Genomic DNA, 267,819 nt, shown 5'->3' with positions numbered 1-267,819 from the left:
AAATTCTGCTAGTCCATAAAATTTAGGCTTTACATATTTTTTTCATGTAGGGTAATATAAAATGAAACGGAGTAGGATTTATCTAGACGTCAGTGAACACATGCTTTTCTCATGCACAATTAACGCTGGATTTGCGTACAAAGACTTTGCCTATGAAATATAACTTAAGCTACACACACACATACACATTACACACACATCTCAAGTACTTCCTATATTTAGTCTCTTCCATCCTCAGAAGAGCACAGATCATTATTAGATCTCTAGGGCTCTAGGGTGTCTTCTAATTCTAGATTCTAAGGCTTTATAGAAGGTCAATCATTCATCATGAAACACATGGGCTCAAGAACGATCTTTCAAGAATCTATAAATATATCTTAGATACACATGTATCATTGATTCATGCCTGGCCAAAACAAAATTTCTGAAAGCTCTCTTTCCCAGAACATGTTTGCATTTGTCACAACCCTCTAATAATCAATCACAATTGTCCCCTTTTCCCACAGAGCAGATGCTGGCCAAACCTACCCTGAGTTTGGACAACCGGGGGTGGGGTGCAGAGTCCCTAGGCATCTATTTGCAGGGGTGATTTGCATCAAGGAAAATATGCCACAGAAATTTTGAGTTCAGGTATCTGATACTCAAGCTGAAAGATCAGAGTCCAGTTGCCAGCCTCACCTAGGTGACCAGGTCGTCTAATCCCTATGGAGAAAGGGCTGTGCTCCTCACTTGTGCATGGACTATAACCAGGCTCCTTCTCTGTAAGGAAGACTGAAGAAGATGCAAGGCTGTTTGAACACCTCCAGGGCTCTGATGCTTGGGGAGCCCTGGGAGACAGCACCTGGGGTAAGGCAGCCTTCTCCCAGAGAAGCTGCAGCAAGGCCTAAGAAGACTACAGTGTATCTGGAAAGTGGCAGCCCCATACACTCAGCAACAGCTCAGCCGAGGCCTGCTGGAGAACAAATGTGAAAATTCTGAGGACTCCCAGAAATGCTCTGGAAATGGGGATTTGCAGACAACTGGGGTCATTCTTCAACAGATGGGGGTGGAAACCAGGCCAACTGGGCCATAAGGCTATTATGTCTTGCTAATTCCCACAGGCTGGAGAGGCCTTGAATATAAGTTTTACTAAAACTTGCTGATTTCTGCCTTTTTCGCTTCATTTTGCATTTAAAACAAACCAAGCAAATTTATAATTTATAACTGTTCTCTCTTTTCTCCTAGCTCTCCTCCTCTCCCTCAGTTCTCTAGTTTCACTCTTAAAAACAAATCGTTGTTACTAAATTCTAGCAGCCTAGCAGTGGTCAATGGGCTTCATTCAATCTCTTTCTCCACACACACACCGCGGGGGTCTCTATTCCATTTAGGTCTCACGCACAATTTCACTTTATATTTCACAACTTTTCCTACTCTCCCAAGTATTTGGCAAAGCTTAAGGACATGGTATGGACTTTTAGGCCAAATGTCATTTCACATATTCATACAATGCTACAATGTGTACGTCAAGACCCTAATTTTACAGATGAGAAATGAATTCAAAGAGTAGAGGAGTGGAGTACACACAGCCAGAACTGGAGCTGGAAACCATCCCTAGACCTTGTGATTTCTTCAACAATATTCTTTATGCAATTCCATGACAGTCACAACACAGAGCTCTTTCTGAAGGAGGCTTAGAGGAAAAAAAGTGGGTAGGAGGAAGGGCTACAAATTCTGGAGCTAGACTTACACTGCTGGAGTTAGAATCTCAACTCTTAACATTTATAAGCTGCGTGACTCTTAACTTCGCCAAACCTTAGCATACTCATCTGTTAAAATGAAAATAACAATGGTATGTACATCATTGGCATGTGGTGAAGTTTAAATAAGCAATATAAGGCACTTAACATATTGCCTCAACATAGTAAATGAAAGGGAAAAAAGCAAGATAAGTTTAAGCTATTAATTAGCATTTTACTAAAGAATAGTATATAAGTGATATAGTAAACATATGAAAACTGAAATCTACTATATATATGTGTACCAGCATATATATATATATATACTTATATACATATAGATTATACTTTACATAAATATACATATGTATGGACATTGCATTTCTACAATGAATTCAATTGTTTAGTTTCCCCAGTTTGCATAGATTTCCATTTTACTTTACTAGAACACCCTAGTGTTTACACAGAGGAAACATCTGTTTTCTCTAGTGTATAAATAAATAAAATTCCTCAAAGAAATCTGGACAAGTTATTTTATCAGGGCTCACAGCCAACAGGGTCCTTGTAATAATCCCCAACAATGGTTTTAACAACATTATATAGGCATTGTGGTTCCAGCACATTTTCACTAATGTCTTTTGTATACCGGGAACGAATTCAAGAGAAATTAACAATATGATCCACATGGAGAAACAAAAGTCATATTGGATGTCAAACCATGACTGATTGAATGCCTCTTCATTGCTGAAGAATACAGTTTTTAACAACCAAAGGATAAAAAATTAAAGTGAATTCTGAATTTCCAAATCCAGTTTATAGGTACTGAGAAAATCAATGTTGCTTTTACTGATCTGTGATATTAGCAGAAGAAATAAGATGTGCCAAGGAACCATGCCTGTCTCATAGTTTGGCTCACTCTTCTATTTTTGCCTATGTTTATACTGAATACACATTTTGGCCCCAGTCCAAAAAAATGATCAACTCCATGATAATTTCCAGAGACTGTTGGCCAAAGCTTAAATAAATATGTCACTTCTCTCACAAATAATCAATCAGTCTTGGCAGCAAGTTACAATGGGGGTTCATCTCATCAGAATTGGCTCTTTCTACTACGGATTCTAAAAAATCCATAACCCTGAGGTTGAAGACACAGTTCCTCTTTCTACGGCAAAGAGAATGCTTAATATTATCGGAGCCCTCTCTGCTCATAGACAAGAAACTCACAAAATAATAATAATGCTAGAAATTTAAGTGGTATATTACTTAAGAATAAAACTATTACCTTCAATGACATACTGACCAATACAGAAAGTAAAGACTTTAAAAGAGTCTGGGCTTTTTTTTTCCCTTTGATTTGAGGGGACTTTGGAGTCTCAATGTAAGGAAGCTAGCTGTGAGACTAAAAATAAAGATTCTCAATTTACAGTTGATTTTTCAGACTATAAAAGATCTTGATGGCTTTTAGACACACTCATGATTTAGCTTTTTGCAAATAAAGGTGTTGGAAGCACAGAAAATTTCCTTATGGAAGAAAAATCTGTCTTGTTTTCTGCATGTTTTACTCACTGGCTATCATTAACTAAAAATTTACATTACAAGCTGGAATTTTAATTTTTCCACAATGTCAATTTAAATTTTCCATGAATAAATGAAAAATGCCATTGAATGGCTGTTCTCCAGGTACTTTAAACGCCTCAGTAAGTCATGATAGCTGCCTAAGAGGATGGTCTGTACTCCTCATCTAAAGCACCTCTTCATAAACACTGTTTTAACTACTGTCTACACCTCAAATAGAAAACTAACACCACGTATCACCTAAAAGGTAAACCCACCTCAGCAAGTGGATCAAAAAGTCATTCTGGTGTCTTGTTAAGTATTACTCTCATCACTAATATCCTTCTTCGGTTCTTATGTTTAAAGAAAAAAAAAGTGAGCCATTGACTCAGCCACTTCACTCGAAAGTGCACCTTCCAAAGTGCTCTTGTGGTCAAAATTTTTCTTTGAAGAAAAGGTGAAGGGCGGACTTTTCCTCAGTGATCCTGGTCACTGTGCAGCAGGTGCGTGTATAAGAAACGTACCAATACGGGCAATCCCAGAATAGAGGTTTGCAGAAACCGTTCCTAGAGACACCAAAACGTAGTTAACCGGTTGTCTGACCACGTGGCTGCCAGGGGCCTAGTGAGTCTGCGCACACGCACTCCCTCCGCCCCTGCCGTTCCTGAGTGGGTGCGCAGGCGCAGGAGGAGCACACCGTTGCCATTGCAGATCGTCACTCCCTGAGGAGCCTGAGGGCCGGCTGGGTGCTGGGCTCCTGGCTATCCCTGTGATGGTAGCTCAGCGAGATTTGGGGACCTGGCGCTGAGCGCGTTGCCAGCCAGGATCTTCCTCTTCATCTAGGCCTGGGCGCTGGCGTGAGAACTCGGACTGGGTCCTGGACGAGCGCCCCCCGAAACTCCTTGGAACCTTGAACAAGTAAAATGCAAGGTAGTGATGTCGCTTTGCTGGAGTGCTTTCGTGTCAAAAGCCATAAAGGGACACGGAGGCTGATTACGGTGCTCCTCTCCCTATCATACTCTGTAAACAGTAGGCACTATTTACTATTCAGAGATGATAGCTGTAAAATGCCGATATGTTTTAGTCATAGAGAGAGACTTTTCCGTTGTGAAGGCTGTTATTCAGAACAGGTGGATGAAAGTTGATGCCTCTAATATTAAGGCCTAGAAAGAAGAAGGCTATTGCTTCTGAATTTGGGGAGGTGGTGACTGAACAATAAGGAAAGGATCAAACTTACGTATTTTCTTCTAAGAAAATAATGTATATGTGCTTTGTACTGTTTTGTAGAAGTTTGCTAATAAAGACATCACCAAAGGTTAGAGAGAAAATCATCTAGAGGAAATGCTGGCAGTATGGCATGTGTTCTTTTACAAATCTCTACAGCAGATTCTCTCGTTTTAGGGGTAAGATTTCACTTTGACTAACTAAATTTAAGATCATTAACTATTTCTTTTTTAAAAGGATATATTGGATCTAAAGGGGGGCAGACTTGGTTAAATCAAAGGGGTAAAAGTTTTTTTTTTTTCAAATGTTGATTGTCTTCTAAAAATTTTGACTGATTTCATGTTCCTTCATGTGCTGAGATATGGGTATACAGACTAAACCAACACACACAGGATAATAGAGAAATCCAAGTAAGGTTTAAAAGGAAAAAAGAGAGTACTGCACTTACATTTATGCAGTAGGATGATTATAAATTTGTCTCGTCTATTAAGTTATAAACATGTGAAGTTACAGTTTAGCTTTCTTAATAAACACCAAGGAATTATGAGTATCATGCTTTTTTACATCCAAAGGGGAGAAAACTTTTCCACTCGTGAACTTTTCTTCTGAATTTGAATGTTGCATAGATCAATTATCTAAGTCACCTATATGACTGTTCAGCAGAGGTTCTTAACCTCTTTGGGGTCACAGACCGTTTTGGCATAGAATGAAAGCTCTGAATCTTCTTCCCAGGATTATGTACATGTCGCAATCCTTCGCATTTTTTTTTCCTGGGGGCAGGGGGTAGGCGGGTCTGACCTCCTGGAACTCATATTGGCTCTAGATAAATAATCATTTTTAAATAAGAAAACCTATCTTGTCCTTCTCCACACACTGGCAGTTCTTAACAAGCTTTGGCTAATTAGATATTTCATAGTTTTATATAAAACAATAGTCAATCATTTAAAAAGAGATAGTACTTTTCAAGCTCACTTACTTTTTTAACAGTTGGGAAAGTCACATGGAATCACTATTCTTGACACCAGTATGCTTATATAAGAGGTATTTGCTGGATGCCTTCTCTATTCTGGGCACCATATTAGAGGCTGGTGATAAAACAATAACAAAACAAACTCCAGGCCCTATGGGATTTTGCAGTCTAGTGGGAGATATTTCTCCAGGCAAATCCAAAGAATTTCTGGAAATATTACCATTCTTGCAAATTTGATGCAAGGGGAAACCTTAAATTCTAAATCTATAAAAATGCATGATCGTTACCAAAAAAGAGACATTTTCTTAAAAAAAAAAAAAACTTCTCCGAAATGTATTTTTTAAAGTTAGCCAATTGCACTTATATATTTCATAGACTGCCTGCTTTGCAAAGAGCTGGAACTCTTAAAACATTAAATAGCTTTCTGTTAAAGTTTATATGAAAATAAAATTTATGTGTCCTCTGTCATTTTTAAAGAGTAATCAAAAATGTGATTAAATATATGAAATATCAGTTCACATATAAATTCAGAAATAAATTTGCTGGGATTATAATTATCTTCTTACATATTAGAGTTGAGTAATAATTCTCCCCTATTCAAAATCCTTCCCCTCTCCAATGGGAAAACCGAGCTCAAGCGAGTCCATTTTGGATATTTTCTGTATTGCTGTGTTGGATTATGCCTCACTCCAGCATACTTGTGAAAAAAATCATACCAAATACTCCTTGAAGGAAAAGATAAATCAAACGTTTATAAAATTCAAAAAGTGATTCATCTTTAATAAATTACTAATGTAGAAGAAAATGTTGGATTTGTGGCTTCCTGCATTATAGTAGATTAGTAACCACATTTTCTCTGAAGTAACCCCAATATTCTCCTCTCATACCATTACTTGATAGGTAGGGAGACTATCCAGTGATAGAATCAAACTGTTAACTTACAGGAGAATTGGCCAGAGCTACTATTATTGAACAGCCTGTTGCTTTCAGTATGACTGATTCCTATTTGGTAAATCTCAGTCCTTCCTGATTGGTCCTTTTTTCTGGGATAACCAATCCAGGAAATACATCATTAAGTGCATTGCTGTTTTACTTTTGTATTTGTAAAGGTGTTAAATGCTTCTTATAGTTAACACTTATTGGAATTGTGTTTTAAATTACATTATTTCGGTACTAACAGAATTCTCTTCTCACAGACTATCCAGATTATGATTGGCATCTTTCATGTTTTCATGTGGTACTTTCTATTGGTTTTGTATATGGGACAAATTAAAGGAGTCTTTGGAACGTATGAACCTATAACTTACAAAACAGGATGTACTTTATGGGGAATTTTTGTAAGTAGAATACATATATATTGCTTTAATCATACAATAAATAATATTCATGCCAATAGTAGAAGGTAGCAAACGGTTTCTGAACAAGGTTTTCAGGAGAATTATGTAACTAAATCCCATGTTGATAATTTATTCAAAGTCAAATTCCTTTTTTCAACAAATATATATTGAGCACCTTTAATTTACAAGTGCTGTTTCAAGAGATATGGATACAGGAGTACACAATGACAACCATAGGGCAGTTTGTCCCTAGATATGTGAAAGGCAAATAATCTTAACTATAATATCCATTAGCATGATTAACTTGCGTGTTTATTATCTTCACTTCAGTCTCCTCACCCAATGAGTCAGTACTCATTTTCTAAATTTTTCATTACTGACACTCTCCTGTGGTTTCTAGATAGCCATTAGGTAGAGGAAAACCTGGAGAGCATGACATCCTGGAAGCCAAGTGAAGAAATTGTTAGAAGAAATGAGGAAGGATCAACTATATTATATTTTGTTGTTTTGTCAAATAAAATGAGGACTACGAACTGACCATTGGATTTAGCAATATGGAAGTCAGTAGTAAATTTTACAAGTAGTTTCAGTGGAATTGTGAAGCAAAAACCTGGTAGGAGTTGATTTAAGAAAAAAATAGGAAGAGAGGAATTACAGACAACAAACAGGCAGCTTCTTTAAGGACTTTACTGTAATGTGGTATAAAGAAATTGGGTGATAGCTGGGGAAATTTGGCTCAAGAGAGGGTTTGCTTATTAGTTTCTGTGAGTTGAAAGAAACAGCATCATATCCTTTGTTGGGAGGACTGAACCAAAAGAAAGAAAATTGATGATATGAGTAAATGGGGGTGGGTATTGGGATCAAGTATTTGTATAGGCAAGAGGTGATGGATTTTGATGCACAAATAGCTAGGAGCATAGAAAGTTTATCTAGGGCATGGTTCTCAGCTAGAGGCAATTTTGCCCCTGATAACATTTTATAATATCTGGAGATATTTTGGATTTTCACCGCTGGAGGTGTACATCAGGTGGGCAGGGGCAAAAGATGCTGCTAAATAGCCTGTGATCCACAGGACAGCTCCTCACAACAAAGAATTATCCAGTCTAATTATAAATGGTTTCAAAGTACAAAAACAGAAGGGAAAGGCAGAGAAAGGAGAGTTTTCTTTGATAGGATGTTGGAAGCCTGTGGAAGTTTTTTTTTTTTTTTCCAGTAGCTTCAAATAGCTCAATGAATTAGGAAGCAAGATTATGAGCTGAGACTGAGTATGGGGAAGTGGTTTGGTTGTTTGAGGAAAGGCAAGAGAATATGAAATAATCATCGAGGAAAAGTGAGAGTCCATAGATTATGGAGAGGTGGTTTTATTTTCATACAGCATTAAGGACACACTTGAGGTTTAGGAACAGGATATGAATATGGGTTGTATGCCTTCCTCAGGCCATGTTCAGCTGCATGAGTGCAACCATGCAGTAGGATAAAAACAATCAGTATCTTTGTTTAGCTGTGCAACTATAATAAAACAAGAAAGGTGCAAAGCAGTTGCAAGTGGATATAGGGCAGTGTTTGTAATGGTTGGCCATGAAATTTAAGTTAGTGATGGAAAGAAGAATTTAACAGAGTTGAAGTTCTCAGATTATAGACCCAGGTGGGGTCAAAGGGTTGTTAGAATTTTAATACCAGAGGGCATGAGCTAGAAAGATAGCAGGTGGTGATCAGGTGGAATACTTGAAATTAAGATTTGAAAGGTACAACAAGGACAGGAGAATGATTATGGGAGTGAGTGACTAAGATAGTTTGGAGTCAGGGATTGAAGGAGAGAACAAGAACCACAAGCCCAAGGTACTAGAAAGATGATATGGTTTGGCTGTGCATCCCCACCCAAATCTCATCTTATAGCTCCCATAATTCCCAAGTGTTGTGGGAGGGACCTGGTGGAAGATAACTGAATCATGGGGCTGGGGGGGTGGTGAGTCATTCCCATGCTGTTCTCATGATAGTGAATAAGTCTCACAAGATCTAATGGTTTTAAAAAATGGGAGTTTTTCTGCCCCTGGCCCCTCCTAAATTTCATGTCTTCATATTTCAAAACCAATCATGCCTTCCCAACTGTCCCCCAAAGTCTTAACTCATTTCAGCATTAACTCAAAAGTCCACAGTCCAAAGTCTCATCTGAGACAAGGCAAGGTCCTCTCCACCTATGAGCCTATAAAATCAATAGCAAGTTAGTTCCTTCCTAGATACAATGGGGGTACAGGCTTGAGTAAATACAGCTGTTGCAAATGCGAGAAATTGGTTGAAACAAAGGCTACAGGCCCCATGCAAGTCTAAAATCCAGTGGGGCAGTCAAATCTTAAAGCTCAAAAATGATCTCCTTTGACTCCATGTCTCACATCCAGGTTATGCTGATGCAAGAGGTGGGCTCCCATGGCCTTGGGCTGCTCTACCCCTGTGGCTTCACATGGTGTAGCCCTGATCTGGCTGTTTTCACAGGCTGGCGTTGTCTGCAGCTTTTGCAGGCACATGGTGCAAGCTGTCAGAGGATCTACCATTCTGGGGTCTGGAGGATGGTGGCCTTCTTCTCACAGCTCCACTAGGCAGTGCCTCAGTAGGGACTCTGTGTGGCAGCTCCAACCCCACATTTCCCTTCTGCACTGCCCTAGCAGAGGTTCTCCATGAGGGCCCCGCCCCTGCAGCAAACTTCTGCTGGGCATCCAAGCAGTTCCATATATCCTCTGAAATCTAGGCAGAGGTCCCAAAACCTCAATTCTTGACTTCTGTGTACCTGCAGGCTCAACACCACATGGAAACTGCCAAGGCTTGGGGCTTGCACCCTCTGAGACCATGGCCCAAGCTCTACATTGGCCCCTTTCAGCCACAGATGAAGCAGCTAGGATGCAGGGCACCAAGTCCCTAGGCTGCACATAACACAGGGGCTCTGGGCCCGGACCATGAAACCACTTTTTCCTCCTAGGCTTCAGGGCCTGTGATGAGAGGGGCTGCCATGAAGATCTCAGACATGCCCTGGAGACATTTTCCCCATTGTCTTGAGAATTAACATTCAGCTCCTCATTTCTTATGCAAATTTCTGCAGCTGGCTTAAATTTCTCCCCAGAAAATGGGTTTTTCTTTTCTGTCACATTGTCAGGCTGCAAATTTTTTGAACTTTTATGCTCTGCTTCCCTTATAAAACTGAATGCCCTTAACAGCATCCAAGTCACCTCTTGAAAGTTTTGCTGCTTAGATCATTTCTTCTGCCAGATACCTTAAATCATCTCTCTCAAGTTCAAAGTTCCACAGATCTCTAGGGAAAAATGCCACCAGTCTCTTTGCTAAAATATAACAAGAGTCACCTTGCTCTAATTCCCAACAAATTCCTCATCTTCCATCTGAGACCACCTCAGCCTTGATTTCATTTTTCATATAATTATTGGCATTTTGGTCAAAGCCATTTGACAAGTCTCTAGGGAGTTCCAAACTTTCCCACATTTTCCTGTCTTCTTCTAAGTCCTCCAAACTGTTCCAACATCTGCCTGTTACCCAGTTCCAAAGTCACTTCCACATTTTTGGGTATCTTTTCAGCAGCACCCGACTCCTGGTACCAATTTACTGTAATAGTCCATTTTTATGCTGCTAATAAAGACATACCTGAGACTGGGCAATTTACAAAAGATAGAGGTTTGTTGGACTTACAGTTTCTCATGGCTGGGAAGGCCTCACAATTGTGGCAGAAGGCAAGGAGGAGCAAGTCACATCTTACATGGATGGCAGCAGGCAAAGAGAGAGGGCTTGTGCAGGGAAACTCCCATTTTTAAAACCATCAGATCTCATAGGACTTATTCACTATCACAAGAACAGCATGAGAAGGACCCGCTCCCATGATTCTATTATCTCCCACTGGGTCCCACCCACAACACATGGGAATTATGGAAGCTACAAGATGAGATTTGGGTGGGGACACAGAGCCAAACCATATCAAAAGATTAGATAGATAGATAGATAGATGTATATATATAACTATATATGTATATATGTGTATATATACACATATATATGTATGTGTGTGTTTGTGTGTGTGTAAAAATCACCAAATATTAAGTGATGTTGGAGAGAGAATCAGAGAGTCAAAATTTCAACTCATTCCAAAAGAGGAATGGCCAAGGGGTCAATAGATTACTTAAACCATGAAGGATAGTGAGTTATAGAAACTGACATGTGACTCAAAGGTGGAGGAGAAAGAATGGTTGGATAGCAATAATGAGCAAGGAAACCACTTATCCCACACTTCGAACAGATGGAATGAGGGCTGTAGGATACAATATGGCTGCCCATTGAGACAGCAGTTAATCACTAGAAGAAACAATGATCTCTAGGAGGTCTCCCACTTTTATACATATACTAGTTCATAAGTGTCAATGGATTGCCTTGAAAAAATAGGAGAAAAATATTGAATTTTTGCACAAAATCCAGATAAATGATACATGGTTCATAAAAGATGCATGGCTCATAAATAATGCACTGGTTCATAGGTGATAAATGATAAATGATGCACTGGGTCACAAGTGTCAAAGCACTATCTTAAAAAATAGGAGGAAAACTGTGGATTTTCCAACAAAATCCAAATAAATGATGCATTTTCCTTAGTGTTTGACCATTCACATTATAAAAATAGTATATTAAACTCCTAGGATAACTTATCTAAAATTTCAACTAAATGTAATTTAATACTAAACTTCTCACTTAAGCCTAAACTTTGAAAGGCATTTCATAAAACACATAGTAATCTAATCTCATTAGAGAGCACTCTAATTCAAAATTCACAAGATATTTTCACTTTAAATTCTGAGCTAGTTCTTACGTTCACTGTGTTGTACCTCCTTAGAAATCTCAGCTTTTGTTGTGGAATGAAGTGCTGAACAAATAGATTTTAAATTATCCATGGGAAGTTTGTAAGCTTCAGGTTTGGGCTTCCTACATATAGTGTATAGCATGACAAAAATAGCCTTTGACTTGGATCTTTAGTGTCTTATCACTAAAACAAATAAGACAAGGAATACTTTGAGGAAATTGTGCAACCCATCTTCAAACAATATGGCATAGTTTTATACTTCTTGAAAGTAGATAGACTTCCTGACATGAAATAATGGAACCTCTGTTTTAAAAAACAAAGGCAAAGGCATGAATTTCTGCCATTACCTTAATAATAACTACAATCTCATAAAAGAGACTGCATATTTTGTACCATCACAATATGGAATAGATTCTTGAACCACTTTTTCCATATTTGGATATGTACATAGTAATCATAATTAGTGTCATCTTCTCATTAGGAAGGATAACATTAAAAGCAATAATCAAATGAGTTATATATGATGTATCTCATACACATAAAAGCAAACTTGGTTCCTGGTCAGGACTGCTGAGGCTGTCTGGCATATTATCACAGTGTGAATCTGCCCACTGTCCCCTATGTGTTTCTGTTATGAGTGACTCTACTATTACCTTTCAATGTATTACTACATGATGTAAATTTGTCCTGACCTAACTACTAAAAGTTCTGTATATTTTGTTACTATTAGCATTCTTAAAATAATCGACTTACAAGAGAGTTATTAAAAGTACATTCTAAATTGGCAAGCATTATCAATGAGTATTTACAAATATGTTTTTATATCCAGTTTATCATTGCAGGAGTCTTCCTAATAAGAGTAACAAAGTATCCGACTCGATCTGGAGTAAGTTGAAATGTTTGAGTTATCTCTAGAAATCACTTATCACAAAGCTAAATATTAAGTTTTAATGAAAATATAACGTCTAAACAATGAAGGAATCTACCCTACCTGTAAAATAAATGAAGGAATTAAGAATGAATCTAGAAGAACATAATTTAATGTAGACAAATATACTGTATTGGTTAAAATCATGATTACTTTATGTATAGGTTTCTAAATGTATATATAGTTTTTGTTTTGTTTGATGTTCTGCCTTTTAACATTGTGTAAACTTTATAATTAAAAAATTTTAATAGGACCTAATGCCTTTAGATATAGACATTATACTACTGTAAAACTTCATTTTCTGAACTATCCAGTGTGGGAACAAGATTGTGTCTTGTAACAAAGTATGGAATTGGTCCAGATTAAAGATCCATGCATGGTATAGGTGGACAGAATTGGGAAGAACACTTCAGAATCTTAGAGCTAAAACATACCTTAGAAATTAGTCTGCCCTCATAATTTTACAGATAAAAAATGATGTCTGAAGATACTGATAGATTTCCTTAGATAATGAAAACCCAGGATTAAAATTTTATCAACTGACTCCTATTTCTACAAGCAGTCATTTTCCATTTTCTTTTTTTTCTTACAGTGGAACCACTTTTGTCCAAATCATATCTTATATGCTTTCTTCCAAATGACCTATAACATTGAAAAACACAATACTTTTTTTTTTTTTTTGAGATGGAGTCTCTCTCTGTCGCCCAGGCTGGAGTGCAGTGGCACAATCTCGGCTCACTGCAAGCTCCGCCTCCTGGGTTCACACCATTCTGCCTCAGCCTCCCGAGTAGCTGGGACTACAGGCGCCCGCCACCATGCCCGGCTAATTTTTTTGTATTTTTAGTAGAGATGGGGTTTCACCGTGTTAGCCAGGATGGTCTCGATCTCCTGACCTCGTGATCCACCCATCTCGGCCTCCCAAAGTGCTGGGATTACAGGCGTGAGCCACTGCGCCCAGCCCCAAAAAATATAATACATTTTAGCCTAAATGGAAGATTAATGATTAATGGACTGATGGTGTTAATGTATCCTCCAGATTAACTGGGCTTCATATAAATCAGAAAAATATTTTCTTAATATTTAATACTTCTAAGACTTAATACTTCTAAGACTTCAGAAACTAGATCAAAGTTTTAACTAGATGACTTTTTTCAGCAATGCAAACTATTACACCAAAATGTTTATTCTGAATATAATAAATTTGCCCTCTGTCTCCTTTTCAGATTATATGTACTTTAATCATAAACATCATCTGCATAATTACTACAATTACTGCAGTAACTCTAACAATAATAGAGTTGTCTCATTTTAATTCTGTGTCATACAGGAATTATGGGCAAGCGGTAAGTGACCAATTCTATGGGAACATATTAATTTTAAAATTATTCTTTTTAATAATTTTGAAATCTTAGGAGGTAAGATGAGGCTTTTATTGGTCCTCATGAAATTCTTTGATTTAGTAGTGAGCTCTTGATTGAAAATTTTAAATCAAAAATAATTCTAGGCTGTGAGTTTTAGTAAATATTAAGAGAATGTTTGAATTCTTGACTTGCTGAATTAAAGTGAGTAAAAATTTGAAAGCTTCAGTGGCAAGTGTCTATGTATTAGGCACAGAGCCACTTAATTATTCTCTTAATACAAGAAAAGTATAATCCTGGACCATAAAACCATTTTGCAAATAAACAAAAGAATTCTGCTACTGACACATATGGTTCAAATTGTAGACACCTAATAATTTCTGGCTTAACATAGAGCTTTTCATACATAGCCTATCTTTGCATCTTACATGAATTTTGCTTTAAGGCCAAAAATGCTAAATATAAATAAATCTAACTTGTTTCCATTTAGTTGTCCAGTAAATGTGAAGATCTTTACTGATAACACAATAGTTTTATTTTAATTATATTGGCTTTAAATTCAGAATCATAAAATATTAGTGGGGCAAAAGACCTTAGCAAAGTTAATACAAAATCTCACATTTAAAGTGAGGACAAATTGGAGTGAAACACCTTGTTTGACCAACAGAACAGAACAAATAACAATTTCAGTAATGAGTAGAAGCGTCATTACAGGTGAAGGATAAACTTCCTCCTCCTCCCCTACACACTTTCACTCCATACCTGTGACATATTTTTAAGGGGGACATCAGAGGAAAGAACCCAAACCTGGAGAACAAAACCCTGGAGGACAGTGATACAATAATAGAAAAATGCACTAATACCCCAAAATATATTATCTGTAACGAGTGGTTATGTAAACAAACATGGACCAGATTTTCCCTATAAATTATAAGAAAATTGTCCAGTTGCCCTGAACATTCAATCTAGAAATCTTTAGTTCTAATTTTGAGGGCAGAGAATAGGAAAGGAGGACTTAAGTTATTAAGTGCATAATTGTTTCAAGTTATATGTCACCATTCTTATTCATAAACTTTTAATTATCAATTTAATATGGCATAATTGCCAAAGATTGCCTTTTGCAGTCAGTGTAACAAACCATTGTAGTCTGTATTTATCTGATCCGAACTCAATAATAACGACCAGTTTTATAGTCTCTCAAAATCACAAGTTTCAGCACAAGTTTGCTGTGATTAGTTACACAAAATGAACTTGTATATTAGACTTATATCTCGAAGCCACCATCTTTTTCTAATGCCATTACAGAATTATATACTTACACTTGCTAAGGCAGCCAACATTTTACAGGACTTCTACATGCCAACTTTTCTAACATAAGCAAGGGGCTTGGCTAAATCTACAAATTCATCAAGTTTTCAGTGTTCCCAGGCAGGGTCAGAAAAGTGCGTGCATCTGAAATATACTCCTCATATAGCAAAATGGTTAATGGTATAGATTCCAGGATCAGAGTGCACTTATTTAAATACTATCCTCGGTACTCACTGTGTGTAAACCCCTGGAAAAGCTTCTTAACTTAACGGTTTCCAAGTTTTCTTTTGTGAAAAATGAAGAAAATGCCTGCTAGTTAACTGCTCTGTTCTTTCTTCCAAACTCCTGGCCTGTTGTTTTAAAAGCTAGTTTGACTTTTCTACTTGGCTATGCTTCTATCACTATCATATCAAACTCAACAGATATAAAATGGAAATTACTTACCTCCTCAAAAGTACTATACTGCAAGACTCCCTCGTTTCAATCTCCCACATACAAAACCTTGACATAATACCTCACCTTTCTTTCTACTGTCTTTATAATTACCAAATATTGCTTATTCTTCATTTAAGTATTTATTAATTAGGGTTATCTTGGTTTTAAGTAATAGGAAATACAACCCAGTTGACTTAAGGCAAAAAGGGTCACTTACTTACTTAAGCTGGGTCCAGAAGCTTACAGTTTACATCATCTGCCAGGGACTCATTCATTCTCTCTCTCTCTCTCTCTGTGTGTGTGTGTGTGTGTGTGTGTGTGTGTGTGTGTGTGTGTGTGTGTGTGTGTGTGTGTGTGTGTGTGTGTGTGTGTGTGTGTGTGTTTCTGTTTCCTCAGTTTTTATATTTGAGCTGCTCTGGCCAACCTTTTGCCGCTTTCAGTCAGGGAGGGGGTTTTAGAATAGCATTCTCATATAAATTAAAGAATATGGGGCCAGGCACGGTGGCTCACGCCTGTAATCCCAGCACTTTGGAAAGCCAAGGCAGGTGGATCACTTGAGATCAGATGTTCGAGACCAGCCTGGCCAACAAGGTGAAACCCTGTCTCCACTAAAAATACAAAAGTTAGCTGGGCATGGCGGTGGGCACCTGTAATCCCAGCTACTCGGGAGGCTGAGGCATGAGAGTCGCTTGAAACCGGGAGGCAGAGGTTGCAGTGAGCCGAGATTGCACCACTGCACTCCAGCCTGGGTGATAGAGCGAGACTCAGTCTCAAAAAAAAATCAAATTAAAAAATTAAAAAAAATAAGGAATATGGGCAAAATGACTTTTCACAGTCTTGTCAGCTAAGAGGTCCCAAGTACTTTCTAGCTAAAATGTTATGATTGTTATGATTGTGCATTTCTGCCAACAAAATTAAATCAAAATTATTTACCTTGGTATTTCAAACCTTCTACATCTTTTCCTTAGCCTCCTGTTTATATCATATATGAATGAACACTGTAATTCAGTTAAAACCTGTTTTATCATTTTCTCAAAATGTTATATTGCTTACATTCAGTTTTGTTCTCACATTAAAAACCATAGGTTGTTCAAATATATATTTTAGCTTTACTACTGGTTCTATTTTATGTCTCAATTTTTAAATTATTTTGTCACACTTTTAATTTATGCTATTAAACTCTTTCTGAAACAAGATAGGTTACAAGGAAACAAACAAATAAAAATTCAAAGTTGCCTAGAATGCTGCTTCCTTCCTTCGTTTTTCTCAGTCCTACCCTTACTTCAAAGGTCTGCCACTTTATGAAGCCTTCCCAGAGAGTAATAGCTCGGAGTGAACCTCCTGTCCCTCCTGTCCCCTATAATGATTGAGCAAGTTTTTATCCATTTTATATGGTACCTTATATTATCTTTCCGTCTCTTCTACTTCATTATAAACTCTAAGAAATCAGGAAGTTATGTGTCATTGCATTCCTATCATCTAATTCCTACTACCAGATAGTTTCTTGAATATAAAAGATATTAAATAAACCAAACAAAGAAGGAGGAGGAAGAGTTAGAGAAGGAATTGAAAGGGAGAGAATTATGATGTCATTCTTTCTAGTTCTGAGTATCATTCTTGTCTTTCCACAGCCAGCACAAAACCCACATTTTCAGGATGAGCACCAATATTATTCACATAACTAACCAATCGGATTTGTAGTTGAAAATATCTTTCTGATAGCAACAGAAGGGATTCTGTTTTATTTATCCCAGCAGTCACAATCACCTTATGCTTCCAAGTTAAATGTTCTTTGAACTCTTTTTGAATGTATTAATCATTTTATTTTATTTATTTTTTTATTAGAGCAATATATATGTGAGAGTTTTATCACCATGTATGTAAATTTAAGAAGGGTTGTGATTAATAATAGCTGTTTTAATAGAAAAGGATTGCTTGATAAATCTGTTGGTGGCCATCTTATCATTAGAGACAGGAGAGTCAAATCTTAGTAACTGGAGAGTTTAGATAGTGAGCTGTGCCAGCGACTCTGTAAAAGCTCTCAGAAGTGAGACAAGAATGCTAAGCAATGGAGATCAAATGCAGAAGCCACAGATGCTGAATTGAGGAACTGAAAGCTAGGGACAGTGTAGCAGAGGGCAAAGGAGTAGAAATGTCTAAGGAAATCAAATGGTGAAAGGTTTATCTGTTCTTATTTTCCTTCCTTTTTTTTTTGACTCTTATACCAGTAGCTCCTTCCAGGATCATGTTTGCACTCACTAAAGATAATAGCATTAAGATTTCTCCCTGTTTTTTGGTTATAGAAACTTGGGAGGGAAGTATCACGTATTTTACTGTTCTTCTACGCTTTGGAATTTTCTATTGCACTTACACACTCAATATGCAGCTGTTCCGATTTGGTAAGTGTTTACCCACTCTCTGGCAAATCAAAAGATGTTGATTTCTAGTAACTATACTCTATGAGGAGATGAAGTGCACTGATACAAAATATTTAGAACTAATATAAATGGAATGTGTGATATTGCCTTTATTTTTTATTTTTATTTTATAAATAGAAAGCATAAAATTATAAAAGTAATACATGAAACTACATTTAAAAGTAAAAAGCATATAGAGTAAAAAGTGATTTTTCCTTAATATAGTTCTCATCATACCCACACATCCAATTCTATACAAAAAAAGACCAATACACACACATTCTCTTTACTAATTGTATGTATTATATTCACATTGTTTTGTCACATGCATTTTTTGCAATGATTAGAAATATCTTTCCATTACAAAACATATCTAAATAATGCCTTTTATTGCCTTCATTGTTTTTCTTAGTATTTAACATTCCCTAATTACTGCATATGTAGCTTGGTTTCCAGTTTTTTCTAAATTATAAACAATGATGCAGTGAACATTTGAGTATAAATATTTTTGCATACAGGACCACTAATTCTTTAGGTGTTTGATTCCTAGAGATGTAATTGCAGGATCAAATGTAACAACATCCCAAAATGCTATAACAACTCACAAAAGTTTATGAGAATGATTATTTTCTCACAAGCTTAAAAGACTACATATCTAACATTCATTCATTCTTTCTCAAATATTTATGGAGAGCATGCTATTTGCTAGGCATTGTCATAGGCACTAAGGATGCAATGATTAACAAAACAGTGGCCTTTCCATTAGGGAGTTTGCATTCCACTGGGGGAGAAAGGCAATAAACAAACACATAAAAATATAAAATGTCAAGAACTGAAAAATGTTATAAAGTAAAATAAAGCAAAGTAAGGAGATAAGGCAAGATTATTTTATGTAGGATGGTCAAGGAAGACTACTATCATCAACAACTGATTGAAATACAGAAACAAGTATAAGACTATATGGTAAAAGGATCTCTGAAGAGAGGGAATGAGTTGCATTTCCGGAATGGCTGATTGAGGACATGGTAACTCTCCCTAAAAATGAAATTATAAAACTGAACAAAATTGTCAATGAACAACCTTCTAAAGATTCAGGAAGTTGACCAAGCATACAAGAACTTGAGAAGTGTTTATTTAAGAAAATCTACTGGACCTCAGTAAGAACAGTGGATGTCTGTGGCATGTTAGCTTGGGACTGTTCCCACTCTTCCCACCTGATATGGTTAGGCTTTGTGTCCCCACCCAAATCTCATCTTGAATTGTAATCCCCAGGTGTTGAGGGAGGAACCTGATGGGAGGAAATTGGATCATGGGGGCAGTTTTCCCCATGCTATTCTCATGATAGTGAGTGAGTTCTCATGAGATCTGATAGTTTTATAAGTGTTTAGCAAGTTCCTCATTCACTCAGTCTTCTTTCTCCTGCTGCCATGTGAAAAAGGTCCTTGGTTCCCCTTTGCCTTATGCCATCATTGTAAGTTTCCTGAGGTCTCCCCAGCCATGTGGAACTGTAAGTCAATTAAACCTCTTTCCTTTATAAATTACCCAGTCTTGGCAAGTTTGTCATAGCAGTGTGAAAACAGACTAATATACCACCCCACCCTCAGATTCCATTACGCAGAAGTTTATGGAATCTTGGTGGGTCAGACTGTGAGGCCCAGCAGCCTCATTGCTTGAGATGACTAGTTTTATTTGGAACAGAGCTCAGAAAGTTCCATGACAAAGAGCATTATTAAAACAACAGTAATCCCAGTGGCAAACAAGCAGATAAGGCCAAGGTCACTCCTAGACTGACTAAGATCACAATACTTGTTGGGGCAAAAAATTTACTAGCAACCAACCAGAAACTCAACAGAGAAATTTGAAGAACAGGACAGCCACAGTGGATGTTGATAACTTCCTACTCTTCCCCTGTAGTCTGGAAGAATATAAATATGTGCAAAGCTATACACATACTAAGGAGACAGGAGAAGGTCCTAGTGAGCCCTTGGTTGAACAAGAGGCCTTGCAAAAATAAAGTAAAAGCTGGGGCAGCCTCAACTTTGACTATATTGCTCAAGCTACACTGATTCATTGGGAAAGGGTAGAAGTCTTACTGGCTCAAGGTGTCTAATACTTTCCTAGAGCTTCTATAACAAAGCACCACAGACTGTAGCTTAAACAACAAACTTATGTTCTTACAATTCTAGAGGCTAGAAGTTCAAGATCAAGGTGTTGGCAGGGTTAGTTTCTTCTGAGGCCTCTCTCCTTGGCCTTCACTTGGCTGTCTTCTCCCTGTGTCTTCACATGGTCTTCTCTCTTTATTTGTCTGTGTCCTAGTCTCTTCTAAGCTCACCAGTCATATTGGATTAGGGCTCATTCTAATTACCTTATTATAACTTCATTGCCACTTAAAAGACCCTATTTCCAAATACAGTCACATTCCAAGGTACTGTGAGTTAGGACTTCCAGTATTCCAAGATACTGGTGGTTAGCAATAACCACCACTCCTGGGAAATGAGGCAATCAGAATCTAAAATTGCTACCATGTATTACCTAAAATGTCCAGTTTTCAACAACAAAAAGTATGCAAATAATAGGAAATAGTTACCCATAGAGTTCAAAACAACACTTAATAGACATAGTGTCTTTGAGCAAGGGAAGAATAAATGTTGGACTTAACAAAGAAAGGCTTCAAAAAATAGTAAAGTAAATATGTTTGAAGAATTATAAGATGGCAACAATGATTCATCAAATAAAAGTCAATAAAAGAGACAGAAATTATAAAAAACCCAATGAAGGTTCTAGAGTTTAAAAATACAAGAACTGAAATGAAAAGCCACTAGAGGAACTCAAGAGCAGAGGTGAGCTGACAAAAAACAAAATAAATAGACATAAAGATAGCAAAAAAGATATTGCCCAGTCCGAAGAACAGGAAAAATAGAAAATGAAGAAAACTGTACAGAACCTCAAAATCCTTTGAGATACCATCACATGTATAATGGGAGTCCCATAAAAATGGGGAGTACCAGAAAAAAATTAAGAAATAATGGCTCCCAAATTCCCCTAATTTCATGGAAAACATTCAATACATCCAAAAAGCTCAAGGATCTTCAAGTAAAATAAACACAAAGAGAGCCTCCTAGACACCTCCATGTCAAACTGATAAAAAAGAAAATCTTGAAAGCAGCCAAAAAAAAAATAAAAACAAGACTCTTCATATATAAGGGAACCACAATAATATTAACAGCGGGGTTCTCATCCACAACAATGCAGGCCCAAAGGTAGTGGAATGGGATATTAAAGTGCAGGGGGAAAAACAGTCAGGCAGGAATTCTTTATCCTTTAAAACTATCCCTCAAAAATGAAGGTGAAATAGAGACATACGCAGATGAATAATGTGTTGCTAGCAGAAATTCCTCATGAGAAACACTAAAGGAAGTTCTTTAGACTGAAAAGAAGTGACATCAGATGAAACTCAAATGCACATGAATAAATAAAAAAGTACCAGTAAAAGTAATTATGTAGGTGGTTATGAAAATCAGTATAAATACATCTTTTGTGTTTTCTTCTGTTAACTGATTTAAAAGACAGTTGCATTAATTGCATTGGGCTCACCCAGGTAATCCAGGATGATGACCTTAATTTAAGGTCGTGTTATTAGTAACATTAATTCCATCTGTCATAACTACTCAGCTCCACTTTTTAGCATGAAAGTATTCATAGACAATACATAAAGGAATGGATATGGCTTGTTCCAGCAAAACTTTATTTATAAAAACAGGAGTGGGCTAGATTTGGTCCATGTATCATAGCTTGCCAACCCTTCTTCAATAGACAGTTTCTCAATTTTTCTCTTAAATTTTAAAAGATAAGATTATAAAAGCAGTAATTATAACACCATATTGGTAGTTACATAATATAGATAGAATAGATGACAATAATAGCACAAAGAAAAGGAAAGGGAATGAGTTATATGGGAATAAAGTTGCTGTATTTTACTGGAATTGAATTAGCATTCATCTGAAGTAGACTGTGATAAATTAGGGTGCTTATTTAGTGATTAAGCAAGCTAAAAATATAATAGCTTAAAAATAAGGGAATTAACGTACACAAAGTATGTTTAATTTTTAAAAAATAAAGAAAGAACACAATGGCCAGGCTTGGTTGGTTAACACCCATATTCCCAGCATTTTGGGAGGCCAACTCGGGAGGACCATTTGAGCCCAGGAGTTCAAGACCAGCCTGGGCAACATGACGAGACCTCATCTCTACAAAAAAGTAAAAATAAAAACACAAACTATGCATAGTGCCACATGCCTGTGGTCCCAGCTACTTAGGCAGCTGAGGTGGGAGGATCACTTGGAACCCAGGAGGTCAAGGCTGCAATGAGCCATATTCAGGCCACTGTACCCCAGCGTGGGTAACAGAGTAAAACCCTATCTCACAAAAAAAAAAAAAAAAAAGGAAAGGAAAAGAAAACACATGAGACATGTATAAAACAAATAACAAAATGTCAGATATAAATCTATTCATTGTAATAATAACATTAAAATAACAGATATTTTAAAGTACCTACTGGAATGACTGAATTTCAAAATATTGACAATGCCAACTGATAGCAAAGATGATAGATAAAAGAAATATCTCTCACACTCCTAGATGAAATATAAGTTATTGCAACAATTTTTAAAACCTTTTGGGCATTACCCACTAAAAATTAAAATGTGCATACCCTATGATCAGTAATTTAAGTCTTTGGTATATAACCAACAGAAATGTTTGCACTTATGCATTAAGATAAACTTCCAGGAATATATAGAGAGCAGTGTTATTCATAGTAGCCCCAAAGTGGAAACAACACAGGTGGGTGAGTGGTGAACAAGTTGAGGTGTATTACTTTATTCAAATTTGACATGGTGATTAAAAGGAACTATACCTGCACTTAACATCATGGATGGATCTTACGAATAAAATGTTGAGTATAAAAACTCAAAAGAAGGCATACTTTTAAAAAATTCCATTCATATGAAGTTTGAAACCAGGTAAAACTAAAGCTAACCTATAGTGTTTAGGATGAAGCTTAGTTGATGAAACTAGAAAAAAAATTGACAGGATCGATGACCTTATCTAAAAGTCAAAATGACCATTACCTTGAAGGGAAGGAATAGGTAATAGTTGAGAAATGTCATGAGAGGCTAGGGTGCTGGCATCTATTAAGATTTATGTTCAAGAAGACTATGGTTATTTTTATTATAAAAGTTTGAAGGTATACCAAAAGATACAAGTGATCCAACAGAAATTAAGAAAGTAGGTTGAAGGCTGGGCATGGTGGCTCACACCTGTAATCCTAACACTTTGGGAGTCTGAAGCAGGATGATCACTTGAGGCTAGGAGTTCAAGATCAGCTTGGTCAACATGGTGAAACCCTGTCTCTACTAAAAATACAAAAAAATTAGCCAGGCATGGTGGCACAGGCCTGTAATCCTAACTACTCGGGTGGCTGGGGCATGAGAATCGCTTGAGTCTGAACCTGAAAGACAGGCGGTTGCAGTGAGCTGAGATCGCACCACTGCACTCCAGCCTGGGTGACAAGACCTTGAAAACAGAACAAGACCTTGAAGAAAAAAAAAAAAAAAAAACTCAAGGAAGGAAGGAAGGAAAAAGAGAGAGAAAGAAATAAGAAAGGGAGGAAGGGAAGGGAAGGGAGGGGAGGGGAGGGGAGGGGAGGGGAAGGGAAGGGCAGGGAAGGGAAGAGAAAGAAAGAAAGGAAAGAGAGAGAAAGAAAGAAAGAGAAAGAAAAAGAAAGAAAGAAAGAAAAGAAAGAAAGAAAGGAAGAAAGGAAGGAAGGAAGGAAGGAAAGGAGGAAGGAAGGAAAGAAAGAAAAAAAAGAGAGAAAGAAAGAAAAGAAAGGGAGGAAGGGAAGAAAGAAAGAAAGGAAGAAAGAAAGAAGGTTGAAATAGGAATTGGACAGAAATAGGATACTTTAAGATTTTACTCTATAAATATTAGTATTACCTGTATTTTTTAAGAAAAAATCTATTTATTAGTTGTATAATTTTAAGAAACATGATATGATTTGTAAGAGGTTTTTTTCCAGTTTCGAAGACAAAATGATCATACATCTGTTGCTGAGGAAGCTGGGAGCACTCTTCAAAAACCCTAGAAATGTGAGAATTTTGCTGTTGCTGATGCCTGGTGTGGGTCCTAATGATATCTCTGTATAACAGAACAGTTAAGAAGCCTACAGACTTTGTGCAAAATAAAATACAAACAAGGTGAATTTTTTTCCTCATTATTCAAAAATGTCTCTGCTCATATTTTTCTAGGCTGCAAGGGAAAGCTTTTCCCTATTTAAATATGAGATTATTACAGGATGAATGTGTTATCTAGGTACGCTGAATAGCTGTCAACTCTCCATAATAAAGCTTTTGTAAGAGACTGTAAAAAAGATTCATTATTATCTTTAGAGTGAAGGCTATAAAGACTTGGGCCATGATGCCGTATAATTCACAGGAAAACTTTAAATACTTATGTCCACACAAGTAGAAAGCACATTTTACAGTCTGAGTTCTTCTACTTTAACTAGCTTCTACCAAAGTATGAATCAAAAGGCCTCTAATTCATATTTCCTTCATTGTTCTTTGACTTCTCTTCTCCTTATTTAAAGTTCCTTTCTGCCTTGAACATATCTGCTATCTTTCTTATCTTTCTTTCCCCTTGCTTCTTTCTTCTTATCATTGTTTGGATCACCTGTTCAACTGCTTTTTCAAAGCAGACAGACTGTTTGTCCACAATAAGGAGAATTTTCTAGAAATCGGTTCTGAATTCAATTCACCCTCTCTTCTAATATGGAGCATTACTTCAGAAAGATGTTTCACTAATTGTTATCTAACACTGTAAACTAAGGTTACTTGAGTCTAAGAATTTCAGCACTTATCTCATTTTTTTTCAGATTGTCTACTGTATGCCAATGAATAATATATTAATCTCTGGAGTATCAACAATTAATAAGGTATCTGATGACAAGGAGACTTTATTATAGGGGAGGAAACAAACAGCTACCAAATTAAGACTATGTATGACATATAAACAGAGTATAAAAAAGTAGAAATGAGACAAAAGAAATAATCCTTCAGATGTGAAATAAGAGGAATAAAGCTTTATGAAAGACCCCTGAGCAGGTGATTAGTAGTTTACCAAACAGAAAGGCAGGAAGACATTTTGAATAGAAGACTTTAGCTTATTAGAAATGTGGGAGAGATCACAGCTAAAATAAATATATTAAAATTTAATGACAAGGAGGAGGAAGTCAAGAGTGAAAGCTGGAGAGATGGGGGAAGGCCAGATAATAAAGAAGTCAAATCATCAAAGAGTTAATACTAAAGTGTTGAACTAAATCTTGCAGACGGTAGGAGGCCATTGGAAAGTATTTCAATAGGAAAATTATAGGCTTGGATTTACATTGAAAAAAGTATGAAATATGGGAAAATGCATTAGAAAGTATAAATTTGATTAAAGCAACTAGATTGTGGGAGGGAAAAATGGATAATTATTGTAGTGATTCAGAGAAGCAATGAAAAGTGGTAAGTTTTAGCCTGATTGGCTGATTAAACATGAAGTGTGAAGGAATCCAAAATAATCCCCTAGTTTCTGGATTAGATAAAACCTACAGTGATATAAAGCATATAAGACACAACAGAATTGGATAAAATGATAAATTCTATTAGGGTAAGTTGAGTTTGAGATAACTAGAGAACATCAAAGTAGAGATGTCAATTAAGCAGTTGAAAATACAAACCTGGAGACAGAGGAAAGATCAGCTATAAACTGATTGATTTTGATGGTAATTAAAAATAGTGAGGGGTGATGTCACCACGATGGCAGACTAGAAAATAACCTAATCATATCTCCCAGAACAACAACAATTCTGCACCCTTTCCAAGTCAAAAGTCTCTCTGCAGGAGCCTCGGGATTCAGGTAGGAGTTTGTCAAATACCCAGTGGAGCCCAAGACCCAGAAGAATCATTTTCAGAGTGCAGACCAACACCCAAGTGGCTGATTTGCCAAGATTTCTTGTAGATTCAAGCCCAGTAATGTCCTAGTCCTTGAAGGGGCTTGTTTAAAGTCTCATTTGGCTTTGAGCTTACAACCAAAACCATCTGCCAAGGGTTCCAGAAGGAATCATGCACACCAATGCCTTGGTGGAAAGGCTTGTCTGCCTGCTGACACTGATCTTGGCAGGGACCCTGAAAAGTGCACTGTGGCTCTGCTTCTGCCTTCCTTAGCTGAGATCCCAGCTCAGAGCTACTCACACAAGAACCCCAAAAGGAGACTCACTCATCTCTTGTAACCCAGAAATCTGAGCCTCCATGATGGGCTTGCCAACCTCTGTCCCACAGCAGATCCCAAGGGGGTCCACTCTCAGCTCCACGGCCTCTCACTGCAGTTGAGAAACTATCCCATCTGTGCTGAGATCTGCTGGGAAATGAGTACCTGTCTGGGCCAACAAGATGGGCTTTCCATCCTACATCACACAGGAGATCCCAAAGGAGCCCAGTCTCAGCTCCAGTCCCTTCTGCTGCAGTCAAGGAACTATCGCATTTTTGCAGGGTCCTCCTGTGAGACATGTGCCCTCTGAGCCAACAAGACTGGGCTCTATAACCTTTATCCCACAGCAGATACTGAGGGGGCCCAATCTCAGCTCTGGCCCCGCTTACTGCAGTTGAGGAACTATCCTATCTGTGCAGGAACTTGCTGGGTGGCATGTACCCCTCTACACTGAGATTGACCTCCTCATCCTCTGTCTCACCGAATATCCCAAGTGGGCCCAATTTCAGCTCAAAACCCTCCTGCTACAGTAAGGTAGCTATACCACCATGCCAGCCTCTGTTTCACAGCAGATCTTGAAGGGGGCCAATCTCAGCTCTGGCCCTTCCTGCAGCAGTCAAGAAACTAGCCCACTTGTGCAGGAATCTGCTGGATGATGCATGCTTATCTGAACTGACATGGGCCCACTAGCCTCCTTCTCACAGCAGCTCCCAAAAGGGCCCAGGCCTTTTGCTACTCTTGCTGCACTTGGGGACACAGCCCACCTGTACAGAGACTTGCCAGGAGGTATGCACCTATCTGGGCCACTGGGACAGTCATTCAGCATTTTCACAAAACCCCAGTACCCTTCTTGAGTCTTTCCCAGGTCCATCTGGGTCAGAAAGCTGTGTCAACCTTGAAGCCTTCAAGAGGTTCACAGTAAGCCTAGGCTTAGGGTGTCTTATAATGCTGAGACAGCTGCAGTGGTCACAGGCTCTGGGAAAACAACAGTAAGTCAGCTTAGAATCCCTGGAAATCCCTCTAAAGGACAGGCATAAACAAAGCCAGTCTGTGAAGAATGAAATAAATACCTAATCCCTCAATGCATGGATATTGTCACACTTCCACAAGCATCAAGAACATTTAGGGAAATATGACCTCAACAAATGGACAAAATAAGGCACCAGAGACCAAACTTAAAATGATGGAGATGTGTGATCTCTCATACAAAGAATTCAAAAAAGCTGCTGTAGGGAAGCTCAATGAACTTTAAGTAACATAGAGAATCCATTTAGAAATTTATCATAGAAATTTTAAGAGAGATTGAAATAATTAAAATCAAACAAATCCTGAAGGTATAAAATACAATGAATGAAATGAAAAATGCAATAGTGAGCATAAACAGCAGAAGTGATCAAACAGTATAATCAGTGAGCTCAAAGACAGATTATTTGAAAATATAAATACAGAGGATAAAAAAGAATGAAAAAATAATAAAGAAAGCTTACAGGACCTATGAGACAACGTTAAAGGAGAACATATTCAGGTTATTGGAGTTAAAGAGGGAATTGAAAAAGACAAAGGGGTAGAAAGCTTATTCGAATAAACAATGATATAAACTTTCTAAACCTGAAGAAAGATATAAATATCCAGGTACAGAAATGTTAAAGGTCATCAATAAGATTCAACACAAATAAGAACACCCCAAGACATAAACAAACACTAAAAGGTAAAAGACAAAGAGAGGATTCAAAAAGCAGGAAGAGAAAAGAAAGAAAATATAAGGGAGATCCAATACACGTGGCAGCAGCAGACTTCTTAGCAGAAATTTTACAGGCCAGGAGGGAGTAAAACAATATATCCAGAGTGCTAAAGAAAATGCCAAACAAGAACACTGTACCCAACAAAGCTATCCTTCAGAAATGAAGGAGAAAGAAAAAGCTTTAACAGACAAACAAAAGCTGAGGAAATATATTGTTACTAGACCTGTCCAACAAGAAGTGCTAATGGAAGTTCTTCCAACCCAAAGAATAGAATGCTAAGGTGACTGTTACACTGTTATTGTGATTGTGGTGTTTAAACCATTTATATCTTTAGTAAGAAGACTAAAAGACAAAACTATTAAAAATAAGAATATTTTAAACTATTAAAAATAAAAATATTGCCTATTTAAAATAGGTAACATTTATCATAGAAATTTTAAGAGAGATTAAAATAATTAAAATCAAACAGAAATCCTGAACGTATAAAATACAACTATTTTAAACCAGCATTATTTTTTATAAAGTAAATTGTGACTTCAAAAATTCAAAATATGGGGAGAGAAGGAAGTTAATGTATGCAGGGTTGTTTTCTTCTTTGTGTTGTGTGTGATCAGTTCAGTTGGTGTCAGTTTTAAACAACTTGCTATGGCTATAAGATGCTTTATATAAGTGTCATGGAAACCACAGAGTAAAAACCTATCATTGATATCCTAAAAATTAAAAGCAATGAATTAAAACATGCTACCAGAGAAAACCACTTACATACAAAGGAAAACAGTAAGAAAGGAAGAGAAAAGTTACACAACAACTATAAAACAAGTAGCAAAATGGCAGTAGTAAGGACTTACCTATCAATAATAACACTGTTATTAAGTAAATTAAATTATCCAATTAAAAGACATAGAGTGGCTGCATGAATTAAAAACAGAACCCAACTATATGCTGCATATAAGAAATTCACTTCACTTGTAAAGACGCACACAGATCGAAAGTGAAGGGATGGAAAAAGATATCCCATGCAAAGGCAAACCAAACATGAACAGGAGTAGCTATGCTTAGATAACATAAAATAGACTTTAAGTGAAAAATTATACAAAAAGGCAAAAAGGCCATTGTATAATTGATAAAAGGGTCACTTCAACAATAGGAGATAACAGTAGTAAATATGTATGCACCCAACACCAGAGCACCCAAATATATCAGCAAATATTAATAGATTTGAAATGAGAGATATACTACAATACAATAATAGTAAGGGACTTCAACAACACACTTTTGGTGGTGAACAGATCATCCATGCAGAATATCAACAAAGAAATATTATAGTTAAACTACACATGAATTGGACCTAACAGACATTTAGGGAACACTTTACCCAACTGCTGCAGAATACACATTCTTCTCATCAGCAAATGGAATAACCTCCAGGATAGACCACATTTTAGCCACAAAATAAGTCTCAACAAATTCAAAAAAGTAAAAATTGTATCAGGACCACAATGGAATAAAACTAGAAATCAAGAACAAGTGGAATTTGGGAAACTGTACAAATACATGAAAATTAAACAATATATCCTCAAACAACCAATGGGTCAAGGAAGAAATTAAGAAGAAATTTTAAATATTTTTGAAACAAATGAAAATGGAAACAAAACACACCAGCATCTATGGGATACGGAAAAAGTATACTAAGAGGGAAGTTTATACCAATAAATAGCTACATTAAATAAATTTCAAATAAGCAACCTAACAGTGCACCTGAAGGAACTATAAAAGGAAGAATAAACCACCCTGAAATTAGTAGAAAGACATTTTTAAAAGATTAGAGCAGAAATAAGTGAAATTGAGACCAAAAAACAATACAAAAGATCAGCAAAATGAAAAGTTGAATTTTGAAAAGGTAAAACAAAATTGGCATAAAAAGGAGAATAAAAAGGAGAATAAAAAAGAGAAGCCCCAAATGAATAAAATTGGAGAAGAAAAAGGAAACATTACAACTGAAACCAAAGAAATACAAAGGATCATTAGAAACTATTATGAGCAACTATGTGCCAATAACTTGGATAATCTAGAAGAAATGAATAAATTTCTGGACACATACAACCTACCAAGATTGAACTATGAAGAAATAGAAAATCTGAACATACCAATAATGAGTAACAAGATCAAAGCAGTTATAAGCAGTTTCCCATCAAAGAAAAGCCCAGGATCTCACAGATTCACTGTTAAAGTCTACCAAACATTGGAAGAAGAACTAATATCAACTCTACTCAAACTATTTCAAAAAATTAAAGAGGAGAGAATAGTACTCAACTCATTTATAAGGCTAGAATTACTCTGATGCCAAAACCGAACAAGAACACAACAAAAACTACAGGCCAATATCCCTAATGAACATAGATGCAAAAATCCTCAACAAAATACTAGCAATCTGAACAACATACTAAGAGAGATTATTTATCATGATCTGTTGGAATTAAACCTAGAGATGCAAAAATGGTTCAACATGTACAAATCAGTAAATGTCATAAGTCATATCAACAGAATAAAGGACAAAAACTATATGATTATTTCAATACAGGCTTAAAAAACATTCAATAAAATTCAACATCCCTTCATGATAAAAACCCTCAACAAACTGGTATAGAAGGAACATACCTGCACATGATAAAGGACACATATGACAAGCCTACAGCTAATATCATACTGAACAAAGAAAAACTGAAAGCCTTCCCACTGAGATCTGTAACAAGGCAAGGATGCCCATTTTCACCACTTGTATTCAAAATAGTACTGGAATTGCTAGCCAGAGCAATTAGGCAAGAGAAAGAAATAAAGGGCACCCAGATTGGAAAGGAAGAGGTCAAATTATCTTTTTTTCCAGATGACATGATCCTATATTTAGAAAAATATAAATACTCCATGAAAAAACTCACAGGACTGATAAACGAATTCAGTAAATTTGCAGGATATAAAATCAACACACACACAAAATCAATAGTGTTTCTACATGCAAACAGCAATCAATCCAAAAAATAAAACAAGAAAGCAATCCCGAGATCTTTCCAAGATGGCCGAATAGGAAGAGCTCCAGTCTGCAGCTCCCAGCATGAGTGATGCAGAAGACGGGTGATTTCTGCATTTCCAACTGAGGTACTGGATTCATCTCATCGGGACTTGTTGGACAGTGGGTGCAGCCCATGGAGTGTGAGTCAAAGCAGGGCAGGGCATCACCTCACCTGGGAAGTGCAAGGGGTCAGGGAATTCCCTTTCCTAGCCAAGGGAAGCCGTGACAGACAGTACCTGGAAAACTTGGACACTCCTGCCCTAATACTGCGCTTTTCCAACAGTCATAACAAACAGCACAACAGGACATTATATCCCACTCCTAGCTTGGCGGGTCCCATGCCCATGAATCCTTGCTCACTGCTAGCACAGCAGTCCGAGATTGAACTGAGAGGCGGCAGTGAGGCTGGGGGAGGGGCATCTACCATTGCTGAGGCTTGACTAGGTAAACAAAGCAACCAGGAAGCTCCAACTGGGTGGAGCCCACTGCAGCTCAACAAGGCCTGCCTGCCTCTGTAGACTCCACTTATGGGGGCAGGGCACAGCTGAACAAAAGGCAGCAGAAACTTCTGCAGACTTAAATGTTGCTGTCTGACAGCTTTGAAGAGAGCAGTGGTTCTCCCACAATGGAGTTTGACATCTGAGAACAAACAGACTGCCTCCTCAAGTGGGTCCCTGACCCCCGAGTAGCCTAACTGGGAGACACCTCCCAGTAGGGGCCGACTGGCACCTCATACAGTGGGGTGCCCTCTGAGATGAAGCTTCCAGAGGAAAGATCAGGCAGCAACATTTGCTGTTCTGCAACGTTTGCTGTTCTGCAGCCTCTGCTGGTGATGCCCAGGCAAACAGGATCTGGAGTGGACCTCCAGCAAACTCCAACAGACCTGCAGCTGAGGGTCCTGACTGTTAGAAGGAAAACTAACAAACAGAAAGGAATAACATCAACAAAAAGGACATCCACACCAAAACCCCATCTGTAGGTCACCATCATCAAAGACCAAAGGTAGATAAAACCAAAAAGATGGGAGAAACCAGAGCAGAAAAGCTGAAAATTCTAAGAATCAGAGCGCCTCTTCTCTTCCAAAGGATAGCAGCTCCTTGCCAGCAACGGAACAAACCTGGACGGAGAATGACTTTGAAAAGTTGACAGAAGTAGGCTTCAGAAGATCAGTAATACTAAACTTCTCTGAGCTAAAGGAGGATGTTCGAACCCATCGCAAGGAAGCTAAAAACCTTGAAAAAAGATTAGACGAATGGCTAATTAGAATAAACAGTGTAGAGAAGACCTTAAATGACCTGATGGAGCTGAAAACCATGGCATGAGAATTACGTAGCCAATTCGATCAAGTGGAAGAAAGAGTATCAGTGATTGAAGATCAAATTAATGAAATGAAGTGAGAAGAGAAGTTGAGAGAAAAAAGAGTAAAAAGAAACAAACAAAGCCTCCAAGAAATATGGGACTATCTGAAAAGACCAAATCTACGTTTGACTGGTGTAACTGAAAGTCATGGGGAGAATGGAACCAAACTGGAAAACACTCTTCAGGATATTATCCAGGAGAACTTCCCCAATCTAGCAAGGCAGGCCAACATCCAAATTCAGGAAATACAGAGAATGCCACAAAGATATTCCTCAAGAAGAGCAACCCCAAGACACACAATTGTCAGATTCAACAAGGCTGAAATGAAGGAAAAAATGTTAAGGGCAGCCAGAGAGAAAGGTCGGGTTACCCACAAAGAGAAGCCCATCAGACTAACAGCGGATCTCTCGGCAGAAACTCTACAAGCCAGAAGAGAGTGGGGGCCAATATTCAACATTCTTAAAGAAAAGAATTTTCAACCCAGAATTTCATATCCAGCCAAACTAAGCTTCATAAGTGAAGGAGAAATAAAAGCCTTTACAGACAAGCAAATGCTGAGAGATTTTTTCACCACCAGGCCTGCCTTACAAGAGGTCCTGAGGGAAGCACTAAACATGGAAAGGAACAACCGGTACCAGCCACTGTGAAAACATGCCAAATTGTAAAGACCACGGATGCTAGGAAGAAACTGCATCAACTAACGAGCATAATAACCAGCTAACATCATAATGACAGGGTCAAATTCCCACATAACAATATTAACCTTAAATGTAAATGGGATAAATGCCCCAATTAAAAGATGCAGACTGGCAAATTGGATAAAGTCAAGACCCGTCAATGTGCTATATTCAGGAAACCCATCTCACGTGCAGAGACATATACAGGCTCAAAATAAAGGGATGAAGGAAGATCTACCAAGCAAATGGAAAACAAAAAAAGCAGGGATTGCAATCCTAGTCTCTGATAAAACACACTTTAAACCAACAAAGATCAAAAGAGATTAAGAAAGCCATTACATAATGGTAAAGGGATCAATTCAACAAGAAGAGCTAACTATCCTAAATATATATGCACCCAATACAGGAGCACCCAGATTCATAAAGCAAGTCCTTAGAGACCTACAAAGAAACTTAGACTCCCACACAATAATAATGGGAGACTTTAACATCCCACTGTCAACATTAGACAAATCCACAAGACAGAAAGTTAACAAAGATACCCAGGAATTGAACTCACCTCTGCACCAAGTGGACCTAATAGACATCTACCAAACTCTCCACCCTAAATCAACAGAATATACATTTTTCTCAGCACCACACTGAACTTATTCCAAAGTTGACCACATAGTTGGAAGTAAAGCACTCCTCAGCAAATGTAAAAGAACAGAAATTATAACAAGCTGTCTCTCAGACCACAGTGCAATCAAACTAGAACTCAGGATTAAGAAACTCACTCAAAATCGCTCAGCTACATGGAAACTGAACAACCTGCTCCTGAATGACTACTGGGTACACAACGAAATGAAGGCAGAAATAAAGAGGTTCTTTGAAACCAAAGAGAGCAAAGACACAACATACCAGAATCTCTGGGACACATTTAAAGCAGCATGTAGAGGGAAATTTATAGTACTAAGTGTCCACAAGAGAAAGCAGGAAAGATCTAAAATTGACACCCTAACATCACAATTAAAAGAACTAGAGAAGCAAGAGCAAACACATTCAAAAGCTAGCACAAGGCAAGAAATAACTGAGACAAGAACAGAACGGAAGGAGATAGAGACACAGAAAACCCTTCAAAAAATCAATGAATCCAGGAGCTGGTTGTTTGAAAAGATCAACAAAATTGATAGAACGCTAGCAAGACTAATAAAGAGGAAAAGAGAGAAGAATCAAATAAATGCAATAAAAAATGTAAATGGGATATCACCACCAATCCCACAGAAATACAAACTACCATCAGAGAATACTATAAACACCTCTACATAAATAAACTAGAAAATCTAGAAGAAATGGATAAATTCCTGGACACATACCCTCTCAACACTAAACCAGGAAGAAGTTAAATCCCTGAATAGACTAATAACAGGCTCTGAAATTGAGGCAATAATTAATAGCCTACCAACCAAAAAAAGTCCAGGGCCAGACGGATTCACAGTCGATTTCTATCAGAGGTACAAAGAGGAGCTGGTACCATTCCTTCTGAAACTATTACAATCAATAGAAAAAGAGAGAATCCTCCATAACTCATTTTATGAAGCCAGCATCATCATGATACCAAAGCCGGGCAGAGACACAACAAAAAAAGAGAATTTTAGACCAATAGCCCTGATGAACATCGATGCAGAAATCCTCAATAAAATACTGGCAAACCAAATCCAGGAGCACATCAAAAAGCTTATCCACCACGATCAAGTTGGCTTCATCCCTGGGATGCAAGACTGGTTCAACATATGGAAATCAATAAAAGTAATCCATCATATAAACAGAACCAAAGACAAAAAAACCACACGATTATCTCAATACATGCAGAAAAGGCCTTCGACAAAATTCAACAGCCCTTCATGCTAAAAACTCTCAATAAACTAGATATTGATGGGACATATCTCAAAATAATAAGAGCTATTTATGACAAAACCACAGCCAGTATCATACTGAATGGGCAAAAACTGGAAGCATTCCCTTTGAAAACTGGTACAACACAGGGATGCCCTCTCTCACCACTCCTATTCAACATAGTGTTAGAAGTTCTGGCCAGGGCAATCAAGCAGGAGAAAAAAATAAAGTGTATTCGATTAGGAAAAGAGGAAGTCAAATTGTCCCTGTTTGCAGATGACATAATTGTATATTTAGAAAACCCCATCATCTCAGCCCAAAATCTCCTTAAGCTGATAAGCAACTTCAGCAAAGTCTCAGGGCACAAAATCAACCTGCAAAAATCACAAGCATTCCTAACACCAATAACAGACAAACAGACAGCCAAATCATGAGTGAACTCCCTTTCACAATTGCTTCAAAGAGAATAAAATACCTAGGAATCCAACTTACAGGGGATGTGAAGGACCTCTTCAAGGAGAACTACAAACCACTGCTCAACAAAATAAAAGAGGACACAAACAAATGGACAAACATTCCATGCTGATGGATAGGAAGAATCAATATTGTGAAAATGGCCATACTGCCAAGGTAATTTATAGATTCAATGCCATCCCCATCAAGCTACCAATGACTTTCTTCACAGAATTGGAAAAAACTACTTTAAAGTTCATATGGAACCAAAAAAGGGCCTGCATTGCCAAGACAATCCTAAGCCAAAGAACAAAGCTGGAGGCATCATGCTACCTGATTTCAAACTATACTACAAGGCTACAGTAACCAAAACAGCATGGTACTGGTACCAAAACAGAGATATAGATCAATGGAATGGAACAGAGATGTCAGAAATAATACCACACATCTACAACCATCTGATCTTTAACAAACCTGACAAAAACAAGAAATGGGGAAAGGATTCCCTATTTAATCAATGGTGCTGGGAAAACTGGCTAGCCATTATGTAGAAAGCTGAAACAGGATCCCTTCCTTACACCTTATACAAAAATTAATTCAAGATGGATTAAAGACTTAAATATTAGACCTAAAGCCATAAAAACCCTAGAAGAAAACCTAGGCAATACCATTCAGGACATAGGCATGGGCAAGGACTTCATGACTAAAACACCAAAAGCAATGGCAACAAAAGCCAAAATTGACAAATGGGATCTAATTAAACTAAAGACCTTCTGCACAGCAAAAGAAACTACCATCAAAGTGAACAGGCAACCTACAGAATGGGAGAAAATTTTGGCAATCTACCCATCTGACAAAGGGCTAATGGATAAGAATCTACAAAGAACTTAAACAAATTTACAAGAAAAAATGAAACAACCCCATCAAAAAGTGGGTGAAGGATATGAACAGACACTTCTCAAAAGAAGACATTTATGCAGCCAAAAGACACATGAAGAAATGCTCATCATCACTGGCCATCAGAGAAATGCAAATCAAAACCACAATGAGATACCATCTCACACCAGTTAGAATGGTGATCATTAAAAAGTCAGGAAACAACAGGTGCTGGAGAGGATGTGGAGAAATAGGAACACTTTTACACTGTTGGTGGGACCATAAACTAGTTCGACCATTGTGGAAGACAGTGTGGCGATTCCTCAAGGATCTAGAACTAGAAATACCGTTTGACCCAGCCATCCCATTACTGGATTATAAATGATGCTACTATAAAGACACATGCACACATATGTTTATTGCAGCACTATTCACAATAGCAAAGACTTGGAACCAACCCAAATATCCATCAATGATAGATGATTAAGAAAATGTGGCACATATGTGCCATGGAATACTATGCAGCCATAAAAAAGGATGAGTTCCGGTCCTTTGTAGGAACATGGATGAAGCTGGAAAGCATCATTCTGAGCAAACTATCGCAAGGACAGAAAGCCAAACACCCCATGATCTCACTCATAGTTGGGAATTGAACAATGAGAACACATGGACACAGGATGGGGAACATCACACACCGGGGCCTGTCATGGGGTGGGGGGCTTGGGAAGGGATAGCATTAGCAGAAATATCTAATATAAATGATGAGTTAATGGGTGTAGCACACCAACATGGCACATGCATACATATGTAACAAAGCTGCACGTTGTGCTCATTTGGAAATCATCATTCTCAGTAAACTATCTCAAGAACAAAAAACCAAACACCGCATATTCTCACTCATAGGTGGGAATTGAACAATGAGAACACATGGACACAGGAAGGGGAACATCACACTCTGGGGATTGTTGTGGGGTGGGGGGAGGGGGGAGGGATAGCATTAGGAAATATACCTAATGCTAAATGACGAGTTAATGGGTGCAGCACACCAGCATGGCACATATATACATATGTAACTAACCTGCACATTGTGCACATGTATCTTAAAACTTAAAGTATAATAATAATAAAATAAAATAATTTAAAAAAAGAGAAAGCAATCCCATTTACAATAGCTACAATTTAAAAAAAATACCTAGGAATAAATTTAACCAAAGAAGTGAAAGATCTGTACAAGGAAAACTATAAAACTCTGTTGAAAGAAATGTAAGAGAACACAAAAGATAATAAGATATCTCATAATCATGGATTAAAATGATTAATATTGTTAAGACATCTATACTACCCAAAGAAATCTACAGACTCAATACAATCCCTAAGAAAATACCAATGACATTTTTCACATAAATAGAAAAAAATCCAAAAATTCATATGAAACTACAAAATATCCTGAATAGCTAAAGTAATCCTGAGCAAAAAGAACAGAGCTGGAGGCATCACACAACATGATTTTAAATTCTACTACAAAAGTATAGTAACCAAAACAGCATCGTACTGGCATGAAAATAGATACAGAGACCAATGGAACAAAATAGTGAATCCAGAAATAAATCCACACACTTACAGCCAACTCATTTTCAACCAGGATGCCAAGAATACACAATGGGAAGAGGACATTCTCTTTAATAAATGAATGCTAGATGACGAGTTGGTGGGTGCAGCGCACCAGCATGGCACATGTATACATATGTAACTTACCTGCACGTTGCGCACATGTATCATAGAGCCTAAAGTATAATAATAATAATAATAATAATAATAATTAATAATAAAAAGAAAAAAAATTTTAAAAAAATAAATGATGCTCAGAAAAATCAATATCCATATGCAGAGGAATGAAACTAGATCCGCCTCTCACCATGTACAAAAAAGCAACTCAAAATAGATTAAATATTTAAATGTAAGTCCTCAAACTGAAACTAGTAGAAGAAAACATTGGGAAAACACTTCAGGACCTTGGTCTGGGCAAAGATTTTGGGTAAGACTTCAAAAGCACAGACAACCAAAGCAAAAATAGACAAATAAGATTACATCAAACTAAAAAGCTTCTGTACAACACATGAAACAATCAACAACCTGCACACTAGGAGAAAATATTCACAATCTCTTCATCCACACAGGGGATTAATAACCAGAATATATAAGGAACTTGAGCAACTCAATAGCAGAAAGCCCAACTAATCTAATTTAAAAATGGTTAAAAGACCTAAATAGACATTCCTCAAGAGAAGACATACAAATACTCAACAGGCATATTTTTAAAATGCTCAACATTACTAATAATCGGGAAAATAAAAGTCAAAATCACAATGAGCTATCATCTCACCCTAGTTAGAATGGCTATTATCAAAAACACAAAAAAATAACAAATGTTGGTGGGAATGCAGAGAAAGGGGAATGCCTGTACATCATTGGAAAGAATGTGAAATAATACAGCCATTATGGAAAACATTCTGGAAATTCCTCAAAAAACTAAAAATAAAACTACCATATGATCCAGCAATCCCACTGCTGGGTATATATCCGAAAGAAAGGAAATCAGTGTATGAAAGAAATATCTATTCTCTCATCTTTACTGCAGCACTTTTCTTTTTTTTTTTTCTTTTTATTATTATTATTATTATTATTATTATTATTATTATACTTTAGGCTCTATGGTACATGTGCGCAACGTGCAGGTAAGTTACATATGTATACATGTGCCATGCTGGTGCGCTGCACCCACCAACTCGTCATCTAGCATTATGTATATCTCCCAATGCTATCCCTCCCCCCTCCCCCCACCCCACAACAGTCCCCGAAGTGTGATGTTCCCCTTCCTGTGTCCATGTGTTCTCATTGTTCAATTCCCACCTATGAGTGAGAATATGCGGTGTTTGGTTTTTTGTTCTTGCGATAGTTTACTGAGAATGATGATTTCCAATTTCATCCATGTCCCTACAAAGGACGTGAACTCATCATTTTTTATGGCTGCATAGTATTCCATGGTGTATATGTGCCACATTTTCTTAATCCAGTCTATCATTGTTGGACATTTGGGTTGGTTCCAAGTCTTTGCTATTGTGAATAATGCCGCAATAAACATATGTGTGCAGCACTTTTCATAATAGCAAAGATATGGAATCAACTAAAGTGTCCATTAATGGATAAATGAATTTTAAAATGTGGTATGTATACAAAATGGAATATTATTCAGCTATAAAAAAGAGTGAAGTTTTGTCACTTGCAACAACAGGGAAGAACTGGAGGTCATTACGTTAAGAGAAATAAGCCAGGCACAAAAAAACAAATACTGAATGTTTTCACTCATATGTGGGAGCTAAAAAAGTTTCTCTCATTGAGGTAGAGAATAGAATAGTGTTCAGCAGAGGCTGGAAAAAGAAGGGAGGAGGGGGTGATGAAGAGTTTCATTAATAGGTAAAAAATACAATTAGACAGAAGGAATAAGTCCTAGTATTTGATAGTACAGTAGGGAAATTATAGTGAACAATAGTTTACTATATATTTCAAATAGCTAGAAGAGAAGAAATGTAATGTTCCTAACATAAAGAAAAGATAAATTATTGATGTATGAACATCCTAATTACCCTGATTTTAATACACACTGTATACATGTATCAAAATATCACATGTACTTCAAAAATATGTACAACTATGACACAACATTAAAAATGTTTTTAAATGTTTTAATTTTAAAAAATGGAAATAAAAGGGTGTCAATTTCCAGCAGTTAAGGACTAGCTTCCTGCAATCAAAGCCTCCTACAAAGAACAACAAAAGGAAGCCGATTTTTAAAAATATCATTTGTTTGAAGGCTGGAGATCTGAGATTTAAGGAGACATGCTTCCAGAGTGGAACCAAGAGATAACCCAGGCTTTTGGTACAACATTTTGCCCAGAGGCATTTTCTAAATCACAAACATCAAATTAGAGGTTAAGAAGTAGAGAAGAGCTTTCATTACTCTCAAAAGATTGTAAAGAGTAACCATAAACACCCAGGACTTACTGTTGTGATCCTTAAAAGGGCTATATCCTAACAGTAAAGTTGAACGAAAATAGGCTATACCTCTAATAGAAGGATACTCAGACTCAAATCAGGTCAATCACATGATATTAAAGTGAGCTTCACCAAAACTAACATTCTACCAAAAACAAAAATAAATCATTTCAGGAGGAATATAATATCACCCAGAGCATTCAGTTATCACTACAAATTTTCACACACAATGTCTGAAATTCTGTCAAAGTAAAACAAGAAATGACTGAGTAATGTCATCAAGATGACAGAGTAGGAGATACCGGCCTTCATCGGCACTGACCTGCCCTACCGCAAACACACATACATACACAAAAAACATATATAGATGGCTATCCACAAACCAAAATCACCCTGAGAAGACTCAAGGGAGCAAGAAAAAATCTGCAGCAACGCAATAGAGCACAAAAAATGGAGAATATTCACACAGAAAGGATTGCTGGTGAGATCAGCATGTTTGTGATAACTGGAGATGGCTAGGAACAAAAATGAAATGCAGAGACTATTAGTATCAGCCACGTACAGGAACCACCATCATCCCCAGTGGCCTGCTCCACAGACAACACTGGCATCTTTTACTTTTTTACTTTTTACATCCAAGAGACAACCAACAGTCATTCCTGCAGGGGAACCTCAGAGAGAAAGATGCAGCTGTACACCACTTTCCCCTCCAAAGGCAGCCTCTGTTGAGCCCCTAAAGGAATAGAACCACTATCTTTCCCAACCCTCAACCCTTGAGTAGCAGCCGCCCTGCAAGTGCCCACATTCCAGACTTGGGATCTAGGGCTGCACTGCACATACCCACATATCAGACACCAAAGCCATTGACATAGCAATCTAGTTCATATTCCAGACCCTGAAGCCAGGGTCTCTTTGAATATGACCATATTCCAGGCAACAGCCACCATAGAGAACTGGGCACCTGAGCCCTGTATCTCTGCATATGTCTCTGCTCAGCTCCACAGTTGCTTCACAAGCACCTATGCATTGCATACTGTTACCAACAAGACAGCAAGGGTGCCAGTGCCCAAGCCACCAATGCCAGTACCACCTCAGATTCAGGATTCATAGACCCTCCACAAGTACCAGTGCTTCAGTGAGATATTGCTCCTCACTGAAGGGCATTAGCTGTGGGGGTCCACCCGCAGACCCTGACCCAAACGACAGATGAATAAAACCTACACTGATACACAGATAATCTCTTTTGCCAGTCCTGCTGAGTGTCCGACCGCCTGCACACCAGGGGTTTGTCACTGCGACCAGCCCTGAGCAGTTCGCACTCCAGGCATTTATTTAGTATACAATAAACAACAAAAGCTCTGAGTCAACACACATGTGGATAATTAACATGGTTAAGAGAGTAGTTCTAGGAATAATTAAAGCTCAGGTACTGCCATCTAAACACCATTAGGGGGCAATATCCCTGGTCAGCCTCCCTCCAAGAGGGTCATCTGGCTCAAAGGTTAGTTAATGGAGGTAGGGTAAACAGACTTAACTGGGGAAGCCTCTATTGTCCCTAGTATTTACCCTATGACCTAATGCTCTAAGATAAGAACTGGCTGCCTTCAGCCTGTTCAAGTATTACAAGCTATGTAACCTTTCGGCCTTCCAAAAGGTTTGTAACTATTTCTTATAACTTTTCCTAATATTTCCCTTTAATATTTCTGCCACCATCCTGAGTGAATCCCAACATTTCAGGCTTCATTTCTATGGCCACTCCACAGGTACCACTCAGCACACATCAGTGCCAATGCCATTTGGGCTTGCAAGTAGGATCCAGTGTCAAGAGAACTTCCATCACTACAACATCAGGATCAAGACCTTAGCAGCTACTACCACCATAAACCCCAACAACTCACACTACTGCAACAAACATCCACACTGTTGCATGCTGAGGATCCATGTAATCTTTGTCAGTACCAAACCCAGCTGACAGAGCTGCAAAGAGACTGCACAGCTGTGCACTCAGTGATGCCAGAACTGCTGCTGCATCCCACCTAGCAAACACTCTTGTACCTCCTTTTTACCCATAGGAAAAGTTGTTTATACAACAAAAACTAGTCTGTAAATTCTAGTATAGGTGACTGCTCTACAAATGCACAGAAATCAACATAAGGCAGTAAGGAACATGAACAACTAAGGAGACATACTACCAAAATAACACAGTCTCCCAGTAGCTGACCCCAAAGAAATAAAGATGTATAAACTGCCTCACAGACCATTTAAAATAATTGCTTTAAGAAAGCTCAGCAAACTTCAAGAAAAAACAGATAAACAGTTCAATGAAATAAGAAAAATAATAAATGATCAAATGAATACACTTAACAGAGAGATTAAAATTATTTTAAAACAACAAATTTTGGAGCTGAAAAATACAATAAATGAAGTAAAAAATGCAATAGACCCAGTAATGCGATTGCTGAGTCAAATGGTATTTCTGCTTCTATATCTTTGAGGATTTGCCACAGTCTTCCACAATGGTTGAACTAATTTATACTCCCACCAAAATTGTAAAAGCATTTCTTTTCTCTGCATCCTCTCCAGCATCTGTTATTTCTTGATTTTTTAAATAATTGCCATTCTGACTTGCATGAGATGGTATCTTCCTGTGGTTTCGCTTGCATTTCTCTAATAATCAGTGAAGTTGAGCTTTTTTCATATGCTTGTTGGCCACATGAATGTCTTCTTTTGAGAACTGTCTGTTCATGTCCTTTGCCCAGTTTTTAATGGCATTGCCTGTTTTTTTTCTTGTAAATTTGTTTAAGTTCATGGTAGACTCTGAATATTAGATCTTTGTCAGATGGGTAGATTGCAAAAATCTTCTCCCATTCTGTAGGTTGTCTGTTCACTCTGATCATAGTTTCTTTCTTTTTTTTTCTTTTTTTTTTTTTTTGGGAGACAGAGTCTCTGTCATCCTGGCTGTAGTGTAGTGCAGTGGTGTGATCTCAGCTAACTGCAACCTCTACCTCCTGGGTTCAAGTAATTGTCTGCCTCAGCCACCCAAGTAGCTGGGATTACAGGTGCCCACCACCACGCCCAGATAATTTTTGTATTTTTAGTAAAGACAGTGTTTCACCATCTTGGCCATGTTGGTCTTGAACTCCTGACCTCATGATCCACCTGCCTCAGCCTCCCAAGAGCTGGGATTACAGGCATAAGCCACCACACCTGGCCTGATGATAGCTTCTTTTGCTGTGCAGAAAGAAGTTCTTTAGTTTAACTAGGTCTGTTTTGTCCATTTTTGCTTTTGTTGCAATTGCTTTTGGCATTTTCATCATAAAATTTTTGCACTTGCCTATGTCCTGAATGGTATTGCCTAGAGTCTCTTCTAGGACCTTTACAGCTTTGGATTTTACATTTAAGTCTTTAATCCATCTTGAGTTAATTTTTCTATAAGGTCTAAGGAAGGGGTCCTGTTTCAATTTTCTGCATATGGCTAGGCAGTTCTCCTAGCACCATTTATTAAAGAGGGAATGTTTTCCCCATTGCTTATTTGTGTCAGGTTTGTTGAAGATCAGATGGTCCTAGGTGTGCAGTCTTATTTCTGAATTCTCTATTTTGTTCCATTGCTCTACATGTCTGTTTTTGTACCAGTACCATAGTGTTTTGGCTACTGTAGCCTTGTAGTATAGTTTGAAGTCAGGTACCATGACATCTCCAGTTGTGTTCTTGTTGCTTAGCAAAAATTTTAAAATAGTTTTTTTCTAATCCTGTGAAGAATGTCAATGGTAGTTTAACTGAAATAGCATTGAATCTGTAAATTACTTTGAGCAGTATGATCATTTTCATGATATTGATTCTTCCTATCCATGAGCATGGAATGTTTTCTCATTTGTTTGTGTCCTCTCTAACTTCCTTGAGCAGTAGTTTGTAGCTCCCCTTGAAGACATTCTTCACTTCCCTTGTTAGCTGTATTCCTAGGTATTTTATTCTCTTTGTAGCAATTGCAAATGGAAGTTCATTCATGATTTGACTCTCTGCTTCTCCATGTTGGTGTATAGGAATGCTAGCAATTTTTTTAGGCTGATTTTATATCCTGAGACTTTGCTGAAATTGCTTATCAGCTGAAGAAGCTTTTGGGCTGAGAGATGGAGTTTTCTAGATATACAATCATGTCATCTGCAAATAAAGATAATTTGACTTCCTCTCACCCTATTTGAATACCTTTGTTTCTTTCTCTTGCCTGATTGCCCTGGCCAGAACTTCCAATACAATGTTGAACAGGAGTGGTGAGAGAGGTCATCCTTGTCTTTTGTTGGTTTTCAAAGGGAATGCTTCCAGCTTTTGCCCATTCAGTATGATGTTGGCTGAGTCTGTCGATTATTTTGAGGTATGTTCCTTCAATACCTAGTTTATTGAGAGTTTTTAACATGAAGGAATGTTGAATTTTATCAAAGGCCTCTTCTGCATCTATTGAGATAATCATGTGGTTCTTGTCTTTAGTTCTATTTATGTGATGAATTACATTTATTGATTTGCATATGTTGAACCAACTTTGCATCCAGGGATGAAGCCAACTTGATCACGGTGGATAATCTTTTTGATGTGCTGCTGCTGGATCCCATTACTGGGTATATATCCAAAGGAATATAAATCATCCTATCATAAAGATACATGCACACTTATGTTCACTGCAGCACTATTCACAATAGCAAAAACATGGAATCAACCCAAATGCCCATCAATGATAGATTCGGTAATGAAAATATGGTACATATACACCATGGAATACTATGCAATCATAAAAAGGAAGGAGATCATGTCCTTTGCAGGGACATGGATGGTGCTGGAAGTAATTAGCCTCAGTGAACTAATACAGAAACAGAAAACCAAACACCACATGTTCTCACTTATAAGTGGGAGCTGAACAAAGAGAACATATGGACACACTGAGGGGAACAACACACACTGCGGCCTGTCAGGGGTGGGGTGGGAGAGCATCAGGAAGAATAGTTAATGGATCTTGGACTTAATACCTAGGGGATGGGTTGATCTGTGCAGCAAACCACCATGGCACATGTTTACCTCTATAACAAACCTACATTGTGGTGGCTCACACCTGAAATCCCAGCACTTTGGGAGGCCGAGGTTGGTGGATCACGAGGTCAGGAGATCAAGACCATCCTGGCCAACATGGTGACACCCTGTCTCTACTAAAATACAAAAAATTAGCCGAGCATGGTAGCACACGCCTGTGGTCCCGGCTACTCAGGAGTCTGAGGTGGGAGAATCGCTTGAACCCAGGAGGAAGAGTTGCAGTGAGCCGAGATCACACCACTGCACTCCAGCCTGGCTAGAGAGCGAGACTCCATCACAAAACAAAACAAAACAAAACAAAAAACCTACAAACCTGCACATGTAACCCAGAATTTAAAAGCTGAAAAAACAAACCCAAAAATTTAATAGAGAGCATCAACAGCAAAACTGATCAAACCCATCTGGGAAGTAAAAGAGTATTTTAAAATATGCTGATATGGCTTGGCTCTGTGTCCCCACCCAAATCTCATCTTGAATTGTAATCCCCATGTGTCAAGGGAGGGAGTTGGCTGGATTATGGAGGCAGTCTCCCCCATGCTATCCTCAAGACAGTGAGTTCTCATGAGATCTGATGGTTTTATAAGCATCTGGCATTTCCCCTGCTTGCACATCCCTCCTGCTGCCTTGTGAAGAAGGTGCCTTGCTTCCCTTTCCCCTTCCATCATGATTATAAGTTTCCTGAGGTCTCCCAAGCCATACAGAACTGTGAGTCAATTAAACCTGCTTTGTTTATAAATTATCCAGTCTTGGAAAGTATCTTTATTGCAATGTGAAAACAAACTAATACATATATATTCAGAGGAGAAAAAAGAATAAAAAGAAATAAAGCTTATAGGATTTATGAAACATATATAACATTTACATGTTATATAATAGAAAGCCCAGAAATAAATTCACACATATACAGTCAACTAATCTTCTACAAACGTGCAAGAATATGCAATGAGGGAAGGACAGTCTCTTCAATAAATGATGTAACTGCATAACAAATGGGAAATCTGAATATCCTCATACAGAAGAATAAAATCGAATTCTTATCTTACACCATAAGAAAAATCAGTTCAAAATGGATTAAAGACCTGAATGTAAGACCTGAAATTATAAAACCGCTACCAGAAAATATATAGGGGAAAAGCTCATGACATTGGTCTTGGCAATAATTTTTTTTTTTTTATTTCACTGGAAGTACAGGCAGCAAAAGCAAAACTAGACAAATGGATTTACACCAAACTAAAAAGTTCTTGCTCAGCAAAAGAAACAACAGAGTGAAGAGGCAGCATACAGAATGGAGAAAAATATTTACAGACCATATATCTGATAAAGGGTTAGTATCTAAACTATAAAGAAACGCCTACAGCTAATGGCAAAAAAAAAAAAAACTCAAAGAACCCAATTTTAAAATGTACAAATGACTGAATATACATGTTTCTAAAGAAGATAAGCAAATGACCAAAAGGTACATAAAAAGGTGGTTAACATCACTAATCATCATTTAATTTAAATCAAACCACAAGGAGATACGATCTCGCACCTGTTAGTATGGTTATTATGAAAAAGTCAAAAGATTACAAGTGTTGGCAAGATAGGGAGAAAGTTATCAATTATATCTCAATAAAGCTGAGGGGAAGAGAAAATTATTACAGGGCAAGTTGGGTGGGGTTTAGGAAAGCATATGGACAGGGGAAGAATTGTGGTTATGTTTGCAAATCCATTGTAGTCTGCCATATGGTTACAAATGTTCGTATCTATTCCACAAGCAAAGTATACCTACTCCCTTTCTAGAGCACCAAAAGGTGCTCAATTTAATTATGGCTAAGATTTCAGGATCTTGTATCTAAATTAGGTGAGAAAGTAGCCAAGTATGAATAAATATTAACTAAAATGCAGATCATCTTCACCCTACATACCCAACTTATAATGGTCAGGCAAGAACAGGAAAATTGCAATAGATAATGCTTTTCAGAAAGGGATCCTGTGGGGACATGAGGCTTCCCAGTCCATTGTTCTCTTTTACTGCCTGGGAGTGGTTCCTGATGGAAGAAGTTGAAAAATTTTAAATTTGCGGTATCAAGATTTACTATAAAGCTACTGGAATTGAAATTGTTTGGTGTTGGCATAAAGATAGACAGAAACTGAAATAGAATATAGAAACCAGAAAAAGAACCACAAAGATTTTGACCTCTACCTTATACCATATAAAATCAATTTCAGATGGCTCAAAATGTAAACAGAACAATAAAACATTTAGAATATAACATAGGAGTATATCTTTATTAACTTTGGATAAGAAAAAAAATTTTAACAGGACACACTAAAGATTACCCAGAAAGATAACATTAATAAATTAGATTACATTAAAATTTGAAATTTATCATCAATAGACATCTTCAAATGAATGACAGAAGATAATTTGAATACATATTCCTGGCAAAAGACTCATATTAAGAATATATAGGCTGGGTGCAGTGGCCCATACCTGTAATCCCAGCACTTTGGGAGGCCAAGGTGGGCATATCACTTGAGTCCAGGAGTTGGAGACAAGCCTGGGCAACATGGCCAAACCCTATCTCTACAAAATAATAAAAAATTAGCTGGGCATGATGGCTCATGCCTGTAGCCCCAGCTACTCTGGAGGCTGAAGTGAGAGGATCTCTTGAGCCCAGGAGGTTGAATCTAAAGTGATCCAGGATTGCACCACTACACTCTAGCCTGGACAACAGAATGAGACCCTCTCTCAAAAAAAAAAAAAAAAAGGAATATATAAAGAAATCCTACTAAGTACTAAGAAATAGACTAATATAAAATTGGATATAAAATGTGAATAGGTACTTCTCAAATGAGGATCACCAAGTATCCAATAGGCATATAAGAATGTGCTCAACATCATTAGCATTAAAGGAAATGAAAAACCTCAACTACAACTCTACTACAAAAATGCTAAAATATAAAATTACAAAAAATAAAAACATCAAGTATTAGTGACATGTGCAAGTCTCATATTGTGTATGAGGGAAGCATAAATTGATATTTTTAGGAAGCTGTTTAGCAGAATCAACTATAGCCAATTAAAAGTATGCCCTATGACTCAACAATCACATTCCTAGGTATATATTCCTAGGTATAACAGAAATTAGTCCATATTTGAACAAAAAAATGTTTAGAATGTTTCTAGTAACTTTATTCAAAAATAGAAAACTGGAAAAAATTGAATCATCCATCAACTGTAAAAAGTGTTCAAGAATCTTGCTCTTTAGTTCAGCTAAAACTGGGTTCTTGTCACTAAACCAGGAAAATTTAGGCATGCAAACACATTGAAGGGTGAGTAGAACAAGATTTTACTGGGTGAAAAGAGAAAAAAAAGAAAAAAAAAAACTCAGCAAAGTGAGATGGAGTACTGCTAACAGGCCCCTGACCTCACAGATTGGATCCTGGGCCACCATACAGGAACTGAAGAGAGCAGGCTCCTCTCCTGCGTAAGGCCTGAACTCCCCCTGGCTCTACCTACTTCCCCCAGTGTACATGTCAGCCTCCAGTCTGCTGTGGGCATGCCCAGACAAGCCCTGGGCAGGTTTCCCCATCTGCACAAAAGCATCTGATGTAAACACTTGTGGGGCAGGTGGGAGATTCTCCAGGGACCTTTTTTTTTTTAATCTGCCTAAGCATTTGGCTGTCTCATTATCCTCTTTAATGAAGTACATCTAACTGTCATTAGAATAAGGATACAGGTAAGGATGAAGACCAATCTTAACTGCTTCTCCTAACAGAGGGTGCTGTTCGGGAAAATGGCAGTCAGCTCTCCCTCAGAGGCCTATCTAAGGGTCATTAGTAAAGGGGCCATTGATGGAGGTTCTGGTTGCATGACCATTTGGAGATTGATGGCCTGAAGGTGAGAAGAGACAAACAGGGTTATTAGAAAACACATATCAAAATGAAACAAGGGGTGGGTAAGGACAGCTCAGAGATCCTGAGGCCTTTTATTAGTTTGCACAGGGAGAGGGAGGCCAAAAACCTGACTGGTAAAAAAAAGAAAAAAGAAAAAAAAATTTTTGCCCTTTTGCTAGCATGTGAGGCTTCTGGGTCCCTTCCCCTGAGCCCAATCCTAAGCCAACCAGTTTAAGGTTTGAGAAATTAATTCTTCCCAGTTTGGAGAATGCATCTGAGGGGAGTGTTCCATAGTATGGATGAGAGGTGAAGCCAGCTGGACTTCCTGGGTCGCATGGGGACTTAGAGAACTTTTCTGTCTAGCTAGAGGATTGTAAACGCACCAATCAGCACTCTGTGTCTAAAGGATTGTTAACGCACCAATCAGCACTCTGTAAAAATGCACCAATCAGCACTCTGTGTCTAGCTAAAGGACTGTGAACGCATCAATCAGCACTCTGTAAAATGGACCAATCAGCAGGATGTGGGTGGGGAAAAATAAGGGAATAAAAGCTGGCCACTCCAGCCAGCAGTGGCAACATGCTTGGGTCCCCCTCCATGCTGTGGAAGCTTTGTTCTTTCGCAATAAATCTTGCTGCTGCTCACTCTTTGGGTCTGCACTACCTTTATGAGCTGTAACACTCACTGTGAGGGTCTGTGGCTTCATTCCTGAAGTCAGTGAGACCACGAACCCATGGGGAGGAACAAAAAACTCTGGACATGCCACCTTTAAGAGCTGTCACACTCACTGTGAAGGTCTCCAGCTTCACTCCTGAAGTCAGTGAGACCACAAATCCACTGGAAGGAAGAAACTATGGACACCTCTGAACATCTGAAGGAGAAAACTCTGGACACACCATCTTTAAGAGCTGTAACAGTTACCGTGAGGATCCATGGCTTCATTCTTGAAGTCAGTGAGACCAAGAACCCACCAGAAAGAATAAATTCCAGACACATGGAGACACAATTATGTATCAGTGAAGAGAGGAAGGGAAGGAAAAAGGAAAAAATAAGGCATATTTTTCAGAGGAGTCCTACAGGTTCAGGATGCATTCGAAAGGGGTACAGACTGAAGATGAATGACTACTCATCTAGAAAGAGGGGAGCAGGTGTCCCTGGTTACTTTCTCTTCCTAGACAATACCCAAGGTATATCAGGGAGGGAAAGTGAGACATTCCTCTTTCTTTCCTCTGTCCTTGTATCCCCAAGTCCTGGCAACCGTGATAGGGTGCCATCCATAGGTGTCAAAGTAGCTTTTACCCATGTTAATGGGGAGGGGATGGGGAAGGGAATATTTGCTCTTACCCTATCTCCTCTGCTGTCAGTAGCCTTTGAATTCCCTAGTCCTCGTTTTGCACCATGGATACTAGCATGACCTTATCCATGAAATGGGAAGCAAACCTCATATCTGACCTGAATAATTTAGTTTGCCTATTTATATTTTGACTACATCTGCATTTCACCAAAAATCTTTAAGGCTGCTTTTATTTCTCAAAGATTAAAGTCATGTGAACTAAAAGGTACCACAGCTTTTATCTTCCTTTTTAAAAAATATTTGATCCAAGTGCTTATCTTCCTTTAGGCCAATTAATTAGCACCTTTTTTAATAGACATAACACATACAATACATACATAACTACACAGACAGGCAGAAGAAATCCAGCAGCCATAAGATTTTTCATTTGCTAATCTCCTAATTGGATTATTGGTCTCTGGGTGGAGCCCTTTAAGAGACAGGGCTAGGAAAACATGCAGCTTCTAGGGTCTAATAAACAGGCACAACTGGGAGGCAAAATAGATTTTGAGAGAGATCCATCCACTTTTAATTCCTGGGGTTCCATGACAAAAACCTATTTCTTCCCAAAACAGGGTGAGTGGTGCCTTCGCTGTTTTTCCCAAGGAGTCCAATGACCCCAGGAGTTATCTTAAGGCCTCACATGTGTGTATCGAGTGGAAAGACAAAAATGGAGAAAAAGAATTTAGACAACTGAGAACAAAACCTTTTTCCAGCAAAACAAGATCCAAGAAAAGAAAAACATAAAGGCCTTTTTAAATATACCTATAACTTGGATATCCACTTTTAATTAAGTTGAGTGCTCTTTAATGCTCATTTACCATGCAAAAATCCTAAGCCTTTGAGAATAATGCTAAGTCTACTCTGCCTGCGCCCTATAAATGGAACAGCATATGAATAACACCTGGATAACAGCACTTCTGTTTACAGCATGTTTACTAAATATTTTGAGCCCAGTGTTGAAATCTACTGTACCAAAAAAAAAAAACACTTTAAAAATATTACTGCTTATTGACAATGCACCTACTCACCCAAGAGTTCTGACGGAGATATACAAGGAGATAAAGTTTTTTCATGACTTTTTTTTTTCCTCCTGAGGTTATGAGTTTATTGCTCTATAGGATATTAACCATTTCATGACTTTTAACACAATATCTATTCTGCAGCCAATGGAGCAAGGAGTAATTCTGACTTTCAAGTCTTATTATTTAAGAAATACTTTTTTAGGACTATAGTTGCCATAGATGGTGATTCTTCTAATGGGCCTGGGCAAAGTGAATCCGGGAAAACCTTCTGGAAAGAATTCACCCTTCTAGATGCCATTAAGAACATTTTTGATTCATGGAAAGAGGTCAAAATATCAACATTAAGAAGAATTTAGAAGAAATGAAGACCAAGCCTCATGGATGAGTTTGAGAGGTTTAAGACTTCAGTATAGGAAGTAACTGTAGATGCGGTGGAGATAGCAAGCAAACTAGAATTACAAGTGGAGCCTGAATGTAACAGAATTGCTGCAATCTCATAAAACTTGATTGCATAAGGAGTTGCTTTTTTCTTTTTCTTTCTTTTTTTTTTTTTTTTTTTTGAGGTGGAGTCTTGTTCTGTCACCCAGTCTGGAGTGCAGTGGCGCAATCTCGGTTCACTGCAACCTCCGCCTCCCAGGTTCAAGCGATTCTCCTGCCTCAGCTTCCCGAGTAGCTGGGACTACAGGCGCCCACCACCACACCAGGCTAATTTTTTGTATTTTTAGTAGAGATGGGGTTTCACCGTGTTAGTCGGGCTGATCTTGATCTCCTGACCTCATGATCCGCCCACCTCGGCATCCCAAAGTGCTGGGATTACAGGAGGAGTTGCTTCTTATGAATGAGCAAAGAAAGTGGTTTCCTGAGATGAAATCTACTCCTGCTGCAGATGCTATGAGCACTGTTGAAATGACAACAAAGGATTTAGAATACTACACATACTTAGTTGATAAAGTGGTGGCAGAGCTGAAGAGGATTGACTTCAATTTTGAAACAAGTTCTGTGAGTAAAATGCTATCAAATAGCATCACATGCTACAGAGAAGTCTTTCAAGAAAGGAAGAGTCAATCATCATGACAAACTTCCTTGTATTATTTTAGGAAATCACTACAGCCATCCCAACCTTTAGCAACCACCATCCTGAGAAGTCAGCAGCCATTAACATCAAGGCAAGACCCTCTACCAACAAAAGATTATGACTCACTAAAGTCTCAGATGATCATTGGCATTTTTAACAATAAAGTATTTTAATTAAGATATGTCAAGTTTTAAATACAATACTGTTGTACACTGAATAGACTACAGTCTAATAGTCTAATAACTTTTTTTCAGATGGAGCCTCACTTTGTCACCCAGGCTGGAGTGCAGTGGCACAATCTTGGCTCACTGCAACCTCTGCCTCTTGGGTTTCAGCGATTCTCCTGCCTCAGCCTCCCTAGTAGCTGGGACTACAGGTGCACACTTCCACACCCAGCTAATTTTTTTCTATTTTTAGTAGAGACGGGTTTCACCATGTTGGCCAGGCTGGTCTCGAACTCCTGACATCAGGTGATCTGCCCACCTCAGCCTCCCAAAGTGCTGGGGTTACAGGTGTGAGCCATTGCCCCCAGCCCTAATAACTTTTATATGCATGGAAAAACCAAAAAATTACTGTGATTCACTTTATTGCAATATTTGCTTTATTGTGGTGACCTAGAACTACACCCACAATATCTCCAAGGTGTGTCTGTATTTATGTATACATAATATTAAAATAATTCAAAGATCTAATATAGGGGCAAGTCATATTACAAATTAGATGGCTCAAATTTTAAAGGTATCAATCCTTCCTGTGGTAAATTAGAGGTGATCATAAACTCTTTGACACTCCTTGACCACAGAAAAAGTCAAGTCTAGGTCCCTTTCTCTTGAATCTAAGTGGACTTTGAACATTTTGACTCACAGAATATAGGAGAAATGATACTGTGACTTTCTGGGCCCAGGCTTTAAGAGGACAACAGCTTCCATTCTCTATACCTTAGAGCACTCTCTCTGGGACCCCTGAGCTGCTATACAGGAAGTCCAGCTACATTGACACTGCCCTGCTGTAGAAGCCACCTGCAGTGGCTTTCATCAGAGTCTCAGTTCAGCCAGCTTTACTTGCCAGTATATCAGGCATGAGTGAGGTCCTCTCAGACCCTTCAGACCAACCTATCCATCAACTGAATATCACCAAAATTAACAAGCTGAGAGAATACATGGACACATAGATGGGAATGACAGACACTGGGGCCTATCCAAGGGTGAAGGGTGGGAGTAGAGACAGGATCAGGAAAAATAACTAATGAGGATCAGGTTTAATACCTTTAATACCTGCATGATGAAATAATCTGTTCAACAAACCCCCATGACACAAGTTTACCTATATAACAAATCTGCACAGGTACTCCTGAACTTAAAATAAGAGTTTAGACACAAAACTGATTCTAAATTTATGTGGAAATTAAATGAGACAAGAATGTCCAAGTTTATGTTGAAGAAGAATAAAGTTGGAGAACTCATGCTACCAAATATCAAGACTTATTCTAAAGCTACTAGTTTCTTGAGACACTCTCTTTCTGGGGGAGCCCTGAGGGGCCATATTAGAAGCATAACTACACTGAGACTGCAGAACTGGAGAAGCCACCTATAGAGCCTGTTGTCAGAGTCCTAGCAATTGAGATATTTACTTTTAATAACTGTCCCAGTTATTAAGACACTTTATGTGTAAAATATGCCAACAAAACAGAATAGAGTTCAAAAATAGATGCACACATTTTTAGACAATTTATAACAAGAACAGTTCAGAGCTGTATAAAGTATAGTTTTCAATAAATTGTCTTACATTGGGATAAAATATACTTATAACTTTTAATAAATTTATAAAAATGAATTAGTTCCAGGCAGATTATAGATCTAATTGTTAAAGACAATACAATCAACAAAATATTAGCAAGTCAAACCCAACAGCATATTATTTACAAAGAAACAGAATTATTTAAAATGACCAAGTTAGATTTATCCTAGAAACGCAAGGGTGGTTCAACATAAGAAAATCAATCAGTGTAATATATCAAATTAATAAAACGGGAATAAAATGATATGATTATCTCAATTGTTGCAGGAAAAGCATATAACAAAATGCAACACCTTGCATGATAAAAGCTCAGAAAACTAGGAATAGAGGAAAAATTTCTGAACATTATAAAGGATATTTATGAATGAATACAGATAACATGATTATCTATGGTAAAAGACTGAAAGACTTCTCTCTAAGATCAGGAACAAGACAAGGATGCCCTCTTCCACCTCTGCTATTTGACACTGTACTGGAAATTCTAGCTAGAGTAGTTAGACAAAAAAAAAAAAAGAAAGAAAGAAAGAAACAAAAGGCATCTAAACTGAAAAGAAAGTGGCAAAGCTCTCTCTGTCAGCAGATAACATTATCTTCTACATAGAAAATAAAAAAGAATCCATATAACAGCTAGTAAAAGCATTTATCAAAGTAGCAAGGTATAAGATCAACACGCAAAAATTAGTTATGTTTTTATATACCAGTAATGAACAATCCAAAAAGGAAATCAAGAAAGCAATACCATTTACAATAGCATCTAAAAAACTAAATACTTAGGAATAAAACTAACCAAGGAGGTGAAAGATTTGTATGCTAAAAACTAGAAAATATTGCTGAAAGTAATTAAAGGAGATCTAAATAAATATAAAGACATATGTGTTCATGGATAGAAAGTCTTCACATTGCTAAGACATTAATACTGTTACCCAAAGCAATATATAGATTCAATGCAATCTCTATCAAAATCCCAACAGCCTTTTTGCAAGAATGGAAAATAAGTTCTTCAAATTCATTTGGAATTACAGGCCAAAATGATCTTGGGAAAGAACAATAATGTTGGAGGACTCACACTTCCTGACTCCAAGAACTGTAGCAAAGCTACAGTTATTGAAAGTATGGTAATGGCATGAAGACAGACATACAGACATACTGAAAAAAATTGAGAGCCCAGAAATAAAGTCTTGCATATATGGTCAATAGATTTTTGTCAAGAATGTCAGGACCACTGAATGGGGAAGGGACAGTCTTCTCAACAAATGCTGTGGGAAAATTGGATATGTATATGCAAAAGAATCAAGTTGGACCCTTACTTTATACCATATACAAAAATTAACTGAAGAGAAACTCAACATCTAAACTTAAACAAAAGACAAAACTATAAAATGCTTAGAAGAAAAGAGTGTGGAAAATATTTATAAGACTGGATTTGGCAACAATTTCATAGATATGACACCAAAGGCACAAAGCAGCAAAAGCAAAAAGAGATAAATTTGACTTAATCAAAATTAAGAACTTCTGTGCATCAAAAAACACTCAAAAGAGTGAAAAGACAATCTACAGAGTGGCAAAATAGTTGCAAATCATATATCTGACAAGGAATTAATATCCAGCATATATAAAGAACTCCTATAACTTAATAACAAAAAATTTTCAAAGTGGGCAAAGAACTTGAATAGACATTTCTCTAAAGAACACAGACAATGGCTAATAACCACATGAAAAGATGTTCAGCATCACTAACCATTAGGGAACTGAAAAATCAAAACCACAATGAGATACCACTTCATACCCATTGGGACAGCCATCACTAAAAAAGGAAAGGAGGGAGGGAGGAAGGAAAGAAAGAAGAAAGGAAGGAAGGAAGGAAAGAAGGAAACAAGTGTTGGTGAGGATGTGGAGAAACTGGAAACTTGCGTCTGCCGGTGGGAATGTAAAATGTTATAACCTCTGTGGAAAACAGTATGGCGGTTCCCAAAAAACTTATACATAATATTACCATATCTTCCAGCAATTCCACTTCTAGGTATATGCCTCCAAAGAACCAAAAGCAGGGACTCAAACAGATATTGGTATACTAAGTCAATGTCAACATTATTCATGATAGCCAAAAAATAGAAACAATCCAAATGGCCATCATCAGATGAATGAATAAACAAAATGTGTTATATATGTATGCAATAAAATATTATTGTCTTACAAATGAATGAAATTCTAATGCATTCAACACCTTGAAAGCAAACCTTGAAAATGTTATGCTTAGTTAAATATGCTAGGCACAGAAAGACAAATATTGTATAATTCCACTTACATGAGGTATCTAGAATAGGGAAATTCACACAGCCAGAAAGCAAAATAGAGGTTACAAGGAGACGGAAGAAGAGAAGGGAAGATACTGCCTAATGGGGAGAGAGTTCTTGTTGGGATGATGAAAAAGTTTTGGTTATAGATAGTGATGACTGGTACGCAGCACTGTGAATGTATTAATACCACTGAATTGTATACATACAAATGGTTTAAATAATAAATAATATGCTAAGTATATCTTACCAAAATTAAAAAGGATAATACAATAGGCTTCTAGATTTTAGCATAGGTGATTATCATCATCATCTTGGAGCAGCTAAAGATTTCCTAAAATAGATACAGAGAGCACTGATCATGGGGGAAAATATTGATAAAATGGTGTACATTAAAATCAGGAACATCTATTAAAGGACACTATTTAGAAAGTGAAAAGGCAAGCCACAGACTAGGAGAAGGTATTTCAAAGTATACAGTATCCTAAAAGGTTTACTTTCAAGTTTTGGTAACTTCAAAAGTACAAAATCAAACAAATCATTTTATCATTTAATTACTTAAATTTATTTTACATGTATTTAGTTTTATGAATTTTTAATAATACAATTTAATGTCCATTTTTCATTTCAGTCACTCTGAAGATGGAAATTTTTTTCTATAGAGTCAGTTTGGTGAACATGAAAAAACCAGTGCCACATAGCACAGGGAGGTCTCCAAGAACCCCTATGTCTTTCTATTGAGCCCCAAAGCCCCATCCAGATCTCTTCATCCTTCTTGATGAGTTTTCCTATAGTACCTTTACTTTTTTTTTTATTATTATTATACTTTAAGTTTTAGGGTACATGTGCACAATGTGCAGGTTAGTTACATATGTATACATGTGCCATGTTGGTGTGCTGCACCCATTAACTCGTCATTTAACATTAGGTATATCTCCTAATGCTATCCCTCCCCCCTCCCCCCACCCCACAACAGGCCCCGGTGTGTGATGTTCCCCTTCCTGTGTCCACGTGTTCTCATTGTTCAGTTCCCACCTATGTTCTCACATGAGGTGTTTGGTTTTTTGTCCTTGCCATAGTTTGCTGAGAATGATGGTTTCCAGCTTCATCCATGTCCCTACAAAGGACATGAACTCATCATTTTTTATGGCTGCATAGTATTCCACAGTGTGTATGTGCCACATTTTCTTAATCCAGTCTATCATTGTTGGACATTTGGCTTGGTTCCAAGTCTTTGCTACTGTGAATAGTGCCACAATAAACATACGTGTGCATGTGTCTTTATAGCAGCATGATTTATAATCCTTTGGGTATATACCCAGTAAAAAAAGAGCCTGCATTGCCAAGTCAATCCTAAGCCAAAAGAACAAAGCTGGAGGCATCATGCTACCTGACTTCAAACTATACTACAAGGCTACAGTAACCAAAACAGCATGGTACTGGTACCAAAACAGAGATATAGACCAATGGAACAGAATAGAGCCCTCAGATATAATGTCACATATCTACTACCATCTGATCTTTGACAAACCTGACAAAAACAAGAAATGGGGAAAGGATTCCCTATTTAATAAATGGTGCTGGGAAAACTGGCTAGCCATATGTAGAAAGCTGAAACTGGATCCTTTCCTTACACCTTATACTAAAATTAATTCAAGATGGATTAAAGACTTAAATGTTAGACCTGAAACCATAAAAACCCTAGAAGAAAACCTAGGCAATACCATTCAGGACATAGGCGTGGGCAAGGACTTCATGTCTAAAACACCAAAAGCAATGGCAACAAAAGCCAAAATTAACAAAAAGGATCTAATTAAACTCAAGAGCTTCTGCACAGCAAAAGAAACTACCATCAGTGTGAACAGGCAACCTACAGAATGGGAGAAAATTTTTGCAATCTACTCATCTGACAAAGAGCTAATATCCAGAATCTACAATGAACTCAAACAAATTTACAAGAAAAAAACAACCCCGGTGGAGTGGGCGGGGGGTCTCCGTGGAGGAGGTGGAGGAGGCGGCGGCGGCGGAAGAGGGCGGAGGGTAGTGGGATGGGGGTCCCGTGGCAGCGGTGAAACTCCGGGTGGGCGTCCATGGTGCTGCTGCGCTGACAGGGCTGTGAGCAGCCGGCCTTCCGCTCTCACCAGTTCCGCGTCGGAATAGACGGCCCTTCCCCGGGGAGTCAGTTCCTCCCCGGGCCCCTGAGCCATGCCCATCGAAGCCGCCCCGAAGGAGCCAGAAAGACGGGGAGGAGCCAAGATGGCCGAATAGGAACAGCTCCGGTCTACAGCTCCCAGCGCGAGCGACGCAGAAGACGGGTGATTTCTGCATTTCCATCTGAGGTACCGTGTTCATCTCACTAGGGAGTGCCAGACAGTGGGCGCAGGTCAGTGGGTGAGCGCACCGTGCGCCAGCCGAAGCAGGGGCGAGGCATTGCCTCACTCGGGAAGCGCAAGGGGTCAGGGAGTTCCCCTTCCAGGGGTGACAGACGGCACCTGGAAAATCGGGCCACTCCCACCCGAATACTGTGCTTTTCCAACGGGCTTAGGAAACGGTGCCCCAGGAGAGTATAGCCTGCACCTGGCTCAGAGGGTCCTACGCCCACGGAGTCTCGCTGATTGCTAGCACAGCAGTCTGAGATCAAACAGCAAGTCAGCAGCGAGGCTGGGGGAGGGGCGCCCGCCATTGCCCAGGCTCGCTTAGGTAAACAAAGCAGCCTGGAAGCTTGAACTGGGTGGAGCCCACCACAGCTCAAGGAGGCCTGCCTGCCTCTGTAGGCTCCACCTCTGGGGGCAGGACACAGACAAACAAAAAGACAGCAGTAACCTCTGCAGACTTAAATGTCCCTGTCTGACAGCTGTGAGGAGAGCAGTGGTTCTCCCAGCACGCAGCTGGAGATCTGAGAACGGGCTGACTGCCTCCTCAAGTGGGTCCCTGACCCCTGACCCCCGAGCAGCCTAACTGGGAGGCACCCCCCAGCAGGGGCAGACTGACACCTCACACGGCCGGCCAGGTACTCCAACAGACCTGCAGCTGAGGGTTCTGTCTGTTAGAAGGAAAACTAACAGAAAGGACATCCACACCAAAAACCCATCTGTACATCACCATCATCAAAGACCAAAAGTAGATAAAACCACAAAGATGGGGAAAAAACAGAGCAGAAAAACTGGAAACTCTAAAAACCAGAGTACCTCTCCTCCTCCAAAGGAACGCAGTTCCTCACCAGCAACGGAACAAAGCTGGACGGAAAATGACTTTGACGAGCTGAGAGAAGAAGGCTTCAGACGATCAAATTACTCCGAGCTACGGGAGGATATTCAAACCAAAGGCAAAGAAGTTGAAAACTTTGAAAAAAATTTAGAAGAATGTATAACTAGAATAACCAATACAGAGAAGTGCTTAAAGGAGCTAATGGAGCTGAAAACCAAGGCTCGAGAACTACGTGAAGAATGCAGAAGCCTCAGGAGCCGATGCGATCAAATGGAAGAAAGGGTATCAGCCCTGGAAGATGAAATGAATGAAATGAAGCGAGAAGGGAAGTTTAGAGAAAAAAGAATAAAAAGAAACGAGCAAAGCCTCCAAGAAATGTGGGACTATGTGAAAAGACCAAATCTACGTCTGATTGGTGTACCTGAAAGTGACGGGGAGAATGGAAACAAGTTGGAAAACACTCTGCAGGATATTATCCAGGAGAACTTCCCCAATCTAGCAAGGCAGGCCAACATTCAGATTCAGGAAATACAGAGAACGCCACAAAGATACTCCTCGAGAAGAGCAACTCCAAGACACATAATTGTCAGATTCACCAAAGTTGAAATGAAGGAAAAAATGTTAAGGGCAGCCAGAGAGAAAGGTCGGGTTACCATCAAAGGGAAGCCCATCAGACTAACAGCGGATCTCTCGGCAGAAACCCTACAAGCCAGAAGAGAGTGGGGGCCAATATTCAACATTCTTAAAGAAAAGAATTTTCAACCCAGAATTTCATATCCTGCCAAACTAAGCTTCATAAGTGAAGGAGAAATAAAATACTTTACAGACAAGCAAATGCTGAGAGATTTTGTCACCACCAGGCCTGCCCTAAAAGAGCTCCTGAAGGAAGCGCTAAACATGGAAAGGCACAACCGGTACCAGCCACTGCAAAATCATACCGAAATGTAAAGAACATCGAGACTAGGAAGAGACTGCATCAACTAACGAGCAAAATATCCAGCTAACATCATAATGACAGGATCAAATTCACACATAACAATATTAACTTTAAATGTAAATGGACTAAATGCTCCAATTAAAAGACACAGACTGGCAAACTGGATAAAGACTCAAGACCCATCAGTGTGCTGTATTCAGGAAACCCATCTCACGTGCAGAGACACACATAGGCTCAAAATAAAAGGATGGAGGAAGATCTACCAAGCAAATGGAAAACAAAAAAAGGCAGGGGTTGCAATCCTAGTCTCTGATAAAACAGACTTTAAACCAACAAAGATCAAAAGAGACAAAGAAGGCCATTACATAATGGTAAAGGGATTAATTCAACAAGAAGAGCTAACTATCCTAAATATATATGCACCCAATACAGGAGCACCCAGATTCATAAAGCAAGTCCTGAGTGACCTACAAAGAGACTTAGACTCCCACACATTAATAATGGGAGACTTTAACACCCCACTATCAACATTAGACAGATCAACGAGACAGAAAGTCAACAAGGATACCCAGGAATTGAACTCAGCTCTGCACCAAGCGGACCTAATAGACATCTACAGAACTCTCCACCCCAAATCAACAGAATATACATTTTTTTCAGCACCACACCACACCTATTCCAAAATTGACCATATACTTGGAAGTAAAGCTCTCCTCAATAAATGTAAAAGAACAGAAATTGTAACAAACTGTCTCTCAGATCACAGTGCAATCAAGCTAGAACTCAGGATTAAGAATCTCACTCAAAACCGCTCAACTACGTGGAAACTGAACAACCTGCTCCTGAATGACTACTGGGTACATAACGAAATGAAGGCAGAAATAAAGATGTTCTTTGAAACCAACGAGAACCAAGACACAACATACCAGAATCTCTGGGATGCATTCAAAGCAGTGTGTAGAGGGAAATTTATAGCACTAAATGCCCACAAGAGAAAGCAGGAAAGATCCAAAATTGACACCCTAACATCACAATTAAAAGAACTAGAAAAGCAAGAGCAAACACATTCAAAAGCTAGCAGAAGGCAAGAAATAACTAAAATCAGAGCAGAACTGAAGGAAATAGAGACACAAAAAACCCTTCAAAAAATAAATGAATCCAGGAGCTGGTTTTTTGAAAGGATCAACAAAATTGATAGACCGCTAGCAAGATTAATAAAGAAAAAAAGAGAGAAGAATCAAATAGATGCAATAAAAAATGATAAAGGGGATATCACCACCGATCCCACAGAAATACAAACTACCATCAGAGAATATTACAAACACCTCTATGCAAATAAACTAGAAAATCTAGAAGAAATGGATAAATTCCTCAACACATACACCCTCCCAAGACTAAACCAGGAAGAAGTTGAATCTCTGAATAGACCAATAACAGGAGCTGAAATTGTGGCAATAATCAATAGCTTACCAACCAAAAAAAGTCCAGGACCAGATGGATTCACAGCCGAATTCTACCAGAGGTACAAGGAGGAGCTGGTACCATTCCTTCTGAAACTATTCCAATCAATAGAAAAAGAGGGAATCCTCCCTAACTCATTTTATGAGGCCAGCATCATCCTGATACCAAAGCCTGGCAGAGACACAACAAAAAAAGAGAATTTTAGACCAATATCCTTGATGAACATTGATGCAAAAATCCTCAATAAAATACTGGCAAACAGAATCCAGCAGCACATCAAAAAGCTTATCCACCATGATCAAGTGGGCTTCATCCCTGGGATGCAAGGCTGGTTCAATATACGCAAATCAATAAATGTAATCCAGCATATAAACAGAACCAAAGAGAAAAACCACATGATTATCTCAATAGATGCAGAAAAGGCCTTTGACAAAATTCAACAACCCTTCATGCTAAAAACTCTCAATAAATTAGGAATTGATGGGACGTATCTCCAAATAATAAGAGCTATTTATGACAAACCCACAGCCAATATCATACTGAATGGGCAAAAACTGGAAGCATTCCCTTTGAAAACTGGCACAAGACAGGGATGCCCTCTCTCACCACTTCTATTCAACATAGTGTTGGAAGTTCTGGCCAGGGCAATTAGGCAGGAGAAGGAAATCAAGGGTATTCAATTAGGAAAAGAGGAAGTCAAATTGTCCCTGTTTGCAGATGACATGATAGTATATCTAGAAAACCCCATTGTCTCAGCCCAAAATCTCCTTAAGCTGATAAGCAACTTCAGCAAAGTCTCAGGATACAAAATCAATGTGCAAAAATCACAAGCATTCTTATACATCAATAACAGACAAACAGAGAGCCAAATCATGAGTGAACTCCCACTCACAATTGCTTCAAAGAGAATCAAATACCTAGGAATCCAACTTACAAGGGATGTGAAAGACCTCTTCAAGGAGAACTACAAACCACTGCTCAGGGAAATAAAAGAGGATACAAACAAATGGAAGAACATTCCATGCTCATGGGTAGGAAGAATCAATATCATGAAAATGGCCATCCTTCCCAAGGTAATTTACAGATTCAATGCCATCCCCATCAAGCTACCAATGACTTTCTTCACAGAATTGGAAAAAACTACTTTAAAGTTCATATGGAACCAAAAAAGAGCCCGCATCGCCAAGTCAATCCTAAGCCAAAAGAACAAAGCTGGAGGCATCACACTACCTGACTTCAAACTATACTACAAGGCTACAGTAACCAAAACAGCATGGTACTGGTACCAAAACAGAGATATAGATCAATGGAACAGAACAGAGCCATCAGAAATAATGCCACATATCTACAAGTATCTGATCTTTGACAAACCTGACAAAAACAAGAAATGGGGAAAGGATTCCCTATTTAATAAATGGTGCTGGGAAAACTGGCTAGCCATATGTAGAAAGCTGAAACTGGATCCCTTCCTTACACCTTATACAAAAATCAATTCAAGATGGATTAAAGACTTAAATGTTAGACCTAAAACCATAAAAACCCTAGAAGAAAACCTAGGCATTACCATTCAGGACATAGGCATGGGCAAGGACTTCATGTCTAAAACACCAAAAGCAATGGCAACAAAAGCCAAAATTGACAAATGGGATCTAATTAAACTAAAGAGCTTCTGCACAGCAAAAGAAACTACCATCAGAGTGAACAGGCAACCTACAAAATGGGAGAAAATTTTCGCAACCTACTCATCTGACAAAGGGCTAATATCCAGAATCTACAATGAACTCCAACAAATTTACAAGAAAAAAACAAACAACCCCATCAAAAAGTGGGCGAAGGACATGAACAGACACTTCTCAAAAGAAGACATTTATGCAGCCAAAAAACACATGAAAAAATGCTCACCATCACTGGCCATCAGAGAAATGCAAATCAAAACCACAATGAGATACCATCTCACACCAGTTAGAATGGCAATCATTAAAAAGTCAGGAAACAACAGGTGCTGGAGAGGATGTGGAGAAATAGGAACACTTTTACACTGTTGGTGGGACTGTAAACTAGTTCAACCCTTGTGGAAGTCAGTGTGGCGATTCCTCAGGGATCTAGAACTAGAAATTCCATTCGACCCAGCCATCCCATTACTGGGTATATACCCAAAGGACTATAAATCATGCTGCTATAAAGACACATGCACACGTATGTTTATTGCGGCATTATTCACAATAGCAAAGACTTGGAACCAACCCAAATGTCCAACAATGATAGACTGGATTAAGAAAATGTGGCACATATACACCATGGAATACTATGCAGCCATAAAAAATGATGAGTTCACGTCCTTTGTAGGGACATGGATGAAATTGGAAATCATCATTCTCAGTAAACTATCGCAAGAACAAAAAACCAAACACCGCATATTCTCACTCATAGGTGGGAATTGAACAATGAGAACACATGGACACAGGAAGGGGAACATCACACTCTGGGCACTGTTGTGGGGTGGGGGGAGGGGGGAGGGATAGCATTGGGAGATATACCTAATGCTAGATGACGAGTTGGTGGGTGCAGCGCACCAGCATGGCACATGTATACATATGTAACTTACCTGCACATTGCGCACATGTTCCATAAAACCTAAAGTATAATAATAATAATAATAAAAGAAAAAATAAATAAATAAAATAAAATAAAAAAAAAAAAAAAAAAAAGAAAAAAACAACCCCATCAAAAAGTGGGCAAAGGATATGAACAGACACTTCTGAAAAGAAGACATTTATGCAGCCAAAAGACACATGAAAAAATGTTCATCATCACTGGCCATCAGAGACATGCAAATCAAAACCACAATGAGATACCATCTCACACCTATAGTACCTTTTCTTTACAGCATATCTAATTTGAAACCATGTCAGTTCATCAGGGAAGTTCTAATAACTAACTCAAAGAAAATGTGTCATGACCTCATCAGTTTCTTTCTCCTCTTGCCCTCTATACAAATGATCTCACTTTAACTTCAAAAATCACCTCTATATACCAACAAGAACTAGGAAAAGCATCTTTTATCAAGCCTCCAATTCCTCCACAAACATTTTTCCCTTTTTTACTTTAGGTGCTAATCTCCTTAAATTTGTATAGCTGCACATGTGGTCAGGAAAGAATTCAAAAAGATGCACTCCAAAATAACATTCAATATTCACTTACACAGAGAAATGGCAAACAGCTCACTCTGCTGAAAAGTATTTTCAGGGACAGGCACGGTGGCTCATGCCTGCAATCCCAGCACTTTGGGAGGCCGAGGCAGGCGGATCACAAGGTCAGGAGTTCGAGACCAGCCTGACCAACATGGTGAAACCCTGTCTCTACTAAAAATACAAAAATTAGCCAGGTGGGGTGGCATGTGCCTATAATCCCAGCTACTCAGGAGGCTGAGGCAGAAGAATCGCTTGAACCTGGGAGGCAGAGGTTGTAGTGAGCCGAGATCATGCCACTGCACTCCAGCCTGGATGACAGAGTGAGACTTCATCTCAAAAAAAAAAAAAAAAAAAAAGGATTTTCAGTTCCGATACACCAAGCACTTTGTGACATATTTTTTAAGTTTAAATTGCATATAATATAGAGGGTCTATAAATAATATCAACTGACAAGGATATTAATAATTCATAAAATCATCATGCTATGATGGGTGTTTTTTCTCTTTTATAAACTTCCTGACATATAAAATACATGTACATAATAATTATAGATCGTATCACATATTACACATTTTATTTTCAGGCTATGGAAAGGTATTTTATCTATATTTAGCAACTTGAATTAAGCACAGAGTCTCACTGGGCATAAAATATTATCTCTAAAGAGTTTTTGTAGGAAGCTGAAAAAGTCTGCAGTGACTGTGCACTTTGGTTTTGGTTTTTGGGTTTGTTGTTGTTGTTGTTGTTGTTTGTTTGCTTGTCTTTTGGCTGTTTGCCTGACATTTGGCAGGTCATCACCAGGCACAGGATTAAGTGCACATTGATTGGGAGGCCGAGGCGGGGGGATCACGAGGTCAGGAGATCAAAACCATCCTGGCTAACACGGTGAAACCCCGTCTCTACTAAAAATACAAAAAAATTAGCCGGGCGTGGTGGCGGGCGCCTGTAGTCCGAGCTACTCAGGAGGCTGAGGCAGGAGAATGGCGTGAATCCGGGAGGCGGAGCTTGCAGTGAGCCGAGATAGCGCCACTACACTCCAGCCTGGGCGACAGAGCGAGACTCCGTCTCAAAAAAAAGAAAAGAAAAAGAAAAGGATTAAGGGCACATTGAAATCTGTGGTCTCTCTATTTTATAATTTACTTTACCCCAAAATGCACACCTTAACTGTACAGAAAAACAACGTAAAGAACGGAGAAGATCAGTAGTTTGCTCAAACAGGCAACTACCAAATAAAAAGGAGAGTTAAGGACCAGAGCCCAGGTTTATTGATTAGTACCCTTCCCTTCCCCCTCGACCTTGTGGGGATTAAAAATAAAAAGACTTGTTAATACTAACCTATTACAAAAGTGATGAAGAGGGCATTTGCTTGCTAACGAAGTCTCTGCAGAGGCAGCCAGAAAATCGGCCTGCGGCTGGAGTCAGGCGCAGCGAGTATGACGCTAACATGGGCCGGAAAGGGTTCGTCTGTGTCAGACCCCATCCCACACCTCATCTTTCACTGCTGTCCTGAGAGCCAGCATGCTCAGAACAGTTTCGAAGCCCCCAGGGCGCCTGTGTCGGCGCGGGTTCTCCACGTGGAGTCCCCTGGCGGCCGCTCTAGACCATAACGGCTGCGTTGGAACCTCGCGAGAGGAGATGAGGGTCACCGCCGAGGAAACATCGCCCATCAGGCAGGTGCTGCCTCCGGAACTCTGAAGCCGAAGATCCGGAACTAAGGGCACCAACTGCAGGATCACGCCTCTCTGGCCTTGTAGTCAAGTCAGTGTAGGGCATGGTCCGGTTTGGACCATAAGTTCTTCTTCTTCGAGTTTCAATTTTGTACGTTTCTCTTGTTTGCTCCCCAACACAGTGCTACAGGAGGGTTTTGTTTTGTTTTGTTTTGTTTGGCGCTGAGGAAACAGACTTTGAAAGAGTAAATGATAAGAACAAGGTCACATAAGGTAAGATTTGAACTCACAACTGGTAAGATATGAACTCAAGTTTGACTCTTTCCACTATACCTTTCAATTTCAAGCTTAATGGGCCATCTCAAAGGCAATTTAAGCCTTAAGAGTTCATGGTTTATATAAGTGAAAGGAAATGTTTATAAATGAAAAATGTAAAGACAAGATCTTAGACTTGGACAATCTCCCCTTGGAGACTGGGGAGATTGTCAAAACCACATGAGAAAAGTTACAAGACAAATCGATTTAAAAAAAAAATTGGTTGCAGGAAACAAAAGCTATCTCTTACTAGTTTTAGCAAAATTAAGATATATTTGTTATAATATATGGACAGGTATTTTACATAATATAAGGACCAGAAATCAGCCAGGTTTCCGAAAGGAAGTGGAACTAGAAAATGGAAAGCCATCATAATCTCGGGAAGTTCTGTTCCTCCATCTCTGCTTTTCTCTGGGTGTCTTCTCTATCCTCTCACTCTCAAAACTTACTTTTTTCTACAATTTTGTCCATTAGAGAAGAGCATGGCAATGCCACTTCTCCTAAATTTTTACATCTTCTCAACAAGAGACCAGCCTGCACAATCTTGGAAAGAGTATATCATGAACTCGCCTTGCTTTAGATGTTTACCTTTGACCCAATCAGCTAGGATAAAAAAATAATTATGGATATTAAATATGGATGCTAGGGAGAACACAGGTTATATACAATCTAATGATAGCTATCTGTGAGTTGTAATTTTCTTATCTATTGAACACCCTCTCTATATTTTTATTGGTTCCTAACTTATGAAGCCCACCTTTCCAAAATATAACATATCACTCTATTTTCCAGCCTCCCCTGCATCTGGTGTAGGTATATGACATGGGTTCTTCCAGTCAGGTGCCCCTGAACCAGACTTTACTTTAGAGGGAAACAACAATGAGTAAGAGAATAAACCATGGCAACCAAAAGCCCAATTTTTCTGACCCTGTAAATGTGGGGATATGGGTAATTTCTAGAGGGATTGATGTTATTGGGACAGTCACCATATTCTATTTACTAAATCCTAATTTAAGGTTTGTAAGTGAACAAACAATTTGAGAGGTAACTAATGGATTTCTTAAGATGGTAATATTGGTGGTTTCATGCAAAACCCTCTCAGGGAACAACAAAGTAGTAAAAAACAGGCAGCTGTTGGTTGGATTTCCCTCTAAAGTTTAAGTTTCTTATCCCCCCTGCAAATTAACATTAATTTGTTTTCATATTTTCCTACAGAAAAGGAACACACTTATTCTTTCATATCTCTATTGTATCTTAGTGAAAAATGCCACGAAATCGTCTGTGGATAAGAGAGGAAACAAGAATGTTGGGGGTAAGAACTAAATACCAATTGAGTGAATAAATGATTATAGTGCTGCGATTTCTAAATATAAAAGGGAAGAGACTGTATTATGTATAATAGACTGTAATATGTATTATGTATAATAGAGGGAAGAGACCTCTATTATGAACTCCTCAAATGGAGGAATGTTAATAGAAGTGTCCTGAAATTGTTATGTAGCATCTGCATTTTCCACATTCAGCCTCAACACATAAGCTATTTATCAGGCTCACATTAAATAAAGCAGAAATTATGAATTTATCAGCTACATGTAAATGACCCAACAACGTCTAAAACCACTCATGCTCTCAGAAAACCCTGACTCTGGAAATGGGTAAAGAAATCTCTTTTTGGCATCTATAAATTATTTCAAGCTAAGCTGATGACGTGATTCTAAATGAGATAACCAGATTGTGGAAACTACATTCAGGAGAAGCTGCAGGCCACAGAGTTTTATGGTCAGTGATCACAGTAACACTGTGCTTTCAAGATTACCCCCAAAACACATGACTCTTTTCCCAGTCAACTTCATCAAATATGGCAGGTATTCACCCATATTGCTGTATGATTTTGCATTATCCACTCATTGTTGGATGATGGAACCAGATTAGGATTAAACCAGCAGGATTAAAGTTTGGTTCAGGAAAATTCCCAACATCACAAGTCTATTATTACTTCCACTTATTTAAGAACTGCCTGATCCTTTGCAAGAATTATACTAAGAGCCTTACATAAAACAAGCAATGAACCCAATATTTTCTCTCCTCATTTTCAAGGTTGTGATATTAAAGATGTGGATTCCTAACCCCCTTATCCATTTATCTGGTCTTGATATTGGGGAAAAAATAGTTGAAATGTATTTGAGAATAAATAAATTTGTTATTGTCCATATTACTGTCTTTCTAATGAGATCTACCATTATCTAAGAAGACACAGAGCTCTGGTTTTATTGCATGCATTAAGACATTCCAATGGCCATTTCTCCCTATTCTTACCACTAACTATATCTAAAACTTTGGATAAATACAAGAAGATCTGGAAAAGTACAGATAAGGAAGAATAAGATTTAGGGACCTTTGAACCCAAAGAATGATATGTTAGTGAATTTCCTGAGTTTTCTTTTTATTGCATATATCTCAAACTGGGTTCTCAGTTGAGATATACCTACTAATGTTTTGAAGCCTGCAATTTCAAATACCTAGGAATAAATTTAACCAAGAAGGTGAAAGGAAAACTATAAGTAAAACTACAGAAGACTGATAAAAGAAACTGAAGAGGGCACAAACAAATAGAAAGACATCCCATGCTCATGGGTTGGAAAAATGATGATACTAACCAAAGAAATCTACAATTTCAATGTATTCCAAATCCAAATACCAATGTCATTTTTCATAGAACTAGAAAAAAGAATCCTAAAATTTGTATGGAATCAAAAAAAGTTTTCAAATAGCCAAAGCAATCCAAAATACTTAGAAGAGAGGGACTTGAGACATTTTCAACACGTAGAAATATCCTAACATCCCTAACTTGATCATTACACATTCAATAAATGTAGCAAAATATTACATGTACCCCACAAATATGTACAAATATTATATCACTAAAAAATAAATTTTAAAAATAAAAATTTGATTGATATAACTAAACAAGAAAAACAAATATATAAAAGAACTCAACACCACCACCAACCAGTAAGATGTAATTAATATTTATAGAATATCTAACATCAGAATATATACTCTTTTTTTTTTTTTTTTTTTACTTTTAGGTTCAGGGGTATATGTGTGGGTTTGTTATATAGTAAATTGTTATTATGGGGGTTTATTGTACAGATTATTTAATCACCCAGGTCCTAAGCATAGTACCTCATGGGTAGTTTTTCAATCCTCACCCTGCTCCAAACTTCTACCCTCAAGCAGGTCCTGATATCTGTTGTTACCTTCTTTGTGTTCATGTGTGCTGGACATTTAGCTCCCACTTATAAGTCAGAACATGCAGTATTTAGTTTTCTGTTCGTGTGTTAGTTTGCTTAGGATAATGGCCTCCAGCTCTATTCATGTTGCAGCAAAGGACATGATTTCATTCTTTTTTATGGCTGCATAGTATTCCATAGTGTATATGTACCATATTTTCTTTATCTAGTCTACCGTTGATGAGCATTTAGGTTGATTCTATGTCTTTCCTCTTAAGAATACACATTCTTTTTAAGTGTCCATGGAACATTAACCAAATAAGCTATATTTTGGGCCATAAGACAAACTTTGAAATATTTAAAAGAATTGAAATCATATGGAATGTGTTCTCTCACTAAAATAGAATCATACTAGAAACCAATTAAGAGAAAGATAACAAAAAAGCTCCAAAATTGAAAACTAAGACACTTTTAAATAATTAATGCTTTAAGGAGGACATTTCAATGAAAAATTTTTAAAATTCAATTAAATTATAATGAAAATACATGATATCAAAATGTATAACACTAAATGCTTACAGAAAACAAGAAAATTGTCAAATAAATACTCCAAACTCTCACCTAAAAAAACTAGAAAAAGAAGAGCAAAATAAACCCAAATAAATCAGGAGAAAATAATAAAGATAAGAAAATAAGTCAATAAAATTAAAATTTAAAAAGTAGAGAAAATCAGTACAACAAATAGTTGATTCTTTTAAAAGATCATCAAAATCAACAAACATCTAGCAAGACTGATCAATAAAAAGAAAGAGAAGACAAAAATTATCAAACTCAGAAATAAAGTATATTACTACAGATAATTTATATCTCAAAATAATATTAAGAGACTACTATCAATAACTCTATAGACAAAAATTTGACAACTTTGATAAAATGAACAAATTTTCCCAAAAAGCACAAACTACAACTCAATATGAAATAGATCATTTTAATGGCCCTATAATTGTTAGGAAAATTAAATTTGTAATTTTGAAACTCCTGAAAAAGACATCTCCAGGCCTGATTTCACTGAAGAATTCTACCAGATGTTCTTAGAATATTCAACACCAGTTTTTCTCAATATTTTTCAAAAAAGCAGAAGAGAATGAAACATTTCCCAACTTATTTGAAGAAGCCAATATTATTCTGATACCAAAATCAAATAAGACAAAGATAGTACAAAAGAAGAAAACTATAGATACATATCCTTCAGAATATAGACACAAAAATCATTTACAAAGTATTAGCAAATACAATTCAGCAATACTTAAAAATAATTTTCCACCATGACTTATTCCAGATATACACAGCCGGTTTAGTACTCAAGAAGCAATCAATGTAACCCATCATATTAATAGGCTAAAGAAGAAAAATCACATGATCATGTCAGTTGATGCAAAATAAACCACATTTGACAAAATTTAACACCCATTCATGATATTTTAGAAAGCTCTTAGAATAACAGAAATGTAGGAGAACTTCCACAACCTGATAAAGAACACCTACAAAAAAACTTACAGCTAACATTATATTTCATCTTTAAAAATTGAATTATTTTCCCCTAAGATTGGTAACAGTGCAAAGATATCATCTCTCACCATGCTTACTAGCACAGTACTAGAAGTCTTAGCACAGATCAATAAGATAAAAAAAGAAAAATAAAAAGCATACAGATTGTAAAGGAGAAAAAGTGAGTTCAGCAAGGTCACAGGATACAAGATTAATGATCAACATACAAAATTAATTATATTTTTATATAATAGCAGTGAACATATGGACAACAAAATTTAAAACACAATACTATTTAAAATTGTTCAAACAATTAAATACTTAGGTATAAATTTAGCAAAATATGTACAGGACTTATATTTTGAAAATTATCTAATACTAATAAAAGAATTCAGGAGGCTGAGGTGGGTGGATCACCTGAGGTCAGGTGTTCAAGACAAGCCTGACCAACCTGGCAAAACCCCATCTCTACTAAAAATACAAAAATTAGCCTGGTGTGGTGGCATGTGCCTGTAATCCCAGCTACTCAGGAGGCTGAGGCAGGAGGATTGCTTGAATCTGGGAGGCAAAGGTTGCAGTGAGCAGAGATCATGCCACTGAATTCCAGCCTGGCTGACAAGAGCGAAACTTCACCTCCGGAAAAAAATAAATAATATAAAAGAATTCCAAGTAGGTTACATAAATGAAAAGCCATTTATTGTTGTGGCTGAAAATCTCAACATAGTAAAAAGATTAATTGTCCCAAAATTGACATATAGATTTAGCAAATTCCTATCAAAATCCCGGAAACATTTTTTGTAGATTTAAATAAGATTATCTAAAATTTCTATGGAAAGGTTGAGAAGCTAGAATGGCTAAAAATTTTTTAAAGAAGAATAAAGTGAAAGGAATCATACTACCTGATTTTAATACATATAACTACAGATATTAAGACTGTGTGGTATTGGTGTAGCAACAGATACATGGATAAATGGAACAGAACACACAATCCATAAGTAGACTCATAGAAGTATGGCTGACTGATTTTTTATAAAAGTAATTCCAAGTCTTTGCTATTGTGAATAGTGCCACAATAAACATACGTGTGCATGTGTCTTTATAGCAGCATCCAAATGTCCAACAATGATAGACTGGATTAAGAAAATGTGGCACATATACACCATGGAATACTATCCAGCCATAAAAAATGATGAGTTCATGTCCTTTGTAGGGACATGGATGAAAATGGAAATCATCATTCTCAGTAAACTATCGCAAGGACAAAAAACCAAACACTGCATGTTCTCACTCATAGTTGGGAATTGAACAATGAGAACACATGGACACAGGAAGGGGAACATCACACTCTGGGGACTGTTGTGGGGTGGGGGGAGGGGGGAGGGATAGCATTAGGAAATATACCTAATGCTAAATGACGAGTTAATAGGTGCAGCACACCAGCATGGCACATGTATACATATGTAACTAACCTGCACATTGTGCACATGTACCCTAAAACTTAAAGTATAATAATAATAAAAAGAAAAAAAAAGAAAACTATTTTTCTATATTTATTATAATGCTTTCTAAATTTTGTTTTTAAAACATTTAATAAATCTGTATATTATTCTTATATATAATGTGAATTTAAAAGATAACTTTTTCAATGGTTATTAAATTGTCAAAACTAAAAAAAAAAAAAGTAATTCAACAGAGGAAGTATAGTCATCTCTAAAAATAGTGTTGGACTAACTGGATAACCAGTGGCAAAAAATAAAAGAAAAGAACCTCAAACTAAAGTCTCCTACCTTATACAAAAATTAACTCAAAATGAATAATATGTTTAAATATAAAATATAAAACTATAACACTTTTAGAAGAAAGCATAGGAGAAAATATTTAGTACCTAGGACTCTAGAGCTCTTTAACATGACCTTAAAAACATGATCCATCCATAAAAAACACAAATCAATACATTTTACTTCGCCAAAATTAAGTTTTGTTTTGTGAAATACCCTTGTTAGGAAGATGAAATGACAAGCTACAGAGTAGGAGAAAATACTTGCTAACCACATCTCTGACAAAGGATTTGTATCTAAGAATATCCTTCTTAAAATCCTTAAAACTCAACAGCAGAAAATACACAAATGATCCAACTTTAAAACCAGCAAAAGACGTGAAAAGACATTTCACTGAAGAAGATATACAGATGGCATAAGCATATAGAAAGATGCTCAACATCATTAGCCACCAAAGAAATGCAAATTAAGACCACAATGGGATATCACTACAAACCTATTACAACAACTAAAATAAGAAATTGTGACAATATCAAATGCTGGAGATGATGCAGAGAAACTGGATCTCTCTTACATTGCCAATGAGAATATAAAAATGATACAATCACTCTCGAAAATAGTTTGACATCTTATTTAAATACTAAACATACACTTACCATTAAATTTAGCAAGTGAGCTCCAGGGTATTTATCTTGGACAACTGAAAACTGATGTCTGCAGAATTTACACATGACTATTCATAGCATCTTTATTTGTAATAGGTCCAAAACTGGAAACTATCAAAATACCCCCTCAAGAGGTGAATAAACTCTAGTTGTTCATACCGTAGACTACTACTCAGAAATTAAAAAGGAGTGAACTACATTGTTACACATAACAACTTGATGGATCTCAAAGGTATTTTGCTGGACAATAACAAAAAAGCCAATTACGAAAGGAACATACTGAATTATTCCATTTATTTGACATTATCAAAATGATAATAGTGAGGATATGAAAAACAAATTAGTGACCACCAGAAGTTTAGCATTGTTGGAACAATAAAGATATAGCATGAGGGATATCTTCATGGTAATAGAATAGTTCTGTGTTGTGATTATGCAAATATGCTTATGTGCTAAAATGACACATAACTATACACACACACTATATCAAGGTTAATTTCCTAATTTTGATATCGTCATATAGTTATGTAAGATGGTACCATTCTGAAAATCTAGATTCAGGACACAAGGACCTGTCCATACTAGTTTTGAAAATTCCTATGAATTTATAATTACTTAAAAATAAAGTTTTTTTTTAAATTCTACATGCTTCACTAAACTCAGACTTCAGAGAAAGTCACCGTGTTCCATGCCAAGCAAGGAGATGAAATGTGCACAGCATGTCAGTCACTGGGAAATGTCCTATCCATTCCAGTTTCCCCTTGCTTCCTGCCACAGCCTGCCTGAAGTACCTCTAAATGCATAGTTTTGTGTTGCCTAGGGGTTAATCTGTAAGTGAAAATAGTATTTTCATTAATTAGCCACTTCTTGGCTCTCCCCAGAATCACACACCAGAACAGAAGCTCATTGCAAACTTCAAGTAGAGGTGTCCAGCGTTTTAAGAAAATCTGTGAGAAAAATATGTCAGGAATCCCCAGACATTGTGAAAATATGGGTGCAGTATGGCAAAAGATGCTAAGTTACGAACTCCAATCCTGCTCCTTCAGCTTTTTCAAACTTAACCACTGCGCTTACCTGGGGGTGTAGGTAGGGAGAGTCAGAATGTTGGTTCATTCAGTTGTGGCAGAACAAAAGCACCCCTGAGAAATATCTACCTGAAAACCAACTGAAAGGCCTTACAGTGATACGTTAGAGGGCTCTTCATACAACTTAGAATTGTCCTCCTCCTGTGGCTCAGAAACTGTCATAGCTGGCCTGTAACTTCAGTGGGTACAAATTATCTGAGACCTCCACATCAGGAAATAGCCCCTTGGAAGAGTGACAGAAAACCAAGGATCCCAAAGGCTCACTATCCTTTTAAAAGGACCCTCTTATAAAGGACCCAGGACTATCAGTTATAGATGTTATGCAGGTGGAAAGAACAAAAGGAACCAAAGTCCAAAAATCAGCTTTGGTAAAATAAGAGAAATCCAGGGAAGGTCAGAAATACCAAGTCTAGTTGCCTGTAGAACATAAAAGCTGTATATGCAGGATAAGATTGTTGACCTAGGTCAAGAATTCTTGACCATACAGGTACATAGTCATCATATCTACAAACTGCTCTGAAATAATAAACTTTCCTTGTCTGAGTTGAATGTTGAGAAATTTAAAATTCTGTTAGGTCATCACCTTCTGTCTTCATCTCGGCTTTTTCTTGATGTGTATTCCTTTCAAAGGCTGAACTAAAATAATAATTAGTGATAGTGTTATTTTCTTCCAGGCCATACAAATAATGACTGGCATATTTCTTCACTGCCTGGGACTGCTCTGGATGTATTTGTTATTGACACAAACTATTGCATTTGAAGCCACATATATTCCTCTTGCATTACTAACGGCATACCCATTTTGGTCATCCTTGCTTGTGAGTAAATAATCAAATTTCTGATTGTTATTCATTAATTTATTCATTACATTTAAAGACTGTTTATCAGTCAAGCAGTGTGCCAGAGACTGAACACTAAAAATGCACAATCTCTATTCTCAAGGAACTCATTTTACCTGGTTGAAAATAATATACCAATATGAAAAAACTTAGATTCTTATCAGTGACATTCTTTAATAATAAGAGTCTATTTTGTTAAAAGTCTACCTTTTACATTCTTCTAGGATATGGAGAAAAATGATAAGATGCCCAAGGGGCATTTTGGGAAAACAGAAAATGGTTGGTGACTATTCAACTGCCCATATGGTATTTATTTTGCCAGTGGGGCAAATAAAAAATGAGAGAGCATAACTGCTGAGGAAATAGTGGGGTATATACAATTTGTGTAGGGAAAGAAACATAAAATCTTTGTGTTGTATTCGAGAAGTATTTGGTAAAATTGAACAGAGATTTTGAAATTGAATTTTATTGTGACTGATAGTATGATGAGTGATGTGCCATTGTCTTTAAAGGGGATATCATGAAGAAGATATTATGGTAGTTGATGTGCCATGTTTCCCACAAAATCCTGAGTGAAGTTTATTGTAATATCACATTTGTAGTTTGATCATTCAACCAGTACTTATTGAGTACTATGATGTGTCAGGCACCGTTTTAGGTGCCTGAGATACATTAGCAAACAAAACAAAGATCCCACTTCTTATGGAGCTTTTATTCTAGCATGGTGTAGTATATTAGAAGATGATAAGGCTATAGAAGCAAAAAGAAAAAGAGTAGGCTAAGGGGGACTGGAATTTTTTGGGAAAGTGGCAAAGGGATATATGTTATCATCTAAAATTGGATGGTTGAGGTACGGCTCATTGAAAAAGTGACTCTATTACTGATCTATTGTTATATAATAAACCACCAAAAACCCAGTGGCATACAATTACAAGCATTTATTTTTTACTCATGCAGACTTGGCAGAGATTCAGCTGCTCTTGGCCTGGTTTCAAGCCGTAGGACAGGTCCAGATCCACTCCATATGTATCTTATTGCCTTTAGACTAGTGACTACTAGAGGCATATTCTTCTCACAATGAAAAGCAAGAACACAAGAGGACAATCCTAATCACACAAGACCATTTCAAGCTTTGGCTTGGGTCATGTTTGTTAAAGTCCCAGCTAAAACAAATAAAATGATCAAGTCCTAAATTAAAGAGCAGGGAAGCATAATCCAAGCACCATGAGATCATGGCAAGAGTATGAAAATATATTACTATTACATAAAAGTAAAAAATTGTGACCAACAGTTCAAACTACCATAGTGACATTTGAGCAAAGACTTGAAAAAGTGATGGTTTTGACCGCAAGGATATGCTGGAAAAGAACATCTCAGGAGAACATTCAGAATGAAGTCTTCACTGAAGGGTTCCTAGAAAAATGTAGTCAGTATTTCTGGAACAGAGTGAGCAAGCACAATAGTAGTAGAAAACAAGTTAGAAAAAATAATGGGGTGCCTGTTAATATAGGGCTATGTAAGCCATTGTAAAGATTTTAGCTTTTACTGTAAGTGAAATTGGAGTTATTATAGTGTTTCATAAACAGAGTTAAATAATCTGGCTTAGGTTTTAAAAGAATCACTTTGGTTTCTGTGTTGAAAAGAGAATGAAGGGGTCCAAAGAGACTTTTTAGAAAGCTACTTCAAAAGTCCAGGTGAGACTCAAACAAAATCGTTAGTAGTGAAGGTGGTGAAAGTAATGATGTAGATATAAGTTGAGGTAGAGCCAATTTAATATCTTGATGGATTGGGTATGGAGTGTGAAAGAAGTTAAAGATAATGCCAGGGTTTTTATTCAAGCTAATAGAAGGAATGACTTGACATCAACTAATATGGGGAAGACTGTGTACAGAACTGGTTTTCAGAGGAAGACAATGAGTTTGCTTTGAAAATGTTGAGTTTGAAATATTTATTTAATATTCAACTGGAGATGTCAAGTAGCCTGTTGGACATGGAATGTAGAGTTTAGAAGACAGAATTAGAATAAAAGATACAGACTTGCAGAAAGGACAAGACTTCATCAACCAAGTATCTGCTGCCTTCAAGAGACTCACCTAATACATAAGGAATCACATAAACTTGAGGGAAAGGGGTAGAAAAAGATGTTCCATGCAAATGGACACCAAAAGCTAGCAGGAGTAACTATTCCTCTATGAGACAAAACAAACTTTAAAGGAACAACAGTTAAAAAAGACAAAGAGAGACCTTATATAATAATAAAAGGCCTTGTCCAACAAGAAAATATCACAGTCCTAAATATATACGCACCTAACGCTGGAGCTCCCAAATTTATAAAACAATTACTACTAGACCTAAGAAATGAGATAGCAACACAATAATAGGGGGGACTTCAATACTCCACTGGCAGCACTAGACAGGCCATCAAGACAGAAAATCGACAGAGAAACTATTGATTTAAACTATACCCTGGAACAAATTGACTTAACAGATATTTACAAAACCATTGTACCCAACAACTGCAGAATATACATTCTATTCATCAGCACATGGAACTTTCTCCAAGATAGACCAAATGATAGGCCACAAAACAGGTCTCAATAAATTTAGGAAAACTGAAATAATATCAAATATTCTCTCAGACCACAGTGGAATAAAATTGGAAATCAACTCTGAAAGGGACCTTCAAAACCATGCAAATACATGGAAATTAAATAACCTGCTCCTGAATGATCATTGGGTCAACAATGAAATCACAATGGAAATTACAAAATTCTTTGAACTGAATAATAATGACACAACCTATCAAAACCTCTGGGATACAGCAAAGGCAGTACTAAGAAAAAAGTTCATACCCTTACATGCCTACATCAAAAAGTCTGAAAGGGCACAAATAGACAATCTAAGGTCACACCTCAAGGAACTAGAGAAACAAGAACAAACCCAACACAAACCCAGCAGAAGACAAGAAATAACCAAGATTAGAGCAGAACAAAATGAAATTGGGGGGAAAAAGCAATACAAAAGATAAATGAAACAAAGAGCTGGCTCTTTGAAAAGATAAATAAAATTGATAGACCATTAGTAAGAGTAACCAAGAAAAGAGAGATGATCCAAATAAACTCAATTAGAAATGAAATGGGAGATATTACAGCTGAAACCACAGAAATACAAAAGATAACTCAAGGCTACTATGAACACCTTGTGCACACAAATTAGAAAACCTAGAGGAGATGGAAAAATTTCTGGAAATTTACTACCCTCTTAGATTAAACCAGGAAGATATAGAAGCTCTGAACATACCAAAAACAAGCAGCAAGATTAAAATGGTAATAAAAAATTGCTAACAAAAAAAAAGCTCAGGACCAAATGGATTCACAGCAGAATTCTATCAGACCTTCAAAGAAGAATTGGTACCAATCCTACTTACACAACTCCAAAAGACAGAGAAAGAGGGAATCCTCCCTAAATCATTCTGTGAGGCCAGTATCACCCCCATACCAAAACCAGGAAAAGGACATAACAAAAAAAGAAAACTACAGACCAATATCCCTGATGAACATAAATGCAAAAATCCTTAACAAAATACTAGCTAACCGAATCCAACAGCATATCAAAAAAGTAATCCACCATGATCAAGTGGGTTTCACACCAGGAATGCAGGGGTGTTTTAACATACTCAAGTCAATAAATGTGATACACCACATAAACAGAATTAAAAACAAAAATCACATAATCATCTCAATAGATGCAGAAAAAGCATTTGACAAAATCCAGCATCACTTTATGATTAAAACCCTCAGCAAAATTGGTATACAAGGGACATACCTCAATGTAATAAAAGCCATCTAACAAATCTACAGCCAACATAATACTGAATGGGGAAAAGTTGAAAGCATTCCCTCTGAGAACTGGAACAAGACAAGGATGCTCACTCTCACCACTTCTATTCAACATAGTGCTGGAGGTCCTAGCCAGAGCAATCAGACAAGATAAAGAAATAAAAGGCATCCAAATCAATAAAGAGGAAGTCAAACCCTTGGTGTTTCCTAATGATACAGTTGTATATCCAGAAAACCCTAATGACTCATCCAAAAAACTCTTAAAACTGGTAAATGAATTCAGCAAAGTTTCAGGATATAAAATTAATGTACACAAATCAGTAGCTCTGCTATACACAAACAGCGACCAAGCTGAGAAACAAATGAAGAACTCAACCCCTTTCACAACAGCTGCAAAAAAATAAAATATTTAGGAGCATACCTAACCAAAGAGTTGAAAGACCTATGACAGAAATAAATAGAAACACATCCCATGCTCATTTGCTGGGTAGAATCAGTATTGCGAAAATGGCCATACTGCCAAAAGCAATCTACAAATTCAGCACAATTCCCATCAAAATACTACCATCGTTCCTCACAGAACTGGAAAAAAGATCCTACAGTTCATATGGAACCAAAAAAAAAAAAAAAAAAAAAGCCTACATAGCTAAAGCAAGATTAAGCAAAAACAACAAATCTGGAGGCATCATATTACCCAACTTCAAACTATACTATAAAGCCATAGTCACCCAAAGAGCATGGCACTGGTATAAAAATAGGCACATAGACCAGTGGAACAGAATAGAGAACCCAGAAATAAAGCCAAATACTTACAGTTGGTGTATCTTTGACAAAGCAAACAAAAACATAAAGTGGGGAAAGGACACCCTATTTAACAAATGGTGTGGGGATAATTGGCAAGCCACATATAGGAGAATGAAACTGGACCCTCATCTCTCACCTTATTCAAAAATCAACTCAACATGGATCAAGGACTTAAATCTAAAAAAAAATATATAGACGATAACATCGGAAGAACCCTTCTAGACATTGGCCTGGGCAAAAACTTCATGACCAAGAACCCAAAAGCAAATGCAACAAAAACAAAGATAAATAGGTGGGACTTAATTAAACTAAAGAGCTTCTGCACAGCAAAAGGAACAGTCAGCAGAGTAAACAGACAACCCACAGAGTGGGAGAAAATCTTCACAATCTACACATCTGACACAGGACTAATATCCAGAATCTACAAGGAACTCAAACAAATTAGCAAGAAAAAATCAAACAGTCCCATCAAAAAGTGGGCTAAGGACATGAATACACAATTCTCAAAAGAAGATATATAAATGGCCAATAAACATATGAAAAAATGCTCAACATCACTAATGATCAGGGAAATGCAAATCAAAACCACAATGTGATACCACCTTACTCCTGCAAGAATGGCCATAATCAAAAAATTTAAAAAAAAAAGATGTTGGCATGGATGCGGTGAAAAGGGAACACTTCTATGCTGGTGGGGGAATGTAAACTAATACAACCATTATGGAAAACAGTGTGGAGAGTTCTTAAAGAACTAAAAGTAGAACTACCATTTGATCCAGCAATCCCACTGCTGGGTATCTACTCAGAGGAAAAAAAAGGTCATACAAAAAAGGTACTTCCACCCACATGTTTATAGCAGCACAATTTGCAATTGCAAAAATATGGAACCAGCCCAAATGTCCATCAATCTACAAGTAGATAAAAAAGCTGTGGTATACATTTACAATGGAATACTACTCAACCATAAAAAGCAACAAATTAATGGCATTCATGACAACCTGGATGGAATTGGAGACTACTATTTTAAGTGAAGTAACTCAGGAATGAAAAAGCAAACATTGTATATTCTCACCCATAAGTGGGAGCTAAGCTATGAGGCTGCAAGGGCATAAGAATGATACAGTGGACTTTGGGGACTCAGGGGAAAGGGTGGGAGAGGGTGAGGGATAAAAGACTACAAATTGGGTTCAGTGTATACTGCTCAGGTGATGGGTGCACCAAAATCTCACAAGTCACCACTAAAGAATTTACTCATGTAACCAAATACCACCTGTTCCCAAAAACCTATAAAATTTTAAAAAAATAATAAATGTAATGACAAAAAAGAAGCTTAAAAAAGTAAGAAATCTTAAAAAAATAGAATAAAGAGTCATTGGCATCTAGTAATGAGACTAGATGAGATCACCAAAGAATAAATAAACATAGAAAAGAAGAGATAACTAAGGACTAGAGCAGCACTGTCCAATACAATAGTCACATGTACCTACTGAACCTCGAAAATGCAACTAAACTGCCCTGAGAAGTGGTGTAAAGATAAAATACATATAAGATTTCAAAACTTAGTATACATTTTAAAATGTAAAATATATAATTATTTTATATTGATTCTATCTCGAAATAATTTTGGATATGTGAACTTATAGAAAATATATTATTAAAATAAGTTGTATATATTTCTTTTTAGTTTTCTTAATATGGCACTTGGAAACTTACAATTACATATGTTGCTTGCATTATATTTCTATTGGACAGCCCTAGACAATATTGTGACTGAGGACAGTGCTATGATTAGGTTTGTTTTAATACTATCACTCTATGAGTAATAAGAGATTAGATTTAAGAATGTTAGAGAAGTTAGAAGAGGCTACTGCAGTGATTCAGACAAGAAAAACGGGGCCTTAATTCAATTTAGAGGTGCCAAAAATATAGGTTCTGTCTTAGTCCATTTTGTGTTGCTGTAATAGAACACCATAGGCTAAGTAATTTATAAAAGAAAACAAATGTACTTCTCACAGTTCTTGGGGCTAGGGACTCTAATATCAAGATGCTGGCATCTTGTGAGGGCCTTCAGGCTGCATCATCTCATGATGGAAAGTCTAAGGGCAGGCCAGGTGCGGTGGCTCACGTCTGTAATCCCAGCACTTTGGGAGGCTGAGGCGGGTAGATCACGAGGTCAGGAGATCAAGACCATCCTGGCTACCATGGTGAAACCTTGTCTCTACTAAAAATACAAAAAATTAGCCAGGCACTGTGGCGGGCACCTGTAGTCCCAGCTACTCGGGAGGCTGAGCTGAGATCATGCCACTGCACTCCAGCCTGGGCCACAGAGCGAGACTCCATCTCGGGGGAAAAAAAAAATAATCAACAAAACAGGTAGTTGGTATTTTGCAAAGTTTAACAAAATTGACAAACGTTTAGCCATACTAACCAGGAAAAAAAGAGAGAAGATTCAAATAAGTAAAATCTGAAATTAAAAAAGAGACATTACAACTGATGTTGCAGAAATTCAAAAGATCATTAGTGACCACTATGAGCAACTATATGCCAATAAATTGGAAAATCTAGAAGAAATGAACAAATTCCAAGATACCTACAACCTACCAAGATTGAACCATAAAGAAACCCAAAACCTGAACAGACCAATAACAAGTAATGAGGTCAAAGCCATAGTAAAAAGTCTCTCAGTAAAGAAAAACCTGGGACCGATAGATTAACTGATGAATTCTGCCAAACATTTAAAGAACTAGTAGTAATTCTACTCAAACTGTTTCAAAAAAATAGAGGAGAAGGGAATACTTCCAAAGTCATTCTATAAGGCTAGTAAAACCGTAATACCAAAACCAGACGAGGACACATCAAAAAAATAAAAAGAAAAAAAAAACTACAGGCCAATCTGATGAATATTGATGCAAAAATCCTCAACAAAATAATAGCAAACCAAATTCAACAATACATCAGAAAGATCATTCATCATGACCAAGTGGGATTTACCCCTGGGATGCAAGGATGAATAAACATACCCAAATAAATCAACATAATACATTATATCAACAAAATGAAAAGTAAAAACTATAAGATCACTTCAATTGATGCTGAAAAGTCAGATGATAAAACCCAATATCTCTTCATGATAAAAACTCTCAAAAAACTGAGGATAAAAGGGACATACCTCAATATAATAAAAGTCATTTATGGCAGACCTACAGCTAGCATACTGAATGGGGAAAAATGGAAAGCCTTTCCTCTAAGATCTGGAACACAAGAAGGATGCCTACTGCCACCACTGTTATTTAACATAGTACTGAAAGTCCCAGCTAGAGCAATCAGACAAGAGAAAGCTATGAAGGCCATCCAAATTGAAAAGAAAAAAGTCAAATTATTCTTGTTTGCACATCATATTGTCTTATATTTGGAAAAACCTAAAGACTCCACTAGAAAATTATTAAAACTGATAAACTCAGTAAAGTTTGCAGGATGCAACACCAACATACAAAAATCAGTAGCATTTCTATATGCCAACAGTAAACAATCTGGAAAAGAAATTTAAAAATTAATCTAATTTGTAACAGCCACACATAAAATTAAATACCTAGAAATTAACTAGGGAACCAGGAAACAAATCCACACACCTAGAGTGAACACATATTCAACAAAGGTGCCAAGAACATATGCTGGGGAAAAGACAGTCTCTTCAATAAATGGTGATGGGAAAACTGGATATCCATATGCAGAAGAATGAATATCTCTCACCATACACAAAAATCAAATCAAAATGGATTAAAGACAAATCTAAGACCTCAAACTATGAAACAACTACAAGAAAACATGAGGAAAATCTCCAGGACATTGGTTTGGGCAAAAATTTCTTGAGCAATACCTCACAAGCACAGGCAATCAGAGCAAACATGGACAAATGGGATCACATCAAGTTAAAAAGCTTCTGCACAGCAAGGGACACAATCAACAAAGTGAAGACACAACCCACAGAATGGGAGAAAATGTTTGCAAACTACCCATCTGAGAAGGGATTCATAGCCAGAATATATAAGGAGCTCAAACAACTCTATAAGGAAAAAAATCTAATAGTCCGATTAAAAAAATGGGCAAAAGATTTCAGTAGACATTTCTCAAAAGAAGACATACAAATGACAAACAGGCATATGAAAAGGTGCTCAACATCACTGATCATCAGAGAAATGCAAATCAAAACTACAATGAAATATCATCTCACCCCAGTTAAAATGGCTTATATCCAAAAGATAGGCACTAACAAATACTGGTGACGATGTGGAGGAAAGGGAACCTTTGTACACTGTTCATGGGAATGTAAATTATTACACCCACTATGCAGAATAGTTTGGAGGTTCCTCGGACAACTAAAAATTCAGCTACTATATGATCCAGCAATCCCACTGCTACATATATACACAAAGGAAGGGAAATCAGTGTATTGAAGAGATATCTGCACTCCTATATTTATTGCAGCACTATTTACAATAGCTAAGATTTGGAAGCAACCTAAGTGTACATAAGCAGATGAATAAAGAAAATGTGGTACGTATACACAATGGAGTACTATTCAACCATACAAAAGAATGAGATCCACAACTGTAACAGCTCTGCTCCCACCTCAGGTCTGCAACACAGGAGAGCACAATTCCAGTGCTCACTGCTGAGACACTTTCCACAATTCTAGCTGTGGAGGCTCCTAGCCCACTCCAGGGCAAGCACTGCCATCTCTGGCCCAAGACTATAATCCTTACGTGGCCATGCTGCAGGCTCACCATAGAATGACTGACTTTGTATGCATCCAGATTAAAAATGATGTCCTGCTATTGGTCCTGGGTTTGGGAAAATGTCTGCAGCTTTTCCTAGCGCCTTTCCCTGTCAATGTCTCCAAGCTTCTCCCTAAGTTAGCTCCAGGGCTTGGGAGAAATAAAATGCTCCCCCTCAGCCTGGGTTGCTTGGATTTCCAGTGGAAGGATGAGTCACAGAGGGAGGCTTTCTGCTTCTCTCACACAGTGGGACTTCACTCACTTTTATCAGCCAGACATCATCACGGGGACTGTTTGCCCATGCTTTCTTCTCCAGGATCTGGGTGTCCTTAACAACACCAGTGAGTTTCTGTTTTCCTTTTTGAATTAAAGCTCACAGAGTTGATCTTTATGCACTATTTTTTTTATTTCCAAGTTGCTAACGTATGCTAAAAGCCCCTAACCTGCCATCTTGGAAAAAAAATCGAAACATTATATGTAACTATTACACTACAACAATAACACAGTGTAACAGACTATCCTCATTTTACCAATGAAAAAAGCAAAACTCAGTTATAGGTTAAGTAATTTTCCTGAGTCACAGAGAAAGCAAAGAGCAAAGAACTCAACCTCAGATCCTTCTTACTTCAAAATTCTATTTAGTATTGACGTGTGAGTTTCCAGATTTTTCTGGGAAAACAACATCCCTCTCCCATACTACTAACTGACCTGTTCATTTCTTAATGCTGTGGAAAGTTTTATGCGTTCATAAATGTTGTATCTGTGAGGAAAATAAATTTCTGATACACCATAACTGCCATCTTTCTAACAAGTGTCACGAAATGATGGAAGATCTCAGAAAAAACTACTCATGGAAGACACTGTATAATTCTTCTATTTAAATATGTAAACTGAAGCATCAATATTTTATGAATGATATTTTCTATTAATAAAGTATTTAAGCATTATATTCAAAGTATTTTCATATGAAGTCACCAAGATATAACACTTCCCAGTAGTAAATTCATTAATTGGGTGCATTTTCTGGTAAGTCACATATTGGCTTAATAAATTATGATTGACAAAAACTAAGGAAACATTGATACTCCTTTTTCCATAAAGTCACTTCAGAATGCCCTTAGATTCTATTTCCAATACATATATTAAATTAGTAGCCAGAGATTTCATGGCTTTCTCCCATCTCCACAAATAAAAAAAAAAAACCCTTGAATTATATCCTGAATGATTTTCTCAATGGTCCCATATTCTTTATGTTAAAACATTCTGGAATTCTCTTGCTTTTTAAGTTTATACATAAACATAATGACTGGGTATTAATAAATGTGATCTTTGTTTCCAGTTTATCTTCACGGGGGCCTTTACAGTATCATTAGAAAAGATACGTTCACCATTCTTGGTAAGTCAGAATGCTTATAGCAGCTCTAAAGTTTTATTTGCCAAAAGAAGGAAAGTCAGTGGGTAGGCAGCATTGTCTGTGTGTCACTAGAAACCTATATATAATTGAAGAATAGATTTTTAAAATGTAAGAAATGTAAGTTTCCATTGCATTTTCAAACAAAAACAGAATACATGCCTGTTACTGAAGTCATTGTTATATTTCATTAGTTATAAAAATAACTCAGGATGTATGAAGTTAATCAAGAAACTAAATTTCTACATGACAGATCATTTAATGCAAATTAAAATTCAATTAAGATGTAAATACAGCTATCTTGAAATGACCCAGTTTCTGTTATTACCTTCTTTTTCTCTTGCTTCTTTCTTCACATGTCTAGAAACTTTTAATTGTATGGGGGCTACTGTGTATGTGGTGTTTTAAAGAGTCTGGATCATGTTGATTTCCTTTAGTGAATATTGCATTTTGCATTGATAGGAAGTGAGGTGAAAGAACAAGAAATTAGAATAATTATGTACGTAAATGCTAGGAGATTGACTTCTGGAATGGCAGACTGAGAACTCCATGAAATCGTTCCTTAACAAAAACAGAGAAACCACTGGCAAAACAACCAAAAGTAATGATTTCAGAGCATTGGAAATTAATCAAAGACACAGCTAAAACAGAAAATTATCTAAGAGATACTAGTAAACCTCAGAAAAACGGAGAGATCTATAATGTTTTAATTTGAGGCTAATTTCCATCCCCTCTCCCTTCAAGCTCCTTGGCAGAGTATGTATGAAAAGCCAGCAGTATAGCAAGCAGCTGAGAGGACCGACATCATGCGATGCTCTAAAGTGCCATCATCTGAGCACAGTCAATATTTTGTCTGAAATTGCACCTCTGTTCCCAGGATATTTTGGCTATTTTTTGGATAAAGATTTCAGCTCAGTGACAACAAAGTCCTACCACTAGATGGCTTAAACACTATCAATCTGCTAGCAGTAGCACAGCTTAATAAGGCTATGAATTCAGGTAAATAAGGGCTTGGTCAGAAATTTAAAAGACGATCTTGAATAACTAGATAATCATAAGGAGCTTTGAAAAGCTCTGACATATTCTTGGAGATCTAAAGTCCCTCACAAATATGGAAAGCTATGTGCATGCCCAGGAAGCAACAAAGAAAGAAAAAAAGCCCACCACTCATTTACCTCTGGCTGACTATGGGGCCCTAGGCAAGGAAGAAGTGAAAGCTGAAGCTGTCTTATAAACTAACTGAAGTTTTAAGCATATATTCTCATACACACTCTCCTTGGCAAAGGATTATTGACTGACATTAAATTACACTGAGCCAGGGATGGCTCCTAGGAAGCAGATAACCCATGGGCTTGACATTGAGGGAATAAAATATTTACAGAATTAATCCAGGAAACTTAACAAAGAAAAAGGAATAAGAAAAACAACAACAAAAGCAAAAATAGCAAACCCTGGGGGTGGGGAAGCAATTAAATACCAAATATGCTACAATGTATTATGTAAAATGTCAATTTTTCTAAAAAGAAAACATGCAAGGAAACTGAAACATATTTTACATACACAGGAGAAAAAAAGCAACCAACAGAAAAATATTGCTATGGGGGCCAAAATTTGGTACTTTAACTACTCAAAGACTTTAAATTAGATCTTTTAAATATGGTCAGAGAACCAAAAAAAAATTGTTAAAAGAATTAAAAGAAAGCATGAAAGTGATATGTCACCAAATATAGAATATCAATAAAGAGATAGAAATTATAGATTTTAAAAAATTAATACGTTAATTGGATTTCCCATAGAAATCACTTTAAAACATGACTGAAAATATGCACAACAAGAAATAAGGCCATCTCCAGTGATGCCAGGCACAAGTTCAGCTCAAACCATCCTAGACTCCAGACTAGTCCTACGGACCCAGACTCTACACCTGCCCTAGCACCAGGCCAACCCTAAGCTGCAGGCCAGTCCCTGTAGCCCAAGTCTCCAGAGGACCCGGGGTCTAGGCCTGCTCCAGCAGACCCAAGGTCCAGGCCCACCCCAGTGCACCCCATTGCCAAAATGAGTCACATGGAATGAGGCACCATGACCAGCCTTGAAGACCCATTCCAATGCCCATGGACTCAGGACCCAGACTCATCCCTACAGACTTGGTTTAGACTAGCCCCAGCACCAGGCCAGCCCCATGGACTCAAAATGCAGACCCATATCAGTGGTCCCAGGTGCCAGGTCCATCACAACATCTGAGTGACCTCTAAAGAGTCAGGCTCAAGGTTCACACCAGTATCAGCTCAGCTCTTGTAGACTCAGGCTTCAGGCTGGCCCCCGTGGATACAGGCTCCCGGCCCTTCCCCATATGCCAATCAACAAGTCCACCAAGGTAGATCAAGGCTACAGGCACAACTCCACAGAACCAGGATTCAGGCCTACCTACCTGCTAACCTGGTATCAGGCCATCTTGCCTGAGGACTCCAGCAGCAAGCCAGCCATACCAGATATCCTGCCCAGAATCTTTGAATGAGCTCACTGGTGAAAGTCTTTTCCAGACAAAGCCAGTATGAAAAAACTGGAATAAGGCTCCTACTTCAAATGGACAGATATTAATATAAGGCAAAAAAAGATGAGAAAACAAGAAGACATACCACCAAAAGAACACAATGTGCTCCCAGTAGCTGACCCCAAAGAAATGGAAATATATGAACTTCATCATCAATAATTCAAAATAATTGTTATTGAAAGGCTCAAGGAACTTCAAGAAAATGCAGATAATTTTATAAAATCAGGAAAACAATAAATGACCAAAATGAGAAATTTAACAGAGTGAATAAAATTATTTTGAAAAATTAAATAAATTCTGAAGCTGGAAAATAATGAATGAAATTAAAAATACAATAGAAAGCAGCAACAACAGAATTCATCAAGGAGAAGAAAGACTGTGACATTGAAGACAAGGCATTTGAAAATATACAGTCATAGGAGAAAAAAATGAAAAGGACAAAAAGTCTATAGGATTTGTGGGACAAGATCAAGAGAGGAAATATTCAAAATATAGGAGTTCAAGAAGGAGGAGACAAAGACAAATGGGTAGGAATATTATTAAAATAACATAAGAAAGCTTTCTAAATCTGGGAAAAGATATAAATATCCAGGTACAGGAAGGTCCAAAGGTCTCCAATTAGATCAATCCAAGCAAGATTACACCAAGATATAATCAAACTGTCAAAAATCAAAGACAAAGAGAGGCTCCTGAAAGCAACAAGAAAAAAAGACGTAACTAATGTATAAGAAAGTTTCAATAAGGCTAGTAGGAGATTCCTCAGCAGAAACCTAACAGACCTGGACAGAATAGGATGATATATTCAAAGTGGTGAAAGAAAAATACTGTCAACAAATAACCCAGGAAAGCTGTTCTTCAAAAATTAAGAATGAAGACTTTCTCAGACAAACAAAAGCTGAGAGAGTGTATTATCCTGTGATGGAAGGGTCAAAGCTTACAAAATTTTCGTTAGATAGGAGTAATAAGTTCAAGAGACCTTATGGTGCAACATGATGACTGTAGTTAAAAACACCAGATGTAACAGAGGTGTTGGAATTATCATACTGTGACTTAGAAAAGCTATGATTAATATGCTAAGAAACATAATGGAAAAAAGTGGGCAACATGCAAGAACAGGTAAGTAATGTAATCAGAGAAACAGAAATTCTAAGAAGTAATAAAAAGGAAATGCTAGAAATAAAAAACCTTATAACAGAAATGAATCATGCCTTTGATGGGCTCATTAGTAGTCTGGACATGTCTGAGGAAAGAATTAGTGAGTTTTAAGGATCAGTAAATAGAAGTATCCAAAACTAAAAAGTAAAGGGAAAAAAAATGAAAAAAAGAAAACAGGACAAAAATCCAAGAACTGTGAGATAAAGACAAAAGAAGTAACGTGCATAATGGAACTGCCAAAAAAAAAAGAACAAGAGGGAACGGAAGAAATGTTTGTAGCAATAATGACTGAGAATTTCATAAAATTAATATCAGACCAAACCACAGATCCAGAAACTTAAAGGACACTAAGCAGAATAAATGCCAAAGACATACACTTAGGAAAATTATATTTAAACCGCAGAAAATCAAATATTTAAAAAAATCTTGAAAGAAGTTGTATTAGTTTGTTCTTGCACTGCTATACAGAAATACCTGAGACTGAGTATTTATAAAGAAAAGAGGTGTAATTGACTCACAGTTCCTCAGGCTGTATAGGAAGCAGGATAGCATCTGCTCGGCTTCTGAAGAGGCCTCAGGAAACTTACAATCATGGTAGAAGGTGAAAGGGAAACAGGCACATCTTACATGACAGGAGCATGACCAAGGTGGGGGGAGGTGCCACACATTTTTAAATAACCAGCTCTCATGATAACTCATTCACTATCATGAGAACAGAGGGGGAAATCCACCCTTTTGATCTAATCACCTCTCACCAGTCCCTACCTCCAAAATGAGAGATTACAATTCAACATGAGATTTGGGCAGTGACACAGATCCAAACCATGTCAGAAGCCAAAAAAAAAAATTACCTATAGAGGATCAAGGATAAGAATTACATAGGACTTCTCCTCATGCACCATGCAAGTAAAAAGAGTGGAGTTAAATATTTAAAGTATTTGGAGAAGTGCCAACCTAGAATTCTGCACTCTATGAAATTATACTTCAGAAGTGAAGGAGAAACAAAGATTTTCTCAGACAAGCAAATTTGAAGAAATTTGATGAGAGTAAACCTGCCTTGCAAGAAATGTTAAAATAAGTTTTTTCAGGAACCAAAAAACAATGATATTTGTCAGACTCAGAACTTAATAAAGAAAAAAGAGAATTAGAGAAAGAAAAAGTGAAGGTAAAAAATTAAAACTTTTATTTTTCTTATATTTAACCTAACAGTTTGCTCAAAATGATGATAGCAGCAATGTATTCAATGATCATACCTATGAATAAGTGTAATGAAAGAAAGCAATGATACAAAAGATGAGAGGAAGGAATTAGGAGTACTTTGTTAATATAAGATACTTGTACTATCTGTGAAGGTAGTATATTGTTATTTGACAAATAGAGTTGGATTAGTTGTAAATGTATATTGAAAACACTGTGGTAATCACTTTAAGAAGTTTTCTTAAATACTTGATTTGCTAATAAAGAAGAGAAAATAGAATCACATAAAATGTTCATTTAAGCCAAAGAAAAAGGTAGAAAAACAGTATAATCTGAAAAAAACAAGCAAGGACAAGGGAAATGAATAGAGACCAGTCATAAATATATGACAGATATTAATCCACCTCTATCAATAATTACTATAAACACCAGTGATCTAAATGCACCTATCAAAAGACAGAGATTTTTGAAGAGTGGAACAAAAAACAGTATTCAACAATATGTTGTCTATAGGAAACCTGCTCTAAATATAGACACATATAGATTGAAAAGTAAAAGATATCACATGTTAACACTAATTATCGCTTCTCGGCTTTTAGGCTAAGATCAAGTGTAGTACATGTGAACACTAATTGAAAGAAAGTAGGAGTAACTATATTAACTTCAGACAGAGCAGACATCAGAGCAAGGAAAATTATCAGGAATAAAGAGAGGCATTACATAATGATAAAGGGGTCAATGTATGTGGCCAACAGCAAAGTAATAAAATACATGAGGCAATAGCTGATAGAACTACAAGGAAACATATATGGATCCACTATTAGAGTTGAAGACTTTAACTCCTATGATTAATAAAGACATTCTGCAAGCAGAAAATCAGTATATACAGAGTTGAACTCAACAGCACTGTCAATCATCTGGATATGATTGACACCAATGCAATACTCATACAATAAAATAATACATTTTTCTCAAGGACACTTATAACAGCCCCTAAGATAGACCATGTTCTGAGTCGTAAAATACATGCTAGTCGATTTTTAAAAATAAATATTGTACAATTTATGCTCTCAGATCACACTGTGATGAAAATAAAAGCCACATTAGAAAGGTAAGAGAAATGATTTCACTTTGACTATGTCACCTCTCCACAACAATGGCATAGCACCCACCACACAGAAAGGATTTCCTCAGTCCCAAGATTTCTACAAGGGAATAAAGAGGGAGCCCATGGTGGACATCCAGCTTCCTCAGCATTCTTGGATGTTTTGCAGGAGGCCCACTTGCCAAATGGGGAACATTAGAAGTATCAGCAGGGGTAGACTATGTGGTGTCAGCTCGAAATAAAAAGCTGGGGCCCACAGCAACCAGCATGTGAATCTTGGCTACGGCTCTGTATTCTGGTCAGCGGAGGCACCCGACCAGAGAGATTAGCCAAAAGCATCTCTCTGCAGGAAGCACAGTTGAGAGATTTGCCAGGCTCAAGTCTTTGTCTAGCTTTGACACCCAGCATCAGAGCTCTGCATAAGGCTCTCTCAGGCTGAGAAGCAAGTCTGCATTTGGACATTACTACAGAGTGTACCTTCTGGCCCAGCTCAACATGATTAGCTAAGCAGTAACCCAGCCTCAGAGACCTGCATAAGGATTTATCAGGCTGGGAGGCAAGCCAATATATGAGCGTATCTATGAAGCAAAGCCTCTGGCTCTGCCTGACACTAGCAGTTGAGCAGAGGCCCCATCAGTCTTCAGAGCCCAGTCGGAGGTTCTGTCCAGACCCAGGCGGGGAGGGAATCCTATGACTACACATATCTGTGGAATATAGTCTCTGACCCTAACCATTTCAAATAACATTTCCATAATTGAATTTACAGAAGGAAAAGAGAGAAGGGAAGAGCAAGCATATTTAAGAAAATAATGGCTGAAAACTTTTCAAATCTGGAAAAAGATGGCAACATGCAGATACAGGAAGCTCAGAAGTCTTCAACCAAATTAAACCCAAAGAAGGGTTAACCGAGACATATCATGTTCAAACTAACAAAAATCAAAGACAAAGAATTCTGAAAGTAGCAAGAGATAAGAAACATATCATATTCAAGAGGGTTCCAATACAGCTATCAGCAGACTTCTCAGCAGATATCATGCAGGCCAGGAGAGAGTGAATAATGTACTTAAAGTGCTGTAAAAAACAACAACAGCAACAACAACAAAAAAAAGTCAACCAAGAATATTTTGCCTTGCAAAGCCATTCGTTTTTTTGATTTTTTTTTCTTTTTTCTTTTTCTTTTTTTTTTTTTTTTTTGACACAAAGTCTCACTTTTGTCACCCAGGATGGAGGGCAATGGCATGATCTCGGCTCACTGCAACCTCGCCTCCCGGGTTCAAGCGATTCTCCTGCCTCAGCCTCCTGAGTAGCTGGGATTACAGGCACCTGCCATCATGCCTGGCTAATTTTTGTATTTCTAGTAGAGACGGGTTTCACCATGTTGGCCAGTCTGGTCTCAAACTCCTGATCTCAGGCGATCTACCCACCTCAGCCTCCCAAAGTGCTGGGATTGCATGCGTGAGCCACTGTGCCCGGCCCTTGCAAAGCTATTCTAAGGAAATAAGGGAAAAATTAAAATTTTCCCAGACAAAAAAAAAAAAAAAGCTAAGGGGGCTCATCATCACTACACATGCCTTACAGGAATCATGAAAGGGAGCTATTTAAGCTGAAACCAAAAAAACGACGACACAAATTCATAACAAAAAACATATAAAAGTATAAAACTTGGTGGTATAAATAATACAGTCATATTCAGAATATTCTAGTACTGTAATGGTAGTACACAAAGCAATTTTATCTCTAATATGAGTGTTAAAAGACAAAACTATTAAAACAACTATAACTACAATAAACTAAGGGATACAAATTACAAAAGATATACATTTTGATATCCAAATAACAAATAGGGGAAAAAGTAAAATGTAGACATTTTGTATTGAAAGTTAAGTTGTTGTCAGCTTTAAAAGCCGGGTACAACTACAAAATATTTTATTTGTGCCTCATGGTAACCACGATACAAAAACTTATAATAGTTGCACAAAATATAAAAACTAAGAAATCAAATCATACCATCACGGAAAATCATCAAATCAGAAAAGACGGTAAGAGAGGAGGAAAGAAACAAAGGATGGTTTAAAAAGAAAATAAACCACAAAACAGCAATAAGAGTTCTTATATATTAATAATTACCTGGAATGTAAATTGATTAAATTCTCCAATAAAAAAATTAAGTAACTAAATGGACTTAAAAACAAAATGCAACTATATGCTGCCTACAAGACGCTCACTTCACCTTTAAGGACACATATAGGCTGAAAGTGACGGGGTGAAGAAAGGTATTTCAAAAAGTGGGTGAAGGATATGAACAGACACTTCTCAAAAGAAGACATTTATGCAGCCAACAGACACATGAAGAAATGCTCATCATCACTGGCCATCAGAGAAATGCAGATCAAAACCACAATGAGATACCATCTCACACCAGTTAGAATGGCGATCATTAAAAAGTCAGGAAACAACAGGTGCTGGAGAGGATGTGGAGAAACAGGAACACTTTTACACTGTTAGTGGGACTGTAAACTAGTTCAACCATTGTGGAAGACAGTGTGATGATTCCTCAAGGATCTAGAACTAGAAATACCATTTGACCCAGCCATCCCATTACTGGGTATATACCCAAAGGATTATGAATCATGCTGCTGTAAAGACACATGCACACATATGTTTATTGCGGCACTATTCACAATAGCAAAGACTTGGAACCAACCCAAATGTCCATCAATGATAGACTGGATTAAGAAAATGTGGCAAATATACACCATGGAATACTATGCAGCCATAAAAAAGGATGAGTTTATGTCCTTTGTAGGGACATGGATGAAGCTGGAAACCATCATTCTCAGCAAACTATCGCAAGAACAAAAAAACAAACACTGTGTGTTCTCACTCATAGGTGGGAAATAAACAATGAGAACACTTGGACACAGGAAGGGGAACATCACACAACGGAGCCTGTCATGGGGCGAGGGAAGGGGGGAGGGAAAGCATTAGGAGACATACCTAATGTAAATGACGAGTTAATGGGTGCAGCACACCAACATGGCACATGTATACCTATGTAACAAACTTGCACGTTGCGCACATGTACCCTAGAACTTAAAGTATAATTAAAAACAAAAAGAATTTTAAAAACAGAAAAAAAAGATATTTCCTGAAAATAGATGCCAAAAAGAGAAGAAATAGCATACTTAACACCAAATGTCAACAAGTATGTGAAGAAAACAAGCCCTTCATATTGTCATTGGAAGTGTCAAATGACACCATGACCTTGTAAAAATATGTGGTCATTCATTCAAAATTTAAATATACACCTGCCATATGACCCAGCAATTCCTTGCTAGGCACTTACCTCTGAGAAATAAAAACATATGTCAAAACCAGAAAACAAAAACTTGCCCACATGTTTATAGGAGTTTATTCACAATAGCCAAAACCTGAAATTGAACTAGGCAAGAAAACTTTTATCTGAAATGTTTTAGTTATTTTAGAAATAAAGCCTAGGTTTTTTTAAATAAAGGTTAATAATTCATGATTTTCTCTGGCTGCAATAAAAGTATAAAAATGTTTCTTAAAATATTCTTTATAGCATCTCACTGGGCATGGTGGCTCATGCCTGTAATCCCAGCACTTTGGGAGACCAAGATGGGCAGATCATTTGAGGTCAGGAGATCAAGACCAGCCTGGCCAACATAGTGAAACCCTGTGTCTACTAAAAATACAAAAATTAACCAGGCGTGATGGCGTGTGCATGTAATCCCAGCTACTTGGGAGGCTGAGGCATGAGAATTGCTTGAACCTGGGAGGTAGAGGTTGCAGTGAGCCGAGATCCCATTACTGCACTCCAGCCCAGGTGACAGAGCGATACTCTGTCTCAAAAAAAAAAAAAAATGTTTATATGGTCTCTATTTTCAAAAATTACTAAAAAACAAAACGAAACTTCATAGTAGATGGCAGGGTCATAGAGGGTAGTTTATCCCATGCCTCACACTTTTTTACTGCATCTGGCTCTCATAGTGCCCCTTCATGCTCCTCTTTCTTAATTTTTAATAGCTTTATTGAGGCATAATTGACATATAATAATCAATAAACTGTACATATTTAAAGTACGCAAGTTGGTAAGCCATTAATACAATAAGACAGTGCATATGTCACCCCCAACAGTTTTCTCTGCCCCTTTGTCATCCCTCTTGCTTATCCCTCCTCAAAACCCTCCCTCCCCCAGGCATCTACTTATCTGCTTTTTATCACTACAGATTAATTTGCATTCTCTAGAGTTTTATACACATGGAATAATACAGTATATATGCTTTCTTGTTTGACTTATTTCATTCAGCATAATTATCCTGAGATTCACTCATGTATATAAATTATCAATCCCTTTTTATTTCTAAGTGATATTCAATTTTATGGATATATCAAAATTCATTTATCCATTCACCTATTGATGGAGCTTGCATTGTTTCCAGTTTTGAGCTTTTACAAATAAAGCTACTATGAACATTTACAAGTCTTTGTACAGACTTATGCCCTCATTTCTCTTTAGTAAATACCTGAATCATAGGGTATATGCATGTTTAACTTTTCAAGAAACTGCTAACCTGTTTTCCAAAGTGGTTGTAGCATATTACATTTCCACCCACAGGCTGAGTATTCCAGTTCCTCCATACTTTCACTCTCTTCTTACAGTGCACTTATTGTATACCTTTTTGTATTAATGATTTATCAAATTGTATACTTTGAATATGTCCAATACCACCCCAACCGAGAGCGGGAATCAAAACAAGTGTTTCTGCTTGTTTTATTCAGATAAGTTTTTCCCAGAACATCTTCATGCTCCAGAGAAGAACATCTGCTCCATGGGGCCTTATTGATGCATTTCCTCAACAAGATGGCTCTTTTCTAAATAAAAACAGATTATTTTGACATAACTATTGCCTATTGTATAGTTGAGAAAATGAAATATTTACCAAATATACTTCATTTTAAAGACTGGATTATGTCAACATACCAAAATTTACTAAGCAATACAGTTGTATGTTTACATAATAATAAACATTTTATTTTAATTTGTCTTTCTTTAAGGGAGATTTGTTCCAAAAGAATAAATTAGTTGAGATCACTATACAACATACAACAGCAACTTCGATAAACATATCCTTTATCCAGTGAAATTGGTTTCAGAATTCAGTCGTTTAATTATTATCTAATTCATATTAGATAGAAGGAAATATACATATCTTTTTAAATTTAACTTTTATTTTAAGTTCAGGGGTACATGTGCAGGTTTGTTATATAGGTAAACCTGTGTCATGGGGGTTTGTTTTACAGATTATTTCATCACCCAGGTATTAAGCCTAGTACCCATTAGTTATTTTTTCTCATCCTCTCCCTTCTCTCACCCTCACCCTCCAATAGGCTCCAGTGCGTTGTTTCCTTCTATGTGTTCATGTGTTCTCATCATTTAGCTCCCATTTACAAGTGAGAACAGGCAGTATTTGGTTTTCTGTTCCTGCATTAGTTTGCTAAGGATAATGGCCTCCAGCTCCTTCCATGTTCCTGCAAAGAAAATGATCTTCTCCTTTTTATTGCTGCATAGTATTCCATGGTGTATATGTACCATATTTTATTTATCCAGTCTACCATTGACAGACATTTAGGTGGAATCCATGTCTTTGTTATTGTGAATCATGCTGCAGTGAACATACACATGCATGTGTCTCTATGACAGAATGATTTATATTCCCTTGGATGTATTCCCAGTAATGGGACTGCTGGGTCAAACTGTAGTTCTATTTTTATGTCTTTGAGGAATCACCACACTGTCTTCCACACTAATTGAACTAATTTACACTCCCACCCACAGTGTATAAGTGTTACTTTTTCTCTAAAACCTTATCAGCATCTGTCATTTTTTGACTTCTTAGTAATAGCCATTCTAACTGGTGTGAGATGGTATCCCATTGTGGTTTTGATTTCATTTCTCTAATGATCAGTGATGTTGAGCTTTTTTTCATATGCTGGTTGGCCACATCTATGTCTTCTTTTGAAAGATGTCTGTTCCTGTCCTTTGCCTGCTTTTTAATGGGGATGTTTGGTTTTATCTTTGTAAATTTGTTTAAGTTTGTTACAGATGCTGGATATTAGACCTTTGTCAGATGCATAGTTTGCAAAAATTTTCTCTCATTCTGTAGGTTGTCTGCTCACTCTGTTGATGGTTTCTTTTGCTGTGTGCAGAAGTTGCTTGGTTTAATTAGATCCCATTTTTCAATTTTCAAATTTTGTTTTTGTTGCAATTGCTTTTGGTGTCTTTGTCATGAAACCTTTGCCGGTTTCTATATCCAGAATGGTATTATCTAGTTTGTACAGGATATGTTATATATATGATATCATACATATCATACATATCATATACATAATTATATATAATTATATAATATATAATGATGTATAATCATATATCATATATAATTATATATATGAGATATATGATATATCATATATTATATATCCTGTACAAACTAGATAATACTAGATAATTTCCAATGATCAAATGATTATATATGGTATATATCATATATATTATATTATTATATTATTTTATTATTATATATTATATTATATTATTATAATATTATATACTATATAATATATATTCTATATTCTTTGTCTATAAATGTAGACAAAGAAATAAAATATAGTATATTTTATATTCTATACTATATACCATATATCGCATATATCATATATATTGTATATCATATATATCATATTATATATCATATATTATATATTATATAATTATTATTATTATATATTCTATATTCTTTGTCTATAAATGTAGACAAAGAAATAAATATAATAAATAAGGATCTTCTTAATATCATATCACCTCTCTGATCCTATACATGGACAAAGTGCAATTATGCAGCAGCGTTATACATATGCATGAAGTTCTCTACCATCTTCAAGATAAAATCCTAAATATCTAGCTAGATAGCACCTATCTTTCCAACAAAATTTTCTACAGCTCTCCTTCTTCCACTCCAAAATGAACCATAACAAACTCCTGAAATGTTAGTTCTCTGATATTCTGAAACTGTATGGCACTATGAATTTGCCTACATTATTACAATTTTTTACATTCTATTCACATTTAACATGCACTTGTTTGTCTTCCTCAATAGTCTGAAAATTCCTTGAGTGCAGAGACCATTTCTTTTCTTTTTATCGACTAATGCAGGGCATAGATTGCAGAGTATAGAATAGGCATTCAATAAATAGTCAGTGGATAAATAAACTTGTTTATTGTATCAAAAGTTTTATCATCTCCAAAATTGTTTATTCCTATTGGGATCCTGACAGATCTGCAGTTCTGACAGTCTTTGTAATGATCCTACTATGCTGAAAAGATCAGAATTTATATAAACCTTTTACTTTTAAAAAAACTTTTACTTTAATATACTTGTCAATGATGCATATGGATAATTTCCAATGACCAAATGATTATTTTTCTCTATTGCAGGTGTCTTATACTTTAGTAGCAAACATCGTAAGTGCCTGTATTTCAGTGATTGGTCTGCTTTTACTATCAATTGAGTTTATAATACATAGTAAAAGTTCAAAAAATTCTCTTTGGCCACATGTAAGTACCAGGTTTCTGTGAGAATCTCATCACAATTTTAGAATTATGTGTTAAATATTTACTAAGTGATCAGAGTACTTAAGTACAATGCAAGTCATGGAGGTGACCCTCACCATTAGTCTACCTCATGGTATATGCATCTATTAAAAATGTGAATCAAACTACAAGTTATATTTCTAAACCTAAGACCACCCAAAACCTCAAGTAAACAAATGAAAGCTATTATACATATTAATAGATGCATTTTGAGTAACTAAGCATTATATTCAATTCTGGACCCACCTGATAGCCATGATATTTTTATGATGGGCAGCTCAGTTCATTCCAGGTACCTGCATCTCTGAGGTCAGTTCTCCCAGGCCTTAAAAGATCAAGTTTGTTATAGCAAGACTTGGTCTTCCAAGAAGGAATTGGCATACTCATGTACCTGTGATACCCAAGGGCTTATGTTCAATGTCAGGGCTGTAGTTTACAGACAGAATAAAGCTGAACTCTGTACATGTATGTAATTTTGAATGCATGTAGTCAGTTCTATATCATTCATGACTATGTGGACATTTTTGCACTGCCTGCTTTGAGTCTGTCAGTTGTTCAGCAGGTCTGTGGGAGTCTAACTGTGTTCACATTTGCATTTCAATATCTGTGTATATCTGTGTTCCCATTCATGTGGAACTGTGGACATATGTGCATTTATCTGTATACGTTTGTTGGTGTAGAGAGAAGGGGCTAGGAGGGCAAGAAGGTAGAAGTCAGTGCTAAGCAAGTTGTGTAGAAATTGAAGCTATAAGGGCCAAAGTCTTCTCTAGGATTTCGGTCCTTCTGCTCTATCCCATCTGCCCAGGGCTTGATGAAGGGCAAAATAGTGGGAAGTTTTACCAATACTTAGAAATCAGCTTTTCTGAATTGAACCCATTGGATATTGCCTGTATTTAAATTCCTAACTAATTAAGTAAATTCTCCTTACTTCAACATCCAAAACTCTTGGTTAATTATCTAGTTGCAAAGATTACACCAGTTTGCATTTTGCTGGATTTTTCTTATTTCTATGTAGCTTTGAAAGTGATTTTACAGTGAGTGCAATGGTATACCTCCTTAGGAACGATTTATGTCTCTGATTCAATAAAGAAATGAGTTTAGAAATTTTAAACTGCTTGCTCAGAGTCACGTGGCTAGTCGCTTACAGATCATTTTTTCTAATGCAGAATGGTTTTAAATTCTAAATTATCTTACCCCACAAAATTGAGCTTTTACAAAAATCAATTCAGTGGCACATCAAAGAATCATTTTGCTGCTGCAGAGAATGCTAATATTTTATGATACATACCCTGATGGATACCTTAAAGTGGTATCTTAAATAAATAGAAACATAAAGATGTTGCTTAAGATTATATTTGTATAACAAAAATGGCTCATTTTATTGGATTGATATTTAATTATGATCTTAACTCTTTCATTTTTCTAATTTATCTCTTAAACTATCAATATTCATATTAGTAGGAAATCCAGAATCTTCCTTCTGAGGGCCCCTCCCTGTTGACCCTCTCAAGTTACTCAAAACCACTGGGATCCAAAGGTTTGATATTGACTCCAAGCCCTTAGTTAACAGAGTCATGTAGTATCTCATCAGTCTCCCAGTGTGCCCTTAATTTCCACTGCCATGGTTCAGTTACTATTAAATGACACCATTATTTAACACTGATTTGAGTAGCCCATGGTGACCTTGTCATAAAAGTGCATTGAGTACTGAAGAGGCTTGGGCTTCCAATATTACAGATTCTGTATTCTTGTCTCCAACCCAGCTATACTGTCAGGATATGGGTCTATTGGGGCTTATAGACAGAGGCACAATCCCAGGAGGAAATTCCTACCCCCAGGTCACATCAGCCCTTGTGTTGAGTCCAGGTTACAAGTCCAAACATTCTTTTGTTTCATTGTTTCTCTTTAGTGTCCTTTCCTATCAACAGGGCAAATTTATATAAGTTTCTCTATTAAATAAGTTCTATAACACTAAACCTCAAGGGTGTCACAATTCCATCTTCCCCAGAGATTTATTGGCCTCAATGAAAATTTCCTGTTATTATCCACAACAATAAACAGGAAAACACAATCAATGATTCTCATCATCCATTTGGCAGAAATATATCAGTATATCATCATCCTCAATAATTATCAGTTGTAATTACAATTAAAAAATATTTAAAATTCTATTGTTGAGGGTGGAGGATAGGGTGGGTAGTTTTTCTCTTCTATTTTTCTTCTTCAATTTTAAGATACCTTTATTATTTCTAAAGTGCTCATATAGAAAGATCTGTAAGGAATGTACATTTTCTTTTTGGATACAGAAAAGTGGCAAACTCCTTTCAGAATATCTGTTCATATTAACCATCTTGGAGTTGTTTGTGGCAAGTATAGTCAGCCACTGGGCATCCCAAGCAAAAAAGAGAGGAAGATAAAGATGCAGTGAGTATCCCATTTTTCCCTTAGTAAATCAGAAGATGTTGTCTTCTGTTATGAACACTATTTGAATAACTAAGGTTTTGATATGAATTAAGTATAAATAATGCCATCACTAAGCTGTGATTGTAGATAGCTGAAAACACTCAGCACTAACTGTCGTGCACTTATATGGGTCCCTCCACAACTGAATAAATAATTTTCCCTTTTATAAAGGTGTTTTGCATTACAGGATGCTTTTATGTCCATACCATATGAGAGAATAAGGTAGAAGATATGTGATTTTCTGGCTCAGGTCTGTCTAATTCTACAGACATTACCCTGGAAACAAAAAGTTTTGTAGAAGTTGTTACCAGGCATGGGGATATGGGACTACTGAAGTCTGAAGCCTTTATTTCTCAAAATTTGGGAGAACAAGTTGAATATCTAAGTGTAGAACTTTAGTGTCTTCAGAAACCAAGATTTGGGAGTAATGGAGAAGTTGAAAAAGATGGTAAAGCCTTTTTTCAATAAAGCTATTTTCCTACTTTCTCCATATCAACTACTTCACGTCTAAAGGAAAACTTAACCCCCATTTGACCTCAATCTCACTAAATCAGAGAACTTCAGTGAAAGATATGCCTGCCCTTTTTCCCCAGTACCCACTCAACAGGCCGAGGCTTAGAGATCTATGAGATCATAAAAACAACTGAGGAGACCACAGTTAACACAAAGAAGAAAGTGAGTTGTCCATATATCCTAGAACACATGTGTAGAAAGGTTTAGGAAATTTAAGCTTCCTCCCCATTTTACCACTTTCTAATCTCATCTGTTTGACCCTTTGACCTGCCTTCTTACCTGGGTCTTAATCTCTTCAGGTTGCTGTTCTGTCCCTTGACTTTTCCAACTGTACCTCTATAGTTTTTGTATAGGCAACACCATATATACCTACAGCTTGGTAGATGTGTACCACCTATAAATTTATAATAATCCAAATGTTGAGTCTCCACCCTAGACCTTTCTACTGAGCTCTAGGCTCATATTGCCAACTTCTCTCTAGAGAGTTTGATTCAAATGATTCCAAAGCACCTCAAATAAAACATATCTAAAACTGAACTAATCATCTCACCCACAAAGTCATTACCTTGTCTTTTCAAACATTTAAGAGCACCACCATCTATCTACCTGCCTGTCCTGGCCAGGGAGCTGAGAAATACTCTCAAATTGAAACAATCTGACAATCCTTTTTATATGATCCCCTAAATGTATTTCAATTCTGTCCTCTGTTTCTTCATCTCCCCAAATGAAAGTTTAAACAGGAAACACTTACCACACGAAAGCCTGATATTCTAGCACAACATTCATTTCTGTAATAATTTAGCCCAATCTACTTTCTTGACTTCATTTCCTACCACTCACCCCCATAAATGCTGTGCTCCAGCCTCACCAATTTACTTATCATTCCATAAATATGCCTTGTTAAGTTTACCATCTTAATTTATAAACAGCTTTGTTTAGGAATCTCTATTTTGAATTAACCTGATAAAATGAATTAGGAGGGAGAGGAATTTATCATATAGATTTCTTTTATTGTATTTCCCACTTTCTCTTGACACTCAGAGGCTACATCTTCATTTGTACTGCAAAAGTCACTTGCTTTTCAAAACATGTGAATTAGCTATAATTCCAGATGAATTAGGGTATTGAAAACCTGTTATCTGGATCACTGATTGCCTTTCAATGAATTTTCTTTAAGTAAGGTATTAAAATGGGGAGCTGAAGTTCCATCTAAAGGTATTCAAACTCGAAATCTCAAAAAAATATGGCTCTACCTAAAAGCAAAGTAAACAAAAACACACCAAACACACACACACACACACACACACACACACACAGTCTTAATTCTTCTCTGAATAAAGTGAAAAGAGAACAAACATGGATTGGGTATATAAGAACATATAGATTTCTACTCCAACTAAATAGAATTTAAACTGACAGGTATTCAATGCTATACTTAATAATGCAATCAAGTTTGAGTAGAAAACAGTATGTCCTTTATGATCAATCATTGTCTTGGGGACTGTCTTTTCATATAGCATTGTCTTTGGCTTTCAATCTATAGAAACAAAAAAGAAGGGAGGATGGAAACCAGGGAGAAAGGGAGAGAGGACAAAGAAAGAAACTAAAAAGTATCAAAAGCACGTGGTTTAATTCAAAAATCTCGCCTGGTGGGGTGGTTCACACCCGTAATTTCAGCACTTTGAGAGGCTAAGGCAGGGGAATTGCTTGAGCTCAGGATTTTGAGACCAGCCTGGGCAACACAATGAGACCCCATCTCTACAAAAATAAAATAAAATAATAAAATAAAATAAATAAAATGCATATTTGAAAAAATTACCCAGGAGTGGTGGCACATCCCTGCAGTCCTATAGCTACTAAGGAGGGGGAGGTGGAAGGAGGGCTTTTGCCCAGGAATTCAGGGTTACAGTGAGCAATGATAGTGTCACTGTATTCCAGGCTGGGTGACAGAGAGAGACCTCATCTCTAAAAAAATAAATAAAATAAAAATCTCAATGAGGAGAATACTTCTATTAGAATTATTTCCAAAATTCTACCCCAGATTCTATAGTTCTTTATTTTAGAGTGTGCTAATGATCAATTTACTGATATCTAACTTACCTCAGGTTCATGGCAGAAGGAGATCCTTTCTCTACATATTAAAGAAACCATTGGTGAGCTCAGTCAAGGAGGAAAGTTTAGTGGCAAATGAAGAACTTCATTCTGTTCAAGAGGCTTCTTGGAAAATGTAATTTCATTAAATCCATCTCAGTATTCTCTTCCACCTATTTCATTAATAAAAATTAAAATTGATGAATATGGTTATTTTTGTCTATGTGAGGAACTGTGCATGAATTTATCTCAGTTTGAATATGGTCAGCCTGAGTTAAGGGATTCTTCCATACAAGAGAAATTCTATGAATGGGCACATGTTTCTAGAGTAGAATCTATACCTAAAATTGATAATGATGTAATAAATGCTAACTCGAGAAAATTATTTCATTGTGAGAAGGAGACTTCGCATAAATGATAAATAATCCCATTGCTTGTGAAGGCTTCTTTGCTGATTAGCTCTAAATACTACTTCTAATTATTTCTTTCTCACTGGATATTATTAAAACATGCATAGCTTACCTATAGTGAAGAAGGTATATTACAATTAGCCATATCTTTATGTTATTGAGACTACATGAATTAATAGCTACTGGATTTAGTTTGTCTAGAAAGTCCAGCTCCCAAAACGTTACATATTTTTGCCCATAATTTTACACTGTGGCTTATCACACTCAAATTTTAAGTAAATTATCTTAGAAATGTTTTATTGTGTCTATAAGGATGCTTCCTATTTTTTAAATTTTCTTTGATCTCCACACCCCACTCCCCCTTCCCTCCCTCCATCAGCAATTGTTCCACTTTATAAAACATGCATATTTTATTTGTCAGTATCTCCCCAAAAATGTATGGCATTCTATTGTAGGAATATATTTGGAATCCATGAAGATCATACCCACGCATAAATTACACGCACAAACTTTGCTCCTCCTAACAGTAAGTTTTAAAGATCTATCCATGTGTCTATCAGTACCTCTATCAGTTGATTTTAAGTGCTGCCTAAAGTCTGTGCCATGCACCCAGCACATTTATACTTTTGCTGTCCCAGGAATGGGCAACTGGGTTCCCCCCGTCTTGCCCTTAAGTAATTTGGGGGGATACAAATTCAAGATTAGAGTATCTATGTTATTTATGTATATGCCATTTGTTTATGAAGCGCAAAAATTTCTACCATTTAGAACAGCCTTCTGTTGCAGGTCCTTTATTATTGTGTACTTTTTCTTCAGTCTAGCCTGTATACTTTTGTTCTCTTAGGAATTCACAGATTCTGGTTCACCAAGAGAGTTGCTTCTTATTTTTCAATGTGGCAATGGAATTTTTTTTGTAAGGGTGCTCCTTGGAATTGGAGTTCATATGAAGAATAAGTAGCATCTGTTTGGTCTACCTTCATGAACTAGAAACCACAACTGTGAGAGAGACTTGCATAAATGTACAGGTTGAGAAGAAATACAAAGCAGGGAGTAATATTTGAATATACTGGGGAGAAAAAGATAATTGATGGATTAAGGTTTATAAGCCCTTTGAAGGACATGAGATTATAGCACAGGAACAGATTGCACTTTAGAACAGAGGAAAAATACCTAATTCTGATCAAGTAAGAAAATAGTGAAAAATTAGCTTTAATGTAAATGTTCTTTATCCATTCCTCCATATGAGAAGGATAAGAAAGAACATGAGAACATTCATCTTTCCTTTGAAAAAATTGACAAGGCAGTCATTTAGGAGTGAGAAGTGGTAATGAATAAAGTACTTGTTTGGATTAAGAGTTGCCAGGAATCAGTGGCAAAATTGGCCAAATTATACGCAACGATTTAATTAGAAGCACAGATGAAGACACTGGACTTTCAGATGACATCTTTGTTGGGTGTCTATCCATGCCATTGTGAGAGTTTCCCTAAAATATCCTACACAGGAAAGGTGGCATTACAAGGTGGCAAACTTGCATTTGTGGGTTTTAATAAGATGATAATTAGTGGATCTGTGGGATCCAGGCTGAATGAGGAAGGATATGATGCCAGAAATTTTGAAAGAAATGTAGAGATCGGGGGCCAATAATCTGAAAAGCGGCTGCTAACACCTAAGATGGCTTTGTGCAAACTAGACAAAAGTACCCCGTTCAAAAGGACAGATTGCTCAATAACAGCTCCTCTGGGAAAATGAAATAGAAGGTGAGTCTCCTCTGAACAGTACAATTAGAAATTGAGGCCCTTTCCTCCTAGCTGATCAAGGCAGCACCAAGGGAGTCTGCCCTGCAAGTGGAGACCAGGTGCAACTGCAGCCCCAATCTTTGACCCCATTGACATGCATCCTTGAACAAGGTCCCAGCTTCAGAGCCTGAGCTAGTTTAACACAAAGAATAGCTCTAGATAGGGAGTCATGACATGGCAAATCTGAAAGATATTTGTTTTTGATCACAGAGTAGGATATCACAATTGAGATACTGGAAAGAATGAGCTGCAAATGTAAATATAGGGTAGCTGCTCCATTTATGCATACATTCATCATAAACTACTTTTTGACAATCTACTTTGCACCAGGCGTAATTCTTGCTTCTGGCAACAGATTTAAACAAAAGAGACAAGATCCTGCCTTCAGGGAGCTTATATTCTAGGGAAAGGAAGTCAGTGACACTATATGGATCATGCACTGGTCAACAAAGCAAATACATAAAAATTTAAAAGGCCAATCTCTCCCCATAAAAAAAAGAAAAAGAATCATAGTCACCCTTGGAGGGTGTTCATTATTTCAAAATTTCATAAGTAAAGAGATAAAGCATACATCTTGCCTTTCATTTTTATAACAGTTTCATTGAGATATAATTCACATATTATCAAATTTACCTATTTATTTGTGGGTTTTTTTCTTTGTTTGTTTCTTTGTTTTTTTTTTTTTGAGGTGGGGTCTCACTCTGTTGCCCAGGCTGGAGTGCAGTGGTGCAATCTCAGCTCAGTGAAAGCTATGCCTCCTGGGTTCACACCATTCTCCTGCCTCAGCCTCCCGAGTAGCTGGGACTACAAGCACCCACCACCACGCCTGGCTAATTTTTTGTATTTTTAGTAAAGCCAGGATGGTCTCGATCTCCTGACCTCGTGATCTGCCCGCCTCGGCCTCCCAAAGTGCTGGGATTACAGGCGTGAGCCACTGCGCCTAGCCTAAAATTTACCTATTTAAAGTGTATAGTTTAGTGGCTTTTAGTATATTCACAGAGTTGTGTAAGTAACACCACCTAATTTTGGACCCAAACCCATTAGGAGTAATTCTTATTCTCCACCCACTTACCTCAGTATTAGCAAATCACTGGTCTACTTTCTGTCTCTGTGGATTTGCCTACCAGGGCTATTTTATATGAACGTCTTTTGTGACTTGCTTCTTTCACTTACCATAATGATTTCAAGGCTTATTCATGCTGTAGCATAAACTAGAACTTTGTTGTGTTTCATTGTCAAATAATACATTATATGGATATACCAAATATTGTTTGTTCATTCATTAGTTGATAGGGATTTGGGTTGTTTTCATTTTTGGCTATTAGGAATATGTAAGAATGCTCCTATGTACATTTGTGTGCAAGTTTTTTTGTAATGAGGACTTTCCTGACTCCCCTCATTTACATTTACATTGATCCCACCTCCCTTTCATACTTTATCATTCTCCTTAGCTCTCATTATTCTTAACATGCTATAAATTTTCCTTATGAATCTTATTATTGTTTTCCTTATTATTAGAATTTCATCTGTTTTGTTCACTACTGTATCCCCAGCATTGAGAACAATGCCTAGCAGATACTGGCACTCAGTGGAAATTTGCTAAATTCATTAATCATAACAACGGCAAACATAAAAGAGTTCAACAAACATGACTGTCATCTTTTACTCATAATTAGCCAGCTGATGCTAACACTTTAATAAATTAGACAAAACCTTGCAATCATTCATTTGTTCCTACTATGTGTTGAGGATAGTTGTTAAACACTGAATATACAACTCAAACTGTCAGGTTCAGCATGAAGGACATATATGCACCCGGTTATCGCAGTGGAATATGTTTGTAATCGCAGTGGAATGTGTTTGTAAAACATCTTTAGTTTTCAAAGTTCTGCAGCATGAGCGTATGAGGTACCTGAGCGGGTATCATCTCCACTCTACAAAATAATAAACTGAGGACCAAAGGAGTTAAGGGCAGTGCTGTACCCACCACATCTTGCAGAGGATTCTAAGTGGCAAGGAGCTTCTGACAACGATGCTGTTTCTAAGCGGGGATGTGTCTGGGGTTAGCAGTGGGGCCACCACGTGATCAGTCCGCCGACAGATCAAGCATAGCCTCTTCCTCCTCGGTGGGTCAGGCCCAAGGACAGAGGATGATGCCCACACAGCCAGGAAAGGGCGGCATTGTTGTCAGCCGCCACTCCACCCTCGTCTTGGGAGCCTGCAGGCTCCGCGGAGCCACGGGAGCCCCACCGCGCTTCAGGTGTCCGCGAGGGTCTCTCGGACAGCCGCGCTCTTGGACGTTAGAACCCCGCGAGGCAGGGTGAGGGGCGCCACCGAGGAAGCGCCCATTGGGCTCCCGGGGCTGCCAGGCCCCGAATTGAGGAAGTTGACTGCCAGATCACACTCTCTTGGCCCACGCGTGAGTGTAGGGATCCCTGGTTGGATTTTCACTGGCGCTGGGAATAAAACTAGCACCTGCTGAGGGTCAGGTGTTCCCCACGACCCCACAGTCCCAGTGTTTTCCAAACCACTTCCAGTTGGAAAGAGCCTTAATTAATACGCTGTGGCACTTTTCACGTATTTCTTTCAATACCTTTTCTTCCAATGTGTGTTTTCAATAAGTGACCTGTTTGACACACCCAGCATCCTCTCATGTAAAAATAAATTGGCTAATTCACAGGAGGAGAATATGGAGATAGTGTAGTGAATTCGGGATCCCAGGGTCATGGTTGTGGCAATAATGACTCTTACTTTCCATCTTTCACCATATTTCTATATTCTTTTTAGCTTAGGAGATGCACCTTGGGTTTTGCACTGAGATCATATAAACAGAAACTCATATTTTGGATGATAGGAATGGTTGATTTCCAAGAACAGTAACTTAAGAGTTTCCCTGATTGTGTATTCCCTTTCCTGGCTGACCTACAAAGCTTTAGTAGGGAGAATCCTTAACCAGGATTATATAAGTAGATTCTGCTGCTGCTCCTCTGGAGCAGGCCACAGAGTCCTCGTGTGAAAAGTGGCTCTTCTGAGAATCACCTCCTGAAATTCATATTGTCTGCGTGTATAAATTCAATTTGATCCTTAACATTGAAACCGAAGTTTGCTTTCTCAAGACCTTTTAGTACCTGCCGCATGTCTCAGTCAAGTCTGTTCTATCTCCTTGGGTTCATCTGCTATGGAGAAAGACAGTATGTGTCTTTGGGGTAACCTTCCAAGGCTGCCCAAAACTAATTCAATAAATGCCAGAGAACCTATGCTCTAAGGCTGAACTTCCCAAACATGTTTCATGACTGGCATAAACAAATCTACCCATTTATACGTAATGTGGTAATGTATCATATATTTCCTGGTAACACATCAGCCTAGAAAGGGAATACACAATCAGGGAAACTCTTAAATCACTGTTCTTGGAAATCAGCCATTCCTATCATCCAAAATATGAGTTTCTGTTTATATAATCTCTAGTGCAAAACTCAAGGCACAAGATACGCGAAATGGGTAGAAAGGATTCTGCAAGCAATTATTGTATTCCGACAATGTGCAAACTCATTGCTAGAGCCAGATACTGTGACACTGTGAGATTTTGCAGCAGCGATGATGTATATGGGAAGACGCTTAAAAACCATAAGGTACTTAAATATCACATGGTAGTGGAAATGTCAGCGGTCAGGAATGGATGGAGTGCCGTGTGGGAAAAAGAAGTGTAGGCCAAATATACCTGGCTCCAATGTGCCACACAAAGAATGTGTACTGTGGCCCAAAGACAACAAGGAGCCATTGAAAGTTTTTTTTTCTTTCCAACTTTTATTTTAAGTTCAAGGGGTACATGTCCGGGTTTGTTACATGGGTAAACTGCATGTCATAGGGGTTTGGTGTATAGATTATTTTATTACCCAGGTAATAAGCATAGTACTTGAAAGGTAGATTTCCATTTTTTTTTTTTTTTTTTGAGACAGAATCTCACACTGTCACCCCAGCTGGAGTGCAGTGGCACAATCTCAGCTCACTGCAACCTTCACCTCCTGGGTTCAAGCGATTCTCCTGCCTCAGCCTCCCAAGTAGCTGGGATTACAGGTGCCTGCCACCATGCCCAACTAACTTTTTATATTTTTAATAGAGATGGTGTTTCACCATGTTGGCCAGGCTGGTCTTGAACTCCTGTCCTCATGATTTGCCTGCCTCGGTCGCCCAAAGTGCTGGGATTACAGGAGTGAGCCACTGCGCCCAGCCCAATAGGTAGATTTTCTATCTTCACCTCCTCCCACCATCCACCATCACTTAGGGCCTAGTGTCTATTGTTACCTTCTTCATGTTCATGTGTACTCAATGTTTAGCTCACATAAGTAAGAACATGCAGTATTTGGTTTTCTGTTCCTGCATTAATTTACTTAGGATAATGACTTCCAACTCCATTCATGTTGCTGCAAAGGACATGATTTTGTTCTTTTTTATGGCCACGTAGTATTCCATGGTGCATATGTGTCATATTTATCTAGTCCACTTTTGATGGGTCTTTAGGTTGATTCCGTGTCTTTGCCATTGTGAATAGCATGGCAATGAACATACAAGTGCATGTGTGTTTGTGGTAGAATGATTTAAGCAAGTGATTTCTACATGTGATTTCTGTTTTAGAAATGCCACTGTGGTCACATTGTAGAGGCTGGATTTAAGCTTTTAGGTTCCTTTGCTGTGGTGATTGGGTTGTTTCATATTTTGCTATTTTGTAGCAAATTGTAACTCAAGGGAATAATTCAAAGGAATGGTGTGAAATAACCTGTAGGGTCCAGCCCTACAGGGCCTGTGGGTTTTTCTCTTCATGTGCAGAGACAAGAGACTGTAGAAATAAAGACACAAGACAAAGAGACAGCAGAAAAGACAGCTGGGCCTGGCGGACCACTACCACCAAGGCGCGGAGACCGGTATTGGCCCCGAATGCCTGACCGCGCTATTTATTGGATACAAGGCAAAAGGGGCAGGGTAAGGAGTGTGAGTCAACTCCAGTGATCGATAAGGTCACGTGAGTCATGTGTCCACCAGACAGGGGGCCTTTCCCTTTTAGGTAGCCGAGGCAGAGAGAGAGAGGACAGCTTATGCCATTATTTCTTCTATGCTCTTCTCAGAAAGATCAAATACTCTCACTAATTCTGCTACTGCTATCTAGAAGGCAGAGCCAGGTGTACAGGGTGGAACATGAAAGTGGACCAGGAGCGTGACCGCTGAAGCACAGCATCACAGGGAGATGGTTAGGCCTCCACATGGCTGTGGGCGGGCCTGACTGATGTCAGGCCTTCCCCAAGAGGTGGTGGAGCAGAGTCTTCTTTAACTCCCCTCCGGGAAAGGGAGACTCCCTTTCCAGGTCTGCTAAGTAACGGGTGCCATTTTCACAATATTGATTCTTCCTACCCATGAGCATGGAATGTTCTTCCATTTGTTTGTATCCTCTTTTATTTCATTGAGCAGTGATTTGTAGTTCTCCTTGAAGAGGTCCTTCACGTCCCTTGTAAGTTGGATTCCTAGGTATTTTATTCTCTTTGAAGCAATTGTGAATGGCAGTTCACTCATGATTTGGCTCTCTGTTTGTCTGTTATTGGTGTATAAGAATGCTTGTGATTTTTGTACATTGATTTTGTATCCTGAGACTTTGCTGAAGTTGCTTATCAGCTTAAGGAGATTTTGGGCTGAGACAATGGGGTTTTCTAGATATACAATCATGTCATCTGCAAACAGGGACAATTTGACTTCCTCTTTTCCTAATTGAATAACCTTTATTTCCTTCTCCTGCCTAATTGCCCTGGCCAGAACTTCCAACACTATGTTGAATAGGAGTGGTGAGAGAGGGCATCCCTGTCTTGTGCCAGTTTTCAAAGGAAATGCTTCCAGTTTTTGCCCATTCAGTATGATATTGGCTGTGGGTTTGTCATAGATAGCTCTTATTATTTTGAGATACGTCCCATCAATACCTAATTTCTTGAGAGTTTTTAGCATGAAGGGTTGTTGAATTTTGTCCAAGGTAATTTATAGATTCAATGCCATCCCCATCAAAGTACCAATGACTTTCTTCACAGAATTGGAAAAAACTACTTTAAAGTTCATATGGAACCAAAAAAGAGCCTGCATCGCCAAGTCAATCCTAAGCCAAAAGAATAAAGCTGGAGGCATCACGCTACCTGACTTCAAACTATACTACAAGGCTACAGTAACCAAAACACCATGGTATTGGTACCAAAAGAGAGATATAGATCAATGGAACAGAACAGAGCCCTCAGAAATAATGCCGCATATCTACAACTATCTGATCTTTGACAAACCTGAGAAAAACAAGAAATGGGGAAAGGATTCCCTATTTAATAAATGGTGCTGGGAAAACTGGCTAGCCATATGTGGAAAGCTGAAACTGGATCCCTTCCTTACACCTTATACAAAAATTAATTCAAGATGGATTAAAGACTTAAATGTCAGACCTAAAACCATAAAAACCCTGGAAGAAAACCTAGGCATTACCATTCAGGACATAGGCATGGGCAAAGACTTCATGTCTAAAACACCAAAAGCAATGGCAACAAAAGCCAAAATTAACAAATGGGATCTAATTAAACTAAAGAGCTTCTGCACAGCAAAAGAAACTACCATCAGAGTGAACAGGCAACCTACAAAATGGGAGAAAATTTTCACAACCTACCCATCTGACAAAGGGCTAATATCCAGAATCTACAATGAACTCCAACAAATTTACAAGAAAAAAACAAACAACCCCATCAAAAAGTAGGCGAAGGACATGAACAGACACTTTTCAAAAGAAGACATTTATGCAGCCAAAAAACACATGAAAAAATGCTCACCATCACTGGCCATCAGAGACATGCAAATCAAAACCACAATGAGATACCATCTCACACCAGTTAGAATGGCGATCATTAAAAAGTCAGGAAACAACAGGTGCTGGAGAGGATGTGGAGAAATAGGAACACTTTTACACTGTTGGTGGGACTGTAAATTAGTTCAACCATTGTGGAAGTCAGTGTGGCGATTCCTCAGGGATCTAGAACTAGAAATATCATTTGACCCAGCCATCCCATTACTGGGTATATACCCAAAGGACTATAAATCATGCTACTATAAAGACACATGCACACATGTTTATTGTGGCACTATTCACAATAGCAAAGACTTGGAACCAACCCAAATGTCCAACAATGCTAGACTGGATTAAGAAAATGTGGCACATATACACCATGGGAATACTATGCAGCCATAAAAAATGATGAGTTCATGTCCTTTGTAGGGACATGGATGAAATTGGAAATCATCATTCTCAGTAAACTATCGCAAGGACAAAAAACCAAACACCTCATATTCTCACTCATAGGTGGGAATTGAACAATGAGAACACATGGACACAGGAAGGGGAACATCACACTCTGGGGATTGTTGTGGGGTGGGGGGAGGGGGGAGGGATAGCATTAGGAGATATACCTAATGCTAAATGACGAGTTAATGGGTGCAGCACACCAGCATGGCACATGTGTACATATGTAACTAACCTGCACATTGTGCACATGTACCCTAAAACTTAAAGTATAATAATAATAAAATAAATAAAAAAGAAAAAGAAAAAGAAAAAAATGCAGACCCCACACATTCATCTAAAATGCAGGTTTTATTATAAAATAAGTCCTAAATAGATTACACTTTACTAAAATATGTGATTTTCATTATTTTTAAAATTTTGTTCTGGAACATATTTTGAAAAGAATAGCAAATTGTAATAGCTACAGTACTAATTGTTGTTTTATTTTGGGGAGGGGATTGATGGAATTATGTAATGTTTGAATTGAATAATTTTGATTTTGTTTTACAAAGGTTGCAAATGCTGACAGAAATATCCTGACAAATAGAATTTATAATATTATGTTTTAAGTACACAACATTGTCATGGAGCGGAGAGATCGGGGTCACCTGCATAGAGCCTTATCTATGACTAAGAGGGAGTGGTTGCAGTGAAGTCAAATAAATGAAAAAAATAAATAAATTTAAAAAAAAAGAAGATCTCACTAAAAAAAAAAAAAAAAAAAAGGGGGTGCCTTCCAACGCACTGGCGCTACCGCTAGACCAAGGTCGGTTAATGGGAGCCCTCCCAGGCACTGGCATTACCGCTAGACCAGGGAGCCCTCTAGGGGCCCTGTCCAGGTATGACAGAGGGCTCACCCTCTGCTGGTCACTTCTCACCGTGTCCCTTCATCTCCTATCTCTGTATAGCCTGTTTTTTCCTAGGTTATAATTGTAGAACAAAGATTATTATAATATTGGAATAAAGAATAATGCTATAAACTAATGATTAGTAATATTCATAGATAATCATATCTATATTCTATGTCTAATATAACTATTCTTATTGTAAGTATTTTCTTTGTTATACTGGAACAGCTTTTGCCTTCAGTCTCTTGCCTCGGCACCTGGGTGGCTTGCTGCCCACAAATAACCAGCGAGGTTGTTTCTAATAAAATCTGGAAAAGAAAGCAAAAGTAGTGTCCAAAACTATAGGGGAATCGGGAATCTGATACAAGTAATTGGAGAGAGGTTGAAGGGAAACAGGAAAAAAGCATTATGGCATTTGACTTTGTGCCAGTTCCTATTATTTGCTTCCCAAAACAACTCTGTGGGATTAGAAAACTTATTCTCTGAAATATTAAGTAGAACTTAAAATTAGTAATTAATATAGACAACTGTTATTAGTCTAAAAGTAGTTGTACCAATTATACAGTTAGCAGTCAATATAGACAAGATTTGAACTCAAGTCTGTATCAACTTGTTTCACAACACTATGTTCCATTTTCTTAGTTTCATGTGTCATTGGTACATCTATTTGGTAACCGATCCTTAGGAATTAGTGGATGATGTAAATCAGAAAGAAAAATAATATAAGTGAAGATTTTGAAACCAAGATCTTAGACTTCAGAGTTGGCTATTGGCAAAATATTGAGAAAAAATCTGAACTAGGTAACGAACAAAGATCCATCAGATATTGTAAAATCTAAAGAGTAAATTCTCAAAGCCATAGGGCAAGAGTTATAAGAAAGACAAATCAATAATTTAAAAATACTTTGGCTGCAAGTAACAGAAAACAACTCTTGCTAGCTTAAGCAAAACAAAGAAACATGTATTTTCCAAGGGCAGGAAGACATCTCAGCTTCAGAAAAGGACTATAACTAGGAAATTGAAAGTTAGTAGGAACTCCAGTAGTTCTCTTGGTCTATTTTTTATTTTTGATTTTTCTGGATGTCTTCTCAGCTTATATGGTAGAACACATTAATGTTCTTCATTTCAAGAGTTTATATAATCTTATCTAGAGGCAAACCCAAACTAAGGTTATAATATCTAAGTTCTAAATATACAATTCCTGGGAAAGTGACACTGATGGATCCAACATGAGACACATTCCCCACCTCTCTTCCAGTTAGTACAATAAGGGAATAATTCCTACAGATGACAAGCATGAAACTGAGGTGAGTGGGCCACATACCCAAAATGGTGTCCACAATAGTGAAATCATAGAGATAATTTATGGCTGCCATCTTTTAAACATTCATGGCTGCCATGTGTTAAACATCTTCCCTACTTTTTTATTGGTCACTAAGTTGTAAAAGCTACCTTTCCCAAAATGGAATCCAAAAAATTATATTCCCTTGCCTCCCTTGAAATCAAAGTGCAGGCATTTGATCTAGGTTCTGCCAATTACATATTCTTGCACTAAAGTTTGATTTAGGAGAGAACAACAAAAGAGACCCTACAGTAGGCATCAACTGGACAGATGATGGCCCAGGAGACAGGGAAGGTTTTATCATGATGCCAGTTCTACAACAGAGTTCTGGGGCAGGAAATGGCAAGAGCACTTCCTCCTCAGTTTTGATCAGCAATTTGTCTCTGGGCATTTTTTGAAAAGCCTACCCTTCCCAGTGATTATGTGAGCTCACTCATGTTCTATGTTGCATAAACAAGCCATATTAAATTATGCTGTCTGCATCTTAGCTTCCTAAGGACCCACAGGATGTCATTTAAAATTGGTAAAAATGTATAAAATCTAATAGGACAATTAGAATTGCCAAGAGGTTAGCTATGTCCAAGAGAGCATATTAGTTGATTAATTTTAAATACCTATTTCAGGGAACGGTTTCATTATTTAAAAATTAAAGACAACAATAATAGGTTTCTCAATGACCTTTAAGTGCTTATCTGACATCACTATTTTTAAAATCACTATGTTTATTTTTTCTATGTTGCCTTTTAGAGATAGATTCCATTCATCCTTTCTAATGTCTACACCATATTTTGGATAACATGCCATCATCTCACATTGTGTTGAAAGAAGAAACCAGAATGTTGGGGGTAAGATTCAGTGCTACTTGAGTGGATAAATGATTTTGGTGTTGCAGATCCCAAATATTTAAGGAAAGAGACATTGATTCCTCTATCTCAGTTACCCAATGGGAGAGAGTTGATAAACTGAGTCCCAGCAATCCTAATGCTGCGATTTTCTCTTTGTCTGTGTGTATCTATAAAGAGTTTGAAATAAAGCTGAAACTGGGTCCTAAAGGAGATGGCAAGGTCGGGGTCGTAGTCAAGAGATAATCTAGATCATAGGGCTTTGTGGACACTGATCATCTCATAGAATGATGCTCTCAGTGCTCTTTCTCTACATTTATCTCAAGGAAGTTGATATTTTGGAGCACTATCTACTCTTTTCCCCCAACCAAACCTAATATGCTACATATTTTTGCATAATACAGCCTAATTATTGGGGATTTGAGTGAGCTCAAAAACCAAACTGTAAGATAGTATGGTTCAAGAAAGTGCCTAAGATCACAGGGGCCAGAATCTTGGGATTCAGCAGGACTGATTGCAAGTGTTCCTCCCACCCCATGGTATTAAAATCAAAATTGCTATCACAAAAAAACCATTTTTATATTAACTGATTGATAGGTATGGTAAAATATGCATCAGAGAAAGGATCTGGATCCATGTATTTTGCTGACTTGGCCCATAAACATGCCACTAGAACACCTTCATTTGCCTGAAAGCCACCATACATCTGCTAGTTACAAAAACCCTCATGAATAATCCCTATGTGAGCTACATGTAGCAATTCTAAGCACTTTTATGGCTGCTACCTTCTTCTATCACCTTGGCTTCTCCTCAGTTTTTGGACAATTTTGAGGGCTGAACAAGAATAGTAGCAGAGACTCCTGAGATTCAGAAACATGGAAGATATACTCCCTCCCTTCCCTTTCTATCACCTAATTTGTAACTCTCTTAAAATATATGTATTGTGTCATTGATTCTGACATTCTTTTCTTATAGGCTGCTCAAATAATTATTGGTCTGATCCACTGTGCTCTGGGAAAAACCTGGATACATTTATATATTAATCAATCTACTTCATTTTCAACAATCTACTTGCCTATAGTCTTTATGTCAGGATTCCCATTTTTGGCATCCTCACTTGTGAGTAAATTCTTTTTCTGATGAGCATTTATTTATTCATTCAATATATTTAATGACTGCTTCTGTGGCCAGGCAATGTGCTAGAGATGCCATTTGTGAAAATGTATAATCCCTGCTGTCAAAGAATTCAGTCTTGTATCTTTGAAGATATTTTAAAGTGGTAAATTTATTTATAAAATTCTTTCATACAAAGAGTTTATTTAGTTGAGTAAACATTGGGGGTCAAAGAATGGTAAGGTTCCAAAAGGGTATTTTAGACAAATAGTAAGTGGTTAATGAGTGCTCAGCTTACTTATAAAGCTCATGTTTCCTAATAATATAGGCAATCTGAGAGCCAGAACTTCATTTCTGGGGCAATAGAAGGAACTATTAAAAGTAGTTCCACAAAGGAGAAAAGAAGAGCGATCAGGGCATTATTGGCCCAAGAGGAATTTGAAAGAATTCAACAGGGATTTCCTTTTTTTTTTTTTTTTTTTTGAGCTGGAGTCTCACTTTGTTGCCCAGGCTGGAGTGCAATGGCACAATCTCAGCTCACTGCAACATCCACTTCCCAGGTTCAAGCAATTCTCCTCCCTCAGCCTCCCGAGTAGCTGGGATTACAGGCGCATGCCACCATACCTGGCTAATTTTTTCTATTTTTAGTAGGGACAGGGTTTCACCATGTTGGAACAGGCTGGTCTTGAACTCCTGACCTTGTGATCCGCCTGCCTCGGCCTCCCAAAGCGCTGGGATTACAGGCGTGAGCCACCACACCCGGCCTCAGTAGGGATTTCTAAGGAATTTATATTATGTCTTACAGCGCAGAGTAAAATATTCCTCCTTCCATTTTCCCACACACTTCTCAGTAATATCTATCTCCCAAAAATATTTTAGTTCATTCACTCAGTAAAAATTTACTGAATACCTACTATAGACCAGGCTTTGTTCTAAGTGCTTCACTTACAGCAGTGGATACAATAGACCAAGATTAGAAACATATAACCTACCAACACTGACTCTTGAAGAAATAGAAAATCTGAGCAGAACAATATTAGTAAAGATTGAATCAATAATCAAACCCCCCCCCCCCAAGTGAGACTGTCCTTTAGGACTGTGGGTTGCATGGGAGCAAGGTGAGGCCTGTGACTACCAGCTTTCCCCTACTTCCCTGGTGACCTATATGACTCAGCAGAGGCAGCCATAATCTCCCTGGGAATATAACTCCATTGGACTGGGAACCACGCCCCCAGCCCACATAGCAGCCACAGCAAACCCTGCCCAAAAAGAGGCTGAACTCAGACACTCCTATCCCTGCTCCCACCTGATGGTCTTTCTCTACATGCCATGGTAGCCAAAGATAAAGGTCATAATCTCTTGGGAGCTCTATGACACTGTCCACTGCCTGAAAAAACTGAATACTTTATCAGATGTTCCTAGGGCAAGTTTGCATCCTCTCTATAAGACCACCGCTGATAGACTCTTGAAAGAATCACCTCCTGGCTGGAGACCAACCAAAACAAAACCAGTGCACTAAACAAAAACACAACCAAGGACCCTCACAGAGTCCACTTCACTCTCCTGCTACCTCCACCAGAGCAGATGCTGGTACCCATGGCTGCAAGACCTGAAGACATATCACATCACAGGACTCTTTGCAGACACTCCCCAGTACCAGCCTGGAGCCCAGCAGTACTTCTGGATGGCTAGACCCAGAAGAGCAAAAACAATCACTAAAATTTGGCTGTTAGGAAGCCCCATTCCTAGGGGAAGAGAGAGAAAACTACATCAAGGGAGCACCCTGTGGGACACAAGAATCTGAACAGCAGCCTTTGAATCCCAGATCTTCCCTCTGACATAGTCTACCCAAACGAGAAGGAACCAGAAAAACAATTCTGGTAATATGACGAAACAAAGTTCTTTAACATCCCCAAAAGATCATATCAGCTCACCAGCAATGGATCCAAACCAAGATGAAAGATCCAAATTGCCAGAAAAACAATTCAGAAGGTCAGCTATTAAGCTAATCAAGGAAGTGCCAGAGAAAGGTGAAGTTCAACTTAAAGAAGTCAAGAACATGATACAGAATATGAAAGGAAAATTCTTCAGTGAAATGGAGAGCATAAATGAAAAACAATTCCAACTTCTGGAAATCAAGGACACACTTAGAGAACTGCAAAATGCACTGGAAATTCTCTGCAATAGAATTGAAAAAGCAGAAGAAAGAACTTCAGAGCTTAAAGACAAGGTTTCAAATTAACCCAATCCATCAAAGACAAATAAAAAGAATTTTAAAAAATGAACAAAACCTCTAAGAAGTTTGGAACTATGTTGAATCTTCAAACCTAAGAATAATTGGTGTTCTTAAGGAAGAAGAGAAATCTAAAGGTTTGGAAAACATATTTGAGGGAATAATCAAGGAAAACTTCCCCAGCCTTGCTAGAGATCTAGACATCCAATATAAGAACCTCAAAGAACACCTGGGAAATTCATTGCAAAAAGATCATTGCCTAGGCACATAGTCATCAGGTTATTTAAAGTCAAGACAAAGGAAAGAATCTTAAGAGCTGTGAGGAAAAAGCACCAGGTAACCTATAAAGGAAAACCTATCAGATTGATAGCAGATTTTTCAGCAGAAACTCTACCAGCTAGAAGGGATTTGGGTCCTATATTTAGCCTCCTTAAACAAAACAATTATCAGCCAAGAATTTTGTATCCAGCAAAACTAAGCTTCATAAATGAAGGAAAGATACAGCCTTTTCCAGACAAACAAATGCTGAGAGAATTCACTACCAAGCCAGCACTACAAGAACTGCTAAGAGGAGCTCTAAATTTTGAAACAAATCTTCAAAATCACAAAAATAGAACCTCCTTGAAGCATGAATCTTACAGGACCTATATAGCAATAATACAATGAAAAAAACAAGGTTTTCAGGCAACAAATAGCACCACGAATGGAACAGTACCTCACACCTCAATACTAACATTGAATGTAAATGGTCTAAATGCTCCACTTAAAAGATGTAGGATGGCAGTATATATAAGAATTCACCAACCAAGCTCCTGCTGTCTTCAGGAGACCCACCTGACACATAGGACTCACATAAGCTTAAGGTAAAGGGGTGGAACAAGATATTCCATGCAAATGGGCACCAAAAGTGAGCAGGAATAGTTATTCTTTCAGCAGACAAAACAGACTTTAAGGCAACAGCAGTTAACAAAGACAAAGAGGGACATTATACAATGATAAAAGAACCAGTCCAATGGGAAAATATCACAATCCTAAATATATACGCACCTAACAATGGAGCTCCCAAACTTATAAAACAATTACTTTTAGACCTAAGAAATTAGATAGACAGCAACACAATAATAATGGGGTACTTCAATACTCCATTGACAACACTAGACAGGTCATCAAGACAGAAAGTCAACAAAGAAACAATGGATTTAAACTAAACCCTGGTTAAATGGATTTAACAGATATTTACAGAGCAATTCTACCCAACAACTGCAAAATATACATTCTATTCATCAGCTTATGGAACTTTCTCCAAGATAGACCATATGATAGGCCACTAAACAAGTCTCAATAAATTTAAGAAAACTGAAATAATATTAAATACTCTCTCAGACCACAGCAGAATAAAATTGGAAATCAACTCCAAAAGGAACTCTCAAAGCCATGCAAATCCTTGGAAGTTAAATAACCTGCTTCTGAATGATCATTGGGTCAACAATGAAATCAAGATGGTAATGTAAAAATTCTTTCAACTGAACAATAATAGTGACATGACCTATCAAAACCTCTGGGATACAGCAAAGACAGTGCTAAAAAAAAATCAATAGCCTTAAATGCCTACATTAAAAAGTCTGAAAGAGCACAAATAGACAACCTAAGGTCCTACCTCAGGGAACTGGAGAAACAAGAACAATCCAAACCCAAACCCAGCAGAAGAAAAAATAATAATAAAGATCAGAGCAGAACTAAATGAAATTGAAACAAAACAAAACAAAAAAGCTGATTCTTTGAAAACAATAATAAAATTGATAGAACATTAGCCAAATTAACCAAGAAAACAAGAGAGAAGATCCAAGTAAGCTCAATTAGAAACAAAAAGGGAGAAATTACAACTGATACCACAGAAATGCAAAAGATTATTCAAGGCTACTATGAACACCTTTACATGCATAAACTAGAAAACCTAAAGGAGATGGATAAATTCCTGGAAGCATACAGCCCTCCTAGATTAAACCAGGAAGATATAGAATCTTTGAACATACCAATAACAAGCAACAAGATTGGAAATGATAATTTTTAAAAACTGCCAACAAAATAAAGTCCAGGACTATACAGATTCACAGCTTAATTCTGTTGGACATTCAAAGAAGAATTGGTACCAATCCTATTGACATTATTCCAAAAGACAGAGAAAGAAGGAATCCTCCCTAAATTATTTTATGAAGCCAGTATCACCCTAATATCAAAACCAGAGAAGAATATAACAAAAAAAGAAAACTACAGACCAATATCCTTGATGAACATAGATTTAAAAATCCCCAAATATATACTAGCAAAAAAAATACTAGCAAACTAGAATCCAACAGCATATCAAAAAGATAATCCACCATAATCAAGTGGGTTTTATATCAGGGAGGCAGGGATAGTTTAACATATGCAAGTCAATAAATGGAATACACCACATAAACAGAATTAAAAACAAAAATCACATGATCATCTCAATAGATTCATAAAAAGAATTTGATAAAATTCAGCATCAGTTTATGATTAAAACCCTCAGCAAAATTCGCATAGAAGGGATATAAAGGCAATAAAGCCATCTACAACCAACCCACAGTCAACATTATGCTGAAAGTGTAAAACTTGAAATTCTTCCCTCTGAGAACTGGAACAAGACAGGGATGCCCACTTTTGTTACTTCTATTCAATATAGTACTGGAAGTCCTAGCCAGAGCAATCAGACAAGAGAAAGAAATAAAGGGCATCCAAATCAGTAAAGAGGAAATCAAACGGTTGCTGTTTGCTGGTGACATGACCGTATACCTAGAAAATGCTAAAGACCCTTCCAAAAACCTCCTAGAACTGGTAAATGAATTCAGCAAAATTTCAGGATATAAAATTAATGTACACAAATGAGTAGCTCTGCTATACACCAACAGCTACCAAGCTGAGAATCAAATCAAGAACTCCGCCTCTTTTACAATAGCTGCAAAAAAATAAAAATAAAATACTTAGGAATATACCTAACCAAGGAGGTGAAAGACCTCTACAGGAAAACTACAAAACACTACTGAAAGAAATTGTAGATGACACAAACAAATGGAAACACATCCCACGCTCAGGGACAGGTAGAATCAATATTGTGAAAATGTTCATACTGCCAAAAGTAATCTAAAAATTCAAAGCAATTACCATCAAAATACCACCATCATTCTTCACAGAACTAGAAAAAACAATCCTAAAATTCATATGGAACCAAAAAGAAACTGCATAGACAAAGCAAGACAAGCAAAAAGAACAAATCTGGAGGCAGCACACTACCTGACTTCAAACTAAACTATAAGGCCATAGTTACCAAAACAGCATAGTACTGGTACAAAACAGCATACTACTAGTATAAAAATAGGCACATAGACTGATTGAACAGAACAGAGAACCCAGAAATAAACCTAAATACTTACAGCCAGCTGATTTTCCATGAAGCAAACAAAAACATAAAGTGGGGAAAGGACACTGTATTCAACAAATGGTGCTGGGATAATTGACAAGCCACATGTAGAAGAATTAAACTGGATCCTTGTCTCTCATCTGCTACAAAAATCAACTCAAGATGAATCAAAGACTCAAATATAAGACCAGAAACCATAAAGATTCTAGAAAATACATCGGAAAAAACTCTTCTAGACATCGGCTTGGGGAAAGACTTCGTGACCGAGAACCCAAAAGCAAATGCAACAAAAACAAAGAAAAATAGATGGGACTTAATTAAACTGAAAAGTTTCTGCACAGCAAAAGAAATCATCAGCAGAGTTAACAAACAACCTACAGAGTGGGAGAAATCTTCACAATCTATATATCCAATGAAGGACTAATATCTAGAATCTACAAATAACACCAACAAATCAGCAAGAAAAAAAAAACAGTCCCATCAAAAAGTGGGCTAAGGACATGAATAGATAATTCTCAAAAGAAGATATACAAATGGCCAACAAGCATATGGAAAAATGCTCAATATCACTAATTACCAGGGAAATGCAAATCAAAACTGCAATGTGATACCACCTCACACCTGCAAGAATGACCATAATAAAAAAATAATAGATGTTTGCCTGGATGTGGTGAAAAGGGAACACTTTTACACTGTTGGTAGGAATATAAAATAGTACAACCGCTATGGAAAACAGTGTAGAGATTCCTTAAAGAACTAAAAGTGATCTACCATTTGATCCAGCAATCCCACTACTGGGTATCTACCCAGAGGAAAATAAGTCATTATACACAAAAGATACTTGAACATGCATGTTTTTAGTAGCACAATTTGCAATTGCAAAAATATGGAACCAGCCCAAGTGCCCATCAATCAGCAAGTGGATAAAGAAAATGTGGTATGTATATACCATGGAATACTACTCAGCCATAAAAAGGAACAAAATAATGGCATTTGCAGTAATGTGGATGGAATTGGAGTCTATTATTCCAAGTGAAGTAACTCACGAATGGAAAACCAAACATCATGTGTTCTCACTCATATGTGGAAGCTAAGCTATGAGGACACAAAGGCATTGGACTTTAGGGACTCGAGAGAAAGGGTGGGATATGGTGAGGGACAAAAGACTACACATTGGATACAGTGTACACTGCTCAGTTGGTGTGTGCACCGAAATCTCAGAAATCACCAGTAAAGAACTTATTCATATAACCAAACATCTCTTATTCCCCAAAAATCTATTGAAATAAAAATTTAAAAAACCCTCCCAATAAAGAAAATCCCAGGACTTTATGGTTTCATTGGTGAATTCTACTAAATATTTAAAGAATTAATACCCACCCTCAAACTCTTCCCAAAAATTGAAGAGGAGGAAATACTTCCAAACTCATCTTATGAGGCCAACATTAGCCAGACATCAAATTTAAACAAAACACTACAAGAAAAGAAAATTATAGGCCAATATCCCTGATAAATATAGATGCAAAAATCCTCAACAAAATACTACAAACCAACTTCAACAGTGCATTAAAAAGATCATACATCATGATAAAGTGTGATTTGTACCAGGGATGCAAGGATGATTCTGCATATGCAAATCTATAAATGTGATATGCCACATTAAAATGATGAAGGATGCAAACCATATGATCATCTCAGTAGATGCAGAAAAAGCATTTGACAAAATTCTTTCATGATAAAAACTCTCAATAAATTAAGTCTAGACGAAATGCAGTTCAACACTATAGATCCTCTACGTGACAGTCCCACAGCTAACATCACAGTCAATGGGGAAAAGCTCAAAGCTTTTCTTCTAATATCAGGAATAAGAAAAGAACACCCACTCTCACCACTTATATTCAATATATTACTGGAGGTTCTAGCTGAAGCAATGAAGCAAGAAAAATAAAATCCATATAAATTAGAAAGAAGTAAAATTGTTTCTGCTTGCAGATGACATAATCTTGTATACAAAAAACCCTGAAGACTCCACCAAAATCTGTTAGAACTGTTAGAATTCAGTAACTGAATTCAGTAAAATGGCAGATACAAAATGAACACGCAAAAATCAGTAGTGTTTCTATATACTAACAATGAACAATCTGAAAAAAGACACAAGGAAACAATTCCACTTAAAATAGCATCAAAATAAATAAATAAAATATGAATAAGTTTTAACAAGGAGGTAAAATATCTGTACACTGAAATCTATAAAACAACAATGAAAGAAATTGAAGGAAACACAAATAAATGGAAAGATATCCTGTGTTTATAAATAAGAAAGATGGATATTGTAAAATGGTCCATACTATGCAAAGTGATATATAGATATAATGCAATCCCTACCAAAATTCCAATAACATTTTTCACAAAAATATATTTTTAAAATCCTGGAATTCATATGAAACCACAAAAGATCCTAAATAACCAAATCAATCTTGAGCCAAAAGAACAAAGCTGCAGGCATCACATTACTTGATACCAAAATCAATTATTAAGCTATAGTAATCAAAACAGCATATTACTGGCACAAAAACTGACATATGGATCAATGGAGCAGAACAGAGAATCCAGAAAAAAATCTATACATTTATCTTCAATTGATCTTTGACAAAACTGCTGAGATCACACAATGTGGTCAAGACAGACTCTTCAATAAATGATTTGGGGACAGCTGGATATCCACATGTAAAAGAATAAAATTGGACCCTTATCTCATGCCACATATAAAAACCAACTCAAAATACATAAAAGACTCAAATGTAGGACTGAAACTATAAAACTACTAGAATAAAACAGCAAAAAAATGCTTCTTGACATCAGTCTGGGCAATGACATTTTGGATATGACTCCAAAATCACAGGCAGCAAAAGCAAAAATAGACACATGGGTTTGCATCAAACTAAAAAGCTTCTGCACAGCAAAGGAAGTAATCAACAGAGTATACAGACAACCTGCAGAATGGGAGAAAATATGCGCAAACTACATATCTGATAAGAGACTAGTATACAAAATGTATAAGGAACTCAAGCAACTTAAAGCAAGAAAACAAATAACCTGATTTTTAAATGGGCAAGAGACTAAATAAAAATTTCTCAAAAGAACACATACGCTATGTCAACAGGTATATTTAAAAATGCTCAACATCACTAATCATTAGAAAAATGTAAGTTAAAACCACAATGAGATATTATCTCACATCTGTTACAATGACATTTATCAAAAAGGCAAAATATAAAAGTGTTGGTGAGGGTGTGGAGAAAGGAGAATATTTGTATGCTGTTGGTAGGAATGCAAATTAGTACAGCCATCATGGAAAATAGTATGAAGGGCCCTCAGAAAATTACAATGAGAACTACCATATGATCCAGCAGTTTCTGTTCTGGGAAAATATCCAAAGGAGATGAAATCAGTACGTGAAAGGGTATCTGCACTCCCATGTTTATTGCAGCATTATTCACAATAGCCAAAATATGGAAAAATATGGAATCGACCTAAGTGTTCATGGATGTATGAATAGATTAAGAAAATGTGGCATTCATACATATATATACACAATGGAATATTATTCAGCCTTTAAAAAAGAAGAAAATCCTGTCATCTGCGACAATATGGATGAACCTAGAGCATATTATGTTAAGTGAAATAAGCCAAGTACAGAAAAACAAATATTGTATGTATTAGTGTGTTTTCACACTGCTATGAAGACATACCTGATAGGGTTTGGCTGTGTCCCCACTCAGATCTCATCTTGAATTCCCATGCATTGTAAGAGGGACCCAGTGGGAAGTAATTGAAACATGGAGGCAGGTCTTTCCCGTGCTGGTCTCATGAGAGCGAATAAGTCTCACAAGATCTGATGGTATTATAAGAGGGAGTTTCCCTGCCCTATCTCTCTCTTTGCCTGCTGCCATCCACGTAAGATGTGACTTGCTCCTCCTTGTCTTCTACCATGATGGTGAGTCCTCTCCAGCCACGTGGAACTGTAAGTCGATTTAACCTCTTTCTTTTGTAAATTGCCCAGTCTCAGGTATCTTTATCAGCAGCATGAAAATGGACTAATACAGTAAATTGGTACCAGTAGAGTGGGCACTGCTGAAAATATACCCAAAAATGTGGAAGCCACTTTGGAACTGGTTAACAGGAAGAGGTTGAAACAATTTGGGGGTCTCAGAAGAAGCAAGGAAAATGTGGGAAAGTTTGGAACTTCCTAGAGACTTGTTGAATGACTTTGACCAAAAGCCTGATAGTGATATGGACAATAAGGTCCAGGCTGTGGTGGTCTCAGATGGAGATGAGGAACTTCTTGGGAACTGGAGCAAAGGTGACTCTTGTTATGTTTTAACAAAGAGACTGGTGGCATTTTGCCCTTGCCCAAGAGATTTGTGGAACTTTAAGCTTGAGAGTGATGATTTAGGGTAACTGGCAAAAGAAATTCCAAAGCAGCAAAGCATTCAAGATGTGACATGGGTGCTGTTAAAGGCATTCAGTTTTATAAGAGAAGCAGAGCATAAAAGTTCAGAAAATGTGCAGCCTGACAATGCAATAGAAAACAAAAATCCATTTTCTGAGGAGAAATTCAAGCCAGCTGCATAAATTTGCTAAGTAATGAGGAACCAAGTGTTAATCCCCAAGACAATGGGAAAATGTCTCAGGGCCATGTCAGAGGTCTTCATAGCAGCCCCTCCCATCACAGGCCTGGAGACCTAAGAGAAAATGGCTTCATGGGCAAGGCCCAGGGTCCCCGTGCTGTGTACAGCCTAAAGACTTGGTGTCCTGCATCCCAGCCATTCCAGCTGTGTTTGAAAGGGGCCAACGTAGAGCTTGAGCAATGGCTTCAGAGAGTGCAAGCCCCAAGCCTTCTGTGAGTGCACAGAAGTCAAGAACTGAGGTTTGGAAACCTCTGCCTAGATTTCAGAAAATGTATCAAAATGCCTGGATGTCCAGGCAGAAGTTTGCTGCAGTGGCGAGGCACTCTTGGAGAACATCTGCTAGGGCAATGCAGAAGGGTAATATGGGGTGGGAGCCCCCACTCAGGGTCCCTACTGGGATACCATCTAGTGGAGCTGTGAGAAGTGGTCCACTGTCCTCCAGACCCAGTATGGTAGATCCACTGACAGCTTGCACTGTGCACTTGGAAAAGACAGAGACACTCAACACCAGCCTGTGAAAGCAGCCAGGAGCGAGGCTTTAACCTGCAAAGTCACACAGGCAGGGCTGCCCAAGACCATGGGAACCCACCTCCTGTTTCAGTATGACCTGGATGTGAGACATAGACTTAAAGGAGATCATTTTGGAGCTTTAAGATTTGACTGCCCTACTGGATTTTGGACTTGCATGGGGCCTGTAGCCCCTTTGTTTTGGCCAATTTCTCCCACTTGGAATGGCTGTATTTACTCAATGCCTGTACCTCCATTGTATCTAGGAAGTAACTAACTTGATTTTGATTTTATAGACTCATAGGCAGAAAGGATTTGCCTTGTCTTAGATGAGACATTGGACTGTGGACGTTTGAGTTAATGCTGAAATGAGTTAAGACTTTGAGTGTCTGTTGCAAAGGCATGATTAGTTTTGAAATGTAAGGACAGGAGCTTTTGGAGGGACCAGGGTGGAATGATATGGTTTGGCTGTGTCCCCATCCAAATCTCATCTTGAATTCCCATGTGTTGTGGTAGGGACCTGGTGGGAGGTAATTGAATCATGAGGGCAAGTCTTTCCTGTGCTGTTCTCATGATAGCAAGTAAGTCTCACAAGACCTGATGGTATTATAAGGGGGAGTTTCCCTGCCCAATCTCTCTCTTTACCTGCTGTCATCCATGTAAGATGTGACTTGCTCCTTCTTGCCTTCTGCCATGATTGTGAGGCCTCCCCCGCCACATGGAACTGTAAGTGGATTAAACCTCTTTCTTTTGTAAATTGCCCAGTCTCAGGTATGTCTTTATCAGCAGTGAGAAAATGAACTAATACAATACCCAAGACTGAGTAATTTATAGAGAAAAGAGGTTTAATTGACAGAGTTCCTCATGGCTAGGGAGGCTTCAGCAAACTTACAATTATGACAGAAGGCAAAACTGGCACATCTTACATGGCAGCAGGTGAGAGAAGTGAGTGCTGAGCAAAGGGGAATGCCCCTTATAAAACCAGCAGATGTTGGGAGAACTCACTCACTATCACGAGAACAGCATGAGGGTAACTGCCCCATGATTCCATTATCTACCATACATGGGGATCATGGGAACTACAATTCAAGATGAGATATGGGTGGGGACACAGCCAAACCATATCACCGTATGGTCTCACTTATATATGGAATCTAAAGAAGTCAGATTCATAAAAGCATGAAGTAGAATGGTGGTTGTCAGGGTCTGGCACTTAGGGGACATATTGGTCAAAATGTAAGAAGTTTCAGCTAAACAGGAAGAATAAGCTCTAGACATCTATTGTACACCATTATGACTACAGTTAATAAGGTATTATATACTTTAAAAATGCTAAGAGAGTAGATCTTAAATGTTCTCACCCCCCAAAAAAATACTATGTGAGTTGATGTATATGTTGGTTTGATTATGGTAATCATTTCACAAAATATACATATATCAAAACATCATGTTATACATCATAAATATTTAAAAGTACTGTGGAAAAATAATAAAATATAGGGGAGGGTAAAGAAGCATGAGGTTAGTGCAGGTTACAATTTTTTTTTTTTTTTTTTTTTGAGACAGAGTCTTGCTCTGTCATCCAGGCTGGAGTGCAGTGGCCTGATCTCAGCTCACTGCAACTCCACCTCCCAGGTTCAAGTGATTCTCCTGCCTTAGCCTCCCGAGTAGCTGGAATTACAGGTGCCACCACTAGGCCCAGCTAATTTTTATATTTTTAGTAGAGACGGGGCTTCACCATGGTGGCCGGGCTGGTCTCAAACTCCTGGTCTCAAGTGATCCACCTGCCTCAGCCTCCCAAAGTGCTGGGATTACAGGTGTAAGCCACCATGCCCGGCAGGTTACAATTTTTATAGAATGTCCAAGCCTCATTGAAAAGAAAACATTTGAGCTAAGACTTGAAGGAGTGAAGTAATAAGCCACTGGATATCTGGAGGAAGAGTGAGAAGGAGAACAGGTCTTAGGCTAAGAACAATCCTAGAGTGTTTACTGAAGAAGAGGCCAGTTTGGATGGAGCAAATTCAGCTAAGGGAAAAGTGGTAGAAAAGGAGGTCAGCTATATGATAGAAGACATGATAATCTAAGGATCTGTGATCATTGCATGTATGAATATCATTGACAGCCATTGTATGATCCTGAACAGAGGAACGACATGATCTGACTTAAGTTTAAAGATCATTAAGAAATTATAATGGAGCAAAGGTCAAAGCAAGGAGACCTCCTAAAATCTGATTACAGTTATCCATGAGAGATGATAGTGGCTCAAACCAGGGAGGTAGCAAAACAAAAAGTAGTTTGTTTAGGATATACTTTGATAATAGAGACCATAAAATTTCATAATGGATTGTATCTGAGATGTGAAAGGGGAAAAAGAGAAATAAATAAGACCCCAAAATATTTCCTCAAGTAACTAGAAGAATGGATTTGACATTGTCTAAAATGAGTAAGACTATGAGTAGAGGTGGTTCGAAGAGGGGAGAATTTCAAGTGTTCAATTTGGGACACATTGGGTTTGAAATCTTTTTTTAGACACCAGGTAGAGATGTCAAGTGCCTATCTGTATATGAGTCTGGAGTTTGAGAGAGAAATATAAGTGCGAGATTATTGTCATATTCATGGTATTTAGTACTTTAAGAAAACAAGAAATTATCAAGAAGGGATCTCAACTGTGTAGATGGGATAGAGTAAAGGACCAACACTTGAGACCTGGTGTACCTACAGCATCAGGAATTCAGATTGAAGAGAAGGGAAGGGCAAAGACAATTGAAAAAGAGAAAAATAAGAGAGTATGCTATATTGAAAGTCAACTGAGGAAAGTAGATCAAGAAAAAAGGAGCAATCAACTCTTGAAGACTACAGATTAGGCCAAGTTAGATAAGACAAGGTCTAAAATTGTTATTAGATTTTATAACATTGAGGTAATGAATGATCTTGACAAAAAGGGGTTCATTGGCAAGGTAGAATTGAAAACCTGATTGGAGTGGGCTTAAGAAATAATTGGAAGACAAGATAGCAAGTTTAGATAACTCTTCATTGAATTTTCCTGCATAAAGAATAATAACAATATGGCAGTAGCTGGCAGAGCAAGTGCAGTGTGTGTTTTCATTCTGACAGTGATTAACTGGGTATGGCCTCAAAGTTATGATGGGAATCTAATACGTTGAGAGCATTGGTTACCCAGTGTGGATAAGCCACACATGGGTTAAATACATTTTTATGTCATATTATTTTTATGTGACCACGCAGTAAGGAAGCCAGCAGTCATCACAGAGTCAAAAGTGAAGATTAGTTTTATCTAGCCTTATTGATTATTCAGGGACCCACAGTACAATTTCACTGGTTAAAATTACCCCCAACCTCAGCCAGTTATTTACCCTTATCCCTAGTGTCTTTACATATTAGTTACTTCTATTCACTAATTTTTAAACCTAGTATATGCACTTCTGCAAGTCATCTAAATTCCATTTTGAACTAAGGATATAAAGAGGCAAACAAATGTGTGTATAATTTTTTTCAACATATTTGAGTGTTACTATAGAAACACAGATCATAGATGCTTGACTCAGATGGTCACCACAATTGGAAGAAAGGAGGGAGGCTTCCCTGAGGCAGATACTCTTGCACAGAGGCTTAGATCCTTTGCAGTAGCTGTTTTCTCTCCTTAAGATGCTGCTGCAGCCTCAAGCTTGATGCTTATTGTCATGCAAATCACAGCTTAAATGTCATCTTTTCTGAGAAACCTTTTTGAAAAACCTCTTGAATTTCACCTTCAGTGTATCCTTTATCATATCATTCTGTTTTATTTACTTCATATTTTAATATGACATGAAAATCTCTTCTCTATATGTTGTTCATTTGTTTATTATCTGTCTCTAACACTATTTACTGTGAATTTTCAGAGGCCCCATTTTCTGAGAAAGGAACATGCTCTGCTCCCCTCATTACAGACTAGATAATCATATAATGTCATTTAAAAACTGCATACACACATGCAGTTTACACCAATGGAAAAAAAATCAATTATTGATACACTGAAAACTATTGTCCTTCCAACCATGCCAGAAAATAATAGAATATTCAGTATAAGCTACATTTGGAAGCTAATACATGACACTTGCATTTCAAAAATTAAACTGCAGATGAACTATTTTCAATGCTGTTTCCGGTTAGTAAAATATTTTTCAATAACATTATATTGAACATCTGTGAACATGAACTCACCAAATTATAACAACATATATTTTCTAGCAATAAAACTCATATATTCGGTAAGAAGTTATTAAATAAAACCAGGTAAGTTTTTATTTACCCTCCATGCTATAAAATCATGTTAAAAAATCCCTGTATTTTATGCCAAATACAAGCATCACAGTAATCCAGTAATGATTCTGTATGTACTAAAGAACCATTGGATTTATAGCTGGGTGATTTTTCCAGGGGCTACCACAAAACTACAACAGCAATTTTGGTATTTCAGCCTAATTCCTCTTAAGTTTCAACTATTCTTTGGATGGGCTTCATGAATGTTATTAAAGTTCTGAGAATCTCTTGTATGATAATGAAAATATTCTTATGTATGCCTCTTTTTGTTCTCAGTATGTTATATCAGGAATTTTTGCAATAGCAGCAGAGAAGAAACGTTCACCAAGGTTGGTAAGTCAAAATGATTAAAACAATTTCATGCTGTGTTAAGTGTAAGAACCCTGGCCTCAGAAAGTGGTCAACTCATGGGTTGGTTAGAAAAATTTAGCAACAACAGTATAGGCTTTTAAAAATAAAGTTTTATTACAAAGAAAGAATGCTGCAGAAGAGTGCAGCAGGGCATCTCAGCAGGAGAGGACTGAGCATGCCACAGTGGATTTTTCCTTAGGGGTATTTATGGACCTTAAAGCGGGAGCTTAAGGGTGATATGCATGTTAAACGATTACATTTGCAGACATTTTGGTGCCTTAATGTCAGGAAGGGTAGCATGAGTTTAGGCATGCATGCGTTCCAGAGATATCTAGAAATTCTAGTTACTTATAAATTTTAAGTTGAAAAGAGGCCTGGAACTAGGTGCTGACTTTAGATAACAGGGAAATCTAATTACTTCTAAATTACTCAAATAAGGAATTTTTTGTCTCAGATGACCGGCTTAATGGTCACCAGGTGGTCTTCACCCTCCTCATTTCAGAGAAAAAATTAAATTTATCAAAAACAACGATATCTGTAAGGAGCACATATCATAGTTTCTGAAACAGTGCAAGTCTATCTAAAATACTGCTTTACAATACTTTACGTTATTTTTAAATGGGTATACTACAACAGAATTAGTTGCTAATTTTATAAAACACCAAAAGAATACAGGATGCATGAAGCAAACTAGAAAGTCAGATATGGAAATTTAAATAAAATATATTATTTTTTTCAAATTAAGATATCAAGTATGATAGAACAAATGTATATAGATACATTGAAACAGTAGGAGAGAAAAACATGATTAGAATAATAATGTTAAGATTTATTGGATGGCTTCTATGTGCGAGATGCCTTACAAAGTTTTGGGATAATAGCTCACAGCACAGCAAACCCTATCAGGTTGATAATATTATATACCTATTTTATAGGTAAGGAAACTGAGATACCAAGAGCATATGCAACTATCCCTAGATGTATATTAATTAATAGATCTAGATTTTGTAAGGGATGGAGCTGAACTTTGAATCAAATAACCTTAGGTTAAGAATTCAAACACGTAATCATTGCTTAGGGAATATGGCAGAAGGAATAAATGCTTAGACTAAGAAGGCTTTGGGTGGGAAGAATCAGATAGGGCTGAACAGGAAGTCTTGGTTAAGAATAAGATAGGATCCAAGTTCTCTGTGAGCTCAGCAAAACAAAGTAAAGTGATGCATGGTATTTATTTACATTTATTCACATATCTATCTTTTGTTTCTCTTTATTTATTTCTGTATTTCAGCATTTCAAATTGGGATTACTTTCTCTCTAGCTGAGATATTCCCTTCAACTTGTTTTTGCACAAAAATCCTGGCAATAAATTCTCTCAGCTTTTGGTAGTTTGAAAACCACCTTATATTGTCTTTGTTTTGAAAGGTTCTTTAGCTGTATATAGCATTCTAGGTTGGCAATTATTTTATTTTACTTCACTTTAAAGATGTCATTCTGTTGCGTTGTGGCTTACATCTTTGCCATTGTGAAGTTTATGTTTGTCTTAGCTTCTCAGACTACTTTTACAGTTTTCTCTTTTAGTTTCTAAAAGATTTACTATGATGTACTTAAATACGGTTTGCTTTATATTTACCTCATTTGGAATTTGCCAAATACATGTATCTACATGGGTTGACTATCTGGGTTGACATTTTTCATCAAATTCTGAATATTGTCACCCATTTTCTCTTCAAATATTGCTTTTTCAAAATTGCCTTTCTAATTCCCCCTACCTCCAGGATTCCAATTATATGTATGTTAGATATTTTCACTGTATAGACATATCTCTTACACTTTTTTCTTTTTCTTTTATTCTTCTTCTCTTTACTTCAATTTCAACATTTCTCTCTTGCCCTTTGCTTCGGGTCATTAATGCTGTTTGCTACTGTGTCTAATACGCTGTTAAACTCAGTTCTCCATTTCAGTGAATGTATTTTTCTTTTTTTTTAATTTTTTTATCATACTTTAAATTTTAGGGTACATGTGCACAACGTGCAGGTTAGTTACATATGTATACATGTGCCGTGTTTGTGTGCTACACCCATGAACTCGTCATTTAACATTAGGTATATCTCCTAATGCTATCCCTCCCCACTCCACCCACTCCACAACAGGACCCAGTGTGTGATGTTCCCCTTCCTGTGTCCATGTGTTCTCATTGTTCAATTCCCACCTATGAGTGAGAACATGCAGTGTTTGGTTTTTTGTCCTTGAGATACTTTGCTGAGAATGATGGTTTACAGTTTCATCCATGTCCCTACAAACGACATGAACTCATCATTTTTTATGGCTGCATAGTATTCCATGGTGTATATGTACCATATTTTCTTAACCCAGTCTATCATTGTTGGACATTTGGCTTGGTTCCAAGTCTTTGCTATTGTTAATAGTGCCGCAATAAACATACGTGTGCATGTGTCTTTATAGCAGCATGATTCACAATCCTTTGGGTATATACCCAGTAATGGGATGGCTGGGTCAAATGGTATTTCCAGTTCTAGATCCCTGAGGAATCGCCACACTGACTTCCACAATGGTTGAACTAGTTTACAGTCCCACCAACAGTGTACAAGTGTTCCTATTTCTCCACATCCTCTCCAGCACCCATTGTTTCCTGACTTTGTAATGATCACCATTCTAACTGGTGTGAGATGGTATCTCATTGTGGTTTTGATTTGCATTTCTCTGATGGCCAGTGATGATGAGCATTTCTTCATGTGTCTTTTGGCCGCATAAATGTCTTCTTTTGAGAAGTGTCTGTTCATATCCTTTGCCCACTTTTTGATGGGGTTGTTTGTTTTTTTCTTGTAAATTTGTTGGAGTTCATTGTAGATTCTGGATATTAGCCATTTGTTGATGAGTAGATTGCAAAAATTTTCTCCCATTCTGTTGGTTGCCTGTTCACTCTGATGGTAGTTTCTTTTGCTGTGCAGAAGCTCTTTAGTTTAATTAGATCCCATTTGTTAATTTTGGCTTTTGTTGCCATTGCTTTTGGTGTTTTAGACATGAAGTCCTTGCCCATGCCTATGTCCTGAATGGTATTGCCTAGGTTTTCTTCTAGGGTTTTTATGGTTTTAAGTCTAACATTTAAGTCTCTAATCCATCTTGAATTAATTTTTGCATAAGATGTAAGGAAGGGATCCAGTTTCAGCTTTCTATATATGGCTAGCCAGTTTTCCCAGCACCATTTATTAAATAGGGAATCCTTTCCCCATTTCTTGTTTTTGTCAGGTCTGTCAAAGATCAGACAGTTGTAGATATGCAGCATTATTTTTGAGGGCTCTGTTCTGTTCCATTGGTCTATATCTCTGTTTTTGTACCAGTACCATGCTGTTTTGGTTACTGTAGCCTTGTAGTATAGTTTGAAGTCAGGTAGCATGATGCCTCCAGCTTTGTTCTTTTGGCTTAGGATTGACTTGGCAATGCGGGTTCTTTTATGGTTCCATATGAACTTTAAAGTAGTTTTTTCCAATTCTGTGAGGAAAGTCATTGGTAGCTTGATGGGGATGGCATTGAATCTAATGTATTTTTCAATTCTAGAACTTCCGCTTGATTCCATTTCTAGTTTCTAATTATTCTGTGAAACTTTCTGTCTGTTCATCTATTTTATCCATTTTTTCTATTTTCTTGAACATATTAATAGGAGTTATCTTAAAGTCGTTATTAGTTTTAAGTCTGTTAAATGGATCACTTATGACACTGTTTCTATTATTTTTGTTTCCCTAGTGTTTTTTTAAAAATATGGTCATGTCTTTTAACATGTCTAGTAATTTTTTATTAAGTACTCAAAAATATGTATTAAAAAGTACAGCAATGTCAGCTGATGCTTAGTTCTTCCAGAGTGAGCTCACTCATCTCTCCCCAAGGTTCATAAACCAGAACCAAGGCTGAATGGCAGTTAGTTCATATACTTCTAATTTATCTTCTAATTATAGCATATAACCCTCCAAGGTTTTCAACTGAGAACATGGTATGTCTTCAAGTAACTTCTCTCTTGCAGTCCTGAACCATGTTTTCTCAGCACAATTACATGGCCAAAAACTATGTTCTGTTTCTCAGCTGCTTTCTTCTTAATTCCTTCTCCTACTGACCAGAAAGGCATCAAAATCTGGCTAGCATGTTAATAGAAAAATTTGTTATGAAGCTTACTCATTTCTCTGACCACTTCTTCTACTCAGGAGCTTATCTCCTCAGGTTTACGTTTTCTTTCCAGACCTGAAAGAACACAAAAACCCTATAGTGATTCCTCTCTCCCCTAGCAACTCCTACTTAGACATAATCTGAAACCTCAGCCTCTTGTCCTGGCAAATGCTCCCAAAGGCCTACATGGTGAAACCCCATCTCTACTAAAAGTACAAAAATTAGCTGGGTGTGGTAGCAGGCACCTGTAATCCCAGCTACTTGGGAGGCTGAGGCAGGAGAATCACTTGAACCCAGGAGGTGGAGGTTGCAGAGTGCCAAGATCATGCCATTGCACTCCAACCTAGACAACAAGAGTGAAACTCTGTCTCAAAAGAAAAAAAAAAGAGAGAGAAAAGAAAAGAAAAATTACCTGTAGAACCAACATCTTCTCACCTTTCTGTGTCTTTCTTAGGATTCACAATCCCTTTATATTCCTGAATGTTTTAGAAGTTTTCTGATGCTTTTATATAGATGAAATACCTTTTGTACTATATCATGCTTTTCTAGTTGCTTTCAGAGGCAACACTAGTCTGCCATACCTTTTTTATCATACCAGAAGCACAAGTTTTGTCAATGTTTTTATGCCTATTGGATCTCATTGTTTTCTTTCTGATATTGATTATTTGTGTGCTTGCTTTGTCTTGGTTAGTCACACCAAGGATAAACGAAATGCAAAAAACCCTATAAATTAACCTATAAATGTATGCCTTTGAAAACTACAGTGTACTGAAAGAAGACATAAGAGGAAATAGAATATATTGATAGTCCTATAACTATTAAATGAATTAAATCTGTAGTTAGCAAAATTCCCACACAAGATAAATTTAAGCTGTGATGGCTTCACAAACAAATTCTATCAAATACTTATAACATCAGTCTTAAATTATTTCAGAGAATATAAAAGAAAGTGGACTTCTCAGCATATATTATGAAGTCAGTAAGCCTTGAAGTCAAGATCAGGCAGAGACATGATGAGAAATAGAAAATAAAGGCAAATATCATGTATACATGTACATATAAGCAAAAATTCTAAACAAAATATGAATAAATCAAATTAATTATTATATAGAGAAGATAATATGATATAAAAAGTTATTTTTATTACAGGATGTAAGGTTGATATAATATTAAAAATTAAAAAATGTAAGTTGTTACATTAGTAGAATAGAAAACACATATCAGCATCTCAGTAGATAGTGCAAATGCAGTTGATAAAATTTAAAATCATTCATACTGTTTTTAAATCTTAGAAAGCTAGGTGTAGAAAAATGTAAATCAAACATTATATGTCATGCTAAAACAATAAGAGCTTTCTCTTTAATCAGGAATAAAACAAAAATGCCAGTACCAAGATGGTTCACTTAGGCCCAATGATAATCACAAAGAAAAACAACACAGAAGATACACATGAGATTGCTTTTTAAGTTAAAGTGTATCACTACAAAAATTAACAAATCACAGAGGATATGTGGCGTTATTTCTGAGGGCTCTGTTCTGTTCCATTGATCTATATCTCTGTTTTGGTACCAGTACCATGCTGTTTTGGTTACTGTAGCCTTGTAGTATAGTTTGAAGTCAGGTAGCGTGATGCCTCCAGCTTTGTTCTTTTGGCTTAGGATTGACTTGGCGATGCGGGCTCTTTTTTGGTTCCATATGAACTTTAAAGTAGTTTTTTCCAATTCTGTGAAGAAAGTCATTGGTAACTTGATGGGGATGGCATTGAATCTGTAAATTACCTTGGGAATATCTACAACTATCTGATCTTTGACAAACCTGACAAAAACAAGAAATGGGGAAAGGATTCCCTATTTAATAAATGGTGCTGGGAAAACTGGCTAGCCATATGTAGAAAGCTGAAACTGGATCCCTTCCTTACACCTTATACAAAAATTAATTCAAGATGGATTAAAGACTTAAATGTTAGACCTAAAACCATAAAAACCCTAGAAGAAAACCTAGGCAATACCATTCAGGACATAGGCATGGGCAAGGACTTCATGTCTAAAACTCCAAAAGCAATGGCAACAAAAGCCAAAATTGACAAATGGGATCTAATTAAACTAAAGAGCTTCTGCACAGCAAAGGAAACTACCATCAGAGTGAACAGGCAACCTACAAAATGGGAGAAAATTTTCGCAACCTACTCATCTGACAAAGGGCTAATATCCAGAATCTACAATGAACTCCAACAAATTTACAAGAAAAAAACAAACAACCCCATCAAAAAGTGGGCAAAGGACATGAACAGACACTTCTCAAAAGAAGACATTTATGCAGCCAAAAAACACATGAAAAAATGCTCACCATCACTGGCCATCAGAGAAATGCAAATCAAAACCACAATGAGATACCATCTCACACCAGTTAGAATGGCAATCATTAAAAAGTCAGGAAACAACAGGTGCTGGAGAGGATGTGGAGAAATAGGAACACTTTTACACTGTTGGTAGGACTGTAAACTAGTTCAACCCTTGTGGAAGTCAGTGTGGCGATTCCTCAGGGATCTAGAACTGGAAATACCATTTGACCCAGCCATCCCATTACTGGGTATATACCCAAAGGACTATAAATCATGCTGCTATAAAGACACATGCACACGTATGTTTATTGCGGCATTATTCACAATAGCAAAGACTTGGAACCAACCCAAATGTCCAACAATGATAGACTGGATTAAGAAAATGTGGCACATATACACCATGGAATACTATGCAGCCATAAAAAATGATGAGTTCACGTCCTTTGTAGGGACATGGATGAAATTGGAAATCATCATTCTCAGTAAACTATCGCAAGAACAAAAAACCAAACACCGCATATTCTCACTCATAGGTGAGAATTGAACAATGAGAACACATGGACACAGGAAGGGGAACATCACACTTCGGGGACTGTTGTGGGGTGGGGGGAGGGGGGAGGGATAGCATTAGGAGATATACCTAATGCTAGATGACGAGTTAATGGGTGCAGCACACCAGCATGGCACATGTATACATATGTAACTTACCTGCACGTTGCGCACATGTACCATAGAGCCTAAAGTATAATAATAATAATAATAATAATAATAATAATAATAAAAAAAAAAAAAAAAAAACAAATCACAGAGGAAGAAAACAAGATTGGAAGGAAAAAACAAAGGAACTACAAAATAATCAATAAATAATTAACAAAGTGACAATAGTAAGTCCTTTCCAGTGAATAATTACTTTAAATGTAATGGATTAAATTCTCCATCAAAACACATAGAGTGACTGGATGAATAAAAACAAGACCTAATTAATTATCTGCTGCATACAAGAGACTCATTTTAGCATTGAGGACACACATGAACTAAAAGTGAATAAATGGAAAAAAAAAATTCCTTGCAAATAATAACCAAAAAAGACCAAGAATAGCTATGCTTATATCAGACAAAATAGACTCAAAGACAAACACTGTAAAATGAGCCAAAGAAGGCAATTATAAAATAACAAAGGGGTCAATTTATCAAGATAATATAACAATTGTACATATATATGCATCCAATATCAGAGCACCTAAATGTACAAAAGGGAATATTAATATATCTGAAGAGAAGATAAAAATAGAATGCAATACAATAGTAAGGGACTCAGCACAAAGTTTGTAGAAGTAAGGAAATAATAAAGATCAAAACAGAAATAAATAAGAGACTAGAAAAATAAAAGATAACCAAATGAAGATTTGTTTTCATTAAAAGATACATAAAATCAACAAACCTTTAGCTAAGACTTTAGCTAGACTAAAAAACCTTTAGCTAGACTAAAAAACCTTTAGCTAGACTAAAAAAAAGACATAAAATTTGAAATGAAAGAGACATTGCAACTGATACCACAGAAATAAAAAGAATCATAAGACACTACTATGAATAACTATACATGAACAAATTGGATAACCTAGAAGAAATGAATGCACTACTAGAAATGTAAAGCCAAGCAAGACTGACTCCTAAATAAATAGAAAATCTGAATAGACCAATAATGAGTAAGGAGATAGAGTCAGCAATAAAAAGTCTCTTATCAGAGAAAATTCCAGAACCTGATTGCTTCACTGCTGAAATATATCAAACATTTAAAGAACTAATAACAATCCTTCTTCAAATATTTTTTAAAAATTGAAGGAGAATAATTTCAAACTGATTTTACAAGGCCAGCATTACCCAGATACCAAAGCCAGAAAAAAACACTGTGAGAAAAGAAAATCAAAGGCCAGTATCCCTAGTGAACATAGATGCAAAAATCTTGGACAAAATTCTAGCAAAACAATTTCAATAACATATTGAAAGGAACATCTGCATCCCACGTGGCACCCCCCAGGACTAAGAACCAGAATGTACAATATCTGCTGTCACCAGCAACCCCTCCCACTTGCCCAGCAGAGCCACTATGCACTAAGCATACCCTCCCATAAAACAAGGACCAGCCCTCCTGGGACCCACCACCACTAATGATTCTACCGACTCAACCACCGGAGAAAATATGCACCATGAACATTCCCCAGGGTCCAAGGATAAGACTGTCCATCACCCACCATCACCAGTGACCTTGCTCAATTAACCTGCAGAGCAACCAGGTGCCACATGTACTCCTGGAGTCCAAAGACTGGCTCACCTGATGGCCCAGAAAAACTGCACCACTAAACTCATAAATACCTGCAGTCTCTGTGCACACACAGACGCCATTGACATTGGTTACAGTCAAAGAAATCACACAGAGACCACTACTGAAAGAAAATTAAATCACACAGAAAGAAATCACCCAGAACCACCAAAGCACCCTACTCACACAATACTGTAGAACACATCTAGAAGAAAAAGATTTCTCCTATAAAAAAGCTATTCCATATAATTGGAAGAGGCACTTTTCCACAAGATGCACAGATATCAAAGTACAGACACACACGCACACACACACAAAAACCATGAAAAAGCAAGTAAACCTGAAATCTTCAAAGAATACAATAATTCTCCAGTAGCAGAACCCAAGTAAAAGGCAATCTATGAAATGCATGAAAAGCAATTCAAAATAATAACTTTAAGGCACTCAGTGAGATACAATGGAATACAGATAGACAATTCAGTGAAATAAAAAAAATTATGAACTAAATGACAAATTCAACAGAGATAGATATCATAAAAAAGCAAAGAGAAATCTTAAAGCTGAAGAATTCAATGAATGATTTAAAAAATACAATTGAGAACTTCAACAATAGACTAACTCAAGCTGAAGAAAGAATTTCCAAACTTGAAAACAGGTATTTTGAAATAATCCAATCAGACTAAATAAAAAGAAAAAACAATGTAAAGAAATGAAGAAAGCCTATGAGACTTATGGAACACTCTTAAGCAAACAAATATTTGCACTATGGGGTTTTTGGAAGGAAAAACAGATTAGGAAAAGCATAGAAAACCTGTGTAATGAAATAGTAGCTTATCACTTCCCAAGTCTTGGGAGAAATACGAACATCCAGAGTCCAGGAAGCTTGAGTGTCTCCAATAAACAACTCAGAAATGTCCACTCCAAGGAACGTTAGAGTCAAACTGTTAAAAGTCAAAGACACCCATCCCTCTAGGCTCAATTTGCTTCCATAAGAGACTTTAGTCCTAGGGGAACTGTCAGACCCTGTGGTCTTCCACATCAGACAAAGCTGGTCTGACTTGGGCCCTCCTTGGTTTGATGGCCTCTCCCAGGGCCCCAGTCTGGCCATGCCTGCTTACAGAGCAGTCTTGGATGCCCTGGGGGACCCACACCATAGCTTCTGCACCAGTGGACTGTGCCTGACTGGTGGAGAGCTCCAGTGAGGTGGCCCCTATAGCCGTGCACCAGCCCACACATTCCCTCCTCATACTACAGCTTCCCACAAGCCCATGGCAACTCCCCACATCACTTTGATGGCACATGTCTGCGAAGGCGGGTTTTGCTTTACTGGCCCCACCAGCATGCAGGAGTGCAGTATGCTTTCCCATCCTTGCCGACCATAATTGCAGATAAAGCCTTGAAGGGCAAAGGGTCAGTAAGCCCCACTCCAACAAGCACCCAACCCTTGCACTAACACTGCACAGAGAACAGGGGATCCTCCCACACCCTAAGCAATCACTCCTGCTTGCAGAGCACAGAGAAGGCACTCAGACCTGCACTGGCCAGCACCCTGTCCCAAGCCAACACCACCTCCATTGCAACAGGGCACACAGTCTCCAGCAGGGGACCCCAGCTGCCTTGCCTCTGCCACTGTTGTGAATGCCCACAGGGAGGCAGACACCCTGCATCTACTAACACTCTGCTACAGATGCCGCACCTCAGTCCCCCCAGCACAGTGGAATCCAAACCTCAAGGAGCCAGAGAACAAAGTTGGGGCCCAATACAAGTCCTCCAGAGTTAGAGCAGGCAGTTCATGGGTTGAGAGCTGAGCACTGGCCCCCTAAAATCTCCCAGAAATGAACCCAGTCAGCTGAATCCACCTTATACCACAATCAAACCCTCAAGGTCATCAAATAGGATAAAAGAAAAAAAAAATCCAAAGGTCAGCAACCTCTAAGACTGAAGGTAGATAATCCCTTAAAGATGAAACAGAACCAGTGCAAGAATGCTGAAAACTCAAAAAGCCAGTGTGCCTTCTTTCCTCCAGAGGACCACATTACCTCTCTAGCAAGGGTTCAGAACTGGGCTGAGGCTGAAATGACAGAAATGTAATTCAGAATATGGATAGAAACAAAGTTCATTAAGCTACAAGAATATGTTATAACTCAATGCAAGGAAGCTAAAAATCATAATAAAACATTGCAGGAGCTGACAGAAGAAATAGACACTATAAGAATTTCACAATGTAATCACAAGTATTAATAACAAAATAAACTGAGCAGAGGAAAGAATCTTAGAGCTTGAAGACTGGCTTTCTGAAAAAAGAAAGGCAGACAAGAATAGAGAGAAAAGAATGAAAAGGAATGAACAAAACTTCCGAGAAATAAGGGATAATGTAGAGACTGGATCTATGATTGATTGATGTACCTAAAAGATATGGTTGGTTCTATGCAGAGAACAGAACCAATTTGGAAAACATGTATCATGATATCATCCATGAGAACTTCCTCAATATAATGAGGGAGACCAACATCCAAATTCAGGAAATGCAGAGAACTCCAGTAAAATACTCTACAAGAAGATCATCCACAAGACACACAATCATCAGACTCTTCCAACACCAATATGAGGAGAAAAAAAATATTAAAGGCAGTGAGAGAGAAAGGCCAAGTCATGTACAAAGGGAAGCCCATCAGACTAACAACAGACCTCTCAGATGAAATCCAACAAGCCAGAAGAGACTGGAGGACAATATTCAATATTCATAAAGAAAAGAAATTCCAAATCAGAATTTTATGTCCAGCCAAACTAAGCTTCATAAGTGAAAGAGAAACACGATTCTTTTTAGACAAGCAAATGCTGAGGAAATTTGTTACCACCAGACCTGCCTAACAAGAGCTCCTGAAGAAGGCACTAAATATGGACAAGAAAGACCATTACCAGCCACTACAAAAACACACTGAAGTACACAAACCAGTGACACTATAAAGCAACCACATAAATAAGTCGGCAAAATAACCAGCTAACATCATGATGACAGGATCAAATACACACATATCAATATTAATCTTAAATGTAAAAGTGACAAGCTGGGTAAGGAACCAAGACCCACCAGTATGCGGTCTTCAAGAGATCCATCTCACATACAATGACATACACAGGCTCAAAATAAACAGATGGAGAAAAATCTACCAAACAAATGGTAAACAGAAAAAACCAGGGGTTGCAATCCTACTGTCTGGCAAAACAGACTTTAAACCAACAAAGATCAAAATAGACAAAGTAGGGCATTACATAATGATAAAGGGGAGGTCAGGAGGTATATGGAAAATTTCTGCTCAACTTTTCCATTAACCTAAAACTGCTCTTAAAAAATTACCTATTTTGGCCAGCCACGGTGGCTGACGCCTGTAATCCCAGCACTTTGGGAGGCCGAGGTGGGCAGATCACGAGGTCAAGAGATCGAGACCATCCTGGCCAACATGGTGAAACCCCGTCTCTACTAAAAATAAAAAAATTAGCTGGGTATGGTGGCACATGCCTGTAGTCCCAGCTACTTTGGAGGCTGAGGCAGGAGAATCGCTTGAACCCGGGAGGCAGAGGTTGCAGTAAGCCAGGATCGCACCACCGCACTCTAGCCTGGCAACAGAGTGAGACTCCATCTAAAAAAAAAAAAACAAAAACTATTTTTAGAAAGTCAACTTGATCGCAAAATATATGTGTAAATAAAAAAGGCTGCGATAATCTTGAAGAAAAACAGTGTGGATGTACTCTCTCAAATTTTAAGACTTATTAAAACTTTAAAAAGACAGTATGATATTATCACTCAAATAGACCAATAAATAGAACAGAATAGTTTCCAGAAACAGACACATGCTTACATAGACATTTGATTTCTGACCAAGGTGGCGCTGCAGAGCAATGGGAACCAAGCAGCCTTTTCAGTAATTAGAGCCATCTGAACGTGACTCATGTGAAAAGAATGAAACTTTAGTGCTACCGTACACCATACACACTCAAAAAAGTCAGTTTCAAGAAGATTTCAGATATAAATGTGAAAAGCAAAATTAAATGCTTCTAAATGATAAGTGTATATTTTCATGATTTTGTGGTGGGTAAAAATTTCCTAAACCAGATATAAACAGCAAAATACATTAAAATTAGAAACTTTGATTCACCAATTGGCACTATTCACAAAAACTAGGTAAGCCACACAGGGAAAGTTAATTTTACAATTATCACCGGTAAAAGACTTGTATCCACAATATATCAAGAACTTCTAAAAATCAATAAAAAGTGCGAATAGCCCAATAAAAATAGACAACATCCTTGAGCAGCCACCTTATACAAAATGATATTCAAATGGCCAATAAATTCATTAAAATATAATTAACCTGAAAAGGGAACCCTTATACGCTCTTTTTGGGAATGTAAATTGGTACAGCCATTATGGAAGACAGTATGGGGATTCCTCAAGAAATTACAAATGAAACTACCATATAATCCAGCAATCCCTCTTTTACCAAAGGAAATGAAATCAGCAAATCATAGACATATCTGTACTCTCATTTTCATTGCAGCATTATTCACTATAGCGTATATTTGGAAACAACCTGTGTCCATCAATGATGAATGGATAAACTGGTACACACACACACACACATACACACACACACACACACACAATGGAATACTGTTAAACCTTAAAAAAAAAAAAAAAGGAAATACTGCCATTTGCAACAACATGGATGAACCTGAGGAACACTGTGCTAAGTGAAATAAGCTATACACAAAAATAAAAAGAATGTATGATCTCACTTATATGTGGAATCTAATAAACACCAAATACATTGAAACAGAGAGTAGGACAGTGGTAATCAGAGGCAGAGAGGGGAAGAAATGGGGAGAAGTAGATCAAAAGGTACAAACTTGCAGTGATGCAGGAAGAATAAGCCTAGAGATCTAACGTACAGCATGAGGACTATAGGTGATAACATATATTTAAAATTTGCTCAGTGAGTAGATTTTAAGTGGTCTTACCACAAAAAAAGTAATTATGTGATGTGATGGACATGATCTTTTGTGTGACAGTAGTAATCATTATACTAGGTATATGTGTATCAAAACATTATACTGTATAACAAATCCATTGCAAAATGGTACAGCTGTTTTGTAAGACAGTTTGGCAAAAACAATAAAAATAGAAAAAAATAAAAGTGATACGCTTAAGCTCATTAAAAATTAGGAAAATAAAAATTAAAACCACAATGAAATACTACAGCAAACTTGCCAGAATGGTTAACTTATTGGCAAGAATGTAAAACAACTACTAGTGGAAGTTTAAATTTCTACAACCACTGGAAATTTGACCATATCTTCCAGAGTTGAACATATGTTTACCCTATGACTGAGTAATTCTACTTCTAGATATAGGCCTATCAGAAATGCTTACATATGTTTTATGAAAGGAAATACAAGTTTATAGCCTCCTTTTTCACAGTGGCCAAAACTGGAAATAACCCAAATGTGCATTGGTAAAAATATGGATAGACAAATTATAGCACTCTGATAGAATGGAAAATAACATAGCAATGAAAATGAACAAAACTACTACTAAACATAACAACATTGATGGATTTCATACAAACATAATTTTGAGTGAAAGCAACAAGGCACAAAACAGTACATACTGCATGATTACATTTATATAAAGTTCAAAAATAGACAAAACGAATCAATGGTATTGGAAGTCAGCTAGTGGTTTCTCTTATGGAGGAGGATGGGAATAGAGAATGAAAAGAGATATAAGTGATTTCTGGGTTGCTGAATATGTTTAGTGTCTTCATATGGGTGGTGGCTACATGAATGCTTACACTTTGTAATAATTCTCTAAGCTGCATACTTTAGAATGCATGTTATGCATCAATGTTTATTTTTAAAACGATTTCAATGTAATTTACCACATTAAAGGATAAGAAAATATTTGATCATCTTAAAAGATGTCAAAAAATAATTCAACAAAATCTGTAATCATTCATGGTAAAAAGCTATTAGGAATATCTAGGAATGTCCTTTTGATGACAAAAATATTTATTAAAAATTTACAGCAAATATCATACTTGATAATGCAACTTTAGAAGCATTCCTATTAAAACGAGGCACAAGACAAGAATAAACACTTTCATTGTTACTACTCAGTATAGAAATTTGACATCCTGGTTAATGAAATAAGACCAAAAAAAGTCAGAAATATAAATATTGGAAAGGAAGAGCCAAAACTCACTATTTTAAGAAGGTAGGCATGGCTTCTCCTGGGGCCTTGGAAAAGACCTGTGCGTTTGAGAAGCTCAGAGACAAGTGCCTTTAGCTTCATTGTGATCTGCCCCTGCAGAGAACATTGGGTTTATTCATGATGTCAGTATTTATTGCATTCTCTTCACATTTACTGTTACTAGTTTTTCTCTCCCATTAGAATGTAGCACTTTCTTTTTTGCCTCAACACAGGGCCCATAAGAATTTTATATTTAATGAGGAAATGAAATATCTGCATGCAGTATCAGAAAACCATGTGTATTATTGGAATCCTGACACATTTGGAGGTTGGGAACCCTTAGAGTGAACTTTGATTCAGAAAAAATTCAGAAGTTATAACAAATCCTCAGCTTTAACATGTTTATCAGTAATGCAAACTAATAACTTCATGTCAGCTTGTTTGTTCCACATATAACTAGTTGACATTTTGTATCTATTCCAGTTGATGTATGCCATATGGATGAATTTAAACAGTTTTGGCTGTGCAATAATTGGTTTACTTCTAATTGCATGTGAAATTATACTCTTTTTAACGAAAGATGAAAATATTCAGTGGCCACATGTAAGTACAAGGTTTTACAATATTTTTTTCACAGAAACTTACACTTTAAATTTGTTTGTAAATGAGCAGAGCCTATTTTGGTGTTGGACAAATGCAGAGGTGATCAAAATTAACAATTCACATTTGGCATGACAAGTAAGGATCCAAACCACTGAATAGACCTTTAAAACTGGGACCAAAACAAACCTCAAGAAATCAAATGGTGTTACATAAAATAAAATAACTAAAATGTAGATTATTGAGATTCAGATGAAGGATGATGGTAAAGATATAAAAACCTTAAATAAATATAGATATCTCTTCAAAATAAGGATATATTGGAAGTTGGCATGCTCACTGACACAATGTACTACATACATTCTAGTTATCTGTCTCCCCAATCCTTATTTGCAGTGCCCAGAACTTAATAGATGTCTAATAAGTGTTTGTTGAGTGAATGTAAATACTTTTTATTTTACTATCCTCTCTGAAAGTATTCCCAGCAAAATACTCCTGAAAATCAGTAATCAGAAATTCTCTGTACGCAATAGGCAGGTTAAGTCCCAAGTCCCCTGAATATGCTGTAAATTCACCTTTTTTTCACATGGCACTAACCATTTGATTTGAAGGTAAATATTATGGATATGAAAATTGAAATGGAAAAAAAAAGATGAACATATGGTCATTGGCTAAATGTGCATGGGATTCCTGGTCGCTTAAAGTTAGAAACCTATATATATCGGAACGGGGGAGACGATACACTAATACTTCAGGATGTCAAAGACCTGATAGAATTAGGACAAAGAAAGGAAGTCCCACTTTTTTCAAATTTTAAAAATGACAGGATAGTTAGGACAGATATCTGCAGTTCAGAATTTTTACACTCATAAGCATTATTGGCATTTTGGTCATTTTAGGACTACCCTTAATATTTTATGACACCATGTGTACTGCATGCCTTATGCAGAAGGAAGGTCTTAAGAATTCTGAGGCCTATCAAGTGTTCATATCTCTATTTCAAATCCTGCTTCTGCTTTATTGATGTGACAGCTCAGTACATATCTGGAAGTTTTGTTTTTATAGGCTATAGGAGTAAATAAGAATACTTTAAATACTTGATTGAGTAACTAGCTGGTAGGTCTTAGAGGATATCACTCATATGCACAAACACAAAAGATATAGAGCAAGGCCTAAGACATCACAGTATATTCAAAGGTCAGCCTGCCCTACTCCCTGGAAGTTTATTTTGTCACACATCATGGGCAGAACCCTATCAAGCAAATTTAATGACAAGGAGGTTGAAGTATGATGGCTTTCCATACCTAAAGCTACTATAGAGGTCAAATAAGAACTAAAGCCCTATAGGGGAAGATAGAGTATGAAAAAAACCTCTATATGAGTTTTTTTTTTTATTTCAGTTCCTAAAAGTTTTTCTTCAACACCATTACTGAAATATGCCATACTAGAACTCATGCTCTACAATCTCAGTTGCTAGCATTGTCGTTTGTACATAACAGATTCACTCCCAAATGCAAGAAGTCTGAGGATTAGTAAATATGCTGTTCTGGCTGAGGGGTCAGACACAGCAAGCTCTGAGGCCTTTCCTTATGGCAGACCAATTTGGAAATTACAGGATATCAGTTCCTTTCCTCCCAGGAGGCTCTTGGCATCTGTGAAAATTTGCCTATATTATTGCCAACAAGAATCTTTGTTTACCAAAAGCTACCAGGATGAGCAGCCTTTCTCAGGCATTCCACAACCATTCTTCTAAAGAAACCACTCAAGTGTTCAGGAAAGAATCAGAAAATATCTGCCCCAAGTAACTTTCTAAATCTTTCAAGACAGAGAAATGGCTAGCAGCTTCTCTTGCTAACAACAGGTTCAATTTCTCTTCTTTCTCCACAGGCACACAGCCACATTTATTTTATAATAAATTTATTTGTATAATTATTGATCAAAGATAAGTATATAATTAATTATAAATTACTTTTTAATATTCTATTTCATTTCACATAGGATTTGAAAGAGCTTAAGGAATACCTGTAGTAATATAATTAAAATATATCTAAAATGAGTAAATACTTTAAAAATGTTTATTAGCATAAATTGTTATAAGTATATAGTATAGTGATATATGTGAGGAGACTTCAAAAAGTTTGTGGAAAATGGAGTTAAAAGATTAAAAATATGAACTTTATTTCTCAACATAAGATCCACCAAGGTCAAGACACTTTTGTAAGCAATACCAGCCATTTAGTCCATCTCTAAAGGACTGAGGGTCCTGGTATTTTAACCATGTCGGTAAAGCATTTTTTTTTACATTATTAACTGAAGAGAAATGGGTGCCCTTCAAAGATTTTTTAAGATTAGAAAACAAAATAAATCCAAGGGAGCCAAATCAGGACTGCGAGGTGGATGCCTAATGATTCCCCATCCAAGTTCTCACAAAATTGCCCTTGTTTGCCAAGAGGAATGAGCAGAAGCATTGTTGTGGTGGAGAAGGGCTCTCTGGTGAAACCTTCCCAAGCATTTTTCTGCTAAAACTTTAGCTAACTTTCTCAAAACACTCTTATAATAAGCAGGTGTTACTGTTCCTTGGCCCTCCAGAAAGTCAACAAGCAAAATGCCTTGAGCATACCAAAGAACTGTTGCCATAATATTTGGTTTTGACTGATTCCAACTTGCTATGACTGGACCACTTCCACCTCTTGGTAACCATTACTTTGACTGTGCATTGTCTTCAGGATCATACTGGAAAAGCCATGTTTCACCCCCTATTAAAATTATTCCAAGAAATGCTTCAGGATCTTGATTCCTCTTGTTTAAAATTTTTATTGAAAGTTCTTCTCTTGTCTGCAGCTAATCTAGGCACAACAGTTTGGGGACCTATCAAGCGGAAAGTTTGCTCAACTTTAATTTTTCAGCCAGAATTGTGTAAGCAGAACAAACTGAGATATCTATGGTTCTGGCTATTGTTCCAACTGTTAATCATGGGTCCTCTTCAATTAGGGCATGAACAAGATGTTAATTGATGTGGATGGTCTGCGACTGCACGTTTCATCTTCAACATCGTCTCATCACTTCTTAAAACAAGTTATCTATTTTTTGTTTGTTTTTCAAAATGATAGACTGGAGTCTTTGTTAGCACACTGCACCCACTTGATAAGAGCAATATAGTGTGTAGATTCATGCTATGAACTTTTATCCGAGAAGGAGCACAGGAACTCAACAGAAAAACTGAAACAAACTTTGAATACCTTGAAAGGAGTGGCAGACAGCAACTTGCACTATGAGTCCGTTGGAAAACTGTGAGTCTTGAGAGCATGAAAGGGAGACAGACTTTCTCCATGATACAAATTCCCACTTGGGAGCTGGGCAATCCAGGCCATGAGGGAGTCACTTAACCCCACCAGGAGCTGGAGCTAATTTGGTGAGAAGTGAGGAGTATATGAGAAGGAATGGCATCAGGATGTGCTTTGCATGAACTCCCAGATGTCAGTGAGGACAGAAAGAAGGCATTCCTGATCCTAACTCACAGGGAATCTTTCAGAAACCTGCCAGCTAACTCAGGCAGTGGTCATAGGTTGAGAGAAGCTACAAACTGAGATGTGTGATCTCATCTCAAGTAAGAATGAGACGTAATCTCAATAATCTCAAGGCCAGAACCAAGAGGCAAGAAGAAAGCATGCTCTTGCTACAGGTCCAAAACTGGGCACCCCTGTTTTGTAGATCATATTGGGACGGATGTGGCCTGAAAGCCACATCCTTCTGTTTCTGTCTTGGTTGGGAAGTTTTGCATTCTGAGCATGAACTGTCTGGAACTCAGCTGGCTGTTTCAGCTTTCTGCCAGCAGAAGTTTGTGTATATGAGACCAACTGTGCCAAAGGCATGGGAGCTGGGTGGGTCTTACTGCCACCTGCTACCCCTTTTCCCCATACAGACACTTTTGTGCAGCGAAAGTGGTTATACCCCTCCCTGCAACATTGTCCCAGTGGCCAGGGAGCTGCCCTCTGACCCCCATCAGGGCCACCATTTGTACCCACACTTGGGGAGCTAGAGCACTGACTTGCCTGATCCAACCCTCACCCGGCTTTGCCCTTCCACTTGCTTTGGTAGCAGAACATGGACAGGAATTTTTGAAAGTTCCATGGGCTCACCCATTGCCTAGGATATCTGAGTATTTACCCTGGGTAATACAGACCAAGCATAAATTCCACAGCTGCCACTGCAGCTGGCTCTCTACTGCATGCACCACATCCTGGCCAGAGGTCAACTGGCCTAGCCCATTACAATATCTGATGGCACAATAACAGCACTCAAGAAGAAGAAGGCTTTCTCATGATCTCAGCTAACACTATTGACTGCACCACCACAGTTACTCAGGAGGCCTTGAGCCCATTCATATGCCCAACACATTACTAAAAATCTAACAGTGGAGAAAGCCACAATGCCAAGGATATTTATAACCAAGGAAATCTTACAGAGTGTAAGCCACTCCCGTGCCACCATCATTAGAGCTGGTACTTGCACCTGCCACTGGGAAACCATAGGATGGGTCAGCCTGGTCCAGCTCCACTCAACATCACCTCTGGAGCTAAGAGTGGAGTCTAGGCTACTGCACATCTCACAGACCAGTCCATAGCCTGAAGCATCAGAGAGCTTCTCCAGATGGCTGACTAGAGATTTTCAGTGACAAATTCTCGGAAGGAAAAACCAAAATTACACTTGGATGATCACAGCGCAAATGGAATATTAAGGGGAGAGTGCTGGAGCTTTTTGGAGAGTCCACTGGAAAAATCTATGATACACAAAAAAAGAAAGGAACAAGAAGCTGGTAGAACTTAAACCCCAAGAGACAACAGTATTCTGTGGAAAGTGAATGGAATGCTTTCAGCCTCTGTAGCCCTTGTGGCAGCCTGCTGGTATCCAAACTCAAGGAGAGCTTATTTGGACTTGTAAGCCCAAGTATTGGATTGGCCTGTGATTTGGGGACTTCTCAAGGGCATTACACTGGGCTACCAGCTTGTGCAGGTTCCTTCCTTTCCCCCTAGACCTGAGCTATAGAAGCAAGTGCCATACTGGATGTGCAATCATTATGGGACATTGTTCTGCTATGGGACTTTCAACCCTTGTGTCTTCACATCACCAGATCACTTGCCGACATTTCCCATCATCAGCCTGGATTGCGGCAGACCCACAAGATGATGGCTAGAGCCAGAGGAGCATCAGGATTCACAGTAGTCTTGCTCTCCAAGATTGCCACTCCTGGGGGAAGGAGGAGTGTACCACATCAAGGGAGCACTCTGGGAAACAAAAGAAACTAGAATGTGGGCTTTTCTGTGTCCCAGATCTTCCCACTGTGGGCAGGAAGCACCTGCACCTCCTTCAACAAAGGCACGGGTGCAGTCTTGGGCTTAGTAGGGGAAGACTGGTTCTGCCCTAGCAGTTGAATAGCCCTGGTGCTTATAAAGGGACTTTTCATACCTCTCACCATTTTGCATAAAGAGACTTTTTATCTCTCTCACCCACCACTGAAGACACCACCAGAGCTTCTCCCATGGGAGCTTGGCAAGAGTGCACCTGTAGGCGGCCTTTATGGAACATTCTGAGGTGATAGCATCACCATAGGAGGTGTGCCCTCTGGGTTCAGGATTGCATGAGGAGTGGAGTCCCACTCCCTCTATACAAGAAACATCAGCATTTCTGCAGATGGACGAGGTCCCTGTCTGATCTGAATATCCAGAGCACTAGGACAAGGGTGTGACAGGGAGTTTGATCACTTTCCTCCTGGCCTGGTAGTGGAAATGAAGTGGCTCTTTCCGTCCCCCAACTGCAAAGGCATCAGTGAATTTCACCAGGAGCTCCCCCAGCCACCTCATCAGGGATAGGGCTTTTGCTCACCAATGGGGTATTGAATATACCCACCTGCTTCAGCCACAGCCAATTCTTACCCACAGGTGCCTCCTACTGGCCTGAAGGCTAAACTGCTGAACCCAGTTTAAAAAAAAAAAAAAATGGAATGCACACCACTGGGGAACAAGATAAGTTTCCTGAGAACTCTGCCATTCTGACCCCAAAGGAGACAATAAGCCTGCTCATACACCCAGTACATCACTACTATGAGCAACATCTGAGAAAGCTATAATATAAAGATTCTCTATAACCAAGGAACTTATACAGTGTCTTTGCCACTGAAAGCACCACCCAGAGCTGAAGCTAGGTCATCATAAACTATACATTATTGTCACATCCTCAAGGTATAAAAGGAAAACTTAGTCCAGTCAAAAAATAAATTCAAAAATAATGAAAAGAAATAGTCTCTCCAGATGAGAAGAAGCCAGAAAAATAATTCTGGCAACATGGAAAAGCAGAATCTTGCAACACCCTGAAAGGATCATATTAACTCTTCAGCAGTGGATCCAAACCAAAATGAAATATTTGAAATACCAGGTAAAGAATTCAAAATATTGATTGTAAATTTGCTCAATGAGATCCAAGAAAAATTTTAAATCTAACAAAAAGAAATCAAAAATAAATTCAGGATATGAATGTAAAATTTTCTAAAGAGATAAATACTTTTTTAAATAAAACAGAGAACACCTACAAATGAAAGACTAATTTAGGGAATTACAAAATGCAGTGGAAAGTATTAACAATGAACTGTACCAAGCAGAAAAAAAGCATTTCAGAGCTTGAAGACATGGCTTTTGAATTAATTCAATCATATAAAAATAAAGAAATAAACAAAGTTTCCAAAAAATATGGGATTATGCAAAAGTTCCAAACCTAAGAATCATAGATATTCCTGGCCAGGCTCAGTGGCTCACATCTGTAATCCCAGAACTTTGGGAGGCCAAGGCATGCAGATTGCTTGAGCTCAGGACTTTGAGGCCAGCTTGGGCAACATGGCAAAACCTAGTCTCTACAAAATATACAAAAATTAGCAAGGCATGGTGGCGTGTGCCTATAAACCCAGCTACTTGGGAGGCTGAGGCACAAGAATCACTTAAACCCAGGAAGTGGAGGTTGCAGTGAGCCAAGATCATGCCACTGCACTCCAGCCTGGGTGACAGGGTGAGACTCTGTCTCAAAAGAAAGAAAGAAGAAAAAAGAGAATCATAGATATTACTCACAGATATTCCTGAGAAAGAAGAAGAAAAAGCAAAAAGTTTGGAAACCTATTTTTGAGAGAATGATTAAGGAAAACTTCCCTAGTCTTGCCAGAGACTTAGACATCCAGATTCAAGAATCTCAAGAACTTCTGGAAGATGCATTGCAGAAAGGACATTAGGAAGGCATACAGTCATCAAGCTACCTAAAGGCAACATGAAGAAAGAATTCTAAGAATAGTGAGACAAAACCATCAAATAACTTAAAAAGAAAAATCTATCAGACTAACAGCAGATTTTTCAGTAGAAACCTGACAATCCAGAAGGGATTGGGGTCCTAGCTTTACTCTTCTTAAACAAAATAACTGTCATCCAAGAACTTTGTATCTTGCAAAACTGGTTCATAAATGAAGTCCTTCCCAGATAAGCAAACACTAAGGGAATTTGCCACCATTAGATCAGTCTTGCAAAAAATACTCAAAAGAGTTCTAAACATCAAAATGAAATATCCATATGCACCAGTATAAAAACACTTAAAAGTATAAAACTCACAGGGATTATAAAACAGTAGCACAATGGAAAATAAAAGCAACTAGGTAACAATCAACATGATGACTGGAACAGTACCTTACATATCAATATCAACTTTGAATGTAAATGATATAAATGCCCCACTTGAAAGATATCAATGGTAGAATGGATTTTGAAAACACAATCCAAATATCTACTGCCTTCAAGAGACTAGTAAAGAGTCTTATAGACCCAACGACATAAAAATACTAAATATATATGCACCTAATATCAGAGTTACCAGATTCATAAAACTGCTAGATCTAAGAAAAGGGAAGACACCAATATAATAATAGTGGGGGACTTCAACAGTCCACTGACAGCACTAAGCAGATCATCAAGGCAGAAAGTCAACAAAGAAACACTGGACCTAACAGACATTTACAGAACATTCTACCAAAAAAAAATTGCATAATATACATTCTTCTCATCGGCACATGGAATATTTTCCAAGATACATCACATGATAGGCCACAAAAAAGCTTCAATGCTTTTTAAAAGATTGAAATTATATTACATATCTTCTCAGACCACAGCAAAATAAAACCAGAAATCAATTCCAAGATGACTCTCAAAATCATACAAATACATGGAAATTAAACAACCTGCACCTGAATGAGCTTTGGATCAATGATGAAATAAAAATGGAAATTTAAAGATTTTTTGAAATTATTGATAACAATGGCACAAGTTATCAAAATCTCTGGGATATCACAAAAGTAGTGCTAAGTGGGAAGTTTGGGCCAGGCACAGTGGCTCACACCTGCAATCCCAGCATTTCGGGAGGCCAAGGCAGGTGAATCATTTGAGGTCAGGAGTTCAAGACCAGCCTGGCCAACATGGTGAAACCCCATCTCTACTAAAAATACGAAAGTTAGCTGGGCGTGGTGGTGGGCATCTGTAGTCCCAGCTACTCAGGAGGCTGAGGCAGAAGAATCGCTTGAATCGGGGAGGCGGAGGTTGCAGTGAGCCGAGGTCGCGCCACTGCACTCCAGGCTGGGTAACAGAGCTAGACTCCATCTCTAAAAAAAAAAAAAAAAAAAAAAAAAAAGATGAAAGTTTGTAGTCCTAAATGTCTACATCAAAAAGACAGAAAGATCACAAATTGAGAGCCTAGAAACATGCCTGAAGGAACTAGAAAAATAAGAGCAAACCAAAACCAAAGCTAGAAGAAAAGAAATCACTAAGATCAGAGCAGAATAATGAAATTGAAACTAAAAAAAAAATACAAAGGATCAATGAAATGAAAAGCTGATTCTTTGAAAAGATAAACAAAATTGACAGACAAATATCTAGATTAACCAAGAAAAGAAGGCCGGGCGCAGTGGCTCACGCCTGTAATTCCAGCACTTTGGGAGGCCGACACGGGCGGATCACAAGGTCAAGAGATCAAGACCAGCCTGGCTAACATGGTGAAACCCCGTCTCTACTAAAAATACAAAAAAAAAAAAAAAATTAGCCAGGCGTGGTGGCGGGCGCCTGTAGTCCCAGCTACTCAAAAGGCTGAGGCAGGAGAATGGCGTGAACCCGGGAGGCGGAGCTTGCAGTAAGCCAAGATCGCACCACTGCACTCCAGCCTGGGGGACAGAGCAAGACTCCGCCTCAAAAAAAAAAAAAAAAAAGAAGAGAGAGGATTCAAATAAGCCCAATCAGAAATGAAAATAGAGACATCACAAGTGATTAGACGGAAATACAGAAGATCATCCAAGACTGCTATGAACATTTCTATGCACACAAACTAGAAACTCTAGAGGAAATTGACAATTTCTGGAAAACATGCAATCTCCAAGCTTGAATCAAGAAGAAATAGAAATCCTGAACAAACCAATAATAAGTACTGAGATTGAATCGGTAATTTTAAAAAAATCTCCCAACAAGAACATAAAAAGAGCCCAGGGCAAGACAGATTCACAGCCAAATTCTACCAGACCTTCAAATAACTGACATACTTAAAATATTCCAAAAAACCAAGAAAAAGGGAATTCTCTCTTACTCATTCTACAAAGCCAGTAGCACCCTGATACCAAAGCCAGGAAAGGACACAACAAAAAAAGGAAAACTACAGACCTAAATCCCTGATAAAATTAAATGTAAAAATCCTCAGCAAAATACTAGCAAACTGAATCCAACAGCACATCAAAAAATTAATTCACCAAGATCAGGTGGATTTCATCCCAGGGACACAATGATAGTTTAACATATGCAAGTCAATAAATGTATTCACCTCATAAAAGGAACTTAAAACAAAAACTATATGATAGACTCAAAGGGTACAGAAAAAGCTTTTGATAAAAGTCAGCATCTCTTCATGATAAAAAACCCTTAACAAACTAGGCATAGAAGAAACATACCTCAAAATAATAAAAGAGGTTGGGCGCAGTGGCTCAAGCCTGTAATCCCAGCATTTTGGGAGGCTGAGGCAGGCAGATCACTTGAGGTCAAGAGTTAGAGACTAGCATGGCCAACATGGTGAAACCCCCTCCACCAAACTTGGCTAATTTTTATCTTTACTAAAAATAAAAAATTAGCCAGGTTTGGTGATGCACACCTGTACTCCCAGCTACTCGGGAGTTGAGCTCCCAGCTACTCGGGAGGCTGAGGCAGGAGAATCGCTTGAAGCCAGGAGGCAGAGGCTGCAGTGAGCTGAGAGCACGCCACTGCACTCCAGCCTGGGCGAAGGGAGAGAAACCTTGTCTCAAAAAAAAAATTAAATAATGATAAAAGCTATATGTGACAAACCCACAGCCAACATCATACTGAATGGGAAAAAATTAAAAGCATTCCCCTTCATAACTGGAGCAAGACAAGGATGCCCACTTTTACTACTCCTATTCAACATAGTACTCAAAGTCCTGGCCAGAGCAATCAGGCAAAAGAAAAATAAAAAAATAAGGCGCATCCAAATTGAAAAAGAGGAAGTCAAATTATTTATCTTTGCTAGTAATATGACCTTATGCCTTAAAAACCCTAAAGACTCCTCCAAAAGACTTCCAGATTTGATAAATGAATTCAGTAAAGTCTCAGGTTACAAAATCAACATACACAAATCAGTAGCACTGCTATATACTAATAACAACTAAGCTGAGAATCAAATCAGGAACTCAATCCCATTTACAATAACTACAGAAAAAAACACCTAAAAATATACTTAACCAAGGAGGTGAAGGATCTCTACAAGGAGAATTACAAAACACTGGTAAAAAGAAATCACAGACGACACAAATGGAAAAACATCCCATGCTCGTGGATTCAAAGAACCAATATTGTGAAAATGACCAGACTGTTCAAAGAAGTCTACAGACTGAATGAAATTCCTATCAAGAAACCACCGTCATTTTTCACAGAATTTACCCCAGTAACAATGACCATTATTGAAAAGTCAAAAACCCATAGCTGTTGGTGAGGATGTGGTTAAATGGAAATGCTTATGCACTATTGATGGGAAGTAAATTAGAACAACCTCTATGGAAAACAGTATGGCGATTTCTCAAAGAACTACAAGTAAGTCTACCATTCAATCCAACAATCCCACTACTGGGTATCTATCCAAAGGAATAGAAGTCATATCAAAAAGATACCTGTACTCATATGTTTATCACAGCACAATTCACAATTGCAAAGATACTGTGATAGTTAATACTGAATGTCAACTTCTTTTGGATTGAAGGATGCAAAGTATTGCACCTCAGTGTGTCTGTGAGGGTGTTGCCAAAGGAGATTAACATTTGAGTCAGTGGGCTGGGCACCATTTAATCAGCTGCCAATGCAGCTCGGATATAAAACAGGCAGAAAAACGTGAAAAGGCCAGAGACTGGCTTAGCCTCCCAACCTACATCTTTCTCCCATGCTGGATGCTTCTTGCCCTCGAACATCAGACTCCAAGTTCTTCATTTTTGGGACTCGAACTGGCTTCCTTGCTCCTCAGATTGCAGACAGACTATTGTGGGACCTTGTGACCATGCGAGTTAATACTACTTAATAAACTCTCATATATATATGTATATTTTATATATATATATAATGTATATTATATATAATATATATATTATGTATATTATATATATATTATATATATATTATATATATAACCCTATTAGTTCTGTGCCTCTAGAGAACCCTGACTAATACAGATATGGAATGTACCTAAGTGCCCATCAACTGATGAGTGGATAAAGAAAATATGGGAGATACGTATATATACACCATGGAATATATATTCACCAGCAATAAAAGAGAACAGAAAGCCAAATATACATGTTCCCACTTATAAATGTGGCTAAGTTATGGGTACTCAAGGCCATATAGAGGGTTATAATGGACAGTGGAGACTCAGAAGGGGGAGGGTGGAAGGGGAGTGAGGGATGAAAAATTACCTATTGGATACAATGTACACTATTCAAGTGATAGGTATACTAAAAGCCCAAACATCACCCCTATGTAATTCAGTCACATAAACAAAAACCATTTGTACCCCTAAATCTATTGAAATTTTAAAATTTGATTTAATTTAAATATAAAAGTGATGCTTTTAAAATCTTTAAAAAAAAATTCCATTTGTAAACTGCCTATTTCTCTGGAGCATTCCCTTCATAAACTTTTTGGTTTTCTTGTGTTTTGTTTTGTTTTGTTTGTTTTGTTTTGCTTTTGAGACAGGGTCTTGCTCTGATGCCCAGGCTGAAGCACAGTGGCGTGATCATGGCTCACTGTAGCCTGGACCTCCTGGCCTCAATTGATCCTCCCACATCAGCCTTCTTAGTAGCTGGGACTTATAGGTGCACACCACCAGGTCTAGCTAATTTTTTTTTTAGAGGTGCCGTTTCATCATATTGCCCAGGCTGGTTTCAAATTCCTGGGCTCGAGTGATCTGCCCACCTCAGCCTCCCAAAGTGCTGGGATTACAGGTGTGAGCTACCACACCTGGCCCCTCATAAACTTTTTGTAAAGCATCAATAGTTTATGAATTCATTAGTCTTCCACCCAGGCTTTGACATCAATTTTATGTTTGTTCTTTCTTCAATTTTAGCAGAATTCATGTTTCTCTGGTAGGGGCTCTTTTCAAACTGACTTCTTATCCTTCTAAGTGCCTCAAACTAAATCCTGTTAAAACATGTTACAACAACTTGGTGTGAGTTTATTTTGGTGCAAAAAATTTTTGAAATCCGTGCATAGTTTTTCCATAGTATGCATTTCCCATAAACTTTTTGAAGACCCCTTGTATTAGATTGAACCATTTGAAATTGCTGATATCAGACCATTTTTAATCTACAAAATTGTCAGTATTGTATGATCCAATCCAATGTATTAGACTATTCCAATATATGCAATTTGGAATGTGATCCTTGTGAAATCAAGAGGAAAATAATAACGTAGATATATAGGTTTTAGAATACTGTGAATTACCAATATTGACACAGTTTTTGTACTAAGTTTCCTGATAGGCAAAGTGAAAATGAAATTCAATCATCATGTGAATAAATGATCTATTAGGCAGAAATGCTTCAGTTCATTATGAATAAAATGATTCCTGTAATAGTACTTTACAATCATTTATTCGTGTATAGTTCAGTATAATAGACATTGTGTCATGAGGTAGACCAGCGAAAATAAACTCCTTGAAGGCTATGATTTTGTCTGCTTCAGATACTGCTGCATCCCCAGCATCTTAGACAGGACTTGGCACAAAAGAGGCACTAATTTTATGTGTGAACATTCCTATAGCAAAGTCTAGAGTAGCTTCCAAAAAGCTATTTCTTATTAAAAAAAAAAAAAAAAAAAAAAACTTCTAAGGAAATACTAGGAAAACTGTAGAGTCAAGAAATTGTGGACTAACAATGTTGCTTCCTAATGGCCTGTTTTGATCAAGAGATAAAACCTTGAGAGATGGGGAGTTCATGAGATTACATACTTCAAACTATTTCATAAATAAATCATGGACCCATGATAAGAACTGAGTATCAGACCATTTTCAGGTGTATATTATTCTGGAATTATTACAACATGAAGATATTTGTAATGACATTAGGGTTGTTAAAATTAAGCAAGCAGATAGTAAATAAGAAGATTTATGTTCTCTAATAGAATTTGAAAAGTAAGGTTTTCAATAGATGAGCTCTCATTCATTCTGACAGAGTTATTATTATAACTGGGACTTTTCTTAATCCATTCCAGCACATAAATCAGGTTTCCCATATTTTATGCCATAAATCATGTTTTTAAATATATTAACTGGAATATTTTGGTGAAAAGTATGTCACTCAAACCAGCCTTAAAGAATTACTTAATAATACTCTTGGAAAAAAATCTGGATTCAAGGATTATAACTTCATAGTCATCTCATTAGAAAAATTATTTATAAGATTAATAAAAATAACCAAAGAAATTGAAACTTAGAAAATATATGACATTATTAGATAAAAACAATAAAATTACAAAATATGCATCCAAATTAATTTTCTTGCTTTAAAATAATTGATAGCAAATATTTTTAGTGGAAATTATTATTTAACGTAATCAATTGTCTCCGGTGGCCACTCCTACTTTGTGACAATTAAATAATGTCATTAGCATTTAGGAAGATGTCTGTCCTCTTCTCTAAGTAAAATATGCCTGAAGCTCTTTTGAAAGGCATTCCAATTTCTAGAATATCATTTAAGATTCAAGAGAGACCAAATACGATCATTTTTGTCTCACTGTCTGTCAGATCTTTATTACCAATAGTCAGAAGAGCAATTTCTGCTCACCCTAATCCTCAGTCATGTTCAAATGAAAGAGTCTCATAAGAACCATTCATTATAATAAATTCATTTAGTATAATCTATTCATATTCAATCTATTCATATTGTATAATCATTAATTATACATTCATTTAGTATAATGTATTCATATGACTATATTATAATTAATATTAATAGATTATAATATATTCATTTAGTATAATCTATTAATATGATTAGTATAATCTATTAATATGATTATACTAAATGGATGTATTATAATTAGTGATTATACAATATGACTAGATATAATATGAATGGATTATATTATATACAATAATATATATTATTATACTATTATAGTTAATATAATATATAATAGTATAATATATACTATTATAGTTAATACAATATATAATACTATAATATATATAATACTATATTCATAGTATAGAATATAATATATAATGTGATTAAATTGCCTATTAGGCAGAAATCTTTCAGTCCATCATGGATAAAAAGATTTCTGTAATAGTACTTTACTCTAAAACAATTTGCTCATGTAGAGTTCAGTATAGTAGACATTGCATCATTAGGTAGACTCGTGAAAATAAACTCCTTGAAGGCTATGATTTTATTAGAAATTATTAGAATTTTATACATATAGTATATTCTATACTATGAATATAATATACATATGCTATGACTATAACATATGTATTAGTCCATTTTCACACTGCTGATAAAGACATACCCAAAACTAGGAAGAAAAATAGGTTTAATTGGACTTACAGTTCCATGTGGCTGGGGAAGGTCTCACAATCATGGCAGAGGGCAAAAAGCACTTCTTACATGGCAGTGGCAAGAAAGAATGAGGAAGAAGCAAAGCAGAAACCCCTGATAAGCCCATTAGATCTCGTGAGACTTAATCACTATCACAAGAATAGCACCGCAAAGGCCGGCCCCCATGATTCAATTACCTTCCACTGGGTCCCTCTCACAACACGTGGGAATTCTGGGAGATAAAATTCAAGTAGCGGTTTGGGTCGGGGCACAGCCAAACAATATCAATATATTTATAGTACAATAAATTTATATCATTTGTTCCAACTTGAAATGGAAGAAAATGAAAAGAAGGCCATAAATAGTCTTCTCAAATGTTGATACTAACAGAGTGAGCTAGAGAAATGCATGTGGAAAGCATTTTGGCAGTATTTACCATAAAACACCTTTTTTGAAATCCATTTTAATCATTCAAAAGATAGAAAACCTTGGATGAACCAAAATGTGTAGCAAACTTAAATACTGTATTTCCACTTAAATATTCTATAAATATTAAGTATTGTTAAGCTTCTATATAAATATAAACTTCTTGTGGCATAATTTTAATAAAAAATGAGATACACTATTTTCAACTATAACAATGTTATAGAAACACATAAATGAGAAAACAGAAATCACAATTTTGTAAGTCTGCCAGAACTAGGATGGAAGGCACCCGAGAGAGAGAGTAGAGTAAGGGAAGAAAAGGGGACTGGAACCAAGTTCTAAGCAACTCCAACATCCAATAGTACTAATTTTGCTATTTTAACTTATCCAAGTCTCATTTTCTTCTACTCTAAGGTGAGAATAATAATGCTACCTACCACAAAGGATTATTGAGTGAACTCAATGAAATAATGCATATAAAGCATTTAACACAAATTCCTAACCATCTAATAAGTACTCAACAAATGTTTGTTATTATAGTATTACCTTATATACAGGCAAAATCATCACATTGTATTAAGGTGATGGTACTAGTATTACAGATGAGTTTTCTATTTTCTAAATTTATTGCAATTTTATGTTATCTATATGTTTCTAGAAATTTCAGAAATGTGAAGATCTCTAAGGAATATAGATTTTCTTCTTTTTTATTTAGAAAAGTGGAATCATGCTTTCAATGTATTTGTGGGTATTCTCCACCTTGGAGTTGATCTTGGCAAATACAGTGACCAGATGGATAAAAAAAGCAAATCATCATGACAACAATACCACGTAATGTGAGTGTTTCATTTCTCTGACTAATTAGGAAGTAGTAGTCTGTTATGAACCCATGCTAAGGGATTAAGATTGCAGTAGAAGCTTTTTCTGCTTAATGTTTCCACAAAACACTGAACATGAGCTGAAGCAGTCTGGACTAAATTTATCTGTGTACAAATGAAGATAAACAATTCTCCTAGATACATTTTTAGGATCAAAGGGGTGTGTGTCCATATCCCCATGAGAAAATGTAGTAGGAGATGTATCATTTTCTGGCTCACGTCTATTTCATTTGAAAGATAATTGCATGGAGATCAGTCTACTAGGTCTGTGGCCTATAATTAACAAATACAGTTTAGGTCCCTGGCACCTGGGAGCCTTGGAGCAGAAGGAAGATAAAACATGTTGGGAGAAGAGAGAGAACATGTCCTACTATCAGACACTGCTGGTCTTAGGTGACACCAGCGATACACAAATAATGTATTTCTCTTCTCCAAGCATCTCCTGGAAATAGGCAAACAGCAACCTTGACATTCAAACCCATCCACAACTGCCTGAAAGTGAATCAACCTCAGATCTGATCGGAGAGAAGGAATGAAAATGAAGAATCCAAATAGTATGAGGAAGTGAGGGAAATACAAGAGAACATCGGGTCATAGCTGTGGACTAGGCTGGAACAGAAGGAGTAAACCCCTAGTTACTCTGCATTTTCCAAACCCTATCCTGGACCTTCAACATGTAAGTGATGGGTTATGTATTAAAGTAACCTGAAATAAAGGAAAACTTCTCAAATGGACATTGGCCATATGATTGGAAAAACTATCAGTTTCGAAGAGAAAGATTCAGGTAACTTAATTTAAAAGCCACCAGTGACCATGAGATCTGGTTCTCAAAGCTCCATATTCTCTGGAATAAAATGCAATCCACATGTTTTAAGGAAAGAAAATATTCTTGCTATGTAAATAATGATGAAGCCTCAGAACACCAAGGAAAAGGGGGAAATAGCTGAGTTCTAGCCCAAGAACATGGAAATAATTAATTTAGAAATCCTCATAATGACAGGAAAGTGTAAGAGTGAGGAGCTTGACAAGCCTGAAACACAGCATTGGAGGAGGTGTGTGACTAAACAATCTCAGCTGAAAAACTCAGGGGACATAATGGTATAATGACCTAAACATTGTAAGAATATGAGATTAAGACTTGGGTAAAGGGTCAGGTTTGTGATACTACAGGAAGTAGTAGCCAAGTGGTAAAGTAGCCCAAGTCATAAGAAAAGGCATACAACAATTAAAAACTGAAATCACGGTTGTAGCTAAAAGCAAAACAAACATCTACAAAACAAAAAACTATTGATGTCTATAAGCAAATTCCAGTCCCTGGGTTCCTAAGTCTTGACCCTCTTCTGCAGGACCTGAAGAGAGTTGGCCTTATGAAAGGAAAAACTCACAGAAAACAGAATGTTGGGAAATGAGAGAAGAGAGTTATCAAGAAACTTTTTAATGTTAAATTATGTTTTGTATACTGTTTACAGTTACACCATACAAATAACACTGAATAAAATACAACCTTATGTTAACTATAATGACATTAATAAATCACCTTCCATTTATTCTAAATTCTTTCATCACATAGTAAATATCAAGCATAGCACTATACTCTTAACGGTTTAATTTGATTAATTTAACTTGAAACTAAATACTCATGTATGTTCTCTTTAGATTTTTAGTGTTTATAATGCATGGCCATTCATTTCTAATCTAAAATGAAAACATCAAAAGCATATGTACCCTTTCCTGGGGGTAAAAAAAAATCCTAAATGGTGAGAATAATCCCATTAACATCCCTTCCAAAATGGCCACCCAAAATTTTGTGGTCTGACACAGACAGTCCTCACTCATCAGCTTTTCAGATTTGATTCATCTGCCCAGAGAAACTTGAAGTAGATGACTCAAGAAGAGGCTCGGGGTCTCTCAGAGTCCAAGTAGGAATTAATCTTCTTATTAAAGAATGAGCTGAAAAAGTAGAGAAGAGAATATATGGAGAAAAGGAGTATTTGTTTGTTTGTTTGTTTGTTTATTGATTTTGAGACGGGGTCTGGCTCTGTCGCCCAGGCTGGAGTGCAGTGGCGCATCTCGGCTCATTGCAAGCTCCGCCTCCCGGGTTCACGCCATTCTCCTGCCTCAGCCTCCGGAGTAGCTAGGACTACAGGCGCCTGCCACCACACCCGGCTAATTTTTTGTATTTTTAGTAGAGACGGAGTTTCACCGTGTTAGCCAGGATAGTCTTTATAACCCGACCTCGTGATCCGCCCGCTTCGGCCTCCCAAAGTGCTGGGATTACAGGTGTGAGCCACTGCACCCAGTCTGGAGTGTTTATTTTCATATGATTGCGTCCTTCCTCTGAATCCCTGCAAGTTGTGTCTCTGAATCACCTATCAGGTCTAATTCAGAAAAGGAATTTAATTGGGAAGAATTTGGAGAGTCATTTATTAGGATACTTCAATGACTTAGAATAAGACCACTCAGGATATATTAATGATCAACTTCTAACACTTAACTTACCTCAGGTTCATTGGCACAAGGAGATTCTTTCTTACATATTAAAGAACAGAATCATCATAACCTCAGTCCAGGATTAAAAAGTTTCATGGTGAATGAATCATCATTTTGTTCATGACCTCAGGCCAGGATGAAAAGGTTTAATGGTGAATAAATGGTCATTTTGCTCAAGTGACTTTCTAGAAAACATACAGTGAAGTTTGTCCCAAAGTTTCTTTCCCCTATTCTATAATTAAAAATTAGAATACATGGCCGGGCATGGTGGCTCATGCCTGCAATCCCAACACTTTGGGAGGCTGAGGAAAGTGGATCACGAGGTCAGGAGATTGAGACCATCCTGGCTAACACGGTGAAACCCTGTCTCTACTAAAAATACAAAAAATTAGCCGGGCGTGGTGACGGGCACCTGTAGTCCCAGCTGCTCGGGAGGTTGAGGCAGGAGAATGGCGTGAACCCAGGAGGCGGAGCTTGCAGTGAGCCGAGATCGGGCCACTGCACTACAGCCTGGGTGACAGAGCAAGACTCCATCTCAAAAAAAAAAAATTAGAATATGTAACTCTGGTTATATTTTCTGTTTGGAGATACTGAGCATTCTCATTCTGGATCTGGTTGTCTTGAGTTAAGGAATTATTTCACCCAAGAAAACTTCCAGGAGTGGTGACAGATTCTCCAAAGTAGGCATAATAAGCAAGATGGATGCCAGGAGGAAGCATAGGTTGATAGGGTAATATTTTAAATGCTGACTCAAGGAAATCATTATTTCATTACTAAGAGTAAAATTAGCATGAAGTATAAGCACCCCCATAGCCTAGATAGTCTTCTCTAGATCAATAATAGTTCTAAACATACTGTACTCTAACCACATTATTTCTGAGTAATTTCTCCTCAATGAACACTTGAAATTTGTATAACCTGCCAGTAGCGAGAAGGCAGGTTATTCATATTCTTATAAAGTTGAGACTGCATAAACTAATGCCCACTAGGTTAACACGAAATGTTTTAACAACAGCTCAGCCTTCAGTTTTCTAGAAGGTCCAGTTTCCAAAAATTATAGCATTCCTTATGCCTGATGTCTTAGATACAAATAATGATACTGTATAGTTTTTTCACAGTATGAATTTTATGAAACATTTTACTGAGATTATCTCATTAGATCTGTTAAATCTCTACCCTATTTTTATTTCCTTTATCTCTACACTTGACTCTCAAATATCTCCCTCATGAGGAACCATTCCTTTGTATTTAATATAAATGGTTTTTTAAAACCACTTTTTAATTTTAAGCTACTTTATATGATTAATACATAAAAATTTATACATATGTAATGCATAGATCTCAGTGAGCTTGGGGATAGGTATACACCTATGAAACTATCACCACCATCAAGGCCATAAACACATTTATCACGTCCCAAAGTTTCTTCCCACACCCTTTATTATTACTGCTTTTTACTTTTTCTTTGGGTATTAACATTTAACACACCGCTACCCCCTTAGCAATTTTAAGCACACAATACAGTTTTATTCACCATAGGCACTATGCTATAGAGTAGATCTCCAGAGCTTAGTTATTTTGCATAACTAAAATGTTGTGACTTTTAACCATCATCTTCCCATTTATCCCTCCCACAAGCCACTGACAGCTACTATTCCACTCTCTGCTTTTAAGAGTTTGGCGATTTTAGGCTATTATTTAAAAGAAAAATACAACAGATGCTGGTGAGGTTGAGGAGAAAAGGGAACACTTCTACACCGTTGGTGAGAATGTAAATTAGTTCAGCCACTGTGCAAAGCAGTTTGGAGATTTCTCAAAGAACTTTAAACAGAACTACCATTCAACTCAGCAATCCCATTACTGAGTATATATCCAAAAGAAAATAAATCATTCCACCAAAAAGATGTATGCATTCACAAGTTCCATCACAGCACTATTCACAATAGCAAAGACGTGAAATCAATCCAAGTGCCCATTAATGGTGGATTGCATAAAGAAAACGTAATATATATACCATGGAATACTACACAGGCATAAAAGAGGGTGAAATCATGTCCTTTGCAGCAACATGGATGCAGCTGGAGACCATTATCCTAGGCAAATTAGCACAGAAACAGAAAACCAAATGCTGCATGTTCTCACTTGTAAGTGGGAGTTAAACATTGTGCATACATGGACATAAAGATTGCAACAATAGACACTAAGACTATCAAAAGGGAGAGGAAGAAAGGGGGAAAGGGTTGGAAAACTAACTATTGGGTACAATGCTCACTACCTGGGTGATGGACTCAATCATACCCCAAACCTCAGCATCACGCAATATACCCATGTTTCAAACCTGCGTGTGTACCCCTGAATCTAAAATAAAATTTGAAATTATAAAAAATAAAATTATATAACTTAAAAAAATATTGCTGAGGAGCGCCTCTGCCCAGCCGCCCTGTCTGGGAGGTGAGGAGCGCCTCTGCCCGGCCGCCCTGTCTGGGAGGTGTACCCAACAGCTCCGAAGAGACAGCGACCATCGGGAGCGGGCCATGAGGATGATGGCGGTTTTGTTGAAAAGAAGGGGGGGAAGTGTGGGGAAAGGAAGGAGAGATCAGATTGTTGCTGTGTCTGTGTAGAAAGAGGTGGGCATAGGAGACTCCATTTTGTTCTGACTAGGAGACATTCTTCTGCCTTGGGATGCTGTTGATCTATGGCCTTTCCCCCAGCCCTGTGCTCTCTGAAACATGTGCTGTGTCAACTCAGGGTTAAATGGATTAAGGGCGGTGCAAGACGTGCTTTGTTAAACAGATGCTTGAAGGCAGCATGCTCTTTAAGAGTCATCACCACTCCCTAATCTCAAGTACCCAGGGGCACAAACACTGCAGAAGGCCGCAGGGTCCTCTGCCTAGGAAAACCAGAGACCTTTGTTCATGTGTTTATCTTCTGACCTTCTCTCCACTATTATCCTATGACCCTGCCATATCCCCCTCTCCGAGAAACACCCAAGAATGAGCAATAAATACTTCATAAATAAAAATAAAATAAAATAAATACAAAAATTAAAAAAAATATATTGCTGAGATGGAAAAATAAATAAATAAAATGGAAAAAATTTTAAGAGTTTAGATTCCACATAGTGAGATCATACAGTACAGGTATTTGTCTTTCTGTGTCTGGCTTATTTCACTTAAGATAATATCCTCCAGATCCATTCATGTTCTCACAAATGAAAGGATTTCTTTCTTTTCTAAGGCCAAATTACACCCACACACACACACACACACACACACCACAATTTATTCACTCATCCATTGGTAACATTTAGCTTGTTTCCATATCTGACTATTACGAATAATGCTGCAATGAAAATGGAAGTGCCAAATTTCAAATCCCTTGGCTATATATCCAAAAGTGAGATTGTTTGATCATACGTCAGTTCTATTTTTAACTTTTCTAGGGACCTCCATATTGTTTTCCATAACAGCTATACTAATTTACATTCTCACCAACAGTGTGTAAGTGTTCCCTATTCACCACATCCTCACCAGCACTTGTTATCTTTTGATTTTTAATAATAGTCATCCTAACAAATGTAAGATGCTATCTCACTATGGTCTTGATGTACATTTCCCTGATTATTAGTGATGTTAAGCACATTTTCATATACTTCTTGGCCATTTCTATGACCTCTTTTAAGAAATGCCTATTTAGAAAGTCATGGAATAAACTTGTGTCCATCAATAAATGACTGGATTTTTAAAATGTGGTGTGTATATACATACTGTGGAATACTACTTTGCTGTGGAAAAGAATTAAATCATGTCTTTTCAGCAACATGAATGAAACTGCGGCCATTATCCTAAATGAAATGACTCAGAAACAGAAAGTCAAAAACCACACATTCTCATTTATAAGTGGGAGCAAAAGCCGGGCGCGATGGCTCACGCCTGTAATCCCAGCACTTTGGGAGGCCGAGGGGAGCGGGCGGATCACGAGGTCAGGAGATCAAAACCATCCTGGCTAACACGGTGAAACCCCGCCTCTACTAAAAATACAAAAAAAAATTAGCCGGGCGTAGCGGCGTGCGCCTGTAGTCCCAGCTACTCGGGACTCTGAGGCAGGAGAATGGCGTGAACCCGGGAGGCGGAGCTTGCAGTGAGCAGAGATTGCGCCACTGCACTCCAGCCTGGGGGACAGAGCCAGACTCCGTCTCAAAAAAAAAAAAAAAAAAAAGTGGGAGCAAAAAAGTTGTTACACACGGACATACAAGGTAGAATAATACACACTGGAGACTCCAAAAGGTGAGAGTGTGGGAGGGAGTTGAGGAATGAAATACTACCTATTGGGTACAGTGCACACTATTTGGGTGATGAGTACACTAAAAGCCTGGGTCCGGACTTCACCACCATACAATATGTTCATGCAACAGAACTGCACCTGTACCCCATAAATCTATTTTTTAAAATTGCCCATTTTTAAATTTGGCTGCTTTATTTTTTTTTTAGCTATTCAGTTGTATGTGTCCTTTGTATATTTTGGATATTAAATCCCTTATCAGATATATGGTTTGCAAATATTTTCTCTCATTCCATAGGTTGCTTTTTCATTGTTTTTCTTACTGTGTGGAAGCTTTTTAGTTTGATGTAGTCCCACTTGTTTATTTTTGCTTTGTTGCCTATGCTTTACAGGTCATATCTAAAAGACATCATTGCAAAGACAAATGTCAAGGAGCTTTCTCTCTGTGTTTTCTTCTAGGAGTCTTAGGGTTTAAGATTTTAAAATAAATTACTTTATTCATTTTTACTTCATTTCTGTGTTTGGTGTAAAATAAGTCTCCAATTCATCCTTTTCCATGTTAATATCCAGTTTTACTAACACCATTTATTGAAGAGACTACCCTTTCCCCATTATGTAGTCTTTCTGCCTTTGCTGAAAATTAGCTGGCCATCTATGCATGGGTTTATTTCTGTTCTCTCTATTCTGTTCCATTAGTCTCTATATCTGTTTTTATGTCAGTACCACTCTGCTTTCTTTACTATAGCTTTGTAATATAGTTTGAAATCAGGAAGTGTGATGCCTCCAGCTTTGTTCTTGCTCAAGATTGCTATGGCTATTCAGAGTCTTTTGTGAGTCCATACAAATTTTAAGATTGTTTTTTCTATTTCTGTGAAGTATACTGCTTTTGATAGAATAGACATTTTAACAATATTAGTTCTTCCAATCTATGAACATGGGATATCTTTCCATTTATTTGTGTCTACTTTAATTTCTTTCATCAACATTTTATAGTTTTCAGTGTACAGCTTTTGCATTTCCTTGGTTAAATGTATGCCAGTGTTTTCACAATTTTTCTCTGTTAAACATCATTTTGTGTGTGTTTATTGGTTTCCTGGTTTTGTTGAATTGTCTCTGTGTTCTCTTGCAGCTCACTGATGTTCTTTAAGATGATTATTTTGAATTCTTTGTCATGCAGTTCATAGATATCCAATTTTAAAGGTCAACCACAAGAGCTTCACTTGGTTCTTTTGGTGGTGTCCTGTTTCCTTGATACTTTGTATTCCTCAAAGCTTTGCATTACTGTCTTCACATTGAAGAAGCAGTCAGTGTTTCTAATCTTTACTGGTTTTCTTCAGTAGAGAAAGACCTTCACAGTGAGCCCAGCCAGAGATTCTGAGGGCCTCATGTACTTTTTCTATAATGTGCACACTCTATTTCTCTTGTTCCTTCTTAGTGGGCAAGTCTCAGGATTGTGTGCCTTCTTTCAATCCAAAGTCAGGCCTGATGCTGACAGCCTGCCATTTATTTTCCCTAAGGCAATGTCCTGAAGTTTTAAAGGTTGTGCATCTTTTTTTTTTTTTTTTTGAGATAGAGTCTCACTCTGTCACCCAGACTGGAGTGCAGTGGTGCGATCTCGGCTCACTGCAACCTCTGCCTCCCAGGTTCAAGCGATTCTCCTGCCTCAGCCTCCCAAGTAGCTAGGGCTACAGGCACATGCCACCATGCCCGGCTAATTTTTTTGTATTTTTAGTAGAGATAGGGTTTCACCATGTTAGCCAGGATGGTCTCCGTCTCCTGACCTCAGGTGATCCGCCCTCCTAGGCTCCCAAAGTGCTGGGATTACAGGCATGAGCCACCACGCCCTGCCTCATCTTCTTTCAAAGCAGCAGTGTCAAGCCGGTTGCTAAGATCCACAGCTGCTGTTGAGATCCAAGTGCTGTCTGTGGGAGCTCATTCTGAGCTGTGCATGGGAATGTGTGGGGTACTATTCAAGGTGGGGTTCCCAGGGTGCTAGGAGAATGTGTTGGCTATTTGGGAAGCCCTCAGACAAGTCATTCTTGAGGGTTTATGGGCAGGCCTCTTGGTGGAGTTCAAGAGCTGGTTATCGCAGTGGAATATGTTTGTAATTGCAGTGGAATATGTTTGTAAAACATCTTTGGTTTTCAAAGTTCTGCAGCATGAGCATATGAGGTACCTGAGCAGGTATCATCTCCACTCTACAAAAGAATAAACTGAGGACCAAAGGAGTTAAGTGCAGTGCTGTACCCACCACATCTTGCAGAGGATTCTAAGTGGCAAGGAGCTGCTGACAATGATGCTGCTTCTAAGCGGGGGTGTGTCTGGGATTAGCAGTGGGGCCACCACGTGATCAATCCGCCGACAGATCAAGCACAGCCTCTTCCCCCTGGGTGTGCCAGGCCCAAGGACAGAGGATGATGCTCACACAGCCAGGAAAGAGCGGCATCGTTGTCAGCCCCTACCTCACCCTCGTCTTGGGAGCCTGCAGGCTCTGCGGTGCCACGGGAGCCCCACCGCGCCTCACGTATCCGCGCGAGTCTCTCGCACAGCCGCGCTCTTGGGCGTTAGAACCCCGCGAGGGGGGATGAAGGACGCCACCGAGGAAGCAGCCCCCACCGGGCTCCCGAGGCTGCCAGGCCCCCAGCTGAGGGCGCTGCCTGCAGAACCACGTCCCCCTGTCCCTGTGCTAAGAGGGTAACGCGAGTGCCCGAAGCCCTGGCCTGGTTACCATTCGCGACTCCCTCGTCCTGGGTTCTCCCATTGCCAGGAATGTTTTACTAGTAACCGTGGTATAGTTGAGACGATCCACTCTTGTCCTACGCATTTCGGCACAATACAGGCGTCTAGGAGGCTTACCTGGCATTGCCTGAGAGAATCTTCCATCCATTTAAGTAAGTAAACACCAGCGGGCGTGTTGGCCTTGTGAGTTGTGGCACCGTGAAAAACCAAGGCCTGCAGTTCTCAGCATATGCCCAATTTGAGCTCCTGTTTGAAACCACTGTTGGTTTTCCCTTCTCTAATGGTTCAGATGGCCATAAGATATCCTCTTGAGCCTGAGTGTCAGTTATTTTATAAGATCTCTGTTTATCACCTTGAGATGTTCTGCAGGGTCCCTAAAGTGAATTTCGTGTATTCACATAGCCTAGATTTTAAGTCGTTGCATTCCAGACTTACCATTCAAATTTGGAGTTTCAGCTTGCTCTTTAGGACGGTAGTAATAAAACTACAATCATGGCTACATTTATTGCACAGTGTTACATACTAGACACTTTTCTAAATTATCTATTAATACTAATTTTATGAATGCCATGAGCTCATATACTAAGACCTCAAATAGCATGAAATGAAATCCAGACAGTTTAGTTGTTTGCAAACTGCAGGAACACACAGAAACTTTGCTGTACTTATACATTTATTTGACAGTCACTGAGCTCCAAAAAAAAAAAAAAAAAGTACCATGCACAGTGCTTAGAATCTACAGTTACAAACACGAATATGACAAAAACATACAAAAAATATGACTTATTGGTGGAACTGAAACTGATCAGAAATGGCAGGAGTATGGTTTGAGAAATTAGCCTGGAAAGGAAGCTAGAGGGCACATCGTGAAAGCCTCTTGTATGTTTGCAGACTATTCTAAAGTCAGTAGGGAGCCTCTTAAATGATATGATGATATATGAAGAATTGCTGTGGCTGAGATGTGGGGAATAGGCTGAAGGAGCAATGAAATGAATAATTAATGTTAGAGGACAGACAATCGAATAAGAAATCTTCATAATACTCCAAGCAAAAAATGAGATCCTTGCGAACTCAGCTAGTGATCTTTGTCTACCATTTCTGTCTCTACACCCACCCCTCAATACAGTAACAGATTTGGATTTGGAGTTTTCCATGTTTTAATGGGTTGGTTGATTTGGTTCAGCTGGGTTGGACTGGCTTTGGGGAAGACTAAAGGGGAGGAAGTTGGAAGGGAGCAGTGAGGTATTCAAGTTTAACGATACTTCAGTTGGATTTCTGGGCACCATTTTAATTCCACTGAGGAACAGAAGTTTAAATTAGGAATGGGACAAAAGCCAAGTGCAGGATATGGAAAGCTCATGGAGAAGGTTAGAGGAGAGCTCCAATGCAGTGAGCATGTGGGAACCCAACAGACTCATTCCTAAGATATAAGACTTATGTCAGTGAAAGTAATCTAAAACGACATGGTTAGAGGTGACATCAGTGAAAATGGCACAGTGGGGAACACCAAGCAATTAATAAACTGGAAAAACCTTTCAGAAGCAACATTCTCACAACTCTGAAAACTAACCAAAACTAGCGGCAACCAAGAAATGCTTGATCAAGAAAACACAAGGAAATGTTGGAAACAGATTTTTGTGACATTTTAATTTATCCTAGTCTCATTTCCCACTCCCCAGCTCGTCAGTGCCCTTGAATAAAACAGCCTTCATTCTCTATATGTATAGGTACCCAGTAACAGAGGGAGCAAAGCAAATCTTGTCCTCAAAGAACTGCAGCTGCTTGTTAGATCTACCTGGTGGTTCCATAGAGAAACTCCTCAGAGAACCTGCCTTTACCTCGCCTAAAATAGAACTATCCCGGAGCTCAGGTAAGCGGTGGCATTTGTCAAAAACATGTAAAGGAAAAACCATAATAGTCATTGATTTCTGAGGCAAGGAATAATGGTTGGGACAAATAATAGACTAACTGAAAAGTTTGGGAGAAAAGGCCAGGGAATTAGATGCTTTGAGTAACAAACTCCCACATATTTCTGATAATCTAGAAGGCCACAGACATGCCATGGGCTAGACAGATGCTCAGAAAAGACCTGAAAACATCCTAAGGTCTCACCTTCGGATAATGTTCAGACTCTGCACAAGTAGGAAGTAAAGGATAAGCAGAGTGGTCTTTAATGCATTTTGAGTTGATTTTTGTATATGGTGTGAGAAAAGGGTCCAATTTCATTATTCTGCATGTGGATACCAGTTGTCTCAACACCATTTATTGAAGAGGCTGTCCTTTCTCCATTGTGTGCTCTTGGCATCTTTGCCAAAAATCTGTTGACCGTAAATGTGCAAGTTTATTTCTGAGTTCTTCAGTCTGTTCCATTGGTCACTCTGTCTGTTTTCATGGCAATACCATGTTGTTTTGATTATTATAGCTTTGTAATATATTTCAAGATTATGTAGTGTGATGACTTCAGCTTTGTTCGTTTTGCTCAAGATTGCTTTGGCTAGTTGGGGTCTTTTGTGATTCCATACAAATTTCAGATTTTTTCTCTATTTCTGTGAGAAATAGATTGAATTTTGATAGAGACTGCATTGAATCCATAGACTGATTTGGGTAGTATGGATATTTCAACAATATTAACTCATCCAATCCATGAACATGAAATAGCTTTTCATTTATTTGTGTTTTCTTCCATTCCTTTTATCGATGGTTTGTAGTTTTCAGTATATAAATCATTTAACTCTTTGGTTAAATTCGTTTCTACATATTTTTTATAGTACTGTAACTGGGTTTGTTTCCTTAATTTATTTTTTGGATAGTTCATTGTTAGTACAAAGAAACCCTTCTGATTCTTGCATGTTGATTTTTTTTTCTTTTTTTTCTTTTTTCTTTTTTTTTTTTTTTTTTGAGATGGAGTCTTGTTCTGTCACCCCAGGCTAGAATGCAGTGGCATGATCTTGGCTCACTGCAACCTCCACCTCCCAAGTTCAAGTGATCCTTAGGCCTCAGCCTCTTGAGTAGCTGTGATTACAGATGTGTGCCACCATGCCCAGCTAGTTTTCGTATTTTTAGTAGAGACAAGGTTTCACCATGTTGGCCAGGCTGGTCTTGAACTCCTGACCTCAAGTGATCCACCTGCCTTGGCCTCCCAAAGTGCTGGGATTATAGACATGAGCCACCACATCCAGCCGCATGTTGGTTTTTAACCTTGAAACCTTCCTGAATTTGCTTATTAGTTCTAATAGTTTTTTGGTGGAATCTATTGGATTTTCTATATATAGGATCATGTCGTCATGTCTATGGGGTTTTCTATACATAGGATTCATTTCCTATCTGGATGCCAATGTGTCCAGGAAGTGGAACATGGAGTCAAGCAAGATTATTCTGTAGACTTGAGATTTAACATTCTTTACCCAGTTGAGTTTTTCCTTGTTGCTATTTCTCCCTTTTAGAATGAAAATGTCTATCCTATGCCTGTCACACTATTGTATTTTGGAAGCACAAAGCTTATTCACTTCACAGGCCCACAGCTGGAGGGAAATTTATCTCAGGATGAATCGTGCCTTGAATCTCATGCGTATATCTGATTTAGATGATACTCTTGACTTTGGACTTTTGAGCTGTTGCTGGAACAAGTTAAGACTGGTTCTCTAGGGATAGAATGACTGCATTTTGTATGTGAGGACATATGTTTTGGGGGGCTATGGGATAAATGCTATGGTTTGAAGATTTGTCCCCTCCCAAATCATGTTGAAATTTAGTTGCCGTTTTATCAATATTAAGAGGCAAGACCTTTAAGAGTGATTCATCCATGATGTCCCTGCTCTCATGAATGGATTAATGCCTTTATCACTGGAGTGGGTTTGTTATTGAGGGAATAGGTTCATTATAAAAGGAAGAGTTTGGTCCTCTTTTGCCTCTCTATCTCTCACCATCTCTTTGCCTTTCCACCATGGGATGACAACAGTAAGACCCTTGCCAGATGCCAACTCCTCAATCTTAGACTTCCCAGCTTCCAAAACTTTGAGCCAATAAATTACACAGTCTGTGGTATTCTATTACAGCACAAAATGGACAAATACAACTTGACAGGAGCCTAATATATGATGTATCCTGGAGAATGTTCCATGAGTACTTGAGAAGAATGTGTATTCTGCTGCTATTAGAAGAAATGTTCTTTATTTGTATATTAGGTCTATTAGGTCTACCGTGTAGTTCAAGTCCAGGATTTTCTTAACAATTTTCTGTCTGGATGATCTGTCCATTGCTGAAAGTGGGATATTGAAGTTGCCTACTATTACTGAATTGCAGTTTATTGCTCCCTTCATATCTATTAATATTATATATTTGCACACATTTATGTGGTGTTCCAATGTTGGGATTGGAACACCCAATTTACAATTGGGTAAATTACAATTATGTAATTTACAATTACATAATAATTGTAAATATATATTTACAATTGTTATGTCCTTTTGATGAATTGACCCCTTTATCATTATATAATTACTTTATTTGTCTCTTTTTATGTTTTTTTACTTAAAGTCTATCTTGACACATATAAGATAGCTACCCATGCTCTGGTCTCCCTTTGTATGGAATATCTTTTTCCATCCCTTCACTTTTAGTCTAAGAGTGTCTTTAAAGGTGAAGTGAGTCTCTTATAGGTTCCATAGAGTTGGGTCTTATTTGTTTATTCATTCAACCACTCTGTCTTTTGATTGGAGAATTTAATCTATTTACATTTAAGGTAATGTTTGACAAGTGAAGAGTTAGTATTGCCATTTTGGTATTTGTTTACTGACTGTTTTGTAGTTCCTTTGTTCTTCCAATCTTGCTGGCTTCCTTTGTGATTTGTTGAATTTTTGTAGTGATATGCTTTGATTTTTTTTTATCTTTTTCATATCTGCTATAGGCTTTCTTTTTTTTGTTTTGGTTTTTTAGTGTTTTTTTTATACTTTAGGTTCTAGGGTACATGTGCACAACGTGCAAGTTTGTTACATAGGTACACATGTGCCATGTTGGTTTGCTGCACCCATCAACTCATCATTTACATTAGGTATTTCTCCTAATGCTATCCCTCCCCCAGCCCCCTGACAGGCCCCAGTGTGTGATGTTCCCCACCCTGTGTCCATGTGTTCTGGTTGTTCAACTCTCACCTATGAGTGAGAACATGAAGTGTTCTGTCCTTGTGATAGTTTGCTGAGAATGATGGTTTCCAGCTTCATCCATGTCCCAGCAAAGGACATGAACTTAACCTTTTTATGGCTGCATAGTATTCCACGGTGTATATGTGCCACATTTCCTTAATCCAGTCTATCATTGATGGACATTTGGGTTGGTTCCAAGTCTTTGCTATTGTGAATAGTGCCACAATAAACATACATGTGCATGTGTCTTTATAGTAGCATCATTTATAATCCTTTGGGTATATACCCAGTAGTGGGATTGCTGGGTCAAATGGTATTTCTAGTTCTAGATCCTTGAGGAATCGCCACACTGTCTTCCACAATGGTTGAACTAGTTTACGGTCCCACCAACAGTGTAAAAGTGTTCCTATTTCTCCACATCCTCTCCAGCACCTGTTGTTTCCTGACTTTTTAATGATCGCCATTCTAACTGGTGTGAGATGGTATCTCATTGTGGTTTTGATTCGCATTTCTCTGATGACCAGTGACGATGAGCATTTTTTCATGTATCTGTTGGCTGCATAAATGTCTTCTTTTGAGAAGTGTCTGTTCATATCCTTTGCCCACTTTTTGATGGGGTTGTTTTTTTTCTTGTAAATTTGTTTAAGTTCTTTGTAGAATCTGGATATTAGCCCTTTGTCAGATGGGTAGATTGCAAAGATTTTCTCCCATTCTGTAGGTTGCTGCTATAGGCTTTCTTTTGTATTTACCATGAGGCTTAAATAAAAAATCTTGTAGGTATACCTATTTTAAGCTGATGACAACTCAATTTCATTTGCTTACAAAACCTCTACACTTTTACACCCCATACCACATTTTACATTTTTCTGTTACAGTTTACATCTCTAGGAAAGATTAAAATAATGAGAGTGGGTCAGCTACATCAAAAGGTATCTACTCAGTCTCACTTAAAGGTCATTATAGAAGAATAAAATCTAAGAGGTAGCTTTTGGTTTTTGCCAGGAAGTTATTGCTGTTTAGCAGAGAATAGTATCAGTGGGTTGATGCAAAAAGCTTTTTGCAAGGAATTGCTAAGTAGGGGAAAATCCCAGGCATCCATTTCAAGTGCCTTATCTCAAAATAATAATTAGTATTACTTGTTCTCTATATTTCTCTACAGAAAAGGAGTCCACTCATCCTCTATAACTGCTATACAATATCTTTGTTAAAATGCCGAGAAGATTTATCCTAAAAGAAGGCACCAAAGCAATGGGGGTAAGGACTAAGTGCTACTTGGGTTAATAAATGACTAGTGTTGCTTCTTCCTAATAGAAAAAGGAGAAGACACTGACCATATCTTCCCCAAAGGAAGGAGAATTGACAAAAGTGTCCTAAGGTGATGATAACTAGCCTAAAGCTAATTAGACTCAAATGTGATGGCCCCAAAAAAACATTCTGGAATAGTTAAACATTACCACAACCCACCCAGGATTCTAACAAATACATTCTGAGTTTGCTGATATATGAGAGGTCCATTTTCTGCCTGTGTCTGTAAACAGTTTGAATCAAAGCTCATCAATCATAAAGAGGTCAGGCAATGGGCTTAAAACCAGAAAAGGCTGTAGACCCTGGGGCACTGTACTGTCAACATGTGCCCCTTACATTCAGCTCAAGTGGGTCACATTCTGCTTCACTGATCTCCCGCTCAGCTCTCCTCAATCTTAGAATACTATACCCTTTTGTATTATCCACCAATATTTGTGGGACCTGGAATCACATTTGCATTTAAGTCAGCAACATTAAAGCTTGCACTAGGAAAATTCTCAATGTATCAAATGTATTATTATCTCCAGCTGGTTGAGACCTACCCAGTACACTATCAGAATGCAGGGCATACCTATATGCAGTAAAGCCCCATATACAGGAAGGGCAGGGAACTGGTGGTGTTCCCAATACAGTGGTGTTTTAGGTCTAGGTTGATTGCTTTTCATCTGCTTATCTGGCCTGGAAGATGGTGGTGACAATGTGTTTGAGAAGGTATAGGCCTATTACTGGCCACCTATTGACCTACCAGTGAGATCTACCACCTAAGAGAAGATGAAGGGTTTAGGATCTGTGATGGTTAATTTTAGATATCAACTTGACTGGATTAAGGAATACCTAGAAACCTGATAATGCGTTATTTTAGGGTGTGTTTGCTGCAAGAGTGTTTCCAGGAGAGACTAGCATGTGAGTCTGAATGGACCAGGTGGGGAAGATCCATCCTCAATATGGGTAGACACCATCGAATCTGCTAGTAATCTGAAGAGAACAATAACAGAAAAGGCAAATATGTCAGCTTACTGCTGGAACTAGGACATACTCTTCTTCTCCTGTCTTTTGACAACAACTTCAGGCTCTATGGCCTTTGGACTCCAGGACTTAAACCAGTGGCCCCCCCAGGTTCTCCGGCCTTTGGCCTTGGACTGAGAGTAACATCACTGGCTTCCTTGGTTCTGAGGTCTTCTAACTTTTGAACTGAGCCATGCTACTAGCATGCCAGGGTCTCCAGCTTACAGATGACCTCTCATGGGACTTCTCAGTCTCCACAGTTCCATAAGCCAATTTCACTAATGTATGTATACATTCTATTGAGTTCTGTCTCTCTGGAGAACCCTGACTAATAGAGATTTTGGTACTAGGAGTGGTTCTAGAGGGGCAGAATTTTAAGAATTAGTGTACTTAATTGATTTGGGGGTTTCTGGAATCAGCTCTCTAATCTGGTTAGACCTGAAAGTACAGAGGGCTTTACTTCCAGTAGTACAGAGAGCACTGATAGTTCATGGTATGAACTTTTTATAAATATACACAAAATGAATGCATTTGATACTCCTAATTCACCACTTATAAGAGGCAAGAAATTTAGTCACTCTATACATAATACTTTTGAACATTTGTGGAAAACCAAGAAACATAATGACCTCAGTTGGTTGCTCTTATCATTGCTGGACAAAGTGACAAAAGAAAAGGATGAACTCAGGGATTCAGTTTCTCAGCTCCAGCTCCACATACATGACCTAAGACTTTCTAAGTGTGCCCTGGGGTCAGAATCTTCTCTCCTGCAGCCACAGGACTGAAATTGTCAGAAATAAAATACAATTCCTCATCATGCAATTGGCTGAATTATAATTTGATGGGATCCTGTAAGTTGGGATGGAGATATGTGGAAAGACCTTGATGAAACTGGGGACATTAAGCTCCTAAATTCTGATGAGCCTTGTTTGCCAACAGAAGTGGTCTGCCCCCCTACCCACAGTAGTATTAACCTTTCCACCTCTGTCTGCGGGAATTAGCTCTGCATTGCTTAAGCAAATAGTAATGGCCTCCCCTGAGGCAGTTGCCCAGCAAGACAATACTAATTCTTGTCTTGCTGAGGCAGTTGCCCAGCAAGACACTACTAATTCTATTTAGGACCCACCTTCAACCTTCTTTGCTTCTAGGCCTATAACTAGACTCAAGTACTCTAAAGTTGTGGTACAAAGTATGATCAATGAGGAGATGTACTATACCTCAAAAAAACAGCTCATGTTTTCTAGTGTATACATGTGTGGGAATTGATATTAAAGGTGTGGAATAATGGTGGAAGGAACATAAAATATGATCAGATTGAATTTGTTGATATGGGCCCACTAAGCCCATATTCTGCCTTTAATATTGCAGCTCAAGGAGTTAAGAAAGGTGCTAACAGTTTTGTTCGTTGGTTGATTGGTTGGTTGGTTAGCTGAAACATGGATCAAGAGATGACCTAAAGTGAGAGAGTATGAGGTGCCTGATCTCCCTTGTTTTACCTGAAAGGGATTCAAAGGCTTATATGGGAATGCTAGAGTGAATTTGTCATGTAAAACCTCCTCACCCACACTAGGAGGGTTCAGAGACATGCTTTTCACCAATACCTTGAGAAAAATATGTTATGGCTAACTAGCCAACACCATAGATCTACAGAAGTCAGACTGTTCTGATTCTTGTTTTGACTCTGCTTTCTATTGTGGTAACTGCACCCACCTTGCCTTTGATGGTTGAGTGCTGTCATTTGACATCTGCTACCTCAGAATCTAATTATTCTTCTCACATTTAAGTTTTCCAATGGGCACAGCCTCCAGAGAAGAACAAACTGCAGTCAGCCCGTTGGAAAACTTAAATGTGAGAAGAATAATTAGATTCTGAGGTAGCAGATGCCAAATGGCAGCACTCAACCATCAAAGGCAAGGTGGGTGCAGTCAGCACAACAGAAAGCAGAGTCAAAACAAGAATCAGAACAGTCTGACTTCTGTAGATCTAGGGTATTGGGTAGTTAATCACAGTGTTCCTAGATATGAAATAGATAGGAAGACTACTAAATTCTTACTTGATCTGTACAAGCAGAAAACTTTCTGGTCAAGTGAACAAAAGTCTACCTCAAAACATAAAAACAGAGAATTATGACCCCTCAATCAATTCCCAGACTTGAGCCAGTTTACAGATCCACACCCATTGAATGAAAATAGGCCATGTCCCCACCAAGAAAGGACCCTGATATACTACCTAAAATTTATACTGGTACTCTTTCTCCCATACTTCTCCAATGGGACCTATGGCCTTTTACCAGCAGAACTATACATTGAGGAAAGGGAAATAATCAGAACTTTTGGGGAGTACTGGACACTGGCTCTGAACTGACATTGATTCCAGGAGATGCATACCATCACTGTGGCCCTCCATTTAGAGTAGAGGCTTATGAAGGCAGGTTATTAATGGAGTTTTAGCCCAGGCCTAACTCACAGTGGGTCAAGCTGGTCCCCAAACCCATTCAGTGGTCATTTCCCCAGTTCCAGAATACACAATTAAAATAGACATACTTTGCAGCTGGCAGACTCCCTACATTGGTTTCTTAACCTGTGGAGTATAGTGAGAAAAGATAAATGGAAGCCTTTAGAGCTGCCTCTACCTAGGAAAATAGTAACTCAAAACCAATACTGCATTCCTGGAGACAATGCAAAGATTAGCGTCACCATCAAGAACTTGAAAGATGCAGAGGTGGTGATGCCCACCACATTTGCATTCAACTCTCCTGTTTGGCCTGTGCAGAAGACAGATGAATCCTGGAGAAGGACAGTGGATTATTGCAAGCTTAACTAAGTGGTGACTCCAGTTACAGCTGCTGTACCATATCTGGTTTACTTGCTTCAGCAAATTAACACATCTCCTGGTACATGGTATGCAGCTATTGATCTGGCAGATGCCTTTTTCTCCATCCCTGTCTACAAGTCCTACCAGATACAGTTTGCCTTCATCTGGAAAGGCCAGTTATACACCTTTACTGTCCTACCCCAGGAGTATATTAACCCTCCAAACTTACGTCATAACTCAGCCTGCAGGGATTTTGATTGCCTTTCTCTTCCACAAGATATCACATTGGTCCATTATATTAATGACATTATGGTAATTACCAGTAACTACTATGGACTTATTGGTAAGACATTTGCATGTCAGAGAATGGGGGGAAAGATGAGTAAAACCCAGGGTAAATCCTTCTATCTCAATAAAATTTCCAGGGCTCTCATGGTGTGGGTCATGACAAGATATTTGTTCTAAAGGCCAAGATGTTTCACCTGATGCTCCCTAGAACCAAGAAAGAGGCACAATGCCTAGTCGGCCTATTTTAATTTTGGAGGCAACACATTCCTCACTTGAGTGTCTAGGTTATCCACCAAGTGACACAAAAAGATGCTAATTTAGAGTGGGCCTCAGAATAGGAAAAGGCTCTGAAATAGATCCAGGTAGCCGTGCAACCTGCTCTGCCAGTGGGGCCTTATGACTCAACAAACTCAATGGCACTTGAGGTAACAGTGACAGAGAGGGAGGCCTCTATAGATAAGATACAGTGAATGACCTTGGGATTTTAGAGCAAGGCCCTGCCATGTTCCACAGATAACTGCTCTGCTTTTGAAAGACAGCTCTTAGCCTCCAACTGGGCCTTAGTAGAAACTGAATGTTTGACCAGGGTCCATCAAGTAACAATACAACCTTATCTGCCCATTATAAAATAGATGTTGCCTGACCCACTAAGCCATAAGGCTGGGCATGCACAACAACACTCCATCATCAAATGAAAGTGGTACATATATGATCAGGCCTGAGCAGGTCCTGAAGGCACAAGTAAACTACATGAAGAAGTGGCCCAAATGCCCATGGTTCCTACTCCTGCTATGTTGCCTTCTCTCTTGCAGTCTTCACTTACGGCCTCATAAGGAGTACCCCATGATCCAGGCAAAAGCCAAAAGTAGACAGCTATAGCACTTACCGCCCCTTTCTGGTACATTCCCGAAGGACAGTGGTGAAGGGACATCTTTTCAATGGGCAGAACTTCAAGCAGTGCACCTGGTTATGAACTCTTCTTGGAAGGAGAAATGGCCTGATGCGAGATTATATACTGATTCATGGGCTGCAGCTAATGGTTTGGATGCACAGAGACTTGGAAGGAACATGATTGGAAAATTAGTGAAAAAAAAATGGAGAAGAGGTATGTGACTAGACCTCTGAGTAGGCAAAGGATGTGAAGATATTTGTGTCCCACATGCATGCTCACCAAAGGGTGACCTCAGCAGAGGAGGCTTTTAGTAATCAAATGGATAGGATAAGACCCATTGAGTGGACACTAGTTAGCTTGTTTCCCTAGCCGCCCTTGTTATTGACCATTGAGCTCATTGAAAAAGTGTCCACGGTGACGGATATGGAGATTATGCATGGGCTCAGCAATATGTACTTCTACTCACCAAGGGTGACCTGGATATGGCCACCACTGAGGGCCCAATCTGCTAGCAGCAGAGACCAACACTGAGCCCCCACTATGGCACCATTCCCCAAGGTGCTACTTGGAGGCAGGTTGATTATATTGGACCACTTCCATCATGAAAGGGGCAGCATTTTGTCGTTACTGAAAGATGCTTATTCTGGACATAGATTTGTCTTTCCTGTATGCAATTCTTCTGTCAAAACTGCCATCCATGGATTTGCAGAATGCCTTATTCACCATCATGGTATTCCATGCAACATTGCTTCTGACCAAGGAATTTACTTTATAGCCAAAGAAGTTTAGCAGTGGGCTCATGCTCATGGAATTCACTGTCTTGTCATGTTTGCCATTATCCTGAAGCAGCCAGCTTACTAGAATGGTGGAATGACCTTTTGAAGTTATAGTTACAGTGCCAGCTTGGTGACAGTACTTTACAGGGCTGGGACAAGTTTCTCTAGAAGCCTGTATATGCTCTAAATCAGCATCCAATATCTAGTACCCTTTCTCTCATAGCCAGGATTCACAAGTCCAGGAATCAAGGGATAAAAGCAGGAGTGGCACCACTCACCATTACCCCAGTGACCCACTAGCAAAATTTTTGCTTCCTGTCCCTGTGACTTCATGCTCTATTTTTGTCAAACTAACAAGATGTCTGGTATAGAAGTCTTAGTTCCAGAGAGAAGAGTGCTTCTACCAGGAGCAACAACAATGATTTCTTTAACTCAAAGTTAAAGCTGCCCCCCAGCCACTTTGGGCTCCTCATGCCTCTGAGTCAACAGGCAAAAATGAGAGTTAACGATGTTAGCTAGGGTGATCAATCCAGGATGCCAAGGGTAAATTGGACCACTACTTCACAATGAATAGAGGTAAAAATGAATATGTCTGGAATACAGGAGATCCCTTAGGGTGTCTCTTAGTACTGTCATGCCCCATGATTAAGGTCAATGGGAAATTACAACAACTCAATCCAGGCAAGCCTATGAATGGCCCACACTCTTCAGGATTAAAGGTTTGGGTTATCCTGTCAGGTAAAGAAACATGACCAGCCAAGGTTGCATTATACCCAGGCACAACCCAAATGTAGACAGCTGTAGCACTATAGCCCCTTTCTGGGGGCATTCCTGAAGAAAATAATGAAGAAAAATCTTCCCAGTGGACAGAGCTTCAAGCAGTACACCTGATTGTATATTTTGCTTGGAAGGAGAAATAGCTGGGTATGTGACTGTGTACTAATTCATGGGCTGTGGCCAGTGTTGTGGCTGGAATGTCAGGGACTTGAAATGAATATGATTAGAAAAGTGGTGGCACAGGAGTCTGGAGAACAGGTTTGTGGATAGACTTCCGAATAGGCAAAACACATAAAGATATTTGTGCCCCATGTTAATGTCCACCAAAGAGCAACCTCAGCAGAGGAAGATTTCTTTTTTTTTTTTTTTTTTTTAGACGGGGAGACGGAGTCTCTTTTTGTCACCCAGGCTGGAGGGCAGTGGTGCAATCTGGGCTCACTGCAACCTCTGCCTCCCCAGTTCAAGTGATTCTCCTGCCTCAGCCTCCCAAGTAGCTGGGATTACAGGCGCGCACCACCACGCCCAGCAAATTTTTGTATTTTTACTAGAGACGGGGTTTCACCGTGTTGGCCAGGCTGGTCTTGAACTCCTGACTTCAGGTAATCCACCCGCCTCGGCCTCCCAGAGTGCTGGGATTACAGGCGTGAGCCACCACGCCCAGCCAGCAGAGGACGATTTTAATAATCAAGTAGATAGGATGGCCCGTTCTGTGGATACCACTCAGCCTCTTTCCTCAGCCACCCCATCATTGTCCAATGGGCCCATTAACAAAGTGGCCATGGTGGCAGTGGCAGGGATGGAGGTTATGCATGAGCTCAGCCACATGGACTTCCACTCACCAAGGCTGACTTGGCTACAGTCACTGATAAGTGCCCAAAATGCCAGGAGCAGAGATGAACACTGGGTTCCTGATATGGTGCTATTCCCTGGGGTGATTAGCCTGGTGGCAGAATGACTACATTGGACTATTTCTATCATGGAGAGGGCAGTGTTTTCTTCTTACTAGAATAGATACTTATTCTGGATATGGTTTTACCTTCCCTGCATTCAATGCCTCTGCAAAAACTACCATCCGTGGACTTACAGAATGCCATATCTATTGCCATGGTAATGCCACACAGCATTGTTTTTGATCAGCGAACTCACTTCAGAGCAAATGAAGTACAACAATAAACTCAAGTTCATGTAATTTGCTGGTCTTACCATGTTCCCCACCATTGTGAAGCAGCTGGTTTGACAGGATGATGGAATGAACTTTTGAAGACAATTACAGCACCAGCTAGCTGGCAATACCCTGCATAACTGGGGGAAGGTTCACTAGCAGAGTGTTTCTCCCACAGCTAGGATTCACAGGTCCAGAAATCAGGGAGTGAAAATGCGAGTGACACCACTCGCTATTACCCATAGTTACCTACTAGTAAAAATTTGTTTCCTGTCCTGAAACCTTATACTCTGCTTGTCAGATGTCTTTATTCCAATGGAAGAATGCTTCTACCAGGAGACATAATAATGATTTCATTGAACTGGAAGTTAGGACTCCCAACTAGCCATTTTGGACTTTTTATCTCTGAATCAGTTGGCGAAGAAGGGAGTTATTGTGCTAGAAGGGTTTATCGATACTGACTACCATGAAGAAATTTGGCCTATTTCTTCACAGTTAAGGAAGTATATATTAGTAATACAGGAAGCCCCCTAGGGCATCTCCATATTACCATGTCCTGTGATTAAGGTCAATGGAAAACTACAACAACTCAATTAGAACAGGACTACTGATGGCCCAGACTCTTCAGGAGTGATGGTTTGGGTCAACCCACCAAGTAAATAATCACAGCCTGTTGAGGTGCTTGCTGAAAGCAAAGGAAATATGGAATGGGTAGTGGGAGAAAATAATTATAAATACCAGCTATAGCCATGTGGCCAGTTACAGAAATAAGGACTGTAATTGTCATGAGTATTTTTCCTTATTTTGTTATGAACATGTTTGTGTATATTACATACCTTTGTTTTCTTCCCTCTCTTATCCCCTTATCATGTAACATAAGATGTGTTGTCTTTATGATATAGTTTTTAAGTTGTGGTATTTCAACAGAAGAGTAAACGTCACTCAAGAATTTTGCATCCTCTTCTGGAAAAGTGTTAGTGCATTTTTTGTTGTATTCATGACAGCTGTTAGGCAAAAGTATATCTTTCTTTGGAGATTAAGTATGGTTTCACAAGATGTGTAAGTGGACTGCTAAGTGGACACGAAGCTGACTTGTGATGGGTAATTTTATGTGTCAACTTATCTCTGTCAAAATGTGCCTAGATAGTTGTTCAAACATTATTCTGGCTGTTCCTGTGAGGGTGTTTGTGGATGACATTAACATTTAAGTCACTGGTCTTTGAGTAAAGCAGATTGCCCTTCATAATGTGGGTAGATTTTATTCCATCAGTTGAAGGTCTGAGTGAAACAAAAGGCTGACCTTCCCCCCTCCATTTCCCTCATCCCTCCCCTCATGGAGCAAGAGGAATTTTCCAGAAGACTGCCTTCAAGCTTCATCTGCACCATCAGCTCTTCCGTATCTCCAGCCTGCTGGCCCACACTATAAATTTTGGACTTGCCAGCCAAAATTTACAGAGTACATGTACAGATACATAGTAAATCAAAACGACTGAGGCAAGTCTAAATCATTTTAAGATGTTTGTTTGCCAAGGTTAAGGACATGCCTGAGAAAGAACCCGGGGAAAGAACGGGGAAAATTGTGACCCATACTTTTTCTGAAAAGGGTCTGGAGACCTCAGTATTCAAAGGCAAAAGTGCAGGTATTGAGGAAAGAGGAAGAAATTTTTTAAACGGTGTGACTAGATAAGAGGCAAGCAGTTGCATCCTCTTGAGTGTTTCATCAGCCATTCCCTGAATACACAATTTACACGAGAGGGGGATACAGGAATAGTTACATATACATTTGGCTAGTCCAATAAATCTACATTTTTACATAAGATAAACATAGGGTAGAGGAAGCAATCAGATATGCATTTGTCTCAGGTGAGCAAAGGGATGACTTTGAGTTCTGTCCTTTGTCCCATACCTATGAAGATAAGGTCCTGAGATTTATTTTCCTTTTACTAACATATAATATATATTATACACACATATATGTATATATAAAATATATAGGGTCTGTTTCTCTGAAGAACTCTGGATAATACTTTTACATAATCTCAATACCAGAACAGAAACCCATATATTCCCTATGAACATGAATTTTAAGGTAATCTGATTGAAGTAGCTTTAATTCACTTAAAACTACCTAAATGGATGAGAGAGAAAGAATGGGCACCAGGGGGTAAACTAGTTGCAGGGCAGGTGATGTTGGGTTTTAATCTCCAATACGGCCCCTTCGGTGGTTGCACATATCCTAGTCACTGGTGTGTGCAGGTGGCTCTACTCCGGCTGGAGAATACAGCCCAGCTCCAAGCAGGCCCCAGAGAACCACTTCACATAAGAGCTATAGAAAACCAGGAGTCACTAGAGGGCCTGCTTGCCTGTTTTTTGAACAAGGTCTAGAGCTGTGATCCAGATTGGTTACAAAGGTCAGCACTGGTTGCAGGAGCAGGCAGAGCAGAGAGAAACTGAGGTCCAAGTCACAAACAAGAGAGGATGAGGGAAGTAAGGCAAGATCAAAATTTCCTATTTGGGATTCGCAGTGGAGAACAAGAGCTGAGTCTACAGGCTGGAGCTGGCCTCAGAGAACCAACCATGGGACGGAGACAAATATCAAGAAGAACCTTAAGGGTCCTCAGAGCCAACAGCTCTCCTTTTGTTGTGTGTCCTGGGCCAAACAAATAGGCCTCTGCTTTTTACTTAACTAGAACCAACTAGAAAAATAAATATTAGTTATCTCTAAAGGTTGCTATGAAACAAAAGCAAATACTCCCTGTTTAAATACATGAGGAGACTGCACCACCTAACTGTGGCTGCCATTTCTCTACTCAGCCTGCTTTCTCTCTGACACATAATTCTTTCACTACTGCTTCAGAAGTACCAGGGTAAAGCAAACATTCTCCTAACCTCTCAGTCACCCAAACTGTAATCATCTGTGATAGATTTGACTTGAGTAATAATGTTGGCTCTCTCTTCTCACAGGCTGTGCAAATAATGATTGGCCTGATTCACAGTGCACTGGGAACTCTCTGGATTCATTGGATTTTGCTAAGAGAGGATTCAAGTGGTTCTGGTCCTATCCCTATAATTGCTGTAGTAATTTACTCATTTTTGTCGTCATTTTTTGTGAGTAAACCATGGTATTATTGCTTTCAATTCATTTATTTTTTTCTACTGAATTCAGGTGTCTAGAAATGGGCTAAAGACCCAATCTCTAACTTAAAGGAGCCCATTTTTGTGTGACAGACTTAGAAACGCCTTATGTTTGTTGCATGTTTTAATAATTTTCTTGAGAGTGTGAGGTGCCTATAAGGAAAATATATTAAAGGAGTATGCTTGAAGAATAATAAAGAGACTGGCTATTTGGGTAACTATAAGGCTTATCTTTTGCAGAGTGAAAAATCCAAAGGCCTTAGCTTAATGCCTGGGGCTACAGAGGCAATTTTTGGAGAGATTGTATACAGAAAGAGAGGGAAAAAAAGGAGACCTAGGGGCACAGGAGGAATTTGGGGAAATTAAACAGAGATTTCTAAAGTAGATGTTTTGAATAAGGGTATTATAATAACTCCATGGTAGCAGTTGCCAAAATTCCCACCAAGGGCACGCCCAATTACAGAAGCAGAAAGTTTACCCAAGGTTAAATTTCTCCATAGAAGAGAGTTTTATTACCTCCTTACCCACAACTTTGTACTTTTCAAGCAAAAACAGGGCTTCAAGGGAGAGAAGATTTAGTATAACCCAGTCCCTTTTGCTTTGTGAAAAGGCCTCTGAGGCATCCCTGTACAGTCATTTCACCCAGAGAAGGGCCTGGTGATCTTTGCTCTGGATAAAAGACATTATTTTCTCTAAGGCTTTCCTATAGTGGGAGTCCTCAAGTGGAAGAAGACATTTACCAACACTGAGAACTTTCTGGAAAGAGTGTATGTAATAAAGACAAATCATTTAAACTAAAATAATACAATGAATCACCTATTGCAAATCATCTAGAAAGAATCCTCAGCCCAAGATATGGAAGAGGAGCATATGACAGATATTTAGCCGTAGATAATAATTATTCGATTTTATATCTATTGTGTATCAGGCACCTCCAAAAGGCACTTCAAGTTCGTTTTACCTTAATTGCCACAACAACCCCATGAGATAGCTATCGTTCATCGCCATTTGACAAACAGGGAAACTGAGGCTTGGAGAACTTAAGTGACTCTCACAGAGTGACACAGCAATAAAGTGTCAGAGGTAAAAACAAACAAACACAAGCTAAGATGATTCTGCCTTCATGACAGGATTTCATTTTCCTGGGCTGAAGGATCCCCAGTCCCCTTCTTAGTATGTTTGAATCATCTTTTGTTATTGCTGCAGGCAGATTGAAGACAGGTATATGATTTACTGGAAAAAAATTAATTCTTGGTATACCAGAAACAACAATCCTTTCAATTAGTGCCAGAAGGTGATGATAGCACTTAGGGTATGACATTTGTGGAAGGCAACCTATAAATCTTCAGATCTAATGTTTTCTGAAACTGTTCCCACTGATGAAATTTTTTTTATAACATTATGGGAGAAACGTACTTCTTGCAAGTGAGAGCCATGACACTAGCCACTAGGAATATTTTCTAATAATTCACTTCAAGGGATCAATAAATGACAATTAAAACAAGTGAAGTGCCTACAACTTGTCCTCATAAAATCATTGTGAGCTCCCTAAGTCCCATCACCTATGCAAAGGTCTCATTAATGACCAGAGACTTTAAAACATTTTTCATCCCTATAATAGAGAAAGAGTGAATCTATGCTTTAGAAATTGTACTAGCAGTCACTACAGACATCGAAGGGGGTTTTTCATGTTAAAATCACTTTCTTCAGAAATTCATTCAGTACTACTTTGGATATTAGGAATGCCACTGGCTCTAGGGAAAGAAGCTATTGAGGGGATTATCATAAGGCATTGTGTGTTTATAAATGCTTATTTCTATCCCCAGTTCATCAACTCAGGATCCAGTAGTGTAATACAGAAGCCTGTTACAAGATATAAGGTATGTCAGAATATTTGGAGCAACTCTAAAGATTAAAATGTTACTTGGTGCAAACAAACAAAAAAAGAAATTATTGCTGGGCCAACTTTTTTGGGGAAAAAAAAACTTTTCCAAATGTTTAAATGAAAAAAAAATATTTAATTTTTGTAAAGATATCCTCCAGTGCATCCTCTGTGCATGAGTGTTGGAGGAGGATACAGTGTGAGCAATAATATTGTATACAGAGACAGACGTGAGAGTTTCCATGAAATAAATCATTTCAAGCTATCTCAACGAGCATACATAACCAAATAAAACTCAAGACAAGGTCTTACTCTGTCACCCAGGCTGGTGTGCAGTGGGTGATCACAGCTCAATGCAACCTGGAGCTCCTGGGCTCAAGTGATCCTCCAGCCTCAGCCTCCCAAATAGCTGGGACTTCAGGTGTGTGCCACCACACCTGGTTAATTTTTTCATTTTTTGCAGAGATAAGGGTCTTGCTATGTTTCCCAGGCTGGTTTTGAACTCCTGGCCTCAAGGCATACTCCTGCCTTGGTCTCCAAAAGTGCAGGGATTATAGACATGAGCCACTAGACCTAGCCACCAAATAAAACTTCGACCCTGAGAGTCAAAGCGTTGGGAAGGGAAGAAATGTAATTAGGATAAGATTAGAAAATTAGTGTCTAGTTAAGGAGAATGGATAAGAGAAAATAATGTGTGAAAAGAGAATTGCCTTCAGCAAAACCAGGTCTAGGAAACATCAGTTAGAACGCAAACCAGATATCATGACAACACATCTAACAAAAAGGATGGTCCTTTTGCTTTTAGAACTTCCCTCCTGCCTCCCACAGCCCCCTTGTGATTAGGATCACAGCTCTGGAGGCAGATGGCCTGAATTTTCCAATTCTGACTGCCTTACTAGTGCCTGTGTAACCCTGAGCAAATTACTTTACTCTGTGCCTCACTCTGCTCATCTAAAAAATAAAATGTGGTTAATAATAGTAACTACCTCAAAGAGTTGCTGTGAGGATTAAATTAGTAAGTAAGCATAAAGAACAGTACCTGGGGCTACATATGGTGGCTCATGCCTATAATCTCAGTCCTTTGGGAAGCCAAAGGCAGGCGGATCAGCTGAAGTCGGGAGTTCGAGACCAGCCTGGTCAACATGGCGAAACCCCGTCTCTACTAAAAATACAAAAATTAGCTGGGTGTGATGGCGCACGTCTGTAATCCCAGCTACTCAGGAGGCGGTCAGAGTGGTGTCAGAGGCCATTTTTCTCAGCCCCAGATTGGAAGCTATAATTATGGGCATTAAGCTATTACACTTTTTTTAACTTCTATTCCCAAGGTAGCCACTGTTAATATCATTTTTCATTCTAGTCCTTTTTCTAAGCTTTTTTTTTTTTTTTTGTAATTTGTTTGCAAGCAGAGTGAACATGTGACTTAGAAGTCATCTTGTGTTGCTTTTCCACGGAAAACCTTACATCCCCAGAGATATAAGTACAGATGACATCAAAGCCCATAAAGCCCCCATGTGATTTTGTAAACTCCCAGAACTGGCATTCTCATAGTTTAGTTTCTGTATTGGTGCATACTGTCCCAAATTTGCTCCACAACACCCAAAGAAACAGGTGTGAATAAACTCAGCCCCTTGACTGATTTTCACAAAAACTCACAAGAAGTTTTGGGTTTTTTTACTTGAGGATTGGTGGGGGAAGATTATGATTGTAATTTCCAAGTTCCAGTCACGACCTAGATCCCTTTGTAACTCTCTCCCTAATCCCCATCACTGTCTTCTGCCCTTTTTTTTCCATCTCCCCACTCCACCTCAATCAATCAATCTATCTATACATATACATATATATGTGTGTGTGTGTGTGTGTGTGTGTGTGTGTGTATATATAATTTGCTGCGTGTCAGGCATGTTCTATGTATGTAGGATGCATCAGTGAACAAACAGATGAAAATTTATTACCCTTAGGGAGCTTACATTCTAATAGCAGGATAAAAGCAATAACAATAAACAGGACAAACAGGGAAATAATATGGTATGTTAGAAGGTGATAGGTGTGATGAAAAAAAGAAAACGTAATAAGGGCTGCCATGGTTTTGTCTTGAGCATTTGGATGGATTCAACTGAGAATCTTAGACATGAAGATATTTAAAGCCAGGAGTCTTGCTGAGATCTCCAATGGAAAGAACACAACAAAGACAAAAAGAGAAACAAGAACTGAGCCCTAGGGCACTCCAACATGAAAAATAGAAAAAAGAGGAGAAAACAATAATTTTTTTACTTGAAAAGTTTCTTGGTTTAATCATGTTCTAAAGAGTAAAATATTATATCTTATTCATGTTTTCAAGTTAAAGCAGAAAATAAATGTAGAATATATGTTTTTGTTTGAGTTTTTTTTTGTTTGTTTTTTGCTTGTTTGTTTGTTTTTTGAGACAGAATCTTGCTCTGTTACCCAGGCTGGAGTGCAGTGGTGCAATCTCAGCTCACTGCAACCTCCGCCTCCCAGGTACAAGCAATCCTCCCAACTCAGCCTCCCAAGTAGCTGGGACTACAGGCACCCACCACCACGCCCTGCTAATTTTTGTATTTTTAGTGGAGACGGTGTTTCATCATGTAGGCCAGGCTGGTCTCGAACTCCTGACCTCAAGTGATCTACCCACTTCAGCATCCCAAAATGCTGGAATTACAGTCATTAGCCACTGTGCCCCACCAGAATATATGTCTTTTGTACCATAATTTTTAAATTGTTTTTTCAAATAATATGCATTAAGTGACTCCCTTTTGGGGTGCAGATATTTGAGTTCAGGAACTTTTTTCTGAAAACATATATATTTATTTTCATGTAAACCTGGGAAAGTCTTTAGCTGTCTATGTAAGTATTATCTTAATTGATTCTTTTTTTAAGCATACAACTCAATAGTTTTTAGTATATTCACTGATATGTGCAATTATTAACACAGTCCATTCAAAAACATCTTCGTCACCTCAAAAAGCAACTCTGTACCCCTTGGCTATCACTCTCATCCCCAACTTCCCATTCTCCCCAACCTTAGGCAACCACTAATCCACACAGGGTCTCCATTTATTTTCCTACTCCAGACATTTCATTAAAAATGAATCACATAATATGTAATCTCTTGTTAACTGGCTTATTTCACTCAATATATTGTTGTAAAAGTTCACTCATGTTGTAGCATATATCAGTACTTTATTCTTTTTATGACTAAACATTTCTATACACCATAACATTCAAGCTGAGAGTCAAATCAAAAATGCAATTGCATTTACAATAGCCACAAAAGTAATAAAATATCTGGAAATACATCTAACCAAGAAGGTGAAAGATCTCTACAAGGAAAACTAGTTAATACAAAATATTGCTTAAAGAAATCATATATGACACAAACAAATGGAAAAACATTTTATACTCATGGATTAGAAGAATCAAAATAATTAAAATGGCCATACTGCCCAAAGCAATCTACAGATTCAATGCTATTTCTATCAAATCACCAATTATCATTTTTAGCAGAATTAGAAAAAGTATTTCTAAAATTCATATGGAATCAAAAAAGAACCCAAATAGCAAAAGCAATCTTAAGCAAAAAGAATAAAGCCAGAAGCATCCACATTACCTGACTTCAAAGTATACTACAAGGGTATAGTAACTAAAGCAGCATGGTACTAGTGCAAAAACTGGCACATAGATCAGTGGAACCAAACAGAGAATTTGGAAATACATCTGCACACCCAAAACCAACTTATATTCAACAAAGTCAACAAAAATAAGCAATTGGGTAAGGATTCCCCATTCAGTAATGGTGCTGGGATAACTGGCCATCCATATACAGAATAATAAAACCGAACCCTCAAAAGCAATTGCAACAAAAACAAAAATTGACAAATGGGACCTAATTAAACTAAAGACTTTCTGCACAGCAAAAAAAAAGAAACTATTAAACTAAACAGACAGCCTGCAGAATGGGAGAAAATATTTGCAAACTATACATCCTACAAAGGACGAATACTCAGAATCTATAAGTAACTTAAACAATTCAACAAGCAAAAGACAAATAACCAAATTAAAAAGTGGGCAAATGACATGAACAGTCACTTCTTAAAAAGAAGACATACAAGCAGCCAACAAGCATGAAAAATGCTTAATATCACTAATTGTCAGGAAAATGTAAACCAAAACCAAATGAGATACCATCTCACACCAGTCAGAATGGCTATTACTAAAAAGTCAAAAAATAGATGTTGGTGAGAATGAGGACAAAGGGAACACTTATACACTATTGGTGGAAAAGTAAATTAGCTCAGTCCCTGTGGAAAGCGTTTGGAAATTTCTAAAGAACTAAAAATAAAACTACCACTTGACCCAGCAATCCCATTACTGCATATACACCCAAAGGAAAATAAATCATTTTACCAAAAAGGCATATGCATTTACATGTACATCACAGCACTATTCACAATAGCAAGGACATGGGATAAATCCAGGTGCCCATCAATGGTGAATTGAGTAAAGAAAATGTGAGAGAGATATATATATACATATATATACACATACCATGGAATACTACACAGCCATAAAAAAGAGTGAAGTCATGTCCTTTGCAGCAATATGGATGCAGCTGGAGGCCATTGTCCTAGCTGAATTAACGCAGAAACAGAAAACCAAATGCTAGTGGAGTTATAATAAGTGGGAGCAAAACGTTGGGTACATATGTACATAAAGATAAGAAAATAGACATTGATGAATGCTACAGGGGGAAGGCAGGAGGGAAGAAAGTTTTAAAAACTACCTCTTGGGTACTAACTGGGTGATGGGATCAATCATACCCCAAACCTCAGCATTATAAAATGCACCCAAATAACACCTGTACATGTGCCCCCTGAATCTAAAATGAAAGTTGAATTTTTTTAAGAACATGGGAATAGATATTGTTTTATTTCTATAGTTTATTCAGAAATAAATCTGCACACCCACACCAACTGGTATTCAACAAAGTCAACAAAAATAAACAATGGGGTAAGGAGTCCCTATTCAATAATGGTGCTGGGATCACTGGCCATCCATATACAGAATAATAAAACCGGACCCTCTGAATGCCTTTTGGATTTTCTTTACTGCCAAACTGCCCTGGTTAGAACTTCTATTACAAGGTTGAATAGATATAATGAAAGCATATCTCACTGTCTTATTCCTCATGAAAGCATTGAGTCTTTCGCCAATAGGTGTGTTAGGTGTGGATTTTTATCAGATGCTCCTTATCAGGTTGAGAAAGATCCCATCTATTCCCAGTATTTTGAGTGTTTTTATCATAAAACAGTGAAGGATTTTCACCAAATGCTTTGTCTATATCAATTGAGATGATCATATGTGTGTTTTTCTATTTTATTGATATGGCATATGAAATTAATTGTATAAGATAAAACCAACCTTGCATTTGTGGAATAAATCACACTTGCTTACAGTGTACAAGCATACCTCATTTTATTGTGCTTTGCTTTATTGCACCTCACAGATAATGAGGTTTTTTACTAACTGAAGGTTTATAACGACACTGCATCAAGCAAAGCTGTTTCTTCAACATCACGTGCTCACTTCATGTCTCCGTGTCACCTTTTGGTAATTCTCACAATATTTCAAATTTTTTATGATTATTATATTTGTCATGGTGATCTGTGATCAGTGACCTTTATGATTATTATATTTGTCATAGTGATCTGTGATCGGTGACCTTTGATATTAACATTGTTATTGTTTTGGCATACCATAAACTGTGTCTATATAAGATAACAAATTTAATTGATAAATATGTGCGTTCTGACTGCTCTACCAACCATCCTTACCCTTGTCCCTCTCCATCTCCTTGGGCTTCTCTATTTTCTGAGATACAACATTGAAATTAGGCCAATTAATAACCATACAATGGCCTGTAAGTGTTAAGTGAAAAGAAGAACCACACATCTCTCTCTTGTCCAAAGTTATAAATGATTAAGCTTATGAGGAAGGCATATAGAAAGCTGAGATAGGCCAAAGTTAATCCTCTTGCACCCAACCATTAACATAGGTGTGAATGTAAAGGAAAAATTCTTGAAGGAAATTAAAAGTGCTGCTTGAGTTAACACACAAATGATAGGAAAACAAAACAAGCTTGTTGCTGATGTGGAGAAAGTTTTAGTGGTCTGGATAGATCAAACCAACTCCAGCATTCTCTTAAGCCAAAGCCTAATCCCTAGCAAGGCCCTAATTGGCTCTTTTCAATTCAGTGAAGACCGAGAGAGATGAAGAAGCTTCAGAAGAAGAGTTTGAAGCTAGCAAGGTTGATTCATGAGGTTTAAGGAAAGAAGTTGTCTCCATAACATAAAAATACAAGGTGAAACAGCAAGTAATAATGTAGGAGCTGTAGCAAGTTATCCAGAAGATCTAGCTAAAATAATTGATGAAGGTGGCTGTATTAAACAACAGATTTTCAATGTAGATAAAACAGCCTTATATTGGAAGAAGACGTCTTATAGGACTTTCCCAGCTAGAGACAAACAGACAATGGTTGGGCTCAAAGCTTCAAAGGACAGGCTGACTCTCTTGTTAGAGGCTAATGCAGCTGATGACTGTAAGTTGAAGCTAATGCTCATTTACTATTCTGAAAATTCTAGGGCCCTTAAGAATTAATCTACTCTGCTTATGGTCTGTAAATGGCATAAGAAAGCATGGATAACAGCACATCTGTTTACAGCATGATTTACAGAATATTTTAAGTTCAATATTAAGAACTACTGCTCAGGGAAAAAAGCTTCCTTTTAAAATATTACTGCTCATTGACAGTGCACCTGGTCACACAAGAGCTCTAGTGGAGATGTATAAGATTAATGTTGTGTTTTCATGTCAGTTAACATAACATCCAATTTCCAGGGATGAATCAAGGAGTAATTTTTACTTTCAAGTCTTGTTATTTAAGAAATACATTTTGTAAGACTACAGCTGTCATAGCTAGTGATTCCTCTGATAGATCTCGGCAAAGTAAATTGAAGAGCTTCTGGAAGATTCGCCATTCTAGATGACATTAAGAGCATTAATGACATACACGAGGAGGTCAAGATAGCAACATTAGCAGGACTTTGGAAAAAGTTGATACTACCTCTCATGAATAACTTTGAGGGGTTCAAGACCTCGCTGGAGGAAATCACTGCAGATGGGATGGAAATAGGATGTGACTGAATTGCTGTAATCTCCTGATAAAACTTTAATGGATAAAGAGTTGCTCCTTATGGATGAGTAAAGAAAGTGCTTTCTTCAGGTGGATGCTACTCCAGTGAAGATGCTATGAACATTGCTGAAATGACAGTGAAGAATTTAGAATATTACATAAGCATAGTTGATAAAGCACTGTCAAGGTTTGAGAGGATTGATTCCAATTTTAGAAGAAGTTTTATGGTGGATAAAATGCTATCAAAAAACATTGCATACAACAGAGGAAACTTTTGGGAAAAGAAGAGTTGATGGGTGCAGCAAACTTCATGTTATCTAATCTTAAGAAATTGCCACAGGCACCCCAACCTTCAGTAAACACCACCCTGATCAGTCAGCAGCCAGCAACATCAAGGCAAGACCCTCCACCAGCCAACACATTACAACTCACTGAGGCTTAGGTGATCATTAGCTTTTTTTTAGCAATAAAATATTCTTAAATTAAGTACATTTTTAGACATAAAGCTATTGCACACTTGCACACTTAATAGCCTACAATAAACTGTAAACTGTAGCATAACTTTTTTTTTTTTTAGGCGGAGTCTCTCTGTGTTCCCCAGGCTGGAGTGCAGTGGCACAATCTCGGCTCACTGCAAGCTCCATCTCCCGGGTTCATGCCATTCTCCTGCCTCAGCCTCCCAAGTAGCTGGGATTACAGGCACCTGCCACCACGCCCGGCTAATTTTTTTGTATTTTTAGTAGAGACGGGGTTTCGCTGTGTCAGCCAGGATGGTCTTGATCTCCTGACCTTGTGATCCACCTGCCTCGGCCTCCCAAAGTGCTGGGATTACAGGCGTGAGCCACTGCACCCAGCCAGCCTAACTTTTATATGCATTGGGAAACTAAAAAATTCATCTGTTACTTTATTAAAATATTCATTTTATTGCAGTGGCCTGAATCTCCAAGTTATGCCTGCATATTTCTTTTTCTGTGTTGCTGTATTAAGTTTACTAACATTTTGTTGAAGATTTTTGTGTCCATGTTCATAAGAGATCATGGTTTTTAGTTTTCTTTTGTTGTGATGCATTAGTCTGATTTTGATCTCAGGGTAATAGTGGCCTCATAGAATGAGTTAGGAAGTGTTCCCTCCTCTTCTATTCTTAGGAGAGTTTGTGAAGAAGGTGATTCTTTAAATATTTGGTAGAAGTCACCACTGAAGTAATCTGGGTCTGCACTTTTCTTCATAGAAGATTTGATTATAAATATAAATATCTTAATTTTTTATAGTCTATTAAGATTTTCTATTTCTTCCTTAGTCAGTTTTAATAGTTTGCATGTTTCAGCAGGTTATCTAATTTGTTGGCATATAATTGCTCATAGTATCCTTTTATAATCACATTTATTTCTATAAGGTTTGTAGTAATGTTTCCACATTCATTTCTGATTGTACTAATTTGAGACTTCTCTATTTTTCTTTAGTCTCATTAAAGGCTTTTCAATTTTGTTCATCTTTCAAAGAATCAACTTTTGTGTCCATTGATTTTATCTATTGTTTTTCTATTTTGCTTGTAAATAATTTTTGCTTTAATCTTTACTACTTTATTTCCTTCTGCTTTCTTCAGGTTTGATTTTTTTTTTTATTTTCATTATCTTAAGATGGAAAGTTAGGTTTTTGATTTGGGGTCCTTCTTTTTTAGTATAGGCATTTACAGCTATAAATTTCTATCTAAACACTAATTTGTCTGCATCCTATAAGTATTGATATGCTGTATCTTCATTTTCATTCATCTCAAAGTATTTTCTAATTTTCTTATTTCTTCTTTAATCCCTTGGTTATTTAGGAGTGTGTTGTTAATTTCCACATATTTGGGGTTTCCCAAATTTCTGTTATTAATTTTAATTTTGTTCCATTGTACTTAGAGAAAATACTTTACTATTTCTAGCCTTTTAAATTTATTAAAATGTGTTATGCCCTAAACTCCGGTCTATTCCAAAGAATGTCCCATGTGCAGTTCAGAAAACCATGTATTCTTCTGTTGTTGGGTGAAATGTTCTACAGATGTCTGTTAGGTCTAGTTGGTTTATAACGTTGTTCAAATCTTCTATTTCCTTGTTTATGTTCTGCCTTGTTGCTCTACTCATCATTAAAAGTGGGTCATTGAAGTCCTTAACTACGATTGTTAAATTGTCTATTTCTTTCTTTGTTTCTGTCTGGTTCTGCTTTGTGTATTTCAAGCCTCTGTTCTTAGAAAATGTATGTTTATAATTCTTATCTTCCTGATGAGCTGACCTTTCACCATTATAAAATGTTCCTCTCTATCTCTAGTAGCACTTTTTTTTTTTTTTGAGACAGAGTCTCACTCTGTCACCCAGGCTGGAGTGCAGTGGTGCGATCTCTGCTCACTGCCAGTTCTGCCTCCTGGGTTCACACCATTCTCCTGCCTCAGCCTCCCGAGTAGCTGGGACCACAGGCACCCACCACCACGCCCAGCTAATTTTTTGTATTTTTAGTAGAGACAGGGTTTCACCGTGTTAGCCAGGATGGTCTCCACCTCCTGACCTCATGATCCACCCACCTCGGCCTCCCAAAGTGCTGGGATTACAGGCGTGAGCCACCGTGCCCGGCCAACATTTTATTTTGTCTGGTATTAGTATAGCCATTGTAGCTTTCTTGTGTTTGTTCTTTGGATTACAAATATTTTTCTGTTTTTTTGTTTTCATTCTTTTTGTGTCTTTGAATCTAAAGTGTGTCTCCCATAGACAGCACATAGTTGGATGTGGTTTTTGTATCCAGTCTGACAATCTCTGCCTTTGATTGAATGGTTTTATTAATTCACATTTAATCTTATATTGAAATAGTTAGGTTTGCATTTGACATTTTACTTTTTCTCCATGTTTTATGTTTTTTGTTTCTCTATTCTGCCTTGACTGCTTTATTTTTTTGCTAAGTGGATATTTTCTAATGTAATATTTTAATTTTTAATAATTTTTTACTGTATATTTCAATTATTTCATTAACTGTCGCTCTAAGGCTCATCATATTTTAACTTATCAAAATCTGCATCATATTTATACTAATTTAATTCTGGTGAAATATAGAAACATTATCCCTATATAGCTCTATTTCAATACCTCTTTATGTGATATTATTGATGTATTACATCTCTGAATGTTACAAACACAAGATAACATTATCATTATTACTTTATATAATTCTATCTCTTTTAAAGAAGCAAAGAGAAGAAAAGGAACAAGTATACATTTACAGCTTTTGTTATTTACCATTTATTTACCATTACAATTTATTATTTATGATAAATTTTTTATTTATAATTTCTTGTTCTCCTCATTTGTTCCTGTGGGTTCAAGTTTAACATCTAGAGTAAATTCCTTAGCTTAAAATACATTTGCTCCCCTCCCCCCACTTTTGCTGTTATTGGCAAATATATTGCATTTCCCTATGTTATAGACCCAACAATACATTATATACATATTGTTTCATATGATTGCTTTTTAAATAAGTTAGTAGAAGAAAGAGGATAAATTTGCATTTACACTTTCTTTTATATTTGTATAATCTTCTTTTGTCAGTGATCTTTATATTTTCATGAGATTCAAATTACTATCTGTAGTCACTTGCTTTCAGTCTGAAGAATTTTGTTTAGTATTTTTTGTAAGTCATGCTAGCAACAAATTCTTTCAGATTTTTGTTCAGAACAAAATCTGAACAAAACAAGAAATGTCTTTTTCTTGTTTTCATTTTTGAAAGATAGCTTTGCTAGAAGTAGGATTCTTGGTTGACAGGTTTTTTTTTTTCTTTGAACCCTTTGAATTTGTTATTCCACTACCTTCTGGATTTCAGTGTTTCTGATTAGAAGTCAGCTGTTAATCTTATTGGAGTTCCCTTGTACGTCTCAAGTCATTTTTCTCTTGCTGCTTTCGAGATTTTCTCTTTGTTGGCTTTCAGCATTTTTCTGTGATATGTCTACTTGTGGATTTCTTTGTGAGTTTCTTCCTTGGGATTTGTTGAGATTCCTAGGGGGTATAGATTAATGGCTTTGAATAAATGTGGAAAGTTTTCAGGCATTATTTCTTTGAATATATTTTCTGCTTCTTTCTCTTTCTCTGCTTGTCTGGTACTTTCATTATGTATATGTTGTTGTCCTTAATGGTATTTCACATCTCTCTAAGTCTCTATTCATATTTCTTCATTCACTTTTCTCTCTGTCTTTCAGGTTGCATAATCTCTATCAATCTATCTTGAAATTCACTAATTCTTTCTTCTGCCACTTCAAATCTACTGTTGTGCCACTCTAATGAATTTTTTATTTTAGCTGTTATAATTTTCAACTCCAGAATTTCCATTTGGTGTTTTAAAAATGATTTATATATCTTTATTGATATTCTCTATTTGATGCAATATTGTTATCACACCTTCCTTTACTTCCTTAATCGTGGCTCACTTAAGTGCTCAAACATCTTTATAATGACTATTTTGAAACATTTGTTTATTAAATATTATATCTGGTCTCTCACAGTTTTTGTTGCCTACAGTTTATATCATCTATGGGTCAAACTTGACTGTTTCATTGCCTGTTTTATATTGTTGCCTATTATATAATTGTTTTGTTGGAAACTGGGCATTTTAGATAATACATTATAGCAACTCTGGGTACTCATCCCCCACACCAGGACTTATTGTTATTTACTTGATTAGAAAAAAACTGTCTGGGTTGTTTCAGTGAAGTCTATTTCTCCCTCCTCACTGTTAAGCTCTGACGTTGCCCCTTATAGGGTGCAGGCTTGTGATGCCCACAGTCACCCTGGGATGACATTTATCTTGGAAAGGCTCTCTTTGTCTCTTTCCCTAACCATACCCAGCTGTTAAGCTCTACTAGTGCTTGCTGGTTGTTCTGAGGCAAAAACTGCTTCACAGAATAACCCAAACAAATTTGAGCTCCTTTGAGGGGATAGCTCCCAAAATCGGTGTTTGAGATTTGTTCCGACTCCAAAAGGGCTTTTCGTAGCTTTCCTTTTTCCCATTTCTCTCTGGGAAACTCATGGGCCTACAGTTTAGCCTGTATCTAAAATGTATCTGTGAACACCTACCAAGTGCCTTTTACCACAACTTTCACTGTTTTTGAGAGTACTTGTAAGCCTAAACTTCTCCACATGCTATAAATGAAGTCACCTCCTTTGGGAACAGAGTGGAGATTTCTATTCTATAGCATATTTCTCTCCCAAAATCTCTCAGCTAAGGATCTGGTGCAGGGGTGAGGAAGTGGGCAGGGACAATGGAGTCTTTCTCTTTAAGAGATAAGGGTTTGGTGAATGGGGGAGGGGACAGAAGCCCCAGTTCCTCTCAACTTGCATCTCATGATGTGAAACCCTTACCCCAAAGCCAGAAAAAGGTCAATTAGAGCCCAGTATTCTCAGTAGTGCCACATCTAAGATAGAGTCTCCATCCCATGAGTAAAAGCTAGGTAGAAGAGATCACCCATCTCTTGGCTGCATTCACTTGGTACTTAGCTTCAGCATAATTATTTGGGCGGGACCAGAAAGGCTAATTAGATGGCCTACCCCTCCTGAGAAGATAGTATAGCACTCTGACTGGGATCTTTGAGGAAAGGGAGCCCCGTGTTTTTGGCTATTCCAAACTAGAGTGGTCTTGCTGATCTGAGAGTAGGGAGGGAGGGTTCAGGTCTTGGTTCAGATACCATACCAGAAACTCTTACAGCGTTTACTGAGTAGATTTTCTTGAATAAATGTTCCTTTATTTGCTATATTCCATTAAAAAGGTTTACAGAGTACAGAGGTTTTAAATGATTAAGATTTTTGAAATAATTTTTACAAATTTGGCTGGGGAGCTGGTTCAGAGTTCCTCCCATTCTTATGCTGGAAGTGGGACTCTCCAAAAATAATAATGTTGTACACTTAATTCTATAAATAATTTATTAGAATTTTTAGGAACATAGATACCTTCTTAGGTGATCCTGGTTCATAAGCCTCTCTATCCTCATTAATGGACATAGGATAAGTGTGCAGAGGCACTCTAAGCATACCACAATCTGACTTTGAACTAAGGATGAATCTTTTTAGTTGACAACTCCAGCAGCATAGTTCTAGATATTCACAAAGCTAAAATTGAAAATCCTAATCACAGTATGCTAGATTATTCATCATTTAGTATGTCATGTATTAAATGCATTATTTATACATGACTAATACATACATGTATTAATACATGACCTGTATTAAATGTATTCAACTTTATTAAATGAAATTTTATTAAATGAAATTGTGCTTGTAATTATGTCTCCCCCATTAGATTAAAAGCTCCTTGAGTAGAAACCTGAGGTTTAGTACATTGTAGGCATTGTATAATTAATGAACAAATAAATATTCCCTCTGAAAAAAAAATTATCCTACTAGCTCCTAGACAAATTTGAGGTGGAGTCCTGATATCAACCTCTGTGACGATCAAAGAAAGTCAGATTTTTTAAAACTTTAACTTGAATGTTCTAGCCAGTAGGACAGACTGATTGCTTCAGCAACATCTGTTTATGCTGTCCATAACCAATTTTTCTTCGTATGTCTATTACAGCTTACTTTAGCAATTGTAATGAACAGCATAACTATTTGTGTGACTACACTTGGTATAATTCTATTAAGCACTGAGATTGCAACTTTTGCATTAAATGCAACTACATACAATTGGTCAAACGTAAGTACCAATTTTAATAATAATTAGATCAAAATTTTAATATAAATGAAAAATTATGGTGAATGATGTATGTTGAAGTGAGTAAGGCATAGAAAAGGCCACCAAATGTGTCAATTATCTTTGGCATAGAAATGTAAAGATAAACTGTATTTTCTCTACGTTCTTGCTATAAGCATATTGAAAAATCAGTTTTTCTCAAAAATTTTGATGCACTGTAAACCTCAAAGAGAGATTAAAATTATCATTAAGATAAAATGATAGAATACTTAGAAACCCCAAAGACCTACCTGAAAAACAACTGTAGAAGTCAAACAGTTTAGAAAGGTGGCTGGATAAAAGAAAAACCTGCAAAAATTAATAGATTGTCTTCACACTAGAAATAACCACTTAAACATTGAAATTTAAAAAACAATCAAAAAAACAGCAAAACTATAAATGTTTAATAAGAAGCTTTTAAAAAGGACTGAATACTTTGAAAAATTATGTTCTTGAATGCAAATTTACAAAATCATAAAATTGCAAGTTTCTGCAAATTAACACATAATTGTGATGCAATTCCATTTAGAATTTCAACAGCATTTTGGAAGTAATGCAATAAAATTACTCTACAATGCATATGGAGAGATGAATAATTGCATAAAAATGCCAAGAAAGTCTAGAAGTTACGTAATGATTGAGGAGGATCAGATAATTTGCTGCACTAGATATTAAAACTTGTTATTAGGCTATTATTATAATAAAAATAGTACAGTATTTACACACTAAAAGGAAAATTTAACAAAGAACAGAGAGTTGGAAAATAAATCTAAGTATAAGTGAACACATATTATTTTATAGGTGATAACATTACCAGTCAATAGAGAAAAGATGAAATTGGAAAAAAACAGTATTAAATCAATAAGCTATCAATTTCCAAGAAAATAATAATGGACACCTACTTTGTACCACATATAAAAATAAATCACAGATTAAGTATGTGTACATAAAAGCCATTAAAATTAGCATAAAATATAGAACCAATATATTATTTACATAAGCAAGAGAGAAAACCAAGAAAGAGGAAAGATAGAAAGACATTTTATGTCACAAATATTTGCATTTTTTATACAATACAGGCTGAGACAACAATAGCCTAAAGAGTTAAAATACTGCCCCAGTGGGCTGAGGGAGTGGGGTCCCCACCCCAGGGTGACAAAGAATAGGGCTGCCCCCTAGCAGACCCAGAAGACAGAACCACAGAGGATTATCCTCAGGCCTTAAAAATCTAACAAAATTTTCTCTGTTGGGTTTTGGACTTGCTTAGGTCTGCTGCCCACTTCTTTCTTTCTTATTTTCTCTACTGGAAATTGAAATGACTATCCTCTGCCAGTCCCACCATTGTATTTTAGAAGTAGATTACTAGTTTTCTGGCTTCACAAGTCCACAGACAGTGAGGAATTTTGCCCCAAGATGAATCATGCTATAAGTGATGATTTATAGCATGAATCTAGATGCTATAACTGATTTAGATGATGAGATTTGAGGATTTTTGATTTTATAATATTTAGGACAAGTTTAGACATAGAGTTGATTCTGGAGTGGGTTACAACTTTTGGAGATGTTGAAATTAGCTGAATATATTTTGCACGTGGGAAGGACATAAATTGAGGGGAACTAGAGGCAGACTGTTATGGGTTGAATTGTGTCACCAAAACATATATGTTGCAGTCCTAACCCATGGCACCTCAGAATGTGACATTTTGGGGGAATGGGATTATTCCAGGTATAATAAGCTAAATTAAGATGAGGTCATACAGGGGTAGGTAGATCATTAATCCAGTATGATTGGTATTCTTATAAGAGAGAAATTTGGACATAGGTACATAAGGAAGATGGCACTGTGTATTAGTCCATTTTTACACTGCTATAAAGAATTGACTGAGACAGCGTAATTTATAAAGGAAAGAGGTTTAATTGACTCACAGTTTTGCATGGCTCGGGAGGCCTCAGAAAACTTATAATCATGACAGAAGGCAAAGGAGAAGCAAGTACCTTCTTCAAAAGGAGGCAGGAGAGAGAGCAAAAGGGGAACAGCTACAGACTTTTAAACCATCATATCTCATGAGAACTCACTCACTATCATGAAACAGCATGAGGGAGCCACTCCCATGATCCAATTACCTCCCACCAGATCCCTCCCTCAACACGTGGGGATTACAATTTGAGATGAGATTTGGGTGGGGACACGGAGTCAAACCATATTATTCCATCCCTGGCCCCTCCCAAACTTCATCTCCTTCTCACATTTCAAAACACAATCATGCCCTTCCAGCAGTCCCCCAAAGTCTTAACTCATTCCAGCATTAACTCAAAAGTCTAAGTTCAAAGTCTCATCTGACACAAGGAAATTTCCTTCCACTAAGCCTGTAAAATAAAAAACAAGTTAGTTACTTCCAAGATACAATGGAGGTACAAGCATTAGGTAAATGTTCCCATTCCAAATGGGACAAATTGGCCAAAACAAAGGGGCCACAGGTCCCATACAAGTCTGAAACCCAGCAGGGCAGTCATTAAATCCTAAAGCTTCAAAATGATCTCCTTTGGCTCCATGTCTCACATCCAGGGTACACAGATGCAAGAGGTGGGCTCCCAAGGCCTTGGGCAGCTCCACCCCTGTGGCTCTGCAGGGTAAAGCCTCTGCAGCTGCTTTCAGAGGCTGATGCTGAGTGCCTGCAGCTTTTCCAGGTGCATTGTAGAAGCTGTCAGTGGATTTACCATTCTTGGGTCTGGAGAATGGTGGCCCTCTTATCACGGGTCTAGTGGGCAGTGCCCCAGTGGGGACTCTGTGGGGGCCTCAACCCCACATTTCCCCTCTGCAGTGCCCTAGTAGAGGTTCTCCATGAGGGCTCCACCCCTGTCACAGGCTTCTTCCTGGACATCCAGGCATTTTCATACATCCTCTAAAATCTAGGTGGAGCCCATCAAGCCTCAACTCCTGACCTCTGTGCACCCATAGGCCCAACACCATGTGAAAGCCACCAAGGCTTGGGGCTTGCTCCCTCTGAAGCAACAGCCCAAGCTGTGCCTTGGCCCCTTTTAGCCACAGCTGGAGCTGGTGCAGCTGGGAAGCAGGGCCCCAAGTCCTGAGACTGCACAGAGCAGCAGCAGGGGCCCTGCACCTGGCCCACAAAACCATTTTTTCCTCCTAGGCCTCCAGGCCTGTGATGGGAGGGGCTGCAGTGAAGATGTTTGACATGCCCTGGAGATATTTTCCCCATTTTCTTGGCTATTAATATTTGGTTCCTTGTTACTTATGCAAATTTCTACAGCTGGCTTGAATTTATCCCCAGAAAATGAGTTTTTCTTTTGTACCATGTATCAGGCTGCAAATTTTCCAAATTTCTTTGCTTTACTTCCCTTTTAAACACAACTTCCAGTTTCAGATAATCTCTTTGTTCACACATATGTGAATACACTTCTAGAAAAAAACAGGTCACCTCTTAAACACTTTGCTGCTTAGAAATTTCTTCCACCAGATACCCTAAATCATCTCTCTCAAGTTCAAAGTTCCACAAATCTCGAAGGCAGGGCAAAATGCCACCAGTCTCTTTGCTAAAGCATAGCAAGACTGACCTTTGCTCCAGTTCCCAAAAAGTTCCTCATCTCCATCTGAGACCACCTCAGCCTGGACTTCATTGTCCATATCACTATCAGCATTTTAGTCAAAAGATTCAACAAGTCTCTAGGAAGTTCCAAACTTTCCCACATCTTCTTGTCTTCTTTTAAGCCCTTCAAACTCTTCCAACTTCTGCCTATTTCCCAGTTCCAAATTTGCTTCCACATTTTCAGGTTATCTTTATACCAGTACCCCACTCCTGGTACCAATTTCCTGTGTTAGTCCATTTTCACACTGCTATAAAGCACTGCCTGAGACTGGGTAATTTATAAAGTAAAGAGGGTTAATTGGCTCACAGTTTCACATGGCTGGGGAAGCCTCAGGAAATGTACAATCACGGTGGAAGGCAAAGGAGAAACAAGTACCTTCTTCACAAGGAGGCAAGAGAGATAGAGTAAAGGGGGAACTTCCACAGACATTTCAACCATCAAATCTCATGAGAACTCACTCACTATCATGAGAACAGCATGGGTGAAACCTCCCCCATGATCTAATCACCTCCCACCAGATCCCCCCTCAACACAGGGGGATTACAGTTTGAAATGAGATTTGAGTGGGGACACAGAGATGAACCATATCACCATCTGAACATAGAGGCAGAGATAGGAGTTATATTATTACAAGTCAAGGAACACCTGGGGCTACCAGAACCTGGATGAGACAAGGGAGGATTCTCTCCTATATGCCTTAGAAAGAGCATGATCCTGCCAATACATTTATTTTGAACTTTTGGCATGCAGACCCATAAGACAATAAATTTCTGTTGTGTTAAGCCACCAGTTTGTGGTACTTCATTATGTTGCCCTAGAAAATGAATACACGAGGACAATATGTAAGTACTCAATAAATTTAAAACATACTTAGTTGTTATGAAAATACCCCAAAATAATCATAATTGTGTGAGACTGCTAGGATGAATATTTACTCCTGATTTTCTAAATGTTGATCTTATATAATTTTAAATGGTGAATTAATATGAAGATTTTTTTTTTATTCAGATGGTTGGTATGCTGCTTTTACAATATTTACTATTCTGCACCATCTTAGAGATGACCATTGTAATCATAATCATCCAGTGGGTTACAAGAGCATTTCATCATGAAAAACACACTGAAGAAAGTGAGTAACTTTGTTTCTGGAAGTCCAGTCAAGATAAAGCCAGTTTATAATGAGGGCCTTCTCTGAGAGTTCAAAGTTTAGACTTGGTGAACAAGAGTGTTGCTTCAAAAGTAAGGTCAAGAGTATCTAAAAAAACATGATGAAATATCTTCTGCTTGATATTGTGTGGAATTGAAGTCAAACAACTTGCCCTGGCAAAACTATGTAGAAGTCTTTTAGACTTACATCTCCCAGGAGATTAACAGAGGAAATATATAGGCTAAAAGGGTTTCAGAGATCATGCTTGTGATATGGGGATACTGACTGCTATAAACCCAAAAATTCAAATTTAGTTCTGAAATGTTGGTTTCCAACATTTGGAATATCAAATGCCTTCAGAAAATAAACATTTTAGGGGACACTGAAAAGAGTGCTTCTAGAATAGAACAGTAAGAACCTCCAAAAACCCATCCCTCAATAAAAGCAATGAGAATACTGAAAAAGTTGTCAAAATCAACTTTTTCAGAACTTTGGAAATTAGTCAAAGACCTACGACAATCCAATAAGCATTTATTCAAGTTAAATGGCCAAATCATGGTAAGAACAGTGAGCTCTATGGTATTGCAGCGTGCCCTATTCCCATCGTCTTACCCTATCTCCTCAGTAGCCTTTAAAAGTAACAACCTTGCAACCATAGTACCTGTGGAAAAAAAACAGCCTAACAACCATAGGAAAGGACAAAATGGGATTTAAGTGCCCCAAAAAACCCCATTCTCAGAGAATTGTTGTTAACTTGTCTGGCAGCTCCCCAGACATCCCCACTGGCAAGACTCTTTAATTTGATTTCATTCAGAACTCAGTCACTGTAAACAGCTTTTCTTTCTGGGATAGAACAATCAATAGCATTTAACATCACAGCTGCCTGAGGCAGAGATAACAGTTGTGCCAAACAAAAGTTCACATTTTTAAAAAAATCTGAGCAGTAAGATGTCCATAGAATATTTTGAAATTATGACAATATCTGGAAACATAAAAGGTCACATGCATATGCAGGGATGTGTACATGCCAAGAAAAGACCTAAAAAATGGCCTAACCTCCCACCTCTGGCTGACCTAAAGAAAATCCAATTCAACCATTCAAGTTAAATGGCCGAATCATGGTAAGAACAGTGAGCTTTGTGGTATTGTAACTTGTCCTATTCCCATCCCTCACAACCCATCTCCTGCTTTTATGATAAAAGCAGGAAGTGATAGCTAAGGCAGAGTTGCAAACTCTCCCAGAGCTTTAAAACTTTACCCCAACACAAACACATGCAAACACGCACACACACAATCTCTCAGCAAAGTCTAGGAAACTTACTGGTTCAAAAGAATTAAGGAAATCTTTGTCCAATCACTAGCTGACCACTAAGTTAACAAAGCGAATAACAAAGACAATGATAAAACCATCTCCTAGAGGGCTATGATTTACAATGTTGCCACACTATATTATTTTAAATGTTCAATTTTTAACAAGTAAAAATATAAAATATGCAAGGAAACAGAGAAGTATGGCTTAAATACAGGAGAAAAAACAGTTAATAAAAATTTTCCCCAAAAAAGTCTAAATGTTGAGGTTACTAGAAAAAAAAGGTATTTTAAGTCAGCAAGTATAAATAAGCACAAAGAACTTTTAAAAACCATGTCTAAAAAAACTAAAAGTATGAACGCAATGTCTCACCAAAAAGAGAATATTAATAATGACATAAAATAGAAACTATTTTTCCAAAAGAACCAAATAGAAATTGTAGGGCAGAAAATTATAATAACTAAAATGAAAATTTTACTTAAGGGTCTCAACAGAAAATTTGAGCTAGCCATCCACAAACTTGACAGTAGGTCAATTGAAATTACCTAATCTATGAAACAGAATGAAGAAAAATGAACAGAGCTTCAGACACCTTTGAAACATCAGCAAGCATACCAAAATGTACATAATGGTGAACACATAAGGAAAGAAGAGACAAAGAAAAAAAAAATGGCACAGTGAGTTTGTGAAGAAATATTGGAAAATATATAGCTGTAAAGACTATATTTTGAATAAGTATCTCAAATCAAAAACCCAACTTTCCCCCTTAAAAAATCGGGAAAAGAAAACTAAACCTGAAGTGAAAATAATAAAGACTACAGTAGAACTAAATGAAATAGAAGATAGGAAAACAATAGAGAAAAACAATAAAACCAAAAGTTCCTTCTTTAAAAAAATCCCAAAATAACAAACCATTAAACACACTGACCAAGAAAAAAGAAGACTTAATTTACTATAATTACAAAGAAAAAACATTACTGACAGTGTTACAGAAGTAAAAATATTGAACAATCTTATGCCAACAAATTAGATAACCTACATAAAATGGACAAATTTCTAGAAATACACAAATGACTGAAACTGACTCAAGAAGAAATAGAAATCTAAATACACCTATCACAAGTTAAAGAATCAAATTAATAATCAAAAACTTTCCATAAAGAATAGCCCAGTCTCAGATAGCTACACTGTGAACTCTACCAAAGATTTAAAGCATTAATACTAGTTATTCACAAACTTTTTCCCAAAAAAAAGAGGAGGAATAAATACTTCCTAACTCATTTTATAAGGTTAGCACTAGTTTGGTACTAAAATAAAACAAAGACATTATAATAAAAGGAAACTATAGACTAATATCCATTATGAATATAGATGCATAAATCCTCAAAAACTATTAACAAATGGAATCTAGCAACATACAAAAAGTATTATATATCATGACCAGTTAGGATTTATCCTAAGAGTACAGAGCTGGTTCAATATATGAAAACTAATCAATGTATGCCACCTTACTAATAGAATAAAAGCCAGAAACCACATGATCACCTCAAAAGACATAGAAAAAGCATTTAAGAAAATTGAACACCCTTTTATGATTAAAAAAGTTGAAAAACTAGGAATAGAATGGAATTTTCTCAACCTAAATATGGGCATTTATTAAAAATTTATAGTTAACATAATACTTGATAAAGAGACACTGAATCATTTTCTTGTTAAGATAAGAAACAAGATATCTTGTCACTTATATTCAACATTGTATTGTAGGTTCTATCGAGGAAAATCAGGCAATAAAAAATAAACAAAAGAATTTAGTTTAATCAAGGAAAAATTGAAACTAACACTTTTTACAAATAACATTATCTGATCTTGTATAAAATGCTAAAAAGTCCACAAAAATCTAGTCGAACTAATAAATAAGTTTAACAAAATGGCAGAATACATGGCCAATATACAGAAACCAATTGTATTTTTGTATACAAAAACACAGTTACAGTAACATCAAAAGGAATAAATATACATATACTTCACATTTAGGAATAAATTTTTAAAAAGAAGTGTGAGACTTGTCTACCACAAACTCTAAAACATTATTGAAAGAAATTTAAGAAGATACAAACAAATGAAAAGACATCCCATGTTCATGGATAAAAGACAATATTTGAAGACAATATTACGATGGTAATACTCCCCAACTTAATATACAATTTAACACAACCCCTGTTAAATTACAGTTGGCATTTTTCAGAAATTGACAAGCTTATCCTAACATTCATATGAACATGGAAAAGACCCAAAATAGTCAAATCAATATTAAAAAAGAAAAACAAAGTAGGAGGTGTTAGGTTTTGAAGGGAAGGTAAGGGTTAAAGAAAGATATACACACACACACACACACACACACACACACACACACACACACACAGAGGGCAGCTCAACAGCAAATGCAGGCTTTACATCCAGCATAAAACCTACAGAAGTGGGGAACCAGTGTAATGCCAGAGCCCACCGCTGCTTATAGCCTGGGGGTACTTATAGGTATGGGTGGGAGGGGTCTAGGCAGTATGGCTTGCTACCCGGCAGGATATTGATAAGATGTTCCCATGATGAGGTGGTTCTGGCCCTTGGTTTGGCAGAATGTCATCATGGTGTTCCTTGGACCTTTGCCCAGCAAGATATAATAGGGATGTTTCTTTAGTTGGGCCTTTGTCTGCCTTGTGGTCAGGTGGTTAGGCAGAATGTTTCTCACAGCCCGAACTCCTGTGAAATGTTTCACTTTGACCAAGGTCTGCAAAATAGCAGGGAATTTACAAAATGGTGCAGTTTGGACTAACAGGAAGGCTCGCACTTCCTAGTTTCAAAAGTTACTAAAAAATTACAGTAATCAAGAAATTGTGGTGTAGCAGGATGAGCCGTGGACAAAACTCCACAGACACTGAGATAGTGAAGGAAGTAGCTTTAATCAGCTGGAAGCATCGGCAGACTAGCATCTTAAAATCTGAGCTTGTTGAGTGCACAATTTCTGTCCCTTTTAAGGGCCCACAACGCTAAAGGTTTCACATGAGAGGGTTGTAATTGATTGAGCAATCTAGGGGGGGTACATGACAGGGGCTACATGCACCAGTAATCAGAGTGAAACAGAACAGAATGGAAAGTTTGTTGTATGTCCTTCCATACGATGTCTGCAATCTACGGATAACATCAGTTGCTAGGTCATGGGCTGAATTTTAACTATCAGGCTAAGGTCAGGCAGGCCCAGGACTGGTTTTGGGTCTGGTTTGGGTCTGGTGCCTGGCGCCGGGCTGCCTGCCTTTGGTTTCGCTTCCTTGTTTCTTCTTAAAACAGGTACTGAGTATAAAACAGTATAGAACAATATGGGGAGGTCTCTTTCTCTCTTCTCTCAGTGGTACTGCCATAATGATAGACATAAAAATCAGTAGAACAGGATCAAAAACCCAAAAATAAGTTCTTACGTAGCTACTTGATTTTTGACTAGCATGACAAGACAATTCAATGGAGAAATAGTGGTCTTTTCAACAAATGGTGCCAGGACAACTGGATATCTGCATACAAAAGAATGAAGTTAGACCACCACCTCACAGAATATACACAAATTAACTCAAAATGCATAGACCTAGATTTAAGAGCTAACATTATAAAACTCTCAGAAGAAAATACAGGCATAATTATTTGTGGCCTGAATTAGGTAATGGTATATTAGCTATCACACCAAAAGCACATTTAACAAAAGAAAAATCATAGATAAATTGACCAAGGGAAGAAAACTACAGACCAACATGTCTGATGACTACAGATACAAAAATCTTCAACAAAAAACTAGCAAAACTAATCCAGCAACATATAAATATGATTATACAACAGGGCCAAGTGAGATTTATTGTAGGAATTCAAAGTTAGTTTAACATACCAAATCAATCAATGCAATAGATTTCATTAAAATAATAAAGGGCAAAAACATGCTCACTAAACAAAGTGATGAAAGGAAATAGATTGTAATGGCTGATGATTTTATCTCCTTACTTATCTATTTTCCCTAAATCCTTTCAAAATAGATAATTAATTCCAAAAACAAAAATCTGTAGTTTGGTGTCAACCTAAAACTCTGCCAGGAGCCAAAGGAATGGCATGTTTGTGGAATTCCTGTAAGATAATATGTGGGGGATCATGGCAGGAAATGAGGCTGTAGAAGTACATTGAGACCAGATCTTAATGGGGCTTAACTACACCTTATTAAAGAATTTTGAATTTAGTCTATAGATACCAAGGGTGCTCTTGCAGGGTTTTTAACAACAGTGTTTCTTGATCAAATTTTTCATTTATATAATTATTTTCATTAGAATATTTCCTGCAGCAAATTATAGCCCTTCCCCCCTAACCCCAACTCAAACTGCTAAATCAATCAGGAATCATCTCATGATCATAAAATGGCTTAGGCAGCATAATTTTTGGTTCACATCCAGCAGGAGAAACTGGCCTTTCTCAGAAGTTACAAGGAGACCTCTCTTTACTTTACTTGGCTTAATTACCTCAGGTCTGCTAATCTCTGAATTGAGTAATAGCAAAGGGAATAGGATTACCATGAAGGATTCAGACAAATCATTTGTAGTAGGATAATTTTGAGGGAGTCAACCAGAGTGTCCTCAGTCATTCTGGGAGGAAAATAGAGATAGAGATAGGAAAAAGAAGAACAAAGCTAGAGATGAATATAATTAGCTGGTTGCCCCAACAGGCAAGCCAAACAATGAGTACCTAAACCTAAACAATGAAGAATAAAGAGAAGATGATAAATTTGAAAGATATTTAGGAGGCTTATTAATGTCTTGTATGTTCGTTTCACACTCAATGTTAAATCTGAGATTAAATAAAATCAGTTTAATAAACTGCTTATCCCTTATTTCTATTTCCCATACTGCTCAATAACTACTGAACATAACTTTAAATACTAACCTGTATTTTACTTGATTAGGAAACTATTTTTTAAATCACGTATTTTCAGTTTTCTGTGTATGTGCTTATACAATATAATATTCTGCTGTGAACTTAAAAACAAAATAGAAAAACAGAGGTTTACTCAAGAAAAGAATGACACTGTTCCCATTAGAATACCTTCTACAGTGGCTCTCAAAAATCCTGTAGTATGAGCCAGATGGCTCTCCACTCCAATGGTTGTTCAGATATTTCTCTTCTGATCTAGAACATGAAGTAGAGTACCCAAGAGGAATCAGGACTCACCAGAGTCCAGTTAAAATCATTTTAAGAAGAATAATTTAGTTTAATATGGTTGTTGTAGTTCATTGAAACCTCTGATATCTGAGGAGTTATAGGTCTGACATGCCTTTGGCTAGGCCCCCCAGAACCGAGTAGGTACTGTCTTCTCAGTACACTTTTAACTAACCACGTTCCAGGTTTACATATTTGTTCGTTTTTTGTTGTTGTTTTGTCTTATTTTAACTCAATGTCTCAGGATAAGGCTCTTATTTTAGACTATAATAATGATCAATTTGCTATCTCAATTCATCTCAGGCACTTCACCCTCAGAAATCTCACTGTCAGAATCCTTGGAAATCACACCACGCACAACTTCTATTTCTTCATAATTTGCAAAGAACCAGTGTGACTCCAGTCAAGAACAAAAGATTAATTGTGAATTAGCAAAGAACTCTAATTTTTTCAAGAGGCCACATGGAAAACGCATTCTAATGAAGTCCTTTCCATTGCTCTTTTTTCTTAGTTCTTCAATAAAGCATGAGATTTGATCACAAATTGACTCTTCCCTTTTTAAAAGCCAGTATGGGTTAACATGGATAAATACAGCCCCTGCAATCCCTGTGGTTGAGCGGATGTAGGAGAGTAGTGTTGAATGCCCACTTTATCTTAGGTTGGAGGAGACTGGCTTGAATTAAGGAACTCGTTCATCCAAGAGGAGAAAATACTCTGATTTTGGAAGTTGGCATAATGTTCATGTGATAATGTCAATACTCTTGCTCTCTCTGTATTTTTGTTTTCTCATCTGTAAAACAGAAATAATAGTCTCTAACCCACAGAGTAGATGGGAGGATTAAATGACAATATATCATTAAAAGAGCTTACAACAGCTCCTAACTCACAGTTGTCCCTCAATAAGTTTTTATTATTTATTATTTATCAGCTCTTATCATTATATCAGTAGCATAATGATATATGAAGCCAGATTGAATTTTTCCTGTTTTCCAAGAATTGGTGACTAGAACTTCCCTCTGAAAGCAGATGTACTCAAATATGGCCAGAAAACCACTTAAAATCTTGATGAAAATGTTATGTATTAAGTTGTGTCCCTCTCAAAAAAAATATTGAAGTCCTAATCCCCATTACTCAGAATATGACCTAATTTAGAAGTAGGGTCTTTAAATAACCAATCAAATTAAAATGAAGTCATTAGGAGACAGCCTAATCCAATATCACTGGTTTCCTTATAAAAAGGGAAAATTGGGCCTGGCACAGTGGCTCACACCTGTAATCCCAGCACTTTGGGAGGCCGAGGCAGGTGGACTGCTTGAGGTCAGGAGTTCAAGACTAGCCTGACCAACATGATGAAACCCTGTCTCTACTAAAAATACAAAAATTAGCCGGGCATAGTGGTGCACACCTGTAATCCCACCTACTCGGGAGGCTGAGGCAGGAGAATCGCTTGAACCCAGGAGGCAGAGATTGTGATGAGACTAGATCGCGCCATTGCACTCCAGCCTGGGCGACAGAGTGAGACTCATCTCAAAACAAAGAAAAGGGAAAATTAGACACAGATATGCACAGAGGGAAAACGATGTGAAGACACACAAGGAGAAAACCATGTAAAGATGCAGGATTGGGTGATGCATCAACAAGCCAAGAAGAGCCAAAGATTTCTAGCAAACCAGGAGGAGGTCAAGAAGGATCCTTCTCCTCCAGGTTTCTGAGGGAGCATGACCCTGACAGCACCTTGATTTTGGACCTCCAACCTCCAGAACAGTGAGATAATAAATTTCTCATTTTAACACCTTGTTTAACCGCTCATTTTAACACCTTGTTACATTAGCTCGGGGAAACTAATGCAGATGCCTTTTCATTATAAGGGGCACTAGATTTCCCCCACCCCATGGAACATGTTAGGTGTTTATGAAAGAAGGTTATCCTCTCACCTCAGCATTCCACAGTAGGAGAGCAGCATTCGAACGGCTCTACTCTCTGAAGCTCGGGGAGAGAAGAAGCAGCTGTAAAGTGTGTGGCTGTTTACAGGAAGCATCCCTCTCCCCACTGATAGTCTTTGGGACCCAGGTGGGACTTGCTGACCTGATCTAGAAAAACCAGAGCAAAAGCCAGCAATGTTAAAAAGAAAGCATGGTATAGGAGCCTGCAGAGAGGGACCATGGACCACTCCTAAAAGTCAGAGCTTGCAAGAGGTAAAAAAGAAAGATACCTATTACCACTGCTTGCAGACCCCAACCCTGGAACACTAGAGGGAGATGAGACTGGAAGCCTCAGGTTACCTGAGAATTGCTGTAGCATGGGGAGAGCAAGGCATATGAAAGCACTTCAGCAAAATGCTGCCAATGGAGGGTCAGTACGAAGGTGTAACCAAATTACCAAAGAAGCTACTAATGCCTAGGAGAGAGCTTCTCAGAATTGAGTGGCTCTTAACTGTGGCCGGTAGAAGCTTCCACATACCCGCCTAGGTTAGGAATATAATCCACAGAAAGAGAACTATATTCTGACATGGGAGCTCATTAATTTCATTTAATTTTTTTTAAATAAAGGTTGTTTTTATATGTATAAAATTTGTCATTTTATAGGTGTATTTTAAATATGCGTATTTTAATTTATATCATAATTGTATAATTTATATGCATATTTTAAATATGCATATTTTGTAACATAATTTTTAAAGTCTCTGCTGTTAACATTACATATTGAATGTATATATTTGGGTTGCCTGTTGTTTTTCAGTCTTACTCTGATGTTATCTCCAGGAGTCCACCATACAATTTCTCCAGAGCCTCTGTTACAACTATCTTCTTCCAATCCATCCTTACCCAAGATCATGTTAAGTCCTAGAGACTGAACATATATCTCTACAAGCAGTGGGATCTCTCACAGTTCAAACTTTGTATGGGATACTTTTCTAATTCCCCATTCCATGAAATAACAAAAGAAATTAATACTGTATTTGCCCCGGTCAATTATGATACTATTTCTCACTTTTTCTACTTCAGCACTCTGTAATTGGCCTCAGCCTGTTCTGCCTACACAGATTAACATTGTATCCTCCTTTCTCCTATATTAGATGAATAAGTCTGTTCTTTTATTATCTCATTCTATTCTTTATTATTTACAATAGTAATTCCCACTAATACCTCTGCTTTTTATATATTTTTTGTACATATGACTTCTGATCTTTTTCTCTTACATACAAAGTATTATTATAAAAATGTACAGGCATATCTAATTATTATGTATTTCAGTATATTCAGGTCTGAAATTTTATATAATAAAATGGATATTTTATAATAAATTTAGTTGCCCTTTATATTACAGTTAAGCATTATATTGATCTCTTATGTAGATCTCATTATTTGTGGTTTATATCTCAGGATATGAAAAATATTAACCCTACATTTATTTTACTGAGAAATTTTTAAACCATCTGGATTTTGACTAAAAGTCTCAGTACAGACTTCTAATTCCATCCGATGTGAAATAACTGATATCAGATTTACTAAAACCAGCTATGAAAACTGGGGAAAATGCATAAAACATCAATTTTTAAGCACTGTACAAAAACCAACAGAAGGTTTCCATTCTTTGGAAATGGGAAACATACAAGGTGAGCCCCCACATTCACCCAGACTTCCCCTTGGAAACATTTTCTAGGCCATGTGGTAGGAACGTAGAACCCAAATAGTTACAGTGGTGTTGCTGGATGGAAGCAGAGATTAAGTTTGAAACTGCTAATGTAGCTGGAATTTGATGGGCATACCTACAGAGATAGGGAAGCTATGGAACAGATACCTCAGAAGTCTACAAAGAAATTTTCCTTAGGTCCTTAGCTGAATCCTGGCCATATCCTTTAATACAACTTCAGAAGGCCTAACAGAAAGTAAATTTCTGGCCGGGTGTGGTGGCTCACGCCTGTAATCACAGCACTTTGTGAGGGAAGCCGAAGAGGGCAGATCACTTGAGGTCAGGGGTTTGAGACCAGCCTGGCCAACATGGTAAAACCCCATCTCTACTAAAAACACAAAAATTACTCGGGCATGGTGGTGAGCGCCTGTAGTCCCAGCTACTCAGGTGGCTGAGGTGGGAGAATCACTTGAAACAGGAGGCAGAGGTTGCAGTGAGCCGAGATCCTGCCACTGCAGTCCAGCCTGGGCGACAGAGCGAGACCCTGTCTTAAAAAAAAAAAAAAAAAAAAAAAAAAAGGAAGTAAATTCCAAGGAGACTGATTGCTGAGCATAGATTCTTGATCCTACACAGTGTGGTGAGTGGTGAAGTGCAGGCGCAGCCAAAAAGAGAGAAACCTTCTTGATCATCCCTGACATTCAAAGGATACTCCAGAGATGCTACAGCTTCTAATTAAGAACGATGAACTAGGAGTACAGGCTACACCTTGGAATAAGAAAAAGGGAGAAAAAGACGCACCATAACAAAGCCTAAAATCAGGATGCAAGATGATCTGCAAAAATGTAATTGCTGGTGTGCCTCCTCCAAGGAGAGGAAAGAGAATGGTACCCAGATCCTCACATTTTGAACAGATCATCTAGGAAAGAACACTTGGATACAGCAGAGAACAGACAAGAAACACCAGCAATAAGAAAGGACATGGTGTGAGGAAGCTTGCCCAGCCAGGAACCAACCGAGAGCCAAGAGAGGCTCCTGGACCTAGGGAAACAGGAAGAGAGAAACCCCTAGAACTCCAAAATGGGCTTTTGTGATCTTGGCTATGGGAGAAACCCTGTAGTGGATTCGCGACAGCATCAGGCCTGGCATATGGAGCTTCCTAAAGATTGCACAAAGATGTTGCCCCAGAAAGGGAACCCACACAGAATCCCACAAGCTTCAGCACCCAGAGCAGCCTCAGCTGGGAGCCATTTTGAAAGCCTGGATACTGGGGATCTACAGACACAGCTGCTGCCACTGAGCAGCTCCAAAGACAGAGAGGGAAGAACAGGTGCTCCCATGCACCAATGAGAGGGTACCTGCCGCCCTGCTATGGGCTGCAGTTGAGACTGAGACATAAATGAGCCACGTTCCCCATAGCTTCTTGCTCACACTGCTTTCCTGGGAGATGCCCCACCCTCTCTGGTCTTAACCCCAAGGCACCATCTTAAGAGTTGAATGCTGGACTGTGCCCTGCCCTTGGGCTGAGGTCAAACTAACACAATTACAGCTGCTGCCTAGGCAAGGAGTGACGGGGAAACCAGGCTATCTCATGCAAATATAGGACAGTACCCACTGATCTGCAACAGGCTGCTGTGAGACTGAGACGTGAGGGGATGACACTCCTCACAGCTTCTTACACATGCTTCTTGCCTAGGAGGGACCCCACCCTCCCTGGCCACAGGCCCAAGGTGCCATTTTGAGAGTTTAATGCTGGGCTATGCCCCATGGTCAGGCCAAATTCAAGTTGACATGGCTGCAGCTACTGCCCAGTCAAGGAAGGATAGGGCAGCCAGGCTTTCTGATGTATACCTAGGACAATATTCAATGCCCTGCCATAGGCTGCTGCAAGACCAACACTCAAGTGAACCACACTTCTCACACAGTCTTGCCCATACTGTTCGCCTGAGAAGGGCCTGACCCTCTCTGGTCACAAGCCCACAGCTGGCACCATTTTGAGAGTTTAACACTAAGCTGTTCCCTGCTCTTGGGCCAAGGTGAAGGTGACACAACAGCAGTCGCCACCCAACTGAGAGAGAGACAAGGAAGACCAAGGTCTCCAAAGAACACTTAGGACAATACCCACTGCCCTGCTACAGGCAGCTGTGGGACCAGGGAGTAACCCACCAAATCCATTGCAGCTTCCAGCAACACCAATACAGATGGCATGGGTCACTGTGGTTTCCTCCACCACTGCTACTGCCACACCACACCAGCTTCCCAGGAGCCTGAGACTCCACTCACACACCAGGCCCACTGCTCCCACTGCCCACTTCTAAGCAAGCAGCTTGGAGGCCCAAGAATGAGCCCTCTAGGACCACTAACACAAGGGCCAGTATAAGCCACTCTGGAGCCTTAAAACAGGCTCACTCACCCCAATGCTGCCACTACTAGGGCCCAAAGACTGGCTCAGTTGGTGTATTAGTTTGTTCTCACACTGCTATAGAGAAATACCTGATGGCCAGGCACAGTGGCTCACGCCTATAATCCCAGCACTTTGGGAGGGTGAGGCAGACAGATCACTTGAGGCCAGGAGTTCGAGACCAGCCTGGACAACATGGTGAAACCCTGTCTCTATTAAAATACAAAAATTAGATGGGTGTGGTGGTGCACACCTGTAATTCCAGCTACTTGGGAGGCTGAGGCATGAGAATCACTTGAACCCGGAAAGCGGAGGCTACAGTGAGCTGAGATCGTACCACTGCACTCCAGCCTGGGTGACAGAGTGAGACCCTGTCTCAAAAAAAAAAAAAAAAGGAAAAGAAAAAGAAAGAAATACCTAAGACTGTGTAACTTATAAAGAAAATAGGTTTAATTGCCTGGTGGTTCCACAGACTGTACAGGAAGCACGGCAGCATATGCTTCTGCAGAGGCCTCAGGGAGCTTTTCGTCATGGCAGAAGGCGACGTGGGAGCAGGCATCTTACATGGTAGGAGCAGGACCGAGAGAGAGAGAGGTGGTGCCCCACACTTTTAAACAACCGGATATCACACAAACTCACTCACTATTGTGACACAGTACCAAGGGGAAAATCTGCCCCCATGATTCAGTCGCCTCCCACCAGGCCCCATCTCCGATACTGGGGATTACAATTCAACATGAGATTTGGGCAGGGACACAGACCAAAAGCATATCAGTTGGCATCTAAGTCCCCAGCTAAAAGTCACCACAACCTTAACTAATAACTGTACCATAAGTCACTGAGGCAATCCCAGAGACCACTGACTTTGTGTACTGCAAAAGAAATCATACAAAGATCATACTACTGCCAGCACACAAAATCAAAGTCAAAGTCTGTTAATCAACAACATGTACACAACCTCAGAAAAAAAAAAATTCCTCTACCAAAGCAATTTCAAAAAATTGGAACAAGCGACTGCTGCACTAGATGCAAAGACATCAATGGAAAAACACAGGAAGCATGAGAAAGCAGGGAAATGGGACATCATCAAAGGACCATAATTGTCCAGCAACAGATTCCAACCAAATGAATTCCTTGAAATGCCAGATAAATAATTTAAAATATTGATTTTTAAAGAAGCTTAATGAGATGCAAAGGATATCTGAAAATCAGGCCACGAATAGTGTCTCGTGCCTGTAATCCCACTGTAATCCCAGCACTTTGGGAGGCCGCGGCAGACAGATCACTTGAGGCCAGGAGTTTGAGACCAGCCCGGGCACCATGCTGAAACCCTGTCTTTCTACTAAAAACACACAAAAAAATATAAACTAATACAAGAAAATCAGTAAATGAATTCAGAAAATGAAAGAAAATAAAATCTCAGTACCTGAAGACATGTCTTTTGAAGTAATTCAGCCAGACAAAAATAAGGAAAAATGAGTATAAAGGATAAACAAAGCCTCTAAGATATCTGAGATGATATAAAACAACCAAACTTACAAATTATCAGTACACTCAAGGGGGAAGAGAGATCCAAAAGTTTAGAAATGGCCAGGTGTAGTGGCTCATGCCTATAAACCCAGCAATTTGGGAGGCCAAAGTGGGAGGACTGCTTGAGATCAGCAGTTCGAGACTAGCCTAGGCAAGAAAACAAGACTCTGCATTTACATTTTTTTTTAAATTAGCCAGGCATGGTGGCTCATGTGTGTCATCCCAGCTACTTGGGAGGCTAAGGTGGGAGGATTGCTTGAGCCCAGGAGTTTGAGGTTGCAACGGGCCATGATTGTGCCACTGCACTCCAACCTGGGTGACAGAGTGAAACAAAACAAAACAAAAGCTTACAAAACATATTTGAGGAAATAATCAACAAAAATGTCCCAAGAATATCAAGAGAGTTAGACATAAAGATACAGGAAGTCCAGTGATACCTAGGCAAACACATTGCAAAAAGGATCTCACCATGGCAATATTATATTCAGAATGTCTAAAGTCAATGAGAAAGAATTTTGTCAGTAACAATACAAAAGTTTCTAGTCACCTCTAAAGAAAACTCCATTAGACTAACAGCAGACTTTTCAGCAGAAATCTTACAGGCCAGAAGAGAATGGAATGGTATTTTCAAAGTGCTTAAACACTGTCAGCCAAAGAACTGTCAGCCAAGAATTTTGTGTCCTGCCAAAATAGGCTTCATAAATAAAGTCCTTTCCAGGCAAGCAAACACTGAGGGAATTTGTCACCCCTACAAATGGTCACCCTACAGGAAATGCTCAAAGAGGTCTTAAACATGGAAATGAAAAATCTATATTCATCATCATTAAAACCCATGGAAATATAAAACTTACAGTTTGTATAAAACAATCACACAAAGGAGGAAAAGAAAGGAATCAAATGGCAACATGACAAAATTTTACTAAACCACAAAGACAAAAAGACAGAAACAAAGAATCTATAAAACAACTTGAAATCGATCAACAATATGACAGGAACAAAGCTTCACATATCAATATTAACCCCGAAAGTAAATGGACAAAATTCTCCACTGAAAAGACGCAGATTGGCAGAATGGGTTTAAAAAATAATCCAAGTATATGCTGCCTACAAGAAACTCACCTTACCCACAAAAACACATATAGGTTGAAAGTAAAGAGGTGGAAAAGATATTCCAAGCAAACAGAAATAAAAGCAAACAGGAGTAGTTATACTTACATCAGATAAAATAGACTATAAATCAAAAAACAGTAACAAAGAACAAAGAAGGACATTATATAATGATAAAGTGATCAATTCAGCAAGAAGATGTAACAATCTTAAATATATATATGAACCCAACATTGGAGCACCCAAATTTACAAAACAAATATTACCGCAGAAAACCAAATACCACATGTTCTCACTTATAAGTGGGCGCTAAATGATGAAAACTCATCAACACAAAGGGAACAATAGACGCTGAGATCTATTTGAGGGTGAAGGGAGGGAGGAGGAAGAAGAGCAGAAACATAACTATTGGGTACTGGGCTTAATACCTGGGTGATGAAATAATCTGTACAACGAACCCCCATGACATAAATTTACCTATGTAATAAACCTTCATATGTACCCCCAAACCTAAAAAAACACACACAAATATTACTAGACCTAAAGAAAGAGAAAGACAAGAAAGACAGCAACACAATAATAGTGGGGGACTTAACCACCCCACTTGCAGCACTAGACAGATCATAGGGAGAAAAAGTTAACGAAGAAACATTGGCCTTAAATTGGACTTTAGACCAAATGGACTAACAGGTATTTGTGCAGTGGTGCAATCTTGGCTCACTGCAACCTCCACTTCCTGGGTTCAAGTGATTCTCCTGCCTCAGCCTCCCAAGTAGCTGGGACTACAGGCATGCACCAGCATGCCCGGCTATTTTTTGTATTTTTAGTAGAGATGAGGTTTCAGCATGTTGGTCAGGCTAGTCTCAAACTCCTGACCACAGACGATCCACCCTCCTCGGCCTCCTAAAATGCTGGGTTTACAGGCATGAGTCACTGCACCTGGCCCAGAATATGCATTATTTTTATCAGCATATGGACCATTCCCCAAGATAGACTATATGTTAGGCCACAAAACTAGCCTTAAGACATTTTTAAAAATTGAAATCATATCAACTATCTTCTCAGATGACAATACAATAAAGCTAAAAATCAGTACCAAGAGAAATTTCAGAAAGTATACAAATACATGGAAATTAAACAGCATGCTCCTGAACAATCACTGGGTCAATGAAATTAAGACAGAAATTTAAAATTTTTATGAAATGAAAACAAAAACACATCATACCAAAACCTGTGGGATACAGTGAAAGTAGTTCTATGAGGGAAATTTATAGCATTAAATGCCTACATAAAAAAAAGCAGAAAGATGACAAATTAACAGCTTAACAATGTACCTCAAGGACATAGAGAAACAAGGAGAAATCAAACCCAAAATTGGCAGAAGAAAAAAAAAAGATCAAGGCAGGACTAAATAAATCGGAAAACAAAAAAGAATAAAAAGGATCAACGAAACGAAAAGTTTGGTCTTTGAAAAGATAAAATTGATAAACCACTAGCTAGACTAATAAAAGGGAGAGAAGATTCAAATAAACACAATCAGAATTGAAAATGAAGACATTACAATTGATACCACAGCAATACAAAAGGCTCTGACATAAGGATTTGGGTGCTTACTTGGGAAGTGACCCAAGACTCACTGTGAAAAAAAATGGAAAAGTGATACAAAAAAAGGAAGAAAGTCAATAGACTATGTATTAATGAGTGAGTTCTGTTATAGGGAACTGGTGCTTAATCCTGTTGGAGACTCTCTAAGAGACAGATGAAACACACTTCAAAATTACTTATCTTAGGGGACAGAGAAGCTAGGGTAGTTATCCAGCATATGCACATTACACTGGATAGGAAAAATTCTTGTGGGATTAACTTCCCAGCACCTATGGCCTGCCCCATACCTATGCATTCTCAGAAAAGAAAGGAGTTGTCCATAGATGTGGAGACTGCCTGAAGATGCAGCATCAACAGCATTTGCTGCAGAGTTTGCTGGGAGTTTGAGGCTGCAGTGAGCTATGATCACATCACTGTAGTCCAGCTTGAGCAAGACCCTGTCTCAAGACCTCCAGAGTGGATAAAGGGGATATAGCTGCTGCATCAACAGCATTTGCTGAAGTAGGTTTGGACAATAATAATCTCCCTTGTATGTCTCTGGTCCCTTCTAGAAAGTTGGCACCACTTCTATAAACTCAATTAAAAGGTGGCAAATTTCATCTTCTACAATATCTGGTTAAACCTGGTCCCAAATGTCCCACGTGCACTAGGGCTTAGCCACCTACATGTCCTCATTCAGATGCCTCTTATTATTTCTGTCAATACAGTTTGGTTCATGTTATTCGTATTTACAAAAAGCTATTGAGTTACTTTATAGAGTTAGACAAATGCTAAAGTTCATTTGGAAAAACAAACAGGCAAGAATAGCCATAAAATATAATGAAAAAGGAAAAATTACATGGGAGACTAACCCTACAGGACATTAAAGTACACTGTAAACCCTCTATAATTAAAACATTGTTGAAATAACACATGAATAGACAAATAGACCAATAGAAAGTAAGAGAAAGACCAGAATTAGAACCAAATGCATATAGAAATCTAGGCTGTGGCAAAGATGGCATTTCAAATGCCACTGAAGACAAGATGAACTATTTAATAAATTGCCCTGGGGCAACCAGGTAGACTTTTGGAAAAATATAAAATTAGACCCATATCTCATAGCATTCACAAAAAAATACATTTTACATGTATTAAGAATAAAAATGTAAAAAGTAAAACAATACAAGTATTAGAAGAAAACACAGCTAAATTCCTATTTAATCTTAGTGTTAGAAAAGGCTTTCAAACAATGACTCAAATTCATAGGTAATAAAAGATAAGATTGATAAATTTTACTACAAAAATTTTTTAAATTTTTCTTGACAGAAAACCACCCTAAACAAAATCAAAAGACACTTGTCAAACTTGGAGGATATACCAAAGACAAAGACCTAAAATCCCTAGTATATAAAGAACTCTTTAAAAATTAAGGGACAAAGGTCCAGGAATCTGATAGCAAAAATGGGTAAAGAAGTAAAATTCGGGCTAGGCATGGTGGCTCACTCCTGTAATCCCTGCACTTTGGGAGGCTGAGGCAGGAGAATCACTTGAGGCCAGGAATTCAAGACCAGTCTGGGCAGCATAGCGAAATCCTGTTGCTACAAAAAATTTTAAAATTTAGCTGGGCACGGTAGTGCGTGCCTGCAGTCCCAGCTATTCAGGAGGCTGAGGCAGGTGGATTGCTTGAGCCTGGGAGTTTGAGGCTGCAGTGAACTATGATCACGTCACTGCACTCCAGCCTGAGCAAGACCCTGTCTCTAAAAAATACAAACAACAACAAAAAAGTGAAGTCTGACTCCAGCTACCTTTTCATCTTTATTACATTCAATATCCTTCACTGTGAGCCATTCCCAACGTATCTCTACCTTCTCTTCCCCAAGACTTTTCCCTTTCCATACCCTCAACGGTGTTCTTTTTGTTTCGACCATCTTACAATGTTCTAGCCATCCCATCAACTTCATTTGTTCTTCATTGTTCACCTTCTTCAACGGTAAATGTGTCATGGACTATTCCATGCAGCTGTTTTTGTACTGTGCAATTCACATGATGTATGTCATAGATATGTGGAATGCCCTCCCATGGATGGCTTCTGATTTTCTATTGGCTCTGACTTGGATGAAAATAGATCTAAGTTGATTACAAGTCTCTTTTCACTCGCTGTGACTCTACCCCTTTCTTGACTGCAGTTTACTGATTTCAAATGCCACCTTCTGTTTGAAGTCTTCCCTAACCTCTTCAAGTCCATCAAATCATTTTCTCCTCTGTTCTCCTGTGGGGACATTTATCTCTCTACTGTGGTGGTTATTTCATCCTGTCTCATGTTACAGCTAAATACAGCGCACCCTGGGTGCCCAGTTCATTTCTGTGTCTCCCAGAGCAACCAGCCCAACACTTTCTTCTCCATGGAGATTATACCATAGACTCTTGTCAAATCAAACCATATTTAACTGGCTCATTAACCACAACAGGAAATAAATATGAATGAAACTGAGCTCTAAGCAGCACATAACCTGGCCTGCATCCAGGAAATAGAGGACTTCGGATCCTTCTAACCCTACCACCCAACTGGCCCCAGTACATTCGTTCTCTCAGGAAAAAAAAACAAGGTCCCCACAGCAAAGAAAAGGGAATAGGATAAAGAGATACGTGGCTGCTGGCAGAGCAAGGTGAGTCTGCTTAATCTGGTGGTTGGTAACTGGGAGTCGGTGATAAGGTTTTTCTACCAAATGAGACTTACAGCGAACTGGTGTGGGTAAAGGATAGGCAGAGTGTATTGTACTAGCTTTATTGGGTCTGCTCCAAGAAAAAGAAAGAGAAAGACAGGAGATGGAGGGGGATGGGAGAAACAAAAAGAAAAAGAATTTTTAAAACCACGTTAGAATGTCTAAGTAGCCTAGAAAATTGAGCAGTGGAAGCCACCCAATGAACAGACACTGCCTTGGCAATGGGGCTTCCCTTGAGAAGCATAATCTCCATTTAACTAATATTGACATACCTGGGACCTTGGAGGATTCTTGTCCACTCTCTCACCCTGTTTCCTTTTCCAGAAAATGAGAGAATTGAACTCAATGTTGTCCAAGAGATTTTCTAGTTCTGAACTTTTCCTTTCAGCCAGTACTAACATATGCAAAGCAGCACTCTAAACACTATGAGAGGCCGGGTGCAGTGGTTCACTTCTGTAATCCCAGCACTTTCAGAGGCCGAGGCGAGCAGATCACCTGAGGTCAGGAGTTCAAGACGAGCCTGGCCAACAGGGTGAAACCCCATCTCTACTAAAAATACAAAAATTAGCTGGGTGTGGTGGTGGGCGCCTGTACTCCCAGCTACTCAGGAAGCTGAAGCAGGAGAATTGCTTGAACCTGGGAGGCAGAGCTTGCAGTGATCCAAGATCATGCCAGTGCCCTCCAGCCTGGGTGACAGAGCGAGACTCTGTCTCAAAAAAAATAATAAAAAAAACACTATGATGGACACAAAGATGGAAAAGATGGACTCCTTGCCCTCTGGTAGCCTTTACCCTCTTTGAGTCTTAGTTTTCTCATGCGTAAAACTGGGCGGGTGAGAGGATGAAAGGAAATGTATTTGTAAAGCACCTCTTAAGTACCCTATAACTGATATCTATTATTTGTAACATGGGATTCATAAACTTGTAGAGGGTTAAGATGACCCAATGAGCTAGAAGAAGCAAAAGTCCTTTTTAAATGTAAGTACGAGTCCGTATGTGAGGGACAATTCTGTCGCATTTATTTCTTGGCAGCATGAGTTCGATGGCTTCAGCAGTTCCGGTGGCCAATTCTGTGTTGGTGTTGGGACCCCACAATGGTTACCCTGTGACCCCAGGAATTATGTCTCAGGTGCCCCTGTATCCAAACAACCAGCCGCAAGTCCACCTAGTTCCTGGGAACTCACCTAGTTTCGTGTCGAATGTGAACGGGCAGCCTGTGCAGAAAGCTTTGAAAGAAGGCAAAACCTTGGGGGTAAGTGAGATTTGCCTTTGCAGGCCACAGACTGCACAGCTGGAGTGATGGCAGGGGGAAGGGAAGGCCTGGGAAATACACAAACACTACATCCCGCAAGTGGGGCTGAGTTGATCGCGCCTTGCCAAACACAGGTCTGTTAGAAAGCTCAGCTGCGCAACATCACAGGCAGCCTCTGCGCAGACCTTGTATTTTCTGATTTAGGCATTTTAGGAAAGAGAAAGGAAAGCAACAAAAAAGCAGAGCGCTTGAAGGTTGAGCCTGTTGCCAGGATCCACGCCCAGCCCTGTGGCCTCTGAAGAAAGGGGTCCCAGCAAGACCAAAGTAGACCACAAGGTGGAGTCAGAATCCAATAAGATCGAATCAAATATTTGCCCAACAGGAAACAAAGCAGGTTAGGCAACCAACAACATAAATGGTCACCGCAACCCCTGAAAGGCTGTCCTGCGCAGGACAAGGAAAGGCCCATTTCACTGTGTAGCTGAATGATGACGAGCATGAATTTGGATGCAGACTGCCCGAGCTCCAACCCTAGCTCCACCCTCAAATAGTGCTCATGGGAACATAAATTGATACAACCCTTAGGGAGGGAAATTTGTATCTGCCAAATTTACAAAATATCCAATAATTCCATTGCTGGAACTTCATCCTCCAGATATGCCTGTGCCCACAAAAACTGTGATGTGTATGAGCTTATTCATTGCAGCGTGGTTTGTGATAACAAAAAAATTGTAATATCCATCAATATAACACTGGTTAAGTCAGTATATTGGTTAAGTCAGTGTAATATACTGGTTAAGTCAGTGCATCCAAAGAATAAAATGTAGTGGAGCTATAAAAAGAACAAGAAAGCTCTTTGTGTAATGATAGGGACACACCCCAAGATATGAAGTTAATGGAAGAAAGTAAGGGGCAGACACTGTGTATAATTTGCTTACATTTATGTGAATTTAAGGAAGTAATATATTTGTATTTGCTACCACGTGTGTAATATACAAACATACACAGATGTTCTTTCATTTACAATGGGATTATGTCCCAGTGTACCCATCATAAATTAAAAATATCACAAGTCAAAAATACAATTAATACATGTAGCCTACCAAACGTCATAGCTTAGCCTCACCTACCTTAAACATGTTCAGAACACTTAGGTTAGCCTACAGTTGGGCAAAATCATCTAACACAAAGCCTATTTAATAATGATATTGAATATCTAATGTAGTTTATTGAATACTGGACTGAAAGTGAAAAGCAGAATGGTTGTATGGGTACTCCAAATACGGTCTCTACTGAATTCATGTCACTTTCACACCATAATAAAGTTGAAAATTTTTTTGTTCTTTTGAGACAGAGTCTCACTCTGTCACCCAGGCTGGAGCGCAGTGGCGCGATCTTGGCTCACTGCAACCTCTGCCTCCCAGGTTTAAGCGATTCTCCTGCCTCAGCCTCCCAAGTAGCTGGGATTACAGGCACCCGCCATCATGCCTAGCTAGTTTTTGTATTTTTGTAGAGACAGGGTTTCACCATGCTGGCCAGGCTGGTCTTGAACTCCTGACCTCCGCCCATCTCAGCTTCCCAAAGTGCTGAGATTACAGGTGTGAGCCACTGCGCCTGGCCCACATGGCATTTTTTATAAGGACACCAGTCATATTGGATTGGAGACCCGCTCTACTCCAGTGTGACCTCATCCTGGCTGATTACATCTGCAACAACCCTGTTTTCAAATAGAGTTACATTCTGAGGCACTCAGCATTAGAATTTCAACATGTGAATTTGGAGGAGGGTTGGGGGAGGGGAGCATAATTCAACACATAACAATATCCTAAAGAAATAAGAGATGAAGGCAAAGATTTACACACAAGGATGTTTATCACAATGTTACATATAATAGAAAAAAGTAGAAATAATCTCACCTGTTCAATAACTCTGTCTCAACTGCTTCACAGACCATCCATAACGGGATCTGAGCAGCCCTGAAAAAAACATATGTTCCAAGAATACTTAATGCCATGAGGAAGCATTCATGATGAACTATTAAGTTAATAAAATTCAGGGCCATGTTGTGCTATCAAGGTATATATTTGAAAAGAATAATGGGAGAATACACCAAAATGTAAACAGTTGTTTTCTCCAGGCGGGGGGGGGAGATTATAGGTAGTTTTTATTTCATTTTTATATTTCCCATATTACTTTTTAGACCATGAAAATAAAACATTTATTAAAATTAAAAGGAGGCCCATAGGGGAGGCAGGACCCAGTCTCAGAAACAAGACTTCAGCTTGTGGCTCTCCTGACAGGCCATCCAGATCATCATTGGCCTGGCTCACATCGGCCTCGGCTCCATCATGGCGACGGTTCTCGTAGGGGAATACCTGTCTATTTCATTCTACGGAGGCTTTCCCTTCTGGGGAGGCTTGTGGGTGAGTAATTCAAGTCCTCCTGCAGATGAGTTCCCAGAAGGTGTCAAGGCACTCAAGGCCACCTTGCCAAGTTGTGCAGCTGTGCCCTGCAGAAGGTTCCCAGCCACCCAAATGTGGGGGATAGGAACCTAGCCAGCCCTGGCCTTGTTCCGCAAGCATATTAGTTTGGTAGGGCCGCCCCAACAGAGTATAGCCCCACAGGTTGGGTGGCTTAAACAACAGAAATTTGTTATCTCACAGTTCTGGCGGCTGAAAGTCTGCGATGGAGATGTTAGCAGATGTTTTCCCCTAAGGTCTCTCTCCTTGGCTTGCAGGTCATCTTCTCCCTGAGCGTTTCCACGGCCTTTCCTCCATGCCTGTGTCCTAGTCTCCTCTTCCTATGAGGACACCAGTCATATTGGATTAGGGTCCCCCCGATGACCTCATTTAACCTGAATGACGGTTTTAACAACCCTATCTCCAAACACAGTCAGATTCTGGAGCACTACAGATTAGGGCTTCAATCTATGAAATTTGGTGGGGGATAGAGGGTGTGGACACAATTCAGCCCATAATATCAAGCTACAACCCTGCAAGGTGACATCCCCTCAAAAGGGATGTATTTTCTTTTTACTTTTTTTTCTTTTTTTTTGGAGATGGAGTCTCACTCTGTTGCCCAAGCTGGAGCACAGTGGTGCAATCTCGGCTCACCGCAACCTTCCCCTCCCGGATTCAAGCAATTCTCCTGTCTCAGCCTCCCTAGTAGCTGGGATTACAGACGCGCACCACCACGCCCGGCTGATTTTTGTATTTTTAGTAGAGAAAAGGTTTTACCATGTTGGCCAGGCTTGTGTCAAACTCCTGACTTCAGGTGGTCCACCTGCCTCAGCCTCCCAAAGTGCTGGGATTACAGGTGTGAGCCACCACACCCGGCCAAAAGGGATGTGTTTTCTTAATTCACAAAGAAAACATCCACATGTGAAAAATACACTGGGACTAGCCCCTGGCATTGTTGAACATAGGCCCACAAGCCTGAGCTCCAGGAGAAAAACACTCAGAAAAGGTGAAGAGTGGCTTCCCAGCTGTAGAACAGCAAGGGTTTGAGTGCTTGAGCAGTGAGGACTCAATCTAGATCTGCAGATGGGCTTTGGCGGCTCCATTTTGGCAAAATACCTAATATGTTAAATGTGTATTATTTTTCTGGAAGAGTCCATAACTTTGGTCAGATTATCAGCGTGATCTGTGACTCCATAAAATGTTAAGAACTACAGTCCTTCTTCCACATCAGTTTATTACCTTTATGATTCCTTTGCAGTGTCCCCCTGCCCACACACACACACACACACACACACACACACACACTCCTTCTCCTCCCCTCTCCACCTTCCTTTCTCCTTTCTCTCCCTTCTGTTACAGTCTTTCTCCTGACTTACACACCTACCTGTGACACTAGTGCAACTTTCCTCATAAATGTCACAACTCCAGAGTAACCTAGGTGCCAGCCCAAGTCACGCTACCTCATAACAGTTAAATAAAATAGCCTAGAGCTATCTCCATCCCCCACAGCCACATAAGGTCTGCAAATGAGCAGGGCTTCTCTAGCGAGGCTCTGCACACACCCAAACTCAGAACTCAGCCCCTTTCTCTCCCAGAACCACTCACAAGATACCTGTTCCTGTATCTCCAACCTTCGTGGAATGTGGGGCTATGGAGGGGGCTAGCATCACCGCCACTCAGGCCTACCATTGAGCACACAATGCCTACCATGGAGCACTGGATTCCACCAAGTGCCAGTGAGCAGCAGGCAGTTGTCCTGGCGTCTCAAATGCCTCACTGACCACGCCCTGTCCCACCAAGCTGCTGAGTCCCTTCGGCCCTCAGTTGTGCTCTTTGCTGCCTTCTTGATCCCAGGACTGTCTATTTCCCAAAGATCATCAATATCCTCTTCTGAAACAAACGGTCATCTCCTCTGGCACCTCAGAAGGACTGAGAGGGACACCGAAAGTCCAGCCTTTCCTCCCCATCAAATCTCTGTAAACAGAAGAGTGTGAGCCTGAGATTTGTTTTTCCACTCATAGGAAAATATGGCTTTGGCCTTGGAAGGCGGAAACAGCTGGAATAAGTTTTCATTGTAAATAACTATTTCCACTCTACGGCTCATGCATCTGCCCTGGGTGGGAGGGAGTATGGAGTGAGGGTTAGGAACATGGAGTCTGAAATCAAGCTGCCTGGATTTGATTCTCAAATGCATGTACCATAGAGTGGAAACACTTATTTACAATGAAAACTCCGCTGGATGATGTTGTGTGAGTTTCAAATCTCTAAGCCTTAGTCTCTTCATTGATAAAATGGCAAAAGTAATAGTGCTTGATGGGCCACCATGCGGTTAAATGAGGCGAGGTTAAATAAGTACTTCATCTGTTGGGAGGAGGGCAGTGATGGGTTGCTAGTCGGTACGTGGCTTCTTTTGGGGCTGATGCAAATGTGCTAACTTAGATTGTAGTGATGATTGCACAACTCTATAAATATACTAAAAATAATTGCATCATATACTTTAAGTGGGTGAATTATATGATATATGAATTATATGTCAATAAAGCCTTTTTTAAAAAAGCATTTTCCATAGTGCCCCACAAATGGTAGTTCCTATTAAATATAGCTCATGCCCTCTCATACCACTGTTGCTGGCCCATTGGGCAAATGATGGCAGGCAATCCCATCAGCCACAGTGCCTGCAGAATACCAGTGTTGGATGAAATGCACGCAATTGACATCATCATCCTCATATTTGATGTTCAGCATCATAGCGACACAATGTTTATCTGAGTAACTAAAAGTTATTTGTCCAGATATGCAGACAGGCAAGGATTGATGTCAGGCTTCTATCTAAAAGCAGCAGAGAAGACGCTGGTAACCCCTTCCTTCTCCCCTCCAGAGCCCCCAAACCTAACTGAATCTTGATATAAAGATTGGAAAACAATAGGGTGTACATGTGGGAAAATAAAATACAAGGATATAGTCCAACATTTATTGAGCATCTACTATGTGCAAAGATATACTAAATGCCAGATGTAGGGCATAAGTTGTCTCATGACAATGACGCTTGGGAAGAGCTATAAAGTTTTCCATTTGGTAGATGAGGAAATAAAGATTTAGAGAAGTTAGTGACTTACCCAAGGTCAAGAGTTTCTAGCCAGAATTTAAAACCAGGTTTGCTGGATCCTAGCATATATATTTATCCCACCCCAGTGCCCTTTCATGCAGTGCAAAACAGCTCATTTTTTCTGTTCCCCATGTTGAGCTGATGGTTCCAGCAAAGGTACCCACTGTGTGTGACCAGAATCACAGAAGCCTGGGGAAGGGCACCCTAGCCCCTGACCTCTTTCTAAACCCACTCTGTTCTGCACCAGTTTATCATTTCAGGATCTCTCTCCGTGGCAGCAGAAAATCAGCCATATTCTTATTGCCTGGTAAGTTACACTCTGAGACCAGCTCTTCCAACTGGAGACCTATAGAATGGTGTCACAAAGGGGAAAATAAGGTCACATACGATTCCTCCCCCAGCCTTGCACCTACTATAACCAGACACAGGGTGCTCACACACATTCCCACTCATACAGACCAGCCACAGGAGCCTGGCCGTGGAGTCACATGTGGAAAAGTCCCAAGAGGATGCAGAAGTGAGAAGGGGCAATACGGTCACCTTAGTTAAGGCATCAGAGTATGGAGAGCGAGAGAGAGAGAGAGAGATAACAGCTTTCCTAAGAAGCCCTGCCACGGAGAGGCACAGAGCTCCCAGGGGCCCAGGGCTGCCCTCTAGCAGGGCAAGGAGCCAAGAGTACCTCCAGTACACAGAAGAGGCCTCCGGGGAAGCCGAAGGAGGCTCGGTCACTCACTTTCCTAAGGAATCCAGCCAACAGAACTCTGATAATCAACATGGACAAAGCTTTGTGCTCCCCTAGCAACAGACCAAGAAAGTACCTTCATTTGTCTCATAATCAGGTTACGAAGGGTAAAGGGTGACCAGGTCCCTACAACCAGATGAGATCTATTTGAAAGTCTTCAAAAGAAAGCTCAAAATATGGAAGCATATCTTTCTGCACATGGCCCAGAATCATGGAGCATCTGAGCTTATCACATCCCAAGACACTTAGGCTGAGACTCTATATATCCTATGGGACAAATAGGTCAAGCGTTTCCCAGAGATTATTCTTTTTTCTTTCTTTCTTTCTTTCTTTTTTTTTTTTTTTTTGTGAGACAGAGTCTCACTCTGTCCCCCAGGCTGGAGTACAGTGGTTTGATCTCAACTCACTGCAGCGTCCGCCTCCTGGGTTCAAGCAATTCTCCTGCCTCAGCCTCCCTAGTAGCTGGGATGACAGGTACACACCACCATGCCCAGCTAATTATTGTATTTTTTGGTATTTTGGTAGAGATGGAGTTTTGCCATTTTGGCCAGGCTGGTCTTGAACTTCTGACCTCAGGTGATCCGCCTGCCTCAGCCTCCCAAAATGCTGGGATTACAGGTGTGAGCAACCGCGTCCAGCCCCAAAGATTATTCTTGAGAACACTTCTCCCATGATATGCTCAATGAAGATAGTTACATGAACTTGGGAAAATCTCTATGTATTGTTTCCTCTCTGAAAGATCTAAAATCCTCATTAAAGGCTCTGAGAAGTCCTACCACGATGATGTTTACCTTTGCCCAACCCAACTATTTTCAAAGCTAACTTACCCCAAAACCTTTCTTGCACAGAACACCTCTTTACTTGCAGTGGAAATAGGGCTCCTGGGATTCACATTAAGAAACACTTTTTGATGAAAAGAGTTATAGAGATGGATGGTGGCAATGGTTGCCCAGCATTGTAGATGTATTTAATGCTACTGAACTGTAACACTTGAAAATGATTAGGATGTTAAATTTTATGTTGCATATATGTTAACACAATTTTAGAAACTGGGGGGAAAAAGAAACATTTGTTGGGTCTCCATTCATCTCAGCTATAACAGTTTTTCTCGCCCACCCTGACCCTCTGTGTTTTCTTCAGCTGTCTGGCAGTTTGGGCTTGAACATCGTCAGTGCAATCTGCTCTGCAGTTGGAGTCATACTCTTCATCACAGATCTAAGTATTCCCCACCCATATGCCTACCCCAACTATTATACTTACGCCTGGGGTGTGGTGAGTATCCCTCTCAACCAAAGATCCTCTAAGTTCAGAATTAACTACATTTAGAAAACTCCCAGAAAGGGCCTGACAACCAAGCTTCCTCATTGAACACGGTAGGAAAAGGAGGTGCTTTCAGAATAGGAACAAATTTTAAAGTCCTTGACCCATAGCTTTAAGCACATGACCTTTCTCAGTTTGGGTTTCTGCCTTTGTAAAACAATACCTACCTTGCGGCAATGTTGAGAGAATTAAATGCAATTTTACAAAGAATGCATATGTGCCCACCAACCAGCACCTCTCCTCACATTCTCTGCCTTCTTGCCTATTACTATAAGCAAGAGGTTAAAAAACTTATTCTCTAAAGAGCCAATAGTAAGCAGTTAAGGTTTTGCAGGCCTACAGTCTCTGTCATGCAGCTATAGCTGCCTTATAGCAGCCACAGAAAACACTAAACAAATGAATATGACTGTGTTCTGATAAAACTTTATTTACAAAACAGGTAGCAGGCAGGATTTGACCCATGGATCATAATTCGCCCACCTCTACTATACACTAGCACTGTCCAATAGAAATATGCAAGCCACATATGTTATTTTAAATTTTCTAGTTGCTACATTTAAAAGAGAGAGAGAGTGAAAGCAACAGGTGAAATTGATTTTAATAATCTATTTTATTTAACCCCGTATATCCAAAATATTGTCATTTCAACATGTAATCAGTATAAAAACTTGGTTTGCTATTTTGCATTTGGGGAACTAAATCTTTGAAATCCAGTGTATATTTTGCACTTATGGCACACCTCGATTTGGAACCAGCTGCATCTCAAGTGTTTAAAAGCCACATGGGAATTGTGGCTGCTGAATAGAACAGGGCAGCTACAGATGAGCTACCTGTGTCCCACGTAAATTCAATCCTCTGTCTGCGCAACTGAGTCCATCCTCTCCTACCTGCTCAAGTTCTCCTCCCCTCTCCCTCATCCCGTCTCTCCTCTACATCATCAGTCTTTCCCCCTTTACTGGGGCTTTTGCATCAGCATTAAGCATGCTTTTGTTTCTTAAAAAACAAACCAACCAACCTCCTCTTCGTTCTACTTCCTTTATCTACTACCGCTGTATCTCTCTGGCCCTCTTTGCAGACAAATTCTTAAAAGAATTGTCTGCACTTAGTGAGTCCAATCCTCTTCTCTCATATTCTCTCTGAACCTGCTCCAATTAGACTTTTAGCCTCGCTTCCCTAAACACCTGCTCTTCTCCAGATCCCCAATGGGGTGATTGATCCTTCTTCTCGGAGGGACTTTGCTTGGTTTCCAGGCTCCACCCTCACTGGTTGCCCTCTTCTCTGTCTCCTCTGCTAGTTCTCTTTTTCCCAATCTCTTAGGCTCAATAATTGGTTCTCTGGTTTTCTTTCTCTACTCATTTGTCTATCTCATTTAGTCTGGCAACTTGAAACACCTTGTCTATGACAATTGTTCTAGAATACGTGGCTCCAGCCAAATCTTCTCCCCTTCACACCAGTCTAGCATGTCCAATAATCAACTCAACAGCTCAAAGTTCATACGTCCAAGTCTGATCTCCAGATTTCACTTCCCAAACCTTCTCTACTCAGTTTTCCTGATTCCAGTTGATGGCAACTCCATCCTTCCTGTTGCTCGGGACAAAACCTTGGAGTCGTCATTGACCCTGTCTTTCTCTTACACCTCACAGCCAATCCCTCAGGCAATCCTGTTGGTTCTACTTTCAAAATGCATGCAGAATCCCACCATTTTCCCCCAGCCCGTCTACTCCCACACTGGCCTGAGCCACCGCATCTCTCATCTAGTCATGGAAACAGCCTCCTGACTGCTCCCGTTCTCCCACTCTGGCCTCGCTGCAGCTGTTGATAGCATGGCCGCCAGAGGGATCCTTTGGAAACATAAGATCCCATCACTTCTCTGCTGGCATCTTACTCAGAAAAAAAGCCAATGTCCTTCCAGCAGCCTGAAGATGCTGGCCCTCTGGTGCCCCCCGCCCCAGGCTCTGCTGCCATCCTCTGGTTCTGCTGCTGAATCACAGGAACCTCCGTGATGTTTTCTCCAGCACTCCAGGCATGTTTCCACCTTTGGGCCTGCAATGTTCCCTCTGACTGGGGAACTCTTCCCTCAGATGTTCCCACAGCTTCCTCCATCCCTTCCTCACCTCCTTCAGATCACTACTCTGCAACCACCTTCCCAATGAGGCCCACCTGAACAACCCAACACCCACGATCTCCCAGTAACCCGCTTCCCTTCCCCTTATCTATCTTTCCTGTAGTCTATGCACCTAACACCCTCTACAACTGACTTATTTGTTACATTTCATGCTTACTGCCTGTCCCTAGAATGAGATTCTTAAGGACAGGGATGTTTTTGGTTTCATTCACTGTCATACCTCAAATACCTAGAACTGTGTCTGGCACACGATTGACACTCCATAAGCATTTGTCAAGGAATAAATGAATGTGCCAGCTGTGATGCCTACTCAGTAAACATCAACAGCCATTAACTGTTGTTTGTGTTCGATCAGATCCTTTTATCTGCAAGAGACTTAAAGACTTACCTTTCCAAGATTCTTAGCCAAAGCCTCTCCCTAGAGACCCTATGGACCAAGTCTGTGTCATTTATCAAAAGTACCTTGAGTTTCTCCCCTCCCAGAAACATTTTATGGCTCCCAGATACTTTAGGATTAAAGTCCAAATTCCTCAGCCAGGTATTTGCCCTCCCTGGGGTATCTGGCTCTATCTCACTGTGTCCTACAGTTCACCTCCTTTCGAATCTCTCACTCACCCTGAACCCCAGCTACTCCCATCCACTGGGAGAGGCAGGCACAACCGAGTACTTGGGAATTTTCCTGCTGGGAAAGAACCAATCAGGGAGGCATGGACTGCCCAATACAAGAAATTAAGAAGCAAATGCTGGTGGAGGAACTAAGGGAAAGGAAGATGGGAGAAGAGTTTAGGAAAGACTAAACCACAAGCAGCACAGCCAGGTGCCCTGGACTAGAGGGAGCGGCAATTTTTGATTCAGAAAACTTGGCTTTTAATCTTAGTTCTGCCAATGATTGATCTTGGAATGAGAACTCGCCCCATGCCCACTACCCATTCCACCTCAGTCATCCCATCTGAACGTGGAGGGTCGGACTGCATCTGAGCTTTGCAAATAATGACCCAAGGAATGGAGAGACTCTGGGGTTTCCACAGCAGGAATTATTTTTCATCAAATAACAAATATCTCAGCTGCTTGAGGGACCCCTTTTCCATGAAATATTTTATGTGTAAAAAAATTTTATTTAAAAAAAATTGAAAAAGACCAGCATACTTTGCCCGGGCCATTCTACTCTAAGTCTCTGTGATCCGTTGACTTAAGACATCCTGCACTCCCCCTTTCCTGAGACAACTGCCTCTACCCACACCCTCTCTAAATCCCTTCATGAGAATGAACCTCTCCCTCCTCAGTGCTCTGGGATACCTTTTTGCTGTTGTGTAGCTCTTACCCTATCTGATGTGAATTATAATTATCATCTGCATCTGTTTTCCTACTAGATTGTGCCGCTCAGGATGCATTTCTTAGCCACTTCTACCAAGTAGATGTTTAATAATCACTTGCTAAATGGAGAGGAAGGAGAAGAAAAGGGGCTAAGGAGAGGCCTCTCCAAAAGAGAGAATTATCCAAGCATCTGGCTGTCACCAATGCTGTTTTTAAAAATCATAATTGAGATAATTGAGGCCGGACGTGGTGGCTCACACCTGTAATCCCAGCACTTTGGGAGACCGAGGCAGGTGGATCCCTTGAGCTCAGGAGTTCAAGACCAGCCTGGGCAACATGGCGAAATCCCATCTATACAAAATATACAAAAATTAACCAGGCATGGTAGCACATGCCTGTAATCCCAGCTACTTGGGAGGCTGAGGCACGAGAATCACTTGAACCCAGGAGGCGGAGCTCACAATGCTGAGCTCATGCCACTGCTCTCCAACCTGAGTGGCACAGCAACACTCTGTCTCAAAAAAAAATTAAAAAATCATAATTGAGAGGCATTTCTTTGGTACCTACTGCATGCCATCAACCTTCACTATGAAATGTTCTCATGTCACATAATTGGAACCCAAATGGCAATGGGAGTCTCCTGGATGGACTTTTTAGATTGAAACTCGCTTCCCAGATACTCTGGAAAACTCCATACTCCTGGGTATTCTTGGGTAACAGCAAATGGAGGGTTTCTATTTCTCCTGGTTACCTCCTGCTACGGTTAATTTAGTTCATTTTGGGGATCCTTTCACTGACTCTTCTTCCCAAGCCAGAGAAACAGCCCCAATTCCTCCCCTCCACAAAACACCACTGTCACAAGCCAAGAAAGTCTTTTCAGAGGCTGACTTTTTCCCAAAGGTTCAGATGAAGGGGTGGGCTGCCCCTCCACACCTGTGGGCGTTTCTCATTAGGTGGAACGAGAGACTTGGAAAAGAAAGAGACACAGAGGCAAAGTATAGAGAAAGAAAAAGGGGGCCCAGAGGACCGGCGTTCAGCATACGGAGGATCCACGCAGGCACCGGCCTCTGAGTTCCCTTAGTATTTATTGATCATTATCGGGCATGGCAGGATAATAGGATAATAGTGGAGAGAAGGTCAGAAGATAAACACGTGAACAAATGTCTCTGCATCATAAACAAGGTAAAGAAAAAAGTGCTGTGCTTCTGATGTGCATATACATAAACATCTCAATGCCTTAAGGAGCAGTATTGCTGCCAGCATGTCCCACCTCCAGCCCTAAGGCAGTTTTCCCGTATCTCAGTAAATGGAATATACAATGGACTTTACACGGAGACATTCCATTGCCCAGGGACGAGCAGGAGACAGAAGCTTTCCTCTTACCTCAACTGCAAAGAGGCATTCCTTCTTCTTTTACTAATCCTCCTCAGCACAGACCCTTTACGGGTGTTGGGCTGGGGGACGGTCAGGTCTTTCCCTTCCCATGAGGCCATATTTCAGACTATCACATGGGGAGAAACCTTGGACAATACCTGGCTTTCCTAGGCAGAGGTCTCTGCGGCCTTCAGCAGTGTTTTGTGTCTCTGGGTACTTGAGATTAGGGAGAGGTTTGAGATTAGGGAGTGGTGATGACTCTTAACAAGCATCCTGCCTTCAAGCATTTGTTTAACAAAGCACACCCTGCACAACCCTTAATCCATTTAACCCTGACTTGACACAGCACATGTTTCAGGGAGCACAGGGTTGGGGGTAGGGTTACAGATTAACAGCAGCTCAAGGGAGAAGAATTTTTCTTAATACAGAGCAAAATGGAGTCTCCTATGTCTACTTCTTTCTACACAGACATAGTAACAATCTGATCTCTCTTTCTTTTCCCCACATTCAGAGGAATGGTGGAGGTTTACATCAGAGCCCAGCAAACCACTGATTACTGAAGATTAGACATCCTTGCTTTGGGAAGTCTTCATTTTTCACAGGAGGCCTTTTCCTGTGGCGCTCAACTCCTTCTTTTTCGTCTAACCATCTCCCTGTTCTCTCTGTGGCTTGTCCATACCCTCCAATTCCTACCCACGGCCTCTCCAGAGCAGTGTCACTGCTCCCCTCTCTGACTCCAGAGCACACCCTCAGGTCTCCACACCCAAAGCAGCCTATCAAGGGGCTTCCCTAAACATGGTCATCTTTTTTCTCAGAGGTACACTACCAAGTCAATGTCGCAATAACAATTCTTTTACCCCCACACTTGATCCTTACAAAAACCCGGTGGGAAATTTCCCCCCACGAGGCTGAGAGAGGATAGGGGACTTCCGCAAAGCAACAAAGAGTCCATGGCAGGGCCCCAGTGAGGGGTCAGTTTGGACTCCCAGTCCCGTGCTCCTGTCCTCCCCATCCACTCTGCCTACAGAACCCTGGAATGGCGATTTCTGGCGTGCTGCTGGTCTTCTGCCTCCTGGAGTTTGGCATCGCATGTGCATCTTCCCACTTTGGCTGCCAGCTGGTCTGCTGTCAATCAAGCAATGTGAGTCCCAGGGCTCCTCAGTGGGTGGAAAGATGCCCCCAAAAAGGTGGAGACAAGGGAGCTCTTTGTGCTTTCCACTGCCTGCTCACAAGCAGGAGTATTTCCTCGGTGTCTGAGGCCTTTGGTGCATGGCCCATCCTTCTTAGCATGCCCCCTGTGTGCCTGTGTTTTCCAGGTGAGTGTCATCTATCCAAACATCTATGCAGCAAACCCAGTGATCACCCCAGAACCAGTGACCTCACCACCAAGTTATTCCAGTGAGATCCAAGCAAATAAGTAAAGCTACAGATTCTGGAAGCATCTTTCACTGGGACCAAAAGAAGTCATCCTCCCTTTCTGGGCTTCCATAACCCAGGTCGTTCCTGTTCTGACAGCTGAGGAAACATCTCTCCCACTGTTTGTACTCTCACCTTCATTCTTCAATTCAGTCTAGGAAATCATGCTGTTCCTCTATCAAGAAGAAGACAGAGATTTTAAATGGGTGTTAACGAAGAGGGACTCCCTAGGGCACATGCATCTGCGTGTATGTGGGCATCCAGCCTGGGGCCTTGGCACACACACATCCATGTGCTCTGCTGCATGTGAGCTTGTGGGTTAGAGGAACAAATATCTGGACACTCAATCTTCACTCTTTCAATTGTGCATTCATTTAATAAATAGATACTGAGCATTCAATGTGTTCAAGGCTCTCTTCACGGCAGGAGGGGGCTGGACATTGACATGACACACGGTTTTGGACCTCAAGGAACTTCTGGCCTCAGGAGAGAGGACACCAGGACATCACGGGAGCAATTTTCACTCACAAAGGGCAACATGGGGGAGAGGCAGAAGGAGCCCAGAGTGAAGTATGATTTATTCTGGCTGTGATGCAGAAAGCAATAAGGAGAGCAGAGGACAGATCTGGCTGGGGGAGCAACATCTGAATGGGGCACTAAAGGACAGTAAGGATTTTCAGTGTAATAAGGGACCACATGGTTTGGGAGGCCTTTGGAGAGAATGATCTGTCCTTTTAGATTCTGTTACCAATGAGGCAACCAAATTCACGAATGCGCAGGAATGTAGAAGGAATCTTCCAGAGACATAAGGCCAGTACATCATTATCTGTAAAAGGACTAATTCCAAAGAGAAATGGTCATGTCATTACAGTTACCACTTGTGTATTTACAGTGGTAACAGCATCTAAAAGGACTAATCCTTTCAGCAGACGACTCGCTCTCTCCAAAGGTCTCCCAAACAGCATCGTCCCTCATACTGAAAATCCCTCACTGTCCTTTAATGACCCATTTAGATGTTGCTTCCTGAACCAGGCAAAATTTAAATACTGTTATGTATGATAACCAATGGGCATCCAAGAAGTTGCGTTCTGAGGGGTTATAGCAATCATCTCTAAAGTCCAGCTGTTGTCAAGCTTTCCTTAGCTACAGAAGCACTGCAAGGATTTGTTTGTTTGTTGTTTGTTTTGATTACTAAATACAAAATGTGATTTTGCTCTTGTAAACAAGAGTTCTTGGGGTTCTTTGTTCTTGGGGTTATCTAAGAAGTTTCTTCTAAATGGCACGCAGTTAGAGGTCTGTCGCCTGTGCACCTGCATCTTCTCATTTTCTCTGATCAGGGATCCTTCTGATGCCCATCAGTTAGCCAGGAACAGGAGGGTTTTCATTTGCTAGAACTAAACGGGCCTTAGGAATTACAGACCTACCAAAAAATTGATTTTTTCAAGTGGAATATGAGGCATGTAATATCCTGGTTCTAGATCAGTCCTTCACACACCTGTTTTGTAAGCCAGGAGGTTAGGACATTGAGCTCCCCAAAAGGGACCCACCTGTTTGCACCTGGAGTTTGGCATCGCATGCACATCTGGGTAAACAGAGCAAGCCTGCCCCTCTCACCACCTCCTTTCTTATTACTGCCTCTTGCTGCCCCATCTAACTCCATACCTCCTTCTCATTCTGCAGAACTCTACCCCTCAACCCTGACCCTCCATTCTGTTCACAGAGCCTCCTTCCTGACATTTCTGATCTATGAGTTAATTCAGATATTGCTAACATAACTCACTTCCTGCAGTGTGGGTCATCCCAGAGAAAGCACTTTCTAATACATCTGGTGCTTCTCCAAATAGAGGTGCCTCTCCAAATAGAGGCACCTGACCCTGCCCTCCTGAAATCACCATGGTGCTTGTTGGAACAGATTCTTTCCTATCTATCACGTACTATATTAGTCCTGTGTTCTAGGCCCTTGTCCTGGGGGGACCAATTGCCAACCTGGGGTGACAGCTCATTGCATAAAATTTTATGCATTCTCTGCACCACTCCACAAGCCCTCCATCCACAGGGCTCCATCCCCTCCCTATCCACTCCATTGGAGCATAAAACCCGGAAGAGATCTCAGAGATCTGTGGCCCACCCAACTATTTAACCATAGCACCGTGGCAGTGCAATGGTTTAAATCTCCCCTCCAAAACTCATGTTGCAATTTAATTGCCGTTGTAATGGCATTTAAAAGTGGAGTCTTTAAAAGATGATTAGATCATAAGGCCTCTGCCCTCATGAATGGAGTAATGCCATTATTTTGGGTGTGGGTTAGTTATCACAGGAGTGGGCTCCTGATAGAAGGATAAATTTTGGCCCCTGTCCTCTCTCCACCTCATGTGCTCATTTGCCTTTCAGCCATGTTATGATGCATCAGGGCCCTCAGCAGATACTGGCACCATGCTCTCGGACTTCCCAGCCTCCAGAACTGTGAGAAATAAATTTCTTTTCTTTACGAATTACCCAGTCTCTGGTATTCTGTTATAGCAATGTAAAACAGACTAAGACACGTAGAGATGGAAATCTGCCCAAGGTCATCAACCCAGCTAGAGGTATAGCCAGGTCCAGAACCAGAACTTCAGGTGGCTTGTTCAGGACTCCTTGCAGAAGGAGGAGCATGTGGTAAAAAGAAATCAGGGTGATTAAGATTAAGACACTATCTTCACTTCCTTAGCTTGAAATGACACAGGATCCTTCGGGTGCCACTTCACCAGCCAGAGACTTCTGCAGCCAGCAGCACCTCTGCTAGAGTTTTGCTCACGACTGCTGAGCTGGCTCCTCCCACTTGGCCCAGCAGGCTGTGCTCAGCTCATGCTACCGGCCCGGATCTCACATCCACCATGGGCAAGTTAGGCATGGAGCAGAAAGGGGTGTGTGAGCAAGCAAGCTGAGTGGGGTCTGGCCATGGTACACCTGTGCTGGCTGCTGTGGTGGGGCAGGCAGCTCCAGGGGCCAGCACAGGCACAAGCTCTGTGCAAGGCTATGACTGGACAAGGCATGCCTTAAGTGGCTTCCACCTTGAGCATTGGCATCTGGACAAAGGGAATGCATGGTGCCTGAACACTTAGAGACGCCAGCAACTGCAGAGCCCCAAGTGGGTGTTATAGCATGTCACAGCTCTGGCTCAGGGAGTACCAAGATCTGGGCTCCCAGAAGGGTCACAGCTCTTCTCTCATAGTCTGGCGAACGAGAGCATGTCACCACCCATAGCTTGGCAATCTGGCCAGAAACGTGTTTCAGCTTGGTTGTTTTACAGCTTGCTTGGTCCTGCTGCCCTGCTCCAGCCCACAGCTCCTGGGCTGGCCTGGCCCTGCCCTGCTTCCCATCATGCAGAGCAGCTGCCCAGCGTCAGTAGAAGGCAGGAGGGATACAATGTTGCAGCTCCTTTCGCAGCCGCCATTCTGCGGGTGCTGGGTTTTTGTCCTGTGTCCAGGAAGAATGAGGTTACATGGACGACCAGAGAGTGAGCAAGGCAGAGAAGAGTTTTACTGAGCAATAAAACAGCTCTTAGTGGAGAAGGGCCCCAAAGCGGGTAGCCCCTACCCAGAGGTCGGTAGTCCCACGTGGCTGAGTCCAGAGGTTTTATGGGCTCAGAATGAGCGAGTGTGTGCTCATTGGTCCAGGGCAGGCCTGGTAAAAGCACCACTTGATTGGCTAAAAGACATCAAGGAAGTTCTCACTCCAGGTCATGGACTTTACCTGGAAAACTGGCAGCCCAGTTTTCAGGCTTCAGGCTCTTTGGCTTGAAGGTCAGGTTTCACTGAGGACCCACCCCTCTCTGCTTAGGAATTTGTCTGCCTCCTGCAGCTATCAACACCACTCTCAACTGGCTTTCACTCCCAATTTCCCATTCACTGAAGATACCATTCTCACGAAAGTCACCAATGCCCTTCATGTTCCCAAGCCCAGTAATTCTGTTTCCTACCTTACTGACATCTACAGCATTTGACTCAGCAAACCACTTCTTAGAACACTGTCTCCTGGTACTGGTCTGGCTTCTCCAGGTGTCCTCTTCATTCTCCTGCATGAATAACTATTTCTTCTTTTATGCCTCCAATATGGCACTGCCCTTGGCCTGCTTCTCAGCCAGTGTACTCAACCCTATCTCTCAGAGCTGTTGTGAGTCTCAAATGTGCTAGTAAGTGCATGAAAATACTGCAGAGAGATTATATCAATCAAACCTAAGCCTCACCATCCTCCAGTTTTGGATTATTTATGAAGGAAGCCATGCTATTTTCTTGTGCAAGTTCAAGTGCCACTTCCACAGGGAAGCTAAGAGTCTGTATAAGACAGGAAAAAAAAACAAGTTGATGGTCCTATCTTAAACTCAACATGTGCAAGTTTCAATGTGTGTTTTTCCTAATCTCACATTCAGCATGTCTCACACTCAACAAAATGTGTGGGGATTTTTCCCATGCTGACCTTTTCTCTGGTGGACATCGACTGGCTGTCCTATAATTCAGTTCACTTCTGACATTATCTAACTGGAGTTAGCATCAGATCTCGCAGCTCAAGGGTTCAGTCTCACAAAACTACACCTACTTCAAATGCCAGTCACGAGTCTGGATCACTAGACCTTCTGACCGACTGGCTGTAAATTATGGGTTGCCACCACTCCCTCCTGGGTTTGACTGTGCTACAGCAGCTCACAGAACTCAGGAAAGTCTTTACTTACGTTTACTTTTTCATTATAAAGGATACAGGTAACCAGCCAAATGGAAACATACATAGGGCAAGGCATAGGGGAAGGGATGTGGAGCTTCCATTATCTCTCCAGGAATACCACCTCCATGTGTTTAACAACCCAGGAGTTATCCAAACTCTGTAGTTCAGAATTTTTTGTGGAGGCTTTATCACATAGACATGTTGGATTATTAACTCAATTTCCAGCCCCTCTTCCCTTCCCAGAGAATGGGAGTAAGGCTGAATGTTCCAAGCTTCTAACCATGGCTTGGTTCTTCTGGTGACCAACCTGCATCCAGGAGCACAACAAGAGTCACCCCATAAGAACAAAGGCACTCTCGTCACCCAGGAAATTCCTAGGGATTAGGAGCTCTGTGTCAGGAACCAGAGTCAAAGACCAAATATTAGAACAAAAGATTGTCCTAGCACCCCTATTGCTCAGGAAATTGCAAGAGTTTTAGGAGCTCTGAGCCAGGAGTCAGGGGCAGAGAACACATATATACTATTATTATAATATAGGTTCCCATAGTCAGAAGCATCCAGGGTAAAGCAGACCTGTGGTGGAGTGAGGTTGGGGGCACAACGTGATCCACCATTGTTGACGCCAAGTGCAACCTGGAGGATTGTTTTTTGGTCTTGACTGAAAAAAATTCTGGTTTTTGTATTATGGCTAAAAAAAAATAGAACCGTGACTTTATGTTTCACAGTAGCTAATTCACACTTGCAGCATTTATAGCTCTTTCCAACCCCCCTAAGAACATTGGCACATCACATTGGAAAGGTATGCTTAGTCTTGGAAAGGTGCATTTCAATGTTATAGGTATGTCATGCCAAAGAAAGACACAAGATTCCCAGAAGCCCCAGCCCCAATACCATGCTGTGACCCACACAACCCTGACTTTCCCTTCCCAGGACTCTCTGGCCACAGTGTATAGCATTCATGTTGCTGCACTGGCTGCTGACGGTAATTTCAGTCTTCCAAGGTGCTGACATGATGTCTTCAATAGCTCCTAGCTTTCCTGCAAGGCCCAGGATAAGGTTTGGCACATAGCAGCTACTCACTGAATATTTGGTAGAATAAAAAGTAGTCTCTTACTTCCAGAAGAGAAACCCTTACATATCCATGCCCTCAGTCATTTGGCAATATGAGGTACCTACTCTGTGGCTGGTGTGAGGCATACAGCAGGGAATAAAACAGATGCAGTTTTTGCCCTCCTAGAGATTGCGTGCCAGTGTGTGACAGGCAAGCCGCATGTCACTTAAGTGAAGAAAAGTGAGATGAGGGAAATGAACAGGATGCTCATGTAGATGTTATTGGGGAGAGGAAAAGTGGGACAGAGTTTTAGACTGGAAGGCCTCTCTAAACAAAGGCATTTAAATTGCAGTCTGGAGGATAAAGGCTAGCTAGCCACACCGGAAGTACAGTGAAAACCATTCCATGGGCCGGGCATGGTGGCTCACACCTGTAATCCTAACACTTTGGGAGGCCAAGGAGGGTGGATCGCTTGAGCCCAGGAGTTCAAAACCAGCCTGGGCAAAATGGTGAAACCCCATCTCTACAAAAAATACAAAAATTAGCCAGGCATGGTGAGTTCAAAACCAGCCCGGGCAACATGGTGAAACCCCATCTCTATAAAAAATACAAAAATTAGCCAGGCATGGTAGTCCTAGCTACTCAGTAGGCTGAGGCAGGAGGATCACCTGAACCAGGGAGGTCAAGGCTGTGGTAAGCTGTGATTGTGCCACTGCACTCTCAGTAACAGAGTGACACCCTGTCTCAAAAAATAATAATAATAAAGTAAAAAAAGAAAACTGTTCCATGCTCTTGCACTACATCACATGACAGAGACCACACAGCTCTCAAAGCCTAAAAACATTTTCTATCTGGCCCTTTACGAAACAACATTTTCCAACCCTGGAGACTGATGATCATGATGATGATAAAGTCGCTGTCCTTGGTGTATCAGAATTGTGATGTCCCATGTCACTCGCTCACGGTGGGGATGAAATACCATGACCCACAGCCCCTCCTGCCCTTGACACTCAGAGGCTCCCCTGGTGAAAGCAGTTAAGATGGACTCTGTACCCACATGATCATGGTTCAGGGAGGTGGAACTCAGGACATAGGTGCTGAACATCTGGACTAGGAAGTGACAGTGGACACAAGGAGGCAGCTTTGGGACATGGTTTGGAGCTGACAATCCTAGGGCTCATGGATAGATTGGACGGTACAGAGAAAGCTGAGAAAGAGAGGAAAATTGAGGACAAGTTTTCTGGCTCAGGTAACTGGGTGATGGTCCTTTACCGAGATGGAGAAGACTGAAATATAGAAACCAAGATTTTAGTAATATGTCCCTCAAGAACTTTGTGAAAGGAAAATAAGTCTTGGGACTCCAAAATCACTAAGCCAAGGGAAGAGTCGAGCTGCGAACTGAGTCAGGCAAACCTGCCATCTGTTTTATTCCTAAATAAGATAGCTACAAAGATTAAAAAGCTATATACCTCCTTCACAATTTGCCCACAGGGAAGTTCCTCTTGGACAAAGGACAGACAGAATTCAAAGTCATGCCTCTGTTCACCTGAGAAAAAAGCACATCTGATGGCTTCCTCTGCCCTATTGTTTCACTAAGCCAGACTAAGGCATAAGTGACTATTTCCTCTACCCTAAACTGTGTATTCACTAAGCCAGACTAAGGCATAAGTGACTATTTCCTCTACCCTAAACTGTGTATTCAGTGAAAGTCTAATCAGAGACTCAAAAGAATGCAACCATTTGGCCAGGTGCAATGGCTCACATCTATAATCCCAGCACTTTGGAAGGCTGAGGCAGGCAGATCATGAGGTCAGGAGTTCAAGACCAGCCTGGCCAACATGGTAAAACCCTGTCTCTACTAAAAATACAAAAATTAGCTGGGCATGGTGGTGTGCACCTGTAATCCCAGTTACTCAGGAGGCTGAGAGGCAGGAGAATTGCTTGAACCTGGGAGGTGGAGATTGCAGTGAACCGAGATCATGCCACTACACTCCAGCCTGAGCGACAGAACAAGACTCCGTCTTGGGAAAAAAAAAAAAAAAAATGCAACCATTTGTCTCTTATCTACCTATGACTTGGAAGCCCCTGCCTCGAGTTGTCCTGCCTTTTAGGACCAAACCAATGTATGTTTCACATGTATTGACTGATGTCTCCTGTACCCCTAAAATGTATAAAACCAAGCTGTGCCCTGACCACCCTGGGCACATGTCCTCAGGACCTTACCTTCAGAGGCTATGTCACAGGCACGTCCTTAACCTTGGCAAAATAAACTTTCTAAATATCTGAGGCCTGTCTCAGATATTTTGGTTCACAACTTATAGTAACATAGAATTTCAAAGGTGGCCAGAAACTTAAAGATAACATACTGTAACCTCCATTTAGTGCTTGAGTATCCTCTATAATTTCCCCTGGATTTATAATATTAACATCTTCTGGGAGACTGTTAGACTTGCAAACTCTTTGGCCCCATCCCAGACTTACTGAATTAACACTCTGGGGACACGATCCAGCAATCTGTTTTTGAACAAGCCTGCTGGGTGATTCTGATGCACCCTCCCAGGTTTGAGAACCACTGCTCCACAGCATCTTCTCAAATGACTGTTTTTCTCATTTTGAGTAACTTCTAACGTGATGGCGTATGTTATGATGGTGTTTACAGAGGCAGCCCATGCCATCTGTAGACAATTGTACTGAGAGGCTCTTCTTAAGAATAAACTATGTCAAAACGGAATGAATTATGTCAAGTTTTCACGTGGGAGATTAAAAAAAAAGATGACCCTTCACCTTTAGACTTGCGGAATCAGAGTATTAGATAAGACTCTGTCTCAGCCCATCCACTTGCTGACAGTCTCTGGTAGATTACGTCCCCCATGTTCCCTTTAGTCAACCTTCTCCCCCTTCTCACCCCAGCAAGGCTAGTATCAGGTACACTTTTTATGTCTCATAAAGATAAATCAACAACCAGGAGTCAATAGAAACTATATAGATACAGAGGGCAATAAAGGCAGAAGCAGCAACATTCAACTTCACCCAGGTAAGAGGGTAATAAAATTCCATAAAGGACAACCCAGTGGGCCAATCCACAGACTGCCAGAAGCATCAGGCAATTGAACACTCCCCACCTCCACTACTGAACACTGCCAGTGTGCTGGCCACAGGGCTGGTAGTGCTCAATAAATGTCTGTCAAATGAACACAGTGTTATGAAAATGGAAGTAATTAACATGTATGGAGTCTTTAATGTCTGACAACTTATTCTGTTCAACGCCCTTTGATAAAAGAAAAACTTCAGCCGAATTAAATTTAAAGGAGTTTAACTGAGCAATGAACAATTCACAGATCGGGCAGCCCCCAGAATCACAGCAGATTCACAGAGACTCCATGAGTGCCTCGTGGTCAGAACAAATTTATAGACAAAAAGGAAGTGTGATGTACTGGAATTGGAAGTGAGGTACAGAAACAGCGAGATTGGTTATAGCTCCGCATTTGCCCTATTTGAAGGCAGCTTGAATACTCAGCGGTCTATGAATGGTTGAAGTATGGCCGCTGGGATTGGCCAACGCTCAGCTATTGTTACTGATGCATACTATTAAGTTAGGTTTTCGATTTTGTCTGACTATTAAGCTGGGTTACAGTTCATCCACAAGGACTCAAATATAGAAGTACAGGTCCTTCTCAGGCCATATTTAGTTTGCTTTAACACCTTTCAGCTGCATGATCTCATTTTGTATTGCAAAAATACAGAGTGGCATTATCTATGCTTTAGGAAAGAGAAATATGAAAAATCTGGGGCTCAGAGAGGTTAAGTAATTTGCCCAAGTCTGCACTGCTAGTGAATGATAGAGCTGGATCTTGATTCACGTCTCCTCACTCCAAATCCCATGCTCTTTTGCCACTGCAAAATCTATCTCTCACAGTTCTGGAGGCTGGGAAGTCCAAGACCAAAGTACCAGCAGATTTGGTGTCTGGTGAGGGGCTGCTTCCTGGTTCATAGATAGCGGTGCTCTCACTACGTCCTCACATGGCAGAGGGGCCAAGGGAGCTCTCTGGAGTCTCTCTTTTATTATATAAAGCCACTAATCTTATTCATGAGCCCCTCATGACCTAATCACCTCCCAAAAAACCCACATCCAAATATCATTACATTGAGGACTAGGTTTTAACATATGAATTTTAGGATGACAAAAACGTTCAGTCTATAGCACAGAGTACAAAAAGCTTATTGATACAGCTTCAGATTCCATACTGCAAGTAACCTTTCGGGAACTAACACTTGAGTTTGGTATATCAGGGGTTCTTAAGAAGCAGGAAGAGGTGAATTTGGTAACGTCTGGATGTATTTTTTGTTGCCACAACTGGAGTTGAGGGAAAGGGTGCTACTGGCATCTAGTGGGTAGAAGCCAAGGATAATGCTGAACATTCTACAATGCACAGGACAGCCCCTTCATCAAAGAATTGTCTAGCCCAAAGTGGCAATAATGTTGAGGGCTGAGAAAGAAGACTACCAGTAATTATCTGAAAAGGCTATTAAAATACTCACTTTTCTAACTACCTGTCTGATTTTCTTCATATACTTCAACCAAAACAACATACCAAAACAAGCAATATATAAGCAGATGTGAAAATCTAGCTCTCTTCCAGTAATCCAAATAGGAAAGAGGTATACATACCTGATATGGTTCAGGTCACACAGCCACAAAATGTGGCATCCTAGCATTGGCGAAAACAGCAGAAACAGGAAGGTCACGCTCACCTTTCCCCACCACTTCTTCCCTGAAGCAACTCATAAGACCCTAATTCGAAAGGTACTCTCCCAACACTTTGGGAGGCTGAGGCAGGAGGATCACCTGAGGCCAGGAGTTCGAGGCTGCAGTGAGCTATGATTGCACCACTACACTACAGCCTAAATGACAGAATGGGAGCTCAAAGACAAAAAAAAAAAAGTAGAAAAGAAAAATGCCCTCCCTACACCGAGAGGAAAGGAACATCCTTATCTCTGAATAAATGTGGTTACAAAATGATATTAAACAAATAGGCCTTGCTAATTTCATCCCAGTTTATTACCATTGAGCCATGGTTTTTTATTTAATCATATTGCACAATTATTCACATCCTCATCAAACCTAGCATAAAAAGTACACAAGTTTATCTGTTTCTTCAGGTCTTTATTTCCTTATAAAGACCATCACATCAAGCAAAACTTATATTAAATAAATGCGTATGCTTTTCTCTTGTTAATCTGTCTTTTGTCAAAAGGCCCTTGGCCATAAATGTAGTGATGGGTGAAGAAAAGGTATTTCTCCTCTCCTATGTACCTATAAAACAATACCATTCTTCTCACTAATTTTTTTTCATTTTGGAAAATAGAATTATTTTTTATTTAAAAACATTTATTTATGTTAATATGTAATAAATATTTTTATTTTAAAATAGATTAGTAAATCATTTTAAGTATCTCCATTTTAATTTCTAATATGGTATAAATATCAACAAATTTAACCCACATAAACAAGTGTTCTTCGAGAGTACTTAATAACTTTTAAAAATGCAAAGGACTCCTGAGACCAAAGAGTGTGGGTCCTGAGACCAGAGTTTATGCTGTTATTCTCCTCCTCAAAGCCCTGCAAGAGTTCCTAGCAACCACAGAATAAATTCCTGACCACGGCATTCAAGACCCTATTCAGCTGCCCTTCAATCCCTCTTCCCACAATGTCCAAATCCCAGTCGTCCAGCCTCTCTGTCAATGGCTCCTGCCTTGAACTCACCAAATTCAGGCATCCATTCACTCATTCATCAAATGCCAAGCAACTGCCTCTGCAGGTAAGAACCACATCCCACCCCTTAGGAGGTCAGAAGCTCATAAGGAAGGATACACACATACTCGGATAACAGTGGGGCAAGGATGCAGGAGAGGTTCCGACAAAACGCTATGGGAGCCTGTAATCCCAGCGCTTTGGGAGGCCAAGGCAGGTGGATAGTCTGAGGTCAGCCTGGCCGACATGGTGAAACCTGGTCTCTACCAAAAGTACAAAAATGGGTCTGGTGTGGTGGCAGCCACCTGTAATCCCAGCTACCTGGGAGGCTCAGGCAGGAAAATCGTTTGAACCCAGGAGGCGGAGGTTGCAGTGAACCGAGATTGTGCCACTGCACTCCAGCCTGGGTGACATGAAGCTGAATGAGGGCGAATGAAGCTCCGTCTCAAAAAAGAAGAGCTATGGGAGTTTGGAGTAGGATGCTGTCAAGGGACTAAGCACTTATTTTTTTCAAGTGGCGGCAGGTTTCCTTAGGGAATAACTGTTTTTGGCTCTTTTGGGGTATGGGAAATGAGGCCCTCCTCCCATCCCAAGGAATGGCCAGGTCGGGGAGGGTAAAATAGAGAATAGTTCTACACAATATTGCAGGGAGCGTCTGGAGATTCTGAGGGCAGCTCTGCAGGGGCCGGAGGACGAGGCTCTAGGATGGGAAGAAAAGGAAAGAGCGGAGAGGAAGAGGATGGGGCCTAGAAGCATGGAGGAAGGCCAGGGTCCTGGAGAAGAAAGGGCCCAGCTGAAGTTCTCTGTGACAGGAACGAGCAAGGGACTAAGATCAGAGACATCCAGCACTTGATGTTTAGTTCATTGCTCTGTTTTGGGACATTGGCACCTTTCCCACCCCCTACACTTTAGTAAAATTCTGCTACACCGAACCACTTTGTGTGAGTAAAGCTGTAGGAAAATCAAGGAAGGGAGAGTTTTCTAGTGCTGCCATAACAAAGGACTACAAACTGGGTGGCTTGTTAATTCAACGTATCGTCTCACAGATCTGGAGACTGGAAGTCTGAGATCAAGGTGTCAGCAGGGCGGGCTCCTTCTGGGGCTGTGAAGGACTCCGTTCCAGGCCTCCCTGCAGGCTTCTGGTGGTCCGTGGGCATCTTGGGCACTCCTTGGCCGGTAGATGCATCACCCCAGAGTCTGCCTTCATGTTCATGCAGGCTTCTCCCTGTGTGCAAGTCTGTGCAATATCCCCTTTTTACAAAAACACCAGTCATAATAAATTAGGGCCCCTTTTAACCTAATTACTTTTGCCATGAAACTATCTCCGAATAAAGTCACATTCCGAGATACTAGATAAGGGGTTAAGACTTCAGTATATCTTTTTGGAGGGTTCCATTTCAACCCACAGCAGGAGATGTGTTCCAGGACTGAATTCATGTGGGGTGGACAAACAGCCGTAAAAGGGGAGATGTGAGGGAGATCAGCAGTGTATAGGAAATTGAGCAAGGAAATTGACTTGGAATTTGAACAAGGAATTGAACAAGGAATTGAGCAAGGAAATTGAACAAGGAAATTGAGCAAGGAAAGCGTAATCTACATGAAGAAATCCTCCAACTTACCGGGAATGGAGCCACAATATATAGGATGGTGGCTTTAGCCGGTTCATGTAAACTAAAGGAAAGGGTGATTCTATAAGGCTGGAAAAATTGGAGACACACACACACACAAACATCACAGGCAGCTCACATTTGGGGCATGTGGGTTCCAAAGAGATTTAGTTTGACTGGAAAGTTCAGGGAAGGCTTTTTGGAGGAACAGGCTTCATGATGAGTGTTGGAGGATGGGGTGAATTTGGACATGCCCCTACACCTCTGGTTCACACTCTTCTGGAATACACTGTGCCTTCTGTGCAGCTTTGATCCAATCCTTCTTTCAATGTCCAACTTGAGTTAGATGTCCAATTCCATGTCCAGCCACTCAACAAACCTCCTAGGACCAGCCCATCCCTTTGACACATCTCCCAGCTACGTCATCACTGATGGTCTGACTGAATATTTGTTTGTTCCTATCCATACTTGCACTAGAATTATCCCAACCGTGGTTATATTCTGTCTCATCAACTCCTTGCAAATTCTAGAGCACCTCGTATCCTAGCATACCACCCAGCACACACTAGACACTCAATAAATGCTCACTAATTGCTTATAAGGGAAATCTATTGGCTCACAAAATCTTAATGACCCACTTCTGGATTTCTCACTTTCTCAAAGAGAAACTTTGGAAGGAGATCCCATGGAATCCTACTTTAGCCAAGGCCATAAATACTCTGAGGGGCAAATAAACTCAGCGTGGATGCCAGAGAATAGACGTATTGACTCCAAATGAAACTGCAAAGAGGACTTTGGAGCTTGAAAGAGAAACCTAATTTGAGTTTATTTTCTAGATGATTAACATTAAATAGTGCCAATCCATCAGCTAGCACCAGAATTTCTAGATCAGGCTGCAGAAACCCACAAAGCCTGAAGAAAGGTCATCCAAAGACTTCCCAGGAGCACAAGGTAAGACTTCTGTGAATTCTTCCGCGAGACTCTGACAGAGCCTGGATAGCACCAGCAGAGACGTGGACCTAGGCAATCCCTGGGAAGTGTCTCTTGGGAACCACAAGGAATCAGGGGTTCAGACATAGAGTAGTGCCCTCCAGCGAGACAGGCATGCAGCCACCCATCCTTGGAGGTGCTGGGAGGCTGGGAAGTAACTGAAGAGTCACAACAGGTTCTTAAATCGAGCTCTTGTCTCTGCATGGACACACAGCAATCTTAAGATAGAAGGCTGGAGACTCTGCTAGGCATTTTCTGGCTGCCCTGCTCCCTGAGCCCAGCTGTAGGCACACTGTGATCGGGTCTACTTAGGACCTCAATCTAGAACTGGTGGAATGGCTTCTGATGGAACCACTCTTTTTTTTTTTTTTTTTTTTTTTTTTTTTTTTTTTTTTGAGACGGAGTCTTGCTCTGTCGCCCAGGCTGGAGTGCAGTGGCGCAATCTCGGCTCGCTGCAAGTTCCGCCTTCCTGTTTCACGCCATTCTCCTGCCTCAGCCTCCGGAGTAGCTGGGACTACAGGCGCCCGCCACCACGCCTGGCTAATTTTTTGTGTTTTTAGTAGAGACGGGGTTTCACCGTGTTAACCAGCATGGTCTCGATCTCCTGACCTCGTGATCTGCCCGCCTTGGCCTCCCAAAGTGCTGGGATTACAGGCGGAACCACTCGCTTTGTTCCTGACATTTTCCTGACAGGAGGTAGAATCTCAGGGGTCCCAGGAACATCCCTCACAGGGCCCAACTGTTTGTGCCAATTGTCAGGTCTACGGTTGTATTGTTTTTCACACATTAAAGGAGTCCTCTGAAAAAAAGGAAGAGAGAAATGATTCATTTTTTAATATCATGAAGCAGAGTATAACATTTAGCACAGTATTCATTATGAAAATTGAAGGCAGGCAGACTTTCAATTCTTGTATTTCAAATCTCAACTTCAGCATTTCCTAGCTGTGTGACTATAGTCAAGGTACTTAACCTCTCTGAGCCTTAGAGAGTTTGTCCGAAAAAATGGTCATAACAATAATATATTGCTGGGGGAACTGCCTTATATCTACAGGGTTATGAGGCATCAACATCCAAGGATGCTGTAGTTGTTATTCTAAACCACCCTCCTGGGAAATCTGTTATTCTTCAAGAAAGCAAGGAATATCAAGGTCTAAGGCAGAAGTGGCTCACACTGCCTGCACAGCCTCCATTCATGCAGCTGAACATTCTGCCATCCATATGTCACTGGTAGAACATTTCTTCTGGGAAATGAAAACATGGTGAAATACAAATAGCGTTTCTTCTGGGAAGTGAAAACATGGTGAAATGCAAATAGCAATCAGAAAAAAATAAATTTGAGTCTCAGGTCTATTCCTGTGGGTTGCATAATTGTAGACAAGTTATTCCACTTTCAGAGCCTTGGTCTCCCTACTTTGCAAAGAGGCGGGTCGGATCAAAATGAGTGAGAAGACAGGGGTGAGTGCCTTAGCCATCAGGTGACAGACCAGTGACAGTTGTTTTTCCTGTGTTAGAGTAGCATGGAAAGGGGCCTCAGAGACCTGCTAGATTTTAAAATAAGGAAAAAGCTAGGAATTTCCTGAGGCTTGATATAACCAATATTTTGAACTGTTGGGATCCAAGGAAAGAGAAGTGAAACCACAGATAAGAAGCGTAGGGCATTTCTGCATGGAGGTGGTTCTCAAACTTCAGTAGCATGAGAATCACCTGGAGGGTGTGTTGAAACACAGGTGGCTGATCCTTGCCCCTGGATTTTCTGGTAGTTCTGGGGAGGGGACCAAGAATTTGACTTTCCAACAAGTTCCCAGTGATACTGATACTGCTAGTCCAGAGACCATAATTTGAGATCCTCTGCTATTAATACTAAATCAAATAGTTTGGGGTCAATTAGGGAAAATATTCAAAACAATGGCCCTTCTCTTTTTTAAGATTGAGGTAACACTTTTATTTTATTTTATTTTTACTCTAAGTTCTGGGATACGTGTGCAGAACGTGCAGGTTTCTTACATAGGTATACATGTGCCATGGTGGTTTGCTGCATCTATCAACCTGTCATCTAGGTTTTAAGCCCCACATGCATTAGGTATTTGTCCTAATGCTCTCCCTCCCCTTGCCCCCACCCTCTGACAGGCCCCAGTGTGTGATGTTCCCCTCCCTGTGTCCATCTGTTCTCATTGTTTAACTCCCACTTATGTTTGGTTTTCTGTTCCTGTGTTGGTTTGCTGAGAATGATGGTTTCCAGCTTCATCCACATCCCTGCAAAGGACATGAACTCATTCTTTTTTATGGCTGCATAGTATTCCATGGTGTATATGTGCCACGTTTTCTTTATCCAGTCTATTGTTGAGGGGCATTTGGGTTGGTTCCAAGACTTTGCTGAACAATGGCCCTTCTCTTATGAGTGGTCTCTACCTTTCAACAAAGAACAAATATTAACTGCTCCCTCTGTGCCAGGTTCTATGCTGGCAGTTTTCTCAATCTTCAAAACACCCTTTGGAGAAGGTGCCATTATTATGCACCTTTTGTAGATAAGAAACTGACAGCGTATGCAACTTGCTCAAGGTCGTGCAACTAATAAATGAAGGAACTGAGAAGTGGACTTAGGGCTGTCTGAGCTCTTAACCCTGATACTGTCTTGCTTTCAAGTTTATTTTATAGATGATTAATATTAAATAATGCCAATTCATCAGCTAGTACCAAACTCAAGATGATCATTGACAATTTGGAGTGTTTCTCTTACTCAGGATGCAGCTGGGACAGGGGGATCAATTTATACTTGTGATTTAGAGAGAACAGAAAGCCTCCTGAGGACATACTTCTGGGGTCCTGCACACATTATTTTGTGCCATAGGATTTGGTGTCTTGCCAGTAAGGACTGTATAATTTAAGTAAAGGGATAAGCCCACCAGCCACAACAATTAACAAGTAAAGTACACTAGTAACATTATCTCTCATCTGAATGGGATATCTTTGCATCTAATAATATCTTTAATGTTCTGAGGGCTACGTGCCTACCTCCTCCCATTGCACACTTGCTCACCAGCATCAAAAAATTAAGCAATTCTCTAAGTCCAGCTTATCAGTCCTCATCAAATCAGGACAATAGCCCAGGTCTCCCCCCAGGTGATTCCCTTCTCAACTTTTTCTAACACTCAGGATTCAGTAGAAACTGCAGGCTACTGAGGGATTGATCACTGTCATAATCTCTAGGACCCTGGACCATAATGGTTTAAACACAAGGAAAATGCAGCAAAATTTCTACCTGGTCCCAATCCCAACACCAACATGGACAAGACCCATGAAGAGAGTGAAAGGGATGATCATTCCCAGGCCACTTGGTCCATTGTTCCTCCTGGGATGTCAAGGGAACCCAAGAAGCCTGGGAAAGACAGTCTGTTTTTTTGCTCTGAAACCACTTAATGTTGAAAAATCATACACGAAATGCCTTAATTAAATTAAACCCATAAATGAGTTAACTAGTTATAGACTTCAAGGACAGAAGTACAGCTGGGGCAAATGAGAACCTAGAACCAAGAGTCAAAAGGACATCAAGGACTAAGGTAGTATCTGTGTGTATGTGTGTATGTATGTGTGTGTGTGTCTGTGTGTGTATCTGTGTGTGTGTGTCTGTGTGTCTGTGTCTATGTCTGCGTATCTGTCTTCCTCCCTCCTTCCCTCTCTCTGTCTGTGTGTATGTGTGTGTGTGTGTCTGTGTATCTGTCTTCCTCCCTCCTTCCCTCTCTGTGTATGTGTGTGTGTGTCTGTCTGTCTATGTCTGTGTCTTCCTCCCTCCTTCCCTCTCTCTGTGTGTGTGTGTGTCT

General features: G+C 38.7%; 4 protein-coding genes across 32 annotated transcripts; all 4 read left to right on the top strand.

Moving 5' to 3' along the window:
- The first annotated feature begins 3,920 nt into the window (after window positions 1–3,920).
- Window positions 3,921–24,513, top strand: MS4A13 (membrane spanning 4-domains A13). Its single transcript, XM_054440390.2, has 7 exons — window positions 3,921–4,199; window positions 4,557–4,672; window positions 6,660–6,800; window positions 12,476–12,532; window positions 13,798–13,917; window positions 17,979–18,074; window positions 24,169–24,513. Exons 2-7 carry the CDS (start codon window positions 4,622–4,624, stop codon window positions 24,232–24,234), a joined length of 531 nt encoding a protein of 176 aa, XP_054296365.2. The 5' UTR covers window positions 3,921–4,199; window positions 4,557–4,621; the 3' UTR covers window positions 24,235–24,513.
- A 42,843-nt stretch (window positions 24,514–67,356) lies between these two features.
- On the top strand, window positions 67,357–106,695 carry LOC134737530 (membrane-spanning 4-domains subfamily A member 12-like). Of its 6 annotated transcripts, none has more exons than XM_054440385.2 (7): window positions 67,357–67,719; window positions 69,020–69,073; window positions 76,745–76,888; window positions 87,667–87,723; window positions 101,266–101,385; window positions 103,728–103,845; window positions 106,503–106,695. In XM_054440385.2, exons 2-6 carry the CDS (start codon window positions 69,026–69,028, stop codon window positions 103,836–103,838), a joined length of 480 nt encoding a protein of 159 aa, XP_054296360.2. In that variant the 5' UTR covers window positions 67,357–67,719; window positions 69,020–69,025; the 3' UTR covers window positions 103,839–103,845; window positions 106,503–106,695. The 6 variants fall into 6 exon arrangements, 4 of the variants coding, with proteins under 4 accessions (XP_054296360.2, XP_054296359.2, XP_054296364.2 ...); XM_054440384.2 differs by having other exon boundaries at window positions 67,388–67,719; window positions 68,977–69,073; XM_054440389.2 differs by having other exon boundaries at window positions 67,410–67,719; window positions 101,266–101,292.
- Window positions 106,696–110,995: 4,300 nt separating this feature from the next.
- On the top strand, window positions 110,996–222,716 carry LOC129008307 (membrane-spanning 4-domains subfamily A member 8-like). Of its 24 annotated transcripts, none has more exons than XR_008492507.2 (15): window positions 111,000–111,114; window positions 112,164–112,327; window positions 118,984–119,081; window positions 120,054–120,197; window positions 135,658–135,714; window positions 151,303–151,422; window positions 167,718–167,838; window positions 179,118–179,260; window positions 183,691–183,785; window positions 194,515–194,658; window positions 195,614–195,768; window positions 196,512–196,565; window positions 210,360–210,479; window positions 215,133–215,253; window positions 222,122–222,699. XR_008492507.2 is itself a non-coding variant. In XM_054440378.2 (11 exons), the coding sequence occupies exons 6-11, from the start codon at window positions 183,741–183,743 to the stop codon at window positions 222,193–222,195; spliced, it is 558 nt and encodes a 185-aa protein (XP_054296353.1). In that variant the 5' UTR covers window positions 110,998–111,114; window positions 135,658–135,714; window positions 151,303–151,422; window positions 167,718–167,838; window positions 179,118–179,260; window positions 183,691–183,740; the 3' UTR covers window positions 222,196–222,699. The 24 variants fall into 24 exon arrangements, 9 of the variants coding, with proteins under 9 accessions (XP_054296353.1, XP_054296351.1, XP_054296357.2 ...); XR_008492510.2 differs by having other exon boundaries at window positions 111,006–111,114; window positions 135,658–135,710; XR_008492518.2 differs by lacking the exon at window positions 112,164–112,327 and having other exon boundaries at window positions 110,998–111,114; window positions 222,122–222,705.
- An 11,957-nt stretch (window positions 222,717–234,673) lies between these two features.
- Window positions 234,674–250,295, top strand: MS4A8 (membrane spanning 4-domains A8). Its single transcript, XM_054440340.2, has 7 exons — window positions 234,674–234,739; window positions 235,828–236,047; window positions 238,348–238,470; window positions 241,860–241,919; window positions 243,495–243,626; window positions 249,515–249,628; window positions 249,804–250,295. Exons 2-7 carry the CDS (start codon window positions 235,829–235,831, stop codon window positions 249,906–249,908), a joined length of 753 nt encoding a protein of 250 aa, XP_054296315.2. The 5' UTR covers window positions 234,674–234,739; window position 235,828; the 3' UTR covers window positions 249,909–250,295.
- Window positions 250,296–267,819: the final 17,524 nt, after the last annotated feature.

The sequence above is a fragment of the Pongo pygmaeus genome, chromosome 9, assembly GCF_028885625.2.
Source record: "Pongo pygmaeus isolate AG05252 chromosome 9, NHGRI_mPonPyg2-v2.0_pri, whole genome shotgun sequence".
Lineage (NCBI taxonomy): Eukaryota > Metazoa > Chordata > Mammalia > Primates > Hominidae > Pongo > Pongo pygmaeus.
The sequence above is the reverse complement of the archived record's forward strand: the minus strand, read 5'-3'. Positions and strand labels throughout refer to the sequence as shown.

Bases quoted from the DNA above. Each gene is read 5' to 3' on its own strand.
- LOC129008307 (XM_054440368.2), top strand. From the start codon at position 183,741: ATGCCGAGAAGATTTATCCTAAAAGAAGGCACCAAAGCAATGGGG. The intron at 183,786-194,514 runs GTAAGGACTAAG...CTCTTCTCACAG, and splicing joins AAGGCACCAAAGCAATGGGG to GCTGTGCAAATAATGATTGG. The intron at 194,659-196,511 runs GTGAGTAAACCA...TTCTATCCCCAG, and splicing joins CATTTTTGTCGTCATTTTTT to TTCATCAACTCAGGATCCAG.
- MS4A13 (XM_054440390.2), top strand. From the start codon at position 4,622: ATGGCATGTGTTCTTTTACAAATCTCTACAGCAGATTCTCTCGTTTTA. The intron at 12,533-13,797 runs GTAAGTTGAAAT...TCTCCTTTTCAG, and splicing joins AGTATCCGACTCGATCTGGA to ATTATATGTACTTTAATCAT. The intron at 18,075-24,168 runs GTAAGTGTTTAC...GTTTTTTTCCAG, and splicing joins TATGCAGCTGTTCCGATTTG to TTTCGAAGACAAAATGATCA.
- LOC134737530 (XM_054440385.2), top strand. From the start codon at position 69,026: ATGCCACGAAATCGTCTGTGGATAAGAGAGGAAACAAGAATGTTGGGG. The intron at 69,074-76,744 runs GTAAGAACTAAA...ATTTTCTTCCAG, and splicing joins AGGAAACAAGAATGTTGGGG to GCCATACAAATAATGACTGG. The intron at 87,724-101,265 runs GTAAGTCAGAAT...TCTCTATTGCAG, and splicing joins AGATACGTTCACCATTCTTG to GTGTCTTATACTTTAGTAGC.
- MS4A8 (XM_054440340.2), top strand. From the start codon at position 235,829: ATGAGTTCGATGGCTTCAGCAGTTCCGGTGGCCAATTCTGTGTTGGTG. The intron at 238,471-241,859 runs GTGAGTAATTCA...GTTCTGCACCAG, and splicing joins CCTTCTGGGGAGGCTTGTGG to TTTATCATTTCAGGATCTCT. The intron at 243,627-249,514 runs GTGAGTATCCCT...CTCTGCCTACAG, and splicing joins ATACTTACGCCTGGGGTGTG to AACCCTGGAATGGCGATTTC.